Source organism: Lissotriton helveticus, chromosome 2_1 (genome assembly GCF_964261635.1).
Source record: "Lissotriton helveticus chromosome 2_1, aLisHel1.1, whole genome shotgun sequence".
NCBI lineage: Eukaryota > Metazoa > Chordata > Amphibia > Caudata > Salamandridae > Lissotriton > Lissotriton helveticus.
The window spans coordinates 1,873,970,903-1,874,259,260 of NC_136059.1; positions in this window are offsets into that span (position 1 = coordinate 1,873,970,903).

Below are 288,358 nucleotides of genomic sequence, written 5' to 3' on the forward strand. Positions count from 1 at the left end.
CCGGTGCGGCGGCTTTGGGGACCAGGACAACTGGGCTGGCCCAGGGACTGTCGGAGGGTTCGACCACCCCCAGGGCCAGCATTTTGGCAACTTCTGTCTGGATGCAGGCCCGAACTCGGTCGGGAACTTGGTAGGCCCGGTGTCGCACTGGCTGGCTGTCCCCGGTGTCGACATCGTGGACACACCACTGGGTAACCCCGGGGGTGAGGGAGAACAGGTCCGTAAATTGCCCCAACAGCTCTTGGCAGTCTCGGCGCTGTGCGGGGATCAGGTCGGAGGAGAGAGAAATTCCCTCGACGGAGCCGTCTTTCTCCGCGCACCTTAGGAGGTCGGGCAGGGGCTCGTAGTCGTCTTCGGCCCCATCATCGGTAGCTAACAGCAGGCTCAGTTCTGTGCGGGCAAAATGAGGCTTGAGCCGGTTGGCGTGCAGAACCCGGAGGGGGTTTCGGGGTGACTCCATGTCCACGAGATAGGTGACGGGGCTCTTGCGCTCGATCACTTTGAAGGGGCCCGACCATTTGTCCTGGAGGGCACAAGGTTCGACCGGGGACATGACCCAGACCTGCTGGCCCGGCTCGAACTCGATGAATGAAGAGTTCTGGTCATACCAGCGTTTCATGTCCTCCTGACTGGCCTCAAGGTTGGCCTCGGCAAGGGCCCGGAACTTCCGAGTCTGGCTCTGGAGGGTCAGGAGGTACCGGTAGACATCCGGCGGTGCGTCTTGGACTGTAGCTTCCCAGCCTTCTTTGACCAGGCTGAGGGGACCTCGGACAGGGTGCCCGTACGCTAGGCTGTGGGTCTGATTAGCAGGCCCACAGCCAGGGAAAGTCGTAAACCAGTGCAGCAAAAAGCAAAAAATCTGGGTGATCATAGGATTGCAGACCCTACTCTCCTACATACGCGATTCCGCCGTCGTACCATCCCCTGTGCAGTTTGGTTTGCGCAATGCGTGGCGGGAGGTTCCCCCACAGAAGGTTTGAGACCAATGCCGCTACTTTCTGAAAAAATCTAGGAGCCACCGGATACGGAGTATTTTCAAGTACATATAAAAAACGGGGCAAGGACATCATTTTGTATAGTGCAGCCCTCCCCAGTAGTGTTAAAGGTAGCCCCGCCCAAAACTTAACATCCTGTTTAAGTCGCTCCATGGGAGGTCCCAGATTTTTAGCCATGAACTCCGCAGGGGCCCTTATAATATGGATACCTAAGTACTTAAAAGAGGATCCAGCTGTCCGTAGAGGGCATTCTGTACTCCACGCTGGAGTCGAACCCTTCAGGACATACATCTCCAATTTGCTCCAGTTTAACGTATATCCTGATATTTTACCATGGCTGTCGCAGAGACGTAAGAGTGCCGGCACCCCATGTACTGGGTCTGTTAGGTATACCAGCATGTCGTCCGCATAGAGGGAAAGCCGGTCTTCCCAGCCCTCTGCCCATCGTATTCCCGTCAGTAGTGGCGTGGTCCTTATTAAGGTGGCTAGCGGTTCCAACGAAATTGCAAATAGCAACGGCGAGAGCGGGCATCCCTGACGAGTGCCTCTCCCCAGAGGGAACGATCGCGAGACATGGCCGTTCGCCACCACCTGTGCAACCGGGTCAGCGTACAATAATCTAATCCATGCAATAATCTTGGGGCTGAACCCCAAACGAGACAGAACTTCAAACAAGTAGTTCCACTCTACAAGGTCAAAGGCCATCTTGGCATCGAGCGCCAGTATTACTGCTGGCGTTGAGACCGAGTCCGCCTTAGCCAGCACCCCGTGTAGCCTGCGCAGATTTAGCGCCGTGTTTCTATGAGGCATAAAACCCGATTGGTCCGGATGTATGAGATGGGGCAGATGAGGCAGAAGTCTGGTCACCAAGAGTTTGGGGAGGATTTTGACTTCCGCATAGTAGCGAAATGGGGCGGTACGAGGAGCAATCTTCTGGTGGTTTCCCCGGTTTGGGGATGGCGACTATAGTGGCCAGTCTCCGATCCGGTGGAAGTACTCCCTTCTCTAAACATTCCTTGTACATTGCCAATAGAGGTATACTTAGTGTCTCGGGCGTCGATTGATACCATTCTATAGGTATGCCATTTGGCCCAAGTGCCTTGCCCGGGTTCAGTGCATTTATCGCCAGTTGGATCTCTTCCGCAGTTATGTCCGTCTCTAACTCTGTTGCCACCTCTGCACGGAGTGTCTGGACCTCGATCTGTTATAAAGCCGCTCTGGCCATTTCAGGCGTCACTACTCGCTCAGGGGTATATACCCCTTCAAAGTGGGCCGCGAGCGTCTCGACTATTTGTTCTGGGTTTGTAAGCAGCACCCCCGTCCGTTCCTCACTTGTTGCACACCCCTAGAGCTGCCTCCCCTCTGATCTAGCCATGCCAGCATCTTACCTGCCTTGTCCCCTACTTCATAAACCCTATTCTGTGTTTCGGTTATATGATCTTTAACCTGACTCCGTAAAAGGTCCTTGTAGAGTTGCTGTTGGAGGTTAAGTGTGTGTGCCGTGGTTGGCGTGGGGTGTTTTTCATGTGCTGTCGACAATTCCTGCAATAGTAGTTCCAATGTGGTTAGTTCCAAAGCTTTTTCTTTTTTGTGGCCTGTGATTGAGTTTATGGCTTGCCCCCTTAACACCGTCTTATATGCCTCCCACACAACCTCTGAGGAGCGTACTGAGTCCACATTCTCAGTGAAGTACTGTGTCGTCACTTTTTTAAGAGCCTTGTGAACTTGGGGGATCTTCAGGTAAGTGGCATGTATAGGGTATAATCGCTTGCGCGACTTCTCCTGAGTGGAAATCGTTAGGGTGATCGGGGAGTGGTCTGAGATTCCCCTAGGGTGAATTTCCATGGTGTCTACGCGTTGGATGCCATTGCCGAGGGCCAGGAAGTGGTCAATTCTCGACAGGCTACCGTGTACCGCGAAGTGGAAGGTGTACTGCAGAGCCTGGGGGTGGATGTGCCTCCATATGTCGATTAAACCCATGGCTGTTAAAAAACGCTGGAAGCGGGAGCGACCTCCAGCGGAAGCTGCCGCCGGAAACCTGTCTAGCTGAGCGTCCACAATGGCATTGAAGTCACCCCCCAGAACAACATCCCCCTCTGGAAGAGTCAGCAAAAAATCAGCTAGTTTCGGGAGCTGCACCGATTGAAGCACTGGGGGAATGTATACTGAAACCAAATTGAGGAGTCTACCCTCCCACTGTCCTTGCAGGGCCGCGAAGCACCCCTGATCGTCAGTCTTAGTTTGCAGTGGAATGAACTTTGTGGTTGTCTGCAGTAGGATACCAGTTCCCCTAGACCCTGACGTAAAGTCTGAATGGACTATCATTTTGTATCCTTTCCTCTCCATGGCTTTGGAGGCCCTCCCGTTAAGTGCGTCTCTTGTAGTAGTGCTATATTGAGTTTCTGCCTTTTCAGTGCGGCCAGCACCAGTCCCCGTTTTACCTTATCTCCTAGCCCTCTCACATTCCACGTTAGTATTCGGAGGGACAAGCCCCGCGTACTCGGGTCAACCCCTTCTGCACTGGTCGCTGGGTCGCCTATCATGTGTGGTTATGAAGTCATTAGTGCGTCGAACCTGTGTCGTGCCCCGAATGACATCTCTACACATGTTCCGTAGACTGCATAGATTCCTCCCAGTAGAGCTAGACCTGCTTCTTACAAACCAAACTTTTGTTACAGCACCCGAATGCCTAACATTATTCCTCGACCATACATGTGTATTCCGAACAACGTCAAAACAACCCCCCCCACAGCCCCCCTCCCTGCCCCCCTGCTTATCGGACTTCCAACTGCCCGCCTCCCCAACTGAGCAGAGTGCTTAACCCATCCCACAACCAGAGTACTTGCGTGTAGGGGGGAGAGCGTCTCCCCAAGCAGGCGGCATCCCTGCTCACTTCCGGGGCAAATCAGGCCAGCGTCCATTTGCGACTGTGAAACAGTAGTTCCATTAACAAGAGACAGCGATCATTCTTGTCCCGACTATTCCGGGTCACCCTTCTCCGTCTGCCTCCACGAAGTCCTGAGTCGGGGATCGTCCCGGTCCCCCTCTGCCTGACGTTTGTGACCCTGTCCGGCTGTCGTCGCGGTGCCCTTGATTCGGTCTATGAGTCTTCCGCGGCCGGTCCGTAGTGTGCCAGCCCTCAAGCCAGTCCCTGGCCGCATCAGGGGAGTCGAAGAACCAGACCTTTTTATCAGCTACTACTCGGAGTCGGGCCGGGAAGAGCATGGAATAAGGCAATTCTTTTTCTCTTAATGTTCTTTTTACCTCAAGAAAAGTTCTCCGTCTCCGCGAGACCTCTGCCGTGTAGTCTGGGAAGAAGGACACCCTGGAGTTCTGGATCTGGATGGCCGGAGACACCCTAGCCACCTGTAAAATGGCGTCCCGGTCTCTGAAGTTAAAGAGTCTTGCTAGTATCGGCCTCGGCGGGCCTCCTGTCTTCGGCTTTCCCCCTGGCACCCTGTGCGCCCTTTCCACTGAAAAGAAATGCGAGAGGCCTTTGGGCTGCAGTTGATTTTTGATCATATCCTCCACGTAAAGGTCCATTGCTCCCGTAGTTTCCGACTCCGGTACACCTAAAATTCGGACGTTGTTCCTTCGTGAGCGCCCTTCTTGGTTGTTCAGTTTTTCTTTAAGCAGTTTGTTGTCCGTTCTCAATTTACCCATTTCGATCTGCAGTTCCGAAACATCCTCGACAAAGGATTTGGTCACCACTTCGACCTGTTTCACTCTCTCCAGTCATCTTCTGGAGGTCCGCGCGTATCAGGGTAACTTCAGTCGCCGTCGCCCCCACCGTCTCCTGCACCCGCGCCAACGCCGCCAGGACGTCATCCACTGTAGCCTTTTTTGACCCTTCGGTGTCCGCCATTTTCCCCGCGGGTCTGCGTTGCTCTTGCGGGGGAGTTTGTTTGTCGTAGGCGAATTTGTCGAGTTTAGCCTGCATGGTGCTGTGTCTGGGGCCCCTGTTCGACATGCTGCACCGCCAACGATTGTTCTGTTTGTCAACCAGGGAGCGCCACCCGGTCAGAGAAGGGATTTCACTCGCGTTTCCTGGGTGGTGCCTGTGCAACCTCCGCGACAGCAACTGTGTATATCGTGATACAGGCCACCTCACGTGTGCACTTGTCTTCTGGTTCACCCACTACTAATGATGTAGGTTCGGGTATGATCCCGCGCGGGACGTTGACAATCAGGGTATTTCTTATGACCTGTTCCAAGTGTCTTACATCGTGCACCCCTTTCCGCTGCCCCTGAACGGCGTCGCAATAAGATATCTCTCCTGACCACCTGAGAACACACAGTTCAATTGCCGGCCTAAGGAGAGTTCGCCGCACCTGCCCCCGGCCCTGCCCAGTGTGTTGGTGTGCTTCAGGCCTGGAGCGCAAGCTTATAGGAAGGAGCCTCGTGCGAAAGCTGCCAGCCGTCCGGCGCTGCCTCTGTCTCAGCAATGGGAGGAGGGGGGGGGGGTGTAGCTCCACGCGTCGCACCGCGCTCCGCCGATGGCTCTCCCCGGGTGCTCGCGGGGATCTCTTACCGCTCCTCACACCCCCTGCGTCCTCCTCCCGGTCTTGTAGACCCAGGCGTGCTCGCGCAGGGGGTCCTGCGTCTGTTTCAGGGGGTTTCTGCCTTTGGGACCGATCCGCCTGCTCAAGATGGCAGCCCCGCCCCCGGAGCCGCGGCAACTTCTGCGGCGTCTTGCGTTTGTTTTTATTGGCAGCGCCTGAAATATTCACCCTCCGCCAGTCTGTTTGTGTACCCAGGAGGCTTTTCGTATCTTTTCCGAGGCGTCGGCCGGTGGCCCGAGACTTCCGGTTGGCGACGCCCGCCGATGCCCCACTTCCGCCCGGGTACAGTCTGCCAGTCACTTCGGTGCGCCGATGAGGACAGTAGGCCCCTCCTCGCACCTTGCCGCTTCGCCGATTGCCGGGCCGCCACTGCCTCTAAACTGCCACGTCGGGTGCCGCACGGTCGCCAGACCCAGTCCACCCCGATAGAGTAAGAAATTTATCGGATTAAGGCATCGGATATATGTGGGAAGCCGCCGTGCTGCAGGAGCCTCCCTAAGCTGCTGCCGCCATCGTTGGCTGCTAGCCACGCCCCCCAGAATTGGAATTTTTGATACAAAGGTAACACAGATATGTGCAGAATCTGAATTTACCCTCTTTCGTAAAGGAGGAGGATCAGAACCTGGGACATATAAATTACAAATAATCTCTGCATATGGTGCATTTACCCCCCCCCTTAAAAATCGCCACTCAACAGCAAATTACACCTATAACTCTTGAAAAGTCACAATCACGAGGCACCTAAATCACATTTTTAACACACACTTTTTGCAATTGTTAAATAATGTTCCTTCTTTTCCCTTTCCTGCCCATATTCTCGAGTTCTGGCTCCCTCGCTTACATACTAATTTTTTTCATATTTTTGCTGATATCTTCTGTCTACTTTATCTACCTTTTCATTTTTATCTCAGTTTTTTCCCTCCGCTGGTCTCTTCTTGCTTTTCCGGCTCTCTCAGCTTGTTCTCTCCTTCCTGAAGAAGTGAGCAGAATTTCTTCAAGAGCTGCTACTTTTGAGCTACTGATCCTAAATATCTCTCCAGAGAGGAGAGTCCCAGAAGAGAGCGTCTGACAACCCCTGGAACATCTGCAAAGACAGGCACTCTGCAAAGCGGTAGGCCCAAAAAACACTGCAAACACGCCTCATACAGACACACACACTAAATTCATTTTGGTCACTCCCTCTCTCCTGCTTTGCTTCTCTGATCCTACCTCCCATCACACAAGAACTTGATTTTTTGCAACTATACCCACTACACTACACCTTGCCAACTAGATTAATTATCTTTATTTTCTCAAACACAAAAGATAGCTTCACTGACTGCACATGAGAACACCAAAGTCATATCCATCAATCAATCAGACGGTAGTTGTATAGCGCTGCTTATCACCCTGGAGGTAGCCTGGCGCTGTATACAGTTGGCAAAGTGCTGCCAGCTCTACAGCTCTATCCAAGTAACACATCAACATACGCCTTGTAGGCATTCAGATAATCTTAACCTAAATCTACTACACAGATTGCATCAGTAACTTTTACCAGACTAGTGATGCTGCCAGAAAACAATCTCCCTTGGCCGGGCCAATGGACAACTGACCACCCAGCTCAATAAAAAACACAAAAGTGCTTCAGCACACCACAAACTCCGACCACTAAAAAGGCCTTTACTAGAATCAGCTCATGCTAGTTTCATGTTAAGTAACAATAAACTTTACTAAACAAGACCTTTAAGGAATTACTACTAACCATCACAATCAAACACAACCAAACAATTAACAATTGATTGAAGGAAATCTGCCAATGTATGAAAGGGCACAAATGTGAAAGCACTACAAAACCACAGCGGCGGCTCCTTTGCTATGGCCGAGAAGTGTCGACCCCCCCTATCCCCCCACAGACCCCCTCACCATGCCGGCTGTCTCAAAATGGCAGGAAAGGAATAGTAAAACAATAAAAAATACTTTTTATTATTGTTTTATTTTTCCTTTACTGACCAGTCTTTGGGGGCGGGCAGGGGGGATTACAGGCACTGAGGGGTAGTGGTGGGCCCTGCCTTCAGTGAGCAAGACGGTTTGGCCGGCCAAACCCACATGCGCACTGAAGCAGTATGTATCCCGAGCTGCATTGCAGGGCTGGAGAAAGCAGGCACAGGCTCCCAGTCTCACTGGGAGCGTAAGTTCATGGCGCTCCGGACAATCCTGACACTGCTTTCATGCTGCAACCAGCAGCATGAGAGCAGACTCCGGATTGGCCGCAGTGGAGTCTGGGAGCCTGTGCTTGGAGGAGAGGAGAGGAGAGGAGCAAAAGAGTGTGAAGCGGCAGGTCGAAGGTACATTTTTTTTCCATCTCCCCACCTGCCATTCTTGGTCAACACCAACCGCTATTGCAATACCATACTAATGGTACAAGCCTAGCAGAACAGATAACATGACAACATAACAGTAGAAAACCAGATACCTACACATTACACACATTAACCCTTTGCTGCCAAGTCTAATGCCCCTTGACATACACTACTAACTCAGCATGGCACATATTCGCCCATTTTTCAGAACCCAATAGAAATGTACTCACTTGCCCCATTTCCACAATGTCACAACAATGCACATATTACCACAACATAGCACAATTCATTGACACACAGGCGGAGAAATGCACCCCATACCGAGAGGCTGGAGAATCAGCAGAAGGGTAGATAGATGTGGTAGACAGGCAGAGGTTGGCAGGAAAAAGTTTGAGAAAATCAGCTTTCTGCTATGCAACACACATTGGGAATGGTCATGCCCACTCCATGTGCTGGTACTTGTATGTGGGGGGGGGGCTTGAACCCGGTTCCTCCCCGTGCTACTCCTTCATTTACCACCAGACCCAACGACGACAACCAACAGTGGACAATGCAGTCAGTTAGAACTGGCCCACACTGGCTGTCAGTCTAGCACTGAGGGACAGCCAGCCTGTGCCTCGCCTTGCCCCTGCCGGTCCACAATCCACTTCCCCTCTACTTCAGCCTCCAATTATTCTGCCCTTGCACCACAGCCTCCATTTATTTTCACACTCATCAGACTGATGACATCTTCTGAATTCACTACCTCTCTAATCACCCCAAAGCTAATCCTCAACCCCAGTCAAACCCATGACCACATCGTCATCGTAGCAGCTCGTCCTTTGCTTGATAAACATGCCACAACTCGCTCTCCCTAAACCCACAACTCCTTCCTCTGACTCACCAAGCTCCATTCCTTAACTCTCCCCCGAGGTCTCCCTTTATCAGATTCCCCAGCCTCTATGCGCTCCTTGACTCTAACCGAGGTGTCCCTTCATCTCACTCCCCAGCCTCTACCCACCCCTAGACTCTCCCCCGACGTCTCCCTTCATCTCACTCCCCCGCCTCTACCCACCCCTTGACTCTCCCCGAGGTCTCCCTTCATCTCACTCCTCAGCCTCCACCCATCCCTTGACTCTCCCCGAGGTCTCCCTTCATCTCACTCCTCAGCCTCCACCCATCCCTTGACTCTCCCCGAGGTCTCCCTTCATCTCACTCCTAAGCCTCCACCCATCCCTTGTCTCTCCCGAGGTCTCCCTTCATCTCACTCCCCAGCCTCTACCCACCCCTTGACTCTCCCCCGAGGTCTCCCTTCATCTCACTCCCCCGCCTCTACCCACCCCTTGACTCTCCCCGAGGTCTCCCTTCATCTCACTCCTCAGCCTCCACCCATCCCTTGACTCTCCCCGAGGTCTCCCTTCATCTCACTCCCCAGCCTCTACCCATCCCTTGACTTTCCCCGAGGTCTCCCTTCATCACACTCCCCAGCCTCTACCCATCCCTCGACTCTCCTCAGAGGTCTCCCTTCATCACACTCCCCCGCCTCTACCCATCCCTTGACTCTCCCCCGAGGTTTCCCTTCATCTCACTCCTCAGCATCTACCCATCCCTTGACTCTCCCCCGAGGTCTCCTTTTCTCTCGCTCCCCAGCCTCTACCCATCCCTTGACTCTCCTCTGATGTCTCCCTTCATCTCACTCCCCAGCCTCTACCCATCCCTTGACTCTCCCCGAGGTCTCCCTTCATCTCAGTCCTCAGCCTCTACCCATCCCTTGACTCTGCCCCGAGGTCTCATTTCATCTCACTCCCCCGCCTCTACCCATCCCTTGACTCTCCCCTAGGTCTCCATTCATCTCAGTCCTCAGCCTCTACCCATCCCTTGACTCTCCTCTGAGGTCACCCTTCATCTCACTCCCCAGCCTCTACCCACACCTTGACTCTCCCTCGAGGTCTCCTTTCATCTCACTCCCCAGCCTCTACCCATCCCTTGACTCTCCCCGAGGTCTCCCTTCATCTCACTCCCCAGCCTCTACCCATTCATTGACTCTCCCCGAGGTCTCCCTTCATCTCACTCCTCAGCCTCTACCCATCCCTTGACTCTCCCCGAGGTCTCCCTTCATCTCACTCCCCAGCCTCCACCCATCCCATCACTCTCCCTGAGGTCTCCCTTCATCTCACTCCCCAGCCTCTACCCATCCCTTGACTCTCCCCGAGGTCTCCCTTCATCTCACTCCCCCACCTCTACCCATCCCTTGACTCTCCCCGAGGTCTCGCTTCATCTCACTCCCCAGCCTCTACCCATCCATTGACTCTCCCCGAAGTCTCCTTCATCTCACTCCCCAGCCTCTACCCATCCCTTGACTCTCCCCGAGGTCTCCCTTCATCTCACTCTCCAGTCTCTACCCATCCCTTGACTCTCCCAGAGGTCTCCCTTCATCTCACTCCCCAGCATCTACCCACCCCCTGACTCTCCCGAGGTCTCCCTTCATCTCACTCCTCAGCCTCTACCCATCCCTTGACTCTCCCGAGGTCTCCCTTCATCTCACTCCTCAGCCTCTACCCACACCTTGACTCTCCCCGAGGTCTCCCTTCATCTCACTCCCCAGCCTCTACCCATCCCTTGACTCTCGCGAGGTCTCCCTTCATCTCACTCCCCAGCCTCTACCCATCCCTTGACTACCCCCGAGTTCTCCCTTCATCTCACTCCTCAGCCTCTACCCATCCCTTGACTCTCCCCGAGGTCTCCCTTCATCTCACTCCACAGCCTCTACCCATCCCTTGACTCTCCCGAGGTCTCCCTTCATCTCACTCGCCAGCCTCTACCCATCCCTTGACTACCCCCGAGTTCTCCCTTCATCTCACTCCTCAGCCTCTACCCATCCCTTGACTCTCCCCGAGGTCTCCCTTCATCTCACTCCTCAGCCTCTACCCATCCCTTGACTCTCCCGAGGTCTCCCTTCATCTCACTCCCCAGCCTCTACCCATCCCTTGACTACCCCCGAGTTCTCCCTTCATCTCACTCCTCGGCCTCTACCCATCCCTTGACTACCCCCGAGTTCTCCCTTCATCTCACTCCTCAGCCTCTACCCATCCCTTAACTCTCCCCGAGGTCTCCCTTCATCTCACTCCACAGCCTCTACCCATCCCTTGACTCTCCCGAGGTCTCCCTTCATCTCACTCCCCAGCCTCTACCCGTCCCTTGACTCTCCCCCGAGGTCTCCCTTCATCTCACTCCCCAGCCTCTACCCATCCCTTGACTCTCCCCGAGGCCTCCCTTCATCTCACTCCTCAGCCTCTACCCATCCCTTGACTCTCCCCCGAGGTCTCCCTTCATCTCACTCCTCAGCCTCTACCCATCCCTTGACTCTCCCCCGAGGTCTCCCTTCATCTCACTCCCCCGCCTCTACCCATCCCTTGACTCTCCTCCGAGGTCCGCCTTCATCTTACTCCCCAGCCTCTACCCATCCATTGACTCTCCCCCGAAGTCTCCTTCATCTCACTCCCCAGCCTCTACCCATCCCTTGACTCTCCCCCGAGGTCTCCCTTCATCTCACTCCCCCGCCTCTACCCATCCTTTGACTCTCCCCCGAGGTCTCCCTTCATCTTACTCCCCAGCCTCTACCCATCCCTTGACTCTCCCCCGAGGTCTCCCTTCATCTCACTCCCCAGCCTCTACCCATCCATTGACTCTCCCCCGAAGTCTCCTTCATCTCACTCCCCAGCCTCTACCCATCCCATGACTCTCCCCCGAGGTCTCCCTTCATCTCACTCCCCAGCCTCTACCCATCCCTTGACTCTCCCCGAGGTCTCCCCTCATCTCACTCCCCAGCCTCTACCCATCCCTTGACTCTCCCCCGAGTTCTCGCTTTATTGCGCACCTGGTGCAGAACAATGCAGCTAATGTCGAAAATATTTATTTTAAACGAAGAATACGAAAACTCCACATTTAAAATTCATATAAAAGGCCCGTGCAATCCCAGCAGCAGAATCCTGTGAATGGAACACCTGTGACGTGCTAGGCCCTCCACTGTGACGTCACGAGGTCGAGGCTAGCAGCAGCAGGGGAATCCTGTGGATGTAACACCTGTGACGCGCCAGGCCCTCCACTGTGACGTCACGAGGTCGAGGCTAGCAGCAGCAGGGGAACCCTGTGGATGGAACACCTGTGACGTTCCAGGCCCTCCCTCCCCTGTGATGTCACGAGGTCGAGGCTAAGTGCAGAGGGGAGGCCTCCGCCGGAGCAGAGACAAGGAGAGGCCCCTGAGGGGGGAGAAGGTCGGTCAGGATTAGATCGTCTTTGAGGTTCATCGCAGGATCCTTTTGCGACTAAATAGATTTTTGCTTTTTTTTTTTTAGATAATTGAATTAATATCCGTGTCTCGGCTGCTCCCCCCCCCCCCTTACACTGCAACCCTTGTCATCGCCCATAAGCCTGTGATGCATGATGACAGGTTGAATGTCTATTGTGACGTGTCCGTGGTATACAAGGCTGGTAACCAGGCAGCCGCGGCATTGCACTCATGAGCACCGGACGGAGAGGACCACTGCTGGCGACCGGAGCCGAGGCCCCCGAGAGGCCGAGGGGGCCGGGGCCTCACAGGCTCCAAAAAGAACTGGACGGGGCTTGGTGAAAGGGACAAGGTGAGTATAGAAACTAAATGAAAACCGAACTTGAAACCAAACTGAAACCGAACTTGAATCCAAACTTTAAACTGACTTGATACTGGCTTGATACTGACTTGATACTGGCTTGATACTGACTTGATACTGGCTTGAAACATCCCTTCCCTCTTCCTTTCTCTTTCCCGTTTTTCCTTCTCTGCCTTACATTCCTATCTCTCCTCTCCTATCCCCTTCTCCCCCTTTCTTTTAAGTTCCCCTTTTCTCCATCACTCTTTAATCCTCTCCCCTTCTGTCACTCCCCTCCCCTTCCCATTCAATCCATTCCGGTCCCATCCTGCACTCTCTTATCTCCTTTTCCATCTCCACTCCTCCCCTTCCCTTCTCTTCCCCTCCATTCCCTCCCATTCACAGCCTCTTTCCCTTCCAATCTGTAACCATCACCTCTGCTCCTTTTCTGCTCCCCTTCCACTTACCCAACCTTTTTTCCTTATTCTTCCTTCCTACACCTCCCTTCCTCTTCACCATTCCCACCCCTTTCCCCTCTCCCATCCCTTCCCCTCATTACCCTTCCCCTCACCTCCCTCTCTCTCATTTGCCCTTTCCCCTCCACTCTCCCTTCCTTTCCCTGCCTTTCTCCTTTCTCTTCTCAGCCTTCTTCCTCTCATTCCTTTCCTTTCCTTTCCATTCCCCAACCCATCCCTTCTTTCCCTTTACCCCACCCACCAACTACCCCTCTCCCTCCATGTCCCCCCTCCCCCACTATTTCCATTACTTTCTTATTTACCTCTTTAATCCTCTCCACTTCTGTCACTCCCCCTTCCCTTCCATCCCATTCACTGCCTCACCTCCCCTCCCATCCCATTCTGTTACCCCACACACACAACCCCCCCACACACAATCCCACACAAACACCCCCCACACACACAATCCCACACACACAACCCCCCACACACACAACCCCCCACACACACAACCCCACACACAACCCCCCACACACAACCCCCCACACACACAACCTCACACACACAACCCCACACACACAACCACACATACACACAACCCCCCCCACACACAACCCCCCACACAACCACAACCACCCCACACACAACCCCACAAACACACTCCCCACACACACCCACACATACAGCCCCACACACACAACCACACCACACACAACCACACCACACACAACCCCCCACACAACATCCCATGCACACACACAAAACCCCCACACATACATGACACACACACACAACCACAACCCCCACATACACAACCACAACCCCCACACACACAACCCCACAAACACACACCCACACATACAACCCCACACACACAACCACACCACACACAACCCCCCACACAACATCCCACGCAAACACACAAAACCCCCCACACATACATGACACAACCCCCCACACACAACCACACACAACCACACACAACCACCTTACCCCCACACACAACCCCACACACCGCACACAACCCCACACACCACACACAACCACACGCACACCCCCACAAACACACACAACCCCACACACACACAACTCTACACACAAACACACAACTCCACACACACAACCCCCACACACACTCACTGACACACTCACTGACACACTCACTGACACACTCACTGACACTCTCACTGACACTCTTGACACACTCACTGACACTCTCACTGACACTCACTGAAACTGACACTCTCACTGACACTCACTGACACTGACACTCTCACTGATACTCTCACTGACACTCTCCCTGACACTGACACTCTCACTGACACTCTCACTGAAAATCTCATCGACACTCTCACTGACTCTCACTGACACTCTCACTGACTCTCTCACTGACACTCTCACTGACACTCACTGACACACACTCACTGACACCATCACTGACACCCTCACTGACACTGACACTCTCACTCACACTCTCACTCACACTCACACTCTCACTGAAACTGACACTCTCACTGAAACTCTCACTGACACTCACTGACACTCTCACTGACACTCTCACTGACACTGACACTCTCACTGACTCTCACTGACACTCTAACTGACTCTCTCACTGATACTCTCACTGACACTCACTGACACTTTCACTGACACACACTCACTGACACCCTCACTGGCACTGACACTCACTCACACTCTCACTCACACTCTCACTGACACTCTCACTGACAATCTCACTGACACTCACACTGAAACTGACACTCACACTCACACTGACACTCTCACTGAAACTCTCACTCTCACTGAAACTCTCACTGACACTGACACTCTCACTGACACACTCACTGACACTCTCACTGACACTCACACTCACACTCTCACTGACACTCTCACTGACACTCGGTGAAACTGACACTCTCACTGACACTCACACTGCCACTCTCACTGCCACTCACACTGCCACTCACACTGACACTCTAACTGACACTCACTGACACTCTCACTGACACTGACACTCTCACTGACACTCTCACTGACACTCTCACTGACACCGACACTCTCACTGACACTGACACTCTCACTGACACTCACTGACACTCTCACTGACACTCTCACTGACACTTTCTCTGACACACTCACTGACACTCTCACTCTCACTGACAATCTCATCAACACTCTCACTGACAGTCTCACTGACACCAACACTCTCACTGACACTCACTGACACACTCACTGACACACTCACTGATACTCTCACTGACACTCTCACTGACAATGACACTCACTCACACTCCCTGACACTCTCACTGACACTCTCACTGAAACTCACTGACACTTTCACTGACACTGACACTCTCACTGACACTGACACTCTCACTGACACTCAATGACACTCTCACTGACACTCACTGACACTCTCACTGACACTCACACTGAAACTGACACTCACTGACACTCTCACTGACACTGACACTCTCACTGAAACTCTCACTGAAACTCTCACTGACACTCTCACTGACACTCACTGATACTCTCACTGACATTCCCACTAACACTCCCACTGACACTCTCACTGACACTCACTGACACTCTCACTGACATTCTCACTGACACTCTCACTGACACTCTCACTCACACTGACACTCTCACTGACACTCTCACTGACACTCACAGTGAAACTGACACTCTCACTGACACTCTCACTGACACTCACACTGACACTCACACTGACACTCACACTGACACGCTCACTGACACTGACACTCTCACTGACACTCTCACGGAAACTCTCACTGACACTGACACTCTCGCTGACACTTACACTTACTGACACTCTCACTGACACTCACTGACACTCTCACTGACACTCACTGACACTCTCAATGACACTCAAAGACACTCACTGACACTCTCACTGACACTCACTGACACTCTCAATGACACTCAAAGACACTCACTGACACTCTCACTGACACTCACTGACACACTCACTGACACTCTCACTGACACTCTCACTGACACTCTGACACTTTCTCTGACACACTCACAGACTCTCTCACTGACACACTCACTGACACTAACACTCTCACTGACAATCTCATCAACACTCTCACTGACAGTCTCTCTGGCACCGACACTCTCACTGACACTCTCACTGACACAGACACTCTCACTCACACTCACTGACACTCTCACTGACACTGACACTCTCACTGAAACTCTCACTGACACTGACACTCTCACTGAAACTTACTGACACTCTCACTGGCACTCTCACTGACACTTTCACTGACATTGACACTCACTGACACTCTCACTGACACTGACACTCTCACTAAAGCTCTCACTGACACTCACTGACGCTCTCACTGAAACTCACTGACACTCTCACTGGCACTCTCAATGACACTTTCACTGACACTCACACTGAAACTGACACTCACTGACACTGACACTGACACTCTCACTGAAACTCTCACTGACACTCTCACTGACACTCTCACTGACACTCTCACTGACACTCTCACTGACACTTCCACTGACACTCTCACTGACACTCTCACTGACACTGACACTCTCACTGACACTCTCACTGACACTCTCACTGACACTGACACTCTCACTGACATACTCACTGACACTCTCACTAACACTGACACTCTCCCTCACACTCACTGACACTCTTACTGACATTGACACTCTCACTCACACTCTCACCCACACTCACAGACACTCTCACTGACACTCTCACTGACACTCTCACTGACACACTCACTGACACAGTGAAACTGACACTCTCACTGACACTCTCACTGACACTCACACTGACACTCACACTGACACTCACACTGACACGCTCACTGACACTGACACTCTCACTGACACTCTCACGGAGACTCTCACTGACACTGACACTCTCGCTGACACTTACACTTACTGACACTCTCACTGACACTCACTGACACTCTCACTGACACTCACTGACACTCTCAATGACACTCAAAGACACTCACTGACACTCTCACTGACACTCACTGACACTCTCAATGACACTCAAAGACACTCACTGACACTCTCACTGACACTCACTGACACACTCACTGACACTCTCACTGACACTCTCACTGACACTCTGACACTTTCTCTGACACACTCACAGACTCTCTCACTGACACACTCACTGACACTAACACTCTCACTGACAATCTCATCAACACTCTCACTGACAGTCTCTCTGGCACCGACACTCTCACTGACACTCTCACTGACACAGACACTCTCACTCACACTCACTGACACTCTCACTGACACTGACACTCTCACTGAAACTCTCACTGACACTGACACTCTCACTGAAACTTACTGACACTCTCACTGGCACTCTCACTGACACTTTCACTGACATTGACACTCACTGACACTCTCACTGACACTGACACTCTCACTAAAGCTCTCACTGACACTCACTGACGCTCTCACTGAAACTCACTGACACTCTCACTGGCACTCTCAATGACACTTTCACTGACACTCACACTGAAACTGACACTCACTGACACTGACACTGACACTCTCACTGAAACTCTCACTGACACTCTCACTGACACTCTCACTGACACTCTCACTGACACTCTCACTGACACTCTCACTGACACTCTCACTGACACTTCCACTGACACTCTCACTGACACTCTCACTGACACTGACACTCTCACTGACACTCTCACTGACACTCTCACTGACACTGACACTCTCACTGACATACTCACTGACACTCTCACTAACACTGACACTCTCCCTCACACTCACTGACACTCTCACTGACATTGACACTCTCACTCACACTCTCACCCACACTCACAGACACTCTCACTGACACTCTCACTGACACTCTCACTGACACACTCACTGACACACTCACTGACACACTCACTGACACTCTCACTCACACTCACTCACACTCACTGACACTCTCACTAACACTCAAACTGAAACTGACACTCTCACTGACACTCTCACTGACACCCACACTCTCACTGACACTCTCACTGATGCTGACACTCTCACTGACACTGAAACTCTCACTGACACCGACACTCTCACTGACACTCTCACTGACACTCTCACTGACACTGACACTCTCACTGACACTCTGACACTGACACTCTCACTGATACTCTCACTGACACTCTCACTGACACTGACACTCTCACTGACACTTACTGACACTCTCAATGACACTCACTGACACTCTCACTGACACTTTCAATGACACTTTCAATGACACTCTCACTGACAATGACAGTCTCACTGACACGCTCACTGACACACTCACTGACACACTCACTGACACTCTCACTCACACTATCACTCACACTCACTGACACTCACTGACACTGACACTCTCACTGACACTCTCACTGACACTCACACTGAAACTGACACTCTTACTGACACTCTCACTGACACTGACACTCTCACTGACACTGACACTCTCACTGACACTGACACCCTCACTGACACTCTCACTGACACTCTCATTGACACTGTCACTGACACTCACTGACACTCTCACTGACACTCTCACAGACACTGACACTCTCACTGACACTGACACTCTCACTGACACTCTCATTGACACTGTCACTGACACTCACTGACACTCTCACTGACACTCTCACTGACACTCACTGACACTCACTGACACTCTCACTGACACTCTCACTGACACTCACTGACACTCTCACTGACACTCTCACTGACACTGACACTCTCACTGACACTCTCACTGACACTCTCACTGACACTCACTGACACTCCCACTGACACTCCCACTGACACTCCCACTGACACTCTCACTGACACTCTCACTGACACTCTCACTGACACTCTCACTGACACTCACACTCTCACTGACACTCTCACTGACACTCGGTGAAACTGACACTCTCACTGACACTGACACTCTCACTGACACTCTCACTGACACTCTCACTGACACTGACACTCTCACTGACACTCTCACTGACACTCTCACTGACACTCACTGACACTCCCACTGACACTCCCACTGACACTCCCACTGACACTCTCACTGACACTCTCACTGACACACTCACTGACACTCTCACTGACACTCACACTCACACTCTCACTGACACTCTCACTGACACTCGGTGAAACTGACACTCTCACTGACACTGACACTCTCATTGACTCTCACTGACACTCTCACTGACACTCTAACTGACTCTCTCACTGATACTCTCACTGACACTCACTGACACTTTCACTGACACACACTCACTGACACCCTCACTGGCACTGACACTCACTCACACTCTCACTCACACTCTCACTGACACTCTCACTGACAATCTCACTGACACTCACACTGAAACTGACACTCACACTGACACTGACACTCTCACTGAAACTCTCACTCTCACTGAAACTCTCACTGACACTGACACTCTCACTGACACTCTCACTGACACACTCACTGACACTCTCACTGACACTCACACTCTCACTGACACTCACACTGACACTCACACTGACACTCTAACTGACACTCACTGACACTCTCACTGACACTGACACTCTCACTGAAACTCTCACTGACACCGACACTCTCACTGACACTCTCACTGACACTGACACTCTCACTAACACTCACTGACACTCTCACTGACACTCTCACTGACACTTTCTCTGACACACTCACTGACACTCTCACTCTCACTGACAATCTCATCAACACTCTCACTGACAGTCTCACTGACACCGACACTCTCACTGACACTCACTGACACACTCACTGACACACTCACTGATACTCTCACTGACACTCTCACTGACAATGACACTCACTCACACTCCCTGGCACTCTCACTGACACTGATACTCTCACTGACACTCTCACTGAAACTCACTGACACTTTCACTGACACTGACACTTTCACTGACACTGACACTCTCACTGACACTGACACTCTCACTGACACTCACTGACACTCTCACTGACACTCACACTGAAACTGACACTCACTGACACTCTCACTGACACTGAGACTCTCACTGAAACTCTCACTGACACTCTCACTGACACTCACTGATACTCTCACTGACATTCCCACTAACACTCCCACTGACACTCACTGACACTCTCACTGACATTCTCACTGACACTCTCACTGACACTCTCACTCACACTAACACTCTCACTGACACTCTCACTGACACTCACAGTGAAACTGACACTCTCACTGACACTCACACTGACACTCACACTGACACTCACACTGACACGCTCACTGACACTGACACTCTCACTGACACTCTCACTGACACTCTCACTGACACTTTCAATGACACTTTCAATGACACTCTCACTGACAATGACAGTCTCACTGACACGCTCACTGACACAATCACTGACACACTCACTGACACTCTCACTCACACTCTCACTCACACTCACTGACACTCACTGACACTGACACTCTCACTGACACTCACACTGACACTCACACTGAAACTGACACTCTTACTGACACTCTCACTGACACTGACACTCTCACTGACACTGACACTCTCACTGACACTGACACCCTCACTGAAACTCTCACTGACACTCTCATTGACACTGTCACTGACACTCACTGACACTCTCACTGACACTCTCACAGACACTGACACTCTCACTGACACTGACACTCTCATTGACACTGTCACTGACACTCACTGACACTCTCACTGACACTCTCACTGACACTCACTGACACTCACTGACACTCTCACTGACACTCTCACTGACACTCTCACTGACACTGACACTCTCACTGACACTGACACTCTCACTGACACTCTCACTGACACTCACTGACACTCCCATTGACACTCCCATTGACACTCCCACTGACACTCCCACTGACACTCTCACTGACACTCTCACTGACACTCTCACTGACACTCCCACTGACACTCTCACTGACACTCTCACTGACACTCTCATTGACACTCTCACTGACACTGACACTCTCACTGACACACTCACTGACACACTCACTGACACACTCACTGACACTGACACTCTCACTCACACTCTCACTCCCACTCACTGACACTCTCACTAACACTCAAACTGAAACTGACACTCTCACTGACACTCACTCTCACTGACACTCTCACTGATACTCTCACTGACACTCTCACTGACACTCTCACTGACACTGACACTCTCACTGACATTCTCACTGACACTGACACTCTGACACTGACACTCTCACTGATACTCTCACTGACACTCTCACTGACACTCTCACTGACACTGACTCTCTCACTGACGCTTACTGACACTCTCACTGACACACTCACTGGCACTCACTGACACTCACTGACCGTCTCACTGACACTCACTGACACTCTCACTGACACTGACACTCTCACTGACTCTCACTGACACTCACTGACACTCTAACTGACTCTCTCACTGATACTCTCACTGACACTCACTGACACTTTCACTGACACACACTCACTGACACCCTCACTGGCACTGACACTCACTCACACTCTCACTCACACTGTCACTGACACTCTCACTGACAATCTCACTGACACTCACACTGAAACTGACACTCACACTGACACTGACACTCTCACTGAAACTCTCACTCTCACTGAAACTCTCACTGACACTGACACACTCACTGACACACTCACTGACACACTCACTGACACTCTCACTCACACTCACTCACACTCACTGACACTCTCACTAACACTCAAACTGAAACTGACACTCTCACTGACACTCTCACTGACACTCACACTCTCACTGACACTCTCACTGATGCTGACACTCTCACTGACACTGACACTCTCACTGACACCGACACTCTCACTGACACTCTCACTGACACTCTCACTGACACTGACACTCTCACTGACACTCTGACACTGACACTCTCACTGATACTCTCACTGACACTCTCACTGACACTGACACTCTCACTGACACTTACTGACACTCTCACTGACACTCACTGACACTCAATGACACTCACTGACACTCTCACTGACACTTTCAATGACACTTTCAATGACACTCTCACTGACAATGACAGTCTCACTGACACGCTCACTGACACACTCACTGACACTCACACTCTCACTCATACTCACTGACACTCACTGACACTGACACTCTCACTGACACTCTCACTGACACTCTCACTGACACTCACACTGAAACTGACACTCTTACTGACACTCTCACTGACACTGACACTCTCACTGACACTGACACTCTCACTGACACCCTCACTGACACTGACACTCTCACTGACACTCTCATTGACACTGTCACTGACACTCACTGACACTCTCACTGACACTCTCACAGACACTGACACTCTCACTGACACTCTCACTGACACTCTCATTGACACTGTCACTGACACTCTCACTGACACTCTCACTGACACTCTCACTGACACTCTCACTGACACTCTCACTGACACTCACTGATACTCACTGACACTCACTGACACTCTCACTGACACTCTCACTGACACTGACACTCTCACTGACACTGACACTCTCACTGACACTCTCACTGACACTCACTGACACTCCCATTGACACTCCCACTGACACTCCCACTGACACTCTCACTGACACTCTCACTGACACTCTCACTGACACTCTCATTGACACTCTCACTGACACTGACACTCTCACTGACACACTCACTGACACACTAACTGACACTCACGCTCTCACACACACTCTCACTGACACACTCACTGACACTGACACTCTCACTGACATTCTCACTGACACTGACACTCTGACACTGACACTCTCACTGACACTCTCACTGACACTCTCACTGACACTGACACTCTCACTGACATTCTCACTGACACTGACACTCTGACACTGACACTCTCACTGATACTCTCACTGACACTGACACTCTCACTGACACTCTCACTGACACTGACTCTCTCACTGACGCTTACTGACACTCTCACTGACACACTCACTGGCACTCACTGACACTCACTGACCGTCTCACTGACACTCACTGACACTCTCACTGACACTTTCAATGACACTCTCACTGACTCTCTCACTGACACTGACAGTCTCACTGACACGCTCACTGACACTCACTGACACTCAATGACACTCACTGACACTCTCACTGACACTCTCATTGACACTGTCACTGACACTCTCACTGACACTCTCACAGACACTGACACTCTCACTGACACTGACACTCTCACTGACACTCTCATTGACACTGTCACTGACACTCACTGACACTCTCACTGACACTCTCACAGACACTGACACTCTCACTGATGTCACTGACACTCACTGACACTCTCACTGACACTCTCACTGACACTCTCACTGACACTCTCACTGACACTCACTGACACTCTCACTGACACTCTCACTGATACTCACTGACACTCACTGACACTCTCACTGACACTCTCACTGACACTCACTGACACTCCCATTGACACTCCCACTCTCACTGACACTGACACTCTCACTGACACTCTCATTGACACTGTCACTGACACTCACTGACACTCTCACACTCACTGACACCCTCACTGGCACTGACACTCACTCACACTCTCACTCACACTGTCACTGACACTCTCACTGACAATCTCACTGACACTCACACTGAAACTGACACTCACACTGACACTGACACTCTCACTGAAACTCTCACTCTCACTGAAACTCTCACTGACACTGACACACTCACTGACACACTCACTGACACACTCACTGACACTCTCACTCACACTCACTCACACTCACTGACACTCTCACTAACACTCAAACTGAAACTGACACTCTCACTGACACTCTCACTGACACTCACACTCTCACTGACACTCTCACTGATGCTGACACTCTCACTGACACTGACACTCTCACTGACACCGACACTCTCACTGACACTCTCACTGACACTCTCACTGACACTGACACTCTCACTGACACTCTGACACTGACACTCTCACTGATACTCTCACTGACACTCTCACTGACACTGACACTCTCACTGACACTTACTGACACTCTCACTGACACACTCACTGACACTCACTGACACTCAATGACACTCACTGACACTCTCACTGACACTTTCAATGACACTTTCAATGACACTCTCACTGACAATGACAGTCTCACTGACATGCTCACTGACACACTCACTGACACTCACACTCTCACTCATACTCACTGACACTCACTGACACTGACACTCTCACTGACACTCTCACTGACACTCACACTGAAACTGACACTCTTACTGACACTCTCACTGACACTGACACTCTCACTGACACTGACACTCTCACTGACACCCTCACTGACACTGACACTCTCACTGACACTCTCATTGACACTGTCACTGACACTCACTGACACTCTCACTGACACTCTCACAGACACTGACACTCTCACTGACACTCTCACTGACACTCTCATTGACACTGTCACTGACACTCTCACTGACACTCTCACTGACACTCTCACTGACACTCTCACTGACACTCACTGATACTCACTGACACTCACTGACACTCTCACTGACACTCTCACTGACACTGACACTCTCACTGACACTGACACTCTCACTGACACTCTCACTGACACTCACTGACACTCCCATTGACACTCCCACTGACACTCCCACTGACACTCCCACTGACACTCTCACTGACACTCTCACTGACACTCTCACTGACACTCTCACTGACACTCTCATTGACACTCTCACTGACACTGACACTCTCACTGACACACTCACTGACACACTAACTGACACTCACGCTCTCACACACACTCTCACTGACACACTCACTGACACTGACACTCTCACTGACATTCTCACTGACACTGACACTCTGACACTGACACTCTCACTGACACTCTCACTGACACTCTCACTGACACTGACACTCTCACTGACATTCTCACTGACACTGACACTCTGACACTGACACTCTCACTGATACTCTCACTGACACTGACACTCTCACTGACACTCTCACTGACACTGACTCTCTCACTGACGCTTACTGACACTCTCACTGACACACTCACTGGCACTCACTGACACTCACTGACCGTCTCACTGACACTCACTGACACTCTCACTGACACTTTCAATGACACTCTCACTGACTCTCTCACTGACACTGACAGTCTCACTGACACGCTCACTGACACTCACTGACACTCAATGACACTCACTGACACTCTCACTGACACTTTCAATGACACTTTCAATGACACTCTCACTGACAATGACAGTCTCACTGACACGCTCACTGACACACTCACTGACACTCTCACTCACACTCTCACTCACACTCACTGACACTCTCACTCACACTGACACTCTCACTGACACTCTCACTGACACTCACACTGTTACTGACACTCTCACTGACACTCTCACTGACACTCTCACTGACACTCTCATTGACACTGTCACTGACACTCTCACTGACACTCTCACAGACACTGACACTCTCACTGACACTGACACTCTCACTGACACTCTCATTGACACTGTCACTGACACTCACTGACACTCTCACTGACACTCTCACAGACACTGACACTCTCACTGATGTCACTGACACTCACTGACACTCTCACTGACACTCTCACTGACACTCTCACTGACACTCTCACTGACACTCACTGACACTCTCACTGACACTCTCACAGACACTGACACTCTCACTGACACTGACACTCTCACTGACACTCTCATTGACACTGTCACTGACACTCACTGACACTCTCACTGACACTCTCACAGACACTGACACTCTCACTGATGTCACTGACACTCACTGACACTCTCACTGACACTCTCACTGACACTCTCACTGACACTCTCACTGACACTCACTGACACTCTCACTGACACTCTCACTGATACTCACTGACACTCACTGACACTCTCACTGACACTCTCACTGACACTCACTGACACTCCCATTGACACTCCCACTCTCACTGACACTGACACTCTCACTGACACTCTCATTGACACTGTCACTGACACTCACTGACACTCTCACTGACACTCTCACACTCACTGACACCCTCACTGGCACTGACACTCACTCACACTCTCACTCACACTGTCACTGACACTCTCACTGACAATCTCACTGACACTCACACTGAAACTGACACTCACACTGACACTGACACTCTCACTGAAACTCTCACTCTCACTGAAACTCTCACTGACACTGACACACTCACTGACACACTCACTGACACACTCACTGACACTCTCACTCACACTCACTCACACTCACTGACACTCTCACTAACACTCAAACTGAAACTGACACTCTCACTGACACTCTCACTGACACTCACACTCTCACTGACACTCTCACTGATGCTGACACTCTCACTGACACTGACACTCTCACTGACACCGACACTCTCACTGACACTCTCACTGACACTCTCACTGACACTGACACTCTCACTGACACTCTGACACTGACACTCTCACTGATACTCTCACTGACACTCTCACTGACACTGACACTCTCACTGACACTTACTGACACTCTCACTGACACACTCACTGACACTCACTGACACTCAATGACACTCACTGACACTCTCACTGACACTTTCAATGACACTTTCAATGACACTCTCACTGACAATGACAGTCTCACTGACACGCTCACTGACACACTCACTGACACTCACACTCTCACTCATACTCACTGACACTCACTGACACTGACACTCTCACTGACACTCTCACTGACACTCTCACTGACACTCACACTGAAACTGACACTCTTACTGACACTCTCACTGACACTGACACTCTCACTGACACTGACACTCTCACTGACACCCTCACTGACACTGACACTCTCACTGACACTCTCATTGACACTGTCACTGACACTCACTGACACTCTCACTGACACTCTCACAGACACTGACACTCTCACTGACACTCTCACTGACACTCTCATTGACACTGTCACTGACACTCTCACTGACACTCTCACTGACACTCTCACTGACACTCTCACTGACACTCACTGATACTCACTGACACTCACTGACACTCTCACTGACACTCTCACTGACACTGACACTCTCACTGACACTGACACTCTCACTGACACTCTCACTGACACTCACTGACACTCCCATTGACACTCCCACTGACACTCCCACTGACACTCCCACTGACACTCTCACTGACACTCTCACTGACACTCTCACTGACACTCTCACTGACACTCTCATTGACACTCTCACTGACACTCTCACTGACACACTCACTGACACACTAACTGACACTCACGCTCTCACACACACTCTCACTGACACACTCACTGACACTGACACTCTCACTGACATTCTCACTGACACTGACACTCTGACACTGACACTCTCACTGACACTCTCACTGACACTCTCACTGACACTGACACTCTCACTGACATTCTCACTGACACTGACACTCTGACACTGACACTCTCACTGATACTCTCACTGACACTGACACTCTCACTGACACTCTCACTGACACTGACTCTCTCACTGACGCTTACTGACACTCTCACTGACACACTCACTGGCACTCACTGACACTCACTGACCGTCTCACTGACACTCACTGACACTCTCACTGACACTTTCAATGACACTCTCACTGACTCTCTCACTGACACTGACAGTCTCACTGACACGCTCACTGACACTCACTGACACTCAATGACACTCACTGACACTCTCACTGACACTTTCAATGACACTTTCAATGACACTCTCACTGACAATGACAGTCTCACTGACACGCTCACTGACACACTCACTGACACTCTCACTCACACTCTCACTCACACTCACTGACACTCTCACTCACACTGACACTCTCACTGACACTCTCACTGACACTCACACTGTTACTGACACTCTCACTGACACTCTCACTGACACTCTCACTGACACTCTCATTGACACTGTCACTGACACTCTCACTGACACTCTCACAGACACTGACACTCTCACTGACACTGACACTCTCACTGACACTCTCATTGACACTGTCACTGACACTCACTGACACTCTCACTGACACTCTCACAGACACTGACACTCTCACTGATGTCACTGACACTCACTGACACTCTCACTGACACTCTCACTGACACTCTCACTGACACTCTCACTGACACTCACTGACACTCTCACTGACACTCTCACTGATACTCACTGACACTCACTGACACTCTCACTGACACTCTCACTGACACTCACTGACACTCCCATTGACACTCCCACTAACACTCCCACTGACACTCCCACTGACACTCTCACTGACACTCTCACTGACACTCTCACTGACACTCTCACTGACACTGACACTCTCACTGACACACTCACTGACACACTCACTGACACACTCACTGACACTCTCACTGACACTCACACTCTCACTGACACACTCACTGACACACTCACTGACACACTCACTGACACTGACACTCTCACTCACCCTCTCACTCCCACTCACTGACACTCTCACTAACACTCAAACTGAAACTGACACTCTCACTGACACTCACTCTCACTGACACTCTCACTGATACTCTCACTGACACTCTCACTGACACTCTCACTGACATTCTCAATGACACTGACACTCTCACTGACACTCTGACACTGACACTCTCACTGATACTCTCACTGACACTGACACTCTCACTGACACTCTCACTGACACTGACACTCTCACTGACGCTTACTTACACTCTCACTGACACACTCACTGGCACTCACTGGCACTCACTGACACTCTCACTGACACTCACTGACACTCACACTGACACTTTCAATGACACTTTCAATGACACTCTCACTGACACTGACAGTCTCACTGACACGCTCACTGACACACTCACTGACACACTCACTGACACTCTCACTCACACTCACTGACACTCTCACTGACACTCTCACTGACACTCTCACTGACACTCTCACTAACACTCTCACTGACACTCACTGACACTCACTGACACTGACACTCACTGACACTCTCACTGACACTCTCACTGATACTCACTGACACTCACTGACACTCTCACTGACACTCTCACTGACACTGACACTCTCACTGACACTCTAACACTGACACTCTCACTGACAATCTCATCGACACTCTCACTGACACTCTCACTGACACTGACACTCTCACTGACACTCTCACTGACACTCTCACTGACACTGACACTCTCACTGACACTCTCACTGACACTCTCACTGACACTCACTGACACTCACTGACACTCCCACTGACACTTTCTCTGACACACTCACTGACACTCTCACTGACACAGACACTCTCACTGACACTCACTGACACGCTCACTGACACACTCACTGACACTCTCACCAACACTCTCACTGACACTGACACTCTCACTGACACTCTCACTGACACTCTCACTGACATTCTCACTGACACTGACACTCTGACACTGACACTCTCACTGATACTGTCACTGACACTCTCACTGACACTCTCACTGACACTGACTCTCTCACTGACGCTTACTGACACTCTCACTGACACACTCACTGGCACTCACTGACACTCACTGACCGTCTCACTGACACTCACTGACACTCTCACTGACACTTTCAATGACACTCTCACTGACTCTCTCACTGACACTGACAGTCTCACCGACATGCTCACTGACACTCACTGACACTCAATGACACTCACTGACACTCTCACTGACACTTTCAATGACACTTTCAATGACACTCTCACTGACAATGACAGTCTCACTGACACGCTCACTGACACACTCACTGACACTCTCACTCACACTCTCACTCACACTCACTGACACTCTCACTCACACTGACACTCTCACTGACACTCACACTGTTACTGACACTCTCACTGACACTCTCACTGACACTGACACTGACACTCTCACTGACACTCTCATTGACACTGTCACTGACACTCTCACTGACACTCTCACAGACACTGACACTCTCATTGACACTGACACTCTCACTGACACTCTCATTGACACTGTCACTGACACTCACTGACACTCTCACTGACACTCTCACAGACACTGACACTCTCACTGACACTGACACTCTCACTGACGTCACTGACACTCACTGACACTCTCACTGACACTCTCACTGACACTCTCACTGACACTCTCACTGACACTCACTGACACTCTCACTGACACTCTCACTGATACTCACTGACACTCACTGACACTCTCACTGACACTCTCACTGACACTCTCACTGACACTGACACTCTCACTGACACTCTCACTGACACTCACTGACACTCCCATTGACACTCCCACTAACACTCCCACTGACACTCCCACTGACACTCTCACTGACACTCTCACTGACACTCTCACTGACACTCTCACTGACACTGACACTCTCACTGACACTCTCACTGACACTGACACTCTCACTGACACTCTCACTGACACTCACTGACACTCCCATTGACACTCCCACTAACACTCCCACTGACACTCCCACTGACACTCTCACTGACACTCCCACTGACACACTCACTGACACACTCACTGACACTCTCACTGACACTCACACTCTCACTGACACACTCACTGACACACTCACTGACACTGACACTCTCACTCACCCTCTCACTCCCACTCACTGACACTCTCACTAACACTCAAACTGAAACTGACACTCTCACTGACACTCTCACTGATACTCTCACTGACACTCTCACTGACACTCTCACTGACACTCTCACTGACATTCTCACTGACACTGACACTCTCACTGACACTCTGACACTGACACTCTCACTGATACTCTCACTGACACTGACACTCTCACTGACACTCTCACTGACACTGACTCTCTCACTGACGCTTACTTACACTCTCACTGACACACTCACTGGCACTCACTGGCACTCACTGACACTCTCACTGACACTCACTGACACTCACACTGACACTTTCAATGACACTTTCAATGACACTCTCACTGACACTGACAGTCTCACTGACACGCTCACTGACACACTCACTGACACACTCACTGACACTCTCACTCACACTCACTGACACTCTCACTGACACTGACACTCTCACTGACACTCTCACTGACACTCTCACTGACACTCTCACAGACACTGACACTGACACTCTCACTGACACTCTCACTGACACTCTCACTGACACTCTCACTAACACTCTCACTGACACTCACTGACACTCACTGACACTCTCACTGACACTCTCACTGACACTCTCACTGATACTCACTGACACTCACTGACACTCTCACTGATACTCACTGACACTCACTGACACTCGCACTGACACTCTCACTGACACTGACACTCTGACTGACACTCTAACACTGACACTCTCACTGACAATCTCATCAACACTCTCACTGACACTCTCACTGACACTGACACTCTCACTGACACTCTCACTGACACTCTCACTGACACTGACACTCTCACTGACACTCACTGACACTCACTGACACTCCCACTGACACTTTCTCTGACACACTCACTGACACTCTCACAGACACTCTCACTGACACTCACTGACACGCTCACTGACACACTCACTGACACTCTCACCGACACTCTCACTGACACTGACACTCTCACTGACACTGACACTTTCACTGACACTCACTCTGACACTCACTCTGACACTCTCACTGACACTCTCACTGACACTCTCACTGACACTCTTATTGACACTGACACTCTCACTCACACTCTCACTCACTCACACTCACTGACACTCTCACTGACACTGACACTCTCACTGACACTCTCACTGACACACTGAAACTGACACTCTCACTGACACTCTCACTGACACTCTCACTGACACTGACACTCTCACTCACACTCACTGACACTCTCACTGACACTCTTACTGACACTGACACTCTCACTGACACTGACACTCTCACTCACACTGTCACTGAAACTCTCACTGACACTCACACTGACACTCTCACTGACTCTGACACTCTCACTGACACTGACACTCTCACTGACACTGACACCCTCACTGACACTGACACTCTCACTGACACTCTCATTGACACTGTCACTGACACTCACTGACACTCTCACTGACACTCTCACAGACACTGACACTCTCACTGACACTCTCACTGACACTCTCACTGACACTCTCACTGACACTCTCATTGACACTGTCACTGACACTCACTGACACTCTCACTGACACTCTCACTGACACTCACTGACACTCTCACTGACACTCTCACTGACACTGACACTCTCACTGACACTGACACTCTCACTGACACTCTCACTGACACTCTCACTGACACTCCCATTGACACTCCCACTGACACTCCCACTGACACTCCCACTGACACTCCCACTGACACTCTCACTGACACTCTCACTGACACTCTCACTGACACTCTCATTGACACTCTCACTGACACTGACACTCTCACTGACACTCTCACTGACATTCTCACTGACACTGACACTCTGACACTGACACTCTGACACTGACACTCTCACTGACACTCTCACTGACACTGACACTCTCACTGACATTCTCACTGACACTGACACTCTGACACTGACACTCTCACTGATACTCTCACTGACACTGACACTCTCACTGACACTCTCACTGACACTGACTCTCTCACTGACGCTTACTGACACTCTCACTGACACACTCACTGGCACTCACTGACACTCACTGACCGTCTCACTGACACTCACTGACACTCTCACTGACACTTTCAATGACACTCTCACTGACTCTCTCACTGACACTGACAGTCTCACTGACACGCTCACTGACACTCACTGACACTCAATGACACTCACTGACACTCTCACTGACACTTTCAATGACACTTTCAATGACACTCTCACTGACAATGACAGTCTCACTGACACGCTCACTGACACACTCACTGACACTCTCACTCACACTCTCACTCACACTCACTGACACTCTCACTCACACTGACACTCTCACTGACACTCTCACTGACACTCACACTCTCACTGACACTCTCACTGACACTCTCACTGACACTCTCACTGACACTCTCACTGACACTCTCATTGACACTGTCACTGACACTCTCACTGACACTCTCACAGACACTGACACTCTCACTGACACTCTCACTGACACTCTCATTGACACTGTCACTGACACTCACTGACACTCTCACTGACACTCTCACAGACACTGACACTCTCACTGACGTCACTGACACTCACTGACACTCTCACTGACACTCTCATTGACACTCTCACTGACACTCTCACTGACACTCACTGACACTCTCACTGACACTCTCACTGATACTCACTGACACTCACTGACACTCTCACTGACACTCTCACTGACACTGACACTCTCACTGACACTCTCACTGACACTCCCATTGACACTCCCACTAACACTCCCACTGACACTCCCACTGACACTCTCACTGACACTCTCACTGACACTCTCACTGACACTGACACTCTCACTGACACTCTCACAGACACTGACACTGACACTCTCACTGACACTCTCACTGACACTCTCACTGACACTCTCACTAACACTCTCACTGACACTCACTGACACTCACTGACACTGACACTCACTGACACTCTCACTGACACTCTCACTGATACTCACTGACACTCACTGACACTCTCACTGACACTCTCACTGACACGGACACTCTCACTGACACTCTAACACTGACACTCTCACTGACAATCTCATCGACACTCTCACTGACACTCTCACTGGCACTGACACTCTCACTGACACTCTCACTGACACTCTCACTGACACTGACACTCTCACTGACACTCTCACTGACACTCTCACTGACACTCACTGACACTCACTGACACTCCCACTGACACTTTCTCTGACACACTCACTGACACTCTCACTGACACAGACACTCTCACTGACACTCACTGACACGCTCACTGACACACTCACTGACACTCTCACCGACACTCTCACTGACACTGACACTCTCACTGACACTCTCACTGACACTGACACTCTCACTGACATTCTCACTGACACTGACACTCTGACACTGACACTCTCACTGATACTCTCACTGACACTGACACTCTCACTGACACACTCACTGGCACTCACTGACACTCACTGACCATCTCACTGACACTCACTGACACTCTCACTGACACTTTCAATGACACTCTCACTGACTCTCTCACTGACACTGACAGTCTCACCGACCTGCTCACTGACACTCACTGACACTCAATGACACTCACTGACACTCTCACTGACACTTTCAATGACACTTTCAATGACACTCTCACTGACAATGACAGTCTCACTGACACGCTCACTGACACACTCACTGACACTCTCACTCACACTCTCACTCACACTCACTGACACTCTCACTCACACTGACACTCTCACTGACACTCACACTGTTACTGACACTCTCACTGACACTCTCACTGACACAGACACTGACACTCTCACTGACACTCTCATTGACACTGTCACTGACACTCTCACTGACACTCTCACAGACACTGACACTCTCACTGACACTGACACTCTCACTGACACTCTCATTGACACTGTCACTGACACTCACTGACACTCTCACTGACACTCTCACAGACACTGACACTCTCACTGACACTGACACTCTCACTGACGTCACTGACACTCACTGACACTCTCACTGACACTCTCACTGACACTCTCACTGACACTCTCACTGACACTCACTGACACTCTCACTGACACTCTCACTGATACTCACTGACACTCACTGACACTCTCACTGACACTCTCACTGACACTGACACTGACACTGACACTCTCACTGACACTCTCACTGACACTCACTGACACTCCCATTGACACTCCCACTAACACTCCCACTGACACTCCCACTGACACTCCCACTGACACTCTCACTGACACTCTCACTGACACTCTCACTGACACTCTCACTGACACTGACACTCTCACTGACACTCTCACTGACACTCACTGACACTCCCACTAACACTCCCACTGACACTCCCACTGACACTCTCACTGACACTCTCACTGACACTCTCACTGACACTCCCACTGACACACTCACTGACACACTCACTGACACTCTCACTGACACTCACACTCTCACTGACACACTCACTGACACACTCACTGACACTGACACTCTCACTCACCCTCTCACTCCCACTCACTGACACTCTCACTAACACTCAAACTGAAACTGACACTCTCACTGACACTCACTCTCACTGACACTCTCACTGATACTCTCACTGACACTCTCACTGACACTCTCACTGACACTCACTGACATTCTCACTGACACTGACACTCTCACTGACACTCTGACACTGACACTCTCACTGATACTCTCACTGACACTGACACTCTCACTGACACTCTCACTGACACTGACTCTCTCACTGACGCTTACTTACACTCTCACTGACACACTCACTGGCACTCACTGGCACTCACTGACACTCTCACTGACACTCACTGACACTCACACTGACACTTTCAATGACACTTTCAATGACACTCTCACTGACACTGACAGTCTCACTGACACGCTCACTGACACACTCACTGACACACTCACTGACACTCTCACTCACACTCACTGACACTCTCACTGACACTGACACTCTCACTGACACTCTCACTGACACTCTCACTGACACTCTCACTGACACTCTCACTGACACTCTCACAGACACTGACACTGACACTCTCACTGACACTCTCACTGACACTCTCACTGACACTCTCACTAACACTCTCACTGACACTCACTGACACTCACTGACACTCACTGACACTCTCACTGACACTCTCACTGACACTCTCACTGATACTCACTGACACTCACTGACACTCGCACTGACACTCTCACTGACACTGACACTCTGACTGACACTCTAACACTGACACTCTCACTGACAATCTCATCGACACTCTCACTGACACTCTCACTGACACTGACACTCTCACTGACACTCTCACTGACACTCTCACTGACACTGACACTCTCACTGACACTCACTGACACTCCCACTGACACTTTCTCTGACACACTCACTGACACTCTCACAGACACTCTCACTGACACTCACTGACACGCTCACTGACACACTCACTGACACTCTCACCGACACTCTCACTGACACTGACACTCTCACTGACACTGACACTTTCACTGACACTCACTCTGACACTCACTCTGACACTCTCACTGACACTCTCACTGACACTCTCACTGACACTCTTATTGACACTGACACTCTCACTCACACTCTCACTCACTCACACTCACTGACACTCTCACTGACACTGACACTCTCACTGACACTCTCACTGACACACTGAAACTGACACTCTCACTGACACTCTCACTGACACTCTCACTGACACTCTCACTGACACTGACACTCTCACTCACACTCACTGACACTCTCACTGACACTCTTACTGACACTGACACTCTCACTGACACTGACACTCTCACTCACACTGTCACTGAAACTCTCACTGACACTCACACTGACACTCTCACTGACTCTGACACTCTCACTGACACTGACACTCTCACTGACACTCACTGACACTCTCACCGACAAACTCATTGACACTCACTGACACTCACTGACACTCTCACTGACACTTTCACTGACAATCTCACTGACACTGACACTCTCACTGACACACTCACACACACTCACTCACTCTCACTCACACTCACTGACACTCTCATTGACACTGACACTCTCACTGACACTCTCACTGACACTCTCACTGAAACGGACACTCACGGATACTCTCACTGACACTCTCACTGACACTCACTGACACTCTCACTGACACTCTCACTGACATTCACTGACACTCTCACTGACTCACTGACACTGACACACTCACTGACACACTCACTGACACACTCACTGACACTCTCACTCACACTCTCACTCACACTCTCTCACACTCTCACTCATACTCTCACTCACACTCTCACTCACACTCTCACTCACACTCTCACTGACACTGACACTCTCACTGACACTCTCACTGACACTCACACTGACACTCACACTGAAACTGACACTCTCACTGACACTGACACTCTCACTGACACTCTCACTGATACTCACTGACACTCTCACTGACACTCACTGACACTCTCACTGACACTCTCACTGACACACTCACCGACACTCTCACGGACACTGACACTCTCACTGACACTGACACTCTCACTGACACTCATGCTGACACTGACACTGACACTCTCACTGACACTCTCACTGACACTCTCACTGACACTCACTGACACTCTCACTGACACTCTCACTGATACTCACTGACACTCACTGACACTCTCACTGACACTCTCACTGACACTCTCACTGACACTGACACTCTCACTGACACTCTCACTGACACTCACTGACACTCCCACTAACACTCCCACTAACACTCCCACTGACACTCCCACTGACACTCTCACTGACACTCTCACTGACACTCTCACTGACACTCTCACTGACACTGACACTCTCACTGACACTCTCACTGACACTCACTGACACTCCCATTGACACTCCCACTGACACTCCCACTGACACTCCCACTGACACTCTCACTGACACTCCCACTGACACTCCCACTGACACACTCACTGACACACTCACTGACACTCTCACTGACACTCACACTCTCACTGACACACTCACTGACACACTCACTGACACTGACACTCTCACTCACCCTCTCACTCCCACTCACTGACACTCTCACTAACACTCAAACTGAAACTGACACTCTCACTGACACTCACTCTCACTGACACTCTCACTGATACTCTCACTGACACTCTCCCTGACACTCTCACTGACACTCTCACTGACATTCTCACTGACACTGACACTCTCACTGACACTCTGACACTGACACTCTCACTGATACTCTCACTGACACTGACACTCTCACTGACACTCTCACTGACACTGACTCTCACTGACGCTTACTAACACTCTCACTGACACACTCACTGGCACTCACTGGCACTCACTGACACTCTCACTGACACTCACTGACACTCACACTGACACTGAGAGTCTCACTGACACACTCACTGACACACTCACTGACACTCTCACTCACACTCACTGACACTCTCACTGACACTGACACTCTCACTGACACTCTCACTGACACTCTCACTGACACTCTCACTGACACTCTCACTGACACTGACACTGACACTCTCACTGACACTCTCACTGACACTCACTGACACGCTCACTGACACACTCACTGACACTCTCACCGACACTCTCACTGACACTGACACTCTCACTGACACTGACACTTTCACTGACACTCACTCTGACACTCACTCTGACACTCTCACTGACACTCTCACTGACACTCTCACTGACACTCTTATTGACACTGACACTCTCACTCACACTCTCACTCACTCACACTCACTGACACTCTCACTGACACTGACACTCTCACTGACACTCTCACTGACACACTGAAACTGACACTCTCACTGACACTCTCACTGATACTCTCACTGACACTCTCACTGACACTGACACTCTCACTCACACTCACTGACACTCTCACTGACACTCTTACTGACACTGACACTCTCACTGACACTGACACTCTCACTCACACTGTCACTGAAACTCTCACTGACACTCACACTGACACTCTCACTGAAACGGACACTCACGGATACTCTCACTGACACTCTCACTGACACTGACACTCTCACTGACACTCACTGACACTCTCACCGACAAACTCATTGACACTCACTGACACTCACTGACACTCTCACTGACACTTTCACTGACAATCTCACTGACACTGACACTCTCACTGACACACTCACACACACTCACTCACTCTCACTCACACTCACTGACACTCTCATTGACACTGACACTCTCACTGACACTCTCACTGACACTCTCACTGAAACGGACACTCACGGATACTCTCACTGACACTCTCACTGACACTCACTGACACTCTCACTGACACTCACTGACACTCTCACTGACATTCACTGACACTCTCACTGACTCACTGACACTGACACACTCACTGACACACTCACTGACACACTCACTGACACTCTCACTCACACTCTCACTCACACTCTCTCACACTCTCACTCATACTCTCACTCACACTCTCACTCACACTCTCACTCACACTCTCACTGACACTGACACTCTCACTGACACTCTCACTGACACTCACACTGACACTCACACTGAAACTGACACTCTCACTGACACTGACACTCTCACTGACACTCTCACTGATACTCACTGACACTCTCACTGACACTCACTGACACTCTCACTGACACTCTCACTGACACACTCACCGACACTCTCACGGACACTGACACTCTCACTGACACTGACACTCTCACTGACACTCATGCTGACACTGACACTCTCACTGACACTCTCACTGACACTCTCACTGACACTCACTGACACTCTCACTGACACTCTCACTGATACTCACTGACACTCACTGACACTCTCACTGACACTCTCACTGACACTCTCACTGACACTGACACTCTCACTGACACTCTCACTGACACTCACTGACACTCCCACTAACACTCCCACTAACACTCCCACTGACACTCCCACTGACACTCTCACTGACACTCTCACTGACACTCTCACTGACACTCTCACTGACACTGACACTCTCACTGACACTCTCACTGACACTCACTGACACTCCCATTGACACTCCCACTGACACTCCCACTGACACTCCCACTGACACTCTCACTGACACTCCCACTGACACTCCCACTGACACACTCACTGACACACTCACTGACACTCTCACTGACACTCACACTCTCACTGACACACTCACTGACACACTCACTGACACTGACACTCTCACTCACCCTCTCACTCCCACTCACTGACACTCTCACTAACACTCAAACTGAAACTGACACTCTCACTGACACTCACTCTCACTGACACTCTCACTGATACTCTCACTGACACTCTCCCTGACACTCTCACTGACACTCTCACTGACATTCTCACTGACACTGACACTCTCACTGACACTCTGACACTGACACTCTCACTGATACTCTCACTGACACTGACACTCTCACTGACACTCTCACTGACACTGACTCTCACTGACGCTTACTAACACTCTCACTGACACACTCACTGGCACTCACTGGCACTCACTGACACTCTCACTGACACTCACTGACACTCACACTGACACTGAGAGTCTCACTGACACACTCACTGACACACTCACTGACACTCTCACTCACACTCACTGACACTCTCACTGACACTGACACTCTCACTGACACTCTCACTGACACTCTCACTGACACTCTCACTGACACTCTCACTGACACTGACACTGACACTCTCACTGACACTCTCACTGACACTCTCACTGACACTCTCACTAACACTCTCACTGACACTCTCACTGACACTCACTGACACTCTCACTGACACTCACTCTGACACTCACTCTGACACTCACTCTGACACTCTCACTGACACTCTCACTGACACTCTCACTGACACTCTTATTGACACTGACACTCTCACTCACACTCTCACTCACTCACACTCACTGACACTTTCACTGACACTGACACTCTCACTGACACTCTCACTGACACACTGAAACTGACACTCTCACTGACACTCTCACTGACACTCTCACTGACACTGCCACTGACACTGCCACTCTCACTCACACTCACTGACACTCTCACTGACACTCTTACTGACACTGACACTCTCACTGACACTGACACTCTCACTCACACTGTCACTGAAACTCTCACTGACACTCACACTGACACTCTCACTGACTCTGACACTCTCACTGACACTGACACTCTCACTGACACTCTCACTGACACTCACTGACACTCTCACCGACAAACTCATTGACACTCACTGACACTCACTGACACTCTCACTGACACTTTCACTGACAATCTCACTGACACTGACACTCTCACTGACACACTCACACACACTCACTCACTCTCACTCACACTCACTGACACTCTCATTGACACTGACACTCTCACTGACACTCTCACTGAAACGGACACTCACTGATACTCTCACTGACACTCTCACTGACACTCACTGACACTCTCACTGACACTCACTGACACTCTCACTGACATTCACTGACACTCTCACTGACTCACTGACACTGACACACTCACTGACACACTCACTGACACACTCACTGACACTCTCACTCACACTCTCACTCACACTCTCACTCACACTCTCTCACACTCTCACTCATACTCTCACTCACACTCTCACTCACACTCTCACTGACACTGACACTCTCACTGACACTCTCACTGACACTCACACTGACACTCACACTGAAACTGACACTCTCACTGACACTGACACTCTCACTGACACTCTCACTGATACTCACTGACACTCACTGACACTCTCACTGACACTCACTGACACTCTCACTGACACTCTCACTGACACTCCCACTGACACTCTTACTGACACTCTCACGGACACACTCACCGACACTCTCACGGACACTGACACTCTCACTGACACTCTCACTGACACTGACACTCTCACTGACACTCATGCTGACACTCACACTGACACTCTCACTGACACCGACACTCTCACTGACACTTTCACTGACACACTCACTGACACTCTCACTGACACTCACTGACACACTCACTGACACACTCACTGACACACTCACTGACACACACACTGACACTCTCACTCTCACTGACACTCTCACTGACACTCTCACTGACACTGACACTCTCACTGACACTCTCACTGACACTGACACTCTCACTCACACTGACACTGACACTCTCACTGACACTCACACTGACACTGACACTCGCACTGACACTCTCACTGACACTGACACTCTCCCTGACACTCTCACTGACATTGACACTCTCACTGACACACTCACTGACACTCACTGACACTCTCACTGACACACTCACTGACACTCACTGACACTCTCACTGACACTCTCACACTGACACACTCACTGACACTCACTGACACTCTCACTGACACTGACACTCTCACTGACACTGACACTGACACCGACACTCTCACTGACACTGACACCCTCACTGACACTGACACTCTCACTGACACTCTCATTGACACTGTCACTGACACTCACTGACACTCTCACTGACACTCTCACAGACACTGACACTCTCACTGACACTCTCACTGACACTCTCACTGACACTCTCACTGACACTCTCATTGACACTGTCACTGACACTCACTGACACTCTCACTGACACTCTCACTGACACTCACTGACACTCTCACTGACACTCTCACTGACACTGACACTCTCACTGACACTGACACTCTCACTGACACTCTCACTGACACTCTCACTGACACTCCCATTGACACTCCCACTGACACTCCCACTGACACTCCCACTGACACTCCCACTGACACTCTCACTGACACTCTCACTGACACTCTCACTGACACTCTCATTGACACTCTCACTGACACTGACACTCTCACTGACACTCTCACTGACATTCTCACTGACACTGACACTCTGACACTGACACTCTGACACTGACACTCTCACTGACACTCTCACTGACACTGACACTCTCACTGACATTCTCACTGACACTGACACTCTGACACTGACACTCTCACTGATACTCTCACTGACACTGACACTCTCACTGACACTCTCACTGACACTGACTCTCTCACTGACGCTTACTGACACTCTCACTGACACACTCACTGGCACTCACTGACACTCACTGACCGTCTCACTGACACTCACTGACACTCTCACTGACACTTTCAATGACACTCTCACTGACTCTCTCACTGACACTGACAGTCTCACTGACACGCTCACTGACACTCACTGACACTCAATGACACTCACTGACACTCTCACTGACACTTTCAATGACACTTTCAATGACACTCTCACTGACAATGACAGTCTCACTGACACGCTCACTGACACACTCACTGACACTCTCACTCACACTCTCACTCACACTCACTGACACTCTCACTCACACTGACACTCTCACTGACACTCTCACTGACACTCACACTCTCACTGACACTCTCACTGACACTCTCACTGACACTCTCACTGACACTCTCACTGACACTCTCATTGACACTGTCACTGACACTCTCACTGACACTCTCACAGACACTGACACTCTCACTGACACTCTCACTGACACTCTCATTGACACTGTCACTGACACTCACTGACACTCTCACTGACACTCTCACAGACACTGACACTCTCACTGACGTCACTGACACTCACTGACACTCTCACTGACACTCTCATTGACACTCTCACTGACACTCTCACTGACACTCACTGACACTCTCACTGACACTCTCACTGATACTCACTGACACTCACTGACACTCTCACTGACACTCTCACTGACACTGACACTCTCACTGACACTCTCACTGACACTCCCATTGACACTCCCACTAACACTCCCACTGACACTCCCACTGACACTCTCACTGACACTCTCACTGACACTCTCACTGACACTGACACTCTCACTGACACTCTCACAGACACTGACACTGACACTCTCACTGACACTCTCACTGACACTCTCACTGACACTCTCACTAACACTCTCACTGACACTCACTGACACTCACTGACACTGACACTCACTGACACTCTCACTGACACTCTCACTGATACTCACTGACACTCACTGACACTCTCACTGACACTCTCACTGACACGGACACTCTCACTGACACTCTAACACTGACACTCTCACTGACAATCTCATCGACACTCTCACTGACACTCTCACTGGCACTGACACTCTCACTGACACTCTCACTGACACTCTCACTGACACTGACACTCTCACTGACACTCTCACTGACACTCTCACTGACACTCACTGACACTCACTGACACTCCCACTGACACTTTCTCTGACACACTCACTGACACTCTCACTGACACAGACACTCTCACTGACACTCACTGACACGCTCACTGACACACTCACTGACACTCTCACCGACACTCTCACTGACACTGACACTCTCACTGACACTCTCACTGACACTGACACTCTCACTGACATTCTCACTGACACTGACACTCTGACACTGACACTCTCACTGATACTCTCACTGACACTGACACTCTCACTGACACACTCACTGGCACTCACTGACACTCACTGACCATCTCACTGACACTCACTGACACTCTCACTGACACTTTCAATGACACTCTCACTGACTCTCTCACTGACACTGACAGTCTCACCGACCTGCTCACTGACACTCACTGACACTCAATGACACTCACTGACACTCTCACTGACACTTTCAATGACACTTTCAATGACACTCTCACTGACAATGACAGTCTCACTGACACGCTCACTGACACACTCACTGACACTCTCACTCACACTCTCACTCACACTCACTGACACTCTCACTCACACTGACACTCTCACTGACACTCACACTGTTACTGACACTCTCACTGACACTCTCACTGACACAGACACTGACACTCTCACTGACACTCTCATTGACACTGTCACTGACACTCTCACTGACACTCTCACAGACACTGACACTCTCACTGACACTGACACTCTCACTGACACTCTCATTGACACTGTCACTGACACTCACTGACACTCTCACTGACACTCTCACAGACACTGACACTCTCACTGACACTGACACTCTCACTGACGTCACTGACACTCACTGACACTCTCACTGACACTCTCACTGACACTCTCACTGACACTCTCACTGACACTCACTGACACTCTCACTGACACTCTCACTGATACTCACTGACACTCACTGACACTCTCACTGACACTCTCACTGACACTGACACTGACACTGACACTCTCACTGACACTCTCACTGACACTCACTGACACTCCCATTGACACTCCCACTAACACTCCCACTGACACTCCCACTGACACTCCCACTGACACTCTCACTGACACTCTCACTGACACTCTCACTGACACTCTCACTGACACTGACACTCTCACTGACACTCTCACTGACACTCACTGACACTCCCACTAACACTCCCACTGACACTCCCACTGACACTCTCACTGACACTCTCACTGACACTCTCACTGACACTCCCACTGACACACTCACTGACACACTCACTGACACTCTCACTGACACTCACACTCTCACTGACACACTCACTGACACACTCACTGACACTGACACTCTCACTCACCCTCTCACTCCCACTCACTGACACTCTCACTAACACTCAAACTGAAACTGACACTCTCACTGACACTCACTCTCACTGACACTCTCACTGATACTCTCACTGACACTCTCACTGACACTCTCACTGACACTCACTGACATTCTCACTGACACTGACACTCTCACTGACACTCTGACACTGACACTCTCACTGATACTCTCACTGACACTGACACTCTCACTGACACTCTCACTGACACTGACTCTCTCACTGACGCTTACTTACACTCTCACTGACACACTCACTGGCACTCACTGGCACTCACTGACACTCTCACTGACACTCACTGACACTCACACTGACACTTTCAATGACACTTTCAATGACACTCTCACTGACACTGACAGTCTCACTGACACGCTCACTGACACACTCACTGACACACTCACTGACACTCTCACTCACACTCACTGACACTCTCACTGACACTGACACTCTCACTGACACTCTCACTGACACTCTCACTGACACTCTCACTGACACTCTCACTGACACTCTCACAGACACTGACACTGACACTCTCACTGACACTCTCACTGACACTCTCACTGACACTCTCACTAACACTCTCACTGACACTCACTGACACTCACTGACACTCACTGACACTCTCACTGACACTCTCACTGACACTCTCACTGATACTCACTGACACTCACTGACACTCGCACTGACACTCTCACTGACACTGACACTCTGACTGACACTCTAACACTGACACTCTCACTGACAATCTCATCGACACTCTCACTGACACTCTCACTGACACTGACACTCTCACTGACACTCTCACTGACACTCTCACTGACACTGACACTCTCACTGACACTCACTGACACTCCCACTGACACTTTCTCTGACACACTCACTGACACTCTCACAGACACTCTCACTGACACTCACTGACACGCTCACTGACACACTCACTGACACTCTCACCGACACTCTCACTGACACTGACACTCTCACTGACACTGACACTTTCACTGACACTCACTCTGACACTCACTCTGACACTCTCACTGACACTCTCACTGACACTCTCACTGACACTCTTATTGACACTGACACTCTCACTCACACTCTCACTCACTCACACTCACTGACACTCTCACTGACACTGACACTCTCACTGACACTCTCACTGACACACTGAAACTGACACTCTCACTGACACTCTCACTGACACTCTCACTGACACTCTCACTGACACTGACACTCTCACTCACACTCACTGACACTCTCACTGACACTCTTACTGACACTGACACTCTCACTGACACTGACACTCTCACTCACACTGTCACTGAAACTCTCACTGACACTCACACTGACACTCTCACTGACTCTGACACTCTCACTGACACTGACACTCTCACTGACACTCACTGACACTCTCACCGACAAACTCATTGACACTCACTGACACTCACTGACACTCTCACTGACACTTTCACTGACAATCTCACTGACACTGACACTCTCACTGACACACTCACACACACTCACTCACTCTCACTCACACTCACTGACACTCTCATTGACACTGACACTCTCACTGACACTCTCACTGACACTCTCACTGAAACGGACACTCACGGATACTCTCACTGACACTCTCACTGACACTCACTGACACTCTCACTGACACTCTCACTGACATTCACTGACACTCTCACTGACTCACTGACACACTCACTGACACACTCACTGACACACTCACTGACACTCTCACTCACACTCTCACTCACACTCTCTCACACTCTCACTCATACTCTCACTCACACTCTCACTCACACTCTCACTCACACTCTCACTGACACTGACACTCTCACTGACACTCTCACTGACACTCACACTGACACTCACACTGAAACTGACACTCTCACTGACACTGACACTCTCACTGACACTCTCACTGATACTCACTGACACTCTCACTGACACTCACTGACACTCTCACTGACACTCTCACTGACACACTCACCGACACTCTCACGGACACTGACACTCTCACTGACACTGACACTCTCACTGACACTCATGCTGACACTGACACTGACACTCTCACTGACACTCTCACTGACACTCTCACTGACACTCACTGACACTCTCACTGACACTCTCACTGATACTCACTGACACTCACTGACACTCTCACTGACACTCTCACTGACACTCTCACTGACACTGACACTCTCACTGACACTCTCACTGACACTCACTGACACTCCCACTAACACTCCCACTAACACTCCCACTGACACTCCCACTGACACTCTCACTGACACTCTCACTGACACTCTCACTGACACTCTCACTGACACTGACACTCTCACTGACACTCTCACTGACACTCACTGACACTCCCATTGACACTCCCACTGACACTCCCACTGACACTCCCACTGACACTCTCACTGACACTCCCACTGACACTCCCACTGACACACTCACTGACACACTCACTGACACTCTCACTGACACTCACACTCTCACTGACACACTCACTGACACACTCACTGACACTGACACTCTCACTCACCCTCTCACTCCCACTCACTGACACTCTCACTAACACTCAAACTGAAACTGACACTCTCACTGACACTCACTCTCACTGACACTCTCACTGATACTCTCACTGACACTCTCCCTGACACTCTCACTGACACTCTCACTGACATTCTCACTGACACTGACACTCTCACTGACACTCTGACACTGACACTCTCACTGATACTCTCACTGACACTGACACTCTCACTGACACTCTCACTGACACTGACTCTCACTGACGCTTACTAACACTCTCACTGACACACTCACTGGCACTCACTGGCACTCACTGACACTCTCACTGACACTCACTGACACTCACACTGACACTGAGAGTCTCACTGACACACTCACTGACACACTCACTGACACTCTCACTCACACTCACTGACACTCTCACTGACACTGACACTCTCACTGACACTCTCACTGACACTCTCACTGACACTCTCACTGACACTCTCACTGACACTGACACTGACACTCTCACTGACACTCTCACTGACACTCACTGACACGCTCACTGACACACTCACTGACACTCTCACCGACACTCTCACTGACACTGACACTCTCACTGACACTGACACTTTCACTGACACTCACTCTGACACTCACTCTGACACTCTCACTGACACTCTCACTGACACTCTCACTGACACTCTTATTGACACTGACACTCTCACTCACACTCTCACTCACTCACACTCACTGACACTCTCACTGACACTGACACTCTCACTGACACTCTCACTGACACACTGAAACTGACACTCTCACTGACACTCTCACTGATACTCTCACTGACACTCTCACTGACACTGACACTCTCACTCACACTCACTGACACTCTCACTGACACTCTTACTGACACTGACACTCTCACTGACACTGACACTCTCACTCACACTGTCACTGAAACTCTCACTGACACTCACACTGACACTCTCACTGAAACGGACACTCACGGATACTCTCACTGACACTCTCACTGACACTGACACTCTCACTGACACTCACTGACACTCTCACCGACAAACTCATTGACACTCACTGACACTCACTGACACTCTCACTGACACTTTCACTGACAATCTCACTGACACTGACACTCTCACTGACACACTCACACACACTCACTCACTCTCACTCACACTCACTGACACTCTCATTGACACTGACACTCTCACTGACACTCTCACTGACACTCTCACTGAAACGGACACTCACGGATACTCTCACTGACACTCTCACTGACACTCACTGACACTCTCACTGACACTCACTGACACTCTCACTGACATTCACTGACACTCTCACTGACTCACTGACACTGACACACTCACTGACACACTCACTGACACACTCACTGACACTCTCACTCACACTCTCACTCACACTCTCTCACACTCTCACTCATACTCTCACTCACACTCTCACTCACACTCTCACTCACACTCTCACTGACACTGACACTCTCACTGACACTCTCACTGACACTCACACTGACACTCACACTGAAACTGACACTCTCACTGACACTGACACTCTCACTGACACTCTCACTGATACTCACTGACACTCTCACTGACACTCACTGACACTCTCACTGACACTCTCACTGACACACTCACCGACACTCTCACGGACACTGACACTCTCACTGACACTGACACTCTCACTGACACTCATGCTGACACTGACACTCTCACTGACACTCTCACTGACACTCTCACTGACACTCACTGACACTCTCACTGACACTCTCACTGATACTCACTGACACTCACTGACACTCTCACTGACACTCTCACTGACACTCTCACTGACACTGACACTCTCACTGACACTCTCACTGACACTCACTGACACTCCCACTAACACTCCCACTAACACTCCCACTGACACTCCCACTGACACTCTCACTGACACTCTCACTGACACTCTCACTGACACTCTCACTGACACTGACACTCTCACTGACACTCTCACTGACACTCACTGACACTCCCATTGACACTCCCACTGACACTCCCACTGACACTCCCACTGACACTCTCACTGACACTCCCACTGACACTCCCACTGACACACTCACTGACACACTCACTGACACTCTCACTGACACTCACACTCTCACTGACACACTCACTGACACACTCACTGACACTGACACTCTCACTCACCCTCTCACTCCCACTCACTGACACTCTCACTAACACTCAAACTGAAACTGACACTCTCACTGACACTCACTCTCACTGACACTCTCACTGATACTCTCACTGACACTCTCCCTGACACTCTCACTGACACTCTCACTGACATTCTCACTGACACTGACACTCTCACTGACACTCTGACACTGACACTCTCACTGATACTCTCACTGACACTGACACTCTCACTGACACTCTCACTGACACTGACTCTCACTGACGCTTACTAACACTCTCACTGACACACTCACTGGCACTCACTGGCACTCACTGACACTCTCACTGACACTCACTGACACTCACACTGACACTGAGAGTCTCACTGACACACTCACTGACACACTCACTGACACTCTCACTCACACTCACTGACACTCTCACTGACACTGACACTCTCACTGACACTCTCACTGACACTCTCACTGACACTCTCACTGACACTCTCACTGACACTGACACTGACACTCTCACTGACACTCTCACTGACACTCTCACTGACACTCTCACTAACACTCTCACTGACACTCTCACTGACACTCACTGACACTCTCACTGACACTCACTCTGACACTCACTCTGACACTCACTCTGACACTCTCACTGACACTCTCACTGACACTCTCACTGACACTCTTATTGACACTGACACTCTCACTCACACTCTCACTCACTCACACTCACTGACACTTTCACTGACACTGACACTCTCACTGACACTCTCACTGACACACTGAAACTGACACTCTCACTGACACTCTCACTGACACTCTCACTGACACTGCCACTGACACTGCCACTCTCACTCACACTCACTGACACTCTCACTGACACTCTTACTGACACTGACACTCTCACTGACACTGACACTCTCACTCACACTGTCACTGAAACTCTCACTGACACTCACACTGACACTCTCACTGACTCTGACACTCTCACTGACACTGACACTCTCACTGACACTCTCACTGACACTCACTGACACTCTCACCGACAAACTCATTGACACTCACTGACACTCACTGACACTCTCACTGACACTTTCACTGACAATCTCACTGACACTGACACTCTCACTGACACACTCACACACACTCACTCACTCTCACTCACACTCACTGACACTCTCATTGACACTGACACTCTCACTGACACTCTCACTGAAACGGACACTCACTGATACTCTCACTGACACTCTCACTGACACTCACTGACACTCTCACTGACACTCACTGACACTCTCACTGACATTCACTGACACTCTCACTGACTCACTGACACTGACACACTCACTGACACACTCACTGACACACTCACTGACACTCTCACTCACACTCTCACTCACACTCTCACTCACACTCTCTCACACTCTCACTCATACTCTCACTCACACTCTCACTCACACTCTCACTGACACTGACACTCTCACTGACACTCTCACTGACACTCACACTGACACTCACACTGAAACTGACACTCTCACTGACACTGACACTCTCACTGACACTCTCACTGATACTCACTGACACTCACTGACACTCTCACTGACACTCACTGACACTCTCACTGACACTCTCACTGACACTCCCACTGACACTCTTACTGACACTCTCACGGACACACTCACCGACACTCTCACGGACACTGACACTCTCACTGACACTCTCACTGACACTGACACTCTCACTGACACTCATGCTGACACTCACACTGACACTCTCACTGACACCGACACTCTCACTGACACTTTCACTGACACACTCACTGACACTCTCACTGACACTCACTGACACACTCACTGACACACTCACTGACACACTCACTGACACACACACTGACACTCTCACTCTCACTGACACTCTCACTGACACTCTCACTGACACTGACACTCTCACTGACACTCTCACTGACACTGACACTCTCACTCACACTGACACTGACACTCTCACTGACACTCACACTGACACTGACACTCGCACTGACACTCTCACTGACACTGACACTCTCCCTGACACTCTCACTGACATTGACACTCTCACTGACACACTCACTGACACTCACTGACACTCTCACTGACACACTCACTGACACTCACTGACACTCTCACTGACACTCTCACACTGACACACTCACTGACACTCACTGACACTCTCACTGACACTGACACTCTCACTGACACTGACACTGACACCGACACTCTCACTGAGACTCTCACTGACAATGACACTCTCACTGACAATCTCATTGACACTCTCACTGACACTGACACTCTGACACTCACTGACACTCTCACTGACACTGACACTGACACTCCCACTGACACTGACACTCTCACTGACACTCTCACATACACTCTCACTGACACTGACACTCTCACTGACACTCTCACTGACAATCACACTGACACTCTCACTGACACTGACACTGACACACTCACTGACACTCTCACTGACACTCTCACTGACACTCTCACTGACACTCTCACTGACACTCTCACTGACACTGACAATCTCATCAACACTCACTGACACTCTCACTGACACTCACTGACACTCTCACTGACACTGACACTCTCACTGACACTGACACTGACACTCTCACAAACACTCACTGTCACTGACACTCTCACTGACACACTCACAGACACTCTCACTGACACTCTCACTGTGGGGGGTGGTGTTTGTGGGGTTGTGTGTGTGGGGTTGTATGTGTATGGGGTTGTGTGTTTGTTTGGGGTTGTGTGTGTGGGGTTGTGCGTGTGGGGTTGTGTGTCTGGTGTGGGGTTGAATGTGTGCAGGTTTGTGTGTGGAGGGTTGTGTGTGGGGTTCTGTGCGTGTGAGGGTTGTGTGTTAGGGGTCTTGTGTGTGTGGGGTTGTCTGTGTGTGGGGTTGTGTGTGTGGGGTTGTATGTGTGTGGGGTGTTGGTTGTGTGTGTGTGGGGTTGTGTGTGTGAATGGGGTTTGCGTGTGTGGTTGCGTGTGTGTGTGGGGTGATTTTGTGTGTGGGGTTGTGTGTGTGGGAGGTTGTGTGTGTGGGGCTGTGTGTGTGAGGGGTTGTGTGTTTGTGTGTGAGGGGGAGGTTGTGTGTGGTGGGTTGTGTGTGTGTAGGGTGGTGTGTGTGGTGCGTGTGGTTGTGTGTGGTGTGTGGGGTTGTGTGTGGTGTGTGGGGTGTGTGATGTGTGGTGGAGTTGTATGTGTGTGTGGGGTTGTGTGTGGGGGGTAGCGTGTGTGTGGGGTTGTGTGTGGCTGTGTGTGTGTGGTTGTGTGGGTTTCTGTGTGGTTGTGTGGGGTTGTGGAGTGTGTGTGTGGGGTTGTGGAGTGTGTATGGGGTTGTGTGTGTGGGATTGTGTGTGTGGGGGGAGGTTTTGTGGTTGTATGGGGTTGTTTGTGTGGGGTTGTGTGTGTGGGTGTTTGGGGGGGTGTTTGGGGGGTTTTGTGTGTGGAGGGGTTGTGTGTGTGGGGGGTTGTGGTTGTATGTGTCTGGGGTTTGTGGTTGTGTGTGTGGGGGTTGTGTGTGTGGGGGGTTGTGTGTTTGTGTGTGGGGTTGTGTTTATGTGGGTTTGTGTGTGTTTGTGTGTGTTTGTGTGTGGTGTGTGGGGTTGTGTGCGGTGTGTGGGGTTGTGTGTGTGGGGGGTAGTGTGGTTGTGTGTGGTTGTGGGGTTTTGTGTGGGGGGTTGTGTTGTGTATGTGTGGGGGGTTTTGTGTGTGGGGGGGGGGGTTGTTTGTGGGGTTGTGTGTGGGGGGTTGTGTGTGTGGGGTTGTATGTGTGGGTGGGGGATTGTGTTTGTGATGTTGTGTGTGTGGGGGGTTGGGGTTGTGGTTGTATGTGTGGGGGTTGTGGTTGTGTGTGGGGGGTTGTGTGTGTGGGGGTTGTGTGTATGTGGGGTTGTGTGTATGGGGTTGTGTGTGTGAGGTTGTGTGCGTGTGGGGGTTGTGTGTGGGGGGGTTGTGTGTTTGTGTGTGGGGTTGTGTGTATGTTGGTTTGTGTGTGTTTGTGTGTGGTGTGTAGGGTTGTGTGCCGTGTGTGGGGTTGTGTGTGGGGGGGTAGTGTGGTTGTGTGTGGTTGTGGGGTTTTGTGTGGGGGTTGTGTTGTGTATGTGTGGGGGGTTTTGTGTGTGGGGGGTTTTGTTTGTGAGGTTGTGTGTGTAGGGGGTTGTGTGTGGGGTTGTATGTGTGGGTGTGGGTGGGGGATTGTGTTTGTGATGTTGTGTGTGTGGGGGGTTGGGGTTGTGGTTGTGTGTGTGGGGGTTGTGGTTGTGTGTTCGGGGGTTGTGTGTGTGGGGGTTGTGTGTATGTGGGGTTGTGTGTATGGGGTTGTGTGTGAGGTTGTGTGCATGTGGGGGTTGTGTGTGTGTGGAAGGGGTTGTGTGTGGGGGGTTGTGTGTGGGGTTGTGTGTGGGGGTTTGTGTGTGGGGGTTTGTGTGTGGGGTTGTGTGTGGGGGTTTGTGTGTGGGGGTTTGTGTGTGGGGTTGTGTGTGTGGGGTAACAGAATGGGATGGGAGGGGAGGTAAGGCAGTGAATGGGATGGCAGGGAAGGGGGAGTGACAGAAGGGTAGAGGATTAAAGAGGTAAAGAAGAAAGTAATGGAAATAAAGGGGGGACATGGACGGAGAGGGGTAGTTGGAGTGTGGGGTAAAGGGAAAGAAGGGATGGGTTGGGGAATGGAATGGAAAGGAAAGGAATGAGAGGAAGAAGGCGGAGAAGAGAAAGGAGGAGAAAGGCAGGGAAAGGAAGGGAGAATGGAGGGGTGAGGGCAAATGAGAGAGAGGGAGGTGAGGGGAAAGGTAATGAGGGGAAGGGATGGGTGAGGGGAAAGGGGAGGGAATGGTGAAGAGGAAGGGAGGTGAAGGAAGGAAGAATAAGGAAAAAAGGATGGGTAAGTGGAAGGGGAGCAGAAAAGGAGCAGAGGTGATGGTTACAGATTGGAAGGGAAAGAGGCTGGGAATGGGAGGGAATGGCGGGGAAGAGAAGGGAAGGGGAGGAGTGGAGATGGAAAAGGAGATAAGAGAGTGCAGGATGGAACCGGAATGGATTGAATGGGAAGGGGAGAAGAGTGACAGAAGGGGAGAGGATTAAAGAGTGATGGAGAAAAAGGGAACTTAAAAGAAAGGGGGAGAAGGGGATAGGAGAGGAGAGATAGGAATGTAAGGCAGAGAAGGAAAAACGAGAAAGAGAAAGGAAGAGGGAAGGGAAGTTTCAAGCCAGTATCAAGTCAGTATCAAGTCAGTATCAAGCCAGTATCAAGCCAGTATCAAGTCAGTATCAAGCCAGTATCAAGTCAGTTTAAAGTTTGGTTTCAAGTTCGGTTTCAGTTTGGTTTCAAGTTCGGTTTCCATTTGGTTTCTATACTCACCTCCCTTTCACCCAGCCCCGTCCAGTTCTTTTTGGAGCCTGTGAGGCCCCGGCCCCCTCGGCCTCTCGGGGGCCTCGGCTCCGGCCGCCAGCAGTGGTCCTCTCCGTCCGGTGCTCATGAGTGCAATGCTGCGGCTGCCTGGTTACCAGCCTTGTATACCATGGACACGTCACAATAGACATTCAACCTGTCATCATGCATCACCGGCTAATGGGCGATGACAAGTGTTGCAGTGTAAAGGGGGGGGGGGACAGCCGAGACACGGTTTTAATTCAATTACCTAAGACACGGTTTTAATTCAATTACCTAAAAAAAAAGCAAAGATCTATTTAGTCACAAAAGGATCCTGCGATGAACCTCAAAGACGATCTAATCCTGCCCGACCTTCTCCCCCCTCAGGGTCCTCTCCTTGTCTCTGCTCCGGCGGAGGCCTCCCCTCTGCACTTAGCCTCGACCTCATTACATCACAGGGGAGGGAGGGCCTGGCACGTCACAGGTGTTCCATCCACAGGATTCCCCTGCTGCTGCTAGCCTCGACCTCGTGACGTCACAGTGGAGGGCCTGGCGCGTCACAGGTGTTCCGTCCACAGGATTCCCCTGCTGGTGCTAGTGTGGATCTCGTGACATCACAGTGCAGGGCCTGGAACGTCACGGGTGTTCCACCCACAGGATTCCCCTGCTGGTGCTAGCTTCGACCTCCTGACGTCACAGTGGAGGGCCTGGTACGTCACAGGTGTTCCATTCACAGGATTCCCCTCTGCTTTTAGCCTGAACCTCGCGACATCACAGTCCAGGTCCTGGCACGTCACAGGTGTTCCATCCACAGGATTCCCCTGCTGCTGCTAGCCTGGACCTCGTGACATCACAGTGCAGGGCCTGGCACGTCACAGGTGTTCCATCCACAGGATTCCCCTGCTGCTGCTAGCCTCGACCTCGTGACGTCACAGTGGAGGGCCTGGCGCGTCACAGGTGTTCCATCCACAGGATTCCCCTGCTGGTGCTAGCCTGAACCTCGTGACATCACAGTGCAGGTCCTGGCACGTCACAGGTGTTCCATCCCCAGGATTCCCCTGCTGCTGCTAGACTCGATCTCGTGACGTCACAGTGCAGGGCCTGGCACGTCACAGGTGTTCCATCCACAGGATTCCCCTGCTGCTGCTAGCCTCGACCTCGTGACGTCACAGTGGAGGGCCTGGCGCGTCACAGGTGTTCCATCCACAGGATTCCCCTGCTGGTGCTAGCCTGAACCTCGTGACATCACAGTGCAGGTCCTGGCACGTCACAGGTGTTCCATCCACAGGATCCCCCTGCTGGTGCTAGCCTGGACCTCGTGACATCACAGTGCAGGTCCTGGTACGTCATAGGTGTTCCACCCACAGGATTCTGCTGCTGGGAAGGCGGGGCCCTAAGGCTGTCACAACTTGCACACACACACACACATCCACACAAGCACGTGCGAAGACACTCACACAGTGGGGTCATACGCTACAATTTATTATGAACTTTAACAAGACAGCCCAATTAGGGTCACTCTTCATTGGTCACAGTGAGATAACTTCGAACCAATCACACCCGGGAGCAGTTGTTGCGTCCCTTCTGAAAGATGGGTCACCCCTCGTGGACGGTATATCATTCACAGCAGGAGCTTTCATTCTTCCCCAGGCTCGTGACGGGGTCTCACTTGTGTGAATTTCTAGAACAATCTTTACTGTGTGTTGCTCCGGGGTGCTTCTACTTGTGAGTCTTATCATAGCTGCCAAGTTTCTGCTGCCGTTGTGTGAAGTGCAGCTCCAGTCCAGGTTTTTCCCTCTGAATTATGGGACATGTAGTCCTGTTTTATAATGAAATAAACAAGACTACGAGTCCCAGAATTCAAGGAAAAAACGTGGACTGGAGCAGCACACCACGGATGGACCTGAAAAACTTGGCAGCTCTGCAAAAAACCTGTGCTCAGGTCAGAGAGCAACTAGACCCAATCTTTTTTTTTGGTGGGGGGGAGGTAGGGGGGGTAGGGGAGGTGGGGCTAACACTTCCAGCAAGTGGTGCGGGCCAAGAATTTCAGGCAATGCGTGCAGAGCCACCTTGATAGCCAATATGAGGGAAAGAAGTGATACATTTAGCAGTTTAGGCACATTGGACAAACCCAATCTGATTATGATTGAAAGATTGGAGTCCATGTTTACCCCTATATTCCTCCCTAGGGTTGAGTTATGGGGGGGGGGGGGGCTAGCTACTAAGGCCAAATTGCTCATAGCAGTGTTTGATCCTTTTGCTGCACATACATATTTTGATTTGTGACATGTTAATATATTGTTAGAAATGGGGTTCTCTACTTGGCAGAGGTAGGTACCTTTGTCCAAATTGGGACCGTTGCTTCTAGTCAGGGTAAGGGGGATACACACTTAAGATAACCCCTGCTCCCCCCTGGGTAGCTAGGCACGACAGACATCCCAAAGGCAAGTGTTTTCAGCATTGATGAATTCTTCTATGGTTAGGAAGGTTAAAGATGATTAATTGTAGTTGCTTTCATGTTTTGTTTTCTGGTGAACTGGCTAGAATTTTGGTTGAGCAGTGGGAAGGCAAGGAGGAAGACTGACATAGGGGGAAGCGTCTCTGGTGTTACGGGGGCACCTACCTGGAACTTTTTGCCACCACCTTGCCCCACAGCTCTCATCTTGGGTTCCCTTCGCTGCCGCAGCTTTCAAGACCAGAGTGCGGCCGCCGAGTAGGGGAGAACCACAATACCCAGGATCCTCGGCTCCAGGAAGCCGGCCGAGGACACGCCCACAACGCGCCTGGTGGCGCTTAAAAGCCTGTGAGCCTTTTGGTGGAGCGGGAAGCGTCTCTGGTGTTACGGGGGCACCTACCTGGAACTTTTTGCAACCACCTTGCCCCACAGCTCTCATCTTGGGTTCCCTACGCCGCCGCAGCTTCCAAGACCAGAGCGCGGCCGCCGAGTAGGGAAGAACCACAATACCTAGGATCCTCGGATCCAGGAAGCCGGTCGAGGTCACGCCCACAACGCGCCTGGTGGCGCTGAAAAACCCGTGAGTCTTCCCGTGTCGCGGGAGCGCGCGGGTGAAGCTCGGGAGAAGCCCGGGCAAAGGGCGGGCCGTCTGTGGCCATCCGGGGCAGACAGAGGCAGGGCTGGGCCATAGACTTTGGTGTTGGATTGAGAGGTGACCTCTCCATTTTACTCCCTACAAACACAGTGAGACCCTACATCATACCTGGCTTCAGTTTAAATACTGAGATAAGTCTTATTAAGAGCATCTTTTTAGTGACGAGTGTGGAAGTTGCATATACTGTGTTATATATCTGACTTGCATTGTGGTTTCCCCCATTGTAGCTTGTAGCATGTCGAAACATAGTGTTCCACCTGTTTCTGGTACCCTGGATAACTACCTGGTCAAGGTGGTTAATAAAATAAATAGCGACAGACGACAATCTTTAGGCTTAAGCTGCGACCCTTTACCACCTACCGTGTGTATTTCTCCGGTTGCAGTGGGACTGGGTGACTGCAGCAATTCCATTATTCCCGATGTTTCTGCTAGGATACATCTGAACATGTTGAGCTGGACGTCTCATTAGATACAGCGGTACAGCTTCCGCTGACCCCTGCCCCGAGAGCGGTTAGAGCATGCCGAAAAACACAGTCGAAACGCATGGGCTCCCGCTCCATTAGAAAAAAAGCTGCTACTCCTATCAAAAATCTAGATAAGGAGGATGATGTAGCAGTGGGTTCTAGCATTTTAAAATTGGATGATGAACAGCTCAACCAGTTAGCTAGCCTCATTGACTTAAAGATTAAGGGTTTTATTAAACCGTTAGTAGCAAAACGTGATCGGATGTCTGCTGAGGTAAACAGATTAGGTGGACTCTTGATCAAGTACATGGGCGCAGCAGAGGGAGCTACTGTTTCCACTAAGGACAGCAATACAAATTTAGTTGCGCCTCCTGTGTGTGTTGCCAGTCTCACAGAGAATCTGGTCCCCTCAGTAACACCACAAAGCTTGGTACCAAGTATCCCCATTTCGGTGCCAAAAGTTTCTGGAGCCATGAGTGAGAAACAGGGTCCTCGGGGGCCAGTAGGGAGTTTAAATTCACAAACACAGCCCCATAAGATGAGAGACTTACCACTGAACTTACCAGTTGAGGCCTGTCCCTACACGATAATTCTCGCAAATGTCCCGAAAATCAAGGCGGGTCAAAACGAACACTGGACCTCACTAAAAAATAAAACCATTTATTATTTGGCAAACAAAACAGACCTGGTTAATTATCTGGAAAATAATATTAAGATGGTCAGAAGGGTTCCTTGGGTGGGTAAGACTAAAAAGAGCTTAGAGGGTGACTGTGTCGTCATCAGCATTAGATCCCCCAGGCTGGTTGACGACATATTGCGACAGGCAGGGTCAGCCAGAATGCAAAATGATTACGTGAATTTACTCCCACTGGGCTTTTTTTATCCACCACACCAGAACAGACAAACGAACAGAGATATATATAAAGGGAGATTGCCATATGAATTTTCTGTCCCCGTTCTAAACAGATTTGATAATCTTTCTAGTTTGGGTGAAAACGAGTGACTAGGGAGCCAAACTACTATTACCACCACTGTCGCTGCAGTTAGTGCCCTCATCACAGCGATAACGGCTAATGCTTAAGGTCCACGGGACACCGTGTTCAAGCTGGTAACTTGGAATGTTGCTGGCCTTAAAAATAAAATAGACGATCCAGCTTGGAGAGAGTTCACTACCATGGGTGATATTATTGGACTACAGGAAACTTGGGATACAGGTAATGTACTGAGTCTGGATGGTTATTCTTGTTATTCCATCCCCGCAGTTCAATCTAACATGGGGAGGGCGAAGGGTGGCTTGGTCACCTTAATCTCGGCTGCCATCCCTGGAATTCACACTCAACTAGATACTGGTTCACGAAACTGCTTGGCAGTACAAATCTGCTTGAGTGGGGTGGGAATGATTTTAATTGTTAATTTTTATAACTTTTTTGACAGAGTCACCGCGACCGATCACTTGGCCACATTAAATTTGTTCTTAGCAGATTATAAGAAGGTTAATAAAACTCATTGCTTCCTTATAATCATGGGAGACTTTAATATTCATGGATGTCCGGACGAGTGTCTGTCCTTAGACCAATTAGGACCCGTAGAACTAGGGGACACTCATTTCGAACATTCTGTATAGGGAGGTCTTCTTGAGACAATCCTGGCAGATAATGGCTTGATGCTCCCAATAACGTTGGACAAGGAGACACCAACCTTTAAGGGGAATGGTTGTAATTCTGTTATCGATTATATCTTCATTAGTTCAACATTAGGGGATAGGATACAGGGTTATCTGCCCGTGTGGTCACATTTTAGTGACCATAATCCAGTGATCCTCAGTGTTTCGGATCTGATTGCGAAGTTCAAGATAGATCAGAATAGAACGGACAAATTGGATATTCGTCCGACAGATCAGGCCCGTAGACTTAGATGGAGCAGAATCATCCCTGCAGATTTCCATGCTAAGTTAATATCTAAAGTAGGACCTGAGTTGGCATCATGTTTGAACCCGGAAGCAGGGAATGAGGAGGTTTTAGAGGCATATTCAACAATCTGTACCCAGGTCTCTGCAGACCTCACACAAATGGGGAAAGCTAAGGACCCTGCTGAGCTGGGGTGGTTTGATCATAACTGCTCGTCTGCTAACCAAAAACTAAAAGCCGCACTGAACTGTAAACCTGTAAAGAGGGCTATCGTGGCCCTATTAAGGAAAAGTTATAAGAAAGCCCTGGACACGAGAAGACGGGAGATCAGGGAGGCGGCCTGGGAAGAACTGACCTCTGTAGACGTGCTCAGGGATAGTGCTAAATTCTGGGCTGTCGTAAACAAACCTTTTTTTAGTAATTCCTGCCACGACAAATTAGATTGTGGTATTCAAGAACAGGCATGGTGTGCACATTTTAAGTCAGTCTATGAAGGGGAACATCTGGGAGTGGGGTCTACATCCACCACCATTCCAGATCCCTATACTTTAACGGTTACAGAGCTCGAGGTGGCTGACGCAATCGGGAAGATGACTAGCAATAAGGCCCCGGGTCCCTACGGCGTTCCAGCCGACCTCTTTAAATCTGATGTCAAGACTTGGTCTAGAGTTTTAACCAATGTTTTTAACAGGGTCTGTTTGGCGGGTATACCGGACACTTGGTCCAAATCGGTCATTGTACCCATCTTTAAGAAGGGAAATAGGGGTGATCCTAGCTGTTACCGCCCTATCTCCCTGTTAGAAAGGCGACCCCGGGGGAGGCAGAAGATGTCTGACTGACCACCCCTAGGTCCACCCCTCCGCCGAGAAGTAGCCGAGCGTTATCGAGAGGCCTCCTGGGTGAGGGTCCTCTCCTAGGATCGTACAGCAGGGTAACCACAACACTACAAACGGACACCACACAAGAGGTTAAGTTCTTAGGCTTTATCAAGAATAAAGGTTGCTGGGTCTCAGCGGTATATACAGGCAGATCGAGGGATCTGTAGAGTCTCGTAAAAGGGACAGGGTAGCGGGACAGTCTCGGTATGGATACAGGAAGGGATACCCTGCGCACAGCTCTCAATCCTCGAGCCGGGGGTTCCGAGAGGTTTAGCCGCGGCAGCGCCAGCAGGACTCGACAGGTGGTCTTAACAGCGAGGAGGCCGCGGCAGCGCCAGCAGGCCCTCAAGATGGTTCAGCCGCGGCAGCGCCAGCAGGCTCTCAAGATGGTTCAGCCGCGGCAGCGCCAGCAGGCTCTCAAGATGGTTCAGCCGCGGCAGCGCCAGCAGGCCCTCAAGATGGTTCAGCCGCGGCAGCGCCAGCAGGCTCTCAAGATGGTTCAGCCGCGGCAGTGCCAGCAGGCTCTCAGGTGGTTCGGCCGCGGCAGCGCCAGCAGGCTCTCAAGATGGTGCAGCAAAGGTGGGCCGCGGCAGCGCCAGCAGGCTCTCAGGGTCTCTTCAGGTTACAGGCAAGGAGTTCTTCTGGTGTCGGCTGTGACAGCGTCAGCAGGGCTTCCAGTCCAGGATACAACTGACGTCCTAATCCAGGGCTGGCCCAGATATAGGACTGGAGTCCTTTGATGTCCGGACCCTCGCGCCTGGGGGTCAGAGTGGCCGGGATGATGGTGTCCAGACACCCAGCAGGGGGGTGGAGCCAGCGCCCAGGGAGGCCGGAGGGCGATCGAAACCAGGCGTCCGGGGACGGCTGGAGGGCCATCGAAACACCCTTTTCTCCGGGATCTGTCGAGTGGCCACTCGACCACCTGGGTGGATCTTGGTACCTCGATGTCTGGGCTTCGCTGGGGCCGGGGCCGAGGCCACGTGGTCGTGACGTGGTGGGCCCAAGATGGAGTCGGGCGCGGCCTCGTGCTTAGGTCGTGAGGGGCCCACGATGGAGCCAGGTTGGTAGTGGGGGTCCGGGATGGTGGCCGGACCAGCAATGTTGGGGCGTGCAGTGTCGGGCAAAAGGGCTGCCCGATGCTGGGTGGAGGGTCGATGTCATCCTGGGCCCGCCATGTGGGAGGGGTAGGACCACGCCATGAGGCCGGGTCCAACACGCGTCCCCCCCAGCTGAAGGCAGGGGAGAGTCACCCATCTTCTTGGGGATTCTCCTCGCCGAGGCGGAAGAATCGGGACAGGCCGTCAGCATTGGCGTGGTCGTTGCCGGGGCGATGCTCCACAGTGAAGTCCATCCCTTGCAGGGAGATGGACCATCGCAACAGTTTCGGGTTTTCTCCCCGCATCTGCATCAACCACCGCAAGGGTCGGTGGTCGGTCTGGACCCGGAAGTGGGTGCCGAAGAGGTAGGGTCGGAGCTTCTTTAGTGCCCACACGACGGCGAAGGCTTCCCTCTCGATGGTGCTCCAGCGCTGTTCTCTGGCCAGCAGCCGCCGGCTGATGAAGCCAACGGGAAGGTCGATTCCCTCAGGGTTCACTTGTGAGAGGACCGCCCCAATGCCGTGCTCCGAGGCGTCGGTTTGGACCACAAACTCTCGGCTGTAGTCGGGGGCCTGGAGCACAGGGGCAGTGCACATGGCAGTCTTTAGAGCCTCGAAGGCTGTTTGGCACTCTGGGGTCCAGCGCACCTTTTGGGGTAGCCTCTTGGAGGTCAGTTCTGTGAGGGGCCCCACAATGCTTCCATAGTCTTTTATGAAGCGCCGATAGTATCCTGTGAGCCCCAGGAAGGCTCGGACGGCCGTTTGGGTGATCGGGGGCTCCCAGGCCCGGATGGCGTCAATCTTTGGCTGGAGGGGAGCCACCAGGCCGCTCCCCACTTGGTGTCCCAGATACGTCACGGACCCTTGGCCGATCTGGCACTTGCTGGCCTTTATTGTTAGTCCGGCCTGTCGGAGGGCCGACAGGACCTCCCGGAGGTGGGTCAGGTGCTCACCCCAGTGGCGGTTGTACACCGCAATGTCGTCGAGATAGGCGGCACTGAATTCTTCGAGTCCGGCCAGTACCCGGTTCACGAGTCTCTGGAAGGTGGCCGGGGCGTTTTAAGTGGTAGTGGCCATCAGGGGTCGAGAAGGCCGATCGCTCTTGTGCTCCAGGGGGGAGGCCGATCTGCCAATACCCCGCCGTGAGGTCGAAGATGCTGAGATATTTGGCGGCCCCTAGGCGATCGATCAGTTCATCCGCCCGGGGGATGGGATGGCCGTCGGTCCGGGTGACTGCATTCAGCCCCCGGTAGTCAACACAGAACCAGAGCTCCGGGGGTGTGCCAGGGACGGTGGCTTTGGGGACCAGGACAACCGGACTGGCCCAGGGACTGTCGGAGGGTTCGACTACCCCCAGACCTAGCATCTTGGCCACTTCGGATTGAATGCAGGCCCGAACTCGGTCGGGCACTCGGAAAGCTCGGTGTCTTACAGGCGGGTTGTCTCCGGTGTCCACATCGTGGACACACCACCGGGTGACTCCAGGGGTGAGGGAAAACAGGTCTGCAAATTACCCCAGCAGCTCCCGGCAGTCTTGGTGCTGTTCTGGGGTCAGGGTAGAGGAGAGCGTGACCCCTTCGACGGAGCCGTCTTTCTCGGTGATGCTCATTAGATTTGGTACGGGTTCGGAGTCTGTTAGAAATGGGATCCCTGGCTGGCCGAGGCTTGCACCAAGGCCAGGCAGAAATCACCATTTCTAGTTAGGGTAGGGAAGTCACCCGCCAAGACAACCCCTGCTCACCCCCTTGGTAGCTTGGCACGAGCAGTCAGGCCTATCTCGGAGGTCATGTGTAAAGCATTTGCGCACGCACCCCCAGCAACAACCTTCCGGGCCCCCCCACAAAAGGAACTCCACACAAGATATATATATATGAAAAATAGACTTTGTATTGAAAGACATACTTAGGGATAAATACACAATTTACAAGGTGCCAGGGGCACGGGCAGGGTTTACAAGGGAGTATATACAGGACAGGGTCTGGGGACCACTGCCAGGACTATGCACATGATGGAACTGGCATTTAGGACACGTAACATCTGGGAGCTTCCTAGAACTAGTACTAGAATACATAACAACCAGGAGCTAGCATTAGAACACATGACAACCTGGAACTCAATAGAACTAGCAGTAGAACTCACTCTAACCAGAAGCCACATACATGAGACCTAGGATTCTTTAGGAAGGAAGGAAGGACAAAGCACAAACGTAACAGGGCACCTTTGGAGGCGCACACAGCATACTCTCTCAGGGATCACATAAGAACATCAGACGATACTTTCAACAGGCCAGCGGCCTTTTCTGGGGCGAGAGCGCCCAAAGTCTCAATGTCAGCACAGGCTGCAGGGAGCCAGGAACAAACCTACACGTGGCAGCTGCCCACGAAGTGCTGGGCAGCTGTAGAGGACAGGGCGACACGTTGGAGCCTCGCAGGCTCGGGACAAGGGCCAGGGATTAGCCTCTCTGGCTCGAGGACAATAGATGCTGGGCTGGGGCCGGGTCATGCAGGCTCGCAGGACAAGGGTCAAAGGGGGAGCCTCTCGGGGCTCAAGGACGAAGGGCGAGCCTCTCTGGGCTCAGGGGTCAAAGGTAGAGCAGGCGGGGTCCCCCTCGGGGGACCCGGCATCACTGGTGCAGGGACCGAGCCTCTCGGGCTCGAAGAACACTGGGGCAGGGACTGAGCCTCTCGGGCTCGAAGAACAAAGAGCCACGTTGGAGCCTCTCGGGCTCGAAGAACAAAGGGCCACGGTGGAGCCTCTCGGGCTCAAAGAACAAAGGGGCCACGGTGGAGCCTCTCGGGCTCAAGGTCGAAGTTGTGGGCAGGCGGAGTCCCCCTCGGGGGACCCGGCATCACTGGGGGCCCCACGGGCCTCGAGGCATGACCGGGGACTCACTCGAGGGGAGGGGCGAGCACCGGCAATGTGCCCGACGCCCCTCCTCTCCCTCGCGCACTGCAGCACTCACCGGACTGGGGGCGCCGGTCTCCATTGCAGCGCGGGCTTCCTTTCGCTCCCCGGGGCTCTCCCTCACTCTCGGGAGCCCCGGGGGGAGTCAGCAGTTTCTCGGGGCAGGGCAGGAGCGCGGAGTAGGCTCCCGCCGCTCCTGCCTCGACGAGCTCCATCGGCCCACCTCTCTCCTCTCCTCGGGCCGGCAGCCAATCACGGCGCGGCCTGGGGGGTCACGTGACAGGGGAATCCCGGGCCTGCGACCAATACCAGCACGGCCCGGGGATGACGTCACGAGGGTCCCGGGCGGCGGCGGTGAGCTCGGGGAAAATAACGAGGGGTCGGCTCCCTCGCAGGATGCAACAACGGCAGGGAATAAAGCGAGGTAGGCACTCGCTAAGGCTCAGGAATCTTCCTGAGCACGGGGCAAATGCCGGGTGGGCACCGGCTCGATCAGGACGGCGCTCCCAAGCGCTGGAGCAGGAATGCAGCGCTCCCAGCGCTATCAGTGAAAATAAAGCGCTCTCAGCGCTACAGCAGGCAAGGCGCTCCCAAGCGCTAGGGGTAAGGAAAGTAGCAAGGTCCATCAGAGTCCAGGACCTCAGGTGGAGCACAGCAGCTCCTAGCAGGGAAAGGACATCAGAAATCCAGGAGCAGGGCAGGGCCCAGGGAGGCAAGCCAACCCTGGGCCCAAGCAGCAGCAGCCCCTGGTAGATTCAAGTGGGAACAAGAACCTTTTAGAAGAGGTCACAGCCTCTTTTTATACATGCAATTCCTTTGTCTAAAGGTGCTGGGTGGGGGAGAAACCAGTCGCAGCTGGTTTTGGGAGTATCTTGTTTTCCCCAACCACCCCTTTCATTCATCAGGCAGGACAGGTCATCAGACGCACCCCAGGGGGGTGGAGCCAGCATTGTGGGGGAAAGCCCAGCCCCATACAGGATACAGGCACAGCTCCTCCCTCACATCAGCATGCTAATCTCTCCATTCACCACCGGGGCAGACCCACACAGACTCTTGGAGCCAGGCTCCCCAGCCGGCTTCAGCCAATCACGCGCCAGCACACCTACTGCACACACACACCAATGTCTAGAAGTGGCACTTCCCTTCTAGACACACACACGCCGCATACATCATCTTGTAGCATTCAATCACACGAGTCCATACATACCAGACTCGAGCCTGTACCCCTCACGCACCAGGAACTATCAGGGACACACACATTCCCCATGTATTCCTATGGGAGGGCAGGCTTCTCTCATCTTCACGCACTCAGAGTGGGAATCACCATCCCCAGGTCACATTTAACAAGCAAAACTTCAGGGGTGGACCTGCCATAAGGGCCCGGTCCAACACGGCCCCATTCCAGCCAAAACGCAGGGTAGGCCACTCACCACAGTGATGGACTTCCCTGCTTTGGGTGAAAAAACATGGACGCGGGCCCGCACTGCCGGGACCCCCTCCAGTTCTACGCCACGTTGATCTTATCGACACACACAGACTTAAAATGAAAAAATAAAAATTACAACAACAAAAAAAAATAAGAAAAAAAATTAAAACATAGGCCCAACCAGGCTACCCCACTGGTACTCCTTAGTTGACCACGGCTAGGACCAGGCCCTAGGCCACCCAGATACCACTGGTCCATGCCAACCCGGAGTGGGGGGTGGTAACCCCTGGCCCACGACAGCCATACTCCACTCCCTTTCTTTGTGTAGTACCACTTTACCACTTTCTCTTCCACCTAGGGTCCGCACCCTCAGGCTGGCCAGAGGTCACGGGCAAGAATGCCCCACCCTACCTCTACTTCTGAAGTTCCGCGCTCTCCCAGGAGAAGCACCCTCAGAACACGCTCTCCTACCAGTTTCAGAATTTCCTCCCTCCACTGGTCTACCACCTGGGAACTAAGTTCACTGGATGCCCAGGGATCAGACTCCTTCTGACCCCCGTCCAGTTCCGCACCCAACATTCATTCAGCAAAATGAGCCGCGGCAGCGCCAGCAAGTCTCAGTGTTCAGCTCTCCCCAAGGCAAGCCGCGGCCGAGCCAGCAGGTCTTCCTTGTCCGGGATACAACTTAACATATATTCAACAAGATGAGCCGCGGCAGCGCCAGCAGGTCTCAGTGTTCAGCTCTCCCCAAGGCAAGCCGCGGCCGAGCCAGCAGGTCTTCCTTGTCCGGGATACAACTTAACATACATACAACAAGATGAGCCGCGGCAGCGCCAGCAGGTCTCAGTGTTCAGCTCTCCCCAAGGCAAGCCGCGGCCGAGCCAGCAGGTCTTCCTTGTCCGGTATACAACTTAACATATATTCAACAAGATGAGCCGTGGCAGCGCCAGCAGGTCTCAGTGTTCAGCTCTCCCCAAGGCAAGCCGCGGCCGAGCCAGCAGGTCTTCCTTGTCCGGGATACAACTTCACACACATTCAACAAGGGGGACACCTGACGCATAAAACACATTCAGCGGTGTACGGAACACATGCTGCATCAAACGCTTTCAGCGGGGTAGGTAGGACACAATTATCGTTGATTCAGCAAGCTCCCCATCCCAGAGAACTTACACTCCATTATTCAGCAAGCTCCCCCTCTCAGAGAACTTACACTCCAATAATCAGCACACCTCAACATTCATCCACACACCCTCCCCCCGGACTGGTGAGACAGATTCCACCGCCCCTGATTCCTCAACCTGACCCATGTGGCACAGGTACCATTACTCTAGGGAAGGGACAGGGACCACACACATTGGACACAATTTCGCTGCCACCACTGGATCCCACCCTTCTGGTGAATCCAGAAAAAACATTGCACTTAGGAGGATGATCTACCCTCCCGAGCTAGGGACACCTAACTCACAGTGCACCAGAACCACATTTTCCACAAAAACAGACATTTTTAACCAAGTGCACCAGAACCATATTTTTCACAAAACAAATATTTTTAGCAACTCAACCAATAGTTTCTTTTCTTTGCGACCATCTAAACTGCAGAGTGTTGTAGGGAGGCCAGTTATTCGCTGTGGTACTGCGCAAACACAAGTCCAAATCCCACCGCTAGCCAACAATGTTAGAAATGGGATCCCTGGCTGGCCGAGGCTTGCACCAAGGCCAGGCAGAAATCACCATTTCTAGTTAGGGTAGGGAAGTCACCCGCCAAGACAACCCCTGCTCACCCCCTTGGTAGCTTGGCACGAGCAGTCAGGCCTATCTCGGAGGTCATGTGTAAAGCATTTGCGCACGCATCCCCAGCAACAACCTTCCGGGCCCCCCCACAAAAGGAACTCCACACAAGATATATATATGAAAAATAGACTTTGTATTGAAAGACATACTTAGGGATAAATACACAATTTACAAGGTGCCAGGGGCACGGGCAGGGTTTACAAGGGAGTATATACAGGACAGGGTCTGGGGACCACTGTCAGGACTATGCACATGATGGAACTGGCATTTAGGACACGTAACATCTGGGAGCTTCCTAGAACTAGTACTAGAATACATAACAACCAGGAGCTAGCATTAGAACACATGACAACCTGGAACTCAATAGAACTAGCAGTAGAACTCACTCTAACCAGAAGCCACATACATGAGACCTAGGATTCTTTAGGAAGGAAGGAAGGACAAAGCACAAACGTAACAGGGCACCTTTGGAGGCGCACACAGCATACTCTCTCAGGGATCACATAAGAACATCAGACGATACTTTCAATAGGCCAGCGGCCTTTTCTGGGGCGAGAGCGCCCAAAGTCTCAATGTCAGCACAGGCTGCAGGGAGCCAGAAACAAACCTACACATGGCAGCTGCCCACGAAGTGCTGGGCAGCTGTAGAGGACAGGGCGACACGTTGGAGCCTCGCAGGCTCGGGACAAGGGCCAGGGATTAGCCTCTCTGGCTCGAGGACAATAGATGCTGGGCTGGGGCCGGGCCATGCAGGCTCGGCAGGACAAGGGTCAAAGGGGGAGCCTCTCGGGGCTCAAGGACGAAGGTGGAGCCTCTCTGGGCGCAGGGGTCAAAGGTAGAGCAGGCGGGGTCCCCCTCGGGGGACCCGGCATCACTGGTGCAGGGACCGAGCCTCTCGGGCTCGAAGAACACTGGGGCAGGGACTGAGCCTCTCGGGCTCGAAGAACAAAGAGCCACGTTGGAGCCTCTCGGGCTCGAAGAACAAAGGGCCACGGTGGAGCCTCTCGGGCTCAAAGAACAAAGGGGCCACGGTGGAGCCTCTCGGGCTCAAGGTCGAAGTTGTGGGCAGGCGGGGTACCCCTCGGGGACCCGGCATCACTGGGGGCCCCACGGGCCTCGAGGCACAACCGGGGACTCACTCGAGGGGAGGGGCGAGCACCGGCAATGTGCCCGACGCCCCTCCTCTCCCTCGCGCACTGCAGCACTCACCGGACGGGGGCGCCGGTCTCCGTTGCAGCGCGGCTTCCTTTCGCTCCCCGGGGCTCTCCCTCACTCTCGGGAGCCCCGGGGGGAGTCAGCAGTTTCTCGGGGCAGGGCAGGAGCGCGGAGTAGGCTCCCGCCGCTCCTGCCTCGACGAGCTCCATCGGCCCGCCTCTCTCCTCTCCTCGGGCCGGCAGCCAATCACGGCGCGGCCTGGGGGGGTCACGTGACAGGGGAATCCTGGGCCGGCGACCAATACCAGCGCAGCCCGGGGATGACGTCACGAGGGTCCCGGGCGGCGGCGGTGAGCTCGGGTAAAATAACGAGGGGTCGGCTCCCTCGCAGGATGCAACAACGGCAGGGAATAAAGCGAGGTAGGCACTCGCTAAGGCTCAGGAATCTTCCTGAGCACGGGGCAAATGCCGGGTGGGCACCGGCTCGATCAGGACGGCGCTCCCAAGCGCTGGAGCAGGAATGCAGCACTCCCAGCGCTATCAGTGAAAATAAAGCGCTCTCAGCGCTACAGCAGGCAAGGCGCTCCCAAGCGCTAGGGGTAAGGAAAGTAGCAAGGTCCATCAGAGTCCAGGACCTCAGGTGGAGCACAGCAGCTCCTAGCAGGGAAAGGACATCAGAAATCCAGGAGCAGGGCAGGGCCCAGGGAGGCAAGCCAACCCTGGGCCCAAGCAGCAGCAGCCCCTGGTAGATTCAAGTGGGAACAAGAACCTTTTAGAAGAGGTCACAGCCTCTTTTTATACATGCAATTCCTTTGTCTAAAGGTGCTGGGTGGGGGAGAAACCAGTCGCAGCTGGTTTTGGGAGTATCTTGTTTTCGCCAACCACCCCTTTCATTCATCAGGCAGGACAGGTCATCAGACGCACCCCAGGGGGGTGGAGCCAGCATTGTGGGGGAAAGCCCAGCCCCATACAGGATACAGGCACAGCTCCTCCCTCACATCAGCATGCTAATCTCTCCATTCACCACCGGGGCAGACCCACACAGACTCTTGGAGCCAGGCTCCCCAGCCGGCTTCAGCCAATCACGCGCCAGCACACCTACTGCACACACACACCAATGTCTAGAAGTGGCACTTCCCTTCTAGACACACACACGCCGCATACATCATCTTGTAGCATTCAATCACACGAGTCCATACATACCAGACTCGAGCCTGTACCCCTCACGCACCAGGAACTATCAGGGACACACACATTCCCCATGTATTCCTATGGGAGGGCAGGCTTCTCTCATCTTCACGCACTCAGAGTGGGAATCACCATCCCCAGGTCACATTTAACAAGCAAAACTTCAGGGGTGGACCTGCCATAAGGGCCCGGTCCAACAAAGTCGTCTTCAGCTCCGTCATCCGTCGCTAGCAGCAGACTCAGTTCCGTGCGGGCGAAGTGTGGCTTGAGCCGGTTAGCGTGCAGAACCCGGAGGGGCTTCCGGGGGGATTCCAGGTCCACCAGGTAAGTGACGGGGCTCGTTCGCTCCACCACTTTGAAGGGCCCCGTCCATTTGTCCTGGAGGGCGCAAGGTTCAACTGGGGACATGACCCAGACTTGCTGGCCTGGCTCGAATTCGATGGATGAGGCGTTCTGGTCATACCAGCGTTTCATCTCCTCCTGACTGGCCTCGAGGTTGGCCTCGGCAAGTTCCCGGAACTTCCGAGTCTGGTTGCGGAGTGTCAGGAGGTACTGGTAGACATCTGGTGGGGCACCTCGGACAGCCGTCTCCCAGCCTTCTTTGACCAGGCTGAGGGGGCCTCGGACCGGGTGCCCATACAATAGTTTGAAGGGGCTGAACCCCAGGGACTTCTGGGGTACCTCTCGATACGCAAACAGGAGGCAGGGCAGCAGGACGTCCCATCTGCGTCGTAGGGGCTCGTCTAAGCCTTTGATCATTACCTTCAGTGTTCGGTTAAACCGTTCTACAAGTCCATTTCCTTGGGGGTGATACGGGGTGGTGAACTTATATGTGACCCCGCACTGTTGCCACAGGGATCGCATATGCTTGGAGATAAAGTTTGTACCCTGATCACTCACGACTTCCCGGGGGAAGCCGACTCTGGAGAAGATCCCCATCAGCGCTCGGCCTACTACTGGGGCCGTGATGGTCCGGAGGGGGATGGCCTCAGGATAGCGGGTGGCATGGTCCACCAGAACGAGGATGAAGCGGTGCCCTTGAGAGGTGCGGGGGTCCAAGGGTCCCACAATGTCGATCCCCACTCTCTCGAAGGGGGTGGTGACCACAGGAAAGGGCTGGAGTGGGGCCTTGACTTTTCCCCCGCTCTTCCCGCTGGCTTGACACGTCGGACAGGATCGGCAGTGGTTGTGCACATCGTTGCGCATCTTCGGCCAGTAGAAATGGGTCACCAGGCGGCTGTAAGTTTTATCCTGCCCCAGGTGCCCGGCGAGGGGCACGTCGTGTGCCAAGTTCAAGAGGAAGTCTCTGAAACGGAGGGGAACGACCAGTACTCGGCTGGCCCCTAGTTCGGCAACTTTCTGCTCGCTGTAGAGAAGGTTGTGGTCCCAATAGACCCAGTGGGACCCCGAGGGGCCTCCAGCGGCTTGAGTGGCAGCTTGTTGTCGGATTCCCTCGAGGGAGGGACAGGTTTTCTGTTCCTGCCGGAATTGTTCGCGGGTGGGGCCACCTTCTTGCCGCCATTGAGATAGTTCTGGAAGGTGGCCGAGCTCGGTGAGGTCTTCATGGTTGGGCCCCCGAGGGCCAGGTTCCAGGTCGGCGTCCTCGGGGACGGCGGGCGGTGGCGGTGCGGGCCACTCTGGTTCCTCGGTCGGAGCATCCTCCGGTGGGGCGAAGGCTCGGGCGGACATGGAGCGGGTGGTCGCACAGACCCACTCTGGAAGGCCTCGCATCCCTAGATGCTCTCTCCGCTCGACGCTGGCCCAGGGGGAACTTTCCAGGTCGTTCCCGAGGAGGCAGTCCACGGGGGCATCGTCCCGGACGGTCACCTTCAGTATACCCGACACCCCTCCCCATTCGAAGGGGATGCGGGCCATCTGGCACAAACTCTCGGAGTTGTCCGCCGTCCGCACCGGGCACATGATATTGGGGAGAACTTGCTCTGGGGTCACCAAGTGGCGTCGGACCGCTGTTACGCTGGCTCCAGTGTCTCGGAGGGCTTCGGCCCGGCGGCCGTTAAAGGTGACCCATTGGCGATATTTCTGGGTGTTGCCTGGAATTGCGTATCGGGGGACCATGTCTCGATCACCCAGGCATGCCAAGATCTTGGCGGCGGGCTCCCACTCGGCCTGTTCGTGGTCGTTGTCGTCTTCCTCGCCTCTTTCTTCCCCCAGGGCGGCGGCCGCGATCTGGCGGTTGGGAGGACCGGTGGTGCCGGGTCGCAGGTTCATCGGGCAGAGGGGGTCATTCGCGTAGTGACCCTGTCGCTGGCATCTGTGGCACGTCACATTCGGGCGGGGCCCGGGTCGGGCTAGGGGAACCCCCTTCGGCCCAGGGCTGGTGAAGTGGAGGTAGGGGAGGACCCCGTGGGGGTGTCTCGTCCCCTGCTCTGGCCTCCTCCGCCACCCCGTGGTCGGTGGATCCCCGGGGATCCCCGGCCGTAGTCTCCCACCGGACTCCGGGGGACTCGGGTGCTCACCCATCTATCCGCCTCGACAGCGAGTTTTCGGGGCTCAGTTAGTTTGCTGTCGAGGAGGTGCTGCCGGAGTTCGATGAAGCAGTTGTTGGACAAATGTTCCCATATAATGAGGTCGACCAACTGCTGGTAGGTGGTGACCTTGCTGCCTTTGATCCACCCCTCGAAGGCTCTGCTGTAAAAGTTCACGTATTCCACCCAAGTGGTACCGGGTATTTTTTTACAGTCTCGGAATCGCTGCCGGTACATCTCGGGGGTGAGTCCATAGCGAGTGAGGAGAGCGGTTTTCATGTGCTCGTACGAGGTCATCTCGGCATCGGGGAGCTCTAGCAGGGCGTCTCTCCCCTCATTGACGAACTTCCCCCACAGGCCGGCGCCCCAGTCCTTGAGGGGTACTCGATGGGCGGTCATGGCGACCTCGTAGGCTTTGAACCACTGTTGGATGTCGTCGTTCTTGTAATATTCCTTGACGACATCCTTGGGTATGTGCACCTTTGTGTCCAAGGGCGGGGGCGAGGTCTTGCCCCCGGAGGCATTGGCATCATTCGTTTTGGCTTTGAGTTCTAGTTCTTTAAGGCCGCGCTCATGCTCGAGCATGAGTCTCTTTTCATCGAGGTCTCTTTGTCTTCTCTTCTCTTCCAGGTCTCCTTCTAGCCGTCGTTGCTCGAGTGCGATTTTCCTTTCCTCCAGCTGTAGTTCTCCATCCAACCGGAGTCGGGCGAGCTCCAACTCGGTGAGCCGGTTCCTCTCTCGCTCTCGGGCGTCTTCGTGGGGGCTCGTGCCTGGATTGGCGGGTCTCTCCCCCGCTGGGGTCGTGTCGGTTTCCGGGCGTCCGCTCGGGCCCGGGTTGTCTTCATTCCGGGGTGGTGTGTCATCGGTGTCCACCCATGCTTGTAGGGCTGATTTAAAGTCTTCCTTGGTGCATAGCCCAGTGGTAGCGATGCCCAGATCTTTGCAGAATTGTTTTAATTCTTTGTGACTGTAATCTTCCATTTTTTCTTTCTGGAATTCCATAGTCGGTCTTGTCTCTTGCGTAGTCATGGTCGTGGTGTGTTTTTCTCGGTAGTGAGTGAATCACCCTCTGTACGATCTGCGTCGGCTCGGATCCCGTCGCTTGCCACCAATGTTAGAAAGGCGACCCCGGGGGAGGCAGAAGATGTCTGACTGACCACCCCTAGGTCCACCCCTCCGCCGAGAAGTAGCCGAGCGTTAACGAGAGGCCTCCTGGGTGAGGGTCCTCTCCTAGGATCGTACAGCAGGGTAACCACAACACTACAAACGGACACCACACAAGAGGTTAAGTTCTTAGGCTTTATCAAGAATAAAGGTTGCTGGGTCTCAGCGGTATATACAGGCAGATCGAGGGATCTGTAGAGTCTCGTAAAAGGGACAGGGTAGCGGGACAGTCTGGGTATGGATACAGGAAGGGATACCCTGCGCACAGCTCTCAATCCTCGAGCCGGGGGTTCCGAGAGGTCGAGCCGCGGCAGCGCCAGCAGGACTCGACAGGTGGTCTTAACAGCGAGGAGGCCGCGGCAGCGCCAGCAGGCCCTCAAGATGGTTCAGCCGCGGCAGCGCCAGCAGGCTCTCAAGATGGTTCAGCCGCGGCAGCGCCAGCAGGCTCTCAAGATGGTTCAGCCGCGGCAGCGCCAGCAGGCCCTCAAGATGGTTCAGCCGCGGCAGCGCCAGCATGCTCTCAAGATGGTTCAGCCACGGCAGTGCCAGCAGGCTCTCAGGTGGTTCGGCCGCGGCAGCGCCAGCAGGCTCTCAAGATGGTGCAGCAAAGGTGGGCCGCGGCAGCGCCAGCAGGCTCTCAGGGTCTCTTCAGGTTACAGGCAAGGAGTTCTTCTGGTGTCTGCCGTGACAGCGTCAGCAGGGCTTCCAGTCCAGGATACAACTGACGTCCTAATCCAGGGCTGGCCCAGATATAGGACTGGAGTCCTTTGATGTCCGGACCCTCGCGCCTGGGGGTCAGAGTGGCCGGTATGATGGTGTCCAGACACCCAGCAGGGGGGTGGAGCCAGCGCCCAGGGAGGCCGGAGGGCGATCGAAACCAGGCGTCCGGGGACGGCTGGAGGGCCATCGAAACACCCTTTTCTCCGGGATCTGTCGAGTGGCCACTCGACCACCTGGGTGGATCTTGGTGCCTCGATGTCTGGGCTTCGCTGGGGCCTGGGCCGGGGCCGAGGCCACGTGGTCGTGACGTGGTGGGCCCAAGATGGAGTCGGGCGCGGCCTCGTGCTTAGGTCGTGAGGGGCCCACGATGGAGCCAGGTCGGTAGTGGGGGTCCGGGATGGTGGCCGGACCAGCAATGTTGGGGCGTGCAGTGTCGGGCAAAAGGGCTGCCCGATGCTGGGTGGAGGGCCGATGTCGTCCTGGGCCCGCCATGCGGGAGGGGTAGGACCACGCCATGAGGCCGGGTCCAACACTCCCTCATTGATGCTGCAGGGAAGGTGTTAGGGCGAGTGGTCCTTAGCAAAGTAACATCTTGGCTGGAGGACACAGATACCCTTTCATGCCTACAATATGGATTCAGGAAAGGTCGAGGCACTATAGATCAGTGCCTCAACCTTCAACTGTTAATAGGGAAATACACTATTGATAATATGGGCACCCTGTATTTTGCATTTATGGACCTTTCCTCCGCCTTTGACCGAGTGAATAGGTCCAAACTCTGGGAATTGCTCCTCAAGTTAAGGGGTTGATAAAAACATTGTGTATTGTCTTGCTGACTTACACAGGGATCTAACGGCTACAGTTAGGTATGATCGTCTGGGTAACAGCACGGGCAAAATTGGGATCTTTAATGGAGTTAGACAGGGCTGTATTTTGGCCCCCTTACTTTTCACCCTTTACATTAATGACCTAGGTGCTGTTCTAACCGAAGCATGTAAAGACATTACAAAGGCGGGCAAAATCTCTATTCCGGCATTACTTTATGCCGATGATGCCGCCTTAATAGCACGCACAGCAGTGGGGTTGCAATGTCTTTTAAATGTATTCGCTTCTTTTATGAAGGCGCTGGATCTCAGTGTAAATTTTCCTAAATCTCATGTAATGATTGTGAGTAGTAAACCAAAAAAAATCATGACTATGAATTGTGAAGGGAATGTCTTATCCAGGGTTACAAGATTTCCCTACCTGGGGGTGATCTTTGATGAGAATTCTACCTGGTTGCCCCAGTTGGCTGCCAAACGTAATGCCATTGCTAGGTCTATTTTGGCTGTCTTGGATTTTGCTTGTAAACTGGGTGTGAAGCCTATAGAGGCAGTGTTGAAAACCTATGAGGCCAAGTGTACATCGATAGCCATGTATGGAGCGGACCTGTGGGGGTTAAAAAGTGTAAAGGCTCTGCGGGTGGATGAGGACAAATTTTTGAAATCTATGTTATGTGTCCCCCAGTCTACACCTGGATATATTGTTCACCAAGGGTGTGGGGTCGAATACTTGGAAGATCGCATAGCCTTAGCACCGTTACTGAAATGGATCTCCATTTGGCTGAACCAGGATCTAGAACTGAATCATGAGATCCTGAGGGACTGTTTAGCATTGGAGCATGGCCACTCTATCCCCTGGTTGAATTACATTAAAAAACTTAGCAACTAGATTGGGCTGACCAGAACTGTTTAACTGCCCAAACAAGTTGCTGAAAGGGGATTTAAAATGGGCCAAAGACACATATAAACAGTTGGCATATTTGGCAAGAGAAGAAAATGAACTATGCAAACCAACAGTAAGGGCTCATCAATTGTTAACAACCACTAGTGGCATAGAACCTTATTTGAGAATCGTCAATAACATGAATCATCGATTTTTATTGACTAAGTTTAGATTGAACAAATTTCACCTTCTCCTTACAGAACGACCAGGTTGGACTAAGGACTCGGAACTGGAGATTTGTTCTTGTGACGGTTTCTCTATTAAAGATACTATGCACTTTATCTTTTTTTGTAAGCATTTATGCCCTATTCGTAAAAAGTATATCATTCCCCTCATTAAAGAAAAGGGCTTTAGACAAGTTAAACCTGCCCTTTTATATTTACAACTGTTGTCAAATGTATGGGAGATTTTTAATATAGCAAATTTTTTGACAATAGCATTGAGATTGAGGAGGAAAATTAACTGGATACTTTGTACATAGCTATGTATTTAGGACCAAGGTGTCAGCGTCGTATTTTTTTGAACGTGCTTTTTGTACTGGTTTTATTGTTTTTATCAGTATTTATAATGTATATTTCTTTTTTTTTAAAAACACATATGAAATCGCCATGAATGGACTATTAATCAATGTATCACATCTTTTTTAACTTAATGTCTTGACCCTGATGAATTTTGTAGTATACTTTTATGGTTTTTGTTATGAACCGAATAAAGTATTTTTGACTGACTGACTGACTGACACAGGTGAGTGGGAATTATTTCAGGTGTGTCCTGCAGACCACCAGGGTCAGGGGTGTGAAGGCCTTTTTAGTGTGTTGTGAAGGAACCAAGATGTCTTTAGATACTACCACTTCAGGTATTACGGTTGAAGGAACCTTTCTGCTCTGAACTCTTCTAGAGGGGCTGTTGCTTGTGACTTACAGGCCCCTTGTCAGGTTTACAGGCTACTCACCAGCTCTCTCTATTCAGATTTCCTTTCTTGTGTTCTGGGCTCTTGGCTGCTGTCCACTCTCCAAGCTGCAGCTCACCTCCCCAGGTCAAAGGGCAGGTCTCCTTGAAGCAAGGAAGTCCTCAGGTATCGCTTCAGCCAGCTTTCTTCACGACCTTCTTCAGAAGAAAATAACATAAAACATCCTCATTGTTTACCATTTACAGGCTGAAGAGCAGCTATTACCGCATGTGTGCATGGAAATATTGTATGTTTATACCAGTGACTATACACTGAGCCACACATGTGCACTTGTTTAGTATCCACAAAACATCAGATTTACACCTGCAGAGTGGAAAGACCATAAAGGAAGCCATATTAATTTAGGAAAACATAATATTGCCTGAACATGCTATTGGGATGGGACTATTCCCTGTGAGGTACAAGTCATGATGCCCTATCCTGAAAACTTGACTGTGAGTAGCTGGTAATCCAGAGATTATTTAATTTTGGCCCTAGCCTTGTGGTAATGTAGTGCATAGAGGCCTATGCTGTCCCTTGACGTGATGAGGTCATGGACCTATCCTGTCACCTTGAGGGACATGTCAAGTATGCCCTCAATTTCCTTGGAGGTTCACGCACCCAGTGACTAAAGAGGGCACACATTTCACGGCACACGCGCGTACATGGGCGAGACTTGATTACTGCTTTATATCGCGGGGCCTAGCCAATGGTGTCATTAAAGTCAAACATTTGCCTCGGACCTACTCTGACCACTGCCCGGTCTTGGCTATAATTGAGATGCCTGGATTGAACAAATTGCGACCACCGTGGCGGCTGTTCCCCTCCTCTCTTCTTGACCCTGTCTTTAAGCATGAACTTGGTGAGGAGATAGAGGCTTTCTTCCCTAGAAATATGGGGTCAGTCGAAAGTGTGGAGACGATCTGGGAAGCCTTCAAGGTGACTATCAGAGGTATCACGATTGCTAAGAGCTGCGGGATACTGAGGGACATAGTGCGCACGCTGACTAAACTTGAATCGGAACTTGAAGCCCTAGAGACGGAGATGGTCCACTACCCTAGCCCTGCTCTGGCGCAGGAATTCAGGTCTAAGCTTTCGTCCTTTGAGGAGGAAGCTGCCAGGGAGGTGAGGTTCCGGGGCAAGTACTGGACGGCTAGGAGATTCTGCGAGGGGGACCGACCGGGGAAGGTACTTGCTGCATTCACGCGACACCAGCGCTATGCTACCCATATATTGGAAATCACTGATGGCAAGGGTGGGACCTATCAGGACACAAAGAGGATACAGGACACCTTCCTACAGCACTACAAACAATTATATTCCACGCAGCAGGAAGGCGAAGTGGAGTTCGGGGACTTCCTTGATGACATAGCGCTGTGTTGGCTTGGCGACAGTCACAGGGCCTTTCTTGGGTGTCCTTTTGAACTAGATGAGATTAGGGATGCTATCAAGTCCCTCAGTAACGGCAAGGCTGCAGGGCTGGACGGCCTTCCAGCTGAATTTTACAAGTGCTACATTGACATTATGGCACCGGTGCTGAAGGAAGTCTTTGAAGAGTCGCTGGAGATGGGGATTCTACCAGGCTCAATGAGGGAGGTGGCGATTACCTCACTTCTGAAGCCAGGGAAAAATCCATTAGATACCGACTCCTATAGACCCCTTTCGCTGCTGAATTGTGATGCAAAAATACTTGCCAAAGTGCTAGCGACTAGGCTGTCCCTACTCATGACTACCCTGGTGCTACCGGATCAGTCTGGCTTTGTGCCAGGGCGAGCAACGTCGCATAACCTTCGCACGCTGTTCTCCCTTATCCCCACCATCGCGCCTGAGCTGCCTGTTGCCGCTGTGTTTCTGGACGCCACCAAAGCGTTTGATTCTGTGGAATGGGGCTACCTCATGGCCATTTTGATTAGAATGGGATTTCCTCGGATTTTCATCTCATGGGTGAAGCTTCTTTACACTGCCCCAGTTGCCAGGGTCGTCATTAATGGTGTGCTTTCCACACAAATGCCGATCACAAGAGGGACCAGGCAGGGCTGCCCCCTGTCGCCCCTGCTTTTCGCCCTGGTAATCGAGCCATTGGCATGCAGGATCCGGCAACTACATAAGGCCAGCGCCTTTAACTGCTACCGACGGCAGATAGGGATTTCCTTATACGCGGACGACGTTACCCTGTACGTGCGGCACCCACAGCAGAACCTTAACCCAATCCTGAGGGAATTTATTATTTTTGGCGGCATGTCCGGAGTGCACATTAACTGGAAGAAATCACAATTCTTCCCCCTCACGGCCTCGGTTGACCATTTCCAATTGGACTACCCCCTAGAATGGTGCAGTTCGGAACTCAGATACCTGGGCATTGAGATATCGCTCAATAAAGAGGACACTATCCGGCTGAACTATGGCGTGGCTATCTCGCAATTGACAGACAATGTGACTCGCTGGATGGCCTTGCCGCTTTCGATGGCAGGCAGAGCCTCACTGATCAAGATGATCATCCTCCCGCGTTTCCTATACCTTTTTCAGAATATCCCCTACTACCCAGGCCCCTATTTCTTTAAGAGACTGCGAACTGAACTTCTTCGCTTATTTTGGGGAGGTAAACAACCGCGGCTTAGCTGGGCGGTCTTGACACAACCATGCGACAAGGGTGGATTCGATGTGCCGGATTTTGCAGTGTACTATCTTAGTGCTCAGGCGCAATACGCCTACCACTGGGTTAGTCCCGCTCCCTTTATGCCACAGATTGCGGCTGAAGAATGGATTGCGCATCCGCTTCCGCTTAACGGTATGCTAATGGGAGTGATTGGTGATATTGAGACGCCTGCCACCACAGTCACATGTACTATCGACGCCTGGAGAAGAGTAGCTAAAATGCTCGACGCTCCCATGCTTTACTCGCCTACACTGCCCCTAGCGTACCACCCGAGACTGTCATTGTTACTAGAAAATGGATTTCGATCCATGTGCAAGCGCGTTCGCATTAGTACATTGGGTGATTTGTTCCAGGACGGGATATTTCGTACCAAAGATCAGATATTTCAGGCGGGTCCTCCGACTCCGATGGAGGTGTTTTACTATATTAGGCTTCTTCAGGGTATGCGTGACATACTCCCCAGCTTTCCGGATGAACCAGAGGTGGTATTGCCCTTGCATGTGCTATTGGTGTCAGATGGGAGGCATATGGTTTCTAGACTGTATAATAACATCCGAGCGCAGCGTCCGCCTGTTAGGTCCAAAGCGCGAGACGACTGGAGCTCTGAACTGGACGCTGAACTCACTGAAGAGCAATGGAATTATTGCTGCTCGGTCACGGCAAACGTCTCGTCCAGCTGTCGACTGAAAATCATTCACTACAAGTTTATTCAGAGATTTTATTACACGCCAGTCATGAAGCTACGATTTCATCTCTCAGACGATGACAGGTGCGCGCGATGCCGCTCGGAAGGCGCGGGCTTCCTTCATCTGGCCTGGGAGTGTGGCGCGATACAGGAATATTGGACGCAGGTGCATGCTGCGATTCAGGTCATGATTGCAGGCCCTCTTCCACTAGACCCGGTGCTGATGCTGTTGGGGTATACCAAAGACATACCCAAATCGCACCGACGATTCGTAGATATTGCGTTGCTCCTTGCTAAAAGGAGAGTAGCCTGCAGATGGGGGAGGGGCAGGGCACCGAAATTCAAAGAATGGCTGGATGATCTCACATACTGCCAAGACCAACATGGCGTCTATGCAGACTTAATGCCTGTACGTTGCAGGCCCAAAGATATCTGGTCCCCGTTACAGCTCTACTTGTTGTCCCAAGTGTCTCACAGTGACACCTCTGCGGATGAGGGTCAGATAGCTGAGCCCTGAGCAAGTTAATGTCGACTGGCGCTCGGATACAACTGCAACAAACCTAGCTGGTGGGGACGGAGTCTCTCTGCTCGTGGAGTGGTGGGCTACGTTGAGACGTGGTAGAGGACTATGAGACACCTGCAGTTTGGATACTGCTATTTGCTGGGGACGCGACGCTGGCCCCCCCCGATAAACTGATGCTGTAATCAAGTTGGGATTTTACATGCACATTGGGCTCAGTGACTACGCACATGTAGGAGTGGCCCCTAAATGGTTGGACACCGAGCATCACCTCACGACAAACACCAATCAGAGTACCCACATTCCATATGCGTACTTGGAGGAGGCGAAGGGACACCCTTGATGCTGCACGCAGGGTACACTAGTGCTGATAGTGATGCTGATGGCCACCTGGTAAGGATTGAGTCAGCCACATTACACGGGTAGTCTGATGCTCGACCTCTCTACTACACATTGCTTGTAACTAGCTAGGTTGTTGTTGGATCGGCCTGCAAGAGTGGTGGATCTTTCCCAATACTTGCATTCCTCACTGCATTGTGCGCAGTGCTCTGCTAATGTTGTCTCCACCCTGCTGTCTGCTGTTCTATGTTTTGCTGTTAAGACATGATGAGGTGATCCAGCCCACAGGACTGTACGCTATTCTACTGATGTACCATAAGTATTACGCTCTGTTTGATTGGTAATGATGTGAATGTCATGTATCTCTATTGACTGCAATAAATAAAGGTTTAATAAAAAAAATTTTAAAAAAAAAGTATGCCCTCAATTTCCTGATATTGCACTACCAGCCTGACACAGGTTTAGCATGTAGATCGATGGCGCAGCATACCATGTTTTGTGTATACATAGTCCTGATCAGGTCTTTTTATATGTCACTGGAGTAACCCTTGTGCTAACATTCCAAATATATGCTGTGTGTGTTTATGTTGTGTCTTGTATGGTACATGCAATATGTACACAAGGGTTCCCGTGTAATGGATGCCCCTGGATTCCATTTTGGAAGCCCCAAATCTGCTCCTGTGCACAAGATGGAGGTGAGATTGTTTGCCCAGACAGTGGAAGTGTTTACTGACATTCCTAAAGCTGGAGGGAAGAGACGAAGACAACAAAGTGGGGACAGAGGAGACAAGACACCTTCAGAAAGTCACTGAAGCCCGTTTGCTGAGAGGAGCTGCTGATTAGTCTTCCTGTAGCACTGCCACTTGGAAGGTGGTGGTGGTGAAGGGTGGTGCTGAAGTCTCCTTTTCAGTGTGGAAAGGATCTTTTAGGTGAGCCAACCTTTTGTATTTCCCCTGATCACTGCATGGTGTGGTTGTTGATACCCCCAGGTATAGAAAGCTCACACCTCTTTGTGCCTCTGATGTGGTTACTCCTGGATGGAGACTACAGTTCTACAGGGAGCATCACTCTGCTCTGCAGCATACGCTGATGACTGCTGTGCACCCAGAGCTACAAAAACTGGGGGGGGGGGGATAGGCCCAAAGGACAAGAACCAGGTAGGGGTTTACTAAATTTAATACAAAAAGTGGAAGCTGGCTCCATTTGACATTATGCTCTTATTATTTTTGGGCAACGAACAGACCGCTATCTTTTCTGTTTGAATGGAATTTTTATTAAATCATTCCTTTCTTTGCAATTGTTTATATTTACCTCAGAGCTGGCATCTGTCTTACAGTCAACTTCCCAGATGACAGGGGTTATTCCCTGGACTCTTACCTTGCTGGAAGAGCTGTATCTCTGACCTTAAGTGCCTGGAAGCCAGCCGGCCTACTGAGAGAGGGAAATCTCCTGCCAACTCTGCAGGAGGTGTTGGAGTAACAGCCAGACCGAGTGCTGAGGGTCTAGCCAGGAGAATGGAGATGGCAAAGACTGATTGGTGAGCCCAATAGTATGGGCACAGTCTCTCTAGAAGTGAGGTGGCAAATGTAGATTGTGGATTGGCCGCTAACCTCTCAGCAGTGCAATAAGAACGATTGGGGGTGTCCTTGCTGGTAAAGTGAAACAACTGTGACCATGGATATCTTTGCCATCAAAGCTAAGACTTGTGCCTATGACCGCCACCACTGCTGCGTTTACAAAGTGCTCACTGTGACTGCTAGCATGCCGCTGTGCCCCTGTCTAAATGGCTACCCATCTCGTGCTCAAGTGACCCAGCAGTGGGTCCAGTGCCTGCCCTGTGACCCCCCACCACCAGTATCTGCATTTGTCGAAGAACTACCCATCCGGTTAACAGCTTACCAAGATCAACTGCCTCTTCTGCAACCACCACGTCTCATCCCAGATGTGGGAGAGATTGGAGACACTTGTGTCAAAAGGACATGGAGGCTGTGTTGTGGTGAGACTGTGTCCAAGGAGACTGGATTGAACTGAGCTCAAACATTACTGAACTAGGGTGTCTGCGTCTGAGCCTTGAATTGTGTTACACAAAACTCTCTAAGCCAAGGGGGACATGTTGGGCGTGGTTTGCAGAGTTTTGAAAAACTCAGTAAGTTCCACGAGTGGTGGAGTGCAGTGCGATCTGCAGTTTGTGCTGGTATTTCTGCTACTCGGGTAAAAATTGTTCCCGAGCGGCAGCTCACTCTCGCAAACTTACTGTTCACGATCGCAAACTTACTGTTCGCAATCGCAAGCGGGGAAAAAACTCCACTGCACATCGAAAGCGGAGTTTTCTGCACTCTGCGAGCTCCGCGGAGTGCAGAAAACCCCGCAAACTCCGCGAACGGAGTGAAGTTCAATGCCCAGGCCTAGTCCAGATACGCAAGAGGAGGGAGCATTGCTGTTCACTTCGGGACCATTTGTGCTTGTTGGGGGTGGTGCAGACACCTTCCTGAAGCCCTGCTAAGTGGGGGCTTCATAACTGAACCCACACTGTCGACTCATCTGCCTAACGGGGGAGCCGCCGCAGCTGATTGCCACCACCATTGGGGACTCCAAGTCCCACATCCCAATGCTGGACCCTCACCTAATGTCTATTTTCCGCCCAAAATGTACTGTTGTTTGGTATATCTTCAACCCCTTGTTAAATCTAAGAATCTTAAGCTGTATGACTGGGTCAGTTTGCATTGATCTGATAAGTAAGCTTGTTGCCCTGATTGTTCTAGTCTACCTCACTTAAAATGTTGTAATCCACCATTTCATAGCTCTGCTTGCAGCTCTGGTATACGCCCGTGTCATTTACAAATGGGGAAAAGGAATGCCACTAAAGGGGATGGTAAAAAAAAAAATGTGCAAAAAACATGCTGGAGGCAATTGTGTGCTTGACCGCTCTGACAATCTGTTGGTTGAATGTGGGAGATACTCCCTCCAGCCCCAGCTGCCTTGCTTCCTCACCCCATTCATCCCCCCCCCATGCAGCACAAACAAGCAAAAGCAAATCCAGGGGATGTTTAAGGAACATACTCTTCAGGCCCAGGAGCAACATACTGTGGGTAAAGCACACTCACTGTTAACAACCGCACCAGTACACCCCGATTCTGGTCAGCGACTACAATCAACACTTGAGGATGCTTTACCTTGCAGTAAACGCTTTGCCCCATTGGCCAAGATGACAAACGACCAGGATGTTGCTAATAATTTGGTGCGTTCTTCCACGGCACCTGATGTTTCTGTTCCCATCTCCCCTGACCAGACCTCTTACACAGATTCTAGCTTAGCTTTGTTTTTTTTGCGTGGCCAATACTTGTTTTAAAAATAAATATATTTTATTAACTTTTCTGATAACAATTTACATCCATATCTGTGAATTATATAATTTTGCTAACGTTTACGTTTGTCACAACATTATATATATCTATTAACAATAAACGTGTTAAAACTGTTAAAGGTTATTCACCACCCCCCTCCTTGCTTTTATCTTAAATTTGAAAACTGAGGTGGGGGGTCTAAAATCCATGATTACATTACTGACCAATTCTTTGAAACAGCTTCTAGCTCTTAGCAACAAGCATGCATTTATTGGGTAATTGATCTAACCGGAATCATCTCCAGACCATCTGCTGCTGTAACCAGGTGGTGACTCCTGTGAATAAGGTTGACGATCCCATATTCGATGATGTTCCCACTGCTAATCATGATCAGCAAATTCCCAGTCATGTGCCTTTGTGGCCGCTTAACTGCAACGGTGTAACTTCCAATACCTCGAGTACTCAAAGCTTAGGCGCTCATACTGGGCACTTGACTCTGGATAGTTTTCCCTTTTCTTCTTCCTTTGGGGCCAATATCGGTCATAAACCTAACAACTCCCTGTGCCCCACTAAAAGTAGACCTGCCGGTGCTGATTCCATCATGATGATCGGTGTTCCTAAGCCCGGCTTCTCCAATGAGTAGCTTGTGAGCTACTGGTAGCACTCCAACCACCTGTAAGTAGCTCTCCTGTGTGCAGCCCAACCTACCAAATGAGACACTTTTGGTTAGTTGAATTAGTTGTGTTGACCAAAATTTTAAAGTGTCTATTCAACACAAAAATACTTGTATTTTTAAACCTCATAATTTCGTAAACATATTTAAAGCTGATATTTCAGTGATAAATCAGGCGGCATTGGGGAGACGTAGTACTAATATTAATACCTTGGTGCCAGCTGCATTGCATCTACGGCTGTTATGTTTTATCCATGTAGAGCAGAGGTCTTCAAACATTTTCACTCTGAGCCCCACGTAAGCAAAATGTTTTGAGGTCAGGCCCCCCTTTAAAACATTATGGCAAGGATTGGGGAAGCGGGAGGGACGTGGTTCGTGCAAGGAGCTGGGCTTATGAGACGTTTTCAAGAATACTTTTTCTATAGCTTATGAACCGCACTAAATATGAGACTTATAAGACAGCAAATGCATCATACACAAACAGACATTATCCCAAACAAACTGCTCCCCATAGTTGGGGTGTTGTTAGCCTCTCATACTCTTTGACCCCAGAGCAACTATACCTGCTGCACTCATGATAACCGCAGTCCTGAGTAGCAGGCCATCTCCTCTGCATCTTTTACCTCTTCCCCACCATGATGGATCATCACCTCAGTCCTAATGATTGAAAGGAAAATAAGCTCCAATGCCCCTTTTTTAAAGGTAGACAGTCATACCCTCAAATTCCTGGGCCGCAGTCCTGATGCATTTGCTTCCTTAATGATAACCAGCATTGTCTACTTACACACTTGGCAGCAGTACCAGCTTCACTAATGAATGTCCCTAAAAAACAAAACTCATATTGTCCCCTTCTTTGGGGTATATCTCTGAAGAAGCTGTCTCTGGCAATTTGTAACATAAAAATAAGTCCCCATACAGTGCTCCCTATTCTGGGCCTTCTCTGTGACAAAATCTATGAATCTCGCTCCTTTCCTCTGTCTCCTAGACCATTACTGTGAGGCTCCAGGGATCGAGAGGATTAGAGCTCTGCATTTGAATGCAACCCTGCTTGCCTTCTACCTGCCACCCAATTGACTCAGCTTTCACAAAAAAACTGCCCCTTAATGGTTAATACTGACTTTGAGGTGCCTCTGCCTGAAAGCGAAGGGTGTGGTGGTAGTGCAGATAGTTAAAAAAAAACCAGCCTTCTTACCAGCTATTAATTGATTGAGTCACTTAAAGCCAGGGCCACTGGAATTACGTGTTTCTGCATCAGCAGTGTTTTCCACATAATTATAGTTTTACTGCATTTGCTCCCTAATCTGCAGATTTGAACTAAAGAAACATGATTCTAGCTCAAACGGAACAAAAGTTATTAAAGCATGACAAAGTGTTCCGGAGAATTGGAAGGCCCTTTGCAAAGATTCACTGGTAGTCTTGTAGTTGCTTACTGCTGTATTTGGGTCTTAAACTGGTAATAATGAGGTGAAATATTTCCCCTGACAGCGTTACCTTGAGTTAAAATGACAAAATAATGTAGTAATGCTAACCACAAAATGTGGCACATTGTGCCGCATAATTTACCTTTTCTTGCTGCATAATTTAGTCAAACATGCCGCATAATGAGGTCCTCTTCTGCTGAATAATTCCAGTGGCTCTGCTTAAGGCTTCATGGTGGCAAAGATTTATTCTTTTTGAGATGTAATGTAAGGGTGTTATCAGCCGAGATCTGGAATAGGGGAGACATTTACAAAAATGTCTTATTGGATACATATGCAGCAACCTAGCTTAGAGTATGTAAATATTGTTTTAAAATAATGACTTACATATTCACAGTGCTTTCTGCCACAGGCTGAGACCTCATAGCACTATAAACAGGGGGCCACTGGAATTATTACGCAGGAGAAGGACAAATTATGCAGCAGGGTTGACTAAATTCTGCAGCAAGTAAAGGCAAATTATGCTGCATAATGCTGCATATTTCGTCATTAGCATTACTGCATTATTTTGCAATTTGTACACTTGTTAACATTGCCCTGAGTTTTATTGGCCCTCATAAGTACCACATTAATACCCACATATAGCAATAAGCAACATAAAGGAGATCAGTCAACCTTTAGAAAGGGCCTTCCACTGTGAGGTAATGTGTTGCTGCATTTTTAGTAACTTTTGAACCATTTGAGCTAGAAACAAGTTTTTTTTAAATCTGCAATTTATGTAGCAGACAATGGATTATGTGGCAAATGCGGGAAATCCATAACTATGCACAAAATGCCCAAACCGCACAATTGCATAATTCCAGTGGCCCTGACTATAAGTACAAAGGTCACTATTCCTCTGCACCAACTAGGGTTCAATTATTATTATATTATTATTATATTTAAGCTTATAAAGCGCACAGCTACCTGGAGGTTTCCCGGCGCTAAGGACCAGAGGTAAGGGGGAGAACACATTGAAAGCTGAAATGAACGCTATTGATTAAATAGCCAAGTTTTGACTTCTTTACGAAATTTAAGATAACAAGGTTCCGTGCGGAGAGATAATGGAAGAGAGTTCCAGAGGGAAGGGGCCAGGACGGAGAAGGAGCGACTACCCATCCTGGCTCTCCTAATCCTAGGAACTTGAAACCTGTGCTGGTTAGAAGATCGAAGGGTCCGAGCAGGGTTGTATCGATGCACTAAGGTACTAAGATAGGATGGGGCCTGATCTGTGTTTATCTTGTGCATGTAGCAGAGGGCCTTAAATTTCGTGCGGTTTTCGATGCGTAACCAGTGCAATTTACGAAGTGAGTTGGAAGTGGGGGATGTGTAGGGTAGTTTACAGAGTAGCCGAGCCGCCATGTTTTGGACCGTCTGTAGTTTGCGGGTTACCTCTTTGCACGCTCCCAGGAGAAGAACATTACCGTAGTCCAGTCTAGAAGTGATTAAGGCCTGGACTACGGTTTTCTGGGTTTCCTGGGGGAGCATCCAGATGATCTTATGGAGCCACTTGATGATGGTAATGCAGGTGGAAGAGATCTTTACCACATGATGTTTCATGGAAAGTTGATCATCAAAAGTGATGCCCAGATTACGAACTGTTTTAGATGGAACGGGGAGCTTACCCATTTGTATGGGCCAATGTTGGGGGTCCCACAGAGTAGTGTTCTTACCGAATAAGAGAAGCTCTGTTTTCCCCCCGTTCAACTTAAGTTTGTTATCATGCATCCACCTGGCGATGTTACTAAGGCCGACACAGAGAGAAGAAGGAGTGGAATGGGAACCGGTTGAGAGAGAGTAAATAATCTGTGTATCATCGGCATATGAGTAGATGGTTAGCCCTGCTTGTTCCGCAATGTTGGCCAGAGAGCTGACATACAGATTGAAAAGTAAGGGGCTTAAGATAGAGCCCTGGGGAACACCATATGCCTATTTATAGGTTTGAGAAACAGAGTAAGGGGAGAAAACTTGAAAAGTACGGTCTGAAAGAAAACTAATGAGCCAGTTGAGGGCTGGGTCGGTGATGCCAGATGATCTAAGGGCATCGATGAGGATGGGGTGGGAGACCGTGTCAAAAGCGGCACTCAAGTCAAGTAAAATGAGTGCCACGGTCTCCCCCTCATCCACTCGGCAGCGGATAGTTTCTGAAACCCCCAACAGGGTGGATTCCGTTGAGAAACCGGATCTGAAACCAGATTGAGATGGGTGGAGGATCTTATTCGATTCAACATGCCGGGTGAGTTGTGTGATAATGTGCTTTTCTAGTATTTTTGAAAAAACAGGGAGGAGAGAAATGGGGCGAAAATTGGATGGGTTATTGGGGTCAGCATTAGCCTTTTTTAATAATGGCTTGATCATGGCGTGTTTCCAAGCGGAGGGACCCTTGGCTTCTCCGAGGGAAGAGTTAAGTAGATCCAGAATAAGATTAAAAGAGGGGGTATTCGGAGTTTTTAACATTTGAGGGGGAAGTGGATCCAGTGGAGAGCCAGATTTAATGTTATTGATGATATTCATAAGTGTAGAGCTATTAAGAGAGTCCCAGGTACTAATTTGCTGAGAGTGTGGAGTATGGATTTCCTTTGAGTTTTCAGGTTCAAGAGGGATCACAGAATCAGACCTATTAGGGGGGCTATTCTGTTGCAAAAATGTAACGAGCTTGTCTGCCTCGGGGACACCTAGGGTAGCTGGATCAGATAATTTTGGAGAAGAAGAGGGAGAAATCGGTCTGTCAAACTCTGCATAGATGGCATCAATTTTAGAGATAAAAAATTCAGCCAAGGAGTTGTATTGAGAAGCGTCTAGGCAAGGCGCTTTAGGCTGACATGCTGCTCCTGATAACTCTTGTACAACCTTAAAAAGTGCCTTGGGGCGGTTTTGTGCCTCGAGTATGGTGGTATTGACATATTCTCTTTTAGCAGTTTTGCAGAGTATATGGTAGTTATTTAAGGCAGTCTTGTATGTATGCTTGGAGCCTGTATCATATTGTAAGTGCCACTTGCACTCAAGGTTTTTGCATAAGGTTTTTTCTCTTTTCAATACGTCTGTGAACCAGGGCGCGGGGGGTGATGCTGGTTGTGCTTTTTCTTTTTCTGGGGTAGACATACGTTAACAGCTTCAGTTAGCCAGTTGTTAACTAAAGCCTCCGCTTTGATGTTGGTGACTTCAGTGAAGGGCATGGTATTCTCGAGATAGGTGTTGAGTTTTATAGGATCCAAATTATTCCATTTCCTGAAAGGTCTAAGTTCAGTGGGGATCAAAGGAAAGTTGGACAGACAGCTAATAGTGACAGAGAAGATCACCAAGTAGTGGTCTGACCATAGAATGGGTAGAGATAGGCTGCATACAATGGATTCAAGGTTGGAGAGGATGGGATCAAGAAGGTTCCCCGCTTTATGGGTGGGGCCAGAGTTGTGTAAAATAATATTAAGAGCTGCTAAATCCTGAAGAAGATTGGAGGTAATCGAGCAAGATGGATCACTAAAGTGCAAATTTAAGTCACCAATGATCGTAAAATTCGTGGAGTCCTGAAGTAAAGGGGCAATAAGCTCAGGAAGGGCAGAGGCCCACGAGCTAGCATAACCAGGCGAGCGATAAATAAGCACCCCAGAAAAGGTAAAATTAGGGGATAGCAGAAGTTTAAAATATCCTGCTTCACTATTCGGTATGTCAAAGTCCTCCCATTTACAGGAATATAATCTGTTGAAAATTATGGCGATGCCGCCACCTTCTTTCCCCACTCTGTTTTTTCCCGTATAAGTGTAATTGTCGGGGAGGGCGGATGCAATGTCTGGGCCAGAGTAATCTCTAAGCCATGTTTCAGTAAGAAATAACGCCGCCGGTTGCCGAGAGATAAGAAGATCAAAGATGTCTCTCTTATGTTTTACTAAAGACCTACAGTTTAGGCTGATAAATGAAAACATTTGTGTGGGCTTTGTGTGTATAGGCCGAAGTAGGGAAGGAGGGAAACTACAGGTCGCTCTATTTGTTAAAGAGGAGAGGGAGGAAAGGGAAAGGTTACATTTAGAACAGGTAATGGGGGCCGAATGACAATTCAGGGGCAAACTGTGTAGACAGTGTGCTGGTCTGAGGCCAAGGAGAGCATCTCTAGAATACGTAATGAAGGAATGAAGAGATGAAATATCGGGGTAAGGCCCCTGGTCCCGGCCCGTCGCGCCGGGCGCAGACGGGCTTGCCTTAGGCGCGCCTTCGGCGCGCAAACGGCGTGCCCGCTGCACGTCCTGAAAATACACATTTTTATATGTGAGAGGGGGCGTGGCCTCGAGGAGGGGCGTGGCCTGCAGGCTCGCCGGTGTAGGCAGCGGGGTGTTTGTTATGTGTTGCTTAGCTTTAACACACACAGACATCTGCAGTGATGGTAGTCACGAACAGAGGTTTCATATCCTAAAAGAGTGCAGTTATCACCAGTTAGTTTAACTTGCATTTATTATCCAATTAAGTTGTTATTGCATTATTTTATACACACCTGCAAGACTGTGTAAACACATAACGCGTAGCCTTTTCATTTTATTTTTAGCAACCTCGTTGACCCTGCCAGCACACCAGGGTCGCAACTAGACCCGAACTTCGGGGGGCTAACACTCCCAGCCAGGGCTGGCCCTAGCACTGGCCGCACACAGTGTAACAGTCTTTTTTGGCGCCCCTCCCCCATTTTCCCCTCCATGAATTCCCTCACTACTACTCACCAGCAATGCACCTCATCTCTTTATAGCCCCTTTCAGACAAACATTTCATTTTTTAATAGCGCTACTCATAGTTTACTCACACTCAGTTCTGTGATCCACATGGCACCCGTTCTTTGTAGCAGGCACATTAACCCTCTGCGCTGTGTGGGTGTCAGGAGTGCCTATGTGAGTGCACGGTGAGCAATGTGACAGTGAGAGAGTAGGGTAAAAGGAGTGACTGCAGGGTGAGTGAGGTGACCATATGATTTTGGGTGCGGATGTAAGTGCAGAGTGGGACGAATGAATGCATGGTTAGTGATGGGCTTGTTTGAGTGAGATTGCAGATTGAGCCGTGAGGGGGACAGGTTAGAGAAGTATCACATGAGCGAAAGGTGAGTAGTGTGCTCGTGTGACTGCAGGGTGAAATACAGGGTGAACAGCGCAAGTGCATTGTGAGTGCAGGGTTTTCACTGTGAGTGCAGGGGGAGTGGGTAAATGATGTGAGTGCATGGTGATCACTGTGAGTGCATTGTGATCGCTGTGAGTGCAGGGTGAACGTGAAAGTAAAGGGCAAGAATGAGGAGTGAGTTGTCTGAATGCAGGGTGCATTCCCAGACACTTGAAGTAACGCAGCATGTTATTGATGGCGGCATAGGGTTTCAGATATAAGTTAAACTATTGCTTTTATGGCATTATTCAGGGATGGAGGGTGGAGGAAACAAGTGATGTGCTGATTCTGCAGCAAACTTCCAGTATTATGATTAGGGTTGCCAGCTCATTATTTTGATGTCGCAGACAGTAGAAAAATAAACAGGTGCACACTTCGAACAGCACATATAAATAGAAAGCACTTTTAATTGTGTTCCTGGTGTGGCCTGAATGATTCCCGACTGATAATTAAAGGGAATAAAGAGAGAAAAGTCACATTACAAATGAATACACACTTTTTATTTATAACCCTATTTAGTGTCAAGACAAGATCTTTGCAGGTTCTTTAAACAACATATGGCTGGCATTTATCTTTTTGCAACCCTACTTTATATTCCTTTTCATGAAATGCATGCTCACACTAGTAAATGTAAAATACAAATGTAAGGAATAGGGGGTTCTGGAACCAGAAAAATAACAGAGGCATACAACGGTATGTAAATATACAAATGGTCTTTAGAGATCTGTGAAAAACTCGGGTTTGCCAGAGATAAGACTCCAGAAACTGCCCAGCCAAGCCGGCAGCACCATACTCACTGACATACGGCCCCACGGCACTCTGATCTCACTTCAAGGGTTTCAGAGTAAATGAAGACAGCCTGGAAATGCAGCAAATAAACATCGCTGCACTTCCAGGCCATCTTCATTTACATGTACTTGCAGAGGCATTTGCTCCCCTCTGGTAGGCACACCACACAGTTTGAAGACCTCTGATGTGGAGGCATTCCGAACTGATAAAGGCTTATTAACATTATTGCCGGCAATCCTGACTGATGCACTGATGAGATCACTGTTAGTCATCTTGCATATGGAGACCACTAATCTAATCTTGTCTGGTATGGTCACTATTATAACACTCGTACTATTATTAGCTCAGGATGACCTTCATTGAACATAAGTAGCTATTATTACTGAAAAGTTTGGAGGCCCCTGTCCTAAGCTGACCCATTAAATTGGCCATGAAGAGGAAAAATATATAAAGAACAATGACACACTGGATATGTTACGTCAGGGGTTGTCATTCACTTATCCAAGATGACATTATCAGTGCCAAAACGATAGTCATCCCTGATTCCAACTTTGGCGCGATATACCTAATTCTCATTTACAAAGCTATGGTTGAGAATTTGGTGGCCCTTGATGTTAGGAAGGACAAGCCCCCCCAGTCATTCCAGTATTCAATTTAAGTATCCCAGGACAGTACAGTTCCCTGGCGAGAGATACCAGAGGGTGTCTTTCAATTCCATCTCACATCTTAGTGATAATGACTGACTCAGGGGGTGGCTGTTTCACCTTCTGACCCATCAATATTGCTTGTATTCAATTCTGCTCTGCCTGGCTGTCCAATGGATGCTAGGGGGTCTGACCATCCAACTCATTCCTGTTCCTCCGAGGTGTTGATCATGTCTAATACTAACTTTAATCCATTGCTTGCTTGTGAATATTCCTCTAGTGGTCCTAACAATTACGTCCCTTTTGTGTCCAATAGTGTCATCTCAGTTGAGGTGTCTGAGAATGGTGCTCAGTGCCAGACCGCCGGAGTAGTCACCGGGCATTTACCCAGTGGGCCGCCAGGGTGGGGAGGGAGGCCGTTTTTGTTACCGGGGGTGGTTTTGCAACATAGCTGCAATATCGGCCCATTGTAAACTGCAGCAGTGAGATGGGAGTGGGGCTCTAAACTAGCACCCCCAGGGGCTGGCTGTGGTGTTTGCCAGGGCCGGTTTCGGTTCCCAGTCCAGCCGTGATGGTGTTATACACAAGGGACCTCCATCTTCTAAGCCCAGCGAGCTGCTCTTTGTCTCCTGGAATGTGACAGAGCATAGATCCAAAGTAACCCTTCTAGACTGGAACCAATTTATGGACAATTTTGATAAATGTCTAGTACAAGAAACCTGGCCTCTAGATTCAATCAACAGGTAGGATTATCTTAGTTTTTTCATTCTTGCAATTCCTAACCAGAGGGGGTCTAGTCATCTGGGTTAGACCTCACTAAACTGTTGAATACGTCAACTTAACATGAATTCTCCTGACATCTTGGGTATCTAGTTGAACACTAGAAATAACCACGGAATAACCATCTTTAATGTCTATGTAGGAGGGGTCAGGGACAGTATAGTTTCGCAAATGCTACAGGTTCTTGAAAACTTTCTTGAACAGCGCTCTTACCAACACTGTCTTATTGTAGCGAGTGACTTTAACATAACATTCGAGCCACTCGCCAATGATGACGTTTATTTAACCAGGTATGAAGATTATGCTTGGGCTATTCCTTTGTTAGATATTCCACCAATAAACAGATGGACAAAAGCCGCTCTCCAATTAAAGGCACTTACAGTGGAATACGGCCTCAGGGCCCTTAATGGTAGAAATAAATCTGATTTAAAAGGTGTCCACACTTACAACAAGTCACATCACACAAGCCGAATTGATTATAAATTAGTCGACTTAAGGCTGTAGTCATCTGTAATCGATATGATTGTTTTAGAAAGATCAGAAAGCAATCACAACCCCCTCTCTTTGACCACCTATGCCTTTTGTGAGAGCATCCCTTCAGATCTTGATCTGCCCTCTTACACCAGGGATATTACCTTGGCTGCTGACAAGCGTTACCTGAAATGACATCAGGTAGCTGCTCTTCCTGATATATTATCTGTCATAGATATGGACCTTAAAACAGTCCGGCTCAAATTGAGATTGACCAGTTAGACACACCAGGCCAATTGATGGATATTCATAAGGCCCCGTTTGAGCGCATTTTAGGTAATTTCACCATCCCTGTTTCACGCAACGGGAAACTTACTGATAAGAATCGATCCTGGTTTAATAAAGAATGCCGCAAACTCAATCATTCCCTAGTTACAGCCATCACATCTAAGGATCTGTGCACATTCCCTTGTAGAGGAAGACCTACAAGATGGCCATTGCTAATGCTAAATGGGACTGGGATGAACAGAGGTGGAGGGCCCTTTTGGATGTATGTTCAGCCACAGATTCTACCAAATTCTAGAAACTAGTCGCATGTGGTGGCTCTTCAGCCATATTGGAGCCATAAAATAAAGTTGCTCCATCTGAATGGGTTGATTACTTTCACACTTTATATTCTCGTGACTCTAACACTCCAACACAGGCTACAACCGTAGTCCTTCCGCCTCCCTCCCGTGTTATGCCCATGTTTGCTATCACTGATATCATCGAGCCCCTAAACGCTGCCTCGCTGGGCCAAGCCGCAGTACCAGATGGTGTTCCAGCTGACACATTCTTATTTGATATGGAGGATTGTCCAGCTATATTTTAGCCATTGCTAATGCCATCAGTCAGAGGGGGCACCCATTCCTGATTCTTGGAAGGGAGCAATTGTTTTACCCATCCATAAAAATGGTGACCATATCTCAACTGAGCAATTGCAGACCAATAAGCTCAATAGACTGCCTCCAAAAAGTGGTTTTGCCTCTGTCTGCTGCCAAAAATCCATGATTGGTTTGTGGAACAAGATGTCCTCAGTACAAATTTGCAGGAAGGTCTCAACCATCGACCAGGTCTTCCATTTTTAAAAATCTATTGGGAGAACCGTTGTGATCGGCCAGTCCAACCTTTACATTGCCTTTGTCAATATAAAATTGGATTTTGACCTGATCCCCCGTCTGCCCTTTGGAAATCCCTTGCTGATCTGGCTATACCTCCTCACATTCTATCATTACTAATCTGTTTACATGAGGACCATTATGCGCATATTAGGTGGGGGGGCGCAAAGTCAATTTACTGAAAGGTTAGCAGTTCGTAAAGGTGTTTGCCAGAGTTGTGTTGTGGCCCCCACATTATTCTTGTTATTTATAATTGGTATTGTTCACTTCCTGTCCCACTTTGATACAGATGCTCCCTCCTTGGCACAAATCATATCTCAGATTCTCCTCTTTGCAGACAACACTTTGTTGGGCTCAGACACTTTTGACTTGCTTCAACTAGTTTACCTTGCTCTTGGCTTGGAGATCAGCACCTCTAAAACCAAAGCGATGTTGTTTGATCCACATAAATCGTACAAGGGGAGTATAGTCCTGGGGGGGGGGGGTCCCCCTGGAGTGGGTTAATTCTTTTACCTATCTTGGGGTAACAATTTCTGGGGGTATGACTCCCACATCAATAAGGCAGCCTTGAAACTTAAGCAGACCACTGGTGTGTACCTCAAGGAATATTCAACTTCATACACCCAACCCATTACGCCAGCTTTACAAGGCCAAAGCACTGGGTTCAACCCTATACAGGGCGGAACTATGGGGATTTTCCAACCATGTAGAATTAACCATAACTGAAAATAAATTCCTTTGAAATCTTGACTATCTTCCTTCTAGCACTCCACTCTGTTTGCTTTTAATGGACCTGGGAGTAAATATGGTTCGGGTAAACTCCTTCTAAGCCCACTATTTTATTGGAGATGCCTATGGACCACCCCTAAACTTGTCCACTATGTGATTTGTCATGAAGGCTGACCACTTCAGTAAGGTCCCCTGGTTCACGAGAATCAAGGAGACGTTACACTGACTTGGGATGCCTGAGTTGTGGGATCAGCCAGATTCCACTCATTTCCTGTCCAAAGATTTTCTGTAAAACCATTACTGGGCAACACTAATGGGCAATAAATCCAGAAAAGCTGCCTTCTCTAAGCTTACTAATGATTAGATTGATTTCAAGCCCATTTGTGGGTTTGAGCTCTTCTGGGATCAGGTGTCTGTTGTGCTGGACAGGAAGCTTTACTTCCAGGTCCGAGTGGGTACCCTCCCACTGAGAGTGTTCACTTCCAATTAGGCAGCTGGGGGAGCTTTGGCGTGCCCCGCTTAGATCTCTACAGTCAAGAGCATTCCGCATGTTTCTTTGTGTGTCCAGTAACCCTGGGCGGAGCTGGCAGAGCGGGACTACGTGGAGGTCCACGGAGTTAGGAACAAATTCTGTGGATCTCCACTCCGTCACCCGCCTCCAATCCCCTAATAAGAATTAATTAAAAATTAATTAAAGGTAAAAGAAAAAAGACTTACCTTGACTGTGGCGACCCCGGGCTAGTGTCCTCCTTTTCCTCGCCGTGTCAGTGTGATCTGCGCATGCGTGCGCACCTGTGCATGTGCCTTTCTCGCAAGGACGCCCCTGGGCGCTGCAGTCAAGGTACACTTTTTTTCTTTCACCTTTAATGTATTTTTAATTAATTCTTAATAGGCTCAGTGGAGGAGGGGGCTGGTCATCTCCGTTGCGCTGTGGAGTGTGCGGAGATTTGCCTTCTCCACGTTCTCCGTGGAGTAGGCAAATCTCTGCACACTCCGCGGGCGGAGCAGAGCGATCCGTTAGCACTTGTGTCCAGCTTACGCCTCCCCTGCCGCACCTGGCTAGCTACTATATGTATGCTGCTAGACATACGTAATTATTCCGCACCCTTGACATTTTCAGGGTGGATAGCCGCCCGGTTGTTGCCATATCTGTTGCCAAATCCTTGGCTGCTATAAGGGGCCTTAGAAGGAAGGTTCCCCTGTATTTGCCTGATATCACTTGGACTATTTATCCTGGGGAAATCCTGTTGTCATATCTATGTGCACTTCTTATTTCAAATCCGTGATTAACATTGCACTTAGCTTTTATTTTTTAGGTCTCGCCTGTCCATCAATAAGGAAAGATAGGCGAGATTTATAGTAAGCAGACCTAAAAGGTCTACCCACTGCGGATCGCGTACAGTTTATGTGAGCCAGGCGCGTGCACAGCAATTCGCTCCCCCTACCCCTCCCACAAAGCAAGACAAGACAAGAACATCAAAGCGACCGCGGCCCCTCTGATTCCATTTGCCAACACTTTCTCCCATGGGGTGGCTACACACCCTCACCTCCACTTCCTCAATTCCACCCTCCCATGTTTCAGAGGCAGCCTGCCAGGCTTGCGACGAGTGATGGCGCTCTTGCGCTTCTCTGGTACCAGCTCTGGCAAAAATTGGTAACGGTTAGTAGGAGCGCACAGCAAAGTACAGGTAAATATTCAGTAACAACGATGCAAGTAAATTCGGTGCTCAGGAGGAGATTAGAGATCGGTTACCACAACCTCAGAAGAAACCATAGGTCAACATATAGGTGATCCTCCGAGCACTCTGTATATAAATCTCTAGGTCTTATACAGTCTTCAATCACCAAATTAATGTCTTTATCAATTGTAGTCTTCAATCCCAGTACTGATCCAAACTTCAATCCAAACACAAGATCAAGTATCTTTAGAAAATCGATTTATTCAAAAGCGCAGCCAACACGTGTTTCGTCAGTCAGTAAGACAATGACTTCTTCAGGGCTGCAACCCAAAACAATTATAATCAATTCCAAATGCAATAACATATCAATATGTCAACACTTGCTTCAACATACGTCTATAAAAGAAGCAATATAATTACAAGTTGTGAATTCATCGCTATAGCTCATTCTATTAACGAAACTTACACATTTCTTAATACACTTGCGGTGGCAGATACATTTGCAGAACCTCATTTTAGAGTACGATACCTTGAGTTGAGGGGAGTACGTATCCCAAGTTATAGTTATGCCGCTATACGATTATAAGTAGGGCGAATAATACCCTTACAAGATGGCGCCCTCTAAACGATACTTTCATGCTGTTAAGACATCTATATAAAGCCATTACAAGATGGCGCGGACGCTGAACGCCACGGAACACGCGACTTGAGAATACTACTTGGTGAGTTTGGAACGATGTAAACCTATGATAGCGAGTATTATATGGACATATTTACTTATGTACACCTTGTTTGCAGATACGTACCCGTAATGAAGAGAGATTTGGATTAGGATAATTAGAATACAGTGGAGAGTCTTCTCGTCTCACATATTATATGAGGTGAGATTGTATTATTGGTATTGGTATGGGATATAAGGTGCCAAAAATCCACTTGATATTAAGTTGGTTCTTGTGGAATCTAAATATGAGACTCACGAGGTGAGATTGCATTATGGATATGGGACATAAGGTGCTTATTACCAACTTGTTGTTATTTATAGTTGGCTATTACTGAATATAAATATGTGATACATCTATTGAATATATTATTCTAGGTGTGCATACGCTCCACTCTCGCCTGAGGATATACAATAATATTTTATTTTGTACCTGGATCCAATGGAAGTTATATGATCCAGATGTTGGTTTAGAATAAGATATTCAAGAATTGATTTGGTAAGTGTTACCACGTCCTAGTAAGTGATATATGAGGGACTGCATTTTTGTTTGATTTAGTTGTGTAGTTATTTCACTTCATTTTACTTGTAGGATTTACGTGTAATTTCTTGAAAACGAATTGGATTATTATTGATGCTGTTGAATTATGGATTAGCGAAAATTTATTTACCATAATACTTGGGAATATACACAATTATTGGTGAGTTATTTACCTTGTTCGTTATGAAGCATGCAATGCGAGAGCCAGTTGACCATGTATCATGTGGTGACCATAAACCATTTATCATGATTTACTCAGTATCAACTAAAATTGTTGATAACTTAATGAATATAGAAGCACGAATTTGGCGAAGTTGTTTCTTCTTTCCTTTTCACATTGTTTAGCTGTTGATTTGAATTTTGGTTTGAGGGTGTATCCCCTTTATTACTTGTAATTATATTGCTTCTTTTATAGACGTATGTTGAAGCAAGTGTTGACATATTGATATGTTATTGCATTTGGAATTGATTATAATTGTTTTGGGTTGCAGCCCTGAAGAAGTCATTGTCTTACTGACTGACGAAACACGTGTTGGCTGCGCTTTTGAATAAATCGATTTTCTAAAGATACTTGATCTTGTGTTTGGATTGAAGTTTGGATCAGTACTGGGATTGAAGACTACAATTGATAAAGACATTAATTTGGTGATTGAAGACTGTATAAGACCTAGAGATTTATATACAGAGTGCTCGGAGGATCACCTATATGTTGACCTATGGTTTCTTCTGAGGTTGTGGTAACCGATCTCTAATCTCCTCCTGAGCACCGAATTTACTTGCATCGTTGTTACTGAATATTTACCTGTACTTTGCTGTGCGCTCCTACTAACCGTTACCAATTTTTGCTGTTGTTGTCATAAGGTTTAGAGAGCAGCCGCTCAGGTTACAATATGAATAGGGATAAGGAAGCAGAATTACTCTTTGGAAATTTAGCTGCAGGTGGTACCATAGGTAAGTCTGTGGGTCCTCCTACTAGTACCAAGAAAGAAGGCCTTAGAGCCAAATTCGCGAAATTAGAACTGTTGAAACGTACTGAACTCAATAAATGGTGGGATGCGGCCACTTTAAAACAATATTTGATTCTTAATAGGATACCACGGGGACTCAGATCCAATATAATACCAACTTATGAAGATTTGGAACCCGATTTGTACGATATATGGGAGAAGGAGCTAAATAATAGCTCGCGTAATCTCATTCAGATTTTGATTGATAATGCAGATAGAAAGATAGCCAAACTACTCGTGGAAATTAATAAATTAGAGGATGAGATTAAGGAAATGAATCTACCTGAACTCACAATCAAGAACTATACAATTCTTGATGAAAAATTAAATGACCTTCAAATGGATATAAAGAGAAGGAAGGCACACAAATTGAAACGTGATGAGAAAGACTATAGAATGGGACGAGTGTATACATTCGCCAAAAGATTTGACTATTTGATGAAAAAGAGTTCCCCAAATACTATTAGTGGCAGCACCCCCCTGATGAGTGATACAGATGCTTCTTCAATAATATCGAGCAGTGAGAATGAAGATGCACAAGAAACAGTCACGGCCGTTACTACTAACAATTTTTTAGAGGAAGTTCAGAGGTTGAGGAGAGGGAATCGGGACTCAGAACTGAGGAGTCGAGATTCGACAGTAAAAAGACAAGGAGAGGCAGCAGGGGCGGCAGGAGATCCAGGCGCAAGAATAAGAACCCTAAGATCTTGGAAACAATAACAACTAATGATGGTACCACAGCATGTGACATAGAGGTGATCAATTTATCTTCTTGTGATTTGTCTGATAATATGTTATCTGTACTCAAAAAGGGTTTGGGTTTTTGTCCTGCAACTCGATTGGATTGGTGTATGGCTAAAATTGATTTGTTTAAATTTACTAGAACTCTGAAGTTAAAGAAGTTCTTTGCTAATGTACCTGAGAAAGACAAACAATCTTCTAATAAAGTATTGAGTGAATTGACTATACAGGAATTGAAAGATACTCAACTTTTATTGTCACTAACTGAAAGAGAAGATGACCCTATAACTATGTTGCAACTTATGGAAGACTTGGAAATTACTAGGTTTCAAAGGGAAGGGAGTGGACTCAAGACTAAGTCCAAGTGGACCCCTCAACTTATACCAGGTAACACTATAGATGTGTTTTTTAAGATGGTTAGTACTGAAATAGATAGAGAAATTGACACATCACGTAGGATGGGCAAGAGAGGATTTCATGATAATCTCACCTTTGGTGAAAGAGAGGCACTACGAGAACTTATCAATAATAAGTCTATTACAATACGCAGTGCCGACAAGGGTGGGAATGTTGTTGTTTTAGATACCATTGACTATAACAATGAAGTCTACTCTCAGCTTAATGATACTGTGTACTATGAGAAACTTACCACCAATCCTTTACCTGAACTTATTGTTAAGATTAATGGGGAAATTAAGACATGGTATGATCTAGCACTTTTGGATCATGATGAATTCCTATACCTAACTTTGAGTAGTCCTAAGGCACCTTGCCTGTATACTCTTCCTAAGGTCCACAAATGCCGAGACAAACCGCCAGGGCGGCCTATTGTCTCTGGCATAGGTGGTCCAACGGAACGTTTATCAGAATTTATTGACTGTTTCCTGAGACAATATGTATATAACCTTCCGTCTTTTATTGAAGATACAAAACACGTTTTGAATCTACTTGAAGATATAATTTGGGATGATGGGATGTTATTAGTTACACTAGACGTGGTATCCTTATATACTATTATTGATCACAGTCTAGGTATACGTGCTCTGGACCACTTTCTCAGTCAAAGACCAGTGGAAATGTTTGATCATACTCAGATGCTATTACAAATGACCAAATTAGTCCTAGAGAATAACGTGCTTTTATTTGACGGGAAGTGGTTTAGACAGCGCCTTGGAACCGCGATGGGCTCACGATTTGCTCCGTCTTTCGCCAACCTATTCATGGGTTGGTTCGAGGCGGAGCGAATCTGGGGCCCGGCGGGAAGTGAGTGGACCCAATATATACATTATTGGGGACGCTTTATCGATGATTGCCTGTTGATATGGACAGGCACAGTTGACTCATTACAGGGTTTCTTTGAATACCTTAATAATAATGCGTACAATTTGAAATTTACAACGTCCTATGATAAACAGAGTATTACTTTTTTGGATGTTGAGCTGTTCATTGAGGGTGACAGAATCAAGAGTAGGATGTTTAGGAAACCAACTAGCTGCAACGCAATTCTTCATGCAGAAAGCAGTCATCCAAGCTGTCAGAAAAGAGCCATACCTTATGGCGAATTTACTAGAGCTCGTCGTAACTGTGTGAATGATAAAGATTTCGAGAGTAACGTGTTGGACATGTCTAATAGATTTCGTAACCGAGGTTACAAGGAGGAGACAATCAAGGTAGCTGTATCTAGAGTGAAGAAATTGAGAAGGGAATCCACCCTGAAGAGACAAAAGAAGGATGGCAAAATTAGTGATCAGAAAGTTAGACTAATTACGAACTATGGTGTTGACAGTTCAAAACTATTTACAATTTTGAACAAACACTGGCACCTTCTAGTGATGGACAATGATTTGAGACCACACCTATATGATAGACCAAGCCTAACCTTCAGGAGAGGGACTACATTGAGGAATCTATTGAGTCCGAGTTACCCAAGTAGATTAAACAAAACTGATTGGCTTAATAGCTTTTAGGGCTTTTACAAATGTGGCCGGTGTGTGTCCTGTAGATGGGCTAAAAAGAAGGTTTTAACGTTTGAATATAATAACTCTGGAATGTATACAATTGGAATGTTTATTAACTGCGACACCACTTTTGTGGTTTATGTGATATCATGCTCCTGTGGAAAGATTTATGTGGGGAGCACTATTAGGAGACTCAGGGACAGAATTGCAGAACATTACAGAGCTTTAAAAAATGGTGATACACGCTATCCGATTGCATCCCACCTAGTACAAAATTTTGCTAACAGAGATCAGCATTGTTTCACGTATCATGGGATCGACCATATTAGAGCAGACCCTCGTGGGGGGAATAGACTTTTGATGTTGAGAAGACGTGAGGTTCAATGGTTGATCAAATTGAAGGCCGTGGAATGCGGTCTCAATGTGGATCATGAATACGAATTTTATCTGGGTAATTGAAGTTGGAATATTATGTACATTAGAATTATGAATGAAGAGCTTGAGCATGTTCGATCGACATGTTTAGATATTGTTTTGTCGCCCCAATGACATACACAATATCCAATGTACACAATGTATTACGGATAATTGTTGAGACTGTGTTGTTTTATTATTACTATGTTCTACGAATGTCTGTATAATATTTGAATTATTAATTTGGCGTGAAGGATACCTGTCTTTCTGCAGCCTCATACTTGTATGTACGTGTATTGTGAAGTTGAATAGATATACAATGGTTTTGCGACCCATATGTAGCGTGGGCTTCTTGGTTAACGCATTGCATCACGGACAAGTCATATATTACATTAATTAGATACATCTAAGGTAGACCATTTAATAAGATCTTGAATTATTGTTTATGATACTTTACCTACAGTTAGATTTTGGGCGCGATTTCCCACATTACTTACGTTGATACTGCGAGTGTATTTAACTGTTATAATGTAGTTATAAGGTCAAGGATTTAGTATAGTACCTAGACTTTTATCGATGTTACAATTAATTTAGAGAGATGATTATACTGATTAGGATATGAATTGTAGATTTGTCATTGATATCTACGCGGACCGCACCAGTTCAAGATGGCGCTCCTAGAATCGGTGCTTCTACATGCAGTAGTCAATCTACATTTAGCCGTTACAAAATGGCGCGGTTAGTGAATTCATCGCTATAGCTCATTCTATTAACGAAACTTACACATTTCTTAATACACTTGCGGTGGCAGATACATTTGCAGAACCTCATTTTAGAGTACGATACCTTGAGTTGAGGGGAGTACGTATCCCAAGTTATAGTTATGCCGCTATACGATTATAAGTAGGGCGAATAATACCCTTACAAGATGGCGCCCTCTAAACGATACTTTCATGCTGTTAAGACATCTATATAAAGCCATTACAAGATGGCGCGGACGCTGAACGCCACGGAACACGCGACTTGAGAATACTACTTGGTGAGTTTGGAACGATGTAAACCTATGATAGCGAGTATTATATGGACATATTTACTTATGTACACCTTGTTTGCAGATACGTACCCGTAATGAAGAGAGATTTGGATTAGGATAATTAGAATACAGTGGAGAGTCTTCTCGTCTCACATATTATATGAGGTGAGATTGTATTATTGGTATTGGTATGGGATATAAGGTGCCAAAAATCCACTTGATATTAAGTTGGTTCTTGTGGAATCTAAATATGAGACTCACGAGGTGAGATTGCATTATGGATATGGGACATAAGGTGCTTATTACCAACTTGTTGTTATTTATAGTTGGCTATTACTGAATATAAATATGTGATACATCTATTGAATATATTATTCTAGGTGTGCATACGCTCCACTCTCGCCTGAGGATATACAATAATATTTTATTTTGTACCTGGATCCAATGGAAGTTATATGATCCAGATGTTGGTTTAGAATAAGATATTCAAGAATTGATTTGGTAAGTGTTACCACGTCCTAGTAAGTGATATATGAGGGACTGCATTTTTGTTTGATTTAGTTGTGTAGTTATTTCACTTCATTTTACTTGTAGGATTTACGTGTAATTTCTTGAAAACGAATTGGATTATTATTGATGCTGTTGAATTATGGATTAGCGAAAATTTATTTACCATAATACTTGGGAATATACACAATTATTGGTGAGTTATTTACCTTGTTCGTTATCGATTTTCTAAAGATACTTGATCTTGTGTTTGGATTGAAGTTTGGATCAGTACTGGGATTGAAGACTACAATTGATAAAGACATTAATTTGGTGATTGAAGACTGTATAAGACCTAGAGATTTATATACAGAGTGCTCGGAGGATCACCTATATGGTACCAGCTCTGCACTGACAAGTGGGGTTGCCGTCGGCCGAACGCTTTACGTCTCACAATGAGTTTGGTAAGCAACCAAGAGCTATATGAATGCAAGCAAAGTACATAACACGTGCTCGGGCAATCGGATCTCTTTTGCTGCCTCACTGAAAGCTACCTCACAATCCATTATAAAGGTGACAATGAACACACTGAGAGGACTGTGCATGTAACCTGCACGCTCTGACAAATCTTGTTACACTTCCGGTGTTTGGTCCTATATTTCAAGTTTGTTTTCCACTTAATGCACCTTTCGTTTGCTCTCTTGATGAACGGGTGCACGCATGTGCTTGCTTAGGGCAGGTTTTGGGAGTTTGCCCTGGCTCGACATTCACCAGCATCTTTCATCACTGCAGTCATCTGCCTCCTGAGTTACGCCTTTGTAACTTGCACACATGTCACTTTTCCTCCTGTAATGCACCGTTTGCTACCTCTTGTATTTTGTTTGCTCACAATTGTCACTTTTACTTCATGTAACCCGCCCCCGCCACATCAATGCCGAGAGCTTGGTTTTCTTTGGATCCATTTCACGAGGCGGGCATGTTGCCTTCCTCCTCTCCCGGATAAAACTACTGCCGCAGGCCGCTTTCGTCTCACTCATGCGGATTCAGCAGAAATTACCCTAACACTACACGGGGGTGACAACGTGCAACTTTTCCGCCGAATAAACAGAATTTACATTTCAGAATGTTATCTCCCTACATGTTTTAACGCACTATCATCGTGATGCATTTATGACCGCCAGTGCCCCTCCCCCTGTTATTTATCACGTGCAAGAAACAAACTACAGAAACCGCATCTTTTTCCAGTACAAACAGGGCGCAACCACTTTACCCCATGGGGTGGTTACACACCCCCGCCTCCACTTCCTCACTTTCACCCTCCCAAGTTTCAGAAGCAGCCTGCAAGGCTTGCGACGAGTGATGGCGCTCTTGCGCTTCTCTGGTACCAGCTCTGCACTGACAAGCGGGGTTGCCGTCGGCCGGTCACATTATGTCTCACAATGAGTTTGGTAAGCAACCAAGTGCTATATGAATTCAAGCAAAGTACAAAACACGTGCTCGGGCAATCGGATCTGTGTTGCTGCCTCACTGAAAGCTATCTCACAATCCATTATAAAGGTGACAATGAACACACTGAGAGGACTGTGCATGTAACCTGCACGCTGTGACAAATCTTGTTACACTTCGGTGTTTGATCCTATATTTCAGGTTCATTTTCCACTTAATTGCACCTTTCTTTGGCTCTCTTGATGAATGGGTGCGCATATGTTGCTTGCTTAGGGCAGGTCACAGGAACACAGGACAGCTCTCCAACAAATGTGTGTCCAGGCCCAGCACCACTCACAGTGAATCCGCAAATGACATGCCTCTGCCCTGGAAGAGTGGACTTGGTTCTTATAAAAACATAACTTTTTGTGTTTTATATCTTGAAACACCAGAACATTTGTCTATTCCGATGTACTTTCAAGCAAAATATGGGCAGCTGAGCAGTCACAGTTCACAGCTGTACTATTTGAAACTAACTGTAGACGTGCTCTCCGTCGCTCCCTCTTCTAATATTTCGCTTCTCTCTCCCTATTCGACCTTTTTTTACTGTTTATTCTGCATTTCTCATCTCTTTTATTACCTCCTTTTCTCCTCCACTATCTTCACTTCTGTCTTTTTCTGCTCTCAACTCTCGTTTCTTCCTTTCAGTTTATTCTCTCCTGTTTTCCATCCTCCATCTATGTATAGGCCAGTCGCCTGCTTCACCTCTCTGCTATTTTCTTTTCTCTCTCACGCTCTTTCCTACACCTCTGTTTCGTTACCTCCAAAATGTGCCCACTTTATTTTCTTTCTCTAATCTTCTCTTTTATTTAATTGCTCATAACATTTCCACCTGCCTTTCTCCCTGTTTCAACCCTGCCTTTGCTTCACTGTCTGCCTTTAACAATTTATTTTTCCTTTGAATATCTACATTTAATGGTATCTATCTTTTTAACTCTCTCCAGACTGCCAGCCGCTAGTTCTTTCAGGCTCACTCCCCACTCAACCACACACACAACCACATACACAACCACATATACAACCATACATACAACCATGCATACAACCATACACACAACCACACACACAACCATACACACACAACCACACACACAACCACACACTCAACCACACACTCAACCACACCATCAGTGCACACTTTCACCAGGCACAGACACCATCAGTCGTCAGTGCAGACTTTCAACGGGCACAAACACCACCAGCCGTCAGTGCACGCTTTCACTGGGCAGAAACATAACCAGCTGTCCTTGCACGCTTTTACCAGGCACACACACACCACCAAACATCAGTGCACACTTTCACTAGGGACACACACACCACCAGCTGTAAGTGCACGCTTTCACCAGGCACACACAACCAGCCAGTGCACACTTCCAACAGGCACAGACACCACTAGCCATCAGTGCACAATTTCTACAGGCACACACACCACCAGCCATCAGTGCACACATCAAAACCGAAGTTCTCTACTGTTCGGCAGACCGTATGCCTCGCCCTCTGCCAGAAGGACTCTGGCCTTCCTCTACCTTAGGCATTGTCGCAGCGGCAGACTCAGTCCGTAACCTAGGTGTCCTGCTCGGGCCTAGTCTCCAGCTGGACACCTTCGTTAATAAAACCACGGCGACCTGCATGCTGCTGTTACGCATGTTGCGGAAGATTCTTCCGCTACTCCCTCACTCACTCACTCACTCAGCGAGGACAGAAGCAGTGCGTAGTATCATCCTCAGTAGGTTAGACTACTGTAACGCACTGCTTCTGGGAGCCCCCAGTACTCTAATTATGAAGTTACAGCGGGTACAGAACATGGCAGCTAAACTGGCACTTTCGCGGCCATGGTCTGCTTCGTCCTCTCTCGCCCTTTCGGATTTGCACTGGTTACCGGTGCAAAAACGGATCTGTTTTAAATCAGCTTGCTTGGTGTTTAGAGCCTTGCATGGGCTGGGTCCAGTGGTACTGCGAGGTCTTTTTTCCTGGTACTCTGCTGCCAGACTCTTGAGATCCTCCTCGGCTTTCTTGGTGACTGTTCCCAAGATAAAAAGGGTGAGGATGGGCGGCCGTGAAGCTCTGGAACTCCCTACCTCTGGCCCTAAGGTGCAAGCAGGATCTCTTGTCTTTTAGAAAGGATCTAAAAACCCACCTTTTTCCGAAGGCAGTGTAATTGTCATCTGTAGGAATGTCTGTGGTCAAAGCGCCAGGATACCCTTTGGGTGACAGTTGCGCTCTATAAGTATGCCTACATACATACATACAATTGTTTACGCATCCACAATTAACTATTGTAGCAATCGCAGTATGTCACACTTTACTAAACATATTCATCTAAAGCGCAGCAGGCCAACATTGCTAAAAAAATAAATACACATTTTTTTGGCCTACAATTTATAGACTTTTTTTGCAATTGGTGTTGCAATATTTAGCAATGCCAATAGCTCAAACTTAATTAATGCGAGACCTATTGCATTGCAAATGCTTGTTTAATGTAGCTCTGGTCTGTAACTATGTTTTTATGAATTATTTTATCTATTTATTGTTGCTTTAACTTGTTTGTACTTTTATGGCCATGGTTGCCAAAAAATAAAGTGATTTGTGTGGCTGACTGACACAAGAGGAGTGATTTTGGGGAAACGGGGAAAAAAGGGGATTATCCCAAAGCCCAGTAGTTCATGCTGCAATGTATATTATTGCACCTGCTACTAATACCTATGTAACATCCCATTTATAGTGAGTTCTCAATGTATCCAAATAAAGCCCTGTACTGGGCAAACAAATTGTTCTGCTGGGTGGTTAAGTTCTGAGTTTGTACACCCCACACTACCTCCCTGAGAAGCCTGTGACTGTTTCCCAAGGATACCACTGAAGTGCGGCAGAGGATGTATTTGACCCAGTTTTTACAGCCTTAATAGGATGGCTTTCTGGACATCAGAGTCAAACAACTCCAGCCCTAAAAGTGAGGTCTAAGTAGCCCATGCTTACACCACACCCGCTAAAAGGGTCTGACACATGTCCTCTAATATGTACTCAGACTGACCAACTATGCACTGTGTGACTCCTAAATCTATATAGTCACTACGATTCACTCAATACTACATTGTCAATAGTAGTCAAGGGCACAACTGATGCAGAAAGAAATGGTGCAAATTTCTTGGCACTAAAGACTTAAATCAAAGGAGTGAGAACAGGGGGATTTTAAATTAAACTAATACTGTTATTTGAAATACTTTACTGATGTTCACCAGTACTCCCCGCCACATGATATAACTCCATGCTTAATTGTCGAAGTGTTAATGCACTTGAATAGTGCTTTAGATTGTTTTTTAGCACCTTCATGGGTGTAGTTCAGTACTTCAGAGACTTACTTTTTTAGATTTGGCTTGATAGTGCAGCTGCAGCCAGTACTTGTGTGATCAACAGAAAAGGACCTAGGATGGGCACAACTAAGAGAAGGTGTTGGCTCAACCCATGTTGGTTACCTTGAGTAAAGCACGTGATTGGGCAAGTATTATATGCCGCTGCAGAGAAATAGGCCCCAATTCACAATGGTAAAGAAGTCTAAGTTTAGACCTGAAGTCTAAAAGCCCAATTTACAAAGGTAAAGTTAGACATGAAGTCTAAGTTTAGACCGGAAGTCTAAGGGCCCAGTTCACAAAGGGAAAGGTAGACCTGAAGTATGAGGGCCCAGTTCACAAAGGTAAAGTTAGACCTGAAGTCTAAGGGCTGAGTTCACAAAGGTAAAGTTAGACCTGAAGTCTAAGGGCTGAGTTCACAAAGGTAAAGGTAGACCTGAAGTCTAAGTTTAGACCTGAAGTCTTAGGGCCAAGATCACAAAGGTAAAGTTAGAACTGAAGTCTAAGTTTAGACCTGAAGTCTAAGGGCTGAGTTAACAAAGGTAAAGTTAGACCTGAAGTTTAAGTTTAGACCTGAAGTCTAAGGGCTGAGTTCACAAAGGTAAAGTTAGACCTGAAGTCTAAGTTTAGACCTGAAGCCTTAGGGACAAGATCACCAAGGTAAAGTTAGACCTGAAGTCTAAGTTTAGACCTGAAGTCTAAGTTTAGACCTGAAGTCTAAGGGCTGAGTTCACAAAGGTAAAGTTAGATCTGAAGTCTAAGTTTAGAGCTGAAGTCTTAGGGCCAAGATCACAAAGGTAAAGTTAGACCTGAAGTCTAACTTTAGACCTGAAGTCTAACTTTAGACCTGAAGTCTAAGTGTCCAGTTCACAAAGGTAAAGTTAGACCTGAAGTCTAAGTTTAGACCTGAAGTCTAAGGGTTGAGTTCACAAGGGAAAGTTAGACCTTAAGTCTAAGTTTAGTCCTGAACTCTAAAGGCCCAGTTCACAAAGGTAAAGTTAGACCTCAAGTATAAGTCTACCTTTGTGAAATTGGCCCTTACACTTCAGGTCTGAATTTACCTTTGAGAATTGGGCCCTTACACTTCAGGTCTAAATGTACCCTTGAGAATTGGGCCTTTAGACCTCAAGTCTAAACTTAGACTCCAGGACTACGTTTACCTTTGTGAATTAGCTGCAGAGGGTTTTCTGCACTCCTATTGCTCCTTAGGGTTATTACCTTACCTAACATGACTGCCCCATGAAAATGTAATAACATGGTAGAGTGCAAGAGGAACACCACAAAATCATGGTATGATAGTACTGGCTAACAGTATTGCTCTGTGAGCCGTTAGCAGTATGACTGGTAGAAGTATTGGTGAATAGAGCTTTCCCATAAGGTCTTGTCCCACATTAAAATGGTTGCTGCACAAATTGTGATGAAGTCTGAGCTTCTTTATGTTTTTTCTTCCCCATCAGCATTTATGAAGTCCAGAAAACACACCTACCCACCCTTTCCGGCAATCCAATTAATGTGCTGTTTGCTGCAGCCATAGCCTAAGGGTGGCCATCCCAAAAAGCCTCCTACCAACACTCACTCCTCCCACACCAACTCACAGCCTCAGTTCACTCTCTCCAAATACACCAGCTCCTCAGTGCTTAATTTGAGCCAGTGGTTTCTGGTCCTCAGCACTGAAATGTAATCATCAACACCGGCTCAGTAGTTTCATGAGCGCCAGTAAAGGACACACCCATTTTTGGTAGGCACAGGAAGATTACGTGATTTGCCCTGAATCACAGGATGTTGAGCTGATGTCGAAACCCGAACCTGGTTCCCCAGCTCCGAGGTCTGCAGCTCTGGTCACTATGCCACACCCTTTCCCCACTGCCTAGTTAGTAGTTGGCTCTGTTTCAGGCAATGTTACAGAAGAAATGGGCTGGTGCAGGCTGCCTCCTGACGAGAGCCCCTGCACGTATTTTTTTTTACAAATTAACCACTGCGGCTCCTTCATAACCAGCTCCCCTGTCTCACGCTAATCCCTACAGCCTCAGCTCAATCTTCCCTCCAGTAGCAGCCCCTGCAGTGCACTACCCCTATGCAGTGCAATGGGTACAGATGCTGGTCTACATTGTGGCTTCAGAAGCAGTGAAAACAAGTCTGGCCACTGGTACCCCTAACTCTTTCCTTTACAGCAGAAAGCATGAAGGGGGAGAGAATGCGGCCTAACGGCTAGGGCGGTCGGCCTCGGAGCTGGGGACCCGGGTTCGAGTCTCAGCAGGGACGCTCAACATTCTGTGATTCTGGGCAAATCGCTTAATCTCCCCGTGCCTAACAAAAATTGATGTGTCCTTCTGTAACCTAACTAGTGCTCAGGTAAAGCGCTCTGATACCTTCGGTCTAGTTTGCGCTATATAAAACTTCCCAAAAATGTATATATATTGTTGGACTTGGCCCTTCTGGCAGGTTCACCCCTAAACTTTTTGCTTTTAATGGTGACCTGGTGATGGTGATTTTTGGGTTCTGCGCACTTTCACTGTGTCCCAGTGGAAAGTGCGTGCGCACTCTGAGTGCGTGGAGTAAGGTTGGCCTGCCCTCCCATAGGAATGCATGGGGAATGTCTGTGTCCCTGGTAGTTCCTGATGCGTGGGGTGTACAGGCTCGAGTCTGGTATGTGCGGACTCGTGTGATTGAATGCTGCGAAATGATGTATGCGGCGTGTATGTGTCTAGTGTGGAAAAGCCACTTCTAGACATGGCTGTGCGTGTGCTGTAAAGGTGCTGGCGTGTGATTGGCTGGGGCTGGCTGGTGAGCCTGGCTCCAGGAGTCTGGATGGGTCTGCCCGGTGGTGAGTGTGGAGATTAGCATGCTGATGGCTGGGGAGCAGTGCACCTGGGTCCTGAATAGGGCTGGGCTTTCCCCACACAATGCTGGCTCCACCCCCTGTGGTACGTCTAATGACCCTAACCCTGCCAGTGAATAAAGTGAGGGGCTGAGCACATCAAGGGGGCTCCCAGACCAGCTGCAACTGGTTCTTCCCCTACCCTACCCACAGACAAAGGAATTTACAGTATAAGAAGGGGCTGTGTCCCCTTACAATTTGTTCTCTTCCAGGATCCTTTTGCTGAGGGGGGCTGTTGCTGTTGGGCGCCAGGAGGACCGCCACTTGGACTGCCTCCCTGCCTGGAGGCCCAGTGAGCTGGCTCTGGGCCCAGCCTTGCCCCCCTGCCTGCCTCTAAAACTTTACTGGACTTGTGGGCCTCTAAGCGCCTGTGAGAGCTTTATTTGTACCCTAGAGCTGGGGAGCGCTTTATCCTTCCTGCTAGCGCTTGGGAGCGCTTTAATTGCCTTCTGAGCGCCTGGGGCGCTTTATTCACTTTGGCCGGTGCCCACCCGGCATTGGACCCATTTTTGCAGATTTCGTACTCCCGGCAGGTGCCCACCCCACCAGGGACCTGGTGCCGTTTTTGGGGCCCAGATCGAGTGCCCACCTCGATTTAATATTTATGTAAAAGGAGCCGGTGCCCACCCGGCATTTGCCCCGGATCGTGCCACCAGCTGCTGTCCTCCCCGCTGGGCCGCCGCGCTGCCTGAGACGACCCGGAAGCCGAAGGGGCGACCCAGAAGTCCCGCCCCCGCAGCACGAGGAGAGGAGCAGGGCGGTGGGGCGAGCTGGCGGGGTTCTGGTATTGCAGGAGAGCCCCGCGCCGCCACAAAGAAGCAACCGGTGTTTTCCCCCCATCGGGGCTCCCGTGAAAGAAGGGAGAGCCCCGCAGCCCAGGAGCCGAGAGGAGACACCGCCGAGGGGAGACGCCGCCTTCTACCGGTAAGTGCGGGCGTCCCCGCGGGTCCCTCCTCAGCCCAGTGAAAGGCTCTTGGGCCTTATGGTATACATAGCCCTTGTTCCAACGACGGCGCATTGGTGCTGAGAGCCACGAGAGGCTCACGGCGCAACATTTGTATTTACAAGTCTGCGAGGCTCGATGCGGCATTTCTCTTGTCTTAGAGTCCCCAGGAGGGGGACTCCAACGACGGCCCATTTGTTTAGTTAGAGCTTGAAGGGCTCTGGGGGCATTTGTTCAGAAGCCCACAAGGGCTCCGAGGGCCATTGTCGTTTATGAGTCCCCAGGAGGGGGACTCCAGCCAAACAGGCAGCAGTTGTTTTCAGAGCCCAGAGAGGCTCGGGGCATTGCTTGTTTTTGAGCCCAGCAAGACTCCAACAACGGCCGCAGTTTGTGTTCGAGCCTGAAAGGCTCGTGGCGGCATTTCTTTACTTGGAGCCCAGAGGGGCTCCAGGCATTCCTTAAGTTGCAAGCCCAGAGAGGCTCGTGGGGGCATTTCGTTCTTCAGAGCCTGAGAGGCTCAGGGGGCATTGTATTTGTTTAGGGCCACAAGGCTCCAGCGTTGGCCCCAGTGTCTCCACAGATGCCCAGCACTTCGTGAGCAGCTGCTACGTTTATGCTCCCCCTGACTTTGGGACACAAGGCGTCCTAGCCCCTACAAGGCCAGTTGGCCTATGGACAGTCACAGGTGGTGACTTATATGAGTTTGGCGCAATTGTTCTTTCCCTGCACCTCTGAATGTGTTTTAATGCGTCATGTGCCATGTTCTTACACCACTGAATGTATGTTATGCATCATGTGTTTTCCTTCCCTACACCTCTGAATGTGTTGTGATGCATCATGCGTAATGTGCCTATGCCCCTACAGGTATTGTGATACTTAGGTGGTTGTTTTTCTCCTAGTGCAGGTGTTGCTAGTGAGGTCCTGGTTCCCTGCGCAATATTCTCCTAAGGTGGTTAGGGTTGCGTAGGTGGTACTTACCAGTTACCAGTAGTTACTGGTTGTGTGCTACATTTTCTAATTTGTGCTACAGTGATTTTAAATTCTATGTGCTATGTTCTAAGTGATATTCTAAGTGCTAGTTCTAAAAGTGCTGATTCCTGACAGTGGTCCAGGTGGCCCTATCTTGTACATATCCCCTGTAAATTCTGCCCGTGCCTGTTGGCACATTGTAAAGCGTGTGTTTTTATCTAATGTGTTTTGGTGTAATACAAAGGCTATTTTTATATATAACCTTGGGTGGAGTTTCCTTTGTGGTGGGCCTTGGGTGTTGTTGCTGGGGTGCGTGCGCAAACACTTAACTCACATTGCCTCCAAGTTTAGCCTACTGCTCGTGCTACGTTACCAAGGGGGTGAGCAGGGGATATCTTGGCGTGTAACTCCCTGCCCTGACGTGGAAGTGGTGGTCTCTGACTGACTTTGGCGCAAGCCCTGGCCAGCTAGGGATCCCATTTCTAACATTGGCGGCAGCGGAAAGGATAAGGATTTGTGTTTGCGTTGTACCTCAGTGGCAACTGGCCGCACTACAAAACTCTGCATTTTAGATAAATCACATTTTGGGGATTATTGTTTCTAAATTGTTCTTAATGTCATTTCTTTGGAAATGTGTTTCTTGTGCACTGTGAGTTAGGTGTCACTAGCTCTGGGTGGTGTTCTATCCCCTAAGTGCAGTTTGAATTTTCTGGGTTCACCAGAGGGTGGTATCCAGGGGTAGCAGCATAATAGTGTCCAGTACATTGTTCCCCGCCCTGCGCCAAGAGTTTGGTACCTGTGTCATGTGTGGTCAGGTTGAGAAATCAGGGGTGGTAGAAAATGCCTTACTAGTCCGAGGAGGGGGGGGGGTTGTGTGTGGATGAATGGTGTGTGGCACTAGATAAGTGAGTTTGAGTTCTGTGGGATAGGGAGCTCACTGAATTTGTTTGTAAATTTTGTACTCTTGCTTCAGCTCTGACAGTTAAGTCCCCTGTTTTGCACGTGTCTGTGAGCATCCTGCCAAGATGGAGTCTGCTTTTAATGTCTGGGGTCTGTTTATGCATGAGTTGAGAAAATTTTGCGAAGAGAGAGACATTGCAGTGAATGAGTCGGACACCCAGTCCCAACTTAGGGGTAACCTAATCCAATGGCAGAAGGATGACTGGGAGCATGAGCACAGTGAGGAGATGGCCCGGGTCTCACACCATGAGGGTGGTGGGTCTGAGGGGAGCCCTGAAGAGTCTGAAGAGGAGGAAGAAAACGAGGGTACAGGGACGCCAGCAGATAGTGAGGACCCCATAGATAGGGAGTCCCTTGTTGGGTCCAGTGTAGGAGGCAGTGCCTCATCCTTTTCCCTGTCCCCAGAGGAGTGGGAAGATAGGAGGAAAGGGAGCACCAGCTGGCTTTAGAAAAGCTCAGGTCAGAGCATGCCCAGGCTATGGCACAGCTGGGCGTAAGAAAGCAACAGCTAGAGACTCAGAGGGTCTTAGCGCAGGAGAGGGTAGAGGAGGCTGAGAGGGCCTTCACCAGAGAGAACTTACCTCTAGAGGGTAGACTATCCCCTGCGCGCAATTTAAATTTTCTGGATTCCCCAGGGCGGGTTGAGTCCAGTGGTGGCAGCTATATAGAGCCCAGTGCGAGCAGTCCCATTCCCAGTTCCCAAAGTATGGTACCTGTTTCCCATGAGGAGGAGTTAAGGTTGAAGTTCAGGGACAGTAAGAAACTGTCTAATCAGTCTTGGGAAGATTTTGAGGATGAATTTTGTGGGACACTGTTTGATTGGGTACAGGTTCACACTGACTCTGATTTTGACAAACTGTTTGATCTGATTGTCAAAGAGCACCTGCTCAGTTGTTGTTCACCAGGTTTGCACCAACACCTGTTGGGGTGTGGATTGTCTGATGCTTGTGAGCTTGCAGATGAAGCAGACCGCTGGGAAAGTGCCAGAGGTTCTTTAGAGTCATTAGTGAGTGATTCCAAAAGTAGTGGTTCAGGTATTTTCCAGCCCACCGTGGTGGAAGAGGCTCAGTGTAGCCCAGCTAGGTCCCAGTATAGTGAGAGGGGTGGAGAGGCTTACTACCTGGCTCAGTGGAGCAGGAGTCAGTGGGTGGCTGAGAGTCCCCAGATGCCCGAAGCCCTATCTCAGAACCTGGGTGGTTTCATGAGGGAAAACCATGTTGGGGACCTAGGTTGTCCTGTTAGTCCACTTGAGGAGGATCTCCTAGTGTCTAGGGAACCTGGAGCATCTGTAACTAGAGCTCCAGGGGTTCCAGTGTCCGGCAGTGTCACTCCAGTTGGGAGGGCACAGACGTCCGAAGTGAGGAGTGATTGGGGGATGAGTTTCCCAGTGGATGCACCAGTGGACCAGGGACTAGCCAGTTGGGCTAGATCTTCTTGGGGGGACCCGGGTGGCGCCCCTTCTGTTCTGGGGGATCTTCACGCACTGTCAGGTGGACAGGGGACGGGAGATCTGCGCCAGACAGACAGTCACACGACACATGGGTCATGTGTCAGCCTCAGGGGGATGGGGTGTGAATCCCCAGAAGTCCTGGAGTGCCAGGCAGTTATTCCTCCAAAGTTCTAGACCAGAGGTTGGAAGGCCAGGTTCAGTATCCGCCTGACCTGGAGGTAAGGACGACTGTAATCAATGTCCTGACCGGTTCTCCTTCCAGAGGTACCGCCCCAGTTGGTAGGGAGCAGGACTCTGGAAGGGGGTGCAGAGGGTGGGAGAGCCCACCTCTGACACAGGTGCAACCTGAGGGGTTAAACCCTGGGTTGGAATGGCGCTCTAGGTGTACCCCTCGTCGGAGGTGGAGGAACCCTAGAAGAAGAGGTAGGGGGAGGAGAGCCTTCCCTGAGACTCCTGGTCCACCTAAGGGTGTAGACCCTAGGCTGGAGAACCAGTGGCAGTCTAGTCCTGTCTTGCAGACAGGAAGAGTGGAGAATGGCAACTATGTGCCAGGGGTTACTACCCCCCGCTTTGCGAATAGGCAAGGACCAGTGGCACCTGGGTGGCCGAGGGCCTGGGCCTGACCGAGGACAGCTTGGGAGTACCAGTGGGGTAGCCCAGTTGTTCCAGACAGTGGTTTTGGAAGGAATCCCATGGGTTCACCGTGGCGCAGAACAGGAGGGTGTCCCTGCAGTTGCGGGCCCACGTCCGTGTTCTATCGCCCCAAGCAGGGAAGTCCATCACGGTGGTGATTGGTATCCCCTGCGTTTTGGCTGGAAGGGGGTTGTGTTGGACTTGGCCCTTCTGGCACGTTCACCCCTAAACCTTTTGCTTTTAATGGTGACCTGGTGATGGTGATTTTTGGGTTCTGCGCACTTTCACTGTGTCCCAGTGGAAAGTGCGTGCGCACTCTGAGTGCGTGGAGTAAGGTTGGCCTGCCCTCTCATAGGAATGCATGGGGAATGTCTGTGTCCCTGGTAGTTCCTGATGCGTGGGGTGTACAGGCTTGAGTCTGGTATGTGCGGACTCGTGTGATTGAATGCTGCGAAATGATGTATGCGGCATGTATGTGTCTAGTGTGGAAGTGCCACTTCTAGACATGGCTGTGCGTGTGCTGTAAAGGTGCTGGCATGTGATTGGCTGGGGCTGGCTGGTGAGCCTGGCTGCAGGAGTCTGAATGGGTCTGCCCGGTGGTGAGTGTGGAGATTAGCATGCTGATGGCTGGGGAGCAGTGCACCTGGGTCCTGAATAGGGCTGGGTTTTCCCCACACAATGCTGGCTCCACCCCCTGTGGTGCGTCTAATGACCCTAACCCTGCCAGTGAATAAAGTGAGGGGCTGAGCACATCAAGGGGGCTCCCAGACCAGCTGCCACTGGTTCTTCCCCTACCCTACCCACAGACAAAGGAATTTACAGTATAAGAAGGGGCTGTGTCCCCTTACAATTTGTTCTCTTCCAGGATCCTTTTGCTGAGGGGGCTGTTGCTGTTGGGCGCCAGGAGGACCGCCACTTGGACTGCCTCCCTGCCTGGAGGCCCAGTGAGCTGGCTCTGGGCCCAGCCTTGCCCCCCTGCCTGCCTCCAAAACTTTGCTGGACTTGTGGGCCTCTAAGCGCCTGTGAGCGCTTTATTTGTACCCTAGCGCTGGGGAGCGCTTTATCCTTGCTGCTAGTGCTTGGGAGCGCTTTTATTGCCTTCTGAGCGCCTGGGGGCGCTTTATTCACTTTGGCCGGTGCCCACCCGGCATTGGACCCGTTTTTGCAGATTTCGTACCCCTGGCAGGTGCCCACCCCGCCAGGGACCTGGTGCCGTTTTTGGGGCCCGATCAAGTGCCCACCTCGATTTAATATTTATGTAAAAGAGCAGGTGCCCACCCGGCATTTGCCCCGGATCGTGCCACCAGCTGCTGTCCTCCCCGCCGGGCCGCCGCGCTGCCTGCGACGACCCGGAAGCCGAAGGGGCGACCCGGAAGTCCCGCCTCCGCAGCACGAGGGGAGGAGCAGGGCGGTGGAGAGAGCAGGCGGGGCTCCGGTGTCGCAGGAGAGCCCCGCGCCGCCACAAAGAAGCAACCGGTGTTTTCCCCCCATCGGGGCTCCTGTGAAAGGAGGGAGAGCCCCGCAGCCCAGGAGCCGAGAGGAGAGACCACCGAGGGGAGACGCCGCCTTCTACCAGTGAGTGCAGGCATCCCCGCGGGTCCCTCCTCAGCCCCGTGAAAGGCTCTTGGGCCTTATGGGATACAGAGCCCTTGTCAGAGTCCCCAGGAGGGGGACTCCAACGACGGCCCATTGGTGCTGAGAGCCACGAGAGGCTCACGGTGCCACATTTGTATTTACAAGCCTGCGAGGCTCGAGGCGGCATTTCTCTTGTCTTAGAGTCCCCAGGAGGAGGACTCCAACGACGGCCCATTTGTTTAGTTAGAGCTTGAAGGGCTCTGGGGGCATTTGTTCAGAAGCCCACGAGGGCTCCGGGGGCCATTGTCGTTTTTGAGTCCCCAAGAGGGGGACTCCAGCCAAACAGGCAGCAGTTGTTTTCAGAACCCAGAGAGGCTCGGGGGCATTGCTTGTTTTTGAGCCCAGCAAGACTCCAACAACGGCCGCAGTTTGTGTTCAAGCCTGAAAGGCTCTTGGCGGAATTTCTTTACTTGGAGCCCAGAGAGGCTCCAGGCATTCCTTAAGTTGCGAGCCCAGAGATACTCGTGGGGGCATTTCGTTCTTCAGAGCCTGAGAGGCTCAGGGGGCATTGTATTTGTTTAGGGCCACAAGGCTCCAGCGTTGGCCCCAGTGTCTCCAAAGCTGCCCAGCACTTTGTGGGCAGCTGCTATATTTAGGCTCCCCCTGACTTTGGGACACAGGGCGTCCTAGCCCCCACAAGGCCAGTTGGCCTATGGACAGTCACAGGTGGTGACTTATGTGAGTTTGACGCAATTGTTCTTTCCCTGCACCTCTGAATGTGTTTTAATGCGTCATGTGCCATGTTCTTACACCGCTGAATGTATGTTATGCATCATGTGTTTTCCTTCCCTACACCTCTGAATGTGTTGTGATGCATCATGCGTAATGTGCCTATGCCCCTACAGGTATTGTGATACTTAGGTGGTTGTTTTTCTCCTAGTGCAGGTGTTGCTAGTGAGGTCCTGGTTCCCTGCGCAATATTCTCCTAAGGTGGTTAGGATTGCGTAGGTGGTACTTACCTGTTACCAGTAGTTACTGGTTGTGTGATACATTTTCTAATTTGTGCTACAGTGATTTTGCATTCTATGTGCTATGTTCTAAGTGATATTCTAAGTGCTAGTTCTAAAAGTGCTGATTCCTGACAGTGGTCCAGGTGGCCCTGTCTTTTACATATCCCCTGTAAATTCTGCCCGTGCCTGTTGGCACATTGTAAAGCGTGTGTTTTTATCTAATGTGTTTTGGTGTAATACAAAGGCTATTTTTATATATAACCTTGTGTGGAGTTTCCTTTGTGGTGGGCCTTGGGTGTTGTTGCTGGGGTGCGTGCGCAAACACTTAACTCACATTGCCTCCAAGTTTAGCCTTACTGCTCGTGCTACGTTACCAAGGGGGTGAGCAGGGGTTATCTTGGCGTGTAACTCCCTTGCCCTGACGTGGAAGTGGTGGTCTCTGACTGACTTTGGCGCAAGCCCTGGCCAGCCAGGGATCCCATTTCTAACATATATGAAGGCCAACAAGGCTCAAGTTCACTACCAACCAGTACATCTACAACCTGTGCCCACCCTCATCATAACTTAGCCTGCTACTCTCACTCAGCTCTCACACCAGCCCACAGCCTCATATGCAGTGCTTCACCCTTAGCCTGTGCTGCTTGCTCCCCATCCAGCAGCTTTCGCCTGCTTTCCCCTGCCAGACTACAGGACCACTTCCTGCTGGCTCACCCCCTCAGACTAAGACTGATCTCGCCTCACACCAGCCCCCCAGCCTCAGCCCAATCACTCTTCCCATTCCACCCCACAGTCTCTGTACACTCTTCTCTCTGGCACCACTCTGTGGTTACAGATGGAACTGAAAGGCAACGAGTACTATGGGAAGAGCAGATACTCTGTGGGTGCATTTGTAGATATATGTGCATGTTTACAAGTGTTGAGTAATTTAATGTGTGCTGTGTGAAAGGTGTGCCCATGGGGTGACAGTGAGTGGTGTGAATGCATGGTTAGCGTTGTGAGTGCGTTGTGGAAGGTGTGCCTAAATGAGTGAAAGGTAAGTGGGGTGCCCATGTGGTAGCAGGGTGTCCAATATGTTCATGGAAAGGGAGGGTGAGATGTGTGAGTGACGGGTGAACGGAGTGCCCAGTGAGTTAGATGAGTGGTGAACCTGTGTAAGATGAGAAGTGGGATTTGTGTGAATTCAGGACAGTGTATCCCTGGACGCTCTAAATAACTCACCATGTCATTGACGATTGGCAAGTGAAGTGTCAGGTGCAATTTAAACTAGGATTATTGTGACATCAATAAGTAACGAGTGGAAAAAATAAATCATCAGTTGATAATGCAACAAAATGCCACCAAACATGAGACACCACCCCAACAAACATAGGGTATCATCCCACCAAACATGGGGCATCATACCACCAAAGAAGAGATGTCATCCCACCAAACATGAGGCATCATTCCACCAAAGAAGAGACGTCATCCCACCAAACATGGGCCATCATCCCACCACATCTTGAAGTGGCTGTGGAAAGATAGATGGTGGCTGTGTGCCCCTTTACTCCCAAAGTTCAGCCCAGATCACTTGGAAGCCTCCAAAAGAGAACAAAATCAATCGAGTTTCAGATTGGAAAAGTGGTTGGATGTCAGTATATCAAAAATATTGTTTGCCATATTGTTGCTTAAAGGAGGAGCCTGGTTGCTTAGTAATGTGAGTGTTGCAGAAGAGAGCCGCGTGCCATTATTAGATCTAATTTCCCGTTTCACCTTCCCGTCTCACTACACGTGCACCTCACGCTTTTTCATGGACAGCTGCCAAATTTCTCAGTAACGTTCCATATCAAGAGTAAAAGCTCTGCAATTTTAGCTAAAGCGGCACATATTTTTATCTTATTATATCAAGATAACCCCCCCTGTATTGTGTGTTAATAGCAAAGTTACAAATCTTCACTTGAGTCAAACCTCTGTCCGAAATGGTTACATTTTCCAAATTTCTTCTTCAAATTGTGGTAAATAAATAAATAATACCTCTATTTTTCAATGAATAAATGAATAACAGATAGCTCAATAAATAAGAGTCAAGATTCGAGGTAGTAGGAGTTTTGCAGGTTTAATACAGCATAAGGACAGGAACAGAACAACCTGCACAGGAATAGGATGGCAGCGCTGCCGGGGGCAGAGTCGGGACAAGGACCAGGATAACTTTTTAATAACAGTACATGAGCATATATACATAACGCAAACACATAGCATTACATTGCAATAGGCGTAGCAGTGGGTGGAGCAATAGGCGTGACGCGTAGCAGTCGCGAAAGATAAGGGTGAAAGTAGGTGTAACAGGGCGTATACATAGACATGTGATGCAAACGTAACAGAATATGTCATGAATGGGGCGGAAACATGGAGGGGGCTACCTAAGGAGCCGGGACCTCTGACCTAATGGTGCGCGCAAACTGGCAATGACGTGTTACTAGGAGAAGCTGGGGCTACGAACTCTGTGCTAGGAGCAGAGACTGAAGTCTGGAGAGTCAGGGCGACATGTACCTAAACAGTATCTAGTATCTGATGTTTAGAGAACATGTTGATAGAATCCAAAAGTTATCGGGGTAAAGGCGAACAGACTCTAAGACTAGAGCATGCATTATTCTACATGTAGTGCGTGATGAAGAATATTAAATGACCATTAAATGCAGTATTTCTCTTACATGGAGACGTAAAGGCTAGACAATGACGGAAACTATTGATGCGATTCAGTAGCTTAGGAATGCAGAGAAGGAGGACTGAACTGATAACTAGAATCATAACATACTCTTGGCAGACTCAGAGGCAGAGCCAGGCTGAACCGGGCACTGTGAGGCAGGAAGTAAGTGAAGGGTCGAGGATACAGGTGGGGGCTGTATCGCTCCTCAGCGAGGCTTCAGGAGACAGGAGCTGAATCTGGTGTCCAGGCCCTTTTGAGGCCTAGAAACGGGGACTTTACAATGGAATAACGTGCACACTGAGAAACGTGGCAACGTAGCTTTACATAAGCCTGATATTCGTAGTATTCACGAGAACTGGAAACTGACATACTAGAGGTGGACACAACTGTAATTGCGTCATTAATCGAACATGGGAAATACATATGCATATTAATCATGCGCACATAACATATGATGGAGGACGCGTAGGGACACAGAACATGGCAAAATTTACTTTTCCACATTCCCTCCTTGTCACTACGTTTCCATCAGGAAACATCAATATTCATGATACCATCTATCATTTCATACAGCATCATTTGCTCGTCTCGAATTTTCTTGGAACGGGATTCAGAACGGGGCTTGGGACTAGGAATACAAGAGGTAGCACAAATGCCGCAAATCGCAGGGCCACATTGTATACAGAGGCAGCAGCTGAATATGATCGCTACTGCAATACCCAGAAATGACAAGACTTTCCATCCCCAAGTGGAAATTATATTCCAGAACCAACCGGACCAAGTCCAGGTGCCTGGATCTTGGTGTAACAGATGGGCAATTTTATGGAGTCTGGTTATAGCTGAATAAACAGACGGCGCGTTATTTGGAATGAAAATGCAGCAACTAGATCCGATGACTCTACAGGCCCCGCCCCTATCGGCCAATATGACGTCAAGGACGAGACGATTCTGGAGCACGACAATTCTCATAAAGGATTGTTCTTCGGTTAAATTACTTAGAGCAGAAGTAGTCTCAATCACTACTGCTTCGAGTGTTCTGGTTAATCTACGTATCAGTTTACTATTCACGACTGTACCTAAATAAGGGAAGACACCTTTATTGATATCTATATATTGTTCTAGAGTAGTTTCAGTATAATCGACAATCGGGAGGTTTCTCTTGTGTCTAGTATGTACTAGGTGGGAATTCCTATGGTAGTCGGGTGGGGCTAGAAAAACTGGTGGCAGTAGGAAGGCAATGTAACAGGTTCCCTCCCAATCGAGGGGCAGACGAACATATGCGGTCTGACCACAAACAAAATAAGAATGACGTGAAGCTTTGAAAATAGATTTCCCACTGTCACTGTACTGGACAATAGTAGTACAATCGCTATGTCCTACATGTACGGAACCATTATTTCGGACACATAATTCACCTTTGACTGGTAGTACTGAAATAGTAGGTAAGTCTGGAGTAGTATCAGACTGAACATTCAGGACCATGAAATTCGAAGAATAATTACCTAAATTGTAAACTTCGTTTTCTAGATCTAACCCTGTTCTGTGGGGAAGACCTTGCTTGTCTGGAAAACATGTACTGTTAAGAAAAGACATATCTGTTGAAGATGACGTTAACGTGGACCATGCTCCACACGAACCATTATGTGAAAATGGATAAGGAAAGAGTGGCAGAACTCCCTTTGGTGTCTGGAAAGGGGGGAGTCGACCACACACCCAACAATTAGTGGCATTGCTGGTCTGGTGTGAATAATGTAACATGCGGATAAAGGAATTGTTACGCATAGCGAGGCGGTAAGAGAGTTCATGAGGAGGCAGATCACTAAACGTGTGCTCTACTGTAACATTAGAAGACTTATTTACATGAGAAACTGGAAAATACAGGTAAAATGCATAACTGGTGCAGGAAATCATAATACTGAGAAATAATATGAAACATAGAAAAACGATACATCGGATTGAGTTTTGACTAACTCTCTCACTATGGGGGTCTATTTTATACATGTCAGAAACCGGTCTAACCGTTTCACCTAGGGGAGGACTTAGACAATCAAACTGGCTGACTTATTTTACTAGACCTTAACTTGAGCTTATACTCCTGTTGCGGAGTTTTCTCTAACAGGGAGGGTGCAGTATCATTGTCTTTTGCGGGACAGTCCTTAAGAATAGTACTTTGGCAGTCCTTTAAATCCGGGGAAATGTTCTTTGAGACTGGCTTCAATCCATAAAATTTTTTAATATGCGAAAGATGCACCCAGCCTTTGCGTCCCTCCAACTTCACGGCTGTACGGGTGGCCAGGAGGACCTGTCGGGGCTCCTTCCAGCGAGGCTCCAGTGGACTTGAGCGATCGAAATTTCGCACTAGGACCATGGATCCGGGAACGATTTCATGCGGTGCCACCTCGGTATTGTCTGGAAATGCGGCGGCAACCTGTGAACGACAAGAGTTGAGGGCAGACATCAAGGAAGCTAGGTAATCTGTCAGCATATTACTTGAAACATCGGTAATACTTCGGGGTCTAGGAGTACCCCACATGTTAGGGGGGCGGCCGAAAACGACCTCATACGGGGACAGACCTGATCTGGAATGTGCGACCATGCGCATATAGAACAAAGCGACTGGCAGAGCTACTAGCCAGTCCACACCTTTCTCTTGACAAACCTTTGCAATTCGGATTTTCAGGGTCTGATTATGTCTCTCTACGAGACCGGCTGCTTCAGGATGGCGTACACAATGGAACTTCCACTGGTACCCTAACAAAAGGGACACGTGTTTCATGAGTTCAGATGAGAATGGCTGGCCGTTGTCAGAATATACGACTCTAGGGAGTCCGTAACGGGGGAAGAACTCACGAACCAACTGCTTGGCAGTGGTCGCGGCTGTGTAATCTGGAACTGGATATGCTTCTGTCCACCTGGACAAAGCGCATACAACTACAAGGACATACTTGAAACCTCGACATCGCTCCATCTGAATGTAATCCATCTGGAGGACTTCAAAAGGGTGGTCAGGGGGCTGGAATCCACCTTGTTCCACCGGGACACTTTTACCTGGATTAAACTGACAACATATCATACAGGTACGGACTTTCTGCTTGGCTGCAGCTCGTAAATGCTTGTTGAACCAAATGTTCTGGATACTGTCTAACATAGCTTTCTCTCCTAGATGTGCTGGACTATGTGCGGTATTAATAATGACTTGAACCATAGAGTCGGGGAGAAACCATGTGGCTCTACCCTTCGTTACCCATCCCTGATCTGTCTGTACCCCTCCTTGTTCGGACCATTTCTTGATTTCATCGGGAGCAGCATGTAACTGGATATCTATGACATCTTGAGTAGGGTCCTTAACTGTCATACAGGTAGTCAGATCTGGAGTGTATGTCGGTGTCTTATTAACTGGAATGTCTGGAGTCTGAGCTGTAAGCTTGGCTGTGCGATCTGCTAGATCATTACCTTGGGAAATAGTGTCAGTAACTTTCGTATGTGCTTTGCATTTCATGATAGCAATGAATGTCGGTAAATGTATAGCATCTAACAGAGCTTGAATAAGGAGACCATGCTGAATCTTGGTTCCATGAGAAGTCATGAAACCTCTCTCTTGCCAGAGCACTCCGAAGTCGTGTACAACTCCAAATGCGTAACGTGAATCGGTGTAAACATTAACTTTCAGGTTCTTGGCGTGTATGCAGGCTTGAGTCAGAGCAACTAGCTCTGCTGCTTGAGCAGACAGGGTGTCAATACGGTGTGTTTCAATAACTTCAGTGTCAGTAGTCACTGCATACGCGGCTACTAGTTCTCCTGTACTAGTTCTCATGCATGAACCATCCACATAAAGTGTCAGGTCGGGATCTGGTAATGGAATATCTGTCAGATCTTGTCTTGGCTTTGTCATGATGTTAACTACTTCCACACAATCGTGTGTGGCAGAATTCGAAGTAACTGATGGTAACAATGTAGCAGGATTTAAAACGTTGCAGCGTCTGATTTCTATGTGTGGCTGGAACAGTGTCAATTCATAACCTGTTAAACGTGCAATTGTCAAGTGCTGAGTTTGTGTTCGGTTTAAAAGAACTTCCACGGAGTGTGGAACTTGTACTGTCAAGGAATGTCCTAATACTATGGAATCACTTTGTCTGATAGCTAGTGCTGTGGCTGCAACTGACTTGAGGCACGCAGGCAGAGCCTGGGCTACTGGATCTAATGTGCTCGAAAAATAAGCACAGGGCTTGTATTGTCCTGCTTGATCTTGTGTGAGGACAGATAATGCTGTACCTTCGCGTTCAGTGACAAAAAGTGTAAAAGGCTTACTGTAGTTCGGTGTAGCTAGAACTGGAGCTTGACATAGGGCTTTCTTTAACTCATTAAAACTAAGTGTATGTTCAGATGTCCAAGGGAGGACAGTCGATACGGCTGCCTCCTGTGTCGTTAACTGTATCAGTGGCTTGGCTAGAAATGCATACTGAGGAATCCATTGTCTGCAATAAGAAGTAAGGCCGATAAAAGCACGTACCTCCTTCTGGGTCTTGGGCTGAGGAAGACTCGCTATTAACTGAATACGGTCGGGTGTCAACTGCCTACCCCTCTTGGACAGTAAGTGTCCTAAGTAGACCACTTGCTGGACACAGAATTGAAGCTTAGAAGGGGACACCTTATGTCCCATCTCGGCAAGGAAATACAATACTGTAAGTGAGGCTCGCTCGCAAGCACGTTCGGAACGGGCTGTGATCAGTAGATCATCGACATACTGGAGCAGGGCAGTGTCAGTTGGCATGTGAATATTGTCTAGTTGTCTCTTAAGTGCTTGACTGTAAATACTAGGACTTTCTGTGAAACCTTGAGGAGCTCGTGTGAACATATAGCTCCTTCCATTTAAACAAAATCCGAAAAGAAACTGGCTGTCTGGATGAATGGGAACACTGAAAAACGCGTTCTTGAGGTCTATGACAGTGAAAAATGAGGCTTCGGAATCAATGGCTGTCAACAGGGAAGAGATATCTGGGACAACTGGGTACTGGGGAATAATACATTTATTAAGTTCTCGGAGATCAATCACTAATCGATATACTGGGGGTGCATTTGGATCAGTACGTTTCATAACAGGAATGATCGGAGAATTACATACATTGGAGTCAGTTTCTACAACTACTCCTTGAGCCATGAGCTCGTCAATAATTTTGGATAAGGCTGCTACAGCCTCAGGTGGCAATCTGTACTGTCTGATTCGTGGCAGGACTACACCTGACTTGAGAGTCACACGATGGGGTGTGATTTGCATATAACCAACATCAGTTGGACCTTGCGCCCATAGATGCTGCGGGACATTGGACAATCTTGGATCAAAATCTCGTAATACATAGTGACCCTTGAAGTCACGAAGAAACAATCGTATTCCCTCTGGGGAACAGCATATAACTGCACCTAATTCTTTCAGTGTTTTAATGCCTAACAAATTTTCTGGACATGACTTAGTAAGTAACAGATCAGTAGTGCGGGACAATGGACCTACTTCTAGAGTAACTGGCTTTGAAATTTCATTTATAATAGGTTTTCCTGAAAATCCAAGGGAAACATTTCTTGAGCCTGAGAGCGGAGCCCCTGGAACTTCGGCGTGACTTATAGTGGTCCTACTTGCCCCTGTATCAATCAGAAACTTTCTGTCTTTCCCTAGTACTTGACTATGAACATAGGGACCTTCTTGATCTACAGGTATCTCGATGAGAGGCAAGCCTACCTCCCTCTCTAGGCTGTTTCATGAATACGGTTGATACTCTGGATACTCGGACTGTGCATACTGATACATCTGCTGTGTAACATGCTGTGTTGCAGCGATAGGCTGCGGTACAGTAACTGTCTGTTGTGCATTCTGTGGCTGCGGAGTCTGTGAAACTTGTTCTTGTCTAGGCGGACGTGGTCTTTCTTTAGTCTTACCGGTAGCTATGTTGTGTTTCAGAACTGCACACTCGTTTATAAAATGACCTGGCTGTTTACAATAATTGCAGTTTCCTTTAACGGGAGCTGCAGGATGACTGGCTTGATTCGGACCCCTTTTCTGACTGTCTTGAGGAACGGATTGTGCAACTAGTACTTTCATTTTCGTGTCTTTCATACGTTTTCTCTCGTGATCTTGTTCTTCTCTGATTCTATTCTGGTGATATTGAAGCATCTGTAACATCTGGGACGGGGTATTAGCTTGCCAGGTACTTTCGACTTTCAAAACTCGATTTTTAACTTGTGGACTTGAATTCTCGACTAATTTAGTAACAAAAAGATGAGGGTATGACTCGCTACTTGTCTTGAGGCCACTGTTTATGGTAAAACATTTCTCAAATCTGGAATAATAATCACTAATATCTTCATCTTGTTTCTGTTTACAGGCTGAGATTGCATCCCAGTCTTCCTTTTTAGTTGTCAATAACCTAGGCAAAACTTGTATTAACAGTTCTGGTAATTCTTTACATTTATCTCCAAGACCGGTACCTGGTACTCGTGCCTTGTCTTCAGCTTCTAGAACTGCCCAATCGATCTTTTTCTCTCCCACCTCCCATTCTTTTTCCTTGAGTTTCTCATATACCCCTGCGGGCAACAGGACTTTTAACATTTTAATAATATCTGGATACGTGTATTCTCCCATACGGAGCATGTCTTTTAATTCTCGGTGGAACCCTGCTGGATCTTTGTCATGACAGGGAATTAACTTTTTCATCTCTAAGAGTTCCATCTTTGTGATCGGGGTGTAAACAAACACTCGTTGCATTTCACCACCGTCTGTCTTAACTGGATGCACTTCTCGTAACGGATTCTGTCTGTCTATGTAAAAGGGTTTACTTTCTGGGGGTGAGACATGAACAAAATGCGGGTTCAAAAACATACTATATTTGTGGCGCTGTTCTAGAATGACACTAATCAAATCGGTACCTAAACCTTTCCATTTGTACTGGAGTAACTCGTTCAAGACATCATGTAACGGACCTGGATCAGAATGTTGACCCTCCTACAATGTAATGAGGTGCTGGATCATATACATACCCGCCAGTCGTTGCTCGGCTGGGGGCATTTTCAGAAACATTTGTGCCACTATTTCGTCTGGAAAAGTGGTAGAATCAGTAATCCATCGGACTGCTGATCGGACTAGTTCTTGTTCATGCATAGAACTTAACTCACTATAACCGATTCGTGATTTCAGAATGTGATCGGTAGCTTGAAATACTTGTTCTAGAGAACCTTGTTCTGGTGCTGAATGGTGAAAAACTGGCTTGTGTTCTAGACGTAAATGGCGATCTGGAAATCTAGATTTTCCTACATACGCTATTCTGTCGGGATTCTCGTCCTCTACCTCTTCTGTAGAAGAGTCATTTTCTTTCTCGCTTACGTGTGCTTCTTTACGTTGTTCGTGTACCCTTATTATTTCTTTACGGATTTTCTTGTACATACTCTCTATACTACCGATAGTCTTGTGCTTACCCTCGGCTATATTATCACTCCACCTTGTCAGGATTTTCATTTCGGCTCGATCTTTGGTCGGATAATCTTGTTCCCTTATTAGACAATTAATCAGAAATTTTAATATCATGAGCTGGACTTCAACTTTTCTTTGGCACATGACGTCACTAATACTTTCTGGATCATTCCCTGTACGGATGAAACGATATATTCTGTCTAGATCTTCTTTCATATCTGGTAGGGTGACTAGATACTCGGTCACCTTTCTTACGCGTAATGAATATAAAACCATACTATCCTCGCCTGGGACTGGATCATAGCCACATTCGTTAAGGGCTTTTCTTATTTCTGCAACAGACTGATATCTGGGCGTACGCTGTGACGCTTGTGCATGTAATTCGGCTAACGTTAAACGCTTGTGTGGCGGCGGGGTTTGAGGAGGACCTCCCCCTGCGGCCCCTAAACTAGAGTCGTCTACTGATGCTCTTCGTCCTGGCAGAGTGGGAAATGGAAATGTAGGCTGGACTTGTATGGCGGGCTGGACCGGGGGTACCGTAACAGGTACTCCGGTGTCTGGAGGAGCGGGAAGTGCCTGATTTACAGGGACTGGCGGAGTAGTAACAGGATTTGCATATTCTGGGACTGTGTCGTCCAAATAGGACGAGATGAAAATATCAGCTGCGGTCGGTTTGTGACGTAGCTTAGTCGGAACTAGTGGTGGCGGGAAATTACTGGATGCCTCCGGGGTCGCTTTTGGCAAGCCCTCGACAAGAAGAGGATACATACCCTTAATGAGGGCGTTCCTCTGTCTGTCTGTCTGTTCGGTTTTAACTCGTTCACCAATCTCGATTAATTCCCTTTCTTGGGCTCGTTCTAAGGATTCTCTACTTAGTTCAGACTTTCTGATTTCTTTTTCGGTTCTTTTATGAGATTCTTTGCGCCATAACTCGATGGCATCTTTCTGTGACTGTCTGGCTTTCTTTTTCCATAATGCTTCTTCTACTCTCATGATGCACTCGGCATCCCATGTACCCGATACGGGCCATCTATACTTTTCTTCTAACTGTTTGGTATACTCGACCCATAAATCTAGATACAATATGGCGCTTATGCCATGCTTCTGATACATAAAATGACCTGGACTGTCCCTAGGCGGGACAGGAACTGCTGCTTCTAGCAGACCTTTTCTAGTTCTCAACTGACGCAGTTTTGAAAAGAGCGGCATGACTGAACTATAATCTGGACACAATACAATACACAATAAACACGAGAATCACTTCGCACTCATACCACGACATTAAAATACATGAAGAACATTCAGAATAACAGTTCGAACAGAATACTACCTGGAATACTGAAAACAGAATACATGAATTTTCTCGAGAACAGAACTGACTAGAACAGAAACTAGATGCACTGCTGAAACAGTACGAAACTTACCGGTCTCATACAGAGACACGTCAGGACCCGTATCCACCGGAGTGGACACTTCGTTTGTGGGTCTGTGTACCACCAACCCACGGACCAGAGTCAATTAGATTGACCCTGTCTAGATACCACCCCAGCAACGGTACTCACCGGGCAGCAAGAACGGACGGCCTCGGACTGGACTGGACTGCTTGGACGCCGGACGGACGAACTTCGGACTTCTGTTACGGGTGGGCCTCCGGATACCTCGGACCTTGGACTCTCGGCTTGGGCTCTGGTCGGGACTCGCCGCGTTCCTCCACCGTCTCGTCTGGATGCTGGACCGCCTCCTCCGTCTCCTCCGTGGGCCTGAGGGATACTTGAAGCAGAAATATCTGCCGGTGCGCAGAAGAGTTCCGTCACGACTGCAGAGGGTCAGGGGGTCGGCGTGGCTTCACCGACGCGTGGGGAAAGGGCAAGTCCCTATTCGGGCGCCATTATGTGGTAAATAAATAAATAATACCTCTATTTTTCAATGAATAAATGAATAACAGATAGCTCAATAAATAAGAGTCAAGATTCGAGGTAGTAGGAGTTTTGCAGGTTTAATACAGCATAAGGACAGGAACAGAACAACCTGCACAGGAATAGGATGGCAGCGCTGCCGGGGGCAGAGTCGGGACAAGGACCAGGATAACTTTTTAATAACAGTACATGAGCATATATACATAACGCAAACACATAGCATTACATTGCAATAGGCGTAGCAGTGGGTGGAGCAATAGGCGTGACGCGTAGCAGTCGCGAAAGATAAGGGTGAAAGTAGGTGTAACAGGGCGTATACATAGACATGTGATGCAAACGTAACAGAATATGTCATGAATGGGGCGGAAACATGGAGGGGGCTACCTAAGGAGCCGGGACCTCTGACCTAATGGTGCGCGCAAACTGGCAATGACGTGTTACTAGGAGAAGCTGGGGCTACGAACTCTGTGCTAGGAGCAGAGACTGAAGTCTGGAGAGTCAGGGCGACATGTACCTAAACAGTATCTAGTATCTGATGTTTAGAGAACATGTTGATAGAATCCAAAAGTTATCGGGGTAAAGGCGAACAGACTCTAAGACTAGAGCATGCATTATTCTACATGTAGTGCGTGATGAAGAATATTAAATGACCATTAAATGCAGTATTTCTCTTACATGGAGACGTAAAGGCTAGACAATGACGGAAACTATTGATGCGATTCAGTAGCTTAGGAATGCAGAGAAGGAGGACTGAACTGATAACTAGAATCATAACATACTCTTGGCAGACTCAGAGGCAGAGCCAGGCTGAACCGGGCACTGTGAGGCAGGAAGTAAGTGAAGGGTCGAGGATACAGGTGGGGGCTGTATCGCTCCTCAGCGAGGCTTCAGGAGACAGGAGCTGAATCTGGTGTCCAGGCCCTTTTGAGGCCTAGAAACGGGGACTTTACAATGGAATAACGTGCACACTGAGAAACGTGGCAACGTAGCTTTACATAAGCCTGATATTCGTAGTATTCACGAGAACTGGAAACTGACATACTAGAGGTGGACACAACTGTAATTGCGTCATTAATCGAACATGGGAAATACATATGCATATTAATCATGCGCACATAACATATTATGGAGGACGCGTAGGGACACAGAACATGGCAAAATTTACTTTTCCACAAAATAGTGAGGAGAATAATAACTACTAATACTAATGATGATGTGTTTTTTTAAGGTTTTGATCCCAGATACGTGCATAATAGTTGTAAAAACAGATGTTTTCTTTAATGTCTCAGACACCGGCGATTCATGTGGTCGATTGTGTTAAAAATATTCAGATTTGCGCCACAGACCCCCTTACCCAATGAGAGGTAAAATACTATGACTGGAAACATGTTGAACTGAAAGTAAGACCAATATCGTAGTACTGTCCAACAATTTTAGTAAAAGTTCGATAACACATTTTTAAAATATCAAGTACAACATATGTAACATATAGATGTTTCAGTCCCCTATAACTTTTACGTATATTTCCACACATACTAATCCAGAAATTTCAAACAGACTGTTTAGTATTACCATAGAAATTAAAGGATTCATAGTTAATACCAAATCTTGACATGTCAGATCCTAATTCTACTCACAGTCCCAAACCACACTCACAAAATGGAGGCTATAACTATACATAAGTTCCCTTTCATTATCAGGGAATTTAATTATCAGCAGAACGTAGCGCCCAGTATGTTAGCAACATACTTTCTTTGCTAGGCACTCTATTTAAGGATCTGTATCGATTGAACAAATTATACCTATCCTAGAGTAGCTGAATTATTAGCATTACAAATAATTCCCTTCCTCACATATTGTGCATGGTGAAAACTCTACCACTTAAGTTCACAAAAATATACTAATGGAAATACAGGCTAAATATACTAATGGAAATACAGGCTAAATATACTAATGGAAATACAGGCTAATTTGCTGCACTTCTAATGCTTAGGAAAGTCCTTCAGGGTTTCAAAGATGACACTCTCCTGAGCCCCCCATGCTTCAAAGACGACGGCGGGCCTAGGGAGGGGGGGGGTGTCTTTGGTCTCCTAAATAACTCACGATATATTTTGGTTGCCCAAATACGAAGAGCACTTGAGTGGATAGGAGGGTCTGATAGGACATAAGCTTTGGGGGTGAAACATTTAATATGGCGTCCCCAGGGCACAAGTCCTAAAAAAAGAAGTGGGGGACGCTGACATCACAACAGGAAGCGACATCACAAAAGGTGGCTTGCACCATCAGACTCATTGCCTCCCCTATCTCACCCCTTACATGCGATTGCATCGGAGAAGCCAGTGCGTGAGCAGCGTTCTGAATGGGCTCCTATCTCGCCCCTGAGAGGACAAAGAGTGAATGTGTGGCTCCATTTGATCCAGTTATGGAGCTCCCGGTAAAATAAGTGGGAGGACGCCGTCCACCCGCGTGGTACCCCGACTCGAGCCCTGGGCGTCCCTCATATCACAGGGCAATGAAAACAAACTACCTAACACTAACTTATTATTGGGCCATTGGATGAATTTGATTAAAAGCAAGAGGGTTATTACATTCTCATCACTCCCTTGTCCCCTTGATGCCAGGAGCGTTCTTGTCCAGCGGATATCCACGCCAGGTTGCCATCTTGGATGGCTTCATAGCCACGCCCCCGAGCAACCGAGCCTTCAACCCCACTGCCAGCAAAACATCTGCTTTCTACCCCCGCCCCCAATACCCATACTTCACTTCAACTGCAGGGTGCTTGTTTACATAGCACAGCCAGTGTATACAACCTATCGTTTCCCTAGAGACAATGTTTTATTTCTCACTATTTACTGCTGTCCACACTTTTTCATATGGCAAATGAGGCACTCTCCCACCAACTGCTCGAAATTCCAGAACTTCAGAACTGTTTTTGTACCCCTTATGGGTAACGTTTCACAGAACCCCATTCCTCACAGATGAAGCACAGACATACTTATACAAAATTATAAAAATCTTTGTTGGCCTGTCATCAGGTCAGACAAGTCAATTCTGGATCTTTTTTGACCATGCGTGCTAAAACTTTCGGATACTGCAACATTCTATGTTCTTTAGACCGTCACATGGACTCAGAACGCTGCAATTTGGACACTTTTGTGAATACTAATAATTAAGTGTCACGATCGATATTGCACGTGCACTGAGGCCCTACTACACGTGCTTGCCATTAACCATGCAGCTCAATTAATTGTAGAAGCATTCGAGATTGTGAAAGCTCAGTTATGTTGACGTCCGCAACTTTGCACTCTTTCATGCCTGTGTTGTAAGCATCCTTGAGCAAGAGCCAGCAAACTGTAAGCTAGATCCATAGTGGCAAACCTACTAATTAGCCACACACGCAGCTGTAGGCTGCTGCTTCCCTCTGACTCATGTTACTCTCTTGTGCTGAACAAGCATGGATAATTAATACATCTCCCATCTACGGTTGATTACGGTACATAACATAAGGCTAAGTGGGGAATTGAAAAACGCAGTAAGGAACATGTTTTCATCATATTTATGTAGTAGGTAACTGTGAAGGAGTGTACACGCATCACTCAATAACCTCTGTTTTGTAGTCTCGGTTCTTACTGGGATATTAAAGGTTTTTTTCAGCTGACAGGTAGTGGAAAAGCAACAACAGTGTTCCAGAAAACGAAGAAAGGTTAACAAAACACTCCATTCTGCTTTATTTAGTTGCTTGTTCTGGTGACACCCAAACCTGCACAAGAGGAAACAAAAACACAAGCTGCCCTGCTACCATGTGTGTTATATGGTATTCCTGTCAATAAAACTGTTTATTTATCTTCTTTATTGCATTCTTTACATATTGCATTTACAGTAGATGGGATAAGTGGTATTGTAACATCGAAAATTTGAAATGTATTCTTCATAAAGCCCAGATCCTCATGGTCTGCAACTTACAAATGCTAAAAAAAAATGTGTTTTCAAAAACTGTTTATTTATTCCCTTTTTCCCCAACCCTCATTTACACCAAGTTGAGCAAATGAAAACCTTTAGTCCGTGCCAGACAACTTTTCCCCCCATGGCAGTCTCTAACGTTACTGAAGGATGGTGGGAGACTGACAAGCTTGAACAACAAACACATAGTTTTACACGTTCTATTCAAAATAGAAGGCCACAGTATAGTACCTGACTGTACATGACTAAAATGAAGAAAAAAGGCGCAATAACGTGGCTGCCAATGGCAGCATCGTTTTGTAGACTCGCTGGTGTCACCACGAATGTACACGCTAACAAAAGGATGGATTGATGGGGAAAAAAAACCAAGAAGGGAATAAGCACTATTCATTTTAAAGTGGATGGGCCAGCAACAATTTGCTTCCTGGTACTCTACAAAAAATAGTAAAAGAAGTCCGTATTGGTTGTGGGGGAATCAACGGAGGAGTCTTAAGTAAAAATAAAGGCGAGAGGAGGGGAAAGCAGCACCAAAGGAGGAGAGCAACACATAGGGTGGTGGATACAGCAAATGAAGGAGAAAAAAACAGAGGCAATGGGAGAGGTACATAAGTGAGAGCGCAAAACAGTGTGCAGGGCAGTAGTCAAAAAGCACATATATGAGATAGAGTAATATGGAACAGGCGGGGAGAGGGACGAAGAGAATTAAAACAGGGAAACAACTGGAAATACATATACTATTATGGATTACTTACCCAGAAAGTTCCCTAAAAATAAGCAGCAGCAGGCTAGAAGCCAGCCTGGAAGAGAGATGGTAAAGAGGCCATGCTCCAGAGGAGGAACAAACACATGTACAATGAAAGCCACAAAATAAGAGGCAATCAAGTGCCAGTCATAATAAAACCAACCAATGGTAGGCAATGGTGGGCTTTTTAGCTCATGTAAGTTCTTAATAACCCCAGAAATGCCTTTTTATCCCACTACACAGCACAAGCTCTCTGGTAGGCTCGAACTAAAAAGGATATGTTCATTCCGTAATTGTATCTGTGGCTGAGCTGAGGGATGGAGCAGAAAATTATCATCATTGCTGTGAATCTTGATCTGGGGGAAAAGGATATCTATCATCAAGGGACCACTCAATTGTACTACATGAAGCATACTGAAACAAACCCCTTCCTCTCTATCGTGTGTTAACGTACCAAACTGTTCTTCTTTTGACCAAATGCTTACTCATTTGCATATCTAATTTGGATGTGGGAAGCACCTTCAGATGCTAAACATTGTTTAATCTCTACGTTGCCCCTCTGGCTAAGATCTCAGATACTTTTGGGATTAATGCCTTGTCCTATGCCGATGACACTCAGCTGGTGGTCTCCCTGACCCAAGCCCGGTCTGATGCCGCCTCCAACTTTGTATCCTGCCTCCAAGAACTGGCAGTTTGGATGGCAAATAATTGCCTAAAATTGAATGGCAGTAAGACCGAGGTATTGGTAATATAGGGCAGACACTACAACCTCTGAGGCGGAAGCCGGAGGCAATACATGCTCGTTTTTAAAAATGTTGTATAATTTGTTGAAACCGTTTTTAATACTTATTTGACCTCACCTGAGCTCCTATTTAGACTTATTGCCTAGTAGTATACGCAGAGCATTATGCACGTTCATCGGGCAATCCCTGCAGGTTGTATTGTCAGAAGATTCAGAAAACATTCTCCCGGTGTGCTTTAATGACGAGTTATCACTCATCTTTAAAATATTTTGAAGATGCCCCTCTGCCTTGATAGCAATTCTAAATAAAGCGAATTAGAGTTCTCACCACACATTTTCGGGAAAAGCTTTCCGTTCCAGGAACTTATGAATAACGTACAGAATATAGTAAATGCCGATATGAAACTTTAACAAAAACATCTTTTCATAGGGATATCGTAGTTTGTAAACGTGCCCGTTAGAGCGACAGGTATAACATTTAATGGAGGTCGTCACAGGGAACCGCATATCCCTGTGATCTTGCTAATCTAAGCATGTATGCTGGAACTACATCAGACACTACAACCTCTGAGGCGGAAGCCGGAGGCAATACATGCTCGTTTTTAAAAATTTTGTATAATTTGTTGAAACCGTTTTTAATACTTATTTGACCTCACCTGAGCTCCTATTTAGGCTTATTGCCTAGCAGGCACCCCACAATCAGCGGAGCTAACGCTGCTTTGAGGGACAGTTGTTTGGACGGCCGCCATCGCTACACACGCGAGGCCACGCCCACCCCTCCGCCTATAAGAAGCGCTGAATAATAGCGCGCACATCAGACACTACAACCTCTGAGGCGGAAGCCGGAGGCAATACATGCTCGTTTTTAAAAATTTTGTATAATTTGTTGAAACCGTTTTTAATACTTATTTGACCTCACCTGAGCTCCTATTTAGGCTTATTGCCTAGCAGGCACCCCACAATCAGCGGAGCTAACGCTGCTTTGAGGGACAGTTGTTTGGACGGCCGCCATCGCTACACACGCGAGGCCACGCCCGCCTGACAGGCCACGCCCACCCCTCCGCCTATAAGAAGCGCTGAATAATAGCGCGCACATCAGACACTACAACCTCTGAGGCGGAAGCCGGAGGCAATACATGCTCGTTTTTAAAAATTTTGTATAATTTGTTGAAACCGTTTTTAATACTTATTTGACCTCACCTGAGCTCCTATTTAGGCTTATTGCCTAGCAGGCACCCCACAATCAGCGGAGCTAACGCTGCTTTGAGGGACAGTTGTTTGGACGGCCGCCATCGCTACACACGCGAGGCCACGCCCACCTGACAGGCCACGCCCACCCTCTCCCTAAATGTGCCTCCTACGGAAGCGCAGCGGACGAGCGCAGCGGGAGCGCCGTTTGCGCGCCGAAGGCGCGCCTAAGGCAAGCCCGTCTGCGCCCGTCATCGCCAAGTCATCGCCTCTCGCCAGTCCCCCTGGCCTTACTCCATCAACACCCCTTCATTACGACAGGGAGCAACTACTTGCCTGGAACCCCGGTCGGTCCTGCGCAAACATTACAGGTACGCCTGGTCTCACTTGCCTCCAATGTCAAAATTGTGATTTTACTACCGTTAACCCCCACACCATTCGACAGTTACTAGAACCTGTCAACACCACCCCCATTACGTTTCTCCATCTCAACGTTAGGTCACTACCCAAACACCACCTTGAGGTCAATACCCTCATTCTGGACGAAAATCCTGACATCCTCTTCCTCTGTGAAACCTGGCTACGGGATGGCACATCTGCCATACCCAATCTTACATTACCAGAAGATTACCTTATGTCAACCATCAATAGGGATGGAAGAGGAGGTGGCATTGCCATAATCTATAAGAAGATGTTTTCTTGTTCTTTCATCAAGGAAGAACTGCCCGACTGCGAAAGCGCCCACTTTAAAATTACTATAAATCCGAACTTCACTGTGTCGGGCCTTTACATCTATCGCTCACCTGGCCCCGCTTCAAAATTTATTGAGGCTCTTCTTGAGACAGCAACCTCTCTTATAACAAAAAACTCAAACTTTACCATTCTAGGCGATCTCAACCTGCACTTTGACCTGCTTAACGACGTTACGATCAAAAATCTTCTTGCAGATTTTTCCGCACTGCAACTCAACTCTCTTATTCTTACTCCGACGCATCTAGCTGGTCACATTTTAGACCCTGTATTTACAAACATGGAGAAACTTACATCAGATATACCCGTTCCGATGGGATGGACAGATCACCACCTCATAAAACTGTCCATACTAGTCAATAAAAGCAGGCACAAAACAGCATCGACTCGTCGTCTAAAAAGACCATGGCACAAACTGTCCCACAGTGACCTCCATACCACCCTTGGAGAATTCCACCATGAAACCAATTCTGACATCAACGCTAATTATAGCGCCTTTCATGATTGGATCATGGGAGGGCTAGATGCCCTCATTCCAGCAAAATGGTCGATAGGACGCAATTCCCCATCAAACCCTTGGTATAATGACACCCTCAAAAACATGCGCAAAGACTGCAAAAGAGCGGAGCGCCTTTGGAGAAGGGACTATAACAACGAAGATAAATCCAACTATCTACTAAAACAAAAAATGTACCACAAAGCCATCCGAGCTGCGCGTACTGCCTTCTATGCTAACAAAATTGAATCCAGTCCCACCCCCGCCAAGGAAGTTTTTAAACTTGTTCAGGAACTTCAGAGTGGCAAATCCCCCCTCCCTAATATCTCCTCCGCACAACAATGCGACGATCTTGCTAGGTTTTCTGTCGACAAGGTACAGAAAATATATACCTCTTTTCCTCAGCATTTCCCTAGCCCTACCAATAGCCCTTCTCCTCCCTCCAACTATTCTACCTTGACTCACATCCCGGAAATTTCCAATGATAACCTCATTAAACTTTGCCATAAAGTTAAATCTGGTTCACCGGCTGATCCCATGCGCCCGGCCCAATTCTTAGAATCTCTTAACTTCTTTCTACCCTCACTCACCTCTATGCTGAACCTTTCCTTTACCTCTGCGAGCGTACCATCTGCCTGGAAACAAGCGTGGGTCTCACCCATCATCAAGAAACCCACCCTCGATCCATCGAAACTGGAGAACTTTCGACCAATCTCCCTGCTTCCATGGCTGTCTAAGCTCGCTGAGGCACATGTGAACAGCACTCTATCTCAGCACATGGTCAACAATAACATCCTGGACCCATCCCAAAATGGTTTCAGACCAGGCCATAGTACTGAGTCTGCTCTCCTGGCCACCACAGAGCATCTCCGAACGATTTTAGATGCCGGTCAAAGTGCTGCGCTGATTCTTCTCGATCTCAGCGCGGCCTTTGATACGGTATCCCATGACATCCTCCTCAATCGTTTGGAAACATATGGAGTGTCTGGCCATGCCTTGAAATGGTTCCGCTCTTTTCTCAAAGACAGATCCTTTCGGGTCTTTGCTCCCCCCTTTCTATCCAAACCCCACCCTATTGCACAGGGAGTTCCGCAGGGCTCTGCATTGAGCCCTTCCCTCTTTAATCTTTACGTCCAGCCTTTGGCGACAGTGGCCAAAGAGTGGGGCCTTACATTAGTGTCGTACGCCGACGACACTCAGCTGGCCATCGCACTTACAGAAGCTCCTTCCGTCTCATCCTCCAGTTTTAAAAACGGTCTTTCCGAGGTTGCTCAATGGATGACTAATAACTGTTTACAGCTTAACGCTGGCAAAACAGAGGTGCTACTCCTTGGCAAAAACACCAGCCTCTGGAATGAGCACTGGTGGCCGTCTTCCCTAGGCACCATTCCATCTCCCAAAGCCCTAGTGAAAAATCTAGGAGTTTGGATGGATGCCTCACTCAATTTTCAGGCCCACACCAAAAAAGTTGCTGGCACCTGTATCGGCCTGCTGAGGAGTCTTATCCACATACTTGGCTTCTTCGACGCCAAGACTCGCCAACTTATCATTCAAGCCACCATCCTCTCGCGTCTTGACTACGCCAATGTTCTCCTTTTTGGCGCTAACAAAAGTGAGGTAGCACGACTCCAACGCGTGCAAAACTCTGCGGCTAGAACTCTAGTCGGCCTTCCCCGCAGATGTTCAGCCAAAGCGACCATACAAAAACTACACTGGCTACCCGTCGACTCCAAAATTAAGTTCAAGGCCCTTATCACGACCTTCAAAATCATCAAACTGGATACCCCTCCACTGCTTCGACCACTTCTCACCCCCTACGCGCCATCACGTACTCTGTGATCCTCAAACCAAGACCTCCTATGTGTTCCACGCATAAAACTCTGCCGCATGGGCGGCCGCTCTTTCAGGTTCCTTGGAGCTAAACTATGGAACAGCCTGCCACAACACATCCGCTCCATAGAAAGCCTACTGGCGTTCCGGAAAGCAATTAAAACGCTCCTATTCCCTCTCCCCTAATTCCCTCCCACCCTCTCCCGCTCTGACCAGGGTCTGTGGTTCTTAGCGCCGGGACGCCTCATCGCTGGGGCAGCTGTTTGCGCTCTACCAAAACAATACAATACAATACAATCAGTATGGTCCTCGGCATGGTGGCCGCAGTCTCTGGGCCCCACGCCTACCCCGTGTGAGCAAGCTTAGAATTTGGTGATTTGGGTGGACAATAAATTATCCTTTGACTAACACACCAGGCGGGTGGCAGGCGCCTGCTTTGGTATTCTAAAGGGACTGCGGAAAACCTTAGACACCCTTCCCACGTCATCCAGGAAAATTCTGGTGCATGCGTTGGTAACCTCGCGCCTAGACTATGGCAACCTGCTGTACCTGGGCGCAAAAGGTAAATGTCTGCAACGCTTGCAATGCATTCAAAATGCAGCAGCAAGGCTGGTTCTTATGCTCCCGAAAAGAGCCTCTGCTACTGGTGCGCTGGCCTCTCTACACTGGCTCCCCATTAGGGAAAGAGTAAAGTTCAAGGCCATGTGTGTTAGCCATCGGATCTTACAGAGAAAGGGGCCTAGGTACCTGCAAGATTTTCTGACCCCCTATTATCCGTCTAGACTTCTAAGGTCGAGCGGAAAAGGGAAGGTGTATGTTCCCAAAATCCAGAGAACAAGAATAGGCGGCCGCTCGTTCTGTTATCTGGCAGCTCAGCTGTGGAACTCGCTCCCTCAGGCACTCCGGCTGGAATGCTCTGAATCTATCTTCCGGGAGGGGCTTAAAACGCATCTGTTCCCTGCTCCCTAACCTGGATCTGTTTCTGCTAGTTGACTGTGACTTCTGCTGTCTTGCTCCGTAGCGCGGGGACACACTGGCCTCAGTGTAACCAGGCGCTTTATAAATGTAATTTTTTTTAAAATTATTATGTGGATTTCATTTGTTCTCAATTGATCAGTACAGCAATACATGATAACAAGGTTTGAAATTTACATGGTCTGCGCTTACCTAATGTGGTACACCACTTCCCTTGCCTTTCGTGATATCAGTTGCGTATGGGTACAATGAATGGTTTCAATGAGATTTGAGAATCCAACTACTGCACCAGAACGGGTGACATTAACACTGGCAGAAGTGCTGGGAAATATATATACAGGTGTTAAGTACTCCCAGATGGACTGAGGGCCACCTTCTGCAAAATGTGAAAGAAGAAAAGTCGGAGATGGAGCGGGCCAGAGCCAGGCTGGGAATGAGCCATAGAGACTTATATAAATTACTGGCAGCAAATTTATCAAGGGTGTTATCTCCGTTCCAACTGCAATTGGAGACTTAAGACCTTTCAGTAAATTCCACAGTATTCCCTGCATTGTTGACATGTCAAGACTCTGTTTTGGGTAGATCTGCTCCTAAGGCGTGTCTAGGAGCAAAGGTTCCATAATGAATCGTTTATAACCCAAATATTCTCCTCCTACTTAATATCCTCTTCGACACCCTAGCTCACTTGTCAGTCATGTTCAATAGGGTGTGCAAACTTCACACAACAGTGATTTGTGGGGGCGTGGCTAGCAGCCGATGAGAGCGGACGCAGCCTAGGGAGGCTCCCGACCCTCAGCCTGCTTCTCCGTCTTAAATCTGGAACCAGACGTGGGATCCCCGTGAATCTCGGGTCGATCCCGCAATTACCATCTGTGCCTGCTCTGATCGAGTGGCAAACCGGCAGAACAACCACAACGAGCGCTACTGGCCGCGGAGTGCCCGAGGTGACAGAGCACAAAATGGCGACATGGAGGCGGTTGGGGGCTGCGGACTGTCGTCAGCTCTGACCCGGAGCCCAACTGTGCGAAGTCTACAGGCCAGCGTGCGAGGGATTGAACCCGATTGGCACCCCGGCGTATCCGGACCTTGAGGGCACCGGTGCGGGACCCGGGCGGCCTGGTGGGCCTACAGCCCCCTGGAGGTGGCGCCTCAGCGCCTGGAGGAGCGGCGAGAGCAACACCGCGAGCAAGCGGGAAGCAGGCCGGAGAGCCCGCGACGTCAGCAGGACTTCGCCGCGGGACTACCAAGACGCTGGGACAATAACGCCAGGCGGCTGCTGGGGGCTCCGACCCTGAGGCCCTGTACCCCGGAGGTGAGGGAGAAGCAGGGGAGGCACGCAGAGATTGCCCGGGGATCCGACTGCCCCGACTGCCCCGACTCTGGAGCGGCTGGTGGGGGACCTGGACATCCTCACTGGGGCACTACCCAACCAGGAACGGAACTGTATGCCCCGGATCTAGACCCAGCCGCACTGCAGGTGCACTCCGATCCCGGGGACTGCCGGAGCGGGATTCGGGCCCCGCGTCGGTACGGAGGTGCGCCCTGCCCGACTGGGGGGCGCCCGACCCATCGCCGGGCGGCTGGTGCGGAACATCGGGAGTGGGGAGCGCTGACAAGCGGGAGCCCCACCTCACCCAGGAACATTACACCCGGACCCGGGCCTCGGGGCCTCCAACCAACGGGGGTATGACCTCCGACTAAGCACCCGGTGGAGAAACGAGGGTGAAACTGCAGAGATCCGAACGGGGGATCCAGGCCAATTGGGACGCTGCAAGCTTTGAGCTCCTACAACTGGCCAGTGTAGAGCCTTGGTGACAGGCGGCAACGAGGTGAAGCTGCTCCGGTCCCGGAGCGACAACTCGACTCCCCGGCTTTGGGGTCTGCTCCCCCCAGCGCGCACGGGAGGGCGATCGGGGGCCCAGCACAGCAGCCAGTGAGGCAAACAACCGCAGAGCGAAGCCATCTAGAGGAGAAGTGACCCAAGCAACTGATCGGGGGGCCCGGGCCGAGCGAGGAAAAGGACCCGAACACAGCTGGGCTTCATCACTGGGGAGAGCGGCCACGGACACCCCTACTGCTCCCCTGAGAGGTGAACGCACTGCCGCAGCGGCAGGGCCCCTGAAGCCCGACAAACACCACCAACAAGGGGGCGCCGACCCCGCAGACCGAGAGACACCACCACCTGGACGGCGCCCGCTTCTACCAAGGGATACGAATCGGTCATCTGCTGAGTGAACTGACTACCACCGACTGCCCTGGCAGGGCCAGCTGGTACTGCAGAGGCGAGATGGGGAAACCGCGGGGACCAAAAGGAGATGGAGGCCCGACCACAGAGGCTTCAGAGGACGCACAGCAGCCCCCTTCGGAGTTGCAGCTGATGCAAGACAGGATCCTCGAAGCTATTGCAGCCACGAAGGACGCCTTGCACCGGGACATTGCTCAGGTATCGACGGGCCTGGGGCTCCTGAGGGCTGACCATGGGAAACTAGCCGACAGGGTCAAAGAAGCGGAAGTCACTCTGAAAGACATCGTGCCGTGACATAAAGCAATGGAAGGGAGGCTCACGGAAGCCTTGGACCGCATACAAGCGCTAGAGAGACGGGCGGAGGACGCCGAAAATCGCAGTCGACGGAACAATGTGCGCTTGGTGGGCCTTCCGGAGAAAAAAGAAGGGGTGGACATGATAGGTTACTTAGACGACTGGCTGAGGACAGTAGTGGCCCCGGAGGGCCTATCCCCCTTCTTCACATTAGAGCGGGCACACCGTGTACCAGCCAGGCCCCCGAAACCGGGTCAACCCCCACGACCGGTGGTGATCAAACTGCTCCACTACAGGGACAGAGACTGGCTGTTGCAGCGAGCGAGAGAGGCGGGTCCCTTCCAGGTAGATAACAGTAAAGTCACGCTGTTCCCGATTACACCTTTGAAACTCAAAAACTACGTGCCTCGTTCCTGTCCATTAAAAAAAGAACTGCGCACGGAGGGACTGCAGTACTCGCTTTTATTCCCGGCCAGGCTCCGAATACTAGTAGATGGGAAAGCTTTATTCTTCACGACATCGGCGGAGGCATGGGCCTGGTGGGACACTTACAAGGCTGGGACGGATGGGGCCCGCTTCAGAGCTGAGGAGGAGCTCCAACAGCGCTCAGTACGACAATCCAAGAGACTCCGGAAACGTAGACAGAACCCGAAAAAACCGACGGAATCTCAGACAGAGGAGGAACGGAAAGCGGCGCTGCAAGCGGTGAAGGAGGTTTCTGGCATAGCATCGACGCCGCTGGAGAGAGAATCGGTCTTGGAGGAATTAAGAACAGGCTCGGAAACTGAACTGTCAGAAGTGGACAGCACGAGGGGTCCGAAGGTCACGCCACAAACCGCAGAAGAAATCTTCGGCAGATGAAACTAGGACATGGGGGACTGGCTGCGACAGTCTAGCTAGTATGGCGCGCACGAACACTTGAGCAGGCAGCCGTGAGACTGGACTAACGTGAGTCTAGATGCATATTGAGGGGCGGGGGAACAGGGAAGGCAACTGAACGTAGCAGAAGCTAGTACACGCACCCAGAGGCCCATAAGGCCACCGCAGTACAGACTGCGGAGTAAGACGTTTTGAGAGCACGTTGCTCACTTGTTTGGATGGGGGTAACTCTTTTGCAGTTAGGTTCTGTTCGGGGGGGGGGAGCCTGGAGAAGTTGGGGTGACTCAGGGCATGGTATGGGGAGAGGGGGGAGGGACTGAGCTGGGAGGGAACGGAGCTCAGAGAGGGGTGGGGGTAGGGTTGTTGGGGGTAGGCGGGGCTGGCGTCATACCTAGCGTCTGGTCACTACTGGAAGTGGACCTAGTCCGACTACACCGGGATAATGGATAGTGTGGGGTCATTAAAATGTGTGTCCTGGAATGTGCGGGGTCTGAATTCAATGACGAAGAGGCACAAGATACATTCCTACCTTGTCCGCAGAGGGGTTCACATTGCCTTTCTGCAGGAGACCCATTTAACTAAAAAAGAAGGTGTTGCACTGCAAAGGAGATGGAGGGGTCACCTGTTCTACACCACGTATTCAGCGTTTGCCAGGGGAGTACTAATTTGGATTCGTGGGGGGGTTCCCTTCCAGGTCACTAGGCACACTGTAGACCCAGATGGGCGATTTGTAGCAGTCGAGGGCTTGCTCAGAGGTCGCCATATAGCACTCTGCAGCACTTATGCGCCGAACGTGGAGCAAGCATCATATTTCACTAGACTATCCAGGCTGTTAGCTACCTATTTTACTGGACCGGTACTGATGGGGGGGGACTTCAACTCTATCGAGGACACCACCTTAGATAGATCACACCCACCCCTGCATGCATCCCCAGTACACAGATTGGCGAAACACAGATCAAACTGGCAAGGGAAGTGGGACCTGACAGACGTATGGCGAGTGCAACATCCAACAGAGAGGGACTATTCCTTCTACTCCAGCATACACGACCTCCACGTCCGCATAGATGCTTTCCTGTGCTCCTAGCCGGTATTACCGATGGTTGCCCGGACTGAATTTTTAGCACGCACGATGTCAGATCACAACCCCTTACTCCTCACGCTGGCTTGGATGAACGAAATTATGCTGATCCCGACGTGGCGGCTTCGACCAGATACGTTGGATGACCCGCCGTTCAGCGCAGCATTAGAAGACAGAATCTCCCAATACTTTACGGAGAATGGGGGGACTGCCTCCTCCAGGGCTACAGAATGGGATGCGCTCAAGGTAGTGGTGAGGGGGCACTGTATAGGGAAATTTGCGGGTGCACGGCGGACACTAGTGGACGATCTAGACAAGGCTGAACGGAAATTGAGAGATGCAGAGAAAAGACGACCCAACCGCCCCGAACTACAAGGCAGGGTATGTGCAGCGCAAGAGGCGGTGGCAGTGGAGGTAGAGCGCCTACGTAGCTTCGATTACAAAACATATTTGACTAAAGCTCTTGCTGAGGGGGATAAGACAGGGACACTCCTAGCCTGGCTGGCCAACCCCAGTAGGGGCAATACCCCGATACTATCCCTGAAAGGATTGGGTGGCGAAGTCTACAACACCCAGCCGGACATATTGAATTGCTTTAGAGCATATTATGAAAGGCTGTATAGGAGGGGCTTGGAGAATCGAAACGAGGCGATAGATGCCTTGTTAACCGAGATCCAGCTGCCTCACCTAGAGCAGGAACAAACTGAAGCCATCGGGGGCCCGATCGACTTAACAGAAATTAGAGGGGCCATAAAGAGAATGGCGCGCAATAAAACACCAGGAATGGACGGACTGCCCGTCGAGTTTTATGGGAAATATATATATTTACTAGCCCCAAGACTCCAAATAATATATAATGAAGCCAAGGAGAAGGGCGAGTTACCCCACTCGATGCGCGAGGTGATCATGATTCCCCTGATAAAACCACGTAGAGACAGCACAGATCCGGCTTCGTACCGACCGTTATCAATGCTGACGACAGACTATAAAATCTTAAGCACAATCCTAGCCACTAGACTGGTAGCCCATATGCAGGGTCTGATCCATAGGGACCAGTCGGGCTTCATTCCTACCAGAAACACGTCACACAACATTCGCAGGCTGCTTAGGCTAATAGCGGATCCTCCGCCGACCGCAAGAGCCCCTATGGTGTTGGCGATCAACATAGAGAAGGCTTTCGATAGCCTGGAGTGGGGTTACTTGTACATGGTGATGCATAGTTTTGGCCTAGGCGAAGGTTACATACAATGGACAAAGGTGCTCTATGCATCGGCAGGCGCTAGGGTGAGAGTGGAGGCTTTGATATCGGATCGATATGAGGTGAACAGGGGAACTAGACAAGGGTGTGCACTTTCTCCCCTATTATTTGCTCTTGCGATGGAGCCGTTAGCGGCACTGGCTAGAAGAGGTGATTATTACCGCGGGTTGGAGGTTGGAGGGGCCCACCACTATATATCATTGTACGCAGACGACCTCCTGCTATTCTTAGATAATGCCGAAGAGGCAGTGGAGGGTGCGGAGGACCTACTGGCGCGATTCGGGGGTGTCTCTGGCTTAAAAGTGAACTGGGCGAAAACTTGCCTCTTTCCCCTCCGGAAGGCGGAGAGGTGTCCCTTGGCCCGCCCCGAGCTACGCTGGGAGCCTGACTGTCTACACTACCTCGGGGTATATATCTACCACGAGCCCGCAGACCTATTAGATGGCAATATAGGCCGCTGTATCCGAGCGTTGCAAGGCAACATGACCTTCTGGGCCACCCTCCCTTTATCCATGACGGGCCGGGTATCCCTACTCAAAATGATTGCCCTGCCACGATTGTTGTACTTTTTTAGGACCCTTCCTATATGGATACCAGGAGAAATCTTTAAACGCCTAAAATCCCGGATAGTGTTCTTCCTATGGGGAACAGGCAGGCGGAGAATAGCATTGGCGACTCTGACTCGCCCGAAGAACGAGGGAGGACTGGCGGTCCCTGACTTCGAGCTCTATTACCTGGCAGCACAACTACAGTTCTTCACGCAGGAGGTGGCAAGGGTATATCGGGGTCCGGAACAAGAGAGGGACATTGGCACCCCCGCCATGTGCTGGCGTATATAACCTTACAACAGAGGCTAATACTCAGAGGGCTGTCCCATGAAGAATGGACGCTGAGACTATGTTGGAACCGCATGCAAAAACGAGCCGGTCCTGAGCACCCGTATGCACCCAAAATCCCAATAGGTATGATAACAGCGCTACCACATGGTGGAGACTGGTCGAACCTCCAAATTTGGGAGGAGGCTGGTCTACAGATGGTGGGAGACCTCTATACCGACGGGGTGCTATCACCGTACCAGACCCTGCAGGAGCAATACGACCTCCCAAGAGGAGACTATTTACTACACGCGGCCGTGGTGAGGGCTATACAGGCACACTGGGGGGAGGGACTAATTGAACCCAAAACATCGCCGGCGTGCCAATACACGATGATGGCAGCAGGGACGTTCAAGGCAGTTACGTGTCTTTACTCCAGAATGCACACGGAGAATATGCAACCTCTTACGCGCCTCAAAACTCAGTGGGAGGCTGACCTACAGAAAGAAATCCCAGATACAACGTGGTCCAATTGGTTCAGAGAGCCAGGAAAAGCACCAGAAACGCCCGCTTCCAACTGATACATCTTTACATTCTCCATAGGGCCTACCTCACCCCGAATATAATAGCGCAATACTTTGGCGCAGAGGACGCAGCATGCCCCAGATGTGCGCTACTAGGTGCGGACTTATTACACATGCTGAGGGGCTGTCCACATTTGCAAGAATACTGGAGGGAAGTGGGCGACACCCTAAACGAGGTAACAGACAGGGAACTGCAATATGACGGTGCGGTTGCACTCTTACACTGGTTTCCGCACACACGCAAAACCAAACTATCAGGTAAATTTATAGACATGGGCCTACTTATTGCAAAGAGGGAGCTCACCAGGGGGTGGAAATCAAAGGCAGCGCCGACACACCGGAAATGGCTGAGCGAATTTCTGAAATGGGCTGCGGCAGAGAGCACAATTAGGTACCAACTGGCCCGACGCAGATCGGATGAGAAAGCTCAGGAAGTAGCACTAGCGTGGGAAATCCTGGTTCAGGCTCTCAGGGATAGTGCAATGGAGAGTGAAGAGGAGGGGGACGCTGTAGATCCAGGTGCCCCAGGGGAGGCGGTTCCAATCCCAGCACTAGCACCGGACACACACACCCAATAATCGACTTCAGACTCCTGAGACTACCAACATAATTAAGTATACTGGCACCAAACGCAGGCACAAGACACCAGGGGGGGGGGGGGGGGGGGGAGGGAGGGAGAAGCGTCCCAGTTGTAACAGAGGGCACAGCAAACATCTGCCGGATGCTGGGGGGGAGAATGATGATAAAAGTTAAAAGCAGAGAGCGGTAGACCACTGGGAATGGCTGCACCAAGCGGTTAGGAGGATGTTATTAATGCGAGAGACGCCGCCCGGCCTCCGGGATGCGGGTTGTAAGGCTGTGTGCGTGATAACCGGAAGGAGCGAAGGAATCTAAGGTCCCGCAAAAAACTACTTGCAAATCTGTTGTATTACTTGCATTGAACTCTGCAATAAAAATTGTTTTACAAAAAAAAAAAAACTGTGATTTGTGCTGACAGTTCATAAGGCAATGTTGGGCATTCCCAAACATTGTAAAATGTGAATTTATTTGGTGCCAATATTTTGTGCAGTTTATTTTATTTAAGGTGTATGTGTGTGTGTATGTATATATATATATATATATATCACAGCGCGCTTGTCCTTGATTCTTCAATCCTTTAAAAAGAAGGCAAGAGTAGACCCAAATTCGTTTTAGTGATTTATTTCACAATCACCATGTCGCCATGACGCGTTTCGGCCGGAAAAGATGGCCTTGATCACATGACAGCGTATGGGCGGCGTCACCTCCTTATAAAGTGCATCAGTGTTACAGCAGCAATGAACATAGAAAACACATTATGCATTTCATGAATATTACGTCAATAACAGCATAAATGCTAACTTCATGTTTAAAGTGCATATTATATTTTGTAATAGCATCCAGGAGACAAAATCACTGTAAAATACAGTAAAGTGCATACAATTCATGAAATGTATCTATCAGCGAATAATACTGTATATTCCTCCATATTATAGGTTACGGGATTTATTGCAGTGTATATATATATGACTTTACTCTGCGTATACCAGGAATTCACTTCAAACACGGACCCAGGTTTGTCGGTTTCTTCAATAGTTTATTGCTGTCTCGCCATAACGTTTCGGCTCCGAGGAGCCTTGATCACATGACACAGGAAGAAGGTTTGTGAACAAATTTGAAGTGACAAGTGCACGAAAGAAAACTACAATCACGTGAGATTTAAAAGAATTTCATAGACATACAAGCAATATATTACATCTCCTCATTTACGTTTCTCGCTGTATAAATACTATACAAACTGAGATTAATCAAATTGATTGTTATATTGGTATAGTACCTTGTTTTATGTGCATTTTGTACAATGCTCTGGATCTACAGAGTTAAAATTCACTACCTATCTGGTATTACCTCATCAAATCTGTATCTAAAACTGTTACGTTTTAATTAAATACCTGACCTTATGGACCTTAATGGATTTGGGAAATGTCCTTATTAATTATAAATAGTCTATGTGGTTGTAGAGTGCCAGGGTGACTAATAAAGTGTGAGTAAGCTTATTAGAATCAATGGACCCCTTCTGGATGACATGTGGGTGTTTATATCCATGTCATTGTATTAGATTTACTTGGAACAGAGTATGTATAGCTTAAGGGATAAACTGAGGTCAGATCTTTGCAAATGACTGAGGATCTAAAGATTTGAACATGTTGATATTTAAAATAGACTATGTTAAATTGTTAAAATTGGTTTCTTTGAGGACAAACGTGGGATTAAAATAGGCAAAGATTAAAATTGATGATATTACGTTAAATGTGCAAAAGCTGGCAATAAAGATGTATATATTGGTAAAAGTGGATAAAACCAATAAATATGCATGGTCATCGATATAGATAAACATAACTATATAAATAATCAAATATTTAAATACATATAGACACATAATGTAATAAAATTATTAACACATGCATAGCTGCCTTTATAGCATTTAGAATATTATATACATAAGTGCTCGATGATCACTAGACATTATATACTCCGTGCAAGTATATTAGCCGTCTTATAAAAATTGCAAAAAGTTACTCAACGCATATAAATACATAAAATAATATTCAGCCAAATGCTCTGATGTCCGACATATTAGTATTTAATCACCTGAAATTATCCCCAAAATTGGCCTCTACTGCAACTCAAACCAGTCTTAAATTCAACATGTTAGCCTAGGCACGTGTACATGTCCTCGGTGGTATTGAGACCTCCTGGTGCTTTGGAATCTAACTGTAGTATATATTTCGTTTCTAGTCTACGTAGTTTGGATTCCCTATCACCTCCACGTCTACTAGGCGGTACTCTGTCAATAACGTAGTACTTGAGATCTGTGTTTTTGGAATTAAGGGCTGCTCTGAAATGTCGTGCCACTGGATAAGTGTTGTCCTGGTTACTGATGACACGTAAATGCTGTAAAATACGTTTGTGTACCTGCAATTTTGTGCTGCCTATGTACTGGAGACCACATGGGCACTCCAGCTCATAGAAAGCATATTCAGTTTTGCATGTGAGAAATTTCTGTATTATACACTCCCTGTCACTGAATGGTGTTACATATGTTTTTTGTTTACTCCATGGGCACATGCTTTACACGTCCTGCACTTAAAAAAAAACCTTATTGGTTTGTAGCCAGCTTGTCTTTTCTATCACTTCTGGGCTAGTGTTAACCAGCGCATCTCTCATGGAGGCTGATTTGCTATAAGTAATGGACACCCTCTACGGTAGCAGGGGTACAATCACTGCATCATTTAATACTAGCGGCCAGTTTTTTTGTATGATCGTTTGTATTTTGACATGCTGGTTGCTGTATCTGGTGATCATTCGGAACGTATTGTCTGTTTGTTTTTTACTTCGTTCAAGTTCTTTGTTCAATGTGTATGCATCTGTTTGTTTATCTTTTAGTAAGGAATCCCTGCTAGGGAGCATAGATTTTGACATACCACTAGATGTGATGTGATCCCTATAACCTCTTTCCTTGAGCCTCTTATAGCTGTTTGTGCTATTGTCAAATCTTGTTCATTACTGCAGATAAGGCGTAACCGCAACATCTCACCATACGGTATACTGTTAATTGTCTTGGGTGAGCACTGGTTGCGTGAAGAGTGGCATTTCCCGCTGTTTCTTTGCGATAGAGCCTGCTCTTTCTTTTGTTCTGATTGATGTAAATCTGGGTATCAAGGAGGTTGACTGACTTGCACTAATGTTAGAAGTGAAATGTAAGTTTAGTTGATTGATGTTCAAAGTTTCAACAAAAGATAAGGCCTCCTGATGAATGCCTCGCCAGATCACAAATAAATCATCAATGTATCGAAGCCATTTCTGTACATGGTTCTTAATGTGATGGTTGTGTGTGCCCATGAGGACCACTTCCTCATACATACATTTATATATATATATATATATTTATTTATTTATATCACTCATCAAAACATCCCAGTTGAAGATGCACTCTAAAAACAGATGAACTCCACTGATTGTTTATTTGAAAGAAAACCAGCATTTTCATTCAGATGCATTTCATTGCCGTATGCATTTCAGAGCAGCAGCTCCTTGGTCACAGGCTCCATGATACTGCGCAGGATAGATGGAACAGCACTCTACCCTGCATGTCCTTTATTTAATTAGCCCTCATTGGGCCTTACAGATGAGTTCATCTTAGTGTTGCATGCTGGGATCAGTAGTGCATTTAGGGTAGTAAGGGTATTGTTAGTGTTGGGTATGGGTTCTAAGGGTATTTTTAGGGTTTAGTGGTGGTAAGGGTAGTTTTAGAGATTAGGTGTGGGTAAGAGTATAAAGTGGAAAGGGTAATTTTTAGAGTTTGGGAGTGGGTATAGGAATGAGTTGGAAAGGTTTTGTTTTTTATGGTTTTGGGGTGGGTAGGGGTATAGCGTGGTAAAGGTATTTTAAGTGTTTTAGGGTGGGTAAGTTATCAGGTTGTAAAAGTAATTAAAAAAAGAGGCATTTTGTTTTTTTCTCCCAATAAATGAAAAGAGAGAATATATATTTTTTTAAATGTACAAAGGTGGGGGTGTTTACCTTTAACTTACCTTAAATATACTTACCTTGCGTAGTAGGGCATGCATGGTAAAGGCACATGTTTTAAAGACATACAGCGGTCAGAGGAAACTGCTGACTGACACCAGCGAGTAGAAATGGAAGGCTGTGCATGGGGCTATCGGTCCTTTACTTAATCCCATGTCTATTAACAATGGGATATGAGCAACTGCATTTTTTTGCCCACACAATTTTTATTGGTGTTCATGCAAACAAAACATAGAATATACACTGGTCTGGGCAGCTGCATTTAAAAGCGGAACACTTTCAAATTCGTCAGCTGAAACAAATAAAAACAGAGAAAATGTAAACTACTGAAGGTAGTTTTTTCTTTTCAAATGTTACAGATCGGTCAACTCCACGCTGAACGTAAGGCCAGCTTGCTTGACAGCAAAAGTTATTTTACAAAACTGACCCTGTTGTCAGTTAAATTTCATTTCAACGAACAACTTCAAGAAAACTGCTAAGTGTACAGGGTGATATAGTCCAGATACAAGTAAACAAGTAAAAAAAAGTCAAAAAAGCGTTCTTGGTATTGTTGACACGGAGTAGTAGTGTGGATGCTGAGAGCCGACATGTGTTTCATCGAGTAGACGACTTTTTCAAGTCTCCGAATTGAACTGAATAGACACAAATATGGTCCGCAATCCTCTTATTTTATAGAAGAGTTGAAATCAAATTGAAACGGGTCGCAATATTAGACGTCATCTCATAAGTGTGAGGGCAGCACTTATGAAAACGTGGACATTTTATGCTCATTATGGTAGATGAGACTGCAAAATAAGTTACTCAAAATACAGTACGTATTTTTTCCCCTTTCTTCTCAAAATAGTAGCAGGAACGGTTTTGTATATAGGTAGAGCTGTAGTGGTTGGGTGTGTATTGTAATGTTCAGTCTGATTATATGTGGATATGTAATGTTATGGATTTTTATGATGGTTTCCAACCACCGAAATAAATAAAGAACTGAACTGAACTGGGTGTGGGCAGGGTTAGATTGGGGAGACAGTTTGGCCAGGGCAGCCAAAGAAAAGTGGGCCACATTCACAGATCACACCCTTTCGCATTACACTGCTTAGTTCGGATAATGGAGCTAAATGATGACAAACGTTTGCGGTAAAAATAGTATTTTAAAGCTTACAGGGCCAGTACTTAAATAGGAAATTAACATTACAATGAAAACAATATGCTTTAGAACAGAATTATCAAAAATATATTTAACTCACTTTTAATTGCGTTTTTCATCCATACGTTTGTTGTGGATGTTTTGATTAACCCTTTCCATGGGTTGGAAGGCTCCCAGCCTTCCGACGTCACGGTGGGCGTGTGCGTTGGCCGTCCGAACCGCACATGCGTGGAATTCGCCCACACCGCGGGGGGATTACAGCCGGGTTCAAGGGGTTAATGTTCACTGGTGAACATGATATGGCACAGACCAAAACTGTCTTTTACACTCACTTTTTATGATCTTCATTTTCTTTTTTGCAGTACTTAAGAGAAGCCCTCCAATGTTCTGAGACTGGTGAAAAGTGCATCTGTGTTTCTTGTTTTACTTGTGGCCTGCATTACGTGTATATTCTGACAATGCTAGTGTGTAAATGCAAAAAGAAACAAAAAATAGTGTAATTTACTTACATGCAGTTTTATATAGCATGAACTAGGCCCAGAGGCAGTGGTGCGTTTAGGCGAGCACCAGATAATACTACAGAGGATCACATTATTTTAGTTTTTTAGGTTCATGTAAGATGTGACTTGCCCAGAATAACAGGATATCGAACTGATGTTTGGATTTAACCTGATTTTCCCTGTTTCAAAGCCAACAAAGGCCACAACCTGTCCCTGTTGACTGCAGTAATTGTTATCTGCCAGACAGAGAAGAAGATCAGAGACTGATTTATCTTTGCTGCTTGCATGGAGTGGAGGACAAAAATAAGCTGAGGAGCTCCCTCGCTGGCTCTTACTAACGCCCACCACCCGATGCTCAGTCCGCACCCCTGCGGCAGTGCCCTAAAAAGTAAGAGCTAATGGCTTCCCATCTGCATCTCCTTGCACACTCTGTAACACCTCATGCTGTGACAATCTGAGCAGGCCTGACTTCACGTGCATGGGATTGTGTTTGTTAAGGCTGTAACAGCCTTTCACGTTGGGTACCAGCGGTGGAGATCTTAGTAGACCCCCCAAAAAAAATCGGCCCACCAACTGGCCTCAGTCAGAGGCTCATCGGCCGATGCCCGATTGCCCGCCTTGCCAATCCGAGGCTTGGTGTGGGAGAAATAGACAAAACTTTTCTAACTCGTGGTGGGCATCAAGAAAATCTGTCCCTGAGTGTGCTAGTCAGAGCCTGAGTACGACAGACTCAAAAAAGAAAATCTAAAATATTGGTCAGATAATGCATAATGGGGCACTGTGGGCGTACAGTCATTTCATTGGAGAGGTGGCAGGCTCGCATGTGAATCTAGAAGAACTTCGAGGTGCAAAACCATTATTACAGGTAACTGATTTCTATTGCAGCATGAAGTCTCTTCTAGGTTCATATGCCATGCATAGTTTATCACAGTATTATGTCTGTCTGTTTGGGAAGGCATGGATTGGCAGTTCGGGCTGGACTGTTCCCATGAGGCACAGGGTCAGACTGATTTGCATATGGCCATGTCTGAACTAGGGTGGCAGAGTGGGCTAAAGAACAGTGATGGATTAAACCCAGATCTGTTGACTGGGTGTGAGTGTTTGATTGGTTCAGATGCTCCGTCCATCACCACCCCCTTTTTGTACCGCTCCTTACATCTAAGGTTTGCTGAGGCCCTTCTACTTCGTTGCTAGGTGTTTAGAACAAAGCCAACAGAGGTTTGGTTCGAAAGATATGAAATGGGGACAGTATCTCAAATATTTTTAGTTTGACTTCATCTTAAACTTATCCTTAGAGGTATGGCCCATATACCAAGTGCATGCAACTCTCTCCTCAGTGATGTTTTCGCTGCAGGGAACACTGGTTTTATCGTAAGGTAATTAATTGCTGTGTGCCTGCACTCAAAAGGAGACTTCATAAGGCCTGCTAATACTAAACGTAAGTACCAATGTGCTGTAGGAACTATCCATAATGGAAAAGTCTTTACGTCCTCCCATGAATCTGGCAATCACTGGATTAGCAAACATTTGTTTTATTTGATTCCTTCTAATATATGCGAACAGCAGCAGGTGAGACCTTAATGAGTTGTAGGCAGCCTTGTGTAAACTGAGTTTACACCTATGATGCAAATCACCTAACCACACATTCCAGGTATGGGGTTTGGCGCTAATACCAGAGATCACTAATATCTCTGACATCACATAGTGAGGGTAGGCCTAGATAGATATATTAGTTGCCATGGTTGGGTTGTTCATTGTTTACAGCCTCTTAGAAATGTTGATGTCTTTTCTCATTTGTATCCGTTTACCAATCGCAGCAAACCTGCTTCAAAATAGACTACGATAGTTTCAATAAATGTATTGTAAACTTCCTTTGTGTCTTTCTTCTGTTTACTTACTATAGACATGCATGAGTGAGAATGAAAAGTGGTGATATGTTTCCACAGTTCTCTTGGGTACTAGAGTTTCAAATTCTAGGTTTGCCAAAATCACCTGCTACTCTGGAAGGTTAGGAGTGCAGGTGAGAGATTGTGAGTTAGTTGGATTTGGGCCTGCAGGTCCTGACGTGGTAGAAGACTCAGTCCCTACATTCTGAAATCCTGTTCTACCAAGGCACAGTTTGGTTACCAAACAGAATCCATGCAACATGGTGCCCCCAACAATGGTCTGGTACTAGTTCAGCGGGTCTCCTGAGTAGTGCTTGTGCGTGCTTATAGTACCCTCACACCTACCACCGTATGTGGTGTTGGGGATATATCTTCCATAATGTTAGGAAGCACCTAATTGTTTCTGTTAGTTGTCCAAGCTTGAACCTTTAAAACGATTCACCATATTTGTGTTTGCACTTTGTTTCCATTACTTTAGTAATAATGGCACAGCCACAACCTGTCCCTCTTGCTGAATATTGTATACCTGCATTCCATGCACATGTAACTTTAGGTGTCCTTACAAATGCAGGAGGGACCTTATCTTCATGGTCGAAGCCCAAGTTAGCCATCGTTTAGAAGTTTTTTATTTTTGGGACAATTTTATTCATGTGGATGCTAACACACTCACATTTCATGAATACATAAATGTTAATCCACCACATGTATACATAGCATATGTGCTCTTGGAAATGCCATTTTCACATTAGGAACACATTATACGCTTACTTGCACCAGTAAGTACTGGTCCCTCAGTAATGAATGGGCCACCTGGCCAGCATTAGCTGGTTATACACCATTCCCTAACATAGCGAATCTCAATGCTCAAGCGCTACAACAATTATACACTCGTCTAGTTAGACTATATAGACGCTTAACTCAATATGTTTTGCACACCCTGCTGGCTGACCCAGTAAAAGCCGGCCTGGCTGAGCAAGCCCAGTTGCCTGCAGTGCCAACCACAAGTCCTGTAATTGTTCATACAATTATGGTCAAAATTCCTACAAATCGTGAAGAAATTCCATTTTGGATTGCCCAAAAAAATCAATCAAATTGAAGCTGTTTCTCCTCTTTTGGGTATTTATTCAAATCAGGGGGGGCAGGGGGGAGGGAGTTAGAAGGAGCTGTGATCCATTCAGCTTCCTGTTAGTCAGTCCAAATAAAAAAGAATGGATCTCTTGTACCTGGAACCAGGGTCCAGTGAGTTCTATCCGTCAGTACTCGTAGGAGTACTTAAAAACCCCTCATTCACGTAAGGTCTTGTGGCGGTTTATCTTGATTCTCCGCATTTGTTAGATACCTGACAGCATCATCATTGGGTCTCTTTCTGTATGCTTCCTCAACCTGGAGGGAACCACTGGTTTTTACAGTAGTGATCAGAAATTGATGGCAAGTGAGGGGTGCTCAAGTGAGGTGTAGTTTTAAAAGGTGATCCTCATACTGCCTGTAAATAAAAAATGTATTTTGTTCGGTGTATGGGAAGAATATATAAAAAAGGTGATGTGTGCAGCGACGGATTGATTATGAATCCACCGCACTATCTTTGTCCAATACGCTGGTCGACATGTTTCTGCCCTTTCTGGTGCCCTTAAGGGGTCATAGGGCTTTCTTCGGGACCGAAAAAAATAGTGAGAGAGTTGGATGTTTGTCCAATTCTGATTAAGATCAGAGTAAGTACTCTGAATGCAAGGTCTGTTGTACCTAGAAAAAAGAAAGAGAAGCAGTGTGCGGTGTGAGTGAGTGGTTAAAAGGAAAAGGATGGTGATGTCTACCTTTATTCAACTTGAAAATATGGTGCATATAATAAGCAAAATGGAAAAAAGGCAATACTTTATGTATAAAAGCAAACAAATAAAAATGGCAATTCTTTAAATGCTGTTTTGCCCATTCTGAATTAAGCGACTGTAGTTTTTTGGGATTACTATGAACAATGAAGAAGGTGTAGCCCTTGTTAATTTGCACAGTTTGAACAAGTGTGCTTACTCGCAACATTGGGTTAATAGCAAGTTAGCAGCATGCGTACGTTAGCAACGTGGGGTCTTGAGTCATTCAGATTACGTGTCAATTGCCTGCGTTTACTCATGAACAGATGTGATTCCAGTTATGGTCGAATGCAGTTCAGTTTTAAATCACCCAGTACATGTTAATAAATCTACACAACGTTTTGTACAAAAATTATATTAATCAGGTTGTTTGCGCAGCTGTGTTTGATTATGGTATAGAGTTAACAGTGAAGTAATGGTATGTCGGTATGTTAGCACCTTGTGGGCCTAAGTGCTTCGGATTACGTGCCAGGTGCCTTTGTGTATTCATAGTAAATAATGAGGCTAGTTATGTTCATACACGGTTCAAATTAGGTGTGCCTCATTCGGGATTATCACCTTGCTACGTGGTTGCTGCTGACTTCCTGTCTCTTCCTCGCCCAGTTTAACTGCTACTGTTAACTGCTACCTTTCGCGACACCCGCTCCGCGGGTGCCGCTCAATTGCTCCCTGACCCTGTTCCTCCTGGTGTGAGCGGCTCCGCAGTCGGCGTAGAGCAATTGCGCTCCCAGTAGAGGTCGGGCCAGGTGGAGCCCCTGCTGCGAGTTCAGCGCGTGGAGCCTACCGGGGGACTGCGAGGACCAGCATCCTCAGCTTTACACAGCTGGTGCCTCTTCCCCCGTCGGCCACGCCCCCTGCCTCCTCGTACTTATTGGCCGGATTTCTACCGCGACGCGGGACGCGCGCGGGACGGAGCACGGGGCGAAGACCGGGCAAAGAGCGGGCCGTTTGAGGCCGTTCGAGAACGTGAGAGATCGGACCGGGCCCCCCCTCTTTAACCGCCATCTCTGCTCCTCTGGCCACACGGAACAATGTGTACCAGAGAAACTAGAAGTAAATCTACATTAGCTGCGGCAGGAGGTGCTAAGGGCCCCATTGACAATTATTTTGTCAAAGCCGGATCTCTACTAATTGAAGAAATTGAGGTCCTTGAAAGAAGACTTTCCCAAGAAATAGACTGGGTCAGAAGATCTTCAATTGGGCCGATGGCCCAAGCTAGAACATCGGAGGGTAGGACCGGATTCATTACAAAAGAAAAGACCATTCAGGTAATACTTCACCCACCTAATCCAGCTATCACTGACCCGGAATCAACGATCGAGGTCCCTAGTGATTTTGATGACTTGAGTATAATGGCCCTTCCAAACTCACAACTGCCACATACATCCCCTGTAATTTTACCCCCACCTCCTGATCCTGAAATTATGGTAGCCAACGCCCAAGAGCCTTGTCCCGATAGAGATAGGGGGACTAGGGAAGGTGCCATTCAAAAGAGGGGGGGTCATACCAAAGAAGCTAACAAGACAAAATCCCCAAAATCTAAATCTTCCAGGGGAAATGGGGCAAAGGGAGGCATTACAGTTCCCAACCCAGGAAAGCAGGGTATAAGAACTACCTCCACAACCCATATAATAAAGGTACCAGCTGTGGCCACAACCGCTATCCCAGCTGATAACTCCAGTGATGATATCACACTGGAGGATATTGGTGTTCTTTTCAGATCATTATTGAGCCCTCTCGAAGCTCGACTGATCAAGATTGAGGCCAGGCTAATCAATATTGAAAAATCCACAGTGCAATTAGCTGACTCAAAGAAACTCGACACTAACACAGCTCAAACATCAAAAGGGGGCCCTGATCCAAAGCCTATAAAGGGTAACGTATCCACGGTTGCAAAGAAAAACTTACCCTCCATCGATAGACAAAATCCAGCGCCCATTTTGGTTAAAACCCCTTTACCCCAGTCCAACCGAAATTGCGATAAAGCACCGCCACTAATGTCACAAACACTAACTACCCTACCGATAACTACCCCAACATCCAAAGATACTGCTCCCACCCAGTCTAAATCCAAGGGCGACCAAACATTTACGGGAGAGAAAATCAACTACAACCGTAAACCTAAACCTGTTAATCTCCCACCAGAGGCTGCCCCTTTCACGCTAGTTTTGGCAGGGGTTCCAAAATTAAAACACACAACAATAGAAACAATTTCATCACTTAGAAATAAAGTTATCAGCTGGTTATCCACATACAGACCACTTCCGAGAGGAATAACCAGCGATATCTCCATGGTTAGGCGGGTCACATGGGTGGGATACTCCAGGAAATCAGTAAGGGGAGACTGCATTCTGGTCACCTTCAGAGAACCGGGCACTGCTGCTTACATCTGTACCTGGGACCCTGATGACCAAGCCAGCAATATCCAATCTCTCCCTCTCTCATTCTTCTATCCTGCAAGTCCATATAACTTGGAGGATGAAAGATGGGGGCACCACCAAGATCTACTGGACGATTGGGGAAGTGGTCAAAGAGAGAGAAGCGGTCCTCCAAATTATAGGGGAAGACACACTGATCCTTTTATGCAGTTTGAGGAGGATGAAGGCTGGGAAAAATTCTCAAGGAGAAGGGGTCGGGGGGGAGGATTTACAAGAGGTATTCAAGGGTCCCATAGAGTGCATTTTCCAGCCCAATTCCCTGTTTATAACAGATACAGTAGTCTAGAAATGGTGGACTGACGTATGGACAATGGGGGGTGTGAACGGATAGTCCTAGAAGGCACGGGGAACAACACACTTCCACTATCCACCTTGCTTAGAGGGACACAAAACTCCATGAAATTTAATCCAGCTCCAGAGCCCTTTTCAGAGGTCCCAATTGTGACCACTGACCTAGGAGTGGCACAGGTCCACTCATCCCCAATACAGGTGGTTACTCCAGAGAACAGGGAAGTTAATAATAACACCATTATGGACTTACCCTCTACCGAACCATGCCCCTTAACCCTGGTTTCGTGGAACGTAGCGGGATTAGCCAGTAAGATTGACTCTCCTGACTGGGCCTCCTTCATTGATTCTAAAAACATTTTACTTTTCCAGGAGACCTGGGCACGTGAGGAAATCCTGCGTCAGGGTTTTGCAGCCTTCTCTAAACCTGCTAAGTGGGGGGGAAGGGGAAGGCCATCGGGAGGACTCGCGATATGGATAGCAACTGATCTAGGATGCCAGGCTAACTACCTGGAAACAGATTCAGATGACCTTCTAGCTGTCTTATTGGAGTGGCCAAATTCGTCGAAATTGGTGGTTATCAACATATATTCTAGGCCGGTACAAATGTCCAAGGAATCCAGCACCATAGAGAAACTCTCTGTGTTCCTTGATGGTATTCCCTGTGACCTTGCATGCCTGGTGGGAGGTGATTTAAATTCACAGTATGAACCACTATCAGGTTTACGTGATGGCCCCTCTTTAGAGGAAGACTTATGTTGGCACGTACCGATGACGGTGGCACCCCCCCCCCCCCGAGAGCTTGGACCCCCTTGGCCTTGCAGATTACTGCCCTCACCCTAAACCAAGGATTAAGGGCCTGCAATGGCCGCTGTAAATCAGATATACCCAGCATCTGTACTTATAACAAAACTGGCAGAGAATCGAGAATAGATTATATTCTCGTTAAACTATCCATGTGGCCACAAGTAGTCGATCTAAAAATCATCGAGAGAAGGGATAGTGACCATAATGCCTTGGAACTTTCCTACATCTCACCAGGGAACGAACCTACTATGCCCAGTACGGATAATGACAAGTCTGGGCTCCTATTAGAAAACAATCGGAGGAAAGTCAAATGGGAGAAATTAATTACATGGGGAGACGGTCTACCGAAGCTATATGCTAGGATTATTCCGCATTTGGAGAAGGCTTTCCGGATAGGGAAAGAGGCAGAAGGGCCAGCTAATAGAGAAAAGCTCGCTCATACACATGCTGAGCTAATCAACACCCTAGAGACAGATCTATTCTCAAAGCTGGGAAAAAGATCAGGACCGCCAGCTAAAACGACCTGGTATAATGCCACTTGTAGGGAATCCAAGACTAAACTGCTACTCGCCATCAAGAGTGGCACCAACAGGGAGGAAATCCAAGCCAGGAGAAGATCCTACAAGAAGCTCCTGATAGATGCAAGGGCCGAATGGGACCAGGAATACTGGGAAAACCTCTCGAGGTCATTAACCAGTCGAGACTCGTGTAAATTCTGGCGCCTGGTCACAAACGGCACAGAGGATCTACCATCGGCTATCGAGCCTAATATCGCTCCCAGCTTATGGCAGAGCCATTTTAAGGCACTGTATTCAGCAGAAGATAGGTCACCCAGCATCTCAAATAGTACCCCAGGCCTAGGTACATGTGGCGATCGTTTCACAGAAAAAGAGGTGAGGGTGGCCATAGCTGGGCTTTCTATTGGAAAAGCCCCCGGTCCCGATGGGGTACCTGGGGATTTATTCAAACAAGAACCAGGGATATGGGCCCCATACCTCACACTGATATTTAACGCCATCCTTGGGGGTATGGAGGTTCCGGATACTTGGCTGGGCGCAGAGGTAGTCCCAATTTACAAAAAGGGGTCCCCTCTGCTCCCAGCCAACTACCGACCTATTAGTCTCATTGACATATCCCAGAAGCTTTTCGGGAGACTGGTTCTGAATCGACTACAAGACTGGGTAGACGAGATGGGCATTCTGACTCCATATCAGGCTGGATTGAGACAGGGAGTTTCAACAACAGACCAAATCTTTAGGTTGAACCTGCTTTATTGGAGGACCGCTATAATCGAGGGCGGCACCCTGTATACAGTTTTTGTAGACTTGCGTGCCGCCTTTGATTTGGTACCAAGACGGAAGTTAGGGAAAGTCTTGGAGGAGTTGAATGTCCCTGGGGATATTTTGGATGTCCTGATGAGATTGCACCACAACAACTATGCCCGCGTTAGGTGTGGCAGAGGAGGCAAATTAACCAAAAGGTTTCCCGTTCGCAGAGGGGTAAGACAGGGTTGTGTGCTCGCACCGACCCTGTTTTGCCTCTTTGTGAACGGGATAGTGGACCATCTAGCCAGGATTCCCAATACTGATGCCCCCAAGTTGACTGGCAGCAGGGTGCCTGCAATCATGTTTGCAGATGACACCCTGCTGCTGTCCAAATCCCCTATGGGCATTCAACGTGTCTTGGATGGGTTTCTAGAGTTCTGCTTAGATCGAGGACTGGAAATCAACCCCCAAAAGACCAAATATATGATCCTTAACCCGAAGCCGCACAATCGATCACCACCAAGGTTAGGAGAAGTCCAACTGGAACGGGTGCATACAATTGAATATCTAGGGATCACTCTTAATGAACACCTAATGTGGTCATCCCACCAGTCGAAAGTGAACATCAAATTGGCACAGCTGGTGGGAGGTACTATGAGACTTGCGAATAAATCCCCCTTCCGTCCACTTAGCCCCATAATACATATTTACAAAGCTCAAGCCCGGGGCGGTGTTGTGTATGGGGGTGAGTTGTGGGGGCACACTCCATCATCCAAACTACTAATCACAGAAAACAAATTCTTGAGACAGATTGTTGCTCTCCCTCAGAGCACACCATTACTCCCGCTCAGACTGGACTTGGACATTCAAAACAATGCCATGGCTGACCTACATCAGGAGAATGCTGGAGGCAATCGGACTCCATGAACTGTGGACTGACCCACTTAATATGTGCTCAAGGACCCCAAAAAAGGCACTGACGAGAACTTACTACGATTATATGCTCCTTAGAGCCATGGACGGTGCACGGGAGGGTTCGCTGTCCAATAAGTTCACACAAACTAAAGACTTTTACCATCTTGAAAGTGTCCTTGATGCCATTTCTCCACAACTAACCAGGAAACTATTTCTCCAATGGAGATATGGAACGCTTCCCCTAGGATCGTTTACAGCATCCTGGTCTTCTTGTTCCTCTTCTGAAACCTGCCCGGCTTGTGGACATTCAAAGGAGAATGACGTTAATGTTGTCTTCTTTTGCAAGGGATACGAAAGGAGTAGAAAATATTGGCTAGTCCCCTTGCTCAGGAACTTGGGATTCAGAACTTTTCTTCCCGCTTATAGAGTCCTAAAGACTGACCTATCCCCCACATTAGTATTTGCTCTATCTAAATTCCTAACCTCCATGTGGTATGCTCGATGTCGATGTGTAAAAATGATGTGTTAGGAAAACAGAAGTCCCGAGACAGTCCTAAAATCGTGTCACATTTTAAATTCCAGCTTTTATCTTGATCACTAATGTTGTTTAATATGTTTTAAAATTTTGTATGGAATTGAATGTATATCTTTTATGATCTGTGATCGAAATAAAGATTAAGTAAGTAAGTAAATTAGGTGTCAGATGTGCCAGTAGCCAGTACGACAGGAGCCAGTCTGGTGGTCAGATACTTTATTCTTTCGTGCTGTGTCAGTCAGGTACGTCTTGTCTCTTCCATGGGTCTAAGGAATGTGTTCTCCTGCCCCGCTGACCGGATCTAGTGTCCAGTGTCAGCCCCACCTCTTGTTCCTGCTGCTGGGTCTTAGTGCCCACCACTCAGGTCACGACATCTCCCCCTTGTTGTAAACAAGCATTTTCTTGTCATTGTCTCCCGTCCCTGACAAGTGTTAGAACGAGATATCAATAGATAGTTAGAGAGGTGTATAGAGAGAGAGAGAGAGAGAGAGAGGTGCAGAGAGGTTTAGAGAGAGATCCTCTTGCTGACCCATTCCCCTTACATCTCTTCAATCAGTCTCTTTGGTCCCTTGCATTCTCTTCTCTGCCTTGTTTCTGCTTCTTCCATTCTTGTTCCTTCGTCTCGCCCCGCTTCTGCTGTTGTTGTTGCGGGCTCATCTTCTTCTTCGGTCTTCACTTCCTTGACGTGCGAACTGTTTCTCGTGATCTGATAACGCCCTGCTGACGCTGTTGTCCCGAAGTCTGTGTCACGACATCCTTCGATGATGCGCAGGCGAATCGCTTGTTCATTATCAAACTTGTCAACCTCGCAGTGTGTTACTGACTTGCGCAGTCTCGTCGCGAACTCATCTAGTGATTCGTCCGTGTGTTGGAATGCTATTGCAAGCGTGTACCTCCCAAAGTCACTATTCCTCTGGGGGTCGAATGTGTTTGACAGGCACTTTATTGGCCCTTTGTAGATCGCCGTCTCTCCCGCAGGTAGTGTTACTAGCCGGTCATCTATGTCATCACCAACCAGATTTAGCAATAGATCCATTTGCTTGGCCTCTATTACATCCGTTGCTCGCATGTACCTCTCAAATTCTTTCATCCATTTTTCCCATCGGATCCCCACTTGTGGTTCCGACAAATTGAATGGAAAAGGTCTGCGATATTGGGCGCTTTGCTTTTCACTCTTTTGTTCTGCCATTTCTTCTGCTACCTTTGTGCGTTCCTTTGTGCTTGTTCTTTTGCTTTATTTCTTTTCTCTTTTCTTTGTTCTCTGTATATTCACTGTTCAGTGCTCTTTCTCTGCACTCTCTGTTTATGCTTAATGATTGTCTCTTGACTGTGTTCTTATCAGCACTTTGTGATTGTCTCTTGATTGTGCTCTTTGCGGCACTTTTCTCTTGTCTGTGCTCTTATCGGCACTTTGTGATTCTCTCTTGATTGTGCTCTTTGCGGCACTTTCCTCTTAAATGTGCTCTTATCGGCACTTTGTGATTCTTTCTTGATTGTGCTCTCTGCGGCACTTTCCTCTTAAATGTGCTCTTATCGGCACTTTGTGATTCTCTCTTGATTGTGCTCTCTGCGGCACTTTTCTTAAGTTATCCTCTTCTATATTTTTTTTATCTTCTTGCACTTTCCTGTGCTTATTTAATTCTCTTGTGTTCTTTTCCTTGCACTTCCCTTTGTTTATTTCACTCTCCTGTGCTCTTTTCGGCACTTTGTGCTTCTTTTTCACTTTCTATGCGGTTTCCTCGTTTTGCCTGACTTCAAAATCGCCGCCGCTGCTCAGACCGCTCCTATTGGTCCTTTTTGCCTGATTCCAAAATGGCCACCGAAATCTAGCGCGATTTCGGAGCCAATCTTGCCTGACTTCAAAATGGCCACCGCACTGTTCTCTTCTCCTATTGGCTCAATTTGCCTGGCCCCAAGATGCCCACTCTCATTCTCGCGAGAGTTCACCCTCCTTTGAAAAACGAGCGCGCTTCACTGCCGATTCCTTAGCGGAGCTGTTCTCTTCATCAGACGCTTGTTTTCCTCCTTGGGCCAGATTTTCTTCGTTGTGGTGCCTCAAATCCTTCTTCTTGGTCGTGAATCAGGGTGGGTTCCTGGTCACGATCTCTTCATTCAGTCCTGGACGCGATTGTTTCTCTTCAGCAGGACACGCGTGATGTGAATCCCACCTTCGTCGCCAGTTGTCGTGTCCCCGGACCCGCAATTACGACAGGAGCCAGTCTGGTGGTCAAATACTTTATTCTTTCGTGCAGTGTCAGTCAGGTACGTCTTGCCTCTTCCATGGGTCTAAGGAATGTGTTCTCCTGCCCCGCTGACCGGAACTAGTGTCCAGGGTCAGCCCCACCTCTTGTTCCTGCTGCTGAGTCTTAGTGCCCACCACTCAGGGCACAACATCGTTTAGGTAGCCTTAGTAGATCTACGTAACAGTCTATCATTTGCGGTTCAAATTAAGTGTCAGCTTGTGCCAAAGCATGTACTTAACAGTCTGTAAAGTCGTATGTTTAACGGTCACATTAAAGCCGGTAGACCTGCGGAGACTCCTGATCGTAATGTGCATGCAGTGTTAATGTAGCGTACCTTATGAAGTCCCGAGTCAGGCTTCAACTTGACCGCTGGCAGCTTAGATCCTGCTGTTGGGAGTAAAGCAAGGTTCAATTTAAACTGATCATTAGTGTGTACGTTACGTGTCTTCTGCGGTCGGAGTCCAGCGTTGGTCGTACCTCGTGTGCAGGTTGCACGACTTGTGTTGTCGCTGCTCTCAGAGTCCCGGGTGGGGCAGGATCTCGTGCTCCTTCACTATAATGCATTGTTCTTCATGGGCAGTGACGAAATACTTACGAGGATCATTGTTTTTAGTAAACAGACTGTAAATATTGTGGAAATGTAAATATCTTCAGATCGAGATTGGAAACCAACACTATAATGCATTGTTCGTCATGGGCAGTAACGAAATACTTACGATGATCATTGATTTTAGTTAGACTGTAAATATTTCAGAAATATCAATAACCTCAGATCGAGATTAAAAACTTCAATATTAGCTTTAACCATATTGAGTCAGGATTCAGGGATTGTCTCTATATGTAAAGCGCTTCTGCATTTTATCTGGTCTTCATGTGGAGAACGCATTGAACACAGTAGGGTACAGCAGGGGAGGCCCTGCTGGTGAGTGCAAGCCTCTGGCCTTGGGGAACCTGCTGTACAGACGGCCGCCATCTTAAGCCTGGGGAGCGCGCTGCTTGGACAGAATACTCTGGGACGTAGAGAGCCCCTGGAGTGGGTGTCTTTGCAATCCCGGGTAGCGCTGTGGTCTCCTGTGTGCCTGGACCCGTCGCCCTGGGTCCCGCCTGACCCCTGGAGTTGTCGCGGGGCAGGTGGCGAGACTGCATGCCCCCTGGTGCTTTGGTGGCCATCTTAGGGACAGTGACTGGTGAGCGTGCCGCCTCGAGACAGCACAGTGGGCCCTGGGCGGCGGACACCCATGTGTGGAGCTTCGGCTCCCGCGAGACTGGGACGATTGCCTTGGGCCCGGCCCGCCTCCTTGGAGCTGGAGTGGGGAAAGTGGTGGGCATGACTCAGTCGCCATCTTGAGCCTATGGGGGCTAGGCGCATGCCTTAGCAAGAGTGCTGTGGATCCCGAGGGAACGCTGTGGGGCTAGCGGGAGGCACCGGGTACAGGCATTGCTGCAATCTTGTGTACAGCCTCGGCCGCCTGCACACTTCGGCCTGTTGACTTGTACCTCCTGTTAGACGGGGACCTGGAGGGTCGGCCGAGCACAAGGGGAGAGGCCTCCGGTGAGGGCCGTCTCCAGCGATCGTACAGACAAGTAACTTCCCCCCCCCCCCCCCCACAGATGGACACCACACGAAGATCAGAGTAACACCTTTTATAGGCAGTTCTTGAAGTAAGGTAGTACGATACAAGGAGATCAGGACACGATGATCCTCTCAATTCTAGTCTCTAGTAGGGAAAGGGGGTAGCGGGACAGTCTTGGTACCTACGGGTACTGAGGTGAAACGGCGGTAGCTCACAATCCTCGAGCTCGGCGGTCGGACGGGTCGGACCGCGGCAGCGCCAGCAGGTCCCGAAGAGATCGTAGGTGGCAACGGGCCGCGGCAGCGCCAGCAGGTCCCAACGAAGATGGAAGTTACAACGGGCCGCGGCAGCGGCAGCAGGTCCCACGAGGATGAAGGTTGCAGAAGGCCGCGGCAGCGCCAGCAGGCAGGACGATAGTTCACAAGGCAGGGCTGCGGCAGCGCCAGCAGTCCGTCAAGGATGAGTTCTTCTCGGTGTCTCTCGACTCCAGGATACAACTGCCTTCCTGCTCTGGGGCTCCTCGGTTATAGGTCTGGCGCCCTTTGATGTCCGGACCCTCGCACTGGGAGGTCGGGAGGTCCGGGATGAGGGAGTCCAGACACCCAGCAGGGGGGTGGAGCCAGCACCCGGGGAGGCTGGGGGCGATCGGCACCTGGCGGGGGAGAGCCATCGACACTTCTTTCTCCCATTAGCCTGCCAAGTGGTCCGTTCACCTCCTGGATGGATGGTGGTGCCGGGATGGCGGGGCCTGACCGGGCCCAGGGTTGGGGTCGAGCTGAGGCCACGCGGCCGCGTGGTGCAGTGTCCAAGATGGCGGCTGGGCCGGGCAATGGGGCTGCCGGGGGCCCGGGCCCGTGACACAGAGATATCCAGGAGCAGGCGTCCCGGAGGGGACGGGTTGCGGGTTGCTTCTGCGGGTAGCCCCCGGAGAGCTGGTGTCTGGGCCCTGTCATGCGGGGAGGGAGCGAGCCCTTCGTGGGGCCTGTCCAACACCTCCCTACCCCCTTGGAGTTGGTGTGGGGCCTGCGGACTCACAGGTGGCCGGCTGCGTGGGGATGGTCCCTTCCTTGGGGAACCTGCTGTGAGAATGCCAGCCACATGGAAATGCAGAGCGGGGTGGAGAGACTGTGATAAGCTCTCCTATTGATTTCTTCACCTGCGCCCCTACTTGGACACTAAGCCCATCCCCTGCTGTCTTACGAAGGCTGTGCAGAGCACGCTTGCTCTGGATCTTGATGGCCACATCGTTGACGGGCTTAACAGGGCGTTAGGGGGACCCGACGACTCACATCCCAGCTGCTGCTGTCCTCCCTGGGGACCCCCTGCATTTGACGTGCAACGAGTTTACTTGACAACCAGACGCTCCTGCAGGCAATCCTACGGACCCTCACTGACATTTGCGACTGGTGCTCTGCAGGACGTCTACGGATCAGAAATGACACGTTCCAAAGGGGGCAAAGACACCTCAGTGGCGACCTCCAAGTACAACCCTGTAGCGGCAATGTGAGGCAAGGTAGGCTTGTCTGCCCCCGCTAAGGTGGCTCCGCAGGCTGGAGGGAACTCGCCACCGGTAGCGCAAGCTTTTATGGCCTCATTCATGTCAGAACTAAAGACCGAAATAGGCTCCCTGCGTACTGAAGTACATTCCTGTGATCGGGAACTCAAGAAGGAGGTTACGAACCTGGGCGAACGAGTGGACGGGCTGGAAAAGACAGTTGACGCTCGCACGGAGGACCAGGAGCAACTCTGGTAATGCCTGGCCACCCTGGAAGAACAACATATAGAGTTGCAACTGAAGCAGGAGGACCTGGAGAATCGGAGACCCCGGAACAACCTCCGCATCCAGGGGGTTTCCTTCGGGGTGGAAGGGAAGGACATTATGACCTACGTGGCACAGCTCCTCCACGAGGTCTGGGGGATGATGACCCTTCCCCGCCGGCCCTGGACCAGGCCCATCGGGTCTCTGGGTCCGCGGGCAAACCGGGCGTCCTCCCGGACATTTTAACTAGGGTCCACTTCTTCACAGAAAAAGAGGCTATACTCAGAGCGGCACGAGCTAAACAGGATCTCACCTATGATGGGAACAAGATCCAGTTCTTTCAGGACCTAGCACCTAGCACCTTAAGACGCCGCCGCGATTTTAAGCCTGTGGCGGACAAGCTGCGGAGCATGGATATCTCCTATCAGTGGGCCCACCCATTCACCCTCATCTTTCAGTGGTAATCCAAACGTAGAGTGAGGGGGTCCTACGAAGAAGCGGCTCAATTACTCCGACTTCCCTCCTCACCACCTGCCAGCCCCACTCACCTTCTGGCTCCTACACAGGTGCCTGACAAGCTGTCCTGATCTACAGTGCACTGTCGCAGATGCTCGCTTCCCCTTGATGAACAATCGTCTTCGCAGGCTAAGCAGGACATCATCGAACACATCAGGTCCTTGGAAGGGGATAAATGGGAGGCAGGTTTGCGATTTCTAACCCCCTGATAGACAGTTCTCATACCCGCAGTAGACTACAGGACTTGCTTCTGGGAACATGTTACTCCCCTGCCGAGATCGATGACTGCTCAAGCGACCTGGACAACACCCTAGCTCCCCACCTGCTGTGTAGATAGTGCTGGAGCCCCCCGTCTGGACGAACCCAAGAGCGGCAGACGACCTACCCCCAGCTGTTCTTGAGAGAATGACATCTCTGGGATCACCCAAACCTTGTGGCGTAGGCTGACCCGCGACTGGAACAGAACAATGTGGCCCGGTTGGCCAATGTTGGTTATCTATTTTTCAATCCTATATTTTCCTACTTACCTGCCTCTTTTTTCCTACTTTTTTTTGTCTACTAGGTGTGGCGGACGGGAAACCCCAATGCTATGGCGCTCCCCTCTTGAGCAGAAAGGCACGCTCTTGCACCCTCTTCCCCTTACCCTGACTTGCTCTCTACGGTGGCATGATGGACTAATTTGGGATCAGATACAATTATGGCTCTCCCCTGCCCTTTAAAGGTTATATCCCTTAATGTTAAGGGCCTTAACTCTCCCAACAAGCGGCGGCAGACGTGGCATTCCCACCTCCAACACAACCCAGACATTATTTTTCTTCAAGAAACCCATCTTATAAAAGTAGACATTCCTCGCTCACACGGCACATTCTAAATATCCCCTCCAATTCAGGGCCACGGCAGCCACCAAAACGGCTGGAGTGGCAATTCTGTGCAGAAATGGCATCAGGCAGGGGGAACTCAAAGTCTTCCGCAGCTCAGATGGACGTTTCATTAGAGCTGGGGTAGCGATTGGGAAATGCCTATTTACGGTGTAATGTGTACGCACCTAACCCGATGCAGGACTCCTACCTTCGGTAGATATTGTGGGAACATGTGTCGCAGGACGACCCCTCATTGATCCTGGGGGAGATTTTAACCTGGTGTGGGATCCTAGGATAGACCGCAGTGAAGCTTCTTCAAATGGGACGGGGGCCATGTCCTCCATCCTCCGGAGACAGATAGCGGACCTAGGCTTGATGGGATGCATGGCGGTCCCACTTTCCTGGTACTTCTGTGATTTCTCTTACTACTCACACATCTCTCGCTCGTACTCACGCATCAATTATCTTTTTATCTCTCATGCCCTGATAAGGGACGTGCTGGCGGAATCTATGTCCGCCATATCGCTCTCCGACCATGCCCATGTTGAGCTTCTCCTACAGGACCCGGCCGCTTGCCCCACCCGTTCCTAGCGGTGGTGCCTGCCGTGGCACGTCCTGCGGGACCCAGCCGACGTGGAAAGCATATGGACTGCCATTGACTCTTCTTGATTTACTTCGCGAGTAATGATATACCTGGAACACCTTTTCCTGTAGTGTGGATGCTATCAAGGCTACGATCCGTGGCCACATCACATCCCTATCGATCGGGCGGGCGTGCGAGGCCCAACACCTGGAGGATAACCTCTCCAAAGATATTAAAAAATTAGAGAGACAAGACCAGGAACACCCCTCGCTCTCATGTCGGCGGCGGCTCGCAAACCTTCGGGGACAACTCCGCTCCCTGCGTACCAATAAAGCTGAGAGGTCCCTGCTAGCCATAAAACGACGATACTTTGAAGAAGGAGACAAATTGGGCAGATTACTGGCGAAACGCCTGCGAGCACGTGCAGTGAAGGCTCATATAGCTAACATCCAACTGCCGGATGGAGAAAGGGTCACCACGGAACGGGCCAAATGTGAGGCCTTTCGGGCCTACTATGCTGACCTTTACACGGCAGAAGCACCGTCCCAGGATCACATTAACAACCTTCTGAACCAGTGCCCCTGGACCCCAATACATCCCCACCATGCCAAACAACTGGAGGGTCCTCTCACTGCGGAGGAGCTGACGGCAGCGTTAAAAGACCTCCCTCTTGGGAAGACACCAGGCCCGGATGGCCTACCGCTGGCCTTTTACCGCATGTTTCTGGTGCAACTCCAGCCCCACCTCTTGCGACGATATTATTATTTTTCAGACATGGAAGGGCAGACGCCCTCCATGGGTGTGGCAGAAATAGCCTGTATCCCCAAACCAGGACAATAACCCGCATTATGTGCATCCTATCGCCCCATAGCTTTGTTGAGAATGGACCTTAAAGTATACACTAAAATACTTGCTAAACACCTAGACCCCCACATGCCTGGCCTTGTGGTGCTGGACCAGGTTGGCTTCATCCGAAATCGTCAAGGGGCGGATAATTTGCGTAGAATCGCACACCTGGTGGGGAAATCGCACTACTGGAACATACCGGCTGCCTTCTCTCCCTTGACGCAGAGAAAGCGTTTGACCGGGTGGACTGGACCTTCCTCCGGGCGGTGTTGCAGAAAATCGGACTGGGCCGGAACATGATCTCTAGGATCATGGCCCCGTACCTTTCCCGACAAGCAAGAGTACGGTTCAATGGGCAGCTTACAGATCCCTTTTCCATTCATAGGGGTACACGGCAGGGTTGCCCCATGTCTCCTCTGCGGTTTGCCCTCGTGGTGGAGCCTCTAGCGGAGATGATCAGGCAGGCTGCGGGCATACATGGTCTCCCCCTCGGAGGTCGGCAGAATAAGGTAGCGCTCTTCGCAGATGATATTATCCCAACATTATCACGTCCACATATATCTCTCCCGGCGCTTCACTCCCTGCTACAGTCTTTTGAGAGGGCCTTAAAATCAATCATGGAAAATCCTGGGCTCTGAACCTTACAATCCCTGAGGAGGAGATACCAGTCTTGAAAAAGCTTGCTCCTTATCAATGGGCCAACGATCACATCCGATATTTAGGGCTTCAACTGACTCCCTCCCTTGACACTTGGACCCAAGTAAACTGGCAGGAATGCAGGAGAACTGTTTTGGAGGACTTGAGAGGATGGAAATCTCTGACCCTGTCCTGGCTAGGCAGACTTAATGCTATTAAAATGTGGATACACCCTAAAATCCTGTACTTATTTCAATGCCTTCCCACCCCTATCCCGCAGCACCAGATTCAGGGCCTTCAGCGAGACCTCACCAGCTTCATATGGGGCGGGCATAGACAACGATTCTCCCACAAGATCCTAATGTTCCCGCGAGACAGAGGAGGGCTAGCATGCCCCAACCTCCTGGAATACTATTGGCCTCTCATCTTCGCTTTATTTCGGAGTGGACAACCACTTAAAGTGAAAAGATCTGGTTCCATATGGACAGGATGGTAACTGGGCGTACCATCTGGGATCTTACATGGCTCCACCGTACTGCACGCTCCCTTAGCGCATATATTGCATTGCCCACAAAGACGGTTCTAGATATATATGGGACAAGGTGGCCGTGCGTAAGGGACTCACAACCTTTCCCTCCCCCCATACTACCATTGCAGGTAACCCACTATTCCCTCTGGCCCTTCACCCACAAACATTCGCCAAATGGTTGCAAGGGGGATGCAGAGTGATCGGTGATCTGTACGAAGGGGGAACGCTTAAGACGTTTACCCAGTCCAGAGATGAATTTCACCTTCCACTGGGAGCGGGACTTCAGGACGCACAACTGCGACACTGGGTGTCCTCACCGGAGATGCAACAGGCAGCCGTCCGACCATTCACCCCCTATGAGCGGCCGGACCGTTCCTTTGATGAATCGAAGGGCCTTATCTCTTGGACATACCAGATCCTGCAGCATCCCCCGTTAATAACTACTCATCCATATCAACACCAATGGCAACTGACTTCCTCCACGGAAATCACACCCGCACAGTGGAATCGCCTATGGCTTGACATTCCAAAGGTCTATAGCAGTAGCTCGCAGCGAGAAAATGCATACATGATTATGACACAATGGTATTACACGCCCACTCGACTGCACAAAATGTTCCCTGCCACATCCCCTTTGTGCTGGAGGTGCTCGACTGCATCTGGAGACTTCATTCATATTTGGTGGGCTTGCCCACTCCTGACCCTGCTCAGGAAAGAAGTCCTTAGTCATATTAAGGAGGTATTGGGCTTCCTCCTGCCCGAGTCCACAACCATGATCATTTTAGGCCTCAAGCCTGACAACCTAAAGGCACTTGCCCACAGCGATTGGATTATAGTACTTCACATGCTTGGAGCTGCTAAACAACTTATACCGTTATATTGGAAGAAAGCGGAGACCCCCTAATTGCCGCTTGGTTTGTGCGCTTATGGCATGTAATAACCATGGAACTATTTACAGCGCAACTGCAATCACGTGACACCCGCTTCACTGCTATCTGGCAGCCCTTAGTTAAATATCTTTGTAAAATAGAACATGCACGCTAACTACCCTCAAAGCTCAGAGCTTTACGACTCTTTGAAGATGCTATACTCCCGACTGACCCCAACAGACTACTCCTGCAACCAGATCAACTCTGCGCGTAACCCCCTCTGATAAGTATTAGAACTTTCGCTCACAATAACATGCGCCGCGGAACCCTTCCCCCGTACGGCCTCTTTTGCTGCTGTCTGCCTTACTTTCCTACTGCCTCTTCTCTTTTCGACACCTTTCTGTCCACTCACCACTACCTACTTTATATGGGCCTTTTATCCGTGTTCTCAGTGTTATTGTTTTTAACCCCTTCTGTGCTGCGCGAATTCCGCTGCGGTGCTGAAGGTTCTAAAGAACCTATGGACTCATGACGGAACGGTTCCGTCATGAGCACAGGCCAACCGACGCTCATGACGGAACCGTTCCGTCATGAGCACCGAAGGGGTTAAAGGGTCCTTCCCACAATAGCTCAGTATTGCTATATATAATACGTCACGCGGCCGGCCCAACAAGGGTTGTAGGTGACATGCTGTGTTCAAACTACTTTGCTAATGCATCTCCATAACCTTGGAGACCCTGTTACATTACGCGGCTGACCCTAAATAGGGTTGTGGGCTTGACGTTGTGTATATCTGGACCTGTGTTCTATTCTTTTTCTAGAAAATAAAAACAGATTTCAAACGGAAAAAACCCCAAAGAAAAGATAAAAAATATGGGTTGGGCAGAAAAAGGGGTAAAACCAATTCCCTGGGAGAAGCCAGAGAAAGCCAGAAAAATGATACAATAATACAAACCCATACGACCCTGGGAAATGACTTAATGAATGACTTCTTCTTTAAAATGTACTCCCTACTTAAAGACTTTTGTAAGAAAATGGAGGGGAAAATCACAACACTAATGAAAGATGGGCTGGATCAGGCTATTGACAATCTTAGACTCAAAAAATGGGCATCTGTTCCTAGGATGGGAGAAAAAGTATTCTAAACAGGTGCGCCTAGAACAAGGCCAATAAGACAATCAGCGAGGCTGTCTCATGTCTCATCCCCCAAGGGGATGTCATGCTTCATCATAGGGCAGTGCTCTTCATTGGGCCGGGGCTGCAATGCCCTACGGGTCGCCCGAAGGGTCACTCTGGAGGATATATTTTTAAGAGAATGCCGTATGATGAGTGCTGAAGTGCAGTTACGCGTATCTTAAGGCTAGATTGCTTAAAGCCACATCAGGTGACACAGAGGTGCTGCGCTCAAGCGTGCTCCGCTGTGGAACGAGCACAATTAGTTAGGCAAAGCAGGACTTTGAAAGGTAGAAATAGTGTTGGACGGCCACTGGTACGGCACATGTACCTACAGTTTTGTGAATGCGGACCTGGAGTCTGCACCTACCCTTCCGTCTCCGCGTCTCTGGAAATTGGGCTGCATTTGCCCTTGACGCACTTTTTAAGCCGTCTGACAGACCGGCGGCTATGTGTGGCCGTGCAGTCTCTACCGCGCATGTCTAGCGGCCATATTGGAATGGCTAGTTGGCCGCAAGAAGTGGGAATTATACCTATTGAAGTTGCCTATATTTGAAAGGAAGTCGCGGAGGCCACATCAACCTCAGAACTATGATTAAGTAATAAAGATTTATGACAAGATAGTGATAGGTTAGAAAATGACTTACGTGAAATGGTTCTTTTGGTTGGTTTCCCCCTGATCGTTCACCGGTTTCCTATGTGGGTTGGAAAATAGATCTAATGGGTTATATTGACAACACCATGGAGTTCAAAGGGAGACACATTACTGACTAAATCTATGAAGCCCAACAAGGATTATCTAGTAGGTTGGTTCCCCCATAGTTTGTGTAGCAAACAGATAATTTAACCGTTAAAATCTGCTCTGTGGTGTTCTCTTTTTGCTCAGAAGCAAAATGGGGAATGGAGGGTCTATGTAGACCTCTGGTGTCTTATCAAAGACAATTGGGTGGACTCATACCCTCCATCCAATATCACAGAAATGATGACCAGTTCGAGAGAGGCCGTTTGGTTTTCCAAATTACATCTGACTTCGGCTTACTACTAAATCAAATTGGACTGACATCTTTTGCTTCGCCTTGTGGTATGCACCAGTATTATCAGATGCCATTTGGGTTGACCTCCATATTGTTTCAAGGATTATGTCTCAGATGCTGAAAGGTATACAAGGCATTTCTGATTTCCAGGATGATGCTAGGATTTTTGCCTCTGATCTCAGACTCCATGATAAAATCTTAGTTGAGGTTTCGGCGAGGTTCGAATTGTATATAGTGATGATGATTCATGACAAGTGTGTATTTTTCACTGATAGGGTTGAATATCCACAACACAGTGTCCAGCAAGGGCATAGAACCAAAACCAAATGTGCTGAGAAATATCACAGCGGCAGGTCCCCATCAGGACAAGGTGGACTGAAAATCATTTTTTGGTCTTTGTGAATTGTATTCACTCTTTGCTCCTGGCTATGTCTCCGATTGAAGCAGTTGCAGAACATGGTGAAGAAATGAGTTCCTTTTTTTTGGGACTTAGACTGTCAGAGAAAAGATCAACTCACTAGCACAAAAGCACATTATGATCCAGGAGTGTCATGTGTTGTAACAGTGAATGCTAGAAATGCAGGGTTTGGTGCTCTCCTCACCCAAAAGAGCAAAGTGCTCATAAGAATGATTGAGTTTAGAGTACTGAGTGATGCAGAAATTCATTATTCTGTAATGGATAAAGAACTTCTGGCCCGTTTGTTGATTATCACCAAATTTCAAATTATCTGAGGGGAAGATTTGTGATCCAGTCTGATCACGAATCCCTGATGTTTTCTTTGGTGGAATGAATGTAAAGGGTTTTACAAACAGGATAGCTAGACTTTCTACTAAGCTTCTTTAGTATGACTTGAACGGTGTATATGCCTCGGGAAAAGAAAGTCTGTGCTGAGAAAATGTCACAATTTCCAGTGTGTTGTAACTCTTCATAAACTCCCATGGTAGATGCTGAAGGTTAAGTTGAGGATTGCATTGAGGCTACTGTTGAATTGCCAGAAGTCAGTGCATTCACAGAACATGAGTGGCATTCAGCACTGAGTGAGGACACAGTACTTGGTGAGGTCACGTGCTTATCGAAGTCTGGGTGGCCTAAAGAGAAAACTGTTGTGCTTGATCTTCAGCCCCTTGAGATTGTGGAAGAGTTGACTCTAGTAGGGGCGTTATTAATGAGAGGTGATAAGTTTATATCCCCAGTTAGTCTTAAAGACTGCATTATAGCTAAAGCTTATAATATGCTGTCATGACCAGAAAAAAAACGTATCAAAGTTTATTTCTGCTCGCCCTCCATCGACAAAGAAATTGAACAAGCTATACAGGAGTGTGTTGTTTGCAACAGTAGTGACAAATCACTGAAAGTTCGTTTTTCTTTTCAGCCTTTTCTTTTCTTTTCTTTTCTTTCTAAGGTCTCTGTGAGAATTGAAATTGTAGGACCTTTCAATCTGCTTCCAACCAGTCTTGTTTTACTCTTGACATTGTTACTATTATAGTAAATGGCCACAAGTCAGTGTAGTCATGTGCAGACTTGAAATTTTCTGAAGGATGTTTTCCTGAGAGGGTTTCCCTGTCACCACTGACCCCCTCATGTGCCCTCTGTGTAGTTGGCCTAGCACGCAGGACTCATGTTGTTTTACCGCTGTGGCATCTTATGGCGCGCTATGATAACTTGCCTGAGTTTCCCATAAACCACTGATTCCAATAACCTGGATTCAGTGTAGTGTTATTCCGCAAACCACAAGTGTCCTTAATCCTTGACCCTGTGTAGTATTATCCCAGTGGTGCCTTATGGAATGCTAGGATTCCATGCTCGAGTTTCCCCTCTCCCTCATATTCCATTATGCTCGAGCTTGCAAGCATTCTCCGAATACTTGAACCAATGGCTTGCCTTGCTCCAGCTATTGCCTTAATCTTGGAGTGTTTTCCCTTGTGCACGTTTAGAAAAAACAAAACATTTGATTCTTGTTAAGTGACTCCATCCGTTGCTTTGCACCTACTCTTCCTGTGGGGTTAAGCCAGTGTATTAACACGCGTTTTCTTAATGTATCTTGGAGAAACATCCAGATTGCCATGTGATCCCGCTGTACATAAACCACAAACCAAACCAGAGCCCCTTGCTTGGCCTACGCTTCCAGTGGAACAAGCTTCCTGCCTTCCCACTCACATGAAGAATTGACCGGACAAGGGCAGCGCTCTTCCCGGTTACAGTTCAAGTCCTCCAGTGATTCCCTTTGCTCCAGTTCCCTCAACGCATCCTTCGTCTCTGCCTTCTGCTCAACTATTCCAGTTCCTCAGCGACTTCCTGAGCCAAGACCTTCTTTCAACTTAGGACAAGTTGAAGCACTAGGCTAAGAACTTGATATCAGGTTAGTGTGCACTACCCTTTTATAGTAGGGAGCAGGCTGGAGTATCCTCGTCCTCAGACTATGGACCTATCTTCAAGTTTCTTCTCTGTGACTTCCCTCCAGGTCACCTTGATTGTTCTTGCTCTGGACCCTTCCTGCAATCTTGGCATTTGAACTGCGTTTCTACCTGAACTGAAGACCGCTCTGTGTTTCTCTGATTAACAGTAGTGCCTAGGGAATTCTCCTTTGAACATTTGATTCATTTATGATCCTTGTACTAAGATCAATGTGCCTTGTATACCCTTGGGAGTGTCATACTCCAACCTGTGTACCTAGGTTTTGCTTAGGGAGTATAATACTTCAATCTGTGTTCCTAATGTACTTTGGGAGTGGCAGAAACTCCCATCCATATTTCCAGTGTAACCTTGGGAGGGCCAGAAACTCCAACCCATGCTTCGTGATTTACCTTGGGAGTGTCAGATACTATAACCAGTATTTGAAGCTCTTCCTTGAGGGTCACAGAGTTTCCTATCTGTGAATCTGGTATCTGACCTTTATTCTGTATTGAGAAGAAGCATGTAAGTGAATGTTTCTAAAGTTAATGCAATAACAATGTATAATAAGGCCTGATAGTGTACTGTTGGTAATTGCCTTTTCTTATTGTTTCCAGTGTATTGTGTCATCACAAAACCATACTGTTGTATTTAGCTATAAAAGTATGTTGGTTCAGTCCGACCCCCACTGCTTTGCCCCAGTTGGGCTGACCCTTTCCCTACCTGTCAACTTTCTAAGCTGCACTCCTGCCAGTACTTGACTGGCAGGGTTATGGATGTTGTGATATTGTTCTGTCTGAATAAAGGACTTTAATCTTACAGAGCATTGTTATCAATTACAATATTGGCGACGATCGTTGGGAGGAGGCCAACGCACGACATCCCCTCCATTTATTGCCCGGGACCAGTGGATTGAAGAGAGGAAGTAACAGAATGATACTGAAGGACAAGAGAGACTAAAAGGAAGATTTTTGTGACTGAACGAAGTGAGCCTGCTTGTTCTGTCTGAATAAAGGACTTTAATCTTACAGAGCATTGTTATCAATTACAATACATACATTCCTACCTTTACAGGCACAGAAGGTCTCAGGAGCAACACATCCTGCTAAGCAGTGTGCATCACCGCAGAGCAGAACCAGTATCACAAGTCTCTCTATTCTTATTTTGTCCCTGCCCTCTACCCACCAGTGCGCAATTTAGGAATTTCATCCCTGGATCTCGCGCTTATCTGAGAGGGATAGGAGGATCAGCATCAACTCCAGTGTCATCTACAAAGTTGGGACCAGTTGAGTGCACAACACCCTGCATCTTTGGGTTTTTTAAATGAGTGCCCTATAACCTCCTCATATAAACGGTTTAGTTGAAAGGATGAATAGAGTACTTGGCAAGTGTATTCAATGGGCTACAGACAATTGTGTTGTGGTTAATTCAATTAGATTCAAGTTGTGCTTTTATTGCACTACTCTACCACTGGGGTTTCCCCTTTTGAGTTACTGACAGGAGGAAACCAGTCATGACTTTTGCTTCTGCATGGATGGCTAAGTGGTTTAAGAAAAACGTGTGTATGGAAGAGCTAGATGTAATGGTAAGACTAGAGTAACGCAAAATAAAAAATAAAGAAACCTATGATCAGTAATCTCTATTTTAATAAGTCCAGTCATTTTATTTCTACTCGGTTTTGAGTTTTTGTTAGGTCTACTCTTGCTAGGATACTATTATTTTTGTTCAAATGTCTTCATATTAATTTTTATTGTTGAAATTATAAAAGAAGACTGTCATTTAGTATCCTGCATGTATTCCTGTTGATTCTGGCATTCAACATAGGTTGTGCGTATTTTAAGAATGCTGGAATAAGCTGGGTCTATTGTTTTGGAATATTGTGCTTTTGAGAAAACGACAGTTGGCTGTTGAGCTGGTCTGATGGGCTCACCTGCAGCTCAATGTAGTACACTGGAATAAACTAACCTGGACTGTCTCCTGTGTCATCTGTAGATGAGGGAACACTACACCCATCTTAGGAAGAGGGCATGTTGAGATCAGGCGAACAGTACATTATCTATACTTTTGTGTGCCATTTTTAAACAACCTCCAACTGGAGGAGCAGATGCAGAATCTTTTGATAAGGACAATGAAAAAAATACAGCAAATAGGATATCATGCAGTCCCCTCCCATTATGGGTAACCTAAACCAAAAACCAAGAAAGGATTTAAAGGTAGCACTGTAAGAGATGATGTGTTCAGAAGGACTAACAAACAACTCCAATAAAACATGGAGGCCCAGAAAATGTACATTTTATGGCAACAACAAAAGAAAACCTATGACCATGCCACGCGTTGTCATTGAATCTGCACACCTGCCAGCTCACATAGGATGGCGCTATTGCTGTACTTCTCAATCTCTCTTCGGGCGAAGGGGACATGGCACGCACAGAGATGTTGCTACCCTGTGTCTCGTACTCTTAGTAAGGGCGCCACAGCCTAAAGGGTAGTAAGCCTGGTACAGGAGAAGTGTAGCAGCTAACTGGAACACAAGGTCATGGTGGCTATTGTGACAGCAAAGGATGTTTGCCAACAGCAACTACTGATCAAATCTTGTAGAGCCAAATCAATATGTACCTCTACTCTCAAGATACCTAAGACTGGCAATCAAAGATGCCCACCCTTTTCTAACTACCGTAGGACATAGTGTGATCTCCCCTGTTTTTGCTCTAAAAAAGCATTAAAGGCACAGGAGCCGTGTTTTTGAATGTATCTATGCCACACTAGTTAGTGATCTGGGTACTGAATGGTTACAGCATACTATCTCTTCAACCATTGCTCACAAGATTTCTATTGCATGCATACACAATATCATCATCACCATCTCTCACACCAACAAAATCTCATTTGACATGCACATAACACCATTCCAAACACTTTTATGAACTATTACACACCATAACACACACACCATCATATATCCCATAGCATGTAATGCTCCATCCACACATACACACAACTATATTAATATATGAACACCATCACACACACAATTACTGTATTCCACAGACATACACATTACACCAAAACACCCAACTGCATAGAAAGAGCAAACAGTGACGGTTGCTCGCTTTGAGGCTGCCTGCTTATTAGTGTTCTGTGTATGTGAAGGGAACTTGCAGTAGTAATACACAATGTATCTACTCTAGGGGAGAAATGAATGCACTAAGAGTATGCCATTACCCATTTTTGCATGTGTGAGAACGTTTTACAGCTGCTATTTTGCTATTGTACCCGGTTTGGATGTGGACCTTCCAGAGTTGCTGCTGCCAAAAACTGGCACTCCAGGTCTTGCTGTATCTCAGTTGTGTGTTAGTAAAGACTGGTAAAGGTATTTTCACTGTAAAACGATTCGATTTGTAAATGCTTATAGTTAACAGGTGCCCAGACTGTGGGCAGCAAGTGTGAAGCAATTTCTGCACCTAGCAGATATGTCGGCTTTACCAATCACAGGTACCTTAATGTCTTCATTTATAATTGCTTTTTAAAACTGTAAATACAAAACAAATGTTATGAAATAAAAAAACAAAGGATGGGGGGGTGTGGTCTCGCGCCGTAAGGAGATGGTGCCGCTCCCATGAGCTCCGTGTGAACCGGAGCTTCTCTCCTCATTTCAGCCGCAGCGGGAAACGTTGAAGGCTGGTGCATGCCTCTGAAGGTGCGGTGAGGCGTTTGTCCCATTTTGACGCACATGACTGTAGCCGGAGTTCCAGAGCCGGTATCGGTGTTTTTATCATCGCAACAGTGCGGGCGGCGGCCACCATTTTACAGCGCCCGCTCAGCTCGTGCTTGCTCAAGGTAACCGGCGTTTTCATGTATAACGCTCGGCAACGTTTTTCCTCACAATATCTAAATTTCTCTGCAAATATGACTCTTTTGGCTTCATAATGCTCCTATGAGTGCCTGCAGCATACATGTTTTTTTTTCCTCTCTACATGATTATTCCAACTACTATTTGCCAAGCTTGTTTCTCCTCCTTTTGTTTCCATTTTAATTCATTTTCCTATATATGAATGAATGAATGAAATTTTCCTTAATGCCAGCTGCATTTATGGATTACATGGCATTTTTGGCTTGAATTTGGGCCAGTTTCATACATTTTTATCTACATTTTGTCACACCCTTAGCCTCATAACTATTTGGCATGTGATTTAATACTTGCCTTCTCGCTGTTGGTATTTTACTTACACAGCGATTATTTGAGGGCGGACAGGAGGGTGACATTCTTTTGATCTATTTTGTGCTGGAACCTTACTCACTTTGAGGTGTTTTTATTGAAGCTTATGGGCAGATTGAAAAGTTTATTAAAAATACCTTCTTGCTCACCTCAACGTTACAAGATGACAAGTGAAACCTCCACTTCTGTCAGAGCCTCTTCCACTGGTACTAAACCCAAGAGAGCCAAAATCGATCGTCCTTCGCCCATTCTGTCCTCTCAAAATCCAGTCCTTGATATTATTTTGGATGAAGTTAGAGGTCTTAAGTCTTTTATGTCTGCGACCAACGAGAAACTTCAACAAATAGAGGATAGATGGTTTAGTATGGAGGCTAAGGTGTTAGATATGGAGCAACGTATCAGTGATTTACATGATGTCTCTACTAAAATTCCGTCTTTGGAGCAGGAAATTCATCGCTTAAAGCTTCATACAGAGGACCTTGAAAATCGTAATAGACGCAATAACCTACGCCTTTATGGTCTGCCAGAAAATCTTAAAGGTCCAGATATGCTTCACTTTCTAAAGAAATTCCTGATAGACCTTTTAGACCTCCAGCCAGAGCTGACTTTAAATATCCAACGTGCTCATAGACTTGGTCGCTTGCAACCTCATGCCTCCAAACCTAGAGGAATAATTATGTTGTTTTTGGAATTTACCGACTTAATGCAAGTACTCTCCGCTGCCAAAGCAAAACGTCTTCTCAAATGGTCTGGTCGTGACATCTTCATTTCTCAAGACATATCTAATGCCACGAATGCTAGAAGAAAGGAATTTTTGGCCCCATGTCCTCAGACGAGACAATTAAATATTCGTTATGGTATTCTTCATCCTTGCCTGTGTAAAATTACTCATGATGGTTCCTCCCGTTCATTTGATGATCCTCTTAAATTGAAGGCCTTTCTTCAAAATATTTCCACAAATTCTACAGCTGGTTCCTCTTATAATCCATAATGTTTCTGTTGCTTTGTTTCAATGCTTATATTTATGATGGCTGTTTGTAATTCTAGTACTTTTATCTTTCTCTCTGTCATTCCATCTCTTGTCATTGCAGCTACGTCTCATGCATATTTTGCTTTTAATTCCTCCGAGATCTGGATTTCTTTCCTTGATCTATCTTCTCATTTTTCTCTTTGTATTCTTTTTCTTTGTACTATCTTTTTCTTAGTTTCTTTTTATTTGTTTTTCTCTAGTGGTGATGTTCAACTTATTTCACTTGTTTCATGGTTGTTTCCCCTTTTTTATTATAATTTATACGTTGCATGTGTTCATTAATATTGTTTATTATCTTATAATGTATTTTTTACCCCTAGCTTATATATGGTGTTTTTCTCCTTTCAGCTGTTTCCTTCCAGTGTGTCATCTCCTTCCATGTACCACCCTCCCAACCCTCCATTATGTGTAATTTTGTTACGTGGAATGTCCGTGGGCTTGGTCATCCCGTCAAACGACAAAAGGTACTTTCTCATTTATCTAAATTAAATGCTCAGGTCGCCTTTATTCAGGAAATGCATTGTAATGACACTGAATCGCACAAGTTAAAGCGACAATGGGTGGGTCAAGTTGTATTTTCTCCTTCAATTGGTAATAAGGGAGGTGTTGCTATTTTGTTTCATAAAGCATTACATGTACACATTGTGTCTACCCACAATGATACTGATGGACAATGGGTAATGGCTAAAGTTGTTATACAAGATAAAGAATTAGTTCTATTGAACATTTATGGCCCAGTCAAACCTGATCCTGAATTTTGGAATTCGGTCAAGATTTTACTTACCTCTATTGATTGTCCGAACATTGTAGTTGCTGGTGATTTTAATCAGTGGTTAGACCCCTATTCTGACAGACAATCCAAATGTAAATTTAACCCGGATAAATCCCACAAAGATTTTCAATCTGCCATTGCCTCTCGTTCATTATACGATGCTTGGAAAACTTGTAACAATGATACCCTTGAATTCACTTTTTTTCGAATGTTCACCAAACTCGTTCTAGGATTGATTATGTTTTGATTAGAAAATCCCTTCTCCCTTCGCTTTTATCTTCGGAGGTTGGTTATCTTTTCATTTTTTTTTAAACTTTATTAACTTTCCAAGAAACAGTGGTGTACATCACAGTCATACAGTGGAAGATATACAATCGTACCTCAGGAAATCAATTGGGAGTATGGGTTGGGTACCTTCGGCATTGTTCTTTACAATTCATCATTGTACATTCAGAAGTGCGAGTGGCTCGTCAGCCCGGGAAATCGGGGCGGGGGGTTCGCAAATGTGCCCCCTATACTCATACCAATTAGACCGGATACTGACCCATTTCTGTGGGCACCCCCTGCTACATACACTGTCTTCTCCTGGAGCATGCACCAGTCCATGTCTGTCTTCCAGAGACCAAGTTTTGGAGGCCCTACAGCCCCCCACAGTCTAGCAATATTCCTTCTTGTGATAGCAAAGCCAAGCATGGCCCAGATCCTCCCACGGGGTGACAGATCCGTGGGCTCCCATATGTTCAATAGACACCTTTTTGCCTCAACCCGGAGCTCCACCTCCCATACCTCCCGCATGCACTGGTGTATCCGTCGCCAATAGATCTGGAGCACTGGGCACTACCATATGGTGTGGAAGAACGTCCCTGTCTCTCCACACCCTCTACGAGAGAGCCCGTCCACATTACAGCCCATTAATTGCAGTCTAGTCCCTGAAATATAGACCCGGTGGAGAATCTTAAGTTGGATCAAGCGGAGTCGAGCAGAGATGGCCACTTCCTTAGGGGATGCTAGCGCACTGTTTCACTCCTCCTCATCTATTTCCAACCCATCAGCCTCCCACTTAGTTTTCAGGGTTTGCAAAAGATCTGGGGAGTTGTTAATGATTTTTTTGTAAGTGAGGGAGATGGCGTGTTCGGGGAGGTGGCCATCCAGTAGTCTGTCCTGTAAGGGGGACGAGGTTGGGGGAAGCGTCCCTGCCAGGATGTTCGATTTGAGGGAGTGTCGGACCTGCACGTACCGAAAGTGTTCTGTTTGTGCAAGCTCATATGTCTGTTGAAGTGAAGCAAAGGACACAACACCCCCCTGAACCCCATAAATCTCTAATGTGTGAAATCCCTATCAGGTCCCAGTTGCGGAACCCCTTGGTGCGTCTCAAGGTACCCAGTTTTTCGGAGGCCCATAGCGGGGTCGCAAGGGTCAGGGTATCCGCCCAACCCAATTTTCGTTGCACTATGTGCCAGATTTGTACTGAGTGTTTGGTGGGCCCGGTGAGTGGGTATCTGCCCGGCCTTGAATATAATGCTGCTTCGAAGTTCCTTCCCGGTAGAAGCCAACTGTCCATTCCATACCCCGGGTCATTACCGTCACAGTAGGTGCCATGATTGATCGCTGCCAGGTGTGCAGCCCAATAGTATTTACGGATGTCCGGGAGTGCTATACCCCCATCGAACCAGCCTAGTGTAAGCTTCTGGAGGGAGATGCGAGGCACTCCAGCCCACAGGAGCTCCCGAAGCGCGGTTTCAAGAGATGCAAAGTACGGCTGTGGCACCAAGTCAGGGTAGTTCTGTAGTGCATACAAGAACCTCGGCAGCGCCATCATTATAAAGAGCGACGCCCAGCCTAGCAGGGACAATGGGAGCTTCCACCAGGATGCCGAGTCCTTTTTAAACCGTTGCAGCGGGGGCACAAGATTCCTCTTGTATCGGGTAGCAGCGTCTTTAGAAACAAAAATACCAAGGTATTTAAACCCACCTGTGGCCACTTCAATCGGGCAGCCACGGGGGATCACCGGAGAGCCGCCGTTGAGCACATACATGACATATTAGCCCCAGTTTATACTGTATCCCGAGTTCCTCATGAAACTGGCAAAAATGTCCTTAGCCACTATAAGTGACTTGCGAGGTACAGGAGGATGTCATCCGCATAAAGCGATATCCGGTCCTCCCATCCTTCTGCCCACCGGAGCCCCTTTAGGGAAAGGTCTTGTCTGATCCAAGCAGCTAGCAGCTTTAAAGATAGGGCAAAAAGCAGAGGCGAGAGGGGACACCCCTGCCTCGTCCCCCTCTAAGTGGAAAACCTCAGAGATTTTGTTGTTCACTGTGACTTGGGCCAGGGTCTCCGAGTAGAGAAGACGCACCCACCCAATAAATTCAGGACCAAAGCCCAATTTCCGGATGACCGCCATCATATAGGGCCATACCAAAGTATCAAACACCATAGCGGCATCAAGCGATACCACTACTGCCTCCTCGCGGAGGGTGTGGCAGCGCCCCAGCACGCCATGCAGTCGACGGAGATTGAGTGCCGTGTTGTGATGTGGCATAAAGCCCGACTGGTCCGGGTGTACAAGCGATGGTAGGACTGGTTTGAGCCTATTGGCCAGGACCTTAGCCAGGATCTTAGGCTCCGCGTTGAGCAAAGAGATAGGCCTATAAGATGCACACGAGTCCCAGGGTTTGCCCTCCTTGGGGATGGCCACAATAGTGGCTATACGTTGGTCCCTCGGCAACACTCCCTGCTCTTTGCTCTCCTCAAACATCCGCTTCAGATAGGGGCTTAGGCCCTCCCTGTCTCTAAGAACAGTTTTGGCGGCATCAGTGGCCAGTGCCTTGTATTCAGCCCGCTAAAGTTTCAATCGATGGGTAGTCTCCTGGTCGCCCCCATCAAGCACCGCCACCTCCAGGTCTCGTACCTCGCCCTCCAGTTGGACCAGTTGCCCCTCCCGCTCCTTACGACGGCTCGCAATCACTGACAGGGCCTCCCCCCGAAGCACTGTTTTAAAGGCCTCCCATAACACCCCTGCAGAGTCCACTGTCCCCTCATTCTCCTCAAAATAGCGGCTGATCGCCAGGGTTAGAGCTTTACGTGTGTCTTCATTCCGAAGATGCCAGGCATTGATAGGCGCGATACTTCCCTTCTGTTTGTCCCCTATAGTGAGATGGACCAATAAGGGGGAGTGGTCAGAAATTCCCCGCGCTAAATGTGTAGCTACTTGAACGGCGGTGCCGTACTGCAATGGTGTAAGTAAATAATCTAAACAGGAGAATGAACCGTGAGGGCCTGAAAAGAAGGTGTACTGTCTGTCGTCGGGGTGTTTGAAACACCATAAGTCGGTGAAGCCAAATGTCTCAATGAAATCAGCCAACCAGGTATGGCTAGCAGGCATGTCCCTTGGGGGGTGCCTGTCACAGTGCCCAGAGATCACAGCGTTGAAGTCGCCCCCCACAAAAAGCTGTCCGTCCGGGAGGGAAAGAAGCAGTTTCCCTAGGTCCTGAAAGGATTGTGTTTGAAGCCCAGGTGGGACATAACTGGTGACCAAGTTAAGCCTACGGCCCTCCCATTTACCCGAGATGGCCGCATACCGACCCAGTGTGTCCGTATCTGTGTGGTCTATGACTAAGGGGAGGCTACACCGCACCATAATACCCACCCCGCGGGACCCCGAAGTAAAGCCAGCATGTATCACAAGGGAATATCCCCATCTGTCAAGCGCGTGGCATGTGTTACCTAGGAGGTGGGTCTCCTGCAGGAGCACTACATCCGGCAAGTGTCGTTTAATAAATTGCAGCACTATGGTCCACTTAAGTTTGTCCCCCAGCCCGTTGACGTTCCAACTCAAAATCTTTAGGCTTTTATCCCACCCCATCTCAGTAGATAGACCAAAGCCCTCTAAAACTCCTGAAGTTCCAGGTACATTGCATTGGAATATTCAGTTCAATATGCTGTGACAACACCAAACAATGCCCAATTCCCCTCTCCACCCAACCCCCCCGGCCCCAACCCCCCAACATGGCTGTTGCAAGACATCAAAACACTCCCCCCTCCAGTTCAACCAGCCCATCCTCAAAGACCTTCTCTATGTCAAAAGGACTCATCCCCCCCCCCCCAACAGTTCCCCTCCACCCTGCTCCCTGCTCCGTAGGTTCCAAACTACCCACAACCCCAATTAGCAGAGTGCCTTTCGCCCTGTTCCAACCCGGGAGTGAGGAAAACCACCAAACTCTTTTAGGGGAAACGTGTGCCTGCCCAACTCCACCCGCCATACCTACACCGCCCCTCCTACAGTATCTTACCCTCAGCCGTGGCGCACTCGAAGCATAGCAGCAGAGTTAAATAGTCACTGGGCCGATATTCGTGCCACCCCCAAGTCTGGTCAAAGTTTTACATCAGCCCCAGCCGCCTCTTTTAAGGTTACTGTCTGTCATCAATTTACTCTCAGCGGCTTGCTTATTTATCGCCCACCAGGGAATGACACTGCCTTCAAGGTCGCCCTTGCTGATGTGGTTAGCTTGCTTGCTCCTAGATGCGCTAATTTTAACATCGTAGGTGATCTCAATATACATCTTGATCAGACGTCATCTTTACCCATCAGCTCGTTAGCGGACCTTGAAGCTATGCAATTGATCCACCTAGTTACCTCCCATACCCACATAGGAGGTCATATACTCGATCCCTTCACCACCTTGGTTCGGGCTAGGACATCTGACCCGATGGTGGTAGGATGGACTGACCATCTGTTGGTTAAAGTGTCATGCCCCTTAGATGACCCACAATTTAAACCTGTGGACAGACTGATCCTTAAAAGAAACTGGCGTAAACTCAAACTGGAGGAGTTTGTTAAGATATTGGAGGCACAGCCCTTGGGTACTCTGCCGAATGTGGGACAGGGATACGAGCAGTTTTGTAACTGGGTCCTGACTGCCCTCGATTCTCTTATACCTATGCGCTGGTCGAAATGCCACGTCAAAACGCGCAGCCCATGGTATAATGAGGCCCTTGCCGAGCTTAAGAGATCATGCCGGCAAGCTGAGAGGGCCTGGAGGAAATCCTTTGACTCCACGTTAAAATCGGTTTATTTTGCCCAGCTTAAAACCTATCATAGAGCTATCTGCCAAACCCGGGCCGCATATTACGCCTCTGAGTTTTCCAACAGCCCTAACCCATTCCAACTAATTTTTAAGGTGCTCAAAGATTTGATGGGGAAACGGGCAACCTCGCTGCAAATCTGCACAGACTCATTGTGAAAGTCTGGCTTCCTTTTTCGTGGAGAAGGTGCAGGCAATCTATCGAGGATTTATACCATCTGTACTCGAGGATGAACCTAGTGACGTGAAGGTTTCGGTTTCCGAAACTCTGTCCTCCTTGCCTGTCATGTCTGTTGAGGTTTTTGACACTCTGAGCCTCAAAATTAAATCTGGTTCTCCCTTAGATCCGTTGAAGCCGGAGCTTATGGCTCTTCTCCCGCCCCTCTGCCGCGAGCCCATACGGGACTTGATTAATCTTTCGCTCAGCGAGGGCGTGGTTCCTTCCTCCTGGAAGCAAGCAGTGGTTAGCCCCATTTTGAAGAAGCCCAGCCTTGACCCCCTGCTTCCTGAGAACTATCGGCGTATCTCTCTCCTGCCTTGGACCGCCAAGGTCACTGAGGCACACGTGAACTCCATCTTGTCTGCCCACCTCTCTCGTAATAATATCCTTGACGAGAGTCAGAATGGTTTTCGCGCACAACACAGCACTGAAACTGCTCTGCTCTTTATGACCGAGCACTTGCGTTCAGTGCTGGATACGGGGCAGACAGCGGCGCTCCTCTTGTTAGACCTGAGCGCCGCGTTCGACACGGTGTCTCATGACATTCTGATGCGGCGCCTAGAGGAAGTGGGTATTGAGGGGAAGGCTCTTCAATGGTTCCGCTCTTTCCTTTCGGACCGGTTTTTCAAAGTGGCCATTCCACCTGGTCAGTCCTCTTTCCATCCTTTGGGACTGGGAGTCCCTCAGGGCTCTGCGTTGAGCCCCACTTTGTTCAACCTGTATGTGAAACCGCTGGCTGCTGTCGTCAGACAATGTGGCTTAACCATGACATCGTACGCCGACGACACGCAGCTGGCGGTGACACTTAGTGGGGACCCTCAGGTGACGGCGCCCAGATTCCGTGCAGGACTAATAGCTGTGGCAAACTGGATGCGCAGTAATTGCTTACAGCTAAATGCTAAGAAAACCGAGGTCCTGATTCTAGGGAAGCAGGCGGAACTTTGGGGAGATCAGTGGTGGCCTCCTGAGTTGGGGGTGTCCCCCGTCCCAGCGGCCGAAGTTAAGAACCTGGGGGTCTGGCTGGATTCTAGCCTTTCTTTTACCAGCCACACAAAGAAGATTGCAGCCACCTGTTATGGTATTCTGCGAGGACTGCGTCCAGTCCTCAAATTCTTCGACCCTCCTACTCGGCAACTGGTGGTCCAGGCCTCCATCCTCTCTCGGCTGGACTACGGGAGTGCACTGCTGCTTGGAGTAAATCAGGCTGAGGCTACTAGGCTACAGAGGGTGCAGAATGCCGCTGCGCGGGCCATTGTTGGCCTCCCGAGACGTTGTTCTGTCTCTGCAGTCCTGACATCCCTTCACTGGCTGCCAGTCAGACAGAGAATCAAATTCAAGGCTCTCTGTCTGACATTTAAGATCCTGAAACTCTCGTCGCCTCCTGCCCTTGTGGGCCTTGTTTCTCTCTATGTCCCCACGCGGTCTCTCAGGTCTGAATCTCTTCTTCTGGCGATTAAGCCTAGGTTCAGACTGAGTAGGATGGGAGGTCGCTCCTTTTGTGTTTTAGCGGCTGGATTATGGAACTCCCTCCCTGTCCATGTTCGTGCCCTAAATAGCCTGACTCTCTTTAGACGCGCTATAAAAACCCACCTGTTTGCCTCCACTGACTGATTCCCTCTTTTCTCAGCATCGATCTGTTGTGTTGTGGTTCTTGATCAGGCTCCAGGACGCCCCTTTGCTGGGGCAGCTGTGCGCCTAATAAAAGTTATTAACATAACATAACATAACATAACATATACATTACAGTTCGGTAAGGCGTGGTCCCGCAGCCCTCGTCTTCAGCGTACAGCTGTGTCACGGAGAGTGTCCCACCTCGGACTGGCGGATCTGGAACACCACGAACGTTGGCTCTGCACGTCTACCTCCGATTTGTCCGCCACGGACCCAGGGGAAGCGGCCCGGTGGTCCCTCCATCCGCCATGATCTTGTCGTGCTTGTTCGGCTGGTGCTGCTGTGTCAAGCCAGTTCTGGACCTCCGCCGGCGTGGTGAAGAACAGGGACTTACCCCCCCCGAGATGACCCCTAGCTTGGCCGGAAAGAACCATGTATTTTATGCCTTTGTCTCGGAGCGCCGCCTTTACGCTCAAGAAGGATCGCCGTTCCTGCTGGACTTGCAGTGTGAAGTCAGGGAAACACCGGATCGTGGCTCCCTCGTGCTGTAGGTCTCCCTTTTGCCTTGCCGCCTGCAGGATGACGTTGCGGTCCCTGTAATCCTGGGCGGCGCCCCCGGCTTGGGCCTGGGAATTGGTGCGCGGTGAGCCTGTTCCACTATGAAGATATTGGACAGTCTTTTCGGCTTCAAGTGGGTGAGTATCAAGTCCTCTAGGAACAGTTCTACGCTGTACCCTTCCATTCCTTCCGGCACACCTACCAGGCGAATGTTGCTTCTTCGAGCCCGCCCTTCCTGATCCTCGAGCCGAAGGGCCATTTCACGGTGCTGGTGTACTAGATAATTGATCCGACTTTCAAGCTTCTTTTCCGAGGCCTGTGGTGTGGCAATGTCCGTTGCGTTGGCCTTAGATCTCTCCATAGTTTTACCCAGATCCGCTCGCAGCAGGTTCACTTCAATGGAGATTTTGTCCATTTCAGTTTCTAGGTTCGTACCCAGCGTCTGGATTGCAGTCATTATGGAGGTCAGGGACGGCTCCTTCTGGCCCGCCTGGTCCTCAGCTGCCACGCCTGTCTGTCCCTGTCCCAGAGGAACTGCGTATTTATCCAATTTATTCGTCTGGGTGTTGGCTCTCCCTCTAGGCCTCATGGTGGAAGGATTTGCCACTCCTGTGGTCCGTCACCCAACTGCAGGGTCCACCAGCCTGTTGGACATGTAGGTAAGTCACTCGCCCGTATACTCTAACCTTGATAGGCCTGGTTCTTCCGTCAGCAGGGAGGCCCTCCACGTGCTGACCTCACTTGGCACCTGCTGGCGTGTGCGCACCCCCACTGGGTCTCGTCCTGTCCGCTGCTGCCGCTCAAGATCGGGGAGCCTCACCAGGTTCGCACCCCCAGGGCCCAAATCAGCGATAAGTATGCATTGTGCCCCTCCAAGGGCCTACAACAACATTGCAAGCGCGGAATTGCGAGCGCCACCTCTTCTGACCTTCCGCTACTGCTGGGTTCCGAGTCAGGATATGGTGCAGTTTAGAAACCCCCCCCGGAGTCCTCCCACCTCACCTCCTGTTACGTATGCTGGGCTCAGGGTCCGTTTGTCTGGTCCTCACGACGCCGGGGCCCGGTCCCCCCCAGGGTGCTTCAATGGATGCCCCGCTCTGCTGCCGAGGCTTTTGCAGCCCTCACCCCCGTTGCAGGCACCCGGCTGTAGTGTGTAAGCAGCTACGGGCCCCAGACTCCACCAGGGCCACTTGTTCCGTTTATGTGTACCCAGCGGGTGCGTGGCCGAGCTCCGAACCTCCGATGTCAGTTGCTGGGAAGCCGCGGCAAAATGGCATTGCGCACTTATCTTGGGCCCTCGGTGATCACGGGGGAGCCTGCACTGGCCCCCCCCCGCTTGACCAGCCGATATCCCGGCGTCCCTCCAGGTGTTTTAGCCAGCCGTAGGCCCTCCGGCCGTCATGCCCCTCAGGCGGGCCGCATGCAGTCTAGGCCCCGATCCGGGGCCTCAAGTATGTAGGCGCCCGGCCATAGGGCTCCGGGCACATCACTCCTTGCGGCCGCCGCAGATGTGAAGGGCCGCGACTCGGCTCCCAGGCGGCGGCGAGCTCCGCTTTTTGCAGCTGTCGATTGCGCTCCGTAGCAGGGCTCCAGGGCGCTGGTGGAGAGGCGCCCTGGCTCGGATTATGGCCGGATATTTGCAGGGACGGCTTCAGTCCCGGCAGGGCTCGGGTCTCAGGCGGCCATTTTCATCAGTGCCTGGCCGCGCCCCCTCTATTTTCATTTCTGACCATGCACCTGTGCTCTCTGTTTTGGACCTTTCCTTAAGTTTCCCCAAATTTGGTAGATGGAAGTTAAATAATTTTTTATTTTTACTGTCTGATACCCCTTTCATTACAGAAGCTACTAAATTCATTACTAAATTTTTCACACTTAATATCCCTTCTGACACCTCCACTTCTAAAAATTGGGATGCTTTTAAGGCCTCTTTTCGAGCGTTCACTATTTCATATGTTGCGAGAAAAAAGAAAACTACTCAAAATAAATATGCCACGTTATTACAACAACTGAAACTTTTGGAACATACATACTTTACTTCTAAATCCTCCTCAACACTTCATAAATTAATTAAGGCCAAATCTGAGCGTAATAAATTAGCTACTTTTGATGCCTGTAATGTTCTTCTTAAAATTAAATCTAAATATCATGACGGTCAAAATAAAGCAGGTAAGATGTTGGCCAACTACTTAAAAATGAAATCTGAACGCAAAAATATAGGTCCCATTCTAAATGATTCTACTAATACCCTTGCATCATCAGATGAAGACATTGCTTTTGTATTTCATGATTACTACCAAACACTATATTCTGATGATACGAATCCCTCCTCTCATAACTTAGATGCTTTTTTCTCTGGCCTCCCCACTCGCCCTTCCTTACCTGATGAATTTGAACTATTGGAAAAAGATGTTACTTCACAGGAAATATCTGATGCTATCAACTCTTTGAAGAAATCAAAAGCACCAGGTCCCGATGGTCTTCATGTTGAATTTTATTCCGCCTTTTCCTCTATTTTCATTCCCAAGCTTTTGGCACTTTTAAACTCCTTTATTGCTGAATCTAAAGCCTCTGGTTCTTTTATGGAAGCCTTGATTGTACTTATCCCTAAGCCTGAAAAAGACCATTCCCTATGTAAAAATTATCGCTCTCATATTCTATATACACTATCTATGTTACCTTTCCGGATCCCTCTATCTTATTTTTCACAAATCAACTCCATTTGTTCAAAATTCCTCTAGAATAAACAACACCCTCGTATTTCTCTTACAAAGCTTAAACGCCCCAAAACTGAGGGAGGTGTGCGTTTTCCTGATTTCAAGGCTTATCATGATGCATTTTTAATCAGACAAATTTTTGCCCTTTCCTATGAATTCGGTGACACCCCTATACCCAGATGGATTTCTCTTGAACGCTCCTTAATCAAACATTTTTCTTTTCGCAATATATTTACATGTCTAATTGTACTTTTATAGCTAAGTATCCCATTTTAAAGTACTCCCAAAATCTACTATATAATATATTTGTCGATGGCCTTGACTCATTACAATGTTCATCTTCTGCTATTTGGTACAACAAGTACATTAAATATAAAAGTAAATCATTCTATTATAAACATTGGAAGGAGAAGGGAATTAACTTTTTTATCAACTGATTCACCAGAATTCTGTTATTCCCTTTCCTATATTACAAAAACAGTATCATTTACCAGACACATTCATTGGAGAATACAATTTAATTTTGACTGCTCTGCTTTCTCATTTAACTACCTTTGATATTTCCAATGGCTCTGCTTCATTGACTCCACCTACACCATTATATAACATTTCTCAAGAACATAAACCTAAAGCAGCTCATATTTATAAACTATTATCTTTACACGTTACTGAAAGACCTAAATCCCTTCCTGACTTAGCCTGGGAATCTGACTTATCTTTTACAATGCCTGTTTCTGACTGTGATAACTTATGGTCTAAGTTGTTTAAAATTTCACCTGCTGCTCGCATTACCCAATCGCTCTATTTTATTTATAATAGAGCAGTAATAACTCCTGTTTGTATATCCAAGTTTTCCACTACCGCATCTCCTTTATGCTGGTCTTGTTCTAATTCCTCTGGAACTTTAAAGCACCAAATTTATGAATGTGCTAATGTTTTGAATTTTTGGCATTCTATTTGGTCTACGTGTATGAACATTTTCAACTGTAATATATCTTTATCATTGCAAAATGTTTTTCTTGGTTCATCTTCTCCTGATTTTGGTGTTGGTAATCCTATAGCTTTATTAATCGATCTATTTATAGCATTAGCTCTTAAAGTTATTATATCATGTTGGAAAGATAATTCTAAATTATCCTCTTTGATTTGGTGGAATTTCATTTGTGATGAACATAGAATTGCTTCTGTCTCTTCTTCTACTTTACCCCAAAAAATTAAATCAGATCTTCTTTGGTTACCTTTCACATCTTATCTTGCTTCACATGCACCTATATCTTGAATTCATACTATCTTCTCTTATTTGTCGATATTTTCACCACATTTTATCCTTTACATTTCCATCCTCCTCCTATCTCTTTTGTATGTTCTATATATATTCTTTTCTTTTATACCTCCCTCTTTTTTTTCTTCTTCTGGTAGTATATAATATATTGTATTTTTACAGTATTTACCCATGTATTATTTGTATTCTGTTTTATTGTTCTGATGAGGATGTTATTTTTCTTTTGTATCGTTTTCTGTATTTTTTTTTTCTTCTCTTGTTATTCCGGAAAACTCAATAAAAATTCTTAAACAAAAAAACAAAGGATGTACTACTTCCATTAGATAAAGAGCTAGCTCTACTGCACTTGCCCAGCGTTGCGCTGCTCCGGCCTGTTTTGGTGGAGGTGTTGGTGCTGGGACTAGCGTAGAATTGTCCAGCTGGTACCAGAGTGAACAATGCTTGCACTGCAACTGCCTGTGCTGTACTTGTTCTAGGGGATCCGTGCTTTCAGTAAAGATTCCTTTCCTGCATCTGCTTCAATAGAACATGTAGCTTGTATTGGTGGTGCTCTTGCTGTCGCTGCTCTGTGCGACTGAAGGATAGCACTGCTGTTGCATGTTGAGATAAGGTAACACAGACACAGTCTTGTGTAGAACATACAATTATGGGTGTACACACCAAGCAGTTCCTGGGGAAATCTCAATTACTGACTTTCCACCACTACCATTGACACTAACCTCGACCAAAGAAACAAACTGTTGTGGTTCTAATAGGTAAAGGGGGGGGCGGGGAATAATATTAGTAACAGCAAACTGATTTAGAACTTTGAAGCCTGCCCACCTAATTTCGAAGTACTGCATCTTTTTGTAAAATTAAAAAAAAGAAGCAGTTTCAGTATCAAGGACTAAAGATGTCATCAGCGATATAGAATTTATAGATTAATTCCCAGAAAGCAGTACTCGCGTTAGCATTGCAAATAACATTTTCAAGTAATACTACATATACTGCCCAATGTTATAGTCAAGGAATCATCACTCAGCACACATTTTGCATTATTATCCAATTCAATAATGCTCATTGTATCAATTTCAAAGAATACCATTCACTGACGAAGTCAACAGATCTGGCACGCACTTTCAGTCTTAACTGAAACATTTAAAAACCCTGCTACAGTAACAAAACAAAAAACACGACCAGTTCCTATACAAGGCACCTTGGAGATGAATATTAGTGTGAGAAATCAAAGTTCTTTGAGATGTAAACTAGTCCCTCTTGAAATGTAATGGAAACACTCCATAAGAGGAGGAATAATACACGAAACAGCATGTAGTGAGTGGCTAATAGTCATATAGGTGAAACCAAAGCCCACTCTTGGAACAATAGGTATGGCAGACAGCTTCACTGCCAAGCATACCCAAGAAAGCTTGGGGGATCTGGCCAGAATTCAAAGCTGTTACCGGCAATTAGATTTCAAAATTCTGTTAGAAATGCATTAACCTACAATTGTAACCACATTCCCTAAAGATGATTTGCTTTTATGAAGCCCTGTAATTGAATCCAGTTATTCTGCTGTTCCCACAGTATGGGATGAAACATATAAAACATGTTCATAGACACTTTAAATTTATTCACAGAGCTGAAAACAGGTAGTGGACATGAAACTTCTTTGAAAATTAATTATGGCTTTCCATTGAACAGATCTTCAGCGAGTCAATATGCAGCCCAATCCACCTAAAAATGAAATGAAAGACATAGGACATGTTACAACTGCTTCCATTAAATGTTATTTTGATACAAACATTATTACATTGCAAAGTATGCTCTCTGGTGGATTCACGAATAGCCATAACGATGTCAAAAGCTCAAATCCGTTGCTTGACCATTGAAGAGTTCTTGTGACAACAAAATCATGTGAGACTTCACCCACTGAACCTTCATTGCGATTAGAATGGTAAGTAGCATGTGAAAACAGTCTTCAAATTCATATTTGGCAAAAACAAATATTCCCCTACAAACAGTCAACCTCTACCAAATCCCACTGGCAAGCACACACCCCATATGTGCTAAGAATGAAGTTAGAGTAGTAAAGAAATCTAGTTCTTGGGTATGTGGAAAGCAAGACTAGCTGATTTTAGGAATTAAATATAGGTCACATTTATTGGGTAGCAATTTATGTATGGAGGCTTCATGACAGGTAGAGATGGATCAAATCCTCAGACCTGGACTGAACCCATCCTTGTCCATAAATCTGGGAGATCCCTATGCTCGCTTGGAAAAGCACAATGCACACACAAGGTTTTCATGAAGGGCACCAGACTGTGGAAGAGGCTTCCATCACAGTTACATTTGTCCAAAATACTAATGGAGTTCAAGTCCTTTCTGATCTCCTCTTTACTCTCAAGACTTTTTTCCACCTATACAGACAGTTGTTTTCTAGCATCTAGAGATGCCTTGTTGCATAAAGTGGGCTTTAGAAGTGTTTGGCTAAAGGAAACTCCGCTCCCGAGGCTTCAGCCTACTCAGCTAACCAGTGTGGTACCCAATGTTTGCCCAAGAGCAGGGTTTGTCCAGAGTACCTCAATCGTTACTCCTTACAGACACCAATATGACTATTGTCTGAAAAAAGCTTACCTGCAAGTTTAGAGACACAAGAGGTCCTGGATAACCTAGAATCAACCTGAACACAGCTGCACGGCAGGGATTATAATAAGTTTTGGTGGAATGAACTCGTCCCCCCCACCCCCTCCCCCTTGGCGGGAGACTGAATGGTTTCCAAGGGCATTTAGGGCACCAGGCTGTTGCCAAGAAAAGCTTTTATTCTGCCCCTTGGGCATACAGACAAATAGCAGGCTAACAAATAGCACTGTGATTTAACTGAAGGAAAAAGAGGTGGTGAGCCATTTAGGCAATTAGTAACTTTTTATAGTCAGTCATGCCTTGGATGGGAGTAGGTGTCTAAGTGGGACCTCAATATAACACCAAACATGTCACACCTTATTTCCGATAAATGATCATGATGGGGATGCTTTCGGGGTGCTTGGTCCAAGAATAGCACATTCAAATTCTTGACAGCACTTTTAAGAGGAATAAATTAACACATATGCAATGTTAGAATTGTTAAACTTGTTCAGTGCTGCCAAGTGGCACCCTTTCTTGTGAAACATTTTCAACCAGTCCTGCTATTTTAGCCAAGAGTGCATTGCATTTAGTGACTTGTAATTTCGCATTTAGAATTGTAAGGATGGACTCTACTGATTGTTATTTTACCTTCCATATATCTAGTTATGAAAAATTGGTAAACGCTACTACAAATTTGTTTTTTCTATATTTGTTAGTGTGTGACCTCCAGCCACAAGAAATTATTTAATTTGCTTATAGTTTTTAACATTATCTCAAATAAATGTGATAACTATTGTTTGCCATTTTGATGGGCTTTACAAATTCATAAGCACTTTCTCGAACACAATGGAGTACCGTGTCCACCAAACTCTCAGTCTGCCGGCTCATTTAGAGACAGGCAGACCTTACGTTTTCCATCAATGGAACTCACTTTGGGCTAATCTGTAGAAAACTTCCTCCGATGGTCTGAAGAAATAGGGGTTATCGGAAAAAGGACAATTAATTACACCGCCCGCCCTATTTCGGGTGGACAGGGTAAATTTTTTTCTTTCTATCTGTCAACGCTAGGAAAAACCTAGCAGCAAGGGACAGAAAAAACCCACAATGACTCCCCAAACCCTGTACCCTGGGAGAAAATTCCCAAGTTAGGGGGGGTAGTCAGTTTCTCAGACACAAACTCGCTTTGGTAGTTGGTGTCATATAAACAAAACAAAATTTGAAAACTGGTGAACAGCCATCAAAACGGAAACACAGATTGAAACCGTGAGCATGCATGTTAGGTCTGAAAAGGTCTAGAATAAAAAAATATGAACCGCAAACTGCATTATTTTCAACACTCCTTGAAAGAGTGTAGTCCCAAAAAAACACCTACTGTTTTTAGGTCTCGGCTGTCGAAAGCAGCACATGCGCTGCTCCCGGCATTCGAGAGCTTCTTGGAATCAATACAGATTCCAAAGCTCTCAGGGGCTGAGTTGAAGACCCGCCCAACATCCTCATTGGCTGGCGTCATCCTGCATGCAAAACGCAGGCTTACGATTGAAAAGGAGGCTTCTTAGTCCCTCCTTGTTGCCGCCTTGTCTCCTTTTGGCCCCGCCCACCGGGATTGGATTGTTTACTGGCGGCGTGTTACCATCCTCTTTAGTTACAGGGTGAGGACCTTTTTGGTCATTCCAGCTGGTTAACTTTTAACTGAGCGTGGCGCCATTTCAGGGACACTGCGCTCAGATTATTTATATATTTCTTAACTTTAGCACTGAGCGCAGCGCCCACTTCAAGGACACCGCGCTCAGTGTTAAAGTTAAGAAATATATGAAGAAAACGAGCACGGTGTCCGTGAAGCAGCGCCAAACTCAGCTTTGAACATAAGCATTTGTAATGCAACCGGACCAATTACATAGCAAATGCTTGTTGTATATTAGAGAGCGGTTGTTCATTGCCCCATCTACGATCAAACCAGGTCCATCTAGCTGTTTATTTACTCCTAGTCTGCTAATTTTGCCTTAGTTTGTACGATAGATGGAGGGATTCCTAGTATGCCTAGGTGAGGTCTGGGATTTAGGCATAGTGTCTGTGATGTTAGGGGGTTGTCGTGAGTGGAGACGTTGTTATTGCTATGCTCAGGTCTGTGTCGGGATTTCTGCATGATTATGTCTGCATTCTGTGAGAGAAAGATGTGAATAGTGGACAGCTTAAATCTCCTTGGGAGAGAGGGGTAGAGGATAGAGTCTCCGTTTTAAAATGGCGAAAACGAAAGAATGGATAACCTCGTGACATATTTAGCCAGATGTGGCGAGCCTCATGTCCGGTCGGTCTTTTGAATCACAGCGCCGAAACTCAGACCGTGGATGTTTGATCCCAGACGCAGCTTCGACCTAAGGAGACATTCTGTATGGGTAAGCCTAACTCTTTTAGTGATCATGGATGCCCTGGGCAGACCCGTTCGTCATATATTGTTTGTAGGGGATTAAGTTCTTCTGTTGGCCTGCCTAGGAACCTTGCTCTCTGTGTATTATAATAGACCACTGAACCTAGCCGGGGGCACGCCTGTTAATGGGGGTCAACGCCCTCCCAACTCTGTGGGCCTGGGGTAGGAGCCCAGAAGGAGGCGGCGGTTCAAAAGCTGCACGTGACCCACATCCATGTCTCGTCCTGGTCTCCACGCGCTGCTTTAATTGAACAAACACCGTGATTAAGGCAATTCGATCAGGAAGGGTATAATACATTATTTAACGCTTACAAGAGCATCTTTCTGCCCAAAACCCACCTCTATTTAAGAAAGCAAAGAGCAATGACTCATTTTGCAGCCGATTTTCTTGCTGAAAGCACTTCCTTGGTGGGGGAAATAATGGATTCAGTGCCTGATAAAAGGGGGCAGGGGAAAAGCTCCCAGAAAAGAAATCCTGGAGACCTATCTGCACCAGCGCTAGAACCTGAGCTGGAGGAGGCGGCGTCAAATGACTAGATCAAAGCTGGAATCTCTGCTTAAAGAGGCAGCGAGCACTGGGGCGGTGCAGCCTCCTGATAAAAAGCAATGTATGGATTCGGAAGGAAATCTGGGCAGTGACCCAAAGGGTCAATGCATCCAAGGCAGACAGTTACTGGAGGTTATTATGCATATAAAATGTGTGTTAAAAATACAGGAAAATCCCACGTTGAAAAGGAGGGTTTTTTGGGGTTGAGTACACAATACTCCATGACATGTTGAAAAACTTGGTCTTCACGAAGTGGAAAGATCTAAAAAAGGCATCCTTTGTGAGATTTTCTAAATGCAGTTTGAGGATAATTATCCTCAAGTCCTAAGTTGAACCTAATACTGCCTAGCATGGTGTTAACATCTTTCTTGGTGTCCGAGGAATCATTCCTTTCAGGTGTGGTGGACATGAAGGTCATATGTGCTTCAGGAAGGGATATACGGCATCACATTTTGCACTTAGGGTCTACACTTATGCGGAAAATGCGTTTCAGGCAATATAAAATGGCTTTCAGGTGTTATTCGATCATTTACAGAAAGGGAAATATCCCACAATCCTGGGCAAAATGAAACTTTTAGCCCAATTTCTGGCTGTCCTCACGTTTGAATCTTTAATAGTTGACTGCAATCCTTTTGGGCATCAGTTGCTGGAAGGAGGCTGTTAGGACTTATCTGGAAAGAGGAGCAATCACAAAGTTATGTAAATCAATATGTTATCTCAAGCTATTTGATTCTCAACTCAATGAGATTTTGTAAATGTCAGCAGATGAAAGGAAAATGCCCTATCCCTTCAGAGGCTCTGCAGCATTTTTTTGTTTGCAGAGGAAACCTGGTCAAACTCTATAGGACAAGAAACGTCCAGTTAGAGGCAGGACCCGAGGGGAATGGGGGCATTGCTTTTCTCCAAATCCTGACCACAGACTGATGTCCACTAAACAAATATGTCCTGAATATGCAGGGATAATGGGTTGAGATCGTTTATCAAAGTATTATGCAAAATGGGCATGCAAAATAACAGACCAATGGGTTCTGGGCATCACAAGAGATGGATATTCTGTAGTCTTTAAAAGTTGACCTTAGAACCATAATTGTGGCCCACACCAATTCCTAAAGATCCAGCCAAGAAGCAGGTAATGTTTTCGTGAGGACAAACACTGTTGCAGAAAGCAGCCATGACCTCAGCGCCACATTCTTGGAGATGTGGTGAATACTCAATAATATTTTTCGTCCCAAAACCAGGTAGAAAGTAGAGGTTGGTTCAGGACCTCAAATGGCTTAACAAATGTGTCCGTTACATACCCTTCAGAATGTTGACACTTTAGCTCATAATTCTTGTGTTGTCAAAAGGCGGTTTTCTTTGACCCTGGATTTACAGGGCTCGCATTTCCATGCCAATTGGAGGACAGGCAACAGTTTCTAAGACTTGCAATACAAGAACAACATTTTCTGTTCAAAGCACTCACTCCCTTTTGGGCTAGCATTATCTGTAAGAGTATTCATGAAGGTGTTGGCTCCAGTTGTGGCTTCTCCTCATTACAGTCATTTCAATTATTTCTATACCATTATGGCCTGCTCATTTCTGGCTATTCTGTTTTTAAGATGAAGTCCAAAGACGTGAATGTGCCTGCCTGTAATCCCTGGAGTTCTTCATAACATTTCTGAAGTCCAGTCTTGTACAGAGCAGAATAAAACATTATTTGGGACCTACATAGACATGCACAAGGCACATGTGTTCCTACCAGAGAACAGTGTATAGTCCTTAAAGAAACAAGTATCACAAGTTCTATCTTTGGAGAAGATGATATCCAGGCATTGTTTACAGATTCAGGGGCTAATGTCGGCGTCCCTTGTGCACCCTAACACCCAAACCAAAGCAAAGCAAATGGCTTTAACCCGTTTACCGCGGCGATAATTTCGCCGCAGTGTGGGGGGGGGGGGTTATATTATGTGGGCGGGGCCGTGTCGGCCAACGGACTTGCGCAGCACTACCAAGGTAATGCCTGCGACGGCCGTTGGCCGACGCTAGCAAGGATAGGGTTAACTTAATAAAGGACGAGACCTATTGCATTTTAAATGCTTGTCACTTTTTGTGGGAACAGGAGGTACCTTAGTAAGTCAGTATGAATTGTCCCAACGTCTACATTTCTTCCGAGTAATAGCAGCTCTTTTATATCAGAGTCTAGATAAAGATTTAGGAAGTTATGGGCCATCCAGATTTGGACAGCATCACAGCATTTGTTTAACTTATTTGATGACCTGGAGGTGGGGATTAGTTTGACAAGCTGAATGATGTAAATATCATACAGGAAAGGGATGTCCTCTGCGACACTCCAAAAGGAGACTGGATTCCCTTCACATGAAATTGTTCAACTTCACTTCTTGTGTATGAACCTCCAGAAAGGACTTAACTGCATGCGCGCTAGCGGATTTTCCCGCTGCACGCTGCGATTTTGAAAATCGCGCGTTACGTGACAAAGTCAGCTCGTCATGCGCGTAGCGCAGGTAACGCCCATGACGAGCTGGCTTTGTCATGCGCGTCGAAGGGGTTAAACCAATGAAGAACAATGATGGACCGGCCCACCTCCTTCAAACTTTTAATGCACTTTAATGTCAAGTAATTATTATACTTTTGTTGCCTTGAACAAAGTTTCTTCATTTTAAAAAGTAAACTTATAAAGTAAAGGGCATTCACACTTTCTCAAAGATATTGCATAATTTTTTGGGTGCAGCTATATACATTGTTAGAATGGGGTAAGCTCTTGCTTGAACTCACTATTTGTAATTGTATTCTTTTTTTAATCTTTACACTGGCATTTTAGTGGGATGCTGTTGGGTATTTTGGATGGAATATCAAAGAAAGCTGAATTAATTTGATTACTAGTTATTAATCTCTACTTGTTTTAATGATCATAAGTTCTGGTCTTCAAATCACTTTACAGAAAATTACTTTTACCATTGCGTTGATTATTTCAAAGTTAACAATTTGTCAAACCTTTATTTACACGGTTCTTTTTGGATCCTGCCTTTGTGTTAAAGGAATGTATACAATATGTCGATTTTAACAGATGTTTGACGACATAGATAAAAAGTTGGCTTTAAAAAGTCAAACTGACTTTGAATTATTTCAAGTTTACCTAGGGGTGATGGTTGAGGAAATCAAGAGGTAGGCCAGAGTCCCAGATGGGTGCAAGGTGGTTAAGGGCTTTGTAACGGGCGCGGGAGTGAGGGGCAGGAGACGTGTCTTAGTTTTAGCAGGCTTTAATGTGGCAAACAGGTAGTCTTTACAAGTTTTGCGGGTAGGGACTGGTCGACAGGGAGAGCGGCTTCTCAAGGCTCGTCTACTTCTTGGTTTACCTTTCTCCCCTCTCCGATGTCTTTCGGGGCTCCGTCAGGGTGAGGCTCCTTCGATGTCCGTTTTGCCTCTCGGTACAAACAAACACAGCAAAACGTGAGCATGGTGCTCTATAGTTACACGTGCTCAGGGGAAAAGGAGTGAGGAAGCACACAAACCCGTGTCACACTCTGTTCGGCCGGTGGGGGGAGATCTGGTGCTCGGGGTAGAGGATACTGGGACAAGGGAATACCCAGGATTACGTGGTGGAAGCGCCCTTCCTTCCAACCCAGCCCCTGATTTTGCTCCGTACCTGGGCTAGCCACACACCTCCCCCGGGTGTGTGGCTGGGCGGCTCGTGGGGACGTTGGCCTCCTGGCGTACCCTCCGTCTCGGGCGCCGCCTCTCCACAGCTCTCCGCTTCCTCCGATCTTCTCCTCGTCCCTGCAACACTCCTCGGCTCTCTCCGCTCCTCTTCTCTCACGTCTCCACTCCGGGTGAACAAGCACACCGGCGTCTCTGAGACTTCCGTATTTGACGCAGCGGCGTCCTCGCGTAGCTCCGCCCACTCATCCTCGGATTGGAAATTAAAGGGTCAGTAGGTGTCCAACTCCTCGTCCCGAGAGACCATTCCCCCGTCGATGTCAGGCAAATCAGCCTGTAAAGGGCAAGAGAGAGGGGTGGTAGGTATGGCCAGTCCCTTAATGTCCCCAGTCACGTGGTCTTGAGGGGTACGCCGGTATACCCCGTTACATACCTCCCCCCTTGGGCGCTCACGTTCGGGGAGCGGATGCCTAGAGAGGAAGTCGACCCCCACATTGTCAGAACCCTTGCGATGATGGACCGAGAAAGCATAAGGCTGCAAGGACAAGAACCATCGCATCACCCTGGCGTTATTGGACTTATTGCGGGCCATCCATAACAAGGGGGCATGATCAGTGTACAACTCAAATGGGCGTCCCTCAAGATAGTATGCCAGTTTTTCCACGGCCCATTTTATGGCCAGGCACTCTCTCGAGGGTCGCATATTTCAACTCACGGGGAAACAGTTTGCGGCTTACGTAGAGTATGGGGTGATCAAGACCATCTGACCTCCTTTGGGAGAGTACCGCCCCAATGCCATAGTCTGAGGCATCTGTGTGCAAGGAGAAGGGCAGGGTGAAGTCGGGGGACGAAAGGACAGGAGTGGATGTAATGATGTGCTTCAGCTGGTGGAAAGCTTTCTGCATGGTTTCGGTCGGATGGATGGGAGTGGTGGATTTACCAGTCTGTCGTAAGGAGTCGGTGAGGGGGGCGGCCAGATGGGCGAACTGGGGGATAAAGCGCCTGTAATATCCGACGAGGCCGAGAAAGGCCCTCATTATTTTTCGGATTGTTGGAAAGGGGGTGTCCGCAATTGCTCGTATCTTCTCGATCTGGGGCTCTATGAGGCCATGTCCCAAAATGTAGCCCAGATATTTCACCTTTTGGAATGCCACCCGTGATTTCTTCGAATTTATCTTCAGACCTGCTTTTTCGAGGGCGTCGAACACAGCGTGTAGGTGGGACAGATGTGTGGTCCAGTCTGGGCTGTAGACGACTGTCGTCGAAATAGGCTGATGCAAAGCCGGATAGGTTCTTCAGGACGGTATTCATTAGGCGTTGGAACGTGGCAGGTGCCCCGTGTAGCCCAAAAGGGAGGACGGTAAACTCGAAGTGTCCATCATCCGTGGAAAAAGCGGTCTTTCTTCTGTCCTCCTCCCATAGGGGCACCTGCCAATAGCCTTTGGTGAGATCTAGGGAAGTGATATATTGTGCATCCCCTAGCTTCTCGATGAGCTCGTCCACTCGAGGTATTGGGTAACGGCCCGATAAGGTCCATTCCTACCCTTTCGAAGGGTTTCCCTATAATGGGTAGGGGTTGCAAGGGGACGGAGGGTGGTTTTGTCATGTTCTTCCTCTGGCATATGCTACACTCCTTGCAGTACACCGCCGTGTCCTTGTAGATCCCAGGCCAGTAGAAGTGCCGGAAACATTTTGGGTGGTCTTTTCTGCCCCGGTATGCCCTGCGACCAGATGGCTGTGCGCGAAGAATAAGACCTGGTCCCGGAAGGATAAGGGGACTAAAAGCTGCGCTGGTTCCTCTGGCTTTCCTTGTCGGTATAACAAGTCCTTTTGTATCAGGAACCGGGGGTATATTGAAGGCTCGTCGTCTTGGTTTTTTTTTTTTTTTTTTTTTAAAAACCTTTATTTGAGCAAGCAGAAACGTACAAGGATGGGCCTACAACCACACGGGCCAGCCGCTAAAAAGGAGTAGACACATATCACATAAGCCCGCAGAGGTAACCGTCAATCAACAATGCAATACTCCACATTAAATACAGGACCAAAACAGGTTTTATATATATGAAAGAACAAACATACAAAAAGGCGAGAGTGTATCACTGAAGGTCAGCCCAAGGGACGCAAGGGGGGGACAGCAGCGGAGGTGCAGTAATAATATCCTAAGCACTAAGGAGTATGGAGCGGGGGGGGGGGGGAGGGGGGCAGATATCAGGAAGAAGAAGGGGGGGAAGAGCCGGTGACACCAGCTCAGTCCCTATATGAAGATTCCGGGAACGCTAGCCTAGGGAGATAGGGTAATCTCGATAGTGTCCACAAGGGGAGGAGTACAAATGTCGCCACGGTATTCGTTCCATTGACCCCACACCTTCACCCATGCCCTGGGTCTACCCCTGGCCACATAAACAGTTTTCTCACGGAACATGGACCAGTCCATATTATCCTCCCATTGCGCGAGGGCAGGGGGCCTGGAGGCCCCCCAGAGTTGCGCAATATCTCGCTTCGCAATCATATAGCCCAGGGTGGCCCATCTAGTCTGTGCCACCGAATAGTCCGTGGGCTCCCAAACATTCAAAAGACAGCGACGAGGTTCCGGTCGCAAGGATATCCCCGTCACCACAGTCATCAGATCAAGCACGGCCACCCAATAAGCAGCCACCATCGGGCACTCCCAAAGAATATGCAGGAAAGTAGCACGCAAACCACATCCACGCTTACACAGTCCATCAGAGGAAAAGCCCATCACCATCAGTCGCGGTCCCGTCACGTACACCCGATGAAGGATCTTCAATTGGACCAGACGGAGTCGAGCCGGTATAGCCACCTCCTTCGGAGAGGAGAGGGCCGATTGCCAATCCTCATCATCAAGTTCCAACCCATCTCCCATCCACTGTTCCCGAAGTCGGGCCAATAAGTCAGTCCGATTGTTGATCAACTTTTTATAGATCAGGGAGATAGTGCTATCAGGAAGATGTCCGTCAAGGATACGGTCTTCAAGTGGGGAAGAGTCAGGCGGAATCTCACCAGGAGCAAACACCGAAACCAAAGCGTGCCTGATCTGTAAATAACGAAAGAATTCCCGACTACTCAGGCCATAGTCAGCCTGGAGGGCCTGAAACGGGCGCACAGAACCCTTAGAATATACATCCCCCACTTTAGAGATCCCAATCAAGTCCCAACGGTCAAAACCCTTGGAAGACCAAAGACCGCCCAGACGTTCCGAAGCATAAAGAGGCGTCGCCAACGTCAAGCGATCCTCCCAGCCCAGGCTCACATTCGCGGCGCGCCACACTGTCAAAGCAGTCAAAGTAGGTCCCACAAGATGGCGCCCAGCGGAGCGAGAATAGAGTACTCTATTAAAGTCACCTCCCGGAAGCTGAAGTTTATCCATCTCAAACGCCGGATTACGACCCGGAGAGAACATAGCGTGATTAATAGCGGACAGATGGGAAGCCCAGTAGTATCTCTTAATATCGGGGAGCGCCATGCCCCCATCGTACCACGGGATAGAAAGTTTCGCGAGAGCAATGCGCGGTCGCCCATCCCAAATAAGTTGCCTCTGAAGGCTCTCAATCTCCCGAAAATAGGTCTTGGGGATAGGATCATAATAATTCTGGAGAGCGTAGAGAAACCGTGGTAGTGACATCATCTTAAACAGGGCCGCCCGACCCAGTGGAGACAGGGGAAGTTTGCGCCAGCGGGCAACGTCCAAACGGAGCCTAAGCAACGGGGGAAGGAGATTACGATCAAAACGAAGGGACGGATCCAAGGTAACGAAAACCCCCAAGTATTTGAAACCATCCCGGACCACCTGAAGAGGAAGTCTACTCGGCAACGGAGGCAAGATACCAGATAAAACGTATACACAGGATTTAGACCAGTTGATGACGAGGCCTGAGTTAGCACCAAAGGACGCAAGAACGTCAAATAAAACAGATAAAGACTTGCGAGGGGAAGTAAGATACAAGAGGATGTCGTCCGCATAAAGCGAGACGCGGTCTTCGAAGTCCGGGGCCCATCGAATACCTTTAAGGGACGGTTCCCAACGGAGCCAGGCCGCCAACGGTTCAAGAGCGAGCGCGAACAACAGAGGGGACAAGGGGCAACCCTGACGGGTACCCCTGCCCAAGGAGAAGGGGGTCGACACTCTACCGTTCACTACAACTTGCGCCAGAGGTTCCGCGTACAACAGTCTAACCCAGCTAATAAACTCGCACCCGAATCCAAATTTCTCAAGTGTCGCCCATAAATAGGGCCACTCCACAGTATCAAAGGCCATGGAGGCATCCAGGGACGCCAAAATGGCCGGTTCAGTCAAAAGCCCCGCCCTCGCCAGCGCGCCGTGGAGGCGACGTAAATTCAGAGCAGTGTTACGATGCGGGATAAAGCCAGACTGATCCGGATGGACCAACTCCCCAAGAACCGAAAGGAGACGGGTCGCCAAAAGTTTAGCCAACACCTTAGGTTCAACATTTAATAGGGATATGGGCCTATACGAGGAACAGAGGTCACGCGGTTTACCCTCTTTGGGAATGACGACGATTGTCGCCAGACGCTGATCATAGGGAAGCATGTTCCGCTCACGAGATTCTAGAAACATGGCGCGGAGATACGGCGCCACCTTATCGGGGCATAATTTGTACAACTCAATAGGCAAACCGTTCGGGCCCAGTGCTTTGCCCGAACGGAGCGATCGAACTGCATTGGCTATCTCATCATTCGTAAAAGGGGAGTCCAAAGCAATACGGTCCAAGTCGGTGACACAGGGCAAAGTGATATCACGCAGAAGAAGGCGGGAGTCGGCAACATCCCTCACAGACACGGGAGCATATACCACACGGAAATATTCTGCAAAACGATCAACAATGGCGGTCGGATCAATCACATTCTCACCACTCGCAGACTGAATCACGGGCACCACACGATTAACTCTTTCTTTCTTGTCCAACCACGCTAGGAGTTTGCCCGCCTTGTCACCCACATCGTACAATCTGCCCTGCTGCTCACGAAACATCACCTTTGCAGCGTCAGTGACCAGAGATTTATATGCAAACTGTTTTAGACCCAGGGCATGGAGTTTGTCAGGCGTGACACCAGATTCCAACTCGTCCTCCAAAGCAGAGATCTCCCCCTCAAGGTCCACCACCTCCTTCCTCCCTGCCCTCTTAGCTTCAACAATCAAGGAAAGGGCCTGTCCACGAATCACAGTTTTAAAAGCTTCCCACAGGGACACAGCCGAAGAGACCGACCCCTCATTTTCCAGGAAATATGCATCCATGGACTTGAGCAAGAGGGTACGAGTCTCAGGGGAGGAAAGATACCAAGGGTTAATGGGAGCCACTCGGCCCGCCGCCTCTACCCCAACCTCGAAACGGAGCCAGAGCGGCGAGTGATCAGAAATACCCCTCGGCAAGTGTAAAATCTCACGAACCGCCGATGATTGGGCTGCGGGCATCAGGAAATAATCCAGCCGGGACAGACTGCCATGGGCCCCAGAATGAAAGGTGTATTGGAGCTGAGTAGGATGCAACAGTCGCCAGCAGTCCACAAGGCCAAAGGTATCTAAAAACCCACCCAACCACTGCTGAGCCTGCGGGGTATCTCTAGGGGGATGGCGATCGTGAAGGCCGGAAAGCACCGAATTAAAATCACCGGCAAGAAAGAGAGTGCTATCAGGGAGATCCAACAGAACACGGCCCAAGTCAGTAAAAGTAGAGGCCTGCAAACCCGGGGGAACATAAACATTGAAGAGAGATAGGGTGCGGCCTTCATATCTACCCACCAGGACAGTATATCTCCCACGGTCATCATGAATCACCTCATCGATAGCCAGGGGGAGGGAGGTTCGAACAAGAATACCCACACCCCTAGATCCGGAGGTAAACCCTGAGTGCGCCACAAGGCGGTAGCCCCATCTATTCATCGCATAACAAACATTACCAATCAAATGGGTTTCTTGCATGAAAACAATGTCCGGTGACAAACGTCGTATACATTTTAAGACCACACTGCGCTTAATACGATCTCCCAGGCCATTAACGTTCCAGGAAAGAAATTTCAACCCTCTACCCCCCATCCCAACCACCCGAGCCAAGACCCCTCGTCCATGAGCTAGACATCAGAAACAGCAGCAAACACAGGAGCAACTCGCCTCGAAAACAACACACAGAAAAGAAAAAACTTCCCAACCCCCCTCCCCCAAACTGAAGAGAAACACCCCCCACCCTGCACCCCTGCAAAAAGCTAAAGAGCCACCCCAACCTGCAGTGTGCCTGTCGCCCAAGAACCCCTATTCTACACAAAGACCCCGGAGGAGGAAAGGTCTCCGTTCCATCCACCCCCCGACCTCAGCAAGAACAAAAATAACAAACGAAAAGACAGAATGATCACAATGTAGAGGGACGCCGGCCAACACTCCTGAGAATGTATTCAAAATAAGACATAAGAGCCGAACAGTTAGATCTCCACACCACCTTCGGCACCGCCAGGGTGAGCGGCGGAGTCCGTCTCAGGAGGACAGTCAGGCAATGAGTCCAGCCAGTCATTAACAGCATCTGGCCGATCAAAGAAAAGGGTACGTTCATTGTATTCAACCCGGAGTCTAGTGGGAAAGAGCATGGCGTAACGTAGGCCCCGATCCCGGAGACGTTTCTTGGCACCACGAAACTCCATACGTTGTCTCTGAACCTGTTGGGAAAAGTCCGGGTAAAAGTTCACCGTAGCATTCTCAAAGGCCACCGGGCCCTTCACCCGCGAGGCCTGCAGGATAGCGTCCCGGTCTCTATAATGAAAAAGCTTCGCTACAATGGGTCTCGGCGGGGCTCCCGGCTTGACTTTGCCCCCTGGAACACGATGTGCACGTTCCACCGTGAAAAATTTTGTGAGACCAGAAGGGGCCAAATGGTTCAAGACCAGATCCTCAACCAGGAGATCCACCGAGTGGGGTTCAGGGTTTTCCGGTACACCAACCAGGCGAACATTGCAGCGACGCGCCCTATTTTCAAAGTCCTCCAGGCGACGGGACATGAAGTCGTTCCCCCGACGGAGATTTCCAATCTCTGTTTGGAGCTCCGAGACGTCATTCGTAAGGCTAGAGGATTTAATATCCAGTGATTGTACCCTCTCATTCGTCTTGCCGAGGTCAGCACGAATCAGATTCACCTCGATAGCCACGGTGTCAAGTTTGTGGGCCAAGGCCTCGTACTGTAGGCCGATGGATTCCCTCACACCCGAGATGGCGCCCATGATATCCTGTAAGGAGGGCTCCGCCGACTCTTCCAAAATTCGTTCAGACGCAATACTAGAACCAGGCAGGGCAGCTCCGGGGGACCCCTTAGAATGGGTATAACGGTCCATGACATTTGATTGAACTGGAGCTCCGCGCAGAGGTGTTTTCGTCTTGCGCGTCTCTCTGTCCCCTCTGCCCGCCATTTTGAAGATGCGTCACAGGACAAGCCACCAGGTCCGACGGGCCCGACACCCAAAGTACAGGATCAAAAGTACAGAAAAAGGGGGGCACAACTCGGGTAGAGGTCGCCAAACCAGCAAATAGGTCACATGAAAGCCCAACAGCCGATCTGCCTCCAAGTCTCAGTCGCAACACGACATCCACAGCCGTGGCCCAAGTCGGAACGGAATCGAAACCGAAACTTAGGAAGGGGGGACCCACAAGGCCAGATCTCCTGCCGTTGTTGTTCAATTGCAGGACGGCTACAGTACCGCACCCCGTCCCGGGCGCACCTCAAGGGCGGAGCCCAAAAGTTCAGAGCACCATATCTCAGGAATACGAGATCCAAATCGATTTCTGAAAAGTGCTAGGGTAATCAGCCAAACGTCCCCTACACGAATTCTCGCAAGAAATCAGGATTCAGCCAGGATAAAATGTCGGGAGCGGCGAGGGTCCGGAGAGCGCTGTGCTCAAGCGGCCATCTCGGATGCCCGCCAAGCTCCTCCTCTCGTCTTGGTTTTTGGTGAGCTTGTTCCCACGCATTGAAGAGGGTGGGATCATTGGCCTGGGCGAATCGGAAACTTCGGTCCAGCACCCACGGGTCCGGGGACAGCAGGGCAGGGAACGGGTCTATGGAGCGGGATGTTCGGGAAGGGGGAACCTGGACCTGCTCTATACTTCTCTTGAACAGTTGCTGGAAACCTGGGTTGTCAGTCCCTATAATCAAGTCCTCTGGGAGGGAAGACAGAACCCCTACCCGTATGGTATGAGGGACTCCGTGCAAAGGCTGTATAGGGAGGTTGGCTACGGGATATGGCTTCACGTCTCCATGCACACACCTTATGCTCACTCGCTCCCCCGGTAAGTATTGTGAAAGGGTCACATGTTGGGATTGTACCACGGACTGTCTGCAACCGGAGTCTAAGAGGGCCTGAATAGAGGAACCGTTCACCCTGACACTTACTCTGTACGAGCTCCCCATCTCAGCTGAAAACAAGACAGCTTTGGGTAAGTACCCCACCTCCATGGGTTCGTCTTGTTGTCGTCGTTTAGGGCAAAGACGTGCAATGTGGCCCCAGTTGCTGCATTCGAAGCATTGTGGTCCTGTGGGCCCAGAGCCTTCGGGCCTCCAGGGGCGAGGCCGTGGTGGTTCTATAGGTCGTAGGGGTCGTTTCTCCAGTTTGGGACCCAGCTTGGAGGTTTTCTCGCTATCCCAACCAGGGTTCTTGGGCTGGGCCCGGGCAAAGGTAGCGGCCATCTCGATGGCCTGGGTAGTCGTTAGGTTGTGGTGCTGTCTAAGCCACCGTTGTGTGGCGTACCGGAGAGCTTCCAAGTACTGCTCTAAATAAATACGGTCCATAATCTCCTCCTTAGAGCTAGTCACAGGGGTGAGCCATTTGTCTGCCGCCATCTTCAGTCGCACGAAAAGTGTTTTGGGGTTTTCTCCCGGGGCTCCCCGCTCTTTCCGGAACCTCAATCTGTATGCTTCCGGATCCAGGACAAGATGGTCCAGTATAATTCTTTTTACCTCGGCATAGGGGGTGTCTCCTGTGGGATTGGCCACTTGATACGCTGCCTGGGCCTCTCCCACGAGAAGAGGAGCGAGGAAGAAAGGCCACTTGCCTATGGGCCATCTGCATGCTCTGGCCGCTCTCTTAAAATTTAACAGAAACGAGTCTGGGTCCTCTCCAGGGAGGTACTTCTGGAGGGATACTGCTGCTGATCCATGGGGGATGAGCCTTTCTTCACTGCCTCCTCAGGCTACTGGATCCACCCAGGGCTGAGAAGGTTCTGTTCGAGTTGCCAAGGCGGTCTTTATGATCTCCCTGTCGGCCTGGGCTGAATTTAACTGCTGCTCCACAAACCACTCCAGCCGCTCCTGTCCCTTCACCAATTGCTGTACCATGGTCTCCATCTCTTCTATACAGATGGCTGCAATGCCCGCATTCTCCACCACTGTAACGGGCGCGGGAGTGAGGGGCAGGAGACGGGTCTTAGTTTTAGCAGGCTTTAATGTGGCAAACAGGTAGTCTGTACAAGTTATGCGGGTAGGGACTGGTAGACGGGGAGAGCTGCTTCTCAAGGCTCGTCTACTTCTTGGTTTCTCTTTCTCCCCTCTCCGATGTCTTTCGGGGCTCCGTCGGGGTGAGGCTCCTTCGATGTCCGTTTTGCCTCTCGGTACAAACAAACACAGCAAAACGTGAGTCTGGTGCTCTATAGTTACACGTGCTCAGGGGAAAAGGAGTGAGGAAGCACACAAACCCGTGTCACACTCTGTTCGGCCGGTGAGGGGGGGCTGGGGGGCCGGGGGGGGGGGGACTGGTGCTCGGGGAAAAGGATACCGGGACAAGGGAATACCCAGGATTACGTGGTGGAAGCGCCCTTCCTTCCAACCCAGCCCCTGATTTTGCTCCGTACCTGGGCTGCCACACACCTCAACCGGGTGTGTGGCTGGGCGGCTCGTGGGGACGTTGGCCTCCTGGTGTACCCTCCGTCTCGGGCGCCGCTTCTCCACAGCTCTCCGCTTCCTCCGATCTTCTCCTCGTCCCTGCAACACTCCTCGGCTCTCTCCTCTTCTCTCACGTCTCCACTCCGGGTGAACAAGCACACCGGCGTCTCCAAGACTTCCGTATTTGACGCAGCGGCGTCCTCGCGTAGCTCCGCCCACTCGTCCTCGGATTGGAAATTAAAGGGCCAGTAGGTGTCCAACTCCTTGTCCCGAGAGACCATTCCCCCGTCGATGTCAGGCAAGTCAGCCTGTAAAGGGCAAGAGAGAGGGGTGGTAGGTATGGCCAGTCCCTAATGTCCCCAGTCACGTGGTCTTGAGGGGTACGCCGGTATACCCCGTTACAGGCTTGCTACACAGAACGTGCAGTGCAAGTGTTAAATACTACAAAAATATGTTAAATAAAAATTTCTTTGTTCTTGTTGGATAAGTGAACCCTGACTGGAAGATAGCGGATTGGGCATTGAAGGAGAGTTACAAATGACTTTCAGTGAAAAATTATTCTGCCCTTCTTTTTAATCTATGGCTTTAGTTCCACTTCACTCGGAAAATATTATGCTACTTTTTTCCATCACTCTTATATAGAGTTGTATTTATTTAATGGAGGGTTTATTTAATCAAAATTTGTTATAGTAATGTTTCTGATTAAATCTTGCTGCGATATTTAGAGGAGTATTTTGTTTTTTTGCAAAAAACAAAATACTATGCAAAATTTTCAGACAGGAACAAAGAAGCGCGCAGATTGTACTGTCAGGATAGTTTTCATAGTCAATTAGATAAGAAATACATTAAATTGACTAAAAATGTTCAAGATAAACATATTTTTGCATTGCCCAGTTCTTAAGAGAAAAGGTTTTAAACACTTACCACGAAGACAGAGGATAAAGTTGTATTAGGATGATTCTATTCCATTTAAGCGTTTGTAGTCTGCAACATGTTCAGCATGCTGTCTGAAAAGCTAACATAAAAAAAAGAATCTGGTGAATAAGACACACACAATGTAAACACTATTCTATTTACAAACCTAATTAGAGCTACATAATAAATACTCAAGCTCCATGTCCCTATACCATTGTTTGCTTCTAAAGGATCAATCCACACATTCTTTTTATCCTATAAGAGAAACCACTTGTAGTCACCATTGGCATCCTAGTTGTTAACAATCACCAAACAAGTTATTTTAAAGTCACAGGAGATTATGGTATCCTAAATCTGCAATATCAGCCTACGCTACTGGAAACTAAATCTCTTGTCTGTTCACCAAAGAATTCCAATGGATCTGATCCAAACTACTTCACCATCTAACTCTCCTCAAAAATACAGTGGAGGGGCAAATAAATAAACTGATCTTAGATATTTACTTCTATGATCTCATTACCGTAATACACACATCTCGTTATTGGCTCCCCATTGTTAGGCATTCTAGCTTCAGGGAGTCCACTTAACCTACTAAGCCATTCATCACAGCACTCTGAGCAATATGGCAAAATACTCATTATCTAGCAGCACAGCCTTGAAACATAGCAAGGAATTACTACGTCTGGAAATTCAATCATTCAGAGAGCAGCAAACACTCAAAGGAATTTTGAATCTACAGTTAAATTGAGACTAGTCCGTCAACATGAAACATTTCATGAAGTATCTCAGCACTAAAGATTCAGTATCACACCATCGTTTAATTAGTTTTGCCTTTACAACCACAATCCATCTTAGTAGATAAATGAGTACATATGTACTGCTCGTTACCTTATTTCATTACTTCTGCTGTTCGGTAAGGCCTCAAACAAGGCCAAAGATACTGCACAGTACTCCAGTGACTGAATCACATAAGGCAATGTTCAACAAATCAATCAAATTAAATATTTACAGTCAATTTCATGGGTTTACATAACTTTCTGAATGACTTACCATTTTTTACATTTTGGGGTCGATTCCGATTCGGGAAAAACCGCTCCGAATAGCCGTTCGGAGCATTTTTCCCGTACGAATCGTACCCTGCAACGTCCCCCGTACATACGACGAAGTACGATTCGTACCAGGAGCCGTACTCCGTACGAGTCGTACAGAGACCGTACGACTCTAATCTCCGTACGATTCTCCCTCGGAACCCGCTGTACGCGACATCTGTACGGTTCGCGGCTGTTTTTTACGACCCAGCAAGTACGATACGTGTCGGGTATGCTGGCACAACGTGTCAAGTCCGGCTCCCCGGGGGACCCACTCAGACCTGCTCTCTTCAGAGATCCGTCTTTTCAGGGGCGCACGGCAGTGTGTTCATTAATCAATCTCTCCCTGACTTCAGGCACTGTTCCTGCCAAGTGGAAGCAGGCGGTGGTTTCCCCGATCCTGAAAAAACCATCTTTGGATCCTTTAAAACCGGAAAACTATCGCCCGATCTCATTGCTTCCCTGGCCGGCCAAAGTCATGGAGGCCCATGTTAACCTAGCCTTATCTGAGCATCTGGCCCTGGCCAATGTTCTCGATCCTACGCAGAATGGGTTCCGTGCTGGACACAGCACGGAGACTGCCCTTCTGGCAATGGTGGAACATCTGCGGAGTGTGTTGGATGCAGGTCAAACGGCAGCGCTTATTCTATTAGATCTTAGCGCTGCCTTTGACACAGTGTCCCATCGCATCCTCCTACACCGCCTGGAGAACATTGGCATTTGTGGCCTCGCTCTGCAGTGGTTCCGTTCCTTCCTCAGCGATCGTTCCTTCTGCGTTGCCACCCCTCCTTTCCAGTCCAAATTCCATCAGTTGGACCTGGGGGTCCCCCAGGGCTCCTCGCTGAGTCCCACGCTTTTCAATCTCTACGTGCGGCCGCTGGCTGATGTCGCCAGGCAGTGGGGCCTTACTATGGTCTCATATGCCGACGACACACAGCTAGCGGTCACGATCAGCGGGGATGCCGAACTGGATGCCCCCAGGTTCCGAGATGGGCTGAGAGAGGTGGCCAGCTGGATGAATAACAACTGTCTCCAGCTGAACGCAAAAAAAACCGAGGTGATGATCGTGGGAAGAGGAACGGACTGCTGGGGGGACAATTGGTGGCCTCAGGAGCTCGGGCCTGCCCCCGTACCGGTGATGGAGCTCAGAAACCTGGGAGTATGGCTCGACCACACCTTATGTTTTACCACCCACACTAAGAGAGTGGCAGCATGCTGCTTTGGTGTTCTGCGCGGACTGAGGCCGGTGCTTAAATTTTTTGATGCCCCGACGAGACAGTTGGTCATCCAAGCGACGATCATCTCCCGGCTGGACTATGCCAGCTCGCTCCTGCTGGGAGCTAACCAAGCTGAGATCGTCCGCCTGCAGCGCGTTCAGAACGCGGCTGCGAGAGCAGTGGTGGGCCTGCCGAGGTCATGTCCCACGTCCAACACTCTGAGGTCCTTACACTGGTTACCAGTGAAAAGCCGAATCCATTTTAAGGCACTCAGCCTTGCTTTTAAAATTTTAAAAGGATCGGCACCTGAGATCCTCAATAACCTTATATCCCCCTATGTCCCGACTCGCTCCCTCAGATCCCTAGGGCAATCCCTTGCGGTTACCCCGCGTTTCAGGCTTAGCCGGATGGGCGGCCGCTCCTTCCGTGTGAGAGCTGCGGCTCTCTGGAATTCGCTTCCTTTGGAAATCCGCCTTTTAGAGGATCTTCTAGCATTTCGCAGGGCCGTGAAAACCCACTTGTTTTAATTTTCTTATGTTGACTTCTCACCTATTTTTTTCCGCGTTGTGTTATGTTCACCTTTTCCATGCGCCAGGACGCTCCTTCGCTGGAGCAGCTGTGCGCAAAATAAATGCAGCTAACATAACATAACATAACATGCACCGTACGACCCTTTTTCTACGGGAGCTGAAAACAGCCGTAAAAGCAAAGTTCGCGCCGAAACAGGTATGGAACGCCCCCGCGGGTCGTGCCCCCCATGATCGCAGGGGTACACACCATACCCCTGCGATCATGGGGTGTACGAGCCGTACCCCATGTACGATCGGTGTACGAGCCGTACCCCATGTACGATCGGTGTACGAGCCGTACCCCATGGGGTACGGCTCGTACACCGGTGTGTGATATCTTAAGCAGTGCATTAACCATGTGGAGAATCTTAAGTTGGATCAAGCGGAGGAAAAAAAAAAAAAAAATACATTTTTAGATTCGGATGATTGTCTACTTGGACGACATCCTCTAATGGCCCAATGCCCCAGGAGATTGGGGTTCCAGCTTCAACAGACGGTTTCTCTACTACAGGGGTTGGGGTTTGTTATCAAAAGAGACAAGTCCAATCTCTCCCAATCCCAGAGCGTAGTGTTCCTGGGGTTTGTTGTATACTCGGTCAAGTCCTCCTTAAGTCTTCCGTCTTGGAAGATGGCCAAGATTCGACATGTGTTGCGACAAACAATCTCCAAGTCTCACACCTCCCTCCTCCAGATTGCCCGGGTGGTGGGGCTTCTCTCCTCGTCCATCCAGGCAATCTTCCAGGGACCCCTCCATTATCAGGCCCTTCAACGCCTCAAGGCGCATCATCTCAGGAGGGGCCTGTCTTACGATCAATTGGTTCCCCTCTCAGCGGAAGTGAAGGAAGAGATGGTGGCTCGCTCATATGGAGGCCTGGAACGGCCAGGCGCTCTTTGGATCGGTTCCGGACCTGGTGATAGAATCCAACGCCAGCAGGTCAGGTTGGGGCGCCCGTTGTGGGCAGTTCTCCACAGGCGGCGCCTGATCGTCAGAGGAACAGGAGTTGCACATAAACTGCTTGGAACTTCTGGCGGGGTCCTTCGCAGTGCGCTGCTGGACCAGAGACTCAGTTTGGTCATGTGTTCTTCTCCGAATGGAGAACGTCTCAGCGGTTCGATACGTCAACCATCTGGGCGGTCTTCGGTCTAGAGCCCTAGCGAACCTGGCAAAGGACTTCTGGGATTACTGTCTGACTCATCGTGTGTCCGTGACAGCGTAGTATCTACCGGATCAGGCCAACCAGGTGGCGGATTGGCACTCCAGGCACCTGCAGGACTCTAGCCAGTGGAAATTGGATGTTCAAGTTTTCCGTTGGCTGAACAATCTTTGGGGTCCGTTCTCAGTCAACCTGTTTGCGTCTCGATTAGACCATCAGCTCCTGCGGTTATTCAGCTGGAGGCCGGATCCTCTCGCGGAAGCCACAGATGCCTTTCTCCAAGAATGGAGTGAGGAAAGAGCCTACGCTTTTCCTCCTTTCTCGATGGTGGTGCGGGCGGTGGCCCAGCACTGCCGTCAGAAGGCAGAGATGGTGACACCTTTTTGGAGGTCTCAAGTTCTAGAGCTTTTTTGGGATTCTCCAATCCTACTCCCCCAGCTTCCCTGTCTTCTTCTCAATGCGGACAGGGAGCCGCATCGTCTCATAACGCAGAATTCTCTCCGCCTCATGGCATGGCGGCTTTCCAGCGATATTGGTCGCTCCCAGGCCTTTCAAGGTCAGATGAGGACGTTTTATCCAATGCATGGGCAGTCAGCACCGTGAAGCAGTATCGATCCGCCTGGAATAAGTGGGTCCGTTGGGGTCTTCGAAGGCACCTGGATCCCCTGGTCACATGCATCGTGCCCGTTCTGAATTTCTTGGCGAAATCGGCTTCAGATGGCCTGGCATATCACACCATTAACGCAATGCGTTCCGCGATTTCTGCAGCTCACCATCCAGTGGAGGGAGCTCCGGTCGAAATTTGCCTAGCTCAGTAACAGTAAGTTTCAATTCTATTAAGGACACGGAGGCGAGGATAATCCCTCCCGGACCACCTGCGGATGCGATCCCGCCCGTACTACAGTAAGTAGTCAGGTTTTTTGGTACCTGTAGACTTTGCATGACTTATCAAGTTGTAATGACTGACTCTGGTTACAGCGTATGGACGTATTTTACACCGCTTACGCTGTTGTATTTTTTCCACTAGGGAATGAAGGTTCAAAGCAGGACCAGTAGGATGTTGGCATGACTCGCGCGAAGGAAGTGGACACAAAGGGGACGTCCTATCTACCTATCATGGACACTGGCAAAGGACTATTCTGTGTGCTACCTTAATGGACTGATGGGATTTGTAGTTTGTTACTTGGAATCCTAGTGTTTTTTTTGTGTTTTAAAATCTTTATTCCCCTTGTTCTGGGATTTAAGCTTGTGTTTGAGCTTTTCTGGGCTGCTGTGTTTTGATACTATATTAAAGGGCGAAGAAGGAAAAGCATAATCCTCGCCTCCGTGTCCTTAATAGAATTGAAACTTACCGTTACTAAGCTAGGCAAATTTTGATTCACCTTCCATGTCTGACCTCAAGAGACAAAGGCTATGACGAGGTCATCTCTTCCAGGAAAGTGTTTAAAATATACCTTCATTTTTAATAAAATCATTTTTATTGGCATTTTCAACAAATAACAGTGCATTAATAGCTTTTGTGAATGTAGCGTAACATCCATTATGTATACGTTAAGTAATGGATTACAGTAACATCTAAATACATGTCACACCAGGTATTGTCATACAGGATGACATTTTTATAGAATAGTAGGCAGGGCTAGATATGAGTCCATGCATGGTATAGGGTGATCACTCTCAGCTTCTGCCCTGTGTAGTAAATGGTTCTATATGCCAGCCAATGGTTTAAACTGGAGAACTGAGGTAATATAACTGGGGGTACACCGTGCCTAATGTATAATCGCCTAAGAAGGGTCGCCTAATTACCACTATCGGGTTAGGTCTCATGTCTCGCCTGCGCGGGTGGTGGGTGGGGGAGGAACGTCTGCAATATCATAGGGAGAATGCTGACCAGTAATATTCACTGGTATCACCCGACCTTCCATTTTACTGCATCAGCGTACACTTCCTACTCTCCTGCACGGCCTTTAGTTTAACACATCACAATTCTGTTTTTATGTTTGTTTCACCCTTTACTTAATTCTATAACACATTACCCCAAACACTACTGCTAAAAGGCAGATCTATGGATGTACAGCCATTTAGGTAATTAACCAGTTCCATGTTGCTCTCCAGATTTACTCTTGCAGGCCTTACCATTGTCAAAGCTAGGGTTGCTACTATTCTTACTAGCCTGCACTTAAAAATACAGGCCAGGCCAACTGGAAAAAAAACAGCCAGGTAGCAACCCTAAGACCCTACTATTTGTAGGGTTTAAATATTCCGTTATTAATTAATGTGTGTGAGTGTGAGTGTGAGTGTGAGTGTGAGTGTGAGTGAGTGAGTGAGTGTGAGTGAGTGAGTGAGTGAGAGAGAGAGAGAGGAGTGTGAGAGTGAGAGAGATCTGGTAGAGACAATGCAGGCGCGTAATCTTAAGCTAGTCTAATGCACGTCCTATGTGTCTTCTTTTTCTTTCTTGTCCTAGGTTTTGGTCAGGAGCAGCACAATGGCCGCCCTGACATGTATTTTGGTAATTACCTTTTACCTTTTTATTCATGTGCACTTCACTATTCTTCTTATATCCTGGTCCTGAAGAAGCGCCAATGACCTTAGCGGCAACAGATACGCGAAACATGTTGACGTTTTCATAATGTGCCATTTGGAATTATACTCTAATTAAGAGTTTTTATTCTGCCAAGAGGGTAACTACATCAATATTACCCCTTGTCAGTCTTAATTCACTATTCAAGCACTTTGTTACCCTCATATAGAACCCACACCCCACAAACCCTCATGCACCATCCGGCATGCCTTAAAAGATCTCCGTTAAATCGACCTTTCGGGGGACCCGTTGGGAATTGCAGCGCCGGCCCATCAAGGAGCAAATGCCCGATGATGAAGCATGACACCTCTCGGGGTGTGGGGTGGCAACAAGAGGCAAGATATGTTCTTTCCCCTGCTTGATGGGACCACCCTACTTAGGACTCTCTTTTTTGTCTTTGGTTTATCTTATTAGAAGGCTTATGGGTGACTTTTGGACCCTGTCTTTGGAACAGTGTTCTTTATTTGTTGTAAGCGTAACGCAGGGCAACATGAGCACCCAACAGTTTGGTCCACCCAAGGCAGATAAATATATGGATGAATCAGGTCCCCTCTTCACATTCCTCAGGGGGGCCGCATCATTTTAAGGTACTCCACTGAGACCATGCACTCATTGTAAAATCGCACAGTCGATCTTCAAATTGCCTTTATATCCTTAGACGGTTGTAGGACAGAACCACGAATGCCTTTACAACGCGGGCTTTAGCAAATGTAAGTATTTTGCAGGTAAGGATAAAGCGTATAATATATGTAAAAAGACTTACATATACATTACCTTATCGACCCCAACCCCTAAACCCACCTACCCTAAAAATACCCTTACCCATCTAACCCCTAAAAATATCCTTGCCACCCAAAAACTCCTATCCACACTAAACCCTAAAAATCTTTTGTCACCCAATTACCCCCTCACCCTAAACCCTAAAATATTGTTGCCACCAAACTATCCTTACCCTCCCTAATTCCTCCAAATACCCTTGCCACCAAAATACCCTTACCTACCCTAAAAATGTTCATGCCACCCTAAAAATACCCTTGCCACCCAAATACCAACCCAAAACACTAAAAAAACCTTTGCCCTAATATATATATGGCTGACTAGCGAGAAAATAAACGCTACTTTCTGCACTTACTTTGGGTTTGTGTCTGCTTTTCGTTGTATGCTGGAGGACTACACGCGGCATCCGATCTCTTCAAGCGGCGCCTTGGATATATATATATATATATATATCATTTTTAGATGCATAAGCTTTATACTTACCTGCGAAATACTTACATTTTCATAGTATAGGCATGCATGGTAAAAGTATATGCGCGGTAAAGGTTTGCATGGTAAAGACGCGTTGTAAAGGCATGCGTTTTTTTGTTAACTTTTATTTAAGTTTTCAGGGCCGTACAGTATTTCAGAATTCAAAGTAGTGATAGATAAATGCATGGCCAATAAACAAACAAAGAAGACCTATGCATTATTAAAGATGTGTGGCAAAGGTATTGCATGGTAACGGTTGAGTTGTAAAAGCTGTTTCCCCTTTAGACATGCGGCCACCAACACTGCAAAAAATACTTGACATGCAACATCTCACTAGTTATCGAGGGGTAAAAGAAAATTCTGTTCAATTGCCTGAAATTGAAAGCAGTTAAGACTGAGGTCCTCATCCCCGGTAGCCAGCCTTGGATCTGGTCATCTGACTGGTGGCAAGTGTCTCTAGGTGCTTTTCCTTTGCCAAAGCCTGGGATTAAGAATTTAGGCGCGTGGTTTAACATCTCAGCTTTGACAGCCAAATCACAGCCTTGGCAGGGAAGTGCTTTGGGATCCTGAAATCTCCAAAAACAATCAACAGCTTGCTGCATCATTCCACCCAGCAGACAGTGATACACGTTTTAGTGATTTCCTGGCTGTATAATTGTATTGTCCTTTATTTGGGAGTTTCCTAGTCTCTAGCGGGTTCAGAACTTGGCAGCCCAGCTTTTAGGAAATCTCCCGAAATGGGCTTCCACTGGCTCGGCCCTTCCCAAACTTCATGGGCTCCCAGTGAAAAAAAAAATCGTTTTCAATGCCCTTTGTATCTGCTACTGAATTATCAAAAGGGAGGTGCAGCCTCCCTGCACCCATTTATCACACCTTATTCTCCTTTGAGACGTCTTGCGTCCTCTGATGCTTTGCTAGTGCAGGTTCCCAGAGTGGAGAGAGCTCGCCTGGGGGTGGGGGGCTCTTTCAGCTTTCTTGCATCTAAGCTATGGAACTCTCTACCACTTCAGCTGAAGTTATCCAAGAAAGAACTTCTGTTCTGGAAAAAACTAAAAACATGGCTTTTTAGATAGGTGGCTCTTCTGTTTCTTTCACGTTTCATGCGTCTTCTTTTGGGAACTTGACCTTAGAGCTGGTGCACTCCTGAAGGAGTAGCTATGCGCTATATAAGTCTATTTCATTTGATTTGAATAACGCTCTACCTATACATCCCACCTTTAATCTGGCCATCCACACTACCTAGAATGGATTTTCTTGGAACTACACAATTCACCAGCTGTTGCCTGACCAAATGCCATTCACCAGCACCCTTATTTTCTAATCAGGTGACCACCCTAGGAGCAATAACAAAGCTATCAGTCTGCCTTCACACCTTTCGAATAACAGCGTGAAACACCTTCCTGAAATCAAAGTAGACTCCATCCATGGTTTTGCCTTAATACAGAGACAAACCATTACAAAAATCCATTTAGCTTATCATGCATGACTTCTTACAAAACTAAATTACTGTGCAGCATATATTTATTGCCTGTAGAAATATATTTATTTCTAATTCTTTAATCTCTCTTCTGTGCCCTAACAGCAGATGAAGACCACCAGTGCAGCTTTGTGACACGGTTGCCTAAACACAGGATTTGCTCAGAAGACACACTGATCAACTAAACGTCATTTCAGAATCCCAGCTTCTTTTACATGCACTTGGAGGATCATGGGTAACTCATGATGAAGGCTACCTACGAACAATGCAGAAGCATACCGCTCAGCCATTATCGTTCCGATTGCTAAATAGGAGTTGCTGCACTATTGTTGAACCCTTAAATCGCAGTCACATATAATCCACACATATACTGCCAAAAACCTATATGGAACTGCTCCCTTCATAAAAACTCTTGGCAGTCAAAAAAATCGAGTGATTGAGTACTTACACCACACTATTACAAGAAGTGGACACTTACTCAAGCCCACCCACGTTCAGGCTGTAATCACTACAGTAAACAAGGAACAGCTCATGCCTTTTATGGGATTATTATTTATAGGTTCATAATGAATTTTGTGTACAGCACTGAACAAAAAACGGTTGAAGAATACACCATTAATATAGGGGAAGTCATGTCAAAGGTGTTTTGATATCATCAAGGACGAAATCGCCTTCACTAAAGCCTTGGATTGTTTTAATCCCAGTTTAAAGTGTACCATCACAGTGGACACCAATGGTTATCACACTGACCTTGTACTAAGCCAGTTCAGTAACTAAGAGGAGAGTACAATTGTATTCGTGAAAACAGCATTGAAGCTATCTGAATGTCGTTATCCAGTGAAAGAAAAAGAGACAATGGTGTGTATATGGCAGTTTGTATAGGGTAACAGATTCACGATCCAGACACACCATAAAACACTTGCATACATTTTATCATCAGTGGAAAAATGGGTAAACTGCTCTGCTTGTTTGATGAGGTTAACTGCACACATTAATGAGTGTCAATTTGATATTTTCCACATCGATGGCACGAAAAATGTGAGTGCAAGTAATGGTTGCCTCTTAAGTGAGGATGTGCAATTACATCATGATATTGATGCCCGCATTATCACCACTGTGGACGTGAGAGAATGTACTGGTGTGGGTGTTAGCAAGGATGAATAGGCCCAGACAGCCAGGTCCTCCATCAATTTTTCATCCCTTCTAGAATTATGGATGTATATCTCTTTCATCAAGGCCTACTCCATTGTGTCTCTCCCCCACCCATAAAGCAATATTGGGGTACTGCGTACCCCACCAGCTAATTGTTCTCTGTTTTTTTGCCAACACCAAATATAACTCTAAAAACCGGTGTTGCATTTTCTCCCCCTTGGGACACAAGATAATGCTCAAAGAGCAGTGGTGTGGGGAAGTATCTAACAATCCCAGTTGCCCATTTTAACCAGAAAGTAACATCAACTCAGAATTCTACACCTTTGGACAGGTCCAAGCTAAAAGCAGAAAGGATGCTCTATCTAACCCACAGCTCAGGCATTCAGTAGATCTGGCCTGGTCATTTTACTCAGCTTGATCAATGGCATGTGCAATGCACACATTTAAATCAATCAATTTAAATCAGGCATTACACCAGTGAAAGTTTTTACCATCTCACAGGTCACTATCCAATTCTGGTCTAGGTGTTGATCAGGTTGGTATAATTTAATACCGTGGAAATATGAAATGTATTTGTGAAGATACCTAAGAAATCGAGCTTGGTATTTTTTTGGGTGATATGATCATAAAAAAGCAGTGATAAGAAAAGTGGGAACTTTACTTTTTAATCCAGGAGCTCCACCAAGAACCCTGCTTAATTTCAAGTTGACGGCTAGAACAGGGAGGGTTCCAAGCAGATCAGAAAACATTGGTACGTCAGTCTGTAGGCTTTAGATGCTTGTTTTGAAGAAATTGGGAGACAGAGGTAGTCAGCGGGGCTTGCTAACTGTAGGGCACAGCAGCTTAAGGGCACACTACTCTCTGAAGGACTATACATTTGAATTTGCGAAAAAGCTCAGGTTTGTGGTCTTTGTAAGGAAACGTCTGACAACAGCTAGGATCATCACCATAAAACATATAACAGTCACTCGAGAGGACAAGTAATAGTCAATTTTTACTGGATTGAGAGTTAATGTAAGAGGGCCGTGCCTCATGCTGAGCAAAAGAAACAACAAATTGGCAAACTCAGATTCCTTTTTAACCCACATAACAATGGCTCTAATAGGCTCAGGTGGAGCAAATAATTTCGTTCTTTACACCGTCAGTAAAGAACAGTAGGGTTGAGAAAACAGAGTGATAGCATAGAGTCAAAGTTAAAGAGCCAACACGCCAGGACTATCGCAAAGAAACCTTTCAAATCTGTAGAGGGCACTGACAGAGTTTTGATGTTTTAGGGTTCTTTATACTTTAAGTCTGCCATGTGTGCTGGGGTCGTACAAGCCAGTGTCAGGCAGCGTTTAGAGTCACAAATGGCACACCAGCACAAGTGAATCAGCATCATTTAGATATCCACTGTGTGAGAACCCAAAACTTTTGCTAAATTATTTGGTGTGATTCAGGCAGAATCAGCAATCCGTTATTCTTAGTCTCCTGCTGCTGGGTTTACTAGACAAAGAGCGAGCGTAGGGGTTTATTGTTAGCCGAGACAGCGCTATTCAGTGGACCTATTTCCCTGAACATGGTCAGAGTTAAGAAAGGAGAGTTGCCAGTGCTGTAAACGAACAGGCCTATAATCGATTGCAGGTAGCCATTTGTTTACTTTAAGAGTTCGTTGTAGCAGAACACTTTATACTACGACAGCCAAACTATAAGAATTCGCCAGCACTCTGGTTTATTTCCGAAGGAGCGTTTAGCTAAATCTGCTGCAGTATGCACATGGCCATTTGAGCTACCACAAACTCAGGTCATGGGGGCGAGCAGGGAATAGCATACCTATGGTGTCCCACATTCGACATCCTTGGGGGTTATATCCTTGGTAGTTGATGTCTGATGTCAGAATTGTTAAACAGGTGCTGTTGCTTTACAGCTTTCCAGACTCAGTGAGAGAGAGCTGAGTATAAAGATGTTAGGCGATCCTTAGGGGGAACTAGGTGGTTCCAACATGCCGAAGGCAAATACCAGCTAAGGTTTTAGGTTTACCTCTCCATATCGGTTTCAGAATTAACCTCTGAGCCTCTATGCATTTCAGCGGGCAGAGGTGTCTGATAATATGTTTGAGCAGTGAATGGATGACCATTTTTATGCTTACAGCAGAGAACTAGGCAGACATCTCGTTTTGGCATCAGCCTACCTCCCTGCACTTTGCCATGGGCAAGATACCAAACTGCTTATATGCTTGGGCCAGAGCTCCCTACACTATAGTATAATGTAATTAGAATCTCAACAGTGAGATCTTAGCCAAAGGCTAAATCCAGAGGAAACAAGTGTAACACTGTCTCACCTTGTGTCAGTTGTTCTCAGCAAGAAAGAAATGCCTAACGGAGGAGTTCTTTAGTTCTTGAGTTGTGTGGATGTGTACTGTACGGAAACTTCATGTTGATTTAATGGTTTCTAATGTTGCTCCATCTAAGAGCCTAGGCCAAATATAATAGAGAACATATGACAAGTGACTTGCCCCCAATTGTAAGGGCAGTGTTGGGGGCGGGGGGGGGGGGGGGGTATTTATAAACTATAGTTCCAAAAGCAGGATTCTGCAAAATGTTAGTAAATGAAACCATAAAGTCAGTAGATTCAGCTTCTTTAATCACTTGGAAATGGCCTCATGGAACAGTTCACAGTTATAGGGTGGTCAGCAGGTCTAAGTAGGCAATAAGTAGATCATACCCTTTAGAGTAGCTAGGAGTTAATAATCCAATAGGAAAGGCAATTAGCAGAAGAGATCGGTAATGATGCACCCTTTGAAAAAGGGACTCCAGCATAGTTTTTAGGTTTCGCTGGAGGGCGGAGCTCTTAGCTCCGCCTCCAGAGAAATCTCTTGATTTCCAGTAAGGAGAATGGAATACGCCCCCCTGTCCCATTGGCTAGCTCCATAAATGGAGGCTAGCCATTGGAACAGAGATCTGTCCGTCAAGGCCGGACCAGATTCGGGGGCGTTCCCGAGATTTTTTCCCAGGGCGGAGTTACGTTTTTTCCGTTCCCTCCCCTTTCACTGATGCGCTGTCCATTTCCGCCCCGCCCTCGCTGTCCTGTGCACGTTTCCCGCCGTCCGTGTCCTCTCCCGCCCCCTCCCGCCGTCCGTGTCCTCTCCCGCCCCCTCCCGCCGTCCGTGTCCACTCCCGCCCCCTCCCGCCGTCCGTGTCCACTCCCGCCCCGATTGATGGTTATCTAGAGCCGGTGCCCACCCGGCATTTGCCCGTAAAAATCAGCCCCCGCCTGCCTACCTAAGGAGAAGGGCCGCTGCGCTGCCCGCAGCGACCCGGAAGTGGTTGGCCGGCCGGCCAATCCCAGCGCGGCCGGCCGGAAGTGCCCGCCCCCGCAGCCCGGGGGGAAGAAAGAAGAAGCATGGCGGCATTGGGATGGGATGAGATGATATATCCTGATTCTTCAGCACTCTGGTAAGCTGAACACTAAATACTCCACCTGTACACGTTGCAATATTCTGTTCTGAAGACTGCAGGGACTCCGTGCACTTTGACAAGGCCCCCCTCCCCCCGCTGATACCCAGCAGGGCAGGGGTGTAACTTGATCTGCGGAGGGGAAACGAAGACCAACCTTGCGACTTCATTTCCTTTGTGTCCCCTGCTGACGCCTGCTGCCTCTCCAGTCTGTGGATCGGTTTCTTGGGTCCGGTTTACAGCCCCCACATTCCTCTTTTGGCGACCCTCTCTTTGTCTCCTCCTGATCAGCTTGCCTTTAATTTCTCATCGACCGTGCACTTTGACAAGGCCCCCCTCCCCCCGCTGATACCCAGCAGGGCAGGGGTGTAACTTGATCTGCGGAGGGGAAACGAAGACCAACCTTGCGACTTCATTTCCTTTGTGTCCCCTGCTGACGCCTGCTGCCTCTCCAGTCTGTGGATCGGTTTCTTGGGTCCGGTTTACAGCCCCCACATTCCTCTTTTGGCGACCCTCTCTTTGTCTCCTCCTGATCAGCTTGCCAGGCTTCTTCTACATGCAATGCCTTTTTTTAATCATCTAAGTCCTTGTTTTGACAGCCATTAAGGACAGCGTCAAACCTGTCTCAGTTCAGCTACTCTAAAAGGCAAAGAAAAAAGGTTTTACGTCTCTAGGAGATCAGAAAACGGAAGCTCCTTCACCATAATGAAATCAGCGCTCCTTACTGCGCAGAAGATGGCCACAATTAAGAAGTAGGAGTTCACATCTCTCACTTCAGGAAGGCTTGGGAAACTGTCTCAGGTTAGTGGATACTGAAGTTCATCAGTGCAACCACTTCCAAACGAGTCATTACTAAGCGTGTAAGCACAGTATCCACATATGGATTACCATGTAATAGAAGCCTGACAACAGACCTACACCTTAGAGAAGAATTCTATCAGTTCTTGAAGCAAAGAGGTATCTATCACAGCAGCAGTAAGGCTACACTGGCTCCAGGAAAACACTTAACACTAACACCCAAACAGCCTCAGCCTATGCCCTGATGGGCTGAATCATTTGAGAAGCCACGCCAGTTGCCCCTTTAAGGTGAATTTTCCTCTCCCTTGTCCTGGATGGTGAAAGCCCAGAGGAAGAAGGTGAATCATGTGATGCACCAGAATAGAGGTACATGGCTCATCATAGACTGAAGCAGTCCTCATAGTGTCTCCTGCAAGATGTCCTGATTTAGGAAGCATATATGGGCCTGTTTCAGTCACTAGCCCCCATGGTGAGGCTACGTTATGGATCCCAACCATGATACAGGAATGGAACTGGACTTGCGGTTTCACAAAGGCCCTCTGAGAAGGAGACATGAGTTGTTCAAGACCTCAAAGGGATCCACAGCCATTACTAATATCAGCATCCAGAGAAGTCCTGGTGGGAAGCCTCGGGAAAGGATCAATCAGGCAATGAACTGCAATCCATATCCTCCGACCTGCCTGTTTTATTGCATGAAATAATGTTTATAAATGTAAGAATACTTTTTAATGCAGGCACACGCATCATCTCATCATCATCAATATGTACTGCTGCTTTGAGGTGACAGAAAGGCTGATAGATATGAATTTGTGTTTTACATATGAACAGTTCTTTTTTATACTATACACACATAAATATAATATTTCCTGAAACCTATGTACCCTGGCTTTGACTAGAAATTAGAAGGGCATTCCATGATCTGTGTAAGCCATCTGGCTTTGGTGTAGGCACGGGTCCCATCAATAATTTGGAGAACTTTGCTTCTATGATACCAGGTACATTGACCCAGGAGAAAAAAAAATGACCCATCCCTGTGCTTGAGCACCAGTCTGGAGTAAACTGCTGCAGTATGCATGTCTCTTATTCGATGTCTTAAATCATATATGCCATAATTTGGCAAAAGATAAAATGGAGATTTAGACAAAAAACCTGGAGAATTTCATTTTACCACTAACTTGTACTGTTGTGGGGAGGAAGCTGTACGCAAGTCAGAGGTAAAATAACTTTAATTCAATTCAATAACCTTTATTCCATCACTTGAAAGCAGATCTTAAAAGATACAACATATACATATAAATACATCATGGTTGTAATATAAATTCAAAAATAGGAACCAGCGTCAAAAATGTCAGCAAGATAAAATCCATCACCAATCATTAAAATCAGAAGAACGGAATATTAAACAAGCATTTACAATGCAACGGTTTCGCCTTTGGAAAAGTTAGAGCTATTAGCAATGTAAAAGACAATGCCATTTATTTATCTGTTTTCAAAACCAACACATAAATACAAATTTTGTCATTTACAATGCCAATAGCTCAAACTTTTCCAAAGGCGAAACCTTTGCATTGTAAATGCTTGTTTCTGGATATGGTTGAAAACAGCACACAATGCATTTAGACAAGGAAGTATTAACAACTGTTAGGGGATTGAAGAAATGGTTGGCTGAATAGATAGCAGCAAGGAGTTGTGTGCAGTAGGATCAGCAGGTAGAATTAAATGAATTGGTTTGCATGAGTGAGCCTCTGGAAAATTGAGCAGAGGGCCAATAACCTCAGCAATAGTGAAACCAGAAGATTTGTAAAGTGGTTTAACGTAAAGAAGCAAACAGCCAGGAGAGGGTAGTTCTCACTCTGGAATCACTCTACCTTAACTCTGCGATTTAAGTATGGGGATCAGACGCCCAACCCCCTCCAGGGGCGACTAAACTTCTGACTTATGACAAAGTAAGGGCGGATACACTAATGGCGCTCCACTCCTTCCTGGAATCCAATGAACTCCCCAAGACACCCATACATATTCTTTGGGAAACGCTGAAGGTGGTTTTGTAAGGACACTTTATAGGTATATTGGCCGGTTTCAACAGAGAGTGAACGGTGAAGTGAGAAAACCTGGAAGCACAGATCAAAGACATGGAGTCGGCACATGTCTGGACAGGTTGAGTGTCAATCCGCCACCAGTTGAACGTGACAAGAAAACAGCTGCAGGTGCTAGATATGGGACGTGCGGAGTATGCCCTTCTTAGAATATGTCAGACTTATTATGCAGGGGGAAATAAGGAAGGGCGCATGTTGGCCCACCGCCTTTGAGCCCAGGCGTCGGATCGGAGGGTCCCCGATGTGCTGTCTGCAGATGGCTCCCTTTCTTCCGCCAACGCTGAGGTGGCGAACGCCTTTCGAGATTTCTATCAGACGCTCTCCCATGCGGAGCAGCTCCGGGATGTAGACATTGCGGCGTATCTAGACCCGGTGCCGACCAGGTCCACCTTCGAAGCATTGGAAAAGGACATAAGCACGCAGGAGGTCCTCCTAGCAATTCAGAAACTTAAGTCCAACATGGCCCCTGGCCCCGATAGTTATGGAGCGGAGTTTTATAAACTCTTTGGGGTACAGTTAGCTCCTATCTTGTAACGGGTGTACAATTAATTGATGGAGGGGGGGGGGGCGCTACCGGAATCGATGCTTCAGGCCACCATCATAGTGATCCTGAAACCAGGGAAAGAGCCTAGGGATTGCGCTTCTTATCACCCAATTTCGCCATTGAATGCTGACACAAAAATCTTCACCAGCATCCTGGTGTGCAGGTTGGCCCCCAATGTGGAAGGACTGGTGGATTCTGATCAGGCCGACTTTGTCCAGGAAAGAGGCTGTAGCGACAACACCAAAAGATTGTGCCATCTACTGGACACAATTCAGCGCACAGATGCCCCAGCCCTGGCATGGACTACAGATGCTGAGAAAGCATTTGACTGAGTTCACAGGCCTTACCTACACTGAGTGCTGGAGAGATTCAGATTTGGGCCCAGGCTTTGGGGCTGGATCCACTCCTGCTACTCTGCCCCCCACCCCCCATCCGAATGTATAAGTTAATGGTATTAAGTCAACTGTCTTCCCTATTACGAGAGGAACCTGACAGGGTTGCCCTCTGTCGCCACTACTTTTTGCACTCTATATGGAGCTATTCGCTGAAAGAATAAGGCTTAATCGACTCATCTCGGAGACCGGAATGGGAGGCAGGGAACATAAGATAATGTTTTATGCTGATGAACTGCTTCTCACCCGCACGGACCCAGACACTCAGCTAGATGTGGTTTCCGCTGAGATGGATGAGTTCTGTGCGGCCTCCGGCTTCAAGATCAACCCTCAGAAGTCCCTGCTCCTAGGCCTAACCATCCCAGACATATAGCGCACACGACTGCAGGGCATATACCTAAACCAATGGGCAGAAGATACCATACAGTACCTCGGTCTCCGCCTGCACTCTACAACTACAGCCACCGCTGCTTATAACTATGGGGCCCTCCTAACACTTGCAAGGCATGACCTCGCCAAATGGAAGACGCACAAGCTTTCGTGGCTGGGCTGCCTTGCAGCAATCAAGATGACACTCCTGCCTAAGCTTCTTTACACAATGTAAACACTGCCCCTCCAGCCCCCTCCACTGGTCTTAGATAGGATAGAATCCCGCCTGTGAGACTTCATTCGGGAAGGCAAGCATCCACGTTTATCCAAGGCCCGCACCTACCTCCCCCTGGCTGCTGGTGGCTTGGGCATTCCGAACCTGCAGTGTTACTATCAGGCAGCGCAGCTTCTCTACATGGTGGAATGGTCCAGTCCACTCACCGAAAAGAATTGGTGCTTCATCGACCAGGCCATCACAGCCACCCACATTTGGAAGATAACCCGTGTTAGACTTGGCATCTTTGGCGTGGTTTCGCCTAACTTTTTGCCTCTACCGCCTGTATTTTTGATGCTGTGCTGCATTTCGCTTTGCTGGCTTAGATGCTTTGGGCACTTTGCCACTGTTGATCAGTGTCAAAGTGCAAGTGCTCCATGTGTAAATTGTGGTTACAATTGGTTCTCCCCGATTGGCATATTTGATTTACTGGTAGGTCCCTAGTAAAGTGCACTAAGTGTACCAGGGCTAATATTTCAAATACTACAAGTGGGCCTGCAGCACTGATTGTGCCACCCAAATGAGTAGCTCTGAAACGGTAACTCAGACCTGCCACTGCAGTGTGTGCACAGTTGTTACCTGCCATGTCGACCTGGCAAGTGCACTCACTTGCCAGGCCCTACCCTTCCCTTCCCTTTTCTTACATGTTATTCACCCCTGATGTAGGCACAATGTACCCCTGTGGGCAGAGTGCAGTGTATGTGAAAGGTAGGACATACCCTGATGTGTGTGGCATGTCCTGATAGTGAACTACTGCCAATATCATTTTTCACTTTTGCAAGGCTATCTGTTCCCATAGGATAGAATAGGGAGGTTGCTTATAACATTGTATAAACATAACTACCCCTGGGAACAAGATAGGAAAATAAGTTTAGTATGCCTGAATTTAGAATGTTAAAATGCATCTTTTAGTGAGGGTGATTTTTACATTCTGTGTTTGAAAATACTACTTTTAGAAAATAGGTATTTTCCTGCTTCACCACCCAGTGTGCCTCTGCTAGGATGTGGATTGATTGTCTGGGTCTGGAGTAACTGGGTCTGGAGTATCAGGGGCTGGGGAGGAGCAGTGGCTCCAGAGAGCCTGTTGAGTCAGGGCTTTGCTGAATAGACCTGAGCTGCATTTAGAGTAGGGGGGGATATTTCCTCTCACCTGAATAGGACTGGTCTGCCTTCCACAATGCTATCTCCACCTCCTGCCAGGGAGCTGCACCAGAGAGGACAGAACTGGGTTTGCTGGGCACAGACACCCTCTGCCTTCAGAAAACAAAGACATTTACTGTATAAAAAGAGGGGCACAGACTCCAGAACTTTAGACTACTTCTGTAATCAAGTGGAACCGTTGCCAAGGAGAAGAGCTAGAGAAACGGAGGAGAAGTACTGCCCTAGCTGTGTGTCTGGGGTTGGCCTGCAGTTGCTGTTTCTGCCAAGGAAAGGAGAAAGACTTTCTGTGTGCTGTGTCCCCTGCTTGAGGAAAGTCTCCAGGAACTTGAGTAGAACTTACCTCCTGTTTAGAAGTCTCAGGAACACAAAGACTTCACCCCCAACTCCCCTGAACTTCCTTGCTGGGAGTTTTGACCTGCCAAGAAGTGCCTGTGACTGTGTGTGCCCTCTGGAGGTTGTTTCTGCTGCTGGGAGCTGGAAAAGCAATACAACAATGAGAAAATCGACGCATCGTTCTTCTAGCGACAGTTTTCCGACGCAACGCTGTGGTGTGAGAAGAACCTCACTGCATCACTGCGCCACTGCTGAAACCGATGCAGAGCCTGTCGCCGCATCAAGAATCAACGCATTGAGAGATCACGGCTGAAGAAATCGCTGCAGCACCGCGCGACGCTGCCGCGTTTGCCGACACATCCTGGATTTCCACGCATCGTCCCTGTGCGGCAAGTTTTCTCTGACGCATCACCCGAGGATCGGAGTCGTCTCAGAATCGACGCATCGCTTTCCCCTACAGACCGGACCAAACGCATCGCTCCCCTGTGCCCAGCAGAACGGTCGCATTGCATCCACGTAGGTCTCAGGAATCTACACATCTCTGTTTTTCAACGCTTCCCATCGCTGCAGCGGTTTGGCTTGGGGAATTTTGTGCAACGACCGGTACTTTGCAAGGAATCACACATCCATAGTTTTCTATGGACTCAGTTGCTAATTGTGAGAAAGTGGCTCTATATACACTGGACAATAAGTTAGTACAGTGTGTATAGAGTCCACAAACCCCAAAGGTATAACAGAGGATAAAATCAGAATTGACCTTACTCTCCAAAGTGGTAGCTTGGTCGAGCAGTAAGGCAGTACCAGAGGACAGTGTAAAGCATTTGTTGTAAACACTCAGTTAGCAAAAGGTTTCCCACACTCAAGAACTGAACTCCAGACCAATTGTTGTTATATCCTCAGATATAGTTGTTTTATTTGTAGAACCAACAGTTATGAAAATATACTTTTCAAGGTACGAGTACTCTCATGTAAATACTTTGCAGAGGAGCAATACGCTTTTACACACAATAATTACAGGATAGCTAATAAGCAATACAGTTCTGAAACACACAGGCATTGAGCTCAATGGGTTTTTCATAGGAAAGTACAGTTAATTACTTTATGGATTACTTTAGTAGTTCCAGGACTAGATCTTAGTTTCAGTCCTGGGGTCTAGGCTGAAACCAGATTAGCAAAAACGTTTTAGTTACTGTGCTGGATGTTCTTGAATATAAAGCTGTTTTAAAAGTTCACACTTAAAAACTTTTCAACGTGATCCTGACAATGTTATTCAATGGGAGGAAATTCAGGTTACAGGTAAAGTGCGATTGTGTTACTTTTGTAACCCAGCACTAATCTCCTAGGGCCAGCACTGGGGGCTTAACTCAAAACAGGTAGGTAATTGCGTTTCAGTATTTCGAACGATTGTTAAAGAATATTTGCAGTTTTCAAAAGTAGGCACATAGGAAATTTCATAGAAAAGCAGACAATGGGTTCCTATGGAGAAAATACAGGTTACTAGTAAACCCGCTAGGGATTACTTTTGCGGTTCAGTACTGGGCTGATGTACTGGCTTCTCTCCTGATCACAGGTGAGTATTTTCGAATTTGGACTTTGGCTGATTTTATAGGAATAATTTCAGTTTTCAAAACTCCACACTGAGAAAATGTTCGAGTACTAATGGGTCAATGTTATCCAATGGCAGGTAAGTGAATTACCGGTTTCCAGATGAGTACTTGGTTGATGAAGTTAGAGTTCTGGGCGTAGACTCAGGGGTCCCCCAGGGTCAGGTGAGTAAGTTAGTTCAGTCCCAGCGGCGCAGGCGCGGCCGGGTGCAGAGGTAGGTAGGCTCAATGTTATCCAACGAGGGAAGGAGGGTCTTCGGTTGGTGGCGGCTGGCTAGCAGGTCACGCGGCTCTGGGAGCTGGGCTCCTGGTCACTTGCTCAGGACAAGGGGGGGGAAGTAAGATAGGACAGAGAGGTCACAGCCAGCGGCACTCGGGCTGCTGGGTGCAGGGTGCTTTTGAGCCGTCGGGTGCTCAATGTTATCCAATGAGGATCTTGAAAAAGGAACAAAGGCTGCAGGCTCGGGGACGGTGACTCTCCAGGGGCGACCAGAACTTCGAGAGGTAAGTTAGGATCTTGGAGCACAGGTAGGTACCCCAAAGGGAGGCACAGGGGGCCGCCGGGCGCCGGGGTGTCTTTGAGAGTTGGAAAAGCTTACCCTCCGCTGGTCGTGGTTGGGGTGGCCCCTGGTTCTGAGTCTGCAGGCGTCGGCTGGTTCGTCGAGGAGGGTCTTTGGGCACTGGACTTCGGGTCCCAGTCGCCGGGGAGAAGTTCTTGTGGTCTTGGTTCGGGTTGGCCCGGCCCGGGCTCGGCTGGTGCAGAGTGGGCTGGTCCGGAGCTTTCTGGTGGGCACCAGGTGGGTTGTTGCAGCAGAGCCTCTGCTGATGGGAGTCCCAATATTTCGAGAGGGTCAAGGCAGGCAGGTCCTATGGGTGTCGCAAGGTTGCTGTCCGCGGAGGTCGCCTGGATTAGGCAGGAGCAGGTTCCAGGATCAATAGGCCGGTAGGGCTGGGGCCAAGTCAGTTGCTGTGGTCCTGTTGTTAGCAGCTGCGCGGCGGGTCTTCTTCTTGATCTTTTTTCTTCTTTTTGATATCGGGATCTGAGGAAGGAAGGTTCACGGAGCCCCTAAATACTAAATTTAGGGGCGTTACAGGTAGAGCAAGGGCAGGGGCCAATGGGTCCCTGTTCTGGGGTGAGGACACCCCCTAGCCTGCTCCTCTCCTGTGGGAGGGGGGGCAGAAGCCTAGCTGGGATTGGGCAGGGCTCCCCATCTACAAGATGGCCGGAGCCCGGGGTCGTGCTCCACCTCGCCTCCTCCACCTGAGGGGTGGAGTTGGCAAAGGTTGGAACACCCTCCTTCCTGATGTAGTTTTTTTCGCCAGTCTTCCCGCCAGAGTGGGGGTAGAACGGGTGGGGGGCCAGTTGCTGGGTACAGCAAATGGTCTGGAGAAGCTCTCAGAGGCGGTATGCCTTTAAAGCTTCCCTCTGTTCATCCTGGGGGAGAAGACATATCACCTCACCCAGGATGTGCATTGTTGCAGGCCCAGGAGAGCGGGGGGCTCTCCACCCAGGGGTCCAGCAACATGTCTGCTGTGTGGCAGCCTCTGCAGCCACTCAGCCCAGACGTGGATTGTAGGTTCGGGTTTTGGAGGGCATCTCTAAGATGCCCTCTCGTGCATTTTACATTAAATCCCACACTGGCATCAGTGCGGGTTTAGTACTGAGTGCTGAGAAGTTTGGTACCAAACTTGTCAGTCTTCAGTGTAGCCATTATGGTGCTGTGGAGTTCGTAATGACAACCTCCCAGCACCATATACTCTTAAATGGCATCACTGCACTTACAGTGCCCAGGAATGGCCCTGGGTACTGTAGGGGCACAGGGCTCATGCCCCTGTACCCTCACCTCTGGCATAGGGCACCCAGCTAGAGGAGTGACTGAAGTATGCCAGGGCAGTGGGTTCTGTGAGCATGGCACACAGGGATGTGTGCCATGTCGACTCTTGTTTTAGTTCTGTACTTAGGCACTCAGCCTGCAAAGGCAGTGTGTGGGTGCCAGGGTACAGGGCCCCTGAGGGTGGCACAATAAGTGCTGCAGCCCTCAGGGGTCTCCTCTGCTCACCATGCCCTGGATACCTAGGGTACCATTTACTAGGGGCTGACAGGTGGCCAGAGGTGCCAATTGGGTATTTTGTTTCAGCATAGCTTTTCTTTTTAGGGAAGGAACACAGGCCCTGGGTTCCTGATTGGCAGGGACCCAGGGCACACCCAGTCAAGCACATCAGCAGTTCAGAAAAAAAGTGGGGGCATACCAAGGCAAGAAAGATGGCACTTTCTCACACTAATACATGTTTAAAGTAATTTTTCTTAATACTTGTATGTTGGATATTTGTGTTTTGGTCGAGTTAAATTTAGATAAAGATACTTTATTTTACTAAACCGGTGTGGTGTCCATTTGTGGTGTTACCACTGGATTACTGTGTGTTTGGAGTACAAATACTTTACACATTGCCTTTGGGATAAGCCTGTCTGCTCATGCCAAGCTACCAAAGGGGTGAGCAGGGGTTATCTAGAGTGTGAATCCCCCTTTCCCCGACTAGAAGCAAGGATCCCTATTTGGACAAAGGTACCTATCTCTGCCAACTAGAGACACCCATTTCTATCACCCTGGTTGCCGAAAACACACAGACCCATGGGCGTGTACGTCTTCCCAGTCACGCGGGCCACAGTGGGGGTGCTAGATAAAGTACAGCAACGACATAGGCTTTCTACTCCAATATCGCCACAAACTCCCTCGATTGGAAACCCATATTTCCCACCAGCACTCACAGGGGCAGCGTTTAAGTCCTGGCAGGAAACCAACTGTAAGCGTATAGGCGACATGTTTGACACCAACGGGCTTATGGATTTCCGTACTTTGCAAGCTCACTTCAACCTACCACACTCGACACAGTGGCAATACCTCATGGTGGCGAACTGGGTTTCTCAGCCCTGGATCCGCCCGCATGCCAGTAGACCTTTGACGGAGTTCGAGAAGTGGACCCTCACTAGATCCTTGGATGCCAAGCTTCTCTGGGACATCTATGCCTTCTTAGTAAAACCGATCCGCCCTTTAGACTTGCCAGCCTGCGCCCGCTGGAGAGAGAATGCGAGAGTACTTTTACGGATGAGGAGTGGAATGACATACTCCACAGAGTGCGCACCTCAGCACTGAGCACCACTAGCAAAGAGATAGTGGCAGCGTGGGATCGGTCCACTGATGGGAGATGTTGGTGCCATTGTGAACACCAGGGCACACTCGCACATATACTCTGGCACTGTCCCAAGTTGGTACCCTCCTGGACCAAAGTTTTGGATTCCGTCAACATTATATTTCAAACTGACATACACAAATTCACCAAGCTATATACTCTTAGGTCTCCCTAATCCCCTTACATATCTGCAGCATTTGCATAGGGGCAGAGCGATCACATTGCTTCTGGGTGCAGCGAAACAACTCTTGATTGCCAGGTGGGGAACGGACATGGAGCAACGCACCTGGATTGGCTACACAAGGACTGGGACATACTGGGCATGGAAAAGCCGACGGCTATAGCCACGCAGCAATTGTCTCGTTTCGATAAAATGGGGCAACCCTGCATACAATATCTGCGTAGCCAGCGATATCAACAGTGCTGGTCTGTACAGTTGATTGGTCTTTTCAAGGTTTGGGCAAATGGTGTGCCTGTCGAGTCTTGCAGACAAAAGCCAATAAACTCATGACATTTCTGATATTGATGGCAGAACCTGTGGAACTGTTAGTTAGGGTAACTGGATAGTCTTGCATGACTGAAAAGGATGGAGTGACTGCTTCTACTGTAACCGTCTAAGCTAAATGCCTCAGAAAAGATGCATATCTCAAAGAGTTGTCTGGAGACATGATCTGATCTTACTCACACATTTGTCTGCTCTGAGACACACACAAGACCTTCCACCCGCTGCTTTGCCTTATCCTAACACTATTCCCAGAGGACAACACACTTGCAATATTCCAAGCTCACACAGAAACATGGCTGTTCCAAAAGGTGACTAGGAATATTAAAGAAGTTATTTTGTTGTCTATTCATTTTCCTCTTAGGTACTGATGCACCTGAACATAAACGAATAAACTTTCCTTTATTTACATGAAACCAATTGTAACACTGGTTATATAAAACATACATTAGTGATTTAGCCTCTTGTGACTTTGAAATTCAAATTACAGGCTAAAAAGCAAGCCCACTTGTGAGTCGAATAATAAAACGATGGGTTTTTAAAAAACATGTTTTCTCTAGGTAATAAAACTGTAGTTTTTTTTACGTATCCAGCCACCGTCAAAACATTAATTCTCTCCAGAAAAAAACGTTTGGAGAGCATTAAACAAAGACAAACTTAACGTAACCAAAAATCTTTGGTAATGTTAAAGGTATCCAAATTCAATAACAATCCCAATGAGGTTTTCCAGTGGTTTGTTGAAAATCGATGGAGTTAACACCATTGAGGCCAGTTTATATAATCTGTGAATTTTTAGCCATTCATGCCTAGCTTACAAATAATCCCCCAAAACATCCAGCTTTCCATAGTTATGTCATTAAAAGTTACTTTTTTTGTTTTGTTTTTTTAAATATCGTTGGAGACCAACAAGCAGTGAGCTGGCTGCAAAAAAACAAATACAACACAGAGGAAGAACATTAGCTGTTATCAAATCAAGTCCTCATGTACTTAGCAGTGATCTTAGTACCGGTCCTTCAATGAAATCTTGTGAATAAAGAAAAACTGAAAATCTAAACTTGCCCTGTAGGTAGGGCGATGGAATCCTAAAATTGCACAATTGCCACACTGACCCCACCATTCAATATCAAGCATCTGGTCTGATATACTGACAAAGCATAAGTCCACATTAAGCTAAGAGGAAGCTCTTCAAACATACTTTGGAATACTAAGGGATGAACAGACCCAGTCTGCAGACTGTACCACACAAATGCTTCTTACAATTTTTTGTTTGAAACAATAGAAACAAATTAAGACTAAAAACAATATCACTTTTTACTGTTTTATCAGTCTTCTTTAAATGTTACTTTCCCCTCAACTCCTTAGGTATTGTCAGACCTTGTAGCTTTGTTGACGCAATACTTACCAAAATCCAGAGAGCTGCAGTGCTGCCCAATGCCAACCCTACTCGTAGCCAGTTTGGTTTTCTGGGATCATGTCTACGTGCTGTATATGCAGACCGTGTTAAAGCTGAAAGAAAGTGTAAAGAAAAAGTGTAAGGTATGAAAGACAGTTAAGCTTCTCTCAATTGTTAAGTAAAAGTTAAAAAACCAGACAAGTCCACCGGCCTCGATTTTGCCACCCCAATTTCCCTACTGTCATATCCTGCTTAGTTTTTAGTAGTGTTATTTGCTTTAAAACGATTACTAAATTGTGTTTGTTCCACTTATTTTTTAAATATATTGCTGATTTCAATACTACCACTCATGCTGAACAGACGTGTCATGCAAATATCTTTAGGTGAAAACCACCCCCTGTCCCGCAACTTTCTATAACCCACTGTTCTAGAACCACACCTCACCTGGAATACCTTACTTTCATATACAGGTTCATCTTTTAATCATACAATGAAGGTGCGTCCCGGAAAATATTTGACTTTGTCTCAACTCAAGAGAAGTACCAGCTTCCCATTGCGAACTTGGTACCCTAATCCCTGCCTTATCATACGTGCAAGACTGAACCAAGTTGTATGCTCATCTGGTCCCTAGCAGTATGAAGTTGGTGGTTCCAGGGGCAGTATTATACACTCTTTCTGTGGGTGGCACTGCTATTTTTCACAACAGCATGTTTTGCACATTTTTTTTATACAATTTTTATTTTCTGAGTTAATGCAATACCTTTAACATTCAAAACATTAACATTAGGCATAGGTTTATACCCCTCTCTTCCAAAAAGCTTTACTGCAGTCAGAGTCTTCTTATTTTTGTGAAGTGTAATATTCAATAACGTATTGTAATACCACACTCCACTTAAGTGTGCGGCCCACCACTACAGAGACCCTCATATTTCTTCATTTCCTCTTTACATATAATCCTGCTATAGGTCCAGTACTGCCAATGTAACATCAAGTGTATGCTTATTTCCATGTTACATTAGTCAAACCTACCCATTCCTAAATCCTTCATACTTGTGGGCAAACATATAGCATGTGCAGAAAGGGGCGGGTATAGACATCCCCTTGGGATTGCTCTACACCAGAACGTAAAAATTAGGTTTACAGAATGGTTAAACTCCTCTAAGGCTTTTCTTTTTCTATATATTATCGCCTAGTGTTCATGATTACCGTGAGAGATTATTTAGAAAAAGACCAAAGAGCCTGCCTATGTGTCACAGTTCCTTAAAAGTGTTTGCAAGCTCCTGGTATTTTAAGATCATCACAAAGGCCATGCTCTGTGGAAGGGTGCATGCAGTGGGTTCAACAGGCCTTGTAAGCAGGTCTACTGTTTGGAATCTTTTTTCTTTTCTATTATTTCTGTTATGCTCTGAAAGGAGACCATTGCTAGCCAAAGTATTTCGCCCCATGCAGTGGCAGCATCTTTGGTTATAGGTATTACATACATCAATGACCCCAGAACAGTGGTGCTGGAAATATTTTAAAAGTGGGGGTGCTATTAATATTACACCTATTAATATTACACCATACATATGAATTTTGAAAAAAACAAGCATCAGACAAAGAACAAGTGTAGCAAAGTAGCCACGCCCTTTCAGAAGCCGAGCAGTAAGGTTCTAGTATGTGTCCAGAGGTGCATTTTGGAGTGCACATTTGCAAACACATTACTAAAACATGGTTTTGCATTACCCACTAAATTTGAACAGACATACAGTTTGACTGCTAAAACTAGACTGTGCACAGACTATAATGTTCAGAAAACAGGGTTCGGCCAATATTTATCATTTGCGCATTCCAACTAAATTGCCGTGAGTCAATTTGAGCCTATTAAAATCTTCCATCAAAATTCGGGATTGAAAATGGTAATTTGTGCTTTCCTTGTTTCTGATATATTTTGAAATAATCGCACAGTTCATTTGCATGTTTTTAAATGTTGTGTTAGAAAAAAAAAATGACATTTTCCTTTTACACTCCCCGTAACCCAGAAGACTGTCAGATAGTTCACCATACATAATCCTTTCACTATGGAGTCGGAGAGGTAAACACAAATGCCTGTTGTAAAAGAATGCACAGCAGTTTGTCAGAAGACGAAGCCTCACATTTGACAAATGCAGAAGAAAAAATATGAAATTTGAAGGCATCTTTATGGCACATTCACTTTTTGAACTCCAACATGATTAATTTGGGGATACTGCGGGCTACCCCTCTCCCACGCTTCTACTTCCAACGGCTGTGCACCAGACAGAAAGGAACAGCAGCGGACACACACATTAAACAGTAATGGCCCCAACCAATAAAAATCATCAGAGGTCCCAGGCAGTAAGAAATGACAATGACACCAGGCAGTGATGAGCATCAGTGGCCCACACACTACTTACTGAACATCAATGGCACCGGGCACAATTAAACATCAGTGGCACCTGCTGGCAAAACTTGGAAACTGTCTTATCTATATTTTTGGAGTGTATACTCTGTTTAAAATGCTGACAAAAAATGTTGGTTAACAATCCTCTCAGAAATTCCTGTTGTGAGCTCTACTCAGAAAGTTTAAGTAGAGTAAGAGTAGTCTCTATTGGTGGTTGTTTAATACAGAAGTCCTTTGAAGGGGAACGTCCTAGGAGTGTGAACGATGGTAGCAGGTCCCTCCCATATAGGGCGCAGGAAATGGAGAACTGTCAGAGAGCAGGTGGAATTTTCATCTTTAGAGTCAGTGCTCACACTGAGGAAGTTGAACGAAAAGCGGAGGTCAGCTTACTGCCCTCTGGTGCAGTACCCGCCAATGTACACGTTTTACAACAGGATATTTTGGCAATCTGTGACAAATACAAGTCATCTGAAGCGCCTTTCAGAGCTTCAAATTTGGAAATAGCACAGGTCTGACTCAGTATAGAGTTAGCTGCTTTGACCTTAACCTTTTTATTATCCGACAGTCACAGTAGAGCATACCCCCTCGCTCTACTCCCCAGCACTCTATCTGGCTAAATATGCATGTATTTGCTATTGTCACTTCCACGAGAGCCACCACTCAGTTTCTAGGACTGCTAAATTCGTGTTTTTTTTTTGCTGTGTAATAATGTAGGAATTTTGCTTTAGAAGAGCTTTTTGCTCCAATTCACTTCTTTGTGGAAAAGTTGCAGATTTTACTGTGAGAGCAATGACATTTTTTTTCCTGGATGTTTATGTTGACAAATGTGTTGTTTTACAGGTGTCCAGCATCTGCTGCAGGCGGCGTTTAAAACTGGCTGGTACTCACCAGTGCTGGAACTTTTTTTTATTTTTTCCTTTGGAGTACCAGTATTTCTCGTCCAACAAGGAGAAACCAGTACTCATAGGGACCATGTCAACTGGGCCCAGAGGCAAGAAATGTTACTGTACTTTACGCCTCTGCAAGCAGAACCGGGTGTCTGAGTGAGAGAGGGCTTAAGCTTCAGAGGCCCACTGTAATCAGTCAATTAGAGAGCAGATCTATTGCTCCCACTAACGCAGACGCCGTGCAGACCAGCGTACCGCGGTGCCAGCCAACCATCAGCTTCTGCTGCCCACTGACTGATTAGTTCAGCTGGGATGTGCCGAGGGACATGGCAGCCTGCTATGCACGCAGCATTTGGGTGGCTGTGCCCACCTCTGCTCTCTCTCAGTCTGTCCTCGTACTGCCCACGCTTCCATGTAAGGTGTACCAGCTGCCATGAGCAACTTTTCATCCCGTCCCTCACACAGGTCCATGGGAGACAGGATGAAAGCCATAATATAAGCAGGGCACGAGACCTGTGTATAGCTGTATCTTTTGTGCAGCAGGTGTAGATGCACTGGTTAGCTTTGCTCTAAAAGTCTGGTCATCAATACAAATGGCATTAAAATGGAGCACGAACCTCATGTTGAATTATGATAAAGAGGCAACTCTTCATAACTCAAAAAGGGGTAATTTTTTAACAAACGAACGCGTTTTACTTTACTTAGTACATTATACATTATCACCTCATGTAGTGCCATTTATCAGAATTTTCATGACCCACATGACCCTCATTGCAATGCCATAAAAGAACCAAGAGGCAAGTCAGTTGTCATGTGCTCAGCTTCACAATGTGATGATGGAGGAAAAAAGGGCACATTGAAATAAAGTAGCTGCTCAGGATCAAACAATTTGGTCAAGCAGGGAAGCTGTGACAGATCCCAGGTTTTCTGGTTTCACTGTTACATGCGGGCACACGCATTCACATGACTTGTTTAGAAAAGTGTTTCTTCTCGCGCCCTTGTGGGCGCCAAGTTATTGTTGTTGTAGGAATCTTTCCATCCTGAAAACAACGTTCCATGTTCTGCAGGTCCAGTTGCTGAATCGGTTGTTTCTCATGCCATTCAGTAATGGATCTGCAAGGATGGAGGTCGTTTGAGAATGGGCTCATTTCATGGACTTCTTCATATTGAATAAAGTTACAGAAATGAAGCTACCTACTTGTTCTTGGATTTCCTTCTACTCTACAACATCCTTTTGGCGACAGGATATTGAATTGAACCTGCTATTTTAATTTGTCTTCTGCCCGAGCCCACCTCATCTGTAGCGCTGGCGCCGCACCAGTCTCTTCAGCATGGCCACCGGCTTTCCTGTTTGGGCAAAGCACGCTCGTCTCAATGACGGATTGGCTGGATACCGCTGCCAGTTTCTTCTGCTTCCCTTCTAAGTGGAGCACTTTGTTAACCTTTCTTTCTGATTGGAGGCGAGCGGACCGGCTGTTATTGCCGCTTGCCTCAGTGGTTGAAATGCAAGAGGATTACCCTGCTCCTCTGAGGCTGGAAACCCTGATTGAGTGCGAGTTATGATGGTTCTGTACTTGGTTTTCTACAACCTCTCACACACGCAATCATAAAAATTTCCATGGCTCATTCAACTATTCGTCACTTACCCATTAGATGGCACCATGATGATGTATAAACTGTGACTTTTAGTTTGCATGCTTGGACACACAACTTTCTTCAATCGCCTACCCCTCGAGAGACAATTTTGAGGTTCACTTTTTACTCATTAATTCCTATTCTCATATTACAAATGTCTTGAGGAAATTATTCACACCAAGAACCTCCAACATTTCTAGACATTCCTGGGAATGCTAAATTGGAATGGAAACAATAGATTAAAGTGTTTAAAAACTAGTAAGTGGCTATTGATGGTGTGGAATACAGTTCAGCAAGGAAACAAGCCATATTATACGGTTGTTTGGGCACTCAAGGGCAAAAGGTCTTTGACAATCTACCTGTTATTCCTGCTCCCGGGGAAGAGGCTGCTGGTGATGCCTCAAAATGTTTTTGTTGAGACTGAGAAAAGACTAGAACAGCAATCTGAAATCCTTACCAAGGGGTACTTTGTGGCTGTCTTGGAATTTTCTGAGAGGTCAATTTCCACACAAATGTATGTAGCTGTGAATGGACGTGATATAATGGTCTGGAAAGACCAAGGGAGGCTTGGCATTGTTCTAAGACCGGGTACCACTATGCCGGTTATGATTGTGGAGAGTGTTCTCTCAGAAGTTTACAAAATTCTGCAAAAGTATAGTGAAATATTTTCTGACAGCATTGGTACGGTTAAGAATTTTGAACACAAGATTGTTTTGAAACCTAATGATGTACCAGTTAAACATAAAGTCAGATGTTCCTCTTTTGATTAGACATGATTTGAGATTACATTTATATCAGTTATGTGCAGGAAAAATAATTGAACCGGTCAATGCTTTCGTTCATGCTAAAAAAAAAAAAAAAAAAAAGGAAAAAAAAGGAAGAATTCGTCTGTGTGTGAACTCACATGCTTTGAACAAAAATATTCTAGTCAATTGCTATCCCCTCCCTAAGATAAATAAGTTAATTTCTGCACTGGATGGGGCTGCTGTTTTCAGCAATATTGACCTGAGAGCAGCATACAATCAAGTCATACTTAAAAAAGATTCTCAAGCTCTTTGAACTTTCATCACACCTTTTGGAGCTTTAAAATATTTACATTTGCCGTTTGGTCTTGCATCGGCGGCAAGCGTATTCTAAAAGCGAATGCTTTCTTTGTTAAAGGATGTGCAGGGCGTTTCGGCTTTCCAGGACGACATTCTGTTTTTTGTCAAGGATATTTGTGTACACAACTGCATTTTGGACAAAGTGTTGAAAATGTTGTCCAACTATGGAATGACTGTGTCAAAGAATAAGAGTACGTTTTTGACTGATAGCGTGGAGCATTTAGGTCACCACATAACTGTGCAAGGTATTAAACCAAAAGAGGATCTAAGCAAAGCCTTGAAAGATGTTCGTGCACCTAGTCATAAGGACAAATTAAGGTCCTTTTGAGGATTGAATGAATACTTAGCCAGATTCGGTAACGGGTATGCCACTCTCATGGATCCATTAAAACAATGCTAAGGAAAAGGAGAATTTTATTTGGGGTTTGTTAGAACAAGGTGTATTTCAGGAGATAAAGACTATTTTATTATTTTATCCAATGTTCCTGCTTTGAAATCCTATGTGAGTGGTCATAAATGTATCATAACCATAGATGCTAGTGCCGTAGGTTTGGGTGCCGTCCTGTGTTAATAAGTAGGTACATCTGAAACCACCGCTGCTTTCGCCTCCAAAGTTCTGACCTCAACGGAAAGGAAGTATAGCACTATAGAAAGAGAAGCACTTTCTTGAGTGTGGGCCATCACAGAATTCAAAACCTATGTTTGGGGTACACCTTTCACCTAATGCACAGATCACAAGCCTCTTATGTATTTACTAGGGGATAAAGGAACTTCTTGTGCTTCTTGCAGGCTCATCAGAATTATGTCTAAATTACAAGAGTATAACTTTGATGTCATGTATATACCTGGAGCTTCCAACTCCAGGGCTGATTGCCTTTCTAGGTTGCCCACTCATTTAGAAGGAGCTAAGGACATTGACGTATTGGAGTATGAATGCATTGTAGCAAATGTAGATGTGGTGCAGCTGTGCAGAGGTAATATATCTAAAACTGAGTGGGTCACAGCTTCTAACAAAGATGCTATTTTAGGCACAGTAAAAAGGTTTGTTCAACAGGGTTGGCCTCATGTTCAAATCAAATCAAAATCAACTTTATTCGTTTTCATTAAGAAAGCCATAAAAATACAAATATACGAGTAAAAACATTTAAAAAAACATTAAATTCATAATATATAAAAATTCATCTCTCTTAAAAAGGACAAGACATTTACTAAGGTCCGTATTTAAGGCAGCTCTATGAATTTCATAGGTTCATACGATGCCTGAGGCACAATTTTAGATAATGTGCCACAGATTTTGACACTAAGCTGTTTTCCAAAAACTGCAATGCCAGGTATGCAGGGCGGCATCTTCGAAGCTTCATTACTTTTAAAATTGGTAAAATCCATCTTTTACGGAGTGGCATATAAAATTTACAAAAGAAAACTACATTAATTGTGGACTGAAGCGAAATGAAGTCACAGGGGCACGCTGTCGTATTATGTGTCCAAACGTTCTGGGAAGGGAATAAAACCATAATATGAAAAAGATTAAACCTAAAGCGAGTGAGGAGAAGTTTTTCAAATTGCGTCAGGTCATGCTGCAGATAAGGTTGGATGGATGGAGCCGATTGTATCATTAGACAGTGTTGGACTGATGTCTTTCTTATTTCGGTCATTATCCGTAGTTGGTTTAGATGAGACAGGCATAGCTTTTTTAGATCCTTTTTTGTTATATCTGTTATTGACTGTGGTTCATCAAAAAACCTCAAAAGACCAAGATCTGTAAAAAAAGATTTTACGTAGCATAACCATTTTATCTTTTTCATACACTCTAGTTTCGCACAGTCCTCGATGATTGCTCTTGTGAACTGGCATTCTTCCGTAGCCCATATTCTGCGCCACAACATTATGGGCTGGATCTTGATGAGATCTGAGATATGATCCACTCCAAGTTCTAAATGACAGCCAAAGGTAGTTGTACTCTTGGGGACAGCTAATAGGAATTTTAGAAAGGAATTTTCAACTTTCTGTATTTGTTCGACGTTTGTTATTCCCCATACTCCTGCTCCAAAGATCGCCGTGCTAATGCATTTTGCATTATAGATTTTGATCATCTCGACCAGGGGTCTTTTTCCTAGGCGGAGAGAGAATGCTTTTAAAGCACCAACTGTTTTTATAAATGACAGCTTGCGTGAACTGGTTGCTTCTTTCCATTTAAAGTCTTCGTCAATAGTGATGCCAAGATATGAGTAAGTTTTGGTTCTTTCGAGGGGCAATTTATCCACAAAAATTGTCTTCACTTTTTTTCCCTTAGTACCAGCGTGCATCACATAAGTTTTTTTTATATTGACTTTTAAGTTTAGACTTGACATAAAGGTGCAGTAGTTATTTAGGGCCTGTTGTAGCTGGATCGGGGTTCGCGCGAGGATCACCGCGTCGTCGGCGTATAACAGTGCCGGGATTGGTCGACGGCCCACTTCTGGGTAATCTGTTACGCCCTGCAACATTGCAGCTTCTAGTCCATTTGTGTAGAGCGTAAATAAGAAGGGGGCCAGCACACACCCTTGCCTGACCCCCTTCTGTATTGGGAAGCTATCTGTAAGTTGGCCTTCTGTCCCATATCGTACTCTTGCCGTGGCGCCGGAATATAACTCGCGAAGAAAATCTACAATTGCTGGCTGGATCCCCATTTGCAGCATTATTAGCCAGAGTTTAGAATGTTCCACACAGTCAAAAGCTGCCGTTAGGTCAACGTAGACCATGTGTAGGCTTGATTTTTTTGCTGTTGTATATTTCCCAGCCAGCAATGTTAGATTCAAAACTTGATCCACGGTGCTCAGGCCAGCCCTGAACCCGTATTGAAGATCCGAAAGGGCCCCGTGATCTTTTGACCACTCCTGGAGACGGTCAAGAAGTATCCTCCCTGCCATCTTTCCGACCGAATCCAGGAGGGAAATGGGGCGATAGCAGGAAGGACTGTCCTTGTTGCCCTTCTTGAAAATGGGGACCAGGATCGATGTTGACCAAGAGTTAGGGAGGTTAATTTCTTTAGCTGCGTTCAGAACTTTGGTTAAAAGAGGGGACCAGAGATCGGGAAGGAATTTGTATAAGTCCATAGGAACAGAGTCTGGTCCTGGCGCTTTGCCGTTTTTTGCAATCTTTATAGCTTTCATTGTTTCATTAATGGTGAACTCTATTTCAATCGGGTATTTCACCAAAGGGAGGAGAGGCGGAGGAGCTAAATCTCCGGATTTGACCTCTCCAAAGACCCCTGAAAAATGCTGCACCCAGTCCTCCGCGTTTATTGCAACATCCAAAGAAGGACCCTCGTTATTTCCAGCTAATAATGGGGTTTTAACTATTTTCCAGAAGGCTGCACTGTTTTTTGAGTGCTGCTGTTTATCAGTTGAGTCCAGAGGTTACACTGTATCTCTTTTTTCCTTTGTTTAAGTGCATTCATATATAATTTCCTTAGTTGCACTATCTCTTCTCTATTTCGATCTTTCTTTGCTAGGGCTTTCTTTAGGTCTGAATAAGCTTTTGTGCACTGAGTATTAAACCAACCTTTTCTTTGTGTATTGTTTTGTATTCTGGGCTTAGTTAGTTCGTTTCCTATAGTTTTCACTATTGCATTATAGCTGGTCAGAATTTCAGATGCCGTTGCGGTAGAGTTTAGACAGTTGTCAATGTCGGTCCTGCATTTTTTGATTATACTTGCGCTCATTGTTTCTTGGTCTAAATTACCCCATTTTAGGGTGAAACCGTTCAATCGATTTAATGTGAGTGTATCTTGGTGCAATAAGCCCAGATGGTCCTTAACTTGGTTCTTGCGGTGATCAGGCTCGAGGTACGTTAATCTAAGTGGGTAGTGGTCACTAAGTGCGTTTTTATTCACTTCAAAGTGTTTTATGCATGTGGCGTTATTTGTAGAGACTAAGATGTAGTCAATTAAAGTTTGAGCGCCTCTCCCATGAAAAATTGGTGTAAATTGAATTATCGGAGTCATTATCATGTTCGCAAACCCTATATCTAGCTCGAACATGATAGTCTGCATGTTATTTCCTTCCTCCGTATGAGAAAAATGAGTTAAAAGGTTGTCTTGATCGTCTGTAATCCCGCAAGTGGGAGCATTACTTTTACTGCATATATGAAGATTAAAGTCTCCGCCCCAGATTATTGAATGTGTGATTTTGGCGTATTTAGTTTTCAGCTCATTTGTCACATCGCTAATTTCGCTCAAAGCTTTGGTTAATTCCGTCAGACTCATGTTGTTATAAAAGTTTATTATGGTATAGATAACTTGATTAGTTACTTTAATATTAATAACCTGATAATTCTGGAGTGCAATAGACGATATTTCTTGGCTGGGCCAGAGATTGGAGATGTATGTGATTAGGCCTCCTTTACTTCTCCCTGATTGTGACTTCGCAGCATGGGAGAAGTATGTTCTGTATCCCACCAGATGGATTGGGTCGTTCAACCAAGTCTCCTGGAGACAGATTAAGTCATTTGTATGAACCAGATCTAGAAAGGTTTTCTCCATGTGCTTAGTTGCTAGGCCCGCCACGTTCCAAAATAACATATTCCTTTCGACAACTGTATTAGTGTTAACTGATTGAATCAACGGGTCGAAGGGTTCTGCCTCTGCTGTTATATTAGGAGGGTTTACATTCAGAACTATCTCGCATTGTCGTTTGTTTGAGGCAGGGTGTGGTAGAATCTGCTGTCTGGTTTCAAAATTGGAATGAAGAGGATAGTCTTTAGTCTGATTGTCTGGATTTTGAATTATGGTTTTTGAAGATTGGTCGTGTATTCTGATTTTGCGCAGGCTTTGAGTCTTTTCAGGCGTCTTAATCTTTGGGTTATTAGCTGAGGAAAGTAGATGTACTCTGGTATTGGGCGGAGATCTTAATGTACAGAGTTGTGATAACGGTCAATCGACCATATCTAAGCAGCTGTAATGATTAAAAGTTGGAATTCCTGTCCAGGGTTCTCTGTGGGAATATTGATATGCCCTCCTGCCATAGTTATTGCGGTCTCCTTGGTCTCTTTGGTCGTATCCCCAATCTCCCTGAGAGTGGTACCTTTGGTTATTTCCCTGCCCCCTGTCGCCCTGATTCCAATTTCTTGGTCGTTGGTCAAGTTGGCTCCAGGACCAACTTGATGGCCAATTAGGATCCTCAAAGCAATGGTTTTGTCGAGGGTAAAAAATGGATAAACGTTTAACGTCTATTCCTTCTTTATTTTCTAGAGTGTCCCAAGAACAGATGTAATCCACTGCTCGTGGGCTTTCAAAGTTGACTATTATACAATCACCATGGATTGTTTTTGGCTGGTGACCTATCCAAGAGGCCCTTCTCACTGTGGTGATTCTGGTGTTGTTATTTGGGTGATTGGGCCTGTTTATGTTTAGCCAGTGGCGTGCTTTATTTAGTAAGGACCAGGTAGGTTCATCTGTGTCCTTACTTAGTTCTGGGACCCCTGTTAATATGGCTACAAAGGGTGCAGCTTCCGGTGGAAGATTTACTGATTTTGGCCATCTTTTGTTGGGTCGTTCTGATTTACTAGTTTGTCTCTGTGATTGTTCCTGTCGGGAAGTATTTGGTGCAGGTGGAATGGAAGGGGTTATTGCCGGCAGTGCTTTAGCAGGAGAAGGTTTTGTAGGTGGTTGGTTTTGAGAGCCTCGTGTTAAGAACCTCAAGTGGGACCTGTTTGTGTTTTGCCAACTAGCTGACCAACTTATTTTTGAAAATGACATCCTTATGAGGGGTGCGAAAATTGTTGTTTCTAATCAGCTTAGGCCCAAAGTTCTTGAGTTAGGCCTCAAAGGTCATTTTGAAGCTAGTGCTACCAAGAAACCTTTGAGATGTAATTTTTGGTGGCCTTCTATGTACTCAGAGGTGGATAAATGTGTAGACAATTTACAGGAGTGCATTTTATCTAATAAACACTGGAAGGCTCAAGATACCCTCTTGGTCACAACACCTCTACTCCAAGGTCCATGGCGCAAATTAGCTCTTGATTTAGCTGGTCCTGAGGTGTCCCTACCATTTGATAACAAGTATGTGACTGTCGTCATAGATTATTTCTCAAAGTGGCTATATTATGACTTTGTGCAAGAAACATTCACAGAAGAAGTTATCAGATTCTTGAACAGAATTGTTCCTTTGGAAGGGTATCCGGAGGAACTTGTCACAGACAATGGTGTGCAACTTGTGTTGGAAGCTATGGAATCCTTGTTAAGGAGTAGAGGAATTAGACACTACAATGTACAATTTACCATGTTCTAATGGAGCAGTTGAGAGGGCCAATTGATTAATCAAGGAAGGTATTCAAACTGCTCTCAAATGCAACAAAGATGTGTGCATGTTCCTCCAGAACAAAATTTGGGCATACCATAATACCCTGCATAGCGTCACTGGGGTTTCACCATTTTCACTGTTACGTGGCAGACACTCACACTGGTTTGTGTCCCCATTGGCTTAAAGATGAAGCACCAAATAGATTAAGTGAGGTGGTTAATCTCAAAGAAGTGAAACTAGAGTACAAAAGTCTCAAATGAAAACCAAAATGTTTCATGATAGTAAAAAGAATATTAGTACACCACGTATTGAGATTGGGTCATGGTGAAGAATATGAAAACAAAAAATCTAAAGTAGAATTCAATTTCAAGGGCCTTTTCAAAGTTGCTAAGGTTGCTCGCTCGGTTGTTAATAACCGGAAATCCCTTGTCTTTTCTCTTGGTAGGGGCCCCAGGCACAGTTCCCCCGTGTCGCCGCTCCTCTTTGCCTTAGCCTTGGAACCTCGGGCAGCATGGATCCGTCAGGACCCCGCCATTAGAGGCCTTTTGGACATATGGGTGGAAGAACTGCATATCATTGTATGCTGACGACATCCTTCTTTATCTCGCCTTCCCGGTGGTGTCAATCAATGTGGCGATGGATATATTCAAAAATGTTGCCGGGTTCGCAGGCTACATGATCAATAGGTCCAAATCGATGCTCTAAGTTCTTAGTGGGCGGCGACCTCGCCTTCCCAGTGGTTGAGCTGATGGAGGCCGTAGACGGCTTAAAGTATCTGGGAAACTGGGTATCTAAAGACCTGTCGCGATTTTATGACACTAACCTTCGGCCGCCACTTGCAAGTCTTAAATCTGACATCCAGCACTGGCAATCACTCCCCTTGACCCTCCTGGGACATGCGGCCCTATTCAAAATGATGTCCCGCCCCGTCTCTTGTACATGCTAAAAAAATACGCCCCTTCCGGTCGCGGCGCCATACTTCAGAAAACTGGAGGGTACAGTGCGGGATCTGCTATGGGAGGGTAAACCACCCCGCATCGCCACACAAACTCACACTGAGGTGGTTTGAAGGGGGCATTGGGCTCCCAGACATGAAAAGATACTACTGGGCCTCGCAGCTCGCTGCCATTAATCAATGCACTTATTGACGGCATGATGACCCGGCATTTCGGATGATCGCTGGCTCCTCCCCGGGGGTGAGTTTGAGGGTGTGTTGTATGCAAAATCTCAGAAAATAGTCTTGTCCGGCCCGACCAAACATGCCGTGTAAGTATGGAAGGACGCTACTAAAAGCCTGGGTCGAGAGGGCAAGCTCACTCAAGCTGCGCCGCTTTGGCATTGTAACCAGCTGGGTCAGCTGTCGCGCTCCTTGGGTTTCGACAAATGGGATATCATTGGTATTTCCAGAATTGGGGACCTTTGGAAATCGGGCAATGTCATACCCTTCTCCCAATTAAGTCAGAAGTTTGAAATGGCCAACTCTGAGCAGTTCCGATACTTCCAAATTAGGCACGCATTGCTTGCAGTTCTCCCTAAAGGTACAGTACTCCCTGATTCCTCCTCGCTAGAGGACAGGATCCTAGATGGTGATTTGCCAGAGAAAGCCATATGTCTCATATACAAGAAGCTTATTAACAACATGACCGATCCCCTAACCCGCCTAAGAGGTAAAGGGGATCATGACGTCGCTTGCTTGGAGGATGAGGAGTGGCGGGCCGCAGTGGCTTCTCCCCGTGAAGTTGCCATCTCGTCTAGACTCCAATTGCTAAAGATCCTCCATAGGACATATTTGTCCGGACCCTTGTAGGTCCATATGGGCTAAGCCAAAGACAGTGGCTGTGTACGACAAAGCGGGCACCTTCATCCATACACTCTGGGAATATGTGACAATTCAGAAATTCTGGGAGTGGGTGGTACTCATGATGGAGGAAGTATTGGAGCAGCAGATACAGTGCATCATCAAATCGATTTTGTTGAACATATGGGACCCCACTGACCTTACCGCCAAAGAGAGGATCTGCGTCACTTTGGGTTTCATTGAGGCCAAGCGGAATATCGCACAACTGTGGAGGGCTCCGAACCCACCGTGTATAGCTGACGGGAACAGGGATATGGATTGGTGTATGGTGACAGAGATACCTATTTATGTTTCCAGGGGATGCCCGAAGAAGTGGTCGCAAATATGGGGGCCATGGAACACCTTCCGGGGGGAGATATGTATGCCACTGGGGAGTTGAGATGATGTTGTTGATAATGTTGGATAATGTGGCATTCCCGAGGACAATCATATTGTACTGTGGTAAAAGGGTCTTGATGTCTTATCGCACTGTGTGTTACTGATTATATGTGAAATGCTATGACCTTATTGTCTACATGCCAAACTTTTTCAATAAAAAGTTTTAAAAGAAAAGGTTGTTCGCTCATCGGTATTATTGGAAGATGGGCGATGGTGGGCAATAAAAAATGTGGTTCTGTTGAGTGAATTTCAGAACAAAGTTGTTAGGAGCCATTTGCAGCAATCTCAAGGGATGCTTTATTTTTACCTCCCTTCAGCAGCTGCAATCTCAAGTGACCAACAAACTGCTAATAATGTGTGTTTTAGGTCCCATGTGGGTCCAAGCATTTTTGGAGGCTCTGTAAGGCCATATCTTGCATACAAATGTATCACCACTAAAAGTGATAGAATGTCTAAAAAAAATTAAATATATTTTTTTGTTGAAAAGGGGGAGATGTGTTACATGCTGACACACGCTTTCATGCGACTTCTTTAGTACAGGTTTCTTCTCGCGCCTTAGAGGGCGCCATGTTAATGTTGTTGTATGAATCTTTGCATCCCGCAAACGCCGTTCCATGTTCTGCAGGTCCTGTTGCTAAATTGGTTGTTTCTAATGCCATTCAGTAATGGAGCTGTGAGGTTGGAGGTCATTTGAGGATGGGCTAGTTTCATGGACTTCTTCATATTGAATAAAATTATGAAAATAAAGCTACATACTTGTACGTGGACTTCCTTCTAGTCTACAACACACACACACATAGTGCAAGTCTGCCACTAGATAGGCATCTCTTTCACCGTCCTGTTTTATACTAAAAGTTAATGCATTGTGTTTAATTATTTGAGCAACTATATTGTGTTAAATAAATGATTACTAAATGTGGAATGAAGTTGAAACAAAAATGACTTCCTAGAAGAAAAAAGAAAAAATAAAATCAGTGAAGGAATGATGAGGCATTCTGTTTTAATGTTGAGATCACCTGCTTTCCCTGACTTAAGAAAGATACCGATTTAAGGAAAAAGCTCAACATCTTCAGTGAAGGTCATTACATGCATTATTACCAAAGCAAAGGTCTGGGCGAGCGTACGGAGTTCGCACTACGATTGTGAAGGGCAGAAATCAGTGGCCCGCAGTCTTTCACACAGAACCCACAACTTGAAGCGTTTTCGATTCTTCATTTCACCCAGGGTGAAAGGCAGCAGGATATATGGGCTGACCATCAAGAACCTGGAGAGTGCTGTGAAAGACCTCTCGTAAAGGGACATAATGTACAGGACTTTTCAAACTGTCTGCTCTAACAACAGACTGATTATAAAATCATTAGCATTGCATCCCTCTCACAACACTTACACAAGACATCCTGCAGGGTCTACTCTGCCAGCCCTTCAGCAAAACTACCACAGCTCTAGGAAGCATAGACATATTACTCTAAAGTTGTCAGAAATGTCTCAGTTGCAAACCAAGAAATCCCTGATTTTATTTAGTGTCTAGACCGTAGCTCCATCCCTTTCCTGCCTGTAGCACTGCCCTAAATGCCACCCTTAGTTCACCACACAGTTTGAGTACCTGCACTTCTTTTGTTCCATTTAAAGCATTGGCCCTGGGTCATGTTATGAATAGCTAGCCTGAGCCTTCTGAGAAGGTCATGTGACAACACGGTTGCCTTTTTGTTTGCATTTCCCAGGGGGTATGTAGACAAGATAAGACCACCCAAAATATTATATAAATTTGTGCTTTATCAAGTAAGATTATCCAGAGATCTCATCCACCAGAGGTCCATCCTGTTCCACTCCAGCTAACCGCTCTCACGTTTGAGCATCAACATTCTCAGCTGGAGTGATCATACACAGTCCTCATTCTATATAGTTATACATTACGTGTATATGCCACACACTTCCCCCACAATAGTAAATAAATAAGATAAACCGTACATGCTCTACATAGAAAGCAAAGGACAAGGTAACAAGCAATATATATATATATATATATATATATATATATATATATATATATATATATATATATATATATATATATATATATTACCTACTGGCGGTCGCCAGTAGGTATATATAGTTAGGATTTTTTTCCTATGGGATTTTTGAAAATTCTATGTCGAATGACTTTGGCGTTTGAGGACGGAATTGGATGAAATTTTCAGGAAAATGGAACATTTTGTTTCTGAGCAGCCCCTGAAAATTTGGGGGGGTTTCGTCAAGGGGGGGGCGAGAAAAAAGGGGGGTCCCAAAACGCGTTTTTCCCATGCAATTTTCCATGGGGCGGTTGGACTCACTTTTAGCTCGAACGGCTGAATGGATTTCCACGAAACTTGGCAAAATTGTAGATATGGTTTGCCCGACGTGCCTTTGCTATGTCTCAATATATGTGCTCCAGTGGATTTTGCGAAATTAACATTTTAAAAACATATATATATCTGTGACAGCGCTCCGGTTCGCGTACCGGACGCGTAACGGAACTTCGCGAAGCGAAGCTGATTGGCTCTCCGGTGTCTGTCAACATTCTAAACAGTCCGGAGCGGCCGCCATCTTGTCTCTCGGTAGGATCGAGAGACAAGATGTGGTGAAAAACGAAGGGGGAAATAAAGGAAAGGGGGCAAGGTAGACCCCTCCTGACCCCCTAGGATTGATGAGGGGGATATTAAAGTGCCCCGCAGGGCAAAAAAAATAAAATAAATTTTTTTGCGATTTTTCGCCGTAGAGGCGCGTCCCAGTACGCGAACCGGGCAGCTAACCGGGCAGCTAACCGGCAACGTAACGGGAGTCCGCCATCTTGTGTTTTCGGAGCGTCTGGTTCGCGTACCGGGTAGCGTCCCGGTAAGAGTAACAAGGGGAAAACCAAGAGAAACAGTAAAAAAAAATTTACGGGAATAGATTTCCACCAAACTTGGCAAAATTGTAGGGACTGTTTGTTTGATGTGCCTTTGCAAGGCCTCAAGATATGTGCACGTGTGGATTTTGTCTAATTAAGGTTAATAAAAAATATATATATCTGTAAGCGTGCTCCGGCGTGCTTACGTTACGGGTTTTGTTTGCGCTGCAGAGCCGATACGTCACGGTTATGCGACGCGTCATGAGGCGTCTCACGTGGCTACGTGATACGTCATGTAATAAAGAATATATTTTACAGCTATAGATATTAGCTTTTAAAAAACCAATGAAATTCACTGAAAAAAACCATAGGTTATAGACCATATATAGTTAGGAATTTGCATTTACAAAACCTTGAAAATTCACTGAAAAAACCATAGGTTAGAGACCATATATAGTTAGCTGGACATTTTATTGATATAAAACCAATGAAATTCCATATATAGTTAGTTGCACTAACTATATATTTCACGCATCCGCAATCCAATGCTGATGATGTCACATATTACATCATTCATGACATGGTCAGTGACATCACTGATGACATCACTGATGACATCTCAAATGACATCACTGATGACATCACTGATGACATCATCCAGTGACTGTGTGTTTCTGTAAAGTTTAAATATGTTTTACATATTGAAGAATGAGTGGATGTATAAGTGTCTGAATGAAGGTTTTAGTAGGTGCGTGATTGACTGTATGAGGGAGTGATTAAATGCGTCTTACTGAATGCATGGGTTAGTGACTAAACTGTCTGAAAGTGTGCATCAGTATGTCTGTTGTTGTGCAAGCTGCTGCATGTGTTGATCAGTAGCTATATGAGTGGCTATATGGGTTATTGATTGGTTGCCCAAGTATTTGTATGAGAGACTGAGTGTGTGTGTGGCTGGCTGGGAGGTGTGTGACTCTGTGCAGATCAATGTGTACTTGTATCAGTGATTGTATAAGAGAGTAAGTATGTGTTAGTATATGTTTGAAAATGTAAGGTGTTCTGTGTTTAACTGTATAGATGTGAAAATGGAAGTGTGATTGATTCTTTACAGGGCTGACTAGGTGTGTAAGTAACTCCATGGATGAGTGGCAGTGTGTGAGTGTCTGCATAGGTGTATGAGTGCATATGATAGTGTTGTAATGATGAGTGACTGTATGTACGAGTGATTGTATGGGTGAATGAGTGAATGTGTGTGTAGACGTAGGAATCAGTGAGTGCGTATGTAGTAAATGGTATTCGTGTGTCAATGGTTTCAAAAATGATACTCTGTATTTTACACTAGGTGTAACAGAGGTTATATTAGAGTGTAAGGAGGTGCATTGTATTATCACATGAAGTATATCATCAGTGGTGTGATCATTGATGTTAAATGAGATGTCATCAGTGATGTCATTTGAGATGTCATCAGTGATGTCATCAGTGATGTCACTGACCATGTCATGAATGATGTAATATGTGACATCATCAGCATTGGATTGCGGATGCGCGAAATATATAGTTAGTGCAACTAACTATATATGGAATTTCATTGGTTTTATATCAATAAAATGTCCAGCTAACTATATATGGTCTCTAACCTATGGTTTTTTCAGTGAATATAATATATATATATATATATTCCTGTATAACAAATGATAAACGTGGTACAAGAATAGACACAAAATCTTGTAAACGAGCCGGCCTCCAATACACACTTCCGCTCCTCTTTTTAGACAACATAAGATCCTCTTTGTCTTCTGTTGCAATTGCACTCTTCCTTTTAGCAGATGGTCCACCTTGCAACTCCTTGGAGCTTTTAACCAGAACCAACACCATTCTTCCCCGTTTTCACACGAAAAGCTTTCTTCCACAAAGCAACCCTATCAAGGTTCCAAAGGCGATGAGCCCGTTTTCACAGCATTACGAAAGAGCTTGGTAACTCTTATAGGCCGAGTGAACTTTTCTAACAAATCAACCTTCCTTGAGTTTTTTTTCTTCACCCAATCCAACCTTAGTGCTCTTCACAGCCATCCTTGCATGAAAGCCTTTCTTCCTTTTACACAAAACATTTTTCTCCTTCATTACCCATTTCTAATATTCCTGTTTAATTCTCTCATCCACATTTGCGGCTGTAGCGTCTTTCTATGTAAACTTGTTCACCCGTGCTGGACTCACCATGTTGTTAGGAAATCTCTTTTTCAACAAGAAAGGAGTGACAACCGTTGACGAACGAAGAGTCAGCCGGTACAAGCAAACCATCCTTTTCAAATCTGCCATCCAATTTAGACCATTAGCTAAAGCTTGCTGCAAACAATCTTCGGCTACTTAAAGCGTCAAAGTGCTCGATCGTACCTTTTGATTCAGAATGCTATAGAGCGGTCTTCCTATGTCGAATGCCTCTTTCTATCAAAAACTCTCCCGTAGCATTCGAGGCCACTTGGACCCCATTGTCAGCCAGCAAGGAAACCAGAAACCCTTCTCTTTCAAATAACTCTTTCAAATCCCATCCTCGTCACCAATGTAGAAAAGATAAGACCACCCGAAGTATTCAATGAAGTTGTCCTTAATTGAGTAAGATTCTCCAGAGACCCCATCCACCAGAGGTCTGTCTTGTTCCACTCCAGCTAACCACTCTCACCAATTGAGCATCAACATTCTCAGCTGGAGTGGTCATACACAGTTCTCATTCTATATTGAAAGTCCTACATTTTGTGCACATGCCACAGAGTCCTATAGCCGGGGCATCCTTTGGTTAATGGCGTCTATGGTAAAAAGTTGAATTGAATACCCGTTTTGTGCCTGAGAGGGCCCGGTACCAGAACTCCTGCTCTTGAAAATGCAAGCCACACCACTCAAACAAGAATCAATAAGAGCTACTACTTAGTATGGCATGCTTACACCACAGGATAATTATCGATGTTGTAGTTATTTGAAATGCAGCATTGTATCTGCTGAAAAATGAACTCCAACCAGTTCATGTGGGTATTGGTTATAAAAGAAACACTGCGCACCTACATTATGGTTTTCACTACAAAAGTACTTGTTGGTTTGAGTCATTGTTACAAACACTTCATATGGGAAGAAATGTACTAACATATGTAAAAAAAAAATGGTATTTAAAACGACTACTAAGCCACAGATGTATCTGTGGGTAAGCTTCTGTTTCACAAAGAGAGCATTAGATGATAAAAACGTTGTTAAACGACCAGCACAGAATTGTTTTAGCTGGCTCAAACACATGCATTTTAGCAAAGTACTGGATTTGCAAACTATTGTTTTTGCCAAGCATGAAACCAATAAACATTTAACGTTACAAGCAAAGTATTCCAGCTTGTGAATTAGTCAAAATACTATAGTGGCACATCTGAAAGAGAGTAAAAGCCACTCCCCGCAGGTGATTCACTCTCAGACCTGATCAAATGAGTGCAGCACGAGCACTTCAACCAGTAGTATTGAAAAAAAACAATGGGAAATGTAGTGTCTTGCGAGTTAGAAATGATGGACTCCGCAGAACAGTGACGTAAGTGCGTGGGTGATAGAATGTATAAAGACGTGTAAAATCCAGTTCTGTGTGTGGCATGATCATTTGCATGTACCCGGGCTGGGGAGGACGCTACAACTGGTGACGAGATAGGGAGATTACATAAACCTCACGATCCGAAGAACACAGGGCTCGGCCAGAGAGTTTGTCATTGTCCAGCAAACTGCTTGTGCGTGAAACGTGTGCCTCAGTTTAGGGAAAAAAAAATCGAAGTTTGGCGTATGTAGAGTCAAAGCGCCACTCCAGCCAGTGCAAGGCCTGTGAAGAAAGTGAAGGCCTTATAGAAAGTTGGCTTGTTTCGTTATTAGAAATGGGGTCTCTAGTTGGCAGAGGTTTACACACTGTCCAAGTAGGGACCCTCACTGTAGTCAGGGTAAGGAAGTCACACAGCTAAGATAACCCCTGCTCACCCTGTTGGTAGTTTGGCACAGAGCAGACAGGCTTATCCCAGAGGCAATTTGTAAAGTATTTGTGTGTGTATGTGTGCGCACACGCACACACAGTGAAAACCCTAACAAAAGGATAAACACACCAGTTTAGACAAATGGCCATTATTTATCTGAATAAAACAAGACCAAAATGACAAAAATCCAACATACACAAGCAAAGATATCACTTTTAGAAGATTAGGTACAGTCCATAAAAATCAATGGATGCACTCGTTTAGGACAAAGAACCTGAGATGCGTCAAAAATGTAAGAAAATACAAAACACAGGGGATGTGAAGCATCGAAAAAGTTGGTTCGGTACTGCTACAGGGGAGGTGAGGCATTCGTTCATTACCACTAGACAGTGGAGGTGATGTGTCTGTTCCTTACTGTTGCAGGAGACGTGAGGCTTTGTTTGCGGATACGATGTGTCGGTTCCTTACTGCTGCGTGGAGTTGATGAAAAAAATAAGCGCCCAGAGACAATGCATTGAAAAACCAGTCGTGCTACGTCGGTCCCACAGCAATGAGGCAGACGCTGCGTCAAAGTCAGAGCGGTGCGTCGCAGTCTTCAGTGATGTGGTACTCGAAACTCATGCAGCAGCAGTTCATCTGATGCCCTGCAACAAAAAGCTGGGGCCTGCGTTGTAAGCTGCGGTTGTTGCGTCAAGTGGGTATCATTCTCCAGTACTGGCAGTGGCGATTCATCGAGTTGATCAGCGTCGGTTCAGAATGATGCTGGGAGTCGATACGTGGATTTTCTTCTTGCTATTACCAGAATTCACTTCCAAGGGCCCAGGAACTGGATTTGGCACCACTTGGCAAGTCAGGACTCTCAGCACAAGAGCTCAGGTAATGGCAGGTGAAGTCTTTGATGACCCTGAGACTTCTTAACAGGAGGCAATCGCAACTCAAACCCTTGGAGAACCTTGGAAGCAGGATACAGAAAACAAAGTTCCGTCCTTTTACTTCCAGGACAGAAGCAGCAGGCCAGCACAACCAAGTGTCTGTCTCTCCTGAAAGCAATCCAGCTCTTCTTCCTGGCAGAATGTCCTCAAACCAGAAGTGTTCTGAGCATATGGAGTCAGTGTTCCAGTACTTGTACCCATTTCCACCTTTGAAGTAAACAAACTTCAAAGGAAAGTCTTTGTAGTGCATAAAACCATTCCTTTCCCTGCCGCGCTCCAGACACACTCCAGGGGGGTGGAGACTGCTTTGTGTGAGGAGTGGACAGGCATAGCCCTATTCACGTGTCAGTGACAGCTCCACCCACCACTCTAGCTCAGGAATGCCCATCAGCCTGGTAATTGACCATCAAGATATGAAGCGCACACCTCAGCTACCTTTGTGTGACTGTCTACATTGAATGCACAAACAGCCCAAATGTCATCCTAAACCAGATGTGTATTCAGAGACAGGTAGAGGCCCAGAATGGTTACAGTACGAAAATGCCCACTTTCTAAAAGTGGCATTTTCAAACTTGCATTTTCAAAAACAACTTGTAACAACAAGAGAGTCAGGGAAGGAAAAGAGACGCTCCTATACCCCTAGAATAATCATACATCAATCAACAAAGGAGCGTCACTACTGATGTGACTATAGGAACAAACCGATTAGTTTGTCAGCAAGTGTGCAAGTACAGAAGAAACCATGTTAGGTTCTTAAAAAGGCCCTCACTCGCCACTAGTTGGTGACATGCTTCATCATTGGGCCCCACCGGGAGTGGCCGAATGCCACCCCAGTGTGCTTCAACGCCAGAAATACTGCGGAGCTGGTTTGTGAAAGTGAAGTGAAGGGTTTAAAATGTCACAATTAGGTCAAAAAAAGTATTTTATTAGTTTGCCAATTGGACAGTATAAAAACAGTGAAGGATAAAGGACCAAAATTCAAAGTCCAAGTTTATCCCTATGTGTAGTGATTTAGGTCAACATGAACATGTTTCAGCCTATGCGATGTAATTAATCAGGCATTCATCAGGACCAATGTGTAAGTGAACAGTGTCATGTAGGAACCCTGGCGGTATGGGCGCGCTAAGGTCCACCCTGACCAAGGGTTACTAGTGTGAAAAAAGGTTAAAAATGAATTACAAAGGTTTCTAAGATTCCAACGTATTGGAGTGGAACCGAGTTTATTATTAGGCGCTACAGTTCTGAGCGCCATGGGTCACGTGGGGAGGGTGGATAGCGAAATGGCACACCGCCTCTTGGCTAGGCACCCGTTATTGCACCTGCATACCCCTGCGCCGGATCCCGAAGACCTGGTGCCTAGCCAAGGAGGCGGTGTGCCATTTCGCTATCCACCCTACCCCCGTGACCAATGGGGCTCAGAACTGTAGCGCCCAATAATAAACTCGGTTCCACTCCAATACGTTGGAATCTTTGTAATTCATTTTTAACCTTTTTTCACACAAGTAACCCTTGGTCAGGGTGGACCTTAGCGCGCCCATACCGCCAGGGTTCCTACATGACACTATTCACTTACACATTTGTTTTGATGAATGCCTGATTAATTACATCACATAGGCTGAAACATGTTCATGTTGACCTAAATCACTACACATAGGGATAAACTTCGACTTTGAATGTTGGTCCTTTATCCTTCACTGTTTTTATACTGTCCAATTGGCAAACTAATAAAATACTTTTTTTGACCTAATTGTGACATTTTAAACCCTTCACTTCACTTTCACGAACCAGCTCCGCAGTATTTCTGGCGTTGTAGCACACTGGGGTGGCATTCGGCCACTCCCGGTGGGGCCCAATGATGAAGCATGTCACCAACTAGTGGTGAGTGAGGGCCTTTTTAAGAACCTAACATGGTTTCTTCTGTACTTGCACACTTGCTGATAAACTAAATCGGTTTGTTCCTATAGTCACTTCATTAGTGACGCTCCTTTGTTGATTGATGTTTTCAAAAACAACTTCACTAAAATATATATTTCCAGAGACACAAAACTCAAATTTTCCATCGGCTCCCAATTGGCAGATACACTTGTAAGATGTTATAAGGCAGAGACAATATTAACCTATGGGAGAGATAGGCCTTGCTGTAGTGAAATACTAAATTAGCAATATTTCACTAACAGGACATGTAAAACACAACAGTACATGTCCTACCTTTTAAATGCACTGCATCCTGCCTATAGGGCTACCTTGGGCCTACCTTAGGGGTGACTTACGGTTAACCTTAGGTTTGGGCCTGGCAAGTAGGTGCACTTGCCAGGTCGCAGTGGCAGTTTAAAACCACACACACACACTGCAGTGGCAGGTCTGAGACATGTTTACAGGGCTACGTGTGTGGGTAGCACAATCAGTGTTGCATGCCCACTAGTAGCATTTCACTTAGAGGCCCTGGGCACACATGATGCACTGTACTCGGAACTTACTAGTAAATAAACTGTGCCAATCATGGAGAACCCAATTACACCTTGTTTTAGAGGAGAGAGCATATGCACTTTAGCACTGGTTAGCAGTGGTAAAATGCCCCTGAGTCCTAAAGCCAACAAAAAGAAGGTCAGAGGAAGACAAAATGCTTGGAGAGAACCCTGAAAAAGAGCCAGGTCCAACATTTGGCTAGAAATTTGCTGGTAAAGTCGAGACATGAGATACTGCCCCACAGCCGAACACAGAGCAGTCATTCATACAGTACGACAATGGTAAAGGCAGTGACAACCAGGTACGGAAAGTGCAACAAGTTACGACTGCAAGGTGTGAGTAGAAGCAAATAAATGCAGAGAAACATTATCGGCTGTGATAACCAGGTATATAGAGAATACGATCATGGTTACCAGAACCTGAGTAAAGACAGTGATCCGACATCAGCACCAGGTGCCACAACCCAAGCAGAAGCACAGGGTTGTGCTCACGAGGCTGGTGAATCACGTTGGACTGACTGAAAGGCACGGAGTGGTGGTTGAAACAGTGAGATTTCTTTTCCAATTGGCTGCCCAACAAAGCATCAAATACGGCACCTTCTTTAGGCCACCGCTTCCCTGTGATACTGCCGAATAGCAAAATATTGGCAACAGATGGACTGCCTAGATCGAAATTTCAATGATTTTATTGATGCACTGGAAGAATTAATTGATAAAAAGATTAAATATCTAAAGAATTTGGCAGGTGAAGAAGTAAAAGAAGTGATAAAGGAAATACCACACAGTGAAGTGATGTACCGTCAAATCAAAGAGGTGCTGAACATAAAGTTCAATCCAATGCCAGAAGTCGACTATGAAAGGTACATCTTCAACAAGAAAGGTAGAAAGCTGGTGAAACAATGGATTAGTTTGTAGAAAGACTTGATTTGCTCATCAAGTTCAATGATGAAGAGGCCATGCATCTTGGAGTAATAAATGGTTGTCTTTCTGATTCCATCAGACGACGAATACTGAAAGAGACACTCAGCTTGGAGCGAGTACTCATGGCTGCAGGGGGCAGGAAGAAAGAGCTGCCAGACAAGCAGCTAACATGGAGGCCAGATTGGCCCAAAATAAATCAGTGCTAAGTGTTAAATGTAAGTTAGAAGGCAATAAAGTAATGTCTCCAAAGAAAATAAAGTTGTCTTTTCAATGTGGATTTTCCTCTCCACATGAAGGTAAATGTCCTGCCATTTGACAGGGATGCAAAGGTTGCGGGAAAGAGCACCATTCTGTAAACGCTTGCAAAGAGAGGGAAAGATCAAGTGCATCACATCGAGAAAACAAAATGGATGCCAGCAAGTTCAAGAGATGTTCCAACCACACCCACAAGGCTTAGCAGCAACATCAGTTGAGGCAAGAAGAAACTGACCAATTTTGATTGTCGTCAAATTCCTCCTCTAAAAGTTTATCACTGCCATTGTCAAGCAACAGTGAAGAAGATGGGTGTGCGATGTCAATGTTGACTGCTGGAAAACATGCACATGTAGGATTAGCTTCTTGCAAGGAAGACTGCCCGCTGAAGCTAGAACAAGAGGAAGTGCGAAATTCATTTGGACTCTGTCCCAAAATCAAACTTAAATGTGAATGGGTACTCCATACCTTATATCATAAACAGTGGAACGTTGATAAACATTATGCCACTGGAAAAATACAATGAACTGTCTCCAGTGCCCTGTTTAACCCTGTCGAAAACCTAAGTGTATACATGGGCTGCTTTGACGTCACTGCAAAGTCAAGGTTCATTTATAGCAACTGTGAAGCACCAAGAGACGAAAGCACAAGCACCAATTTATGTACTACAAGGCACTTTCATCAAGTAAATGTTTACTCAGTTTCAGCACGGCTACTGGCATGGGGCTTATTTCTGTAAACTAAAAAGTCAATGCCTATAATGAGATAGTGAATCAGTTTTCATCCATGTTTCTTGGACTATGATGACGTAAAACAAAGAAAGTGCAACTTCACATAAATGAGGACATCCGTCCTGTTGCTCAACAACAACATTGAATTGCATATCATTAACAAGAGGCAAAAGAGAAAGAACTTGAGACACTATTAAAGCATAACATCATTGAGGGGTCCACTGGTCCGACTTCCTGGGTACCACCCATAGTGGTAATGCCGAAGGATAGTGGAGGAGCTGAGCACATCTGTGTTAATATGCGCCAAAGGATTGAAAGAAAACGACAACCAGGTTCAAACATTGCTAACATGATTACGCCGTTGAAAGGAGCTAAAGTCTTTTTCCGCCTAGATTTGAACAAAGGGGATCATCAACTCAAACTGAAAGAAAATTGCAGGTACATTACTACCTTTTCGACTCATGTTTATGTAGATATAAAAGGCTATGTTTCAGAGTGTCATCAGCTGTAGAACTCTTTCAGGATGTAATTGGTTGCAAAATACAGCCAGTCACAAATGCTTTCAATTATAGTGACGACTTACTAGTTTTTGGAGCTACGAGAAATGAAAATGATAAAGCTCATACACAAGTGTGTTGTATGCTTGCCGATGCAGGTCTTATTTTGAATGTTGCTAAGTGCGAGTTTCATAAAACCAAATTCAAGTTTTTTGGTCATATCTTTTGTGATAGGGCGAATGACTCCGGATCCAGGTTATGCTGCGATCCTTTCTTGGTATGGCCAGTTACTGCTCAAGGTATATATATGATTTTGCCACTGAAAGGGCCACATTGAGAGTCTTAATAAAACAAAATGTTCCAATTTGATGGTCACGTGAATGTGAAAAAAGCTTCAAGAAAATCAAGCATGCAATTGAGAATGCCACTGAAATGATATACTTTGATCCGAAATCGCAGACGAAAGTTGTTGATGCACGTCCAGTGTCAAGTGAGGTTGGGTGCCAGCCTTGTCCAGCACGCTAGTCATTCCAATGTCCCAAGACACAATGTGGATAATGCTAGCCAGAATTTGTCATTGGCTGAACGTGCCTATCCACATGCTGAAAATTAAAGCCTCGCTGTGGTGTGGGTTTGTGAGCATTTTCATGTCTTCCTGTATGGGAAGCAGTTCACGGTTGTCACAGAGGAACAAGCATTATTCACCATTTTCAGCAATCAAAATGCCAATATGCCCCCATGCATTGAGGGGCAGGGGTTGCGACTGCAGGATTAGGATTATACGATTGTACATATATTATATTATATATATTATATATTATAAGCTGTTTTGTAGCGCGCTCAATTACATCATCAAGGAAAAGATCAAAACCCTACTAACTACTTCTCATGTGTACCAACACGGTGCCAAGTCAACACTTCGACAGTGGTTGATGCTTATGTTAACTTCATCATGAAATCCAGTGCCCCAGCTGCCATATCTGTGGAACAAATCATTGCTGCCACAAGCACTGATGGAGATTTGCAATTCTCCAAGACATTATTACACATCAATCGTGGCGAAAACATACTCAACTTTTTCATGATGACCTTGAATACCAGAAATGCAAAAATGTACAGGAAGTACTTTCAGTCACCCAAGAAGACATCATTTTACAAGGGTCGATAATTGTCATACCGTAGAGTCTGAGACAGCAAGTCATTGACCTGGCCCATGAGGGACATTGTGGAGTTGTTGCTACTAACCAAGCTCTACGGGACAAAGTGTGGTTCCCTCATGTTGACCTAAGAGTTGAAAAAGAGTTAAGTGCATGTCATTTGTGCATCTGCTTATCATCCAAAACAACCCTGCATCTGTTAAACATATCTGATCTTCCAAAGTAAGCATGGGACAAGATTGGAATTGATTTCTTTGGACCCCTTGACAATGGACATAATCAATAAGTAATTGTTGATGAATATTCACATTTTCCCCTTGTGGAAGATCTGTCGTCAACTCAAGAAAGTCATTGAAAGATTGAAAAGTATTTTTGCAACATGGGGTGTTCCTTCGATTTTGAAATCGGACAGTGGCCCGATTTCAACAGTCAAGAATGTAAAGATGTTCCCACTCATCTCAGTGTCAAGTACTAGGAAAGAACAACTCTCTGACCACAGGCGAATGGTTTTGTCAAAAGATTTAGGAGCATCAGCGCACTGCGCTGGAAAAGCTTGAACTCAGTCTATGCTTCGTGCATACAGGTCAGCTCCCCATTCTACCACGGCCGAAAGCCATGCCACTTTAATGTTTGGAAGCGCTATAGGAACCAAATTGCCACAATGGACCAATGAAAGATCTATTGACATTGATAAACTTCGCACTACTGATTTGTCTCACAAACGCAAAATGAAGATCTATGCAGGCAGACCCTGCTGGGCTCGGAGCACTGTGCTCAAAAGAGCAGACCAAGTTATTGTCAGGCAGAAATGGAAATGCAAGTCTAAAGCACCTTTTGATGCTGACCCACTGAGCGTTGCGACTAGTAAAGGACAAATGAGGACTGCTCACTGTCCTGAAAACTCCATTACACAAGTTAATTTACATTTCAAGCACCTGCCTTGACTTTCGCCAACTTCCGATGTCATAAGTGAGACTTATCCACCTGAGAACCTGGAGAGCCCAACAACTGTACCAGTGTCTCTGTCAACAGTGCCAGTCATGGAAACTTCTCCTGTATCTCCGCAGCCTCACCTGAAAATAGTTGGGCAATTAATTTTAGCACCAAAACGATTAATTGAAAAGTTGTGATGTAAATAATGTATCATTTGTACTTTTAATTTAACAAAGGGGGAGATGTAGGCTCTTGGGAGGTGGAAATGATCGGACCCTTTTGGTTCCTGATGGACTCCGTACAACAGTGACTTAAGTGCGTGGGTGATAGAATTAATTAAGTAGAATGTTCCGTTAATGGTTACACACTGTGGAATAAAGGCATGTAAAAGCAAGCTCCATGTGTGGTGAGATCATGTGCATGTACCCAGGCTGGGTAGGAAGCAACAGGACGCTTAGTGATAAACTCTGGGTTAAGCTCTTTAAAATGGAATACTACCCAAAGTTCCCACTTCGGGCATACATCTTTAAAATCACTGTGGATTTAAACAGAATAGAGAGATGCTGGTCCTCAAGCTAACATATTACATTACGTGGAAAATGTGTGCACGTGGCCTCAGTGGTTACTTTCAAGGTTTGAATCATCAGCTTACTGTGCACATCTGAAATACTATGCTTGGTCTATACTATTACTTTATGAAACACTGCGGGTCACATTTAAACGTTGTTAACACTGCTTAGTATTTTATGTATTCTATAACCTAATATGGAGGTCCTCTCGAGAAAAATAGGATTTTGACTTTAACATTGTCATTATTTAGCTTGTGCAATGAACCACGTATTAAAACTGTCAATGCAAAGAACAACCACCACTGGCAAAGCCAATAGATCTGTTCTTGGCAAGCTTGCATTTTTTTTGGGTCAATATATGCAATATGTAAAAAATATTAGGCAAGATAGACCACTCCTATGTTTTTTGTGTTTAATAGAAGCCCAGGCACTCAAATGTACTTTTTTCCAGCAGATAAGATGAGAAAAAGCATATGCAGTGATTGATTGAGGTATTGGCGCTGAAAATAATAATGCAACGACAATAGCTCATACTTTCAGTAATGCGAGGCCTAGTGCCTTGCAAATGCTTGCGTAGTGAACTAGGAACCAGCACTGCATGTCGCGGTGCAGTACCGCAAGCTGCTCCTAGTGTTCCCTAATGAGCAAGGCACCAGCACTGCATGTCTAGGTGCAATACCGCAAACAGCCCCTTTAGGTCCCTAGTGAGCAAGGCACCTGCACTGCGGACCTCTTTTGGTCACATATGGTACTGCACCCTGCAGAAGAAATGGTAAATCCATCCAACCCATAATGTATTGCACGCAAGACAGTACTACAAGTACATTTAAATAGCTATGTCCATTTATACAATTAATAGCTTTGAAATGTGACAAAATAATTATTACATTAATTTCGGATTAGGTTGTACTCTGTGTGGAGCTTTTGAAGGTAAATTTATATACTTCTCATATAAATGTGAGATGTTCTAGTAAGTGAAGTAACCACTGCCAGTTTAGCTTAGGACCAAGTGTGTGTCTTGCCTGAAACTTTTTAAGAAAATAGTGCCTGGAGGCTATAATTAAAACCTAGGGAGTAAAAACACATGCAACAGGGGATTGTCTTCATGGGAGGTTACAAGAGACAAGGCGGTACTAAGAAGGGACTACTAAGCCTATTGACCAATGAAAAGCAAACATTTACAAAGGACAGGGACAAGAGCCAATTAAAAAGATGAGCGGAAAGTGGGCGGAGTATTAAGCCAATATCCTGAATACAAAACAAACAAGATGATGGACGGAATGTTGCACAATGGCAAAACATTTACCCCCAGTCACAGATCTGGGTTTAATCCATCGTTATTTTGCTCAACAAGCCACCCCAGTTCAGACATGGCCATATGCAAATCAGTCTTGACCCTGTGCCACATGGGAACAGTCCAGCCCAAACTGCCAAGCCATGTCTTCCCTGGACCGGAATCAAGCATCCTAGGACCGGTTTCTGGCTATCAGCCGTCTTCAGCCAGGATAGCTTGACTCCAGTGGCATAGTGAGCAAGGGACCCACGTCTGGGCATACCCTTCCCACATAGGGTGAACAGCAAAACAAACAAGATGATGGACAGAATGTTACACAATGGCAAAACATTCACCCCCAGTCACAGATCTGGGTTTAACCCATCGTGATTTTGCTCAGACCCACTGGCCCAACAAGGACGCCATGCGGAGGGCTGGGCTAGTTGAGAAGGCCTGCAAAGAGGACTGTCTCCCTGCTACTGAAGGAGAGCTGTGCGAAAGAGCCGTCTGTTTCTGCATGCCCGGACTCACAGCGAGAAGAGCGGTGCCCCTGGAGGATCCAGGGGTCGAGGACCTTCCCCAAGACAGAAGGTAACCGGTGCAAGGACCGGCAAAGGAGCGGGGACCAAGCCATAACACCAACATCAGCCCGGGGATCCAGCATGCTGCTTCCGCCTACCACGACCCGGCCTTTTACCCCCTACGGCCATCTCCACATCCACCTCGGGGATCCTTACGGACCCAAGACCACCACCCCTAATTGCAACACCACCTGAACTCCCGGCTGAACGACGGCAAGAATGTCATGCTCTGTAAATATGTTATATATAATTGTCCAACCCTAATCGTTTTTTAAAATGTAATCTGGAGTTATTTGCAACATGTATATATGTAATTCTAACCACTAGTACCTGTAATAGACGTATGTACTTACTACTATTCTTTTGTGAATTTATTGTTTTTCTGTTCGTATCTTTTCCTTGAGTGAATTTTTAACATATATATGCAACGCTAATCACTAATATCTGTAGTAGACGTTTGGACTTACAACCATTCTTTTGTGAATTTTGAGTTTTTCTGTTTGTATCTTTTATGTCACTCATGTACTCAATCAATCAATCAATCAGTGACACTTATAAAGCGCGCTACATACCCGTAGGGTCTCAAGGCGCTGGGGGGGGGGGGGGGGGGTGCCGCTACTGCTCGAACAGCCAGGTCTTCAGCTTCTTCCTGAAGGAGAGGTGGTCTTGGGTCAGGCGCAGGTCGGGAGGGAGGGAGTTCCAGGTCTTGGCGGCCAGGTAGGAGAAGGACCTTCCTCCTGTAGTCGCTCTTCGGATGCGGGGGACGGCGGCGAGGGCGTGGTTGGCTGATCGGAGGTGGCGTTTGGGAGCGTAGAAGTTGACTCGGCTGTTGAGGTAGCTCGGGCCTTGATCGTGTAGAGCTTTGTGTGCGTGGGTGAGGAGGCGGAAGGTGATTCTTTTGTTGACGGGGAGCCAGTGAAGGTCTCTCAGATGTCCGGAGATGTGGCTGGTTCGTGGGATGTCGAGGATGAGTCTGGCTGAGGCGTTCTGGATCCGCTGGAGTCTCTTCTGGAGCTTGGCGGTGGTACCGGCGTATAGGGCGTTGCCGTAGTCCAGACGGCTGGTGACGAGGGCCTGGGTGACGGTCTTCCTGGTCTCGGTGGGGATCCACCAGAAGATCTTTCGTAGCATGCGCAGGATGTTGAAGCACGACGAGGAGACGGCGTTGACTTGTCTGGTCATGGAGAGGGAGGAGTCCAGGATGAATCCCAGGTTGCGTGCGTGGTCTGTCGGTTTGGGTGCGGTGCCCAGGGCGGGTGGCCACCAGGAGTCGTCCCAGGCGGAGGGTGAAGAGCCCAGGATGAGGACCTCCGTCTTGTCTGAGTTCAGTTTCAGGCGGCTGGTCGTCATCCACTCGGCTACCTCTTTCATCCCTTCGTGTAGGTTGGCTCTGGCGGCGGCGGGGTCGTTGGTCAGGGAGAGGATCAGCTGGGTGTCGTCGGCGTAGGAGATTATGCTGAGGTTGTGTTTGCGTGCGATGGCCGCGAGGGGGCTCATGTAGACGTTGAAGAGGGTGGGGCTCAGAGATGATCCTTGGGGGACGCCGCAGATGACTTCGGAGGCCTCTGACTTGTACGGTGGCAGGCGGACTCTCTGTGTTCTTCCGTCGAGGAAGGAGATGATCCATTCCAGTGCCTTCTCCTGAATTCCGACGTCGCTGAGGCGCTGCACTAGGGTGCGGTGGCAGACAGTGTTGAATGCCGCGGAGAGGTCTAGGAGGATGAGGGCCGCTGTTTCTCCATTGTCCATCAGGGCTCGGATGTCATCGGTGGCGGCGATGAGGGCGGTCTCGGTGCTGTGGTTGGCTCGGAAGCCGGACTGTGAGGGGTCGAGGGATCCGTTCGTCTCGAGGAAGGCGGCCATCTGCTTGTTGACGGTCTTCTCGATGACTTTGGCTGGAAACGGGAGGAGCGAGATGGGGCGGTAATTCTTGAGGTCGGTGGGGTCCGCTGTCGGTTTCTTGAGTAGGGCGCTAAGTTCGGCGTGCTTCCAGCTCTCAGGGAAGGTGGCGGTGTCGAAGGATGTGTTGATGATGTCTCGCAGGTGGGGTGCGATGACAGCGTTGGCCTTGTTGAAGACGTGGTGAGGGCAGGGGTCGGCCGGTGATCCGGAGTGGATGGAGTTCATCGTGCGGATGGTGTCTTCGGTGCTGATCGGGGTCCAGGCGTGGAGGGTGGTGGTGGGGGGTGGTTGTTCGGTCATGGTGTGCGTTGGTTGGTTGTTGAAGCTGCTGTGTATGTCCGTGATCTTGTTGTGGAAGTATGAAGCGAGGGAGTTGCAGAGGTCTTGCGATGGGGTGATGTCGTTGTTTCCTGCGCTGGGGTTGGAAAGCTCTTTCACGATGTTGAAGAGTTCCTTGCAGTTGTGTGCGTTGTTGTCCAGCCGGTCCTTGAATGCTGTTTTCTTGGCGGCGCGGATCAGCTGGTGGTGTTTCCGGGTGGCAAGTTTGTAGGAGGTCCTGTTGTTCGGTGTCGGTTCCCTTTTCCAGACTTTCTCCAGGGCTCGGCAGTTCTTCTTGGAGCTCTTGAGTTCGTCGGTGAACCATGGGGCCTTCTTGCTGCCGTGTCTGCTAGGCGGGGTCCTCAGTGGGGCGAGTTCGTCCGCGCAGTTGCTGATCCACTTCGTGAGGTTGTCGGCGGCCTGGCTGGGGTTCGCTGAGCTGGCAGGGGGGTGCTGGCTCAGGGAGGTGGCGAGCTGGTCTGTTGTGATCTTGTTCCAGCTTCTGCGGGCCGCCTGTTGCTGGTGTTGGTGGGTCGTCGTTCTCTTGAAGGTGAAGTGGACGCAGCTGTGGTCCGTCCATTGAAGCTCTGTGGCGTGGCTGAAGTCGATGTCTGTGCTGGATGAGAAGACGGCGTCGAGTGTGTGTCCGGCGCGGTGGGTGGGGGTGGACACCAGTTGCTTGAGTCCCAGGTTGGCGAGGTTGTCGAGCAGGGTGCTGGTGTTGCGGTCGTTGTTGTTCTCCAGATGGAAGTTGAGGTCTCCCAGGAGGATGTAGTCAGCGGAGGGGAGGGCATGCGGGCTGACGAAGTCGGCGATGTCCTCGCTGAATTGCGTGCGTGGTCCAGGGGGTCGGTAGATCAGGGTGCCTCTGAGGGTGGTGTTCGGGTTGGTGTGGATCTGGAAATGCAGGTGTTCGGCGCTGGTCAGGGTGTTGTCGGTGCTGGTCGTGAGACGGATGGTGCTTCTGTGGATGATGGCGATGCCTCCTCCCATCTGGTTGGCGTTTCGGTCCCTCCGGACGATCTTGTAGCCCTCTGGGATGGCGATGGCGATGTCGGGCGCTGAGGAGGCGTTCATCCAGGTCTCCGTGAGGAAGGCAACGTCAGGGGCTGTGGCGTCTAGGAGGTTCCAGAGTTCGATGGCGTGTCTGTGGACGGAGCGGGTGTTGAGCAGGATGCACTTGAGGTGGGTGCTGCTGGTGTTCGACTTGGCGGGTGCTGGTGCGGGGCAGGTCCGGATGCAGGAGAACTTGCAGGCGTGGCAGCTGAAGGGTCCGTGGGTACGTCTTGGGGTGGCTTGATGGCATTCTGGGAGTCGGCCGGAGTTGAGAGCGATGAGGGTGGCGGCGGAGTACGTCAGGCGGGTCGGTCGGGGTCTTCGGGGGCCAGGGGTCCTGGCGCTGGTCTCGATCCGGTCGCGGACGGGCGCAGACGGGCTTACCTTTGGCGCGCCTTCGGCGCACAATCGGCGCGCCCGCTGCGCGTGACCGCTGCGCGTTCGCACGGTCGCCATATAAAGGCGAAGTGCGCGGGTGGGCGGAGCAGCTGGGAGGCGGGAGCGGGGAGGGAACAGAAAGAAAAAAAGGGCGGGGCTTGCGGTGGTGGCGGGAAGCGGGGAGGGAAGACGGAGGGCGGCGAGGGTAGGCGGGCAATCAGGAAGGACACAAGCTGAGAAAAAGAAAAATACAGAAAAAACAGAAGAAAACGCTAACACGGGCAAGGAAACAAGGAAACAATTTAGCAAGCACAAATGACGGTCAAAACAAAAACAAAACAAATGACAACCGAGTCGGCCGGCAGCGAGGCAGGGACGGGCTGAGGGGCACACGCAGCAGCTGGTGGCCGTGCGGCGCAGGGGTGTCTGTTGTATCTGCACCTGTTATTTCTAATTCTATTACGTGTACTGTATTCTATTATGACACATACCGCATTCCATGTTCTGTGTTTGAGCTCTGCTGTCGGGTCATTCGATTCCGTGACTTGGACACGACAGCATTGCTCTTCCTTAGCCTGTTCTTGTGGGTTTATATTATTACAGATTTATTCATAATAAATCTTCTACTCAAACTCCTGCATTGATATGTTGTTATTCCTATAGAAATACAACATAAATATGGCGACGATGGATTGGGATCTTGGAGATAATTTCATTGAAAAAAAAATTTTGGCAGTTCGAGTTTAAATAGAAATACCCACCGAGAAAAGACTCTATTTTTCAAGAAAGGAAGAAATTAATTACAGCGACTATCTTCATATGGTAAGATCAATTTACCAATATATTAACGTCGCTAAGCTGAATTCGTTTAAAAGTTACCTGAATTCCGTTTAAATCGTTGGGAAACGAGCGCGTGTGAAGAGGGGCGAGCTGAGAGCAGAGCGGCATCAGGAACTGTGCGCGAGAGGAGAAGAGTGAGGAAACTCTGTGCGCGAGTTCAAAACAGCTCAGTTACACTCTGTCATCACGCAAGGTCAAGCAACGTGACACCACGCAGCGGCCATTTTGATTCACTCGTAAACAAAGGGAAACATCACCGGTTGAAAAACGAGCAAGGTCTTTTCACACATTAAAAGAAGATCGTCGATGGTAATATTAATTATTTATAAATCGGATCATTTTTGTTTACGATATCTGAACTTAACTCTTTTAAAAAAAAAAAAAAAAAAAAAAAATTTTTTTTTTAGATAAAAGATAATAGAACAGTTATAAGGAAAATTTTGACTATGGCTTACCAAATTCAACCTTATCAAATAAATCCTTTCCTACAGAATGCTGGTAAACCACCAGTTAAATGGGAACAGTGGCATAAATCTTTTGAAAGCTATCTTATTGCAATAGATGGTAAAGATTATACAAAGGAGAGGAAACAAGCTGTTTTATATGGACTCCTAGGTGATGCTGGAAGAGAAATCTTTGATAATATGCCTGAAAGTGAACCACCACCTGGTCAGTTCATTCCTTGGGATGAGTACACTGAGGCTGTAAAAAGATTGGAAAAAAGATTTAAAGAACAACCAAATATAATGGTAGAAAGGCATGGATTTAACAAGAGAAAACAATTACAAGATGAGAGCATTGAAGACTATCTTTCTAGTTTACGTATTTTAGCTTCTAAGTGTGAATTTGGGGACATGCTCGATACTTATTTAAGAGATCAATTAGTCTTTCACTGTTATTCAAACAAAGTTCAGGAACGTCTTCTAGCATGCAGGAATCCCACTTTAAATGAGGTCATCGACATCGCTATTGGTATTGAAAGGTCTTCTGTTTCTGCTAAAGTTATATCTGGAACAAGCAATGCGGAACCTGTATGCTCTATAACAAATAAGAGTAAGCTACAAGACTTTAAAAAAGAAAAAGGATCCATTTCTACAAAAAAGAATGTAGTTTGTTATCGTTGTGGTTCCAAAACTCACATCGCTAATAATCCTATTTGTCCAGCACATGGAAAGAAATGTGCGAAGTGTAGGAAAATTGGACATCTTGAAAGTGCATGCAAATCTATTTTTAAAAATAGAAATACTTCACATACTAGTGTAAATGCCTTAGATGACATGGAAGACGATATTGGTAACCTTGTTATTAATGTTAATTTAGAAGACTCTGATATTACATTCAAAGCACCTTTAGGCGAAGCCTTTATTCATGGTGTTAAATTAGAAGTAATGGCAGACTCAGGGTCACCAATAACCATTTTAGATGAAATAACTTATGCCAATTATCCTTTTCCTAGTAAACTTTCTGTTGCTGATGTTAATCCTAAGGCAATTGGTGGACAATTTCTCAAAATATTGGGATACTTCACTGGTTTAGTTGAACTGTTAGGTAGAGAAATTACAACAAAAGTTTATGTAGTTGAAAAAGGCAAAGATATTATTGGTTGGCGTGATTTAGGTAAGATGGGCATTATGTTGAAACCTGGCAGTGACACTCCTATTATCCTTGGTGAGATTCCTATAGCTTCTATAGATATCTGCAGAGAGAAAGTATTTTATAATAACTTAGATTCTATTCTTAGTAAATACAAAGAAGTATTTGAAGATAGAATCGGTTGTGTGAAGGGTGTTGAGCATGACATTAAGTTAAAGGACAATGCTGTACCTATTATACACAAAGTCAGAAATGTACCATTAAGTGTGCGAGCAGAGTTAAAAGAGCATTTGGATGGTCTATGTAAAGATGGAGTAATTATGCCTACAGATTCCTCTGAGTGGGTTTCTGCAGTTGTATTGGCCAAACGAAAAAATGGTAAGTTGCGCATGTGTGCAGATTTGCGCTCTCTGAACAAAAACATTTTGGTGGATTGTCACCCATTACCATTGATTCAAGAGATGCTTATGGCAATAGGAAATTCCACTCATTTTTCATTAATAGACTTAAAATCAGCCTACCATCAGGTTGTTTTGTCAAAGAGATCACAAGATCTTACTACTTTTGTTACTCCCTTTGGTGCCTTCAAATATACGAGACTCCCTTTTGGATTAGCTTCTGCAGCAAGTGTATTCCAGAAGCTAATGGATTCGTTATTTGGAGACATCAAAGGGGTACAAGCATTTCAGGATGACATACTCATTTTTGGAAATGGAGTCGAAGACCATAATAAAACTCTTGACAAGGTCTTAAACATTTTGAGTAAAAGAGGAATGACTGTGTCAAAAGAGAAATGTAGTTTTTTAGTTCAGGAATTAGAATATTTAGGACACTCTATAACTAAAGAGGGCATTAAACCAAAAAAGAACTTGATTGATTCCATCATGCTTGCACCTGCCCCAATTGACAAAGACTCTCTTAGATCTTTTTTAGGATTAAGCTAATACTATGCACGTTTTGTGCATGGTTATGCATTTGTGGTGGAACCTCTCAGGTGTTTAACGAGGAAGAATGAAAAGTTTGAATGGTCTCTTGTCCATGATGAAGCATTTAACAAAGTCAAGGGTATGATTAAGAATGCACCAGCTTTGAAACCATTTTCTTGTGGTGTTAGGTGTGTTGTTACCGTAGATGCTAGTTGTGTAGGTCTTGGTGGAATTCTCACACAGTTTGTGGATGGAAAAGAAAATACCATTGCCTTTATTTCAAGAACCTTAACTACAGCTGAGACCAATTATAGTACCATAGAGCGGGAGGCTTTGGCTTGCTCATGGGCGGTCGAAAAGTTCAGGTGTTATTTATGGGGAACTCGTTTTGATCTTGTTACAGATCACAAACCCCTCATTTATTTGATGAATGGGAATGGTACAGGCCATGCAACTTCAAGACTAGTTAGGATTATCTCTAGGCTACAAGAGTATAATTTTGATGTTAAACACATCTCAGGAGGAGCGAATTTTAGGGCAGACTGTTTGTCAAGAATTCCTCTTGACAATCAGATTGGATCCTATGACAGTCTTGATGATGAATGTGTTGTAGTTTCAGCAATAGATGCTTGTGACAATTCTTTGGGATGTTTTTCTGAAAATGATTGGTTGGATGGTTATGAGAAAGATCAAATTTTGAAAAAAATCAAGGAATACATTAGAAAGGGATGGCCACCTGTTAGAAGTCTTAGTAAAGATCTTGTACCTTATCAGCAAATTTCTTCTGAATTAAGTTTGGAAAATCAGTTCATCACCAGATGTGGACTTTTTATTCCGCCTTGTGATTTGAGAAAGGGTCTTGTAGAGAGAGCTCATTCTGGTCATCCAGGAATGTCTGGTACCAAGAAAATTTTGAGAAAATTTTATTGGTGGCCTAGTATGGATAATTTAGTTGATGATTTTGTTAACCAGTGTCCTGAATGTCTTCTGTCCGACAAGCATTGGAAGAGTAAAAAGAATTTTACATCTACTAATTTATTGCCTGAACAAGCATGGGAAAAATTAGCAATTGATTTTTCGGGACCTTATAATATTTTGCCGGAAGATATGAGATATTTAATTGTCTTAACTGACTATTATTCTAAATGGATCTCATATGATTTTGTTAAATTTCCATCTACGGATATTGTAATTGAATTTCTAGAGAAGATCTTTAATGTAGAGGGTTTCCCAAAGAAATTAGTATCCGATAATGGCACACATTTTGTATCTAAAAGAATGGTGGATTTCCTTAATAAATATGACATAAAGCATATTAAAAGTCCTTTGTATTTTCCAGCTGCAAATGGACTGGTTGAAAGAGCAAACAAATTTTTCAAAGAAGGCATACAAACAGCTTTGTCATCAGGAATGGAGGTCAGGAAACATGTAAAAGACAAGGTTTGGAGTTATCTTAATACTCCGCATTCTATCACTGGTTTTACCCCTTTTTTCTTGTTGAAGGGCAGAGATGCAAATGATATCATCAAACCTCTTTTTGATAATAAATCATCTTCTTTAAATAAGTTGCATCTTTCAGAAGCTGATTCGGTTGATGAGTGTGTCAGGCAGAATTTTGAGAAAAGATATAAAGTTGCTAATAATATTTCTCCATCAAATTTTGAATTTAAAACTGGTGATTGGGTAATCATTAAAAAACCAAAAAAAGTTGTCAAAGGTGAATCTAAGTTTTCTTTACCCCAACAGGTTGTTAGATCATCTAATTCATCTGTTATGATTAAGAATAAGGGTTGGTGGAATAAGAGTGCTGTTGTCAAGCTTGAACCTTATCAAAAAGACATAATCTTAAAAAAACTTAAAGATAAGAATATTTCAAGAAATTCTTCCTTTTTATGTTACAAAGATTTTTTGGATGTTGTGCAACCTTTTCTTCCTTTTGATTTTGATCAAGGGTTAGTATCTAGAGATCACGAAGTTTTTGAAAATACTCAAAGTTCTTCACGTGTTAGTGAAACTAATTCTCATTCTTTCTTTGGTGAGGGAGTGGGTGAGAGTAATCTGTTAGATGTAGAAACTGATGCAAATTCTGTAGATAAGGTACCAGAAACAGTTGTTATTGCTGATGCTAATTCTGCAATTAAGGAGGTTGATGCAGGTCAAAGTTCTTTATCTGATTCTGATTTGAAAATGACTTCTGTTAAGAGAAACATTGTTATGCCTTCCAAATTTAAAGATTATTATTTGTATTGAAACTTGTTGAACCTTATGATATTTATTTTACTTACTTTTGTTTTCTTTTTCTTTTATGGAAAGGAGATGTTGTATCTGCACCTGTTATTTCTAATTCTATTACGTGTACTGTATTCTATTATGACACATACCGCATTCCATGTTCTGTGTTTGAGCTCTGCTGTCGGGTCATTCGATTCCGTGACTTGGACACGACAGCATTGCTCTT